The sequence below is a fragment of the Xenopus laevis genome, chromosome 5L (genome assembly GCF_017654675.1).
Source record: "Xenopus laevis strain J_2021 chromosome 5L, Xenopus_laevis_v10.1, whole genome shotgun sequence".
NCBI lineage: Eukaryota > Metazoa > Chordata > Amphibia > Anura > Pipidae > Xenopus > Xenopus laevis.
Window position 1 is genome coordinate 133,791,764 of NC_054379.1, and position 284,921 is coordinate 134,076,684.

A 284,921-nucleotide genomic window follows, 5' to 3' on the forward strand; every position below is an offset into this window, starting at 1 on the left:
TGTTGAGAATCTAGTCTAGTCTAATCAATCATGGGGCGACATGGCAGAAGCTAAATTATTAGCCCTAGACTTTCTCAGCTCCTAACCGATACATAAAATTGGCTCATGATTGCAGTCAGCAGTATACAAGTCGTGCATAGCTATTTACTAAACATTCCTCAAGTCATTGTATTACATGGAGATAACCATAAATGATATCTGATTGTCAAGAATTTACAGTTTGGGCTTAAAGTCTTTGAGATACAACATGGCTATTATGGGCAAGTGAAAGCAGACTTGTGTAGTTCAGTTCAGTGAGGGTGGATTCCAGGACTGGCAGTGCTACAGAGGCTAGTGTTACTTTCTATCAGGACTTGGGTTTGTATCAGCCAAAGTGGATCCCAGAGCCATTGCTAAATCAACCTGGAACTCTGCTTACTGTAGAAAGTCAAGATTTTTAAGGCCATGGTCGCCTTGTAAAGAAGTTCTTAGGAGGATTCCAGTACAGAACTAATTGTGTGAATGGGAGAACACAGCTCAAGCCTGGTCTGCACATAAAGCAGCTGGGGAGCACAAGCCATCAGTGCGAGAGGTGGGAGACAAATGATCAGCAACCAGCAAACGTCCCCTAACAAATTGCCATGAAATGAAAATGTATCAGTCCCCTCACCGTGTCATATTGTGAGTGCAGAGAGATTGCTGGGGGGATGAGCGAATTACTGCTGCCACTCTCACATGGTAACTTAACTCCACTGTGCCCCCTCAACAGGCCTCGCCTTATCAGCCCATCAGGGGTTTGTAGGACTGACATTTTATGAGTGTGACTTCTCAGCAGAAGCCCCCGACTGAACCTGCAAACTACAGGACATGCTTCATCAGTTTTATCTTGGCCTTTTCACTGTAGCGCATTCCCTGACTCCTGTATTCTTCATTTCTGGCCCCACTAACATGATATTGCAAGTAAAGTGCCTGCCAGGTGGCAATAGAGATTTATTCCTGCATATATTACATGGCATCACCCAACTCAAGCACCTACAAGACATTTAGAAAGGATTATAAGAAGTGTATTGCCATGAATAAACTGCATCCTAGGTATTAAAGGAAAAATCGATGTTATTGTGCAATGCAAGCTAGGATCAGTTTTAGGCCAGGGCATAGAGGGCAGTTGACACCCAACATCACAGGGGTCCAATGAGGTAATAGACAAATTGGTAAAGGACATATTATATTGAGTAGCAATCCTAGATATTCTCATTACAAACACCAAGGATGTCAGACCAGAGACCCTCCAGCATCACATGCAGCTCTAAACCAGAAGCCCAATGCAGAGAGGTGGCAGAAGGCAGACAACATGAGGACAAGATACCCAGCACGAATAAGATGCTAGTATGAAGCTCAATGTGATTAGACATAAAGGGGGCCAGGAGGAGTCAGATATCTGCCCCAGGCACTCGCTGAGGAGCTTCATTTAAACTCAGTGTGATGGGATTGTAACGCTTGGTATTGGCACAGATCGTAAGACATATGTTTGTATGGGGGGGGGGACCAACTGGTTATTTAGTCTCCAATTAACGATTACTGACAAATGTTATACATTGATCCACATTACATAATGCTAATGGTAACTCCATTGCAAGGTAAATTTTGTCAGTTGACGTGTTACCTATTAGCAGTTCATCAGAAAATAATTATCTATCTATCTATCTATCTATCTATCTATCTATCTATCTATCTATCATCTATCTATCTATCTATCTATCTATCTATCTATCATCTATCTATCTATCTATCTATCTATCTATCTAGGACCTGAGCAATGTGATAAATAAATAAATTATAGGAAGAGAAATAATAGAGAGGGATTAAGATTTCTCTCTATGTGGGAAACGTTATCAAGGTGAGTGTGTGTATGAATGTATGGGTGTGGGTGGTTGAGTGTGTTGGAGAGAGTGTGTGTGAGTGTAAATGTGAATCCCCTTGACAAAGGCTTACGCCGAAACGTTGGGGCCATTCTCATACTGGTGGTAGGTGTATCTGCTCCTTGCTGTATAATTGTAATACTTACTGTTTACTGTTATGTAATTGTGGCTATGTTTAAACGTTAGGTATATACCATGTAAGCTTATGTATTGTATTATACAGGCCTACTATTGTGGCTTTGTGTGTATTATTTGCATAAACAAGTAAAACTTTATTTTAAATATACCATACTTGCCTTCTTTTGAGTGTGCATACCTATCTATATATTGCTGTAACATTGTGCCAGGGTATTGGTTGCACACAGTTGCTACACTAGACGCAGTCCCACAGAGCAGGCTCCTATAATCTGGCCAAGGGCAGCCGTATGTTTGAAGCAATTATATAATATATCCCTGGCCAAATGACTAGCACCCAGGTCTTTGAGATAATAACTATCAGGGCAACGTGTCCCTGACCTGGATGCTTTTCCCATTATCTCAGTGTGTAATTGAGAAAGTCTCCTCCCTTCTCATAATATTTCACACATGAAAAGATAATGATTTGCTGTATTTTCCCACAGGACAGTTGAGATCCCACCCAAATGATGGAGCAGGAATGGCAGCCCTGTACCCGGCAAATCAGCCCAAAACAGTGGATTTCACGCTTCCCAACAGAGCTCGCTGAGAGTGCTCCTGCTAATTACAGACTCTCCCCAAGCCAGGTGCATCTCTAATTGGATTAGGTTTGGGGGGCTGTATTCAATCTATAGCCACTCAGCCTTCTTCTTCTGCTTCTGTACTTAGGTATGGGCCTTATTGCTCTACCATGTATATCAATCTGATAGAGATAGATAGATGGATGGATGGATGGATGGATGGATGGATGGATGGATGGATGGATGGATGGATGGATAGATAGATAGATGAGAGAGAGAGAGAGAGAGAGAGAGAGAGAGAGAGATGATAGATAGATCGATAGATAGATAGATAGATAGATAGATAGATAGATAGATAGATAGATAGATAGATAGATGATAGATAGGAAGATCATAGATAGATAGATAGATAGATAGATAGATAGATAGATAGATAGATAGATAGATAGATAGATGACAGATTATAGATAGAAAGATCATAGATGATAGATAGATAGATAGATAGATAGATAGATAGATAGATAGATAGATAGATGATAGATAGATAGATAGATTATAGATAGACTACATATTATAATGTAATAACCAAGCCAATGGGATGGCCCTGTCCCTATGTAGGGAGCCCCTTGGTTTTCTCTCCAAGGTCTGTATGGGATGGAGCTCACAGTCTGATACAAAAGTGATGTTTATGGATTTTCTGTTATCGAGTCTAGAAACAAGACACAGTGCAATGCCATAATATTGCTTTAATATTCATCAGACATTGAGCCCGATATAGTACAAACCTGACGGAACAGACATACACAAAGGATTATACTGTGGCAATTTAGTCTGATACGCTCTATTAAGCGGGGCCCATATTCCCCCTCTTAAAGGTTACCGGTTGTATGTTGTCATCTGATCAGTGTGTAAAGCTAACTTACTATTGCACAGCGCACTAGAATATGGAGGCGATTTATAAATGCACTAACTGTGTTTTATAAAAATCTCAATACACATTTATAGTTATTGACTCCATATTATTGTACTATGTCCATCCATTTCCTATACACGCTGCCTGTGTCTCAAGAACAGATGACACATAGTAATATTCAGCTATTCACTACTTATTATTCCATTACACTTACTTGTATGGATCCCCCGGTCATTGCATCACATCGTATCCTCCTTTGGTAATTCACAACGGTTAATAAGGTTTAGAGTTAGCCAAGCTATATTGCATATGGGGTTAATAATCATCCCCTATATTATATGAATACTGTATCTATCCACAAAGGGTTCTCCCCTAAATTATATAAGTACTGTATCTATCCACACAAGCTTCTCTCCTAAATTATATAAGTACTGTATCTATCCACAAAGGTTTCTCCCCTAAATTATATAAGTACTGTTTCTATCCACACAAGCTTCTCTCCTAAATTATATAAGTACTGTATGTATCCACAAAGAGGTTCTCCCCTAAATTATATAAGTACCGTATCTATCCACACAAGCTTCTCTCCTAAATTATATAAGTACTCTATGTATCCACAAAGGGTTCTCCCCTAAATTATATAAGTACTGTATCTATGCACACAAGCTTCTCTCCTAAAGTACTGTATGTATCCACAAAGGGTTCTCCCCTAAATTATATAAGTACTGTATCTATCCACACAAGCTTCTCTCCTAAATTATATAAGTACTGTATGTATCCACAAAGGGTTCTCCCCTAAATTATATAAGTACTGTATCTATCCACAAAAGGTTCTCCCCTAAATTATATAAGTACTGTATCTATCCACAAAAGGTTCTACCCTAAATTATATAAGTACTGTATCTATCCACAAAAGGTTCTCCCCTAAATTATATAAGTACTGTATCTAATCACACAGGTTTCTACCCTAAATTATATAAGTACTGTATCTATCCGCACAGGTTTCTACCCTAAATTATATAAGTACTGTATCTATCCACACAGGTTTCTACCCTAAATGATATAAGTACTGTATCTAACCACACAGGTTTCTACCCTAAATTATATAAGTACTGTATCTATCCACACAGGTTTCTCCCCTAAATTATATAAGTACTATATCTATCCACAAAGGGTTCTCCCCTAAATTATATAAGTACTGTATCTATCCACAAAGGGTTCTCCCCTAAATTATTTAAGTACTATATCTATCCACAAAGGGATCTCCCCTAAATTATATAAGTACTATATCTATCCACAAAGGGTTCTCCCCTAAATTATATAAGTACTGTATCTATCCACACAGGTTTCTCTCCTAAATTATATAAGTACTGTATCTATCCACACAGGTTTCTCTCCTAAATTATATAAGTACTGTTTCTATCCACACAGGTTTTTAAAGGCATACAGTTCTCATCTACAGATAATCATAAAATGATCATTTCTTATTTGCCGCATAGTTTAGCCTGATTCTGTTCCCACAGGTTTGTATTGCTTGGGGCTCACACACAGACTGATAGATAGTAACAGGATTATGTCACAGTTGTAGCTACAATTATACAATTATTATATTTTTGTACAGTGAGATTTTTTTCCCACTGATTTGGAAAGTCGCACACAGGTCAATCAGTAGATTTTTTGGGGGCTGGTTCCGCGTTATTATAAATGAGTAGATATTGTGTCCTCAGTAAGGAGGATGCAGATTTCCAGCACTAGATTAGGGATTTACAGGAAACCTATACAAGAAGGAAGGGAACATTCATGATTATGTATTTAATATCCTATCCTGAATGTGAATAGCTATTTCAGCCTACACCTGTAATTGTGTTTAGGGAAGCTTTGTCAGGTAGCCTCCAATTGCCCTTCTATTGTGATGGGAGGACAGTTTTTTGAGCACAGTTTCCCTGGGAAAGGCACCTCTTTGATGTCGGAAAGGCTGATTACCTGTGGCCTCTCTCTGCGGGTCTTTGCCATCAAACAGCCAGAGATCTGAAGAAGGATCTAGTTGCCTGGCAGGAGACCCATTGTGATAAATCTGACTGATAATGAAGTGTGCTCTGCCCTTTATCAGGCTGATTGCTAGAGCCCACAAGCACCTATTTATTGGTTTAGGTTTGCTTACACCCTCAATGCATATGATAATGCTGCCATACTAAACAGCCACTTTCATGTTGGCTATTAGTTACTAAACGGCTCGATAAGCAAATGCCACGGGCTATCGCCCTGATTATTTACCCATTACAATTAGCAGGAGAGGTGCGATCTGATACAGGCTGCTATCAATGTCCTGACAAATTAAGTTTGTATATAAAACACTCCGGCAGCAGCACAAACACAGATCGCAGCGATTCTGCTAACATTTGTATTTGTTCTATCAGATAAACAAAGGACTGGGGAAATGGCACATAATATGGACACTTCTTCTCTATCTGCCACTTCCACACAGTCACAGCACTGCAGGTAATACTAGGAAAATGTATTCAATTATACACACTCAATACTCCATGAGCCCCAACAGGTAAATGGGTCTAGGAAACACATTAGGGAGTAGGCACTCTACCCACTGCGAAAACACTGTATTAAAGATCTCACTCATCATCTGCTACATTATATATACTTTATATTATTGTGCCTCTCAAGCCATAAACAGTGCACAAATTATTCATCAAGTATATATAAAATCTGTTTTCCAACTTACATGCGACTGGATGCTTATCTATGAACATATCAATACTGCAGTGTATTAAAGAGTTCTGTCTGCCTCTTTTGCTCTGTCTCTCTCTACCCATATATTTATTTTTCTTTGTATCGGTCCATCTGTTATTTTGAATATATACGCATTTATTTAAACGCGTGTATACGCAGAGCTTTGTCTGCAAACAGGGGAACAGCGTCTATAAATGAAATCGATTAAACACATAACTGCTGCGAATTTCAATAATATTCTTTATCTATCTTTATCTATAGCTAATCGTTGCAATGAAACTTTTGGAAACTTTTATTGTATTCATGGTGTTGTAGCAGGATGTAACAACTGTTTTTGTAAGGGGGATGTTTATGGGTTACATTCTGGGTTTTTTCGTAAATAAAATACCCAACGAATGAATGCATGTGTAATTTTTTTTATAAACGGCAGTAATATTATTATATTACATTTAGATGTAATATATATATATATATATATATATATATATATATATATATATATATATATATATATATATATATATATATATATATATATATATATACTAGTAAATGGTGGATCACCACAATCCTATTTATTGTGCAAAATCAACGTTTCGCTCACATATTCAGAGAATTATGGGTCACATATTCAGACCTTTATGTGTACAAAATTTAAAAAAAATACATTTTAGTTGTGCAAAATCAATGTTTCAGTCATACATTCAGACAATTATCGGTCGCATATTCAGACCTTTATCAAGGATGCCCTTATCCATTTATCAAGGTCTGAATAAGTGACCGAAAAGTTTATTTTGCACAATAAAAATTATTTTTTAATTTTTTAAATTTTTTTAAGCAAGTCCTGTGAGTGCTGAGTTATTGCTGTCTATGTCCTTGGCACCCCGGCAGTTGGTGGATTTTATTTGTGTGCCCTCCATTACTATGATATATTCTATTTTGTTATTATTATTGTTGTGGTTGTTGTTATTATTATTATATTATCATCATTATTATCATTATTATAGCCAAAGAGGGTTCGGCAGCGCCAGTAGTTCCAAAGATAGCGGGACCCAACATGTTTGCCCCGTGTTTACATACATGAACCCCAACAACAAGGGTAAAAGTAACATGGAGTAATATCGGGCTGTACAGCGAGAGTCCCTACAGTCTGACAGCGATTGTCTGCTTGCTCTCACTGGAATTCCTGTCCAACTGATTCACTTATCATCATATTGTGATGTCATAACAGCAGATATATTGCTTCGGGCAGTGAGCCAGGCAATTGTAAATCAACAGATCATAAATAGAGCTGTGAATATCAATAAAGGAACAAAGGAAATTGGTGGGTAAAATGAAGTGGAGACTAAAGTGAAAGATAGATCATTGATAAATCCATATTGACATTAGAGACAGTAATTTGAGTTTTTCAGGGAGACTGACTCATTCAGAACTTGCCTGAAATTGTATCCATTTGCAGCAGAAACGCTGAAAATAACTACACATTGAATTCACCTTGATTTCTAATATCAGTATTAGCCCTTCCTTAATTGTTCATTAAACTGTAACATAATGCATGCAGCTGCTTATATCTTATGAGAGACATGTTTGCTACAAATGAGCAACAACGTTTGTTATAATCAAAACGAAATGAACACGCACTAGTACTTCTATATATGATAAAATGTGTGAGTACATTTAAACTAAAATATTGTGGAGCTGTATTATATCCTTATACATATTATTGCCTCAGCCACCTCCCATACTGATGTATTCCCCGTTATACACCCCTTCTGTAAAGTGGGTTTGGGGGTGCTAGTCACTGACATTACCTGGGAATTCCAGTCTGTCGGGGGTCGCAGCCATCCATTAAAAGACACTCTTCATGTGCAGTATTCATCTGGTACCGAATGTTGCCGTGGTCTGGGCACGAATTATATGGAAACGTTTCACCCCCACCCCAAAAGAAAAGAAACACAATACCGTTGGCCGATGCTAAGTGACTGCAAGAGAGCCAGTGGCTTTAACATTTGGAAACTCATGAAATGGAATCTGCATATCTAATTGATTCCCAGTATATCAGTTTAAAAGCAGAAGATGCGTATCTGTTTGATGGATTGGCACTAATGGGCGCGCCCACTCAGGTCCGGTAGTCAGAGGGGAGCTCAAATGCTGGGTGAGTAACCCGGGCACAGATAGGCTCTGAGCAACATGGGGGTCGCTGTACTTCTGGCCTGGGGGTATAGAGCAACAATCACTATAGCATTTAGTGCTGCCACAGCTGCTGCAGAATTGTAGATCCTAAAGGATGTGGAAGTTCTGGTAGGGCAAAAGCTGGAGTACTGTAGGTTTTCATCTCACTCATGTTTTTGTGCTGAATCAAGTGGTTAAAACAGAGACAGTATATTAGTAGTATTGATTATAAAGCACTGTGTTGGCAAGGAGGAATATCCTTCATCCACCACACTTTCTCTTTACTATAAAGAAGGCAAGAATTTATACAAAACAAACAAAGCTAAAGGGTCATTTATTTACACAAGTGTTGTGGGCAAAGTTCAATTTCAGATGCAATTCAACGTGTTTTTTACTCAGAATGCAGTGTTATCGCCCATAATTCCAGCATAATTGGAACTTGTATGGGGGCATTGCTTCTAATGCAATAGTAGCATCAGGGTATGTATTCCAAGCTGGGGTAATTTCAACAGTTCAACCTACCGGTATCATCCTGGTGGATTGAGACTTATCAACCCTGGTGGACAAAATTATGTCAGACAAAAGATGAGACCCAGCTCCTATTCTCATTGTGCTGTTCCAATTCTTTGGGAAGTCGAATGAATGGAACAATAGAAAAGTGGTCCTATATGGTACAGTACTTGTCCATTTGGCCTGTGGGCAGATTGGCTGACTTTCCATAAGGGTTGGACTCATGTATGTAATGTTAATCTGGCTGTGTCGATAAGGAAATTAGCAGGAGAAGGTTTCTTAGGCAGTAACCAGATATAATAACACACCATACACACTGCTTTTTTGTAGAATTCATGTATTTTGCCTATTTCCCCCTAATTTTAAATTTTAAAAACCAGTAACATATCAGCCAGGTGGCAATCCTATGTTCTAAGCACTCCTTAATGAATTGTTTTAGAATTTTAAAGCTTTTGTAGCACTGAAAATATAACAAATTGGGGGAGTAAATGCCCCCTGGGGATGGAATATCATACATTTTAAAATTATGTTGCTATTCCTTTAGACAAACAAAACGAAATAAATACTCCACTTCCCATGGGAACTGCTGTCATTAACACATAAATAATTTTATGATCCCCTTCTGTGTCACTGGATATTAAAATAATGTGATGGGTACTGTTCACATGGTGTATAGGTTGCCCATATGAACTTAAGCCACATTTGAGCACCTGTCATTAGACAGTTCCTATGCCATGTGACTACACAGGTTTCCCCAATCAGAGGGGTGGCAATGAACGTCTTTCTATATTACAACTGCCCAGCAGTGCCCACAGCAGGAGAGAGGGCAATTTTCTGACAGATTTAGTTTAGCCATGAGGCAATGGAAGACTGCAGTAAAAGTATAAAATATAAAGTAACATATTTATAACAGGCGTAGATCAGGGTAATTGTCTTGCACCTGCCAGTATCATTTTAATTCAAGTGTAAAGCAACTCCATAACAATTCCATATAAAAATGTCACAGATAAAACAACAAGAACTAACTCCTTTTAGTTTGCCTTTTTGATATTATTTCTCTGTTTATTCTGCCTCTCTAGCTCAATATATAATTGTCCATGTTTAATGATTACCAAAATCTGAAAGCAGATTCATTCTGAGGCTACAGATTTAATTATATATATATTTTAGATGAATATTAATATTTAAAATATATCATATAGCATGTATCTCTATACTCAGACGTCAGACCCTCTCCTGTTCAACAACCAGTCTGGTATTCTCAGCACTGCCTGGCTACTAGGGTAAACTGGACCAGATCCCCCCAAAAGGGGCATTCAAAATCTCAAAAAATGCAAAAATAGACTAATTTCTTTCAGTACTTCAAAGATTAACTCATGGTCAAAAGTCAATTTAGTAGGGGGCCTAATAAAGGAGGTAGTCTGTTTGTCTGGGGTGACAGCTCTTATACAGGTATTTACAAGGTAAGCTTATATAGTTGGAGATTGTAACTGACAAGAAACATCCGTCGAGACTGAAGAAATGGAGATATTACATGAGCGGGAGAGATAAAGTGGCATTAGGGGGTTTGGTTGGATTCCTGCTTAGATAGATTATTTGGTACTGGAAATTGAAATTCACTTTAATGGGAAACTATACCCCTAAACACTTCAGGTCTCTATAACACATATAACATAAAATAGCCTGTATTATATAAAAATAAAAAAATACATATTTTTGTAATCATATTTTATCAATTCCATTCCCTTGACTCTTGATGCACTGTGATCACAGACAAACCAAGTGGCACACATACTTGCTAGGTTACATCAGCCAATGAATGGTTGTATCTTTTACTCACACACTTCCTGTTCCAGTTATAATCAGTCACTTTTCTTGTCAGATGTCCTTGAGTGGCACCGACCATCACAAAAAGGTGGCTCAGCGTAATAGCCGTAAAAAGGCAATGTTTGCTGATACATGCCAATAAAATTTGATATTGCCTTTTCATATCTTTTACATTGAGCCACACACAGAGAACACACAGCTCTGTCCATTCATTCATTGTCTGAATTAGTTTAAAATAAGGGATGCGCCCAATCCACTATTTTAGGATTCAGCCGAATCCCGAATCCTTCGTGAAAGATGTGTCTGAATAATGAACCGAACCCTAATTTACATATAAAAATTCCGAACCAAATCCTGGATCCCTATTTAGAATGAATTCGTATTCTTGGTTTGTATGGGGGCACTGTGTCTCATACGAGCCAAAAGGCAGACGTTAGCACCAAAAATAGCAGTGTTTTAAAACAGGATCATCCAGTGACACATACTATTTAAATAATATATTTTTCCATGAAAATGCTTTTATTTTATATATTATGTGTTTTATATACAGGTTGTTTTATTTTATTTTTACAGAGACATACAATCTTCAGGGGCAAAGTTTCACTATAAGAGGGTGACCCAGTTACACTGGATTCATAGTTAAAATAATTGTATTTATTGCTGCTTTGTCTTTAAGGATTTTGTAATATGTAATGGAAACTTTAGCTTTCATTTGTGCTTCCTTAGACATAAATGAATCAAGAACATAATGTCTCTGAAAAATCTAAATTTTCCCATTTCCCAGTACAAGAAACGTTTGTCCTATGAGCCATTAGGCAATACATGCATAGAATCTGATGGGATTTACAGCAGTATATTTCTGTCAGACATGTTTATGGGAACAGAGCACAGGCCTTAGAGATGCTGAACCTAATCCGTTTGTGGCTCAGTCAGAAATATTTTACTACCAAAAGCTTATGTTATTTATAATAAGATGCAGTAAATAGGTTCAGGCTGGTTCTGTCTTTTCTATTTCCAAGGAAAAAGCGGTAGAATTCAGAGTTAAAGTCTAGTCTTGAAGGGACTTAACTTTATGTTTTGTTAAGGACTGAATGTTCTGCAAAGCTCTGTGCATCCGCAAATCCATAACTGTGTCGAGCTGACAGAAGTGACTGTAAAGTGGGACTGGGGAGATAAACAAATCACATTTTATAAGGGGCTGTGTCCAATTCTACATCTGGATAGACCATTAACACATTGTCATACTAGCTGTGAATATGGGTTATCTAGCATCTGTATTAAATATGGGGCAGCCAACTAATAGTCCGCTGAAATCTGCTTTCTTTTCATTTCTCATGCTTATCATTATTGCTGCTGTTTCAGTAGCTTTCCAGGTAATAGATCCCATACTGGTACTATTGTGCCCATAATTCATTTCAAATAAGGAATAACTATCAATCACTTTATCTGTTGAAGTATCTATCGATCTATTGATTAATCGATTTGTCTTTTTTTCACTATATGAACGTATTCTGCATTTGTCATATATTTAGGTCTTGTATGACTATCAATCTCTTTGTTCATCTATACGTTGAGGTATCTATTCATTTATTGATGAATCTATTCGTTTTTTTCACCATATGAATGTATTCTGCATTTTCAGGTTTATCAGAATAGCAATACATATCTTTCATCATCTTCTTATTAAAGTTGTGATTTGCCCATTTAGTCTAATGTCACATTTGAAATAATGTTTTGTCATCGTATGTTGCTGTACTGTGGGATTGATTACTTTGCTATTATTTATGATTCCCGCGTATTGGGTCCCTGTTTATTCCATATGTGAAATACCAGTCAGAAAATACATTCCAATGTGTGCAGCCATGTTGTTACTTTTTGGGCATTGCCTCTCAGTATCAAGAGTGAACAGAACCTGCAGAACTTTACCGTATTTCCAAGGGAGGGGAGGGCCCAGTAACTTCTAGTTAAGCCACATTGCAGTAGCGTATAAACATTTATAAATAATTGTGTTAATAAACATGGGTCCCTTACAGGAGGTACCCAGGGCAATATGAAGAGGATCTGACATATCTGAATAGCTCTCTAGTAAGTTGACCCATTTGGTGGCCTGTATGTGCCTGAAAGTTTATTAGATCTCTCATCATATTATCGCTTTAATGCAGGCTGGCGTACCAGCTTCTTGCTAATTTATAAAATCTATAAAAAAAACTAGCCCCCCCCCACAAAAAGTTCATACCTCTGACAGCAGTCACATTGGGGTTAGGGTTGTCCATTGCACTGTGTTATAGTTTATTCAAGGACTGTCTAACTGGAATCCTGTATGCCACATGTGGTCCACAGCCCCGCAAAAAAAACCTTCCATTTTCTTCTTTGTGTGAATAATAATGATTTTGGTATCTGGCCCCTTAGCAGGAGGTATAGTGAATAATTGTCGCTCTACATGAATAAAACTCAATTTTTCCTATATAGTCAGTTTTTCAGTGTGATTTCCACACTGGAATCTGGTTATTTCCATATGTACGTCTCAAGCTCTAGACTTTCTTGCCCAGTTGATGGAAACTTATGCAAGCTCACTAAAGAAAGGCAATGTAGAACGCATGTCTTTGCCTATTTCACCGCTATCCAACATGATAAAAGCTGGAATGCATATCAAGAATATTAACCATAATCTGGCTCTTACTCAGACAGACGTTGTATTCATTAATCTGTATTTCGCCCTGAGCCATCATGATTTCACCACTTATCCTTCCAATGCTTTAAAATCAGTTTCCTTAGAGAAGACAGCTTTGGTCAAGGGGAATTTACATAACCTCCATACTTCAAACAATCCATCTTGCTCCATCCACTTGCAGACAAAGAAAGCAAAGATGTTTTCTTATGTGCAGATGCAAGAGCCAGCAGAACGCAGACATTTTTAACTATTTCGCTTTGCCATGGAGCAAAGCAGATGAAAGCCTGGAACATGTTAGCTAGCAGCAGTTTGCACCTATTTATTGCACTTTGCACCCTACCCTGCAGTTAGTAAATGAAGTCCCTGATTGGTTGCTATTGGCAACTGCATTATGGAAGTAAGCACCTATCTTATGAACCCTAAAAAATTGTTCTTTGAGTTTAATCTTTTGCCCAAGTAAGGCTGGACATACAGGTATCAATAAAACCATACAAATATGGATATCGACGGGGATCAGGCATGTGAATATCTACTCTGCTGATGCACCATATCTCCTGTTGTATGTTAAGCTTCCCATAGATGCAAAGATTTTTGTTGCCGAACGACCGATTTTACCGAAGTCCGACCAATCGTTCGAAATTATCGTGCGGTTATTGGGATTCGAACGATCGTACATCTTCGGCCGACATCTGTCAAGAAATTGATTGACCAGGTTTAAAATTCTTTATTGGTCCCAGTGCAATCTATCTATGTTTGTAGGGCCAAGCAGGCAGCTCCCCTTTGTTTTTCTGGCAAATTGGTCTTTTTAGTTGATGGACAATTCGTACGATCGTTTCGTGATAATCGCGGTCTCACGATGACGATCGGATCTTTTAAAAATCTTTACATCTATGGCCAGCTTAACACTCAGCTCTGGCTGTTCCAATCATTTGGGCTATTGGCCCAAACAAACAGAATATTAGAGATGCTGTTAGAACAACGTCAAACAAAAAAGGGGTAAGTTGGCTGAGGGCCTCATACTATACGTATAATATCTATCAATATTATTATTATTATCACTATTATTATATTATCAAAATTACATTTAAAATAACTAAATATTAAGTATAATTAATACATTGATATAATACATCTTTAAGCCTAGTCTTGTCAACATAATCTTACTTCAGGCATTTTTTAGACTTTCATTGAATTGTGGGAGTTGTAGTCCACCAATAGCCGGAGGGGCACTGGCTTATACTATACTACAAAGGAGAACTACCTTATCCGAGTAACCACATTGTACGCTTTTTAAAAGAAAAAAAAATCTCTGAAAAGTACACATGGAGATAGACAAAAAGGGAGCCTTATAAGCAGCAACGAAAGAGTTAAGCAGTCACGCTAGGAGAAGGCTGTTTGATTTTACATGGTAATTACTGCAAATCTCCAGAAATCTATGGTCCATAAACCAAGAAAGCTGCAAAACAAAGATACTGCTGTTGTTACCTTGTTATGTAAATAGTCTCTAATTGATTTGAGAATGGAAATGTTTTTTGAACACAAAAAAATGGAGACATTATAGAAGGGAAGGAGGGTTGTTCCACACAGTTTTGCTCATGAAAAATGACTTGTGGCCTCTAAAGCTGCCCATAGATGGGCTGAAATGGTTGGGGAATTTGCTTCCTTTTGACCTGATTATCCAATCATTGTGTTGTTTTGATGGGGGTATTTTGGTGACAGTTTTGATTGTTCATTTCCACAGGATCACAGCTGCTGTTACTGACAGTTATGTTTTCAGCTGACCTACAATTGGGTTAATCATCCATAAATACTTTGCACTCTGCTCATTTACAGTATGGTAACCTACCCACATACAGCCAATCAAAATGGACCTGATCTGAAGGGAACTCAGACAGATCTGGATTGGGATTCTCTCCTTCTCTCTTGGCAGCCTCTCCTAAGTGAAGCCTCTGTCATTTGCCAGAACCCACAGATTGCCAGTCATCTCAGGAATGTACAGTCAACTTATGTTAAGGGGTTAAGCGGCCATACATTTGAAGATCTACTTTTTTGGGAGTTGAGATGGGTGACATCGGGCTGATCCAATCAGGGCACGTGCTTAGTCTCTCCCATGGTAAAGTGCGATGGGCGTTGGAGGCATGAATGCAAAAGACATCCTCTTTAGGAGACAGGGGCAGCCAGAGAGAAGAGGTACATGCTTGGTGCCCTTCTGCCTACCCATAGTTCCAGCCCTAGATGCAATCATTTCACCCTAGTGCTGATTTGTGCCCAGATATCAGTCGAGGAAGCCCATTGGAGGGCCCCCATAAATGGGCCAATAAGCTGCAGACTGGCCATACATGGACTGAAAAACTCAAGCTTAAAATTATAGTTTTGTGTGGAGATTCCCTTTAGATTTTTTTTAAATGTATTTAAAAAAGACACAAGTTCAACCTATTTTCCTTAGTGAAGCCAAACTACTAGTTGGTTGAAAATAAGGTCCAAAAACCCCTGGGCGGGGTCTCCATTAGCTTCAGAGGGGAAAACAAAAATCATTCCTCACCCACAAAACTGGCCTTTTGTGGAATCATTTAAATGTGTGAGCTCCATGTTCTCCCTCTCATACTCTTAAAGGAAGCCCAGACTCATGGGCAGCCATATAGGACTAGGGTTGCCACCTTTTCTTGAAAAAATACCGGTATTCCTATATTTTTATGCATTTTCCTGATAAGTAACATTGGGATCAAGCTTAATTTTTACCGGCCAGGCCGGTAAAATAACGGGCAGGTGGCAACTCTACATAGGACAGATCTCTAGACATGTGTCATGTGATTTCTGACATCTTGAGTAGTATAAAAACAAGGAGAGGTAAACTGAGGCAAAATTTAAGGGACGAAGGAACATGTGCATGCAAGTACTTTGTGCATTGTTGTGAACAATTCTGTCACAACTACAAAAAATGTATAGGAAATGGCATCTTTTTTTAAAAAAAATTCTCCTGAAAGCATGTGGTGAGACATAAAGAGAAGATGTGTGAGACAGCTATTAAGGTGTGCCTGAGTGGAGCCAGAGCTGGGGCGACACACAGTAATAGGATTAGCCCTCTCTCCCCGTGTTTGCATCATTTGCCTTTCCTTTTGTTACCATCCATTGAAGCGCCAGGTGTGGGCATGAGCACAAACTTTCTCTGTGATGTCAGATACATTGGCTGTACCTGAGAGAAACACAACCTGCAGGGATTACTTTATTATTTGTACAAACATGCACACTTACTGTATTTGGCCTCTCAGGAGTGGGAAGGTAGCCATGACTGACTATAAATCTAAGGATTTATGTCAGAGGCTTTCAGACTTCTGAATTCAAGTCCCACTTCTTCGCCATTCCAAGCCCCACCTATCATAACTAGGGTACATATATATGTGAAAACACTGCAGGCAATTTAGGAATATCTAGGGCAGCAAAATAAGTCCACATCCCCAAAATCCCCCTAACTGTCCTTCAGCCAGTCACATACTCTATGGACCATGTTTCCCATGATTGCATACTATTTGCATTTGTTGTTCATGTGCCACTGTGCTGTGACTGCTGTGATTGCTGTGCCTGTACTAGGTGGACTGTATACAAACAGCTGTGGTTGTGTAACATAGACAGTCATGGGAAGGACATGAATGGGCAAATATTTCAAATGTCATAAAGAGTACAGACTGTTTTACCTCGCCGTCAAAAACTGAACTCAGGAGGTCCTACAAACTGCAAACAATGGGCTGCGGTGAATAGTGTTTTTTTTATAACAAAGATGTGAACAGCAGTCACATGATTGGCCTATTTGACAACATTCCAATGTATTTTCTATTTTTTGTATATTGGAAAAATGTCCCAGATCCCAATATTGAACCCAATAGCTGTTTTATTTTTTTTTGAATGAATGAATGAATAGCATGAGAATGCATATTTTCCTATGGATGCCCAAAAAAAGAAAATTTAAGTCATTCAAACTTTTTTTTTCAAAATCTACTCGTCCTTTTACGAGATTCTAGAAACTGCTTTCAAGCACAAATATTTTTATTTTTGGTGATAATGTCTCTCTAGACATTAATACAATATATTATTCAGAAGTCAACAAAATGTCTGCGAACTGCTCTCATATGTTTTATTGCACTAGAGCAGGGGTCCCCAACCTTTTTTATTCATGAGCCACATTTAAATGTAAAAAAAGAGTTGGAGAGCAACACCAACATGAAAAAGTCCATGGGGATTTCAAATAAAAGCTGTGATTGGCTGTTTGGTAGCCCCTATATAGACTGGTAGCCTACGGCAGTCTCTGTTTGGCAGTACTTCTGGTTTTTATGCAACCAAAACTTGCCTCTAAGCCAGGAATTTGAAAATAAGCACCTGATTTGAGGCCACTGGGAGCAACGTCCAAGTGGTTGGTGAACAACATGTTGCTCGCGAGCTACTGGTTGGGCAACTCTGCACTAGAGCTTACAGCCCTCTTATAAAGGGTTGGCAATGACGTGGGAGGGCCAATCACAGTGTCGCTCTCAGGGAACCCTGTACAGTTTTCCTAATTTGTAAAACCAGTTTTGACCTGGACAGTGCTTCAAAAAAGTGGGCTGTCCGGGTCAAAACCAGAAAGGCAGCATGTCTACTCATATATATTTCTGCATCCCGTCGTCCTTCCATGGAGCTCTCACTCAGCATTCGTATGTGTCTGTAAGGAAGCAAGACTCTGAAACAAAAGAGTAAAGATAAGAAAGATTTACTATGCAAAGCAAACAAGATAATGTTATTTAGGTCAACGCCACAATGCTGAAAAGCACAAGCCAACATTAGCCCCAACGCTGACATAGACTTTCTTCTTTGCCTACACATGGAACCATTGCATTGGGCTGGATACAGGCACATGAGGCAGATTTCAGAACTGAAACAATACATTTAGGGTTAGAGGAGATCTAGTCACCCGGCGACTAATCGCCTCTTCTTTGGGGCGACTAATCTCCCCGAACTGATTCCCCGTGTCTTACGCTGGCTTTAATGAGAAAACGTCTGCACCAGTGCACTCGTGGCACTTCGATTTCCGAAGTTTTCTCGTAAGGAAACTTCAGGCAACTTCGGAAATCAAAGCGCCACGAGTGCATTGGCGCAGGCGTTTTTTCATTAAAGCCAGCAGAAGAATAATTACTGACAACTTTGACAATTACATTTAAAACAAGGATTTCCCCCAAACTATTAAGGATAATGATGTTAGCATCAGGCCTTTTTTTTACGTGGAATTAGACTAATGGCTTAACTAGGTTTTGTTTTCTAGGTTGTATATTATTTTAGACATATTTTGTCAAGTCAGTGGTGTAAACAACAGAATCCTTGAAGTCTGCAACATGACCAGAAAAGGTACAGCAGTTTGTACTTCCATGCTGTTGTACTGGAGGAAGTGCTGTGTTTATAAGTAGAGATTATTTCCCTAGCTATAATCATTTAAACAAATAGTAATGTATGAGGGTATAGATCTGGAGGGAGCGTGTTTTATGGCCTGTGCTTAAATAAACAGTAATGTATGTCTCATTTCACACTGTTTTTTCCATAGTAAAAAAAAAAAAAGATTTTGGCAGCCCTAGGATTACAGGTTGTGAGGATACACTAGGCCTCCTGACCTTGGAAGCAAAATATGGAAGATACACTCAACATGATCTGCTCACTGAAATTAAAAGGTAGATAAAAGTTTCTTTTAAACCCCAATATATATCACTAATATTTTGTACATCTATGTGGCTGCCAGGATCCTCCAGCCTACATTTTTAATGCAACAGTTGGCGGCATATTTATCAAGTATCATCTGTCTGGGTTCATCAGAAACTGGAGAGAGCTCCAGACTGCAGACTTTTTTCAGACGAGGCTGGGCAGGTGCATTGGCACACAGCACAGATCCAGGGTAGTGCAAGCACTGTACTTGGGCAGATATAATTTGTACGAGTGCTGAAGATATGTGGATAACTCTGAATCCATTTTAGAGCATCACACCTGCACTTGCAGCTTTAAACATGGCTTTAAATATGGTGAAGCCTGAGTCTGTCAGCACAGAGAACATAGCGTAGGGAGGCAGAAGGAGTCTGGCAGCAGGTTTCAGTGAACATGGTTGCCTGGGACTTGTTCCCGTCTACATTAAAGTTGATTTCTCTGAAATCAGTAGCAGATGCAGAGAGACAAGACAGTGAATTACTAGCAAATTACTTTATCCTGCTCACAGCCATTTCATCTTTGCACAGGAGATCTGGAATGATTAGAAAAGGCTTTTGCTCTTCCTTGAGACCATCCCTCAGTAATCACTTGTTTGCCTAGGAACGTGCTGTCGGGCCTGGCTGCCTGTTGCCACTTTTGTGATGTGTGTGTAATTGGCTGGATAGGGGCACATACATTATGCTCTGTAACGACAGCTGCAATCCTCTTCCCCTCTTGTTGCGTGTGATATATATCTGGTACAGCTTCACCAAAAAGCTCTTCAAAGCTTCTTCCATCTGAAATACAGATCTGCCATCTAATCCTAAAATTCAATGATATGGAGGCCAAGCCTCTGGCATGTTTATTTTCTGCTAGGCATTCCCACAACAGCGCTTCTGTATAAAGAGCAGTAACACTTACATAATATCACAGTATCAATGGGTGCTTTTCATGGACAGGCACTGTATAAGGCTGTGTACCATTTAACACTAAAGTGCAATAAAGACCAGGTAAAATAAGCCTGGATTAAATTGGTTTGATTGAAGAGCACTGTTGTTTTATGCTGTAGTATCAAAGAAAATCCCCAATGGGTGACATTAGCCTTAAGAGCATCTCTTATCTGTCCGGTGGGCATGCAGAGCTGCTTATAAAAGGTCAAATATACCCTATTTATGAAAAAGGGTTGTATAGATTCTCACAATAAGGACTGGACATACTTTTTATGAATTTTGTATATTTAAAACACATACAAGGGTGAGCTTCAGTATTGCTTGTATAGGCTGAAGCATTCACTATCAGCAAGAACCAATGAATTAAAAGAATCACTGGATGGAACAGTTCTATTGAGGTCTATTCAGATCAACTCCTATTACCGTTCACCAGCAATTACAAGCTCAGTCTGTCAATATTGCATTATTAATATAACAAGACCTTACCTGCAGTTAAATGGCTGGACAGATGGGCTTTGGTCATGCTTTTGAATCCCTCCATTGATACAACTTGGACTGTGGAGTAAAAGTGAAGGAGAAATGCGGCACAAGGCTTGAGATACAAATAGTTTTCAGTGGATGAGGATTTGCAGGTAGGGAATACTCTGTGCACACAATAAGTTGCTGCATTTGCTTAAAGGGGTGGTTCACCTTTAAGGTAACTTTTTGTATAATATAAAATGGTTAATTCTAAGCAACATTTCAATTGGTCTTAATTTTTCCCTGTTTATAGTTTTTTTTTTTATTTGTGTTCTTCTGACTCTTTCCAGCTTTCAAATGGAGGAGTCACTGACCCCGTCTAAAATAAAAAATGCTGTGTAATGTTATTGTTATCTCTCATCTTTCTATTTAGGCCTTCTTCTATTCATATTCCAGTCTCTTATTCAAATCAATGTATGATTGCTGTGGTTATTGGGACCCTAACTACCAGATTGCTGAAATTGTAAACTGGAGAGCTGTTGAATAAAAAATACCACAAATAATAAACAATGTAAACCAACGTCACCACCAGCCATCAGTCATCACCAGCCTGCCCCCCCTACATCAACGGCCTGCCCCCTGCTGTTTGCGGGGGGGGGGAAGGTACCAACCCTAGTTGGCCTGCCTGGTTTGGGACTGTTCAGGCATCTCCATTATGCTGATCCCTGGGCAGAAAGGACACCCATATTGTAAAATATCAGCCATAAAGTCACCATTATGTAATAAACATTTACAGTAAATTAAATAAATACAGATGCTGTACTGAAAATGTATACTTGCTGAAATACACATATAAACATTATCATCAACAGATTTTATTAAGAACTGATTCATTTTGGGATAGGTATAGTGTTATGTTTTGGGTAGCCGAGGATGAGTAGAGTATAACAGTGCTTTATCAGCAGAGTCAGACAGCCATTACATAACAGTAACTTTCACTTTCACTTTTAAGCTGACAGGAAGCATGCACAGTAAAAGTCTGAGCACAGTGAAATCTACAGGCCATTTGTATAAACACCACATATTCCCCCTATAGTAGGAAAGCATTTGGGCAAATGTAATAAACAACAACAATGCATCTTAAAGCAATAATATACATTATTCACATCACATAGTCCTGGGTCCATGCAGGTAGTTTTCTGATTCTCTCAGTACGCCTTATAGGTTGACTTTCTTCAGGCCTATTGCAGTTGACATCAGGAGTAGGAAAATGTCCTTCATCAAATGGAGCTTCTCCAAAGTCATATCTAACAGAAGCAAGACGACTTGCATTCCATATGCGTCCATCAGACAGTTCATATGTGTATCTCACTTCATGTGGTGTAGTAAATTTAGATTGTCCTTGTTTCAGTGTTCCTGGTTTCTTAATTCTGACTATAGATCCAGGCTGAACGTGCACCACGTTTTCTGTCAGTATAAGCCTTGCATTTGGCTTTGACGTTTCACAATGTCAGCAGTAGATGATTTTGTAGGCACAGTATTTTGTGGAAGTTTGATGTCTGCAACATGTAACTTAGTGCGCATCTGTCTGCCATGTAATAATTCAGCTGGAGATGATTGAGTTGTTGCATTGCACGTTGCTCTGTAGTTATGTAGGAACTCTGTTGTAAATACTTTCCAAGATTTCCCAGTAAGCTTTGCTGTCTGTAGTGCTTCTTTCAGACTTCTGTTGAATCGCTTGATTTCTCCATTTGCTTGTGGGTAATACACTGAAGATTTCCTATGCACAATATTCCTCTCTCTCAGAAAGGATTCAAACTCATATGAGACAAACTGTGGTCCGTTGTCTGATATTAACTCCTTTGGATTACCTTCTCTGCTGAAGTCCGTAGACAGAAATGTTATTACTGTAGCTGATGTTATATGAGAAACAAATGCCATTTCAGGCGATTTACTGTAATAGTCTATCAATAGTCAATCTGTTATGTTTTGGGTAGCCGAGGATAAGTAGAGTATAACATATAGCTCTTGGCCCTTCAAGGCTATAGCATTCCAGCTCCCTAAAAGAACTGTGACAATGTCCATCCAGTATGTTTCCTAATAGCGCACTTCCGCCCTGGCCTAATATTATTCTATCTCCAGGGCTCCCATTAAGTCTCAATTTTCTATGGTCTAATGTTGTTAGAGTAAAGTCGGTTTATTTCTATGGCATTGATAAACAAGCGGCCGGCTGGTGACATTACAGCATCCAACGTGTCATATTACATTTAAGAAAACGGAATATCCACAGAGGAAATGGGAGAAGAATAGTAGAATTCTTATCATCTTACTGCTAAAGCTGGCAAGATTGCGGCTCTCTGGTATCCACACACACACAGCTAACTTGGCATATCTGATATGAAGAAAATTACCTCCAGTGGCAGAACTACCAGGGGAGCAGGGGGTGCAATTGGGCCAGGGCCCGCACCCCCTCAGGGCCCCCCAGCAGCTTGCGCACTGCAGATTTCCGGACGCATCGGCCGATTTCAGGGGAAAAAAATCTGGTACGGAGGGGGGCGGGGGCCCAGCTGCACATCCCACACCAGGGCTCGCCCCCTCCAGTTACGTTACTGATTACCTCTTTGTACTTGGTTGTAGGCTGGAGAGCAGCACAATTTTTTTTTTGTTTTGCAAACATATGTAAACTGGGGGGTCTGGGCCCACGAGGCTGCCACATCAGGGCCCACTCCTCCCACAACTAGGGTTCCCCTACCCCAGCCGCAAATACTCAGTACCTACTCAGTGCGTAGTGCAGGAAGTTCAGGAGCTTGCCCAGTCTGACCCAGTAAACAACTGTAAAATGGCTGGGGTTAGAATCAACCTGTAGGCAATCTAAAATGCTTATTATTGTGCTTGGGTAAACGAATATATTTTGAGTCTCCTTTAAAAACATCCAAAGAAGATGCCTTTCTGACTGTATATGGCAGATTTCTGTTTTGTTCAAGATTCAAAGGATTATATGGTGACTCGTGGTACCTTGAGTCTGAAGAACAGAGAGAGAATGAGTCGGCATATAAAAAAATTAGAATCCCATCCAGGTAGATAGGTCCTAGATTATTTAGAGATTTAGAAACAAGGCCACTTTTGTTATACCAACTGTAATCAGTGCAGGTCTTTTTCTGGGAAATCATAATACAGGACATTGATTCAATACAGTCTTGAAGATACAAAAACATGATTAATTTTGACATATGCTCCACTAAAATCAGGTGTTTTCTTCCTGCAATGTTTCTGGGATGAAGAATGCTGTTCTGACACAGGTCTAGGCTGTCTAGGCTATATATGTGACATAATTTTACTTATATTTATTGTCTGGTGGAAGATTGCTTTTATTTGATTGCCTGCTCTACAAATTCCTGGTTTGAACAGATCTAGAATCCCACCCAAACTGTGCACCTGACCTGAGAACCATCCTTGTCTGTGCTCCTTGCCACCATGTTATTAGTTTCTGCCCACTAATTCCAATTACACCTGTTTGGGTTCAATTTTAGCACATCCACATTTGCCACTAATTTACAAAAGGATTAAAAAATGAGAAATGCCAATATTAAAGGGCGAGTGATACACAGGGTTATTGGTTAGCTGACCTAAGTACGTGCCTCAGGTTTTACATCCCTCAGTTTAAATATTGGTGTTATTTGCAAAAACATGTTGTCATTTAGCAACCAGTAGAGGGAGCTCCAGCGCCACAACTGTGCCACCGATTTGCAAGTCAGTCTCAATTCCACTTATTTGCAGTTATAGCAGAGGACATTTAATTTATTGTGTGCACCCATTTAATAACACTATGGCTATTCTTGTTCCTGAATGCAAAATTGACACCCTACAAGTGAATTCCTTGTTCTTTGAAGTATGGATGCACCGAATGCACTATTTTGGATTCGGCCGGACCCTCGAATCCTTTGTGAAAGATTTGGCCAAATACCGAACCGATTCCAAATCCTAATTTGCATATTCAAATTAGGGGTGGGAAGGGTAAAACATTTTTTACTTCCTTGTTTTGTGACAAAAAGTCATGCTATTTCCCTCCCCGTCCCTAATTTGCATATTCAAATAAGGATTCGGTTCGGTCGGGCAGAAGAATTCGGCCAAATCTGAATCCTGCTGAAAAAGGCAGAATACTAGCCGAATCCCGAACCGAATCCTGTATTCGGTGCATCTCTACTTTAAAGACAGGACACCAAATAGTGACTGTCTATGGCATGGCATCCTACAACAGCCCCTCTGGCATTTGCCAGAATCCACAGATTGACAATCTGGGCCTGACACCAGGTTATTTGCATCCCCTAAGATTATATCCACCAATAGTATGAATGACAAGCTCCTACAGACTACATTTCCCAGCATCCTCAGCCAGCCAAGCATTTAGAAATGAACTGTCAGTATATATTCAACACTGACAGACCTTGTCCATTATAGACTGATCGCTGATTCCTGAATCTGATTTGCATGACACTTGGGGTAAATAAACCTTGCTTTCTCAGTATCTATTTCATATAACACTGTTCATTAGCAACAGCCAATAAATATCCTGCTGCTTCCAGTACTTATGTGACACATGAACTTCCTTATATTACAATTGGCCATACAATGATACAGTGCAGGATAAGAACTGCGGCCAACAGAACTTTATTACCCAGCTTCAGTGGTTGAAGCTCTGTAATGACCATCGCTATACTAACATTTCTGCTATCCGCAAGGGCCTGTGGTTAGTTATTAGATTTTCTTTGGCTTTGGAAGTGCACAACCACTTGAGTATTAGAAAATATTTATTTAAGATATAGTTCCTTTTTTTTTTTTTTTTGCTTGCAATGGGGAAGCGTAAGTATATGGATCCCTTTCCTTCTTTTAGAAAACTTCAACTTCAAAACTATTAGGGATGTCAAACAGTTTTTCGAGAATTTATTAGAAATTGAATCTAAATTGTGTAAGGAACAGTAAGTCTTTTTAAGTAATGAATAAAAAATGTACTGTTGCTCTGTACTGGTAAAACTGGTGCGTTTGCTTCAGAAACACTATTATACTTTATATAAACAAGCTGCTCTGTGGTCATCAGTGTGTCCATTCAAGCACAGGATACACAGTAGATAACAGATAAGTTCTGAAGAATCACACTTTGTGTCCTGTGCCTTTTCTAATTTTTCAGCTTTGAATGGCTGCCCCCATGGCTACACAGCAGCTTGTTCATATAAACCGTAGCACAGTCTCTGAAGCAAATTGACCTGTTGTACCAGTGCAGCACATCAGTATATTACATGCTCATTACTTTAAACCACTTTAATCTTTTGATGTTACTGTTCCTTTAAAATGTACCTGTGTCCAATGTCATCTATAATATTTTTGTTGCAAAATGATTGACAAATTGTGAAATATCAACGACTTCCCTTATTTTACTTATTTAGTTCTCTTATGGGAAATAATATGCTGTTTGTGTTAAATTAGTAACACAATGAAACATTCAGTCAGTTTTGTAAATGTGGAGGAAATAACTGCTTTGCGCATGACTGCAGGATGCAACTTTGCATGCGCGTAATATAGGGAGCAACGCTGTATTGTGGAGGGGGGGGGAATTATGGTGAATTTTGTCTGCACTTTGCTCCTGAAGCAAAATTGCTTTTTAGCCCTTTTAGTGCAGTGCAAAGTAGGAGGCCAGAAGTATTTGCATATACCTTTACCTGTAAGCAGCACAGCTGATCCAACATAAACAAAGGTCTCCTGCCCTCATGTAGGGAAAGCAGAGCCAGCGTTTCAGCTTCTGAGGAAGTGGCTCGTAGCCATGAAACGCGTAAAGCGTGCAGCCTACAATATATTCTGGGCATGCCTTTACCATTTTTACTGATTCTTCAATAAATTTCTATTTTTAATGGACGAATAATTGTCTCCTTTGGTCTCGTGCTCTATATGGAACTTGGCTGTGTGGGATTGCAGTGTTTGTGCAGCATGCTGGAGCTGAACTCTGACCGGTAAGTGCTCCCACTTTTATTCATTGCCGTTTCAGATGGAGCAGTTACTGTTTTTTCAGTTAAAACATTTCTTTAGCAATACAAAGAGCTTTTTCCTGATTCTTTAAGAAACCCATGTATTGCGGTTGTTTCCAAAGGAAAACATTAAAATAAACTGTAGTGGAAAATGAGCCTTTGGAAGTACACACTTTTGCTTTGTGTCCCTTTTATTTGCAGGGAAAAAAATCTCAAAATCTAAATCCAACTTTTACATAAAATAAAGCTGGCCGTAGACACACAGATATAGTCATACGATACAATGTTTTTTACAATTTGCTGGGGGAGCTTCTGTGGATAATTCTACCAACAATTATTATACTTTGGTGATCTGTCGTTTAGTCAATTGGACAGATTAGAAGATTTCTGACATGTATTCTGAATCTCTGCATGCATTGAATGTCTGACATTATCCATGGGTATTTTTCTGGGACATAACTTTCATACGATTGTTGTCTGTCAATTAATGGTCAGAACATCTGATTTGTTCTTTTTCCTACTTAAAGTGGACCTGTCATCCAGACACACAAATCTGTATAATAAAAGTCCTTTTCAAATTAAACATGAAATCCAATTTCTATTTTTTATTAAAGCATTCATAGCTGTTGTAAGCTCATTTAAAAATCTCAGCTGTCAATCAAATATTGTCTGCCCCTCCTCTATGCCAGTGGCATAGAGGCGGGGCAGACAATTACTTTCACTTTCCATTCAGCACTTCCTAGATGTCACTGCTCTCCCCACATTCCCCCATTCTCTTTACCGTTTAATTGTGTAGCCAGGGCATGGGGATGGACATCAGGTCCCCCATTCTGGTGCACAAACAAGATTCTGAGATGATGCAAGATGTGCCTTAATAAAACTGTCCACAAAATAGCTGCTTCCTGCTTGTTATAATTATGAATTCCCAGACTGAAGGAAACAAGATTCAAATAATTTATATAGTGTAATTAAAGTTCATTTTGCTTGACTAATGTGATAAAATAGGATTTGGAATGTTTTGTTTTGGGTGACGGGTCCCCTTTAAATCCTACAATTTAAATCTGAATGGTTAGTTTAAGATTGCTCACCTGAATGATCGATATCCAAACGTTATTACTTCAAAATTTAAAGAAATATGACTTCTTTATGGCCGGCAAAAGGATTTAATAAGATGTTTGAAATGGAAATATAAATATCATTACACATCATCCGCAAAATAAAAAGAATCTTAAGCTCTTTCTCACTTTTGTGATTAATACAAACTGGAAAATGAAGACTGGGTCCAAGCAGCGCCGATTGATATTCAAGTGTTTATCAGTGTGCTCAGGGCACAGACATGCAGGCCCGGACTGGCAATTTGTGGTTTCTGGCAAATGCCAGAGGGGCTGCTATATGGTGCCATAGAAAGTCAGTATTTAGTGGGCTGGTGGGGGCGGTTTGGGCCTCTGTGTACCTGAAAAGCCAGGGCCTATTTTAATTCTCAGTCCGGACCTGCAGACACGCATAGAATTTCCAGAAGCATCACTCATTTACTAGCAGTGACACTCATACTGGGAGAGCAATATATTACTCAGTTTCAGGCCTGTGCCTGTCAGCAACCTGGCAAAGCAATTTTTTTTGACCACGCCCATTTTTGAGGCCACACTCCCTTATTACCATGTTCATTTTTCAAAATTTGGCAGGTTATGAAAGTTTGAACACATTTAGAGATAATGCCAGCGTTAATTTTGGCAAGTTGGGAGCCTTTTGTGCTGCCAGTTTAGGTCAACCTTATATTCTGCTGTAAACATTGCCGATCTCTTTGCCGCCAAAAATACTGTAAACACAACACTAGTGGATAGTTTATGTGAATTCTGAATACACTGTATTGATAAAGTCATTATTTCCAGTTTATCTATGTGTTATTATTAGATTATGGACAATTAACTAACATCAGTTATCAATTATTTTTTGGTATCAATGAATGCACTTATAATTTTTGGATACTTTTTGGAAGCTGTCACACTGATTGATGGGATATCTCTATGTATAAAATATTTCCCCTAGACTTACGTGAACTGACATCTATTGGGCAAAGAGCAGTTCCTTCTTGATAATATTAATTAGTTTGAACAATAAATCTCTCAAATATAGAGCTTTTAGATTGTAATGGGGTGGTTCACCTTTAAGTTAACGTATGTTATAGGATGGCAAATTCTAAGCAACTTTTCAGTTGGTCTTCATTTTTAAAGTTTTTGAATTATTTTCCTTCTTCTTTTAACTCCCAGCTTTTAAAAGAGGATTACTGACCCCATCTAAAAAGCAAATGCTCTGGAAGGCTACAAATGTTTTTATTTCTTCTTTTTAATACTCTGTTCTATTCAGACCCTCTCCTATTCATATTTCAGTCTCTTATTCAAATCAATGCATGGTTGCTAGGGTAATTTGGATACTGGCAACCAGATTGCTGGCACTGTAAACTGGAGAGCTGCTGAATAAAAAGCTAAATAACTCATAGATTACAAATAATAGAAAATGAAAACTAATTGCAAATCATACTAAAATCAATTTAAAGGTGAACAACCGCAGTGAGCTGTTTTGGGCAGGGCCATCTTCACCTTTTGTATCAGTTACTGGTCGCAATGTTCTTTGTATAAACTGATTTATTGTACAGCACTGCAGAATATCTTTGTACTCTAAAAATACACGTTAATAGTAATTTTCTCAGCAAAAAAAAATTTTGTGGATCCAGCTGGTGGGCCCTTAGACACTGGGCATCTGTTCTTGGAGTTGCGAGGAGATCATTTTGGTGCCAAACTAGTAACCTTACAGAACAGCTTATATAGCACAGATATGATAATAGGCAGAAACATTACATTACACAATTTGAGAAAGGATTGTAATTTAGTAGTACAGCTGTAGCAATTGTTTTGGTGGGTTTTTTTTTTTAGAAAAGTCACTTCTATAAGACTGGCGTATCTTATTTATGGATGCATTACAAATTTAACTCAGACTTTAAAGGTTATCCAACAGACTTTAATTTTCTTTTTTAAAAGAAAGAACAGATAATAACCCCCACACAAATATAATTATAAGCAAATAAGTGGGTACGTACACAAAATCAGCTTTTTTATGGTATGTCCTATTAGTTTACTTTACCTATCAGCCTCTTACATACCCTGTATCATCCTATCCTGTGTTACACACTACACCTGATCATCCTGTTTACTTGGGAGTTACAATAACAAGATGCAATGCTGGATTGAGAACATTCTGCAAAAATAAAAAAGTTGCATGCTTCTATTATTTCCAATAATGAAAGGTCAGTTGTGCATTGAACTTAAAGGAACAGTAACATCAAAAAATAAAAGTGTTTTAAAGTAATAAAAATATAATGCAGTGTTGCCCTTCACTGGTGTGTTTGCTTCAGAAATACTACTATTGTTTATATAAATAAGCTGCTGTGTAGCCATGGGGGCAGCCATTCAAAGGAGAAAAGGCTCAGGTTACACAGCAATAGTAGATAAGCTCTGTAGAACATAATGGTGTTATCTGTTATCCACTATTTAACCTGTGCCATATAGGCTTTTTTCAATTTCTGCCATTGCTACACAGAAGCTTGTTTATATGAACTATAGTAGTGTTTCTGAAGCAAACACATCTGTTTTACCAGTGCAGGGCAACAGTACATTATATTTTTATTACATTAAAATACTTTCATTTTTTGGTGTTACTGTTCCTTTAACCCCACACCATTGTGCTTTGCTGCATAATACGTGGTGCCTTTGTGTGACGCAACAGCGTATTGCTTGTGTATTGTGCTTCTATTAGATACTGATGACTAATGGGTTACAGCAGCCAACGTGTGGTACTGGCAGTAGGACAGAATAATCCACCTCTGTATTCATGCACATAAGGCATGGCTAGACTAAAGGACATTTTTTGGATAGACAATTCCTTAGTGGAAAAAAAATTAAAATGTATTAATAATTATTTTCAATCTTAGGGTACCGCCCTCTTCTCTGACCCCAGTCCTGGAGACCTGTTTAGTATCAGCTTGTTGCAATGATGGTTATTCCCACTGCTGGCTGATGGTAAAAGAAGGCAAATTACAGAGAAAATAAAACAAAACACCAATCATTTTATCCCATATGTGGGTAGCTCTAGCTTTGTAGCATGCAAGAATAGTTTTGCTAATTTCCACTCACTTTTTTACTCACTCCCTAACTCCAGCAGTTCTGATCAAATCCATAGCAGTAGTAATTAATAGTTGTAGAACTAGAGCCCCTTTTGACTCCTTTCGATATGATGGAGCTCACCTGAGGTTTGCTTACAGTCCTAATATGAAATAAAATATTTTGCAATCTATGTGACCCCAATGCATAAAGGATATGATACAAATATCTGACATGTTTCAGTCCAGCCTCCACCAAAATACCACTCTAGAACTCCATCCGTGGTGATACTATAACCAACTATTCCATGTGATTTTGGGCCAGTCGCTAACTTTGATGCAGGTTACAGAGGCACATTGGAAAACCAAGTTAGATCGGCAGTGTAAGAATGCTATGGGTAGGCAACAAAATGTCTGGTCCCACGATATGTTCCAGCAATGAGGTGTCCAGCACCCACTGTGCTTTTCCAGCTTTCATATAATTAATGTCAGTTTGTACACATAGAACGGCTTCAGATCTGGAGCTGAGCGAGCGCAGTTAGGAATCAGGGGTATTGCTGCTCCCCTTATGTCCAAAAAGAGAGACACTATATGGATTCCTTCATTTAAGGAACTTGATTGTAGAATACACAGGGTATTTATAAATACTAGTGCCAAAACCTGTAGCTCCAGCAATCAAAAACACTATAGAGAACTACACACAACAATACAAGTATGATAAATGACAACAGCATCCAAACCATCACAAAAGTGGTGAGTGGGTCAGAACCTGACTCTAACCCAGTACTTCCCAGCCCAGTCCAAAGTCATTTTGGCCTCTAATTTGACTTGACTCCCTCACTGGGATCGGCCGCCATAGGGGAGGGGTCAGCACTTTTACATCACCAAAGAGGAGGGGCCCTGCTTGAAGTTTGATCCACCATCCATCCAATGCCACATCTTCTTGACCCTAAACCCACCCAACCTACTGGTTTCAGGTGAACCCACACATCACTGCTGGTTAGGCCTGACATATAACTGATAGACAATCACTTTCTAGTTACTTACAATAGTGCTTTTAGATAATTGCTACTAATGGCAACGGAGAGGGGTGATTTGGTTCCACCTTCCAAACTTCTAATAATCTCAGCTGCCCATTACCCTATGCGAAAGGTCCATGTAGATCTTCGTTTAAATAAACAAAAGACAGTATAATAACAGGGCAGAGTAAAATGGCATTTATCTGTGCTGTCCTGTATCAAAGAGATAAAACTTTGTGTTACCGCACACCTCCTTCCACTTATTCTGCGTAGTGGTGCTGGTCCACCGTTGACCTTGCCAGGTCACCTTACTGCTTTGTACCGCACACACCAATATTGCAGTCGGGGATTGTGCCCCTTTTATTAATGCCACCAACAATAAATATTTATTGTTGGTGGCATTAATAAAAGGGGCACAATCCCCGACTCCAATATTGGTGTGTGCGGACCGTTTTTCGAAACTACAAAGCTGTATCAAAGAGATCCTTCTAAGGCCAGAGACACACGCAGAGATTCGGGAGATTAGTCGCCCAGCGACAAATCGCCTCTTCGGGCAACTAATCTCCCTGCAATGCCTTCCTGCCGGCTAGAATCTAAATTGCCGGCAGGATGGCACTCAGAGAGTGTCCTTTTTCCGAAGTCACCCGAAGTGTGAAGTTCTTTGCCCTAAAAGAACTTCAGTGCTGAGACACATTACAAGGGATAAACACTGACCAATTTATATTTCTTATTCTAGCTAGGATGTCCTTGTTAGAGGAGAGATGTATATATTTTAATCCTATGGAGCATCTCTAAAAGGTAATGATTGCCATAGAAAATATTTTTAGAGCCACATTGTCAACCTTATAAAAGATGATCTGATTCGTTTATATATTTAACAATGCATAGGTCAGTGCCTCACAATGGGTCTGCAATCTGTAATGTTATTCTTCTGCTTATATTACTGTGTGTGGGTGTTTTTATATATATATATATATATATATATAGGGAATTTTTCCATTTTAGGACAGTAACTTTAGTTGCAGTAATACATTTCTATGAAAATGCAGAGGGCAAAAGCCTGAAATATATCCCGTAAGCCAATGGACTCGTAGTGATAAATATTTAAATTAATGGTAGAAGGCCTGGACTCGGATTCAAAATAGGCCCTGGCATTTAAAGTATACAGAGGTCCAAGCAGGTCCAGAAAATAGTGACTGACTATGGCATCTTACAGCAGCCCCTCTGTCATTTGCCAGAATGGCGGTAATGAAATCCTGATATAAAATGAAATATGTGTTTGATTTTTTTTTTTTTTTTACAACAAAAAAATTCTCAGCCAACGTTCTAAATAATCTAAAAATCTTTTTTTAAACAAAATTACTTTTATGACAGGAACATTATCATTAGATTAAAGTTCACTGGTCTTTTTCCTTCTGCTTCTTTTACTACACTATTGTTCCCAGCAGCAAATGTCAAATACATTTACATGTAAAAATTGTCCCAAGGAAATTCTATTGTCTATCAAACACAGAACTATTTAGCTTGATGAAAATGCAGTTGTCAATGGCACTTCTTATAGCAATGACACATATAGAAATTACAAGTGTTTCCCATTGCATTTCCAGGCATTTACTTTTGAAATAAATAATGGGGTTACTCTCTGCAGAGGAACATGCGGCAGATTAAACTATAAAATAAAATATAAATTATGTGTAATGAAGGACATTAGTGGTCCAGTAGTCATGGTCTAGTTGTAGTTTAACAATTTTAGAAAATAAACTTTGATTGTGGCACAGTTTTTTAAGGTTGCTGTAATTCAGATCACAGTGATGTGGATTAGGGTGCATGGATAATCTAGGATAGGTAAATTTGCTCTCAGGTGAGCACAAAGACAAGAGATGGTTGTTCATTAAAGGGATACTGTCATGGGAAAACATGTTTTTTTCAAAATGCATCCGTTAATAATGCTGCTCCAGCAGAATTCTGCACTGAAATCCATTTTTCAAAAGAGCAAACATATTGTCAGTTTCCCAGCTGCCCCCAGTCATGTGACTTGTGCTCTGATAAACTTCAGTCACTCTTTACTGCTGTACTGCAAGTTGGAGTGATATCCCCCCCCCCCCCCCACAGCAGCCTAATAATAGAACAATGGGAAGGTAACAAGATAGCAGATCCCTAACACAACATAACAGCTCCCTGGAAGATCTAAAAACAGCACTCAATAGTAAAAGCCAAGTCCCACTGAGACTGATTCAGTTACATTAAGTAGGAGAAATAACAGCCTGCCAGAAATTAGTTCCATCCTAAAGCGCTGACACGAGTCACATGACTGGGGCAGCTGGGAAATTGACAATATGTCTAGCCCCATGTCAGATTTCAAAATACAATATAAAAAATCTGTTTGCTCTTTTGAGAAATGGATTTCAGTGCAGAATTCTGTTGGAGCAGCACTATTAACTGATGCGTTTTGGAAAAAACGTTTTCCCATGACTGTATTCCTTTAATACAAAGATCTGACTAGGCACAGGGCTGGATTCAGAGAAGATGGGTAGATGGAAATGCAGGAAGGCCAAAGCCCTCAATGTAGGGGACAATTAAATAAGTAAGGGGTGCCTAACCTTCTGCCCTACAGCTGTGTAGCAACTGCAACTCCCAGCTTCATCCTGACAGTCTTTGTCTGCCTGTTAGAAGGTTGCTGGAAGTTTCAGGGTACCACACACCTGAAGAGCAGCAGGCTGGGAATCTTTGATGCTTATAGTAAAGCGTTGCTCATTCCCAGAGGCCCTTCTGATTAGGAGGACCAGGTCAAATGCCCTCTCTGCTCTAAACTCTCTCATCATGAGCTTCAAAGGGTGGTTCATCTTTAAGTTAACTTTTAATATGTCATAGAAAGGCCTATGCTAAGCAACTTTTCAACTGGTCTTCTTTATTTATTTTTTATCGTTCGTGAATTGTTCGTGTTCTTCTTCTGACTCTTTCCAGCTTTCAAATGGGAGTCATTGACCCCATCCAAAAAAAACAAATGCTCTGCAAGGCTACAAATGTATTGTTACTTTTTATTACTCATCTTTCTATTCAGGCCTCTCCTATTCATATTGCAGTCTCTTATTCAAATCACTGCATGGTCGCTAGGGTAATTTGGACCCTAGCTACCAGATTGCTGAAGTTGCAAACTGGAGAACTGTTGAATAAAAAGCTAAATAACTCAGAATGCATAAATAATAAGAAATGAAAAGCAATTGCAAATAGTCTACATGATACTAAAAGTTAACTCAAAGGTGACAACCCTTTTAACATCCCAACGCAAACCCCTTCCAGCTGGCACTCCTTAGGGTTAGATCACACAAGGAGATTCGGGGAGATTTTGTCGCCTGGCCACTAATCGCCTCTTCTTCTGGGCGACAATCTCCACGAACTGCCTCATCGTGTCTTCCCATCCACTATAGTATATAAAGCACACATGGTGCGGCAGCGCAGGCGACTTTTCATTATAGCGGATGGGAAGACACCAGGAGGCAGTTCGGTGAGATTGTCGTCCAGAAGAGGCGATTAGTCACCAGGCGACAAAATCTCCCTGAATCTCCTTAACCCTTATAAACAAGAATACCCAGCAGACGGCCCTCCAGCTGTTGCTGCTACAGCTCCCAGCATTCTGGCAGTTGCCCACTGGATGCTGCAAGTTATAGCTGGGCAAGTGCAAGGGGCGGGGCCATAGAGCTCATCTTTATAAAGGGGGCGGAGCTACGGCTCCTGTCGTCGTCTCCTTTGTATGAGGCCAGGCGGAGGCATTATCAGGTGTCTCTCCGGCCAGTGTGGCCTCTGCTCCCCTCTCCCGGCTCAGGCCTATACTTAAGCCAACAAATCACCCACGTCACTACTACTGAGAAAAGGGCCAATACGCTAGCTACTGACAGGCAGATGGGCCCTGCGGGGGAAGGGGCAGGGGCCCCACTGTACCTGTTCACAAAAACAAGGCCGGCAAATAGCAGAACTACCATGGCCAGGAAAGAAAACACTACACACACACAGCCCGCAGTTAACACAGCCCTCTTGCAGCTCTGGCACCGTTCATAGCCTCTAGTAGCTGATGGCGCGTTTGGGTCCGGAGCCTCATGGAAAGCCTCAAAGGCTCCGCGGCCTTGCGTGACGACACCTGACGCTGCATCTTGTCCCGGGTGTAAAGTGTAGCGCATGTCCGCAGAGCCGTGGAAGAGCACGACACCTGCCGAACCCTGGTGGTACTGCAGCGCGCGTTGTTGTGGGTGATAGGTGATGGGAGGTAGGATGTCTTGGGGGAAAGGGTCGTCTGGCCGCACGTAAAGAGGGAAAGCCTCGGCTACCTTGGTGTTGATTGGTAGCGCGTCCACCCGAGAGTCTGGTACTACAGTGCGATGGCGACAGACAGGACAGGAGAGGCGCCACGGCCTGTCTTCCCGGCGGTGCAAAGTGTTCAGGCACTCCTGACAGAAAGTGTGCAGGCACTCCAGCAGCTTGGGGGCCCTCCTGTCCAAATCGAAATAGTTATAGCAGATTTTGCACTCATATTCCTCATAGGAAAGAGCAAAATCAGAGACCATGCTGCTGCTGGATTGATTCACTGCCATTTTATATCAACTCTCAGTCCTAAAGCTGAAGAAGAGCCTCTGTCCTCACCGTTTTCTGGTAATAGCAACAGCACATTTACCTCACTAAGTCAGGTGCTGATCCAGTCTCCATGGGCAGTTTGGTTCTGATGAATCCAAGAGAAATAAGGCCTGTTGTTCAGCAGGTGGTTGTTTGGAGACAATTTTTACCTCAGCGAGAATCATGGCCCTTACATGGATAAATAGCCATTCATGTGGTCTTCTGCAAGTAATGTGACAAATGCAATATCAAAACACTATCCCACCGGCAATTTATTAGAAATCCAATCGAAACAAGGATAGAACCCGAAAGCAGTTCACATGAAGAGGGTGGGTATCCCTCGCTAGGGATGGGTCGGCATACATATATTTAAACAGGCAGATGGCCTGAAGCAAAGTTCATTGGACAAGTTCTCACCTTGAGTGAGCATTACTGAAAAGAGCCTCGTTGACAGGCCATAATAATAAGGCCTATTTATGAATAAGTATTGGCGGCTTCATCGTCTCCCAGACCGGAATAGATCATCACATTTGAAAAAGACGCTCTGACAAGGCAAGAAGGTGTCCAGAGAGCCAGGATCTCAGCATCCCTTCGACTTCACAACTGTATTCTCCTTGCTGCTCCTCTGCCTTCCTTTGTCTCCTCCTTTGGAAGCTTATTGGGAAAGATGAATGTGATTTCTCCTTCTTCCAGCTGTATCCATCCCGTTTTTTTTTTATTTTGTGCTGTCTCGCCCCTTTGTTGGGCAGTCAGATATGTGAAGGAGGAGATGATTTGCTTGCAAACACAACCTCATAGTACTTCATTCTGCCAGTGCCTTTCTGTATGTAACAAAAGCAGCAGCTGCTGCTCCTCAAGTCTGTCTTTTCTGTGCTGCCTGCTTGCTCTCCAGTAATGTGATGTAATCCCAAGGGTTTTGTTTTGCACAATTTGGCTTGCTAATGTGCAGGATCATACTGGTCTGGAGAAGAAACAAACAGCGGCATCTCTCACCTTTTTTTCTCCTTGTTCATATCTGATTTCATTTCTGTTCAAGGGCAACGCTGCCATGTTTTATAATATAGTATAGGCTGTGACTGCTGTCTACAGTAAATACAATGCATCCTACCTTCCTTATTGGCTAATGAAATGGCTCACACAGAATGAAAGGAACAATAGGATAGAGATTCTAAATCACCGACCAAGGGTCCTAGACAGTGCACATCTTCACAGAACATATTTTAATCAAATTCTTTTCAGGCACTCTTAATATATCAGTATAGTTTGCTAACAGTCACTCTGGTTGTTGCTATGTTTGCAAGTCGTGATGTAGACTTACCATATTAAATCTGAACTGCAGACGTTACAAAACCTATTGCTTTGTGGTATAATAATGACAAAAAGCAGGAACAAAATAGTCAAATGATATGTTTGACAAGTAAAATGCAAATGGTATAAGCAGTTTGCAGAAACAACTATATTCAAAATACTCTTTAGTCAAGCAAAATGAACTTTAATTACACTATATAAATTATTTGAATCATGTTTTCTTCAGTCTGGGAATTCATAATTATAGCAAGCAGGCAGGAACCATTTTGTGCACACTGTGCATCATCTCAGAATCTTGTTTGTGCACCAAAATGGGGGACCCGATATCCATCCCCATGCACTGGCTACACAATTAAACAGTGAAGAGAATGGAGGAACGTGTGAAGAGTAGTGACATCTACGAAGTGCTGAATAGAAAGTGAAAGTAATTGTCTGCCCCGCCTCTATGCCCATGGCATAGCGGAGTGGCAGACAATGTTTGATTGACAGCTGAGATTTTTAAATGAGTTTACAACAGCTATGAATGCTTTAATAAAAAAATAGAAATTGGATTTCATATTTAATTTGAAAAGGACTTTTATTATACAGAGTTTTGTGTCTGGGTGACAGGTCCATTTTAACAATAACTGAAAATGATTGTACATTTGAATCGGTTTTTCCTAAATATACCTAAGGAATTGCCAATGTTTCAACTTCAGTGCCTAGCTATGTATTATACAATGGAAATCAAGATGTTGAACCTTGTTTGATGAGAATACTAAAAATAGTCAAATTATATGTTTGACAAGTAAAATGCAAATGGGATAAGCAATTTGCAGAAACAACAGAACAAGAACTGAAAATAAATGTAGATTTAATTAGGTTTTTCCTAAATATACCTTAGGAATTGCCAATGTTTCTACTTCAGTGCCTAGCATACAAAGTGTCCTATTTCCCCAATTTTCTCCAGTAAGCGAATGGCCTGTGTTTGGTTGGACAGGTCGGCGCCTCTCCCAATATGCATGAATAGAAAGGATGCCAAACACAAAAGCCGGAGTAGCGGGGAGAACCGCTGCACGTTTATTCAGTCACTTGATGTAACGTTTCGGGGGCGTGCCCCTTCGTCAGACATCACTGATCTACTTCAGTGCCTAGCCATGTATTATACTCAAATCAAGAAGTTGAACCTTGTTTAAGAAAAATACTACAATACCAGGTAAATCACTGAATAGGGCCACTGTACAGGCATGTGTCCTGTGATCCAGATCTTTCCGGAATTTGGATCTTCATACCATAAATCAAGTAAAAAATTATGTAAACATTAAATAAACCCAATAGTTTTTTTGCTTCCAATAAGAATTATTTATATCTTAGTTTGGATCAATTACAAGGTACTGTTATTGTACTCGAGTCTATGGGAGACAACCCATAATTCAGAGTTTTCTGGATAACGGATCCCAATACTTGTATTTTCTCCTATTTTGCTATCCTGTAGCTTAGGTTGTAGTTAATCTGCCACTAATGTAATGTGCAAGCAAGGAGCAATGTAACTGCTATTCAGAAAACCTCCTTAAGAGTGCAGGAGAGGAGGTTGGCTAAAGGCTATGAACCTGGGAAAGTGATCCGAAAAAAATTATATAGAAAAAAATGTTAAAACCAAATGGTTAAATGTTGTATTGGTACTTTCAATTTTTAAAAAAACATATATCTCTTTCTGACATGAGCTCATTCAGTTGGGCTTATGTAGAAAAGGTGCATAAACGCTATTTGAACTGTCGTGGTTTGAAAGTAAACTATGATGGGGTGTTGCACATTCTCTAGAAATCAGAGGGACTTCAAGTTGCAGAATCGATCATGTAAAATTGGAATAAGGTAAAGTAGGGGTTGCATTACACTAAGTGGGGAAGGAAATGGTCCATGCAAATAGAGAGAAACTATCATGGTTTCCTTTCAGTCTGTGGAATCAGGCATGTTTGTATAAAGAAAACACAACCCTAATCAAAGGGAGTTTTATGCCCCCCCCAAAGGTTGATACACAGGTGGTCACAATATGAGATAAGCTCCCCAACTACATGGAATACACTATGCAGCTCCTTGAAGTATCTACTGTACATGACCAATAAATAGTACGTTTCTAATAACATAATGATTCACCATCATTATCTCATTCACCATAAAATTAAGGAAAATGTCAATAAAATACTGGATAATACAGTAGTTCTGAGCACAATAAAGTAATTGTAACCACACCTTTTACAAATAAACTCAACTGTGCCAGCAATTGATATAACATTTAAACCACGAGGAAAGGTTAGAGCCCTGCCTTGGTGGCACTTTACCAGCTGCCACAGTTTTTAGAGGCAAATATATGTTTTTAACTGTTCTCTACACCAGGGAATCTGGGGGTTAGGGGTGTGGCCTCAGGCAGCATCAGAACAGATGTGCCCGTGACCTCCAGCCCCATACGCTCTCCAATGAAGGGCTAACCATGTCTTTTCACTTGTTATGTAAAAAAGTTATACACATATATATACTTGTAATAGTACCCACCATAGCATGGAAGTGACTCTCCAAACCTTGCCCAAGTGCTAGTGCAGAAGCAACACCACACCAGTATGATGGGCATAGCACTCCATACATATGCAAACATATTTATTAAAGAGAGATCAACGCTTCAATTTGAACCACAGACCTTTGTCCTGATACACTGGTTTACACTGCATAGTAGCTTTGTATAACTATTAGTGTGCACCAATTTTCTGCAAAGTGTAACTTGCATATGGTTCTTGAAAAGGTGAAATATCCAAATATTTTCTTGAATCCATTGTATATTAATCTGGTATATTGTAATAAATGTGCTTCACTTGGAATAACACAATTAGTAACCACATTTGTTAACCATTGCCATAACTATAGGTAAACCCCAAAGAAAAATAAGTTTAGGGTATCCAAAACTTAATAACCAGGTATCTTTTATAAACGTATTGAAATCAGTCAGCACCTCAACTCTTAATGCTCCTGGGTTTAGCTCTGTAGAAGCGTAATTCACAACTTGCAAGATCCATGAAGGGGTTGGTACCATCATTTTAGCTGTGTCAGTTCTGTTAGGAGTTTCTAGTACAGATAGAGAATTCTTTGTTATAAAATAATTCTAGAATTCCACATTACTAGACAAATGGTAGTGTGTACACATATACAGTGTATACATTTTATTACAACTCATACATCCAATTTTTTTTTTTAAATCCTGAAATAATATTTCCTTTTAAGTGTTGTATTTGCTGCTCATTTAGTTGTTTATGTCTATTCAGTTGAGTTTTATAATAATATAATCAAGGGCAAATCCAGTATTCTATCAGATAATTCATTGTGCAGGCCTGGGGTACCTCCAAGCAGTTAATGGGGATCTAAACACTGTGATTTACCATTTAGCCACATGTTACTGTTACTGTACTGCTTGGTGGCCTACAAATCCCAGAACAATGTAACATCAAGGATAAGGCATGCTGTATCCAGCAACATTAGTGTTAAAGCAATATTGTACAATGAACTTTTCCTCATTTTTCCACAGCCAGCAGCAGCATTCACATGCATAAGAATCCTCCAGTGAGACGCCAACCAGAGTTGTGTAATTCTGGCTACATGTTCCTGCAGCTTGGAGTTGGAAGCAATAAATACATTTTCCTTGCATCAAACAAGTATGTCCCTTACCAGCATGTATGATTACAGTGTAATATACTAAAGCAAAAATGCCAATATGTAAGATCACAGCAAGATGTTTGGAGCGCTGAAAATCAGCTTTCTCGTCTGTGATTTCTCTTGCATTTATGATAAATATTTTGGTTAGAATTCTTACCGGCAAACTTTCTTTGTGTGTGTAATTATATTTTTTGTCAGTTTCTATAGAAAATTAGGGGGTGCAGAGGATCAGTATTAGGGATGCACCGAATCCACTATTTCGGAATCGGCCGAACCCCCGAATCCTTCGCGAAAGATTCGGCTGAATACTGAGGGGTGGGAAGGGGAAAACATTTTTTACTTCCTTGTTTTGTGACAAAAAGTCATGTGATTTTCCTCCCACCCCTTATTTGCATATTCAAATTAGGATTCGGCTTCGGTTCGGCCAAATCCCCAACCGAATCCTGGATTCGGTGCATCCCTAATCAGTATTATGGTTGGGATTAGAATGCTTAAACAGCAAAAAGTGATTCCTGGGCAGCTGGAGATATGTTAGTATTGGGGTAGATATGGGCAGAGATGCCAAGATGAAATTAAAAAATCCTATAACACCATGTCCATAGTCTCTGAATAGAAATTGCATATCCTATATACTAACCGAAGGCCTATCTATGTCCCGAGTGGAGGGGAGGCAGATGCGCACGCAACTTCGGTTAGGATCTATGAGATGCGCGCGCAACTTCAGCCGAAAGACATAGATGCGGCCTTCGATTAGCAGATGTGCTGGAAGGTTAGGATCAGAACAGGTTAGGATCGGGGAGGCAGATGCGCTGGAAGGTTAGGATCTAGGGAGGCAGATGCGCTCACCGTCTCCTTCTGCCTCCCGCCGCCTCTTCTTTCCTGCTCACTCAGGCGGCGACCGCTGGAAGGTTAGGATCTAGGGAGGCAGATGCGCTCACCGTCACACTAGGGGAACCGGTTGCGTACCTGCACGAAAGTCTGTATAAGCGTCGGCCATCTTGCTACTCCTCTGCGACTTTGTCATCCGCCCACTGCCAAATCCGCCCACTAAAGTCTGTATAAGCGTCGGCCATCTTGCTACTCCTCTGCGCGTTTGTCATCCGCCCACTAAAGTCTGTATAAGCATCGGCCATCTTGCTACTCCTTTGCAAGTTTGTCTAATGGCGGCGCTAGCGTCACTCTAGGAGGGGAACCGGTTGCGTACCTGCACGAAAGTCTGTATAAGCGTCGGCCATCTTGCTACTCCTCTGCGACTTTGTCATCCGCCCACTGCCAAATCCGCCCACTAAAGTCTGTATAAGCGTCGGCCATCTTGCTACTCCTCTGCGAGTTTGTCATCCGCCCACTAAAGTCTGTATAAGCGTCGGCCATCTTGCTACTCCTTTGCAAGTTTGTCTAATGGCGGCGCTAGCGTCACTCTAGGAGGGGAACCGGTTGCGTACCTGCGTGGGTGGCCATTTTTAGCAAAACGGGCTATATTATCTCCAAAAAATATTGATGTTGACATGATAAACAACCAAGTGATTGCATTACTTCCTGGACAAAGCTGTGTCTTTCTGAGTACTGACTGTATTGATTCTGAAGACGAAAGTGAGAAACTTAACTTCCCATTAGAATATTTAAACACTATCAACAATGCTGGATTACCACAACACAATCTTATACTCAAAGTAGGAACAATAGTCATGCTGTTAAGAAACCTTAAGGGTAGGGGCACACGGCGCGATTTCGCCGCGATTCTGCGCTAAGCGAGTTGTCGCTGCGTTTTTTAAGCCGAAATAGCTTTGCTAACTTTGGCGCTGGCGTCAATGCAAATCGCGGCAAAATCGCTGCGCTAATTCACACGCGGCGATTCGTTTTCTATTGTCGTCCGAAGTTGCCTCGCTGAGCGTTTCCGGGCGACAGTAGAAAAAGAATCGCCGCGTGTGAATTAGCGCAGCGATTTCGCCGCGATTTGCATTGACGCCAGCGCCAAAGTTAGCAAAGCTATTTCGGCTTAAAAAACGCAGCGACAACTCGCCCAGCGCAGAATCGCGGCGAAATCGCGCCGTGTGCCCCTACCCTAACACTAAGCAAGGTTTATGTAACGGTACACGGTTGGTTGTGAAGAGCATGAGACAAAATGTTATCAAGGCAGAAGTGCTTACAGGATCCCATAGCGGTGATACTGTTTTGATTCCCAGAATTGACCTTACCAGTTCTGACCAGGAATTACCTTTTAAACTTAAACGACGACAATTCCCCATTAAGGCTGCATTTGCCATGACAATCAACAAATCACAAGGACAAACATTGGATAAAGTCGGCATTTACCTATCTGAGCCTGTGTTTGGTCATGGTCAACTTTATGTTGCATTTTCAAGAGTGCAGCGTTCATCTGATGTTAAAGTCAAGATTTTAAGTACACCTCACCAGGGAGAACTCATTCAAGGACAGGAGAACATTTTCACAAAAAATGTTGTTTATAAAGAAATTTTTCAGTAACACTTTACTACCAATAAACTCAAAATTTAAGAATTCTAATAGCAGATAGGTAATAACAAGCAATAGGCACAGATTCACTCTACATCCCCACAAATTAGCGTCGCCAGTTGCTGCCTGGGGATGCCGAGTGAATCAGCACCCATCGCATTTTGCTGCCTCACTGTTGTTACCATTCTTTCATTAACGATTCTTTAGAGAATCGGGGGTTTACTGGTCTCATATAATCCTATCCTGGGTTCTCTGAGAAGAGCGTTGGCTATTCAAATTCTAATAATAGACCTTGATTGGCCAAAATGGAAAAAAAAAAGTTTATCAATGACCCATGCATGAGGTGGAACTAAATTGCAAACTGCAAAAAGTGAGAAACTAGAACTGTATTCAAGAGTCTACCAGGTGAGTGATCTGACCATTACAGAGGGGTGCAGTGCAGATTCACTGGGGTACAGAATCTGTGGGGCCATGTTATTATTTATATAATTAATAAACCATTATTTATTTGACAATTATTGCATTTTCTGACTTTGTGGGCAGACTAAATAATTGTTTGCATTGGGCCCACCTTTATGTTTTGCACCCCTATAAAAATAATATGAATGTACTGTAGAATAAATGGCACAATCAGGATCTCATCAATTAATAATATCAACATAAAGGTTGATAACTCATACACAGGCTGATAAAAGCTGAAGCTTATTGGCCCATGTATGGGACCCATTAATGGGCCTGTCCTACCAATATCTGGAACTTAACTGTCAGATAATGATAATGATCGGCCAGGTTTCAAAATTCTGTTAGGGCAAAGGCCACGTTGGCTCATTGATTGTGGTTCATACCCTGATGGCTTGCATCAGAATGATGGGTTATTATGATCCAATTGTATAGCCCAAGGGATAAACGATCAGATCAGACCTACATCTCCCACCTCAAGTTGGGCATATCTGGGAAACATACACTCATATGTTGACCTCGCCAGACAAGCTGTATCATTTTCTACCCATTAAAATTAATTGTACTTGATTTTTTTCTGCTTATTTGTTATGAATGGGTCTCTCCCAAACCCTCTGTAGCTCGCAGAGTTCCTTTGCACAGTCACTGTCAGCATATTCACTCTGCAATGAGCCAGGCACACCCTCATAGCCTCTGGCCTGTACACTATAATGTCACACCCTCATTAATTCCTTTTTCCTGCAATAACATAACAGATACCAGGCAATGCATTCTCTATGGGTAGAGCACAAGAGGCAGGTAGAGCCACATTGCTCTGAATGCCATTTTGTTTAAATCATTGTGTTCTTATCTGAGTGACGCAAAGTGGTATCATTGATTTGTGTAAGCAGTGCAAAGTGCACATTTACATATCGTCAACTGACAGCAACAAATACACACCCAGCAAGAACTTCCTTCATATTATGGAAACATACTATTGATCTGTTAACAAGACAACCAAAGTTAAATGCAACTGGGTGCTCACTGACATGAATGTGAACATTGCCATACCTTGATCAATAGATAAGATTTTTTTTTCTTATTAAACAGAGGCCGGGGAAGGCAGGTCTACATGCACATGTAAATTATTGGATTTCTCAGTTTCTGCCGTTTTATTAATCGGTACAAGTAAAAGTACCTTCCCGTGTTTGTAGAGAAAACCAGCTTTCGTTTGAAACAAATATTCTGTATAACTTTTCTAGTGGAATAAAATAAATGCATTCCAGTAATATGAGAGGTGCAGTGTTTGAGAGTGGTTCCTTAGGAAATCTGATTTTAATCAAAATTTGTCCACTAGAGGACACCGTTTACTATAATGTATAGATCAAGTTTTACAGGTATGGCAGCTCCTACTTATAAAAAAAATGGGCGCCAAATCATTTCATCCTATGATCCGCTTTGAAATTTTGTTTTAGCTGGCAAGTATGTATCCATACCAATCATCAGGGCTGGGACTAGGGTTTGGCAGGGTAGTCAGGTGATTGGGCGCAACTAAATGGGGATTGATTTTTTAAAAATTGTACATTTGTGTTTGCCCTCTGCTTGTAAAATTGAGAATAGTGGGTTTGGCAGCGACTGGGTGTGCCAAGCGAGGGTGAAGGGGGTGTATGTGGGCACTGGGGGGCAGAGATTGATCTTGGACTGCTTTGGGTTTCCTTATCTCTTGGTCCAGCTATGTCCATCATAGCTACTGTATATAACCCAGTGAAAATGCCTTATATTTAGGAATGCACCAATCCTGTATGTGGTTTGGGATTTGGCTGAATCCTAGCCTTTTTCAGCAGGATTCGGCCAACTCCAAGTGCTGGCTGAAGCAAATACATGCCCTGAATATCATATGACTTTATGACACATAAGGAAATCACACAAGTTTATTTTCTCCCTTATTTCAATATGCAAATATATGCAAATCCAAGTTTCTGTTTAGAATTCAGATGAATCCTTCATGAAAGATTTGTGATTCGACCAAATCCCCCCCAAAAAAGTGGATTTAGTGCATCCCTAGCCATTCATAAGAAAAACCCCATAAAAACAAAGGGCACCAAAAACTTTTAATTGTTATTTAAATATTATCACATTATGCATGCTATGTACAAAATATAAAATGTTTCTAATATAGTTAGTTAGCCAAAAATGTCATATATAAAGGTTGGAGTGACTGGATGACATAAAAGAACATGACACAACTTCCTGCTTTTCAGCTCTCTAACTCTGAGTTAGTCATCGACTTCAAGAGCGCTACATGCTATTCAGTGAGTTTGCAAATGATCCTCAGCATTCAGCTCAGATTCAAACAAAACAGTTATGGCCCATGTGCCCCCCCTCAAGTCACTGATTGGTTACTGCCTGGTAACCAATCAGTGGAAACCAAGAGAGCTGCAAAGCAAGAAGTAGTGTTCTGGCTATTATGTTACACATCCAGTCACTCCAGCCTTTATACATTAAATTTTTACGTAACTAACGATATTGAAAACATTTTTTAATGTGCACAGCCATCTATTTACCCAGTTTTTTTTTATACTGAACAATTCCTTTAAGGTCAGAGTGTCAAAGGGCATGACTGTCTGCACTTTCTATGCACTTCCTGCATAGTGACCTAACCCTTAGGGGTCATTTATAATGCATCATAAAGTAACTGGCCATTTTTTTGCCCATCACGCACTGTGTGGAGCTCTTGAATAATGCCTGTTTCAGAGTGCAGAGACTTGCAGCTTCTCCCACAAATAGCACTGACTGTTAGTCACAAAATTGTTGGATGGGATTTGCTTCAATTCAGCCCCAAGAGTGTCAGTGGGGTTGTGCACTAATGTTAATAGTGAGGCTTGTCTTGCAGTTGCTGTTCCAATACATCCCAGAGTCGTTCTGTTTGTTTGAAGTCAGGGCTTTGTGCAGGCCAGTCAAGTTCTTCCAGTGCCATCTCACTCTGTAAACCCATTTTGTATGGACCTTGCCTTGTGCATGGGGGGCATTTTTCTGCTAAAACAGGAAAGAGCCTTCCCAAAATAGTTGCCGCAAAGCAGGAAGCAGAGCTGTCATTGTACATTGTAGCTTTAAAGGGATTCTGTCATGAATTTTATGATGTCATTTTTATTTCTAAATTACATTGTTTACACTGCACATAATTCACACTACCATGTAAAATTTCATTCCTGAACCAGCAAGTGTATTTTTTTTCAAGTTGTAATATTGGTGTGTAGGCAACCATCTCAGGTTATTTGCCTGGTCATGTGTTTTCAGAAAAAGCCAGCACTTTAGGCTGGAACTGCTTTTTGGCAGACTGTTGTTTCTCCTACTCAATGTAACTGAATGTGTCGCAGTGGGACCTGGATTTTACTATTGAGTGTTGTTCTTAGATCTACGAGGCAGCTGTTATCTTGTGTTAGGGAGCTGCTATCTGGGAACCTTTTCATTGTTCTGCTGATAGCTGCTGGGGGGGGAAAGGGAGGGGGTCATAGCAGCAGTAAAGAGTGACTGAAGTTTATCAGAGCACAAGTCACATGACTGGGGGCAGCTGGGAAACTGACAATATGACTAGCCCCATGCCAGATTTCAAAATAAAATATAAAAAAAATCTGTTTGTTCTTTTGAGAAACGGATTTCAGTGTAGAATTCTGCTGGAGTAGCACTTTTAACTGATGCATTTTCAAAAAATATTTTCCTATGACAGTATCCCTTTAAGATTTGCGTTCACCAAAACCCGGGACCTTAGCCCAAGCCATGGAAAGTGGCCCCAAACCATCATTCCCCCTTCACCTAGCTTTAGTGTTGCTTCACTTCTTGGTTACACTACTTCCAAAGATATTTTAGAACTTGGTAATGGGATTTTAGAAGGGGGGTTTCCAAATACTTGTGGCCACATAGTATGTTTGAATGCTTTTAGTAATACAGTACAACCCCGATTTTAGGTTTTTCAGGAGACCAGAAAACATGGTGAATTATAACTTGGCGGGACTACAGGAAAACTGTGTAAAATGTGGGAAAACTTACAATCAGGGTATATAAAATGTACTTTTCGCTGTATAGTGTACATTGAAGTGTATGTTTATGTGGGACAGCTAATTGAATATGGAGAATATATCGTATTTGCATGTTAATATTTCAGATTAGCAAGAGCTGTCATATTGCTTGAGCTGGCTGAAGTTCTCTTCGACTGCAATAAAGCCTCCCAGCAAAACAGAGAAATAATGTAGAAGGTGCACATACTGTTGGTGTCTTATGTAGAGTTCATTTCTACCCTGGACTGTTTCAATGCAAATGCACACTGAAGCAGTGCCCTGAGCTTCCACAGTCACATAGTTTATAGTTTATTGAATCTATTTATTACCCTGCTAATACACAAGTTACAAAGTCGGTCTGGTTCTGTGCATGATAGATTGCTAGTAGAAAGAAACTGGTTGGACCTGTCTCAGCTCATCTACATACTTGTCAGGTGAATGCAATGGTGAGGAAATGTGTTTTCCCAACCTGCAGGAAAAGGTAAAGGATGAGTAAGGTGTGCGCTGGCACTAGGACCGCCTTGTAAAACTCTTTCCCACGTTCTCTCCTCTGTGCAACCTGAGTGCGGATCAAAGTGCAAGAAAGGCAGGACTGTTCGTTGTGCCTCTCCCCTGGGTTTAGTCAAACAGAATATGGCCCAGCTGCTGAAAGGTCTGCAGGACCCACAGCTGGTGGCCCAATTCCAGAGGTACTGTGGGCTGACCCTGCAGCCAAAGGGTGAGGATAATGGGATTTCTCCAGGGAATTATCATTTAGAGACCAATCAAAGAGGAAGGGGCAAGACCACAGGGGGCAACGGAATTCCCCAGCAAAATGGCAACACCATCCACAGCAATGGATCATATGCAAATGGAGCACCCAAACAGGTAAAATAAAAAATCCTTTGCAAAGCTCTTTAATTAAGGTGAATAATCCACCTAGACTCTCACTTCTAAATTTAGTAGATTTTGTTTGGCAGAATCAGAATTCAGACCGTAGTACCCATTGTAGATGTAAATTTATGGCCAGGGACTTACCCTTTTAATTGGGCTTTTATTGTGAGTGCCGCCTCACCCTTTAAACTAGACACACATACTGGTTAATTAATTGGTCACTAATTAAGATGAATGCCGCAGACTACACTTCTGTAGCTAATATTTTTATAATTTATATAGCACCTGCTTAAGCAGTACAGGATTTGCTCCTTATGCATTATGGTTCATTTTATTGAAGGACAATTAACCTGTTAGAACCATTAAGTATGCATTTTTGTTTAATGCCAAATAGCCAGTCAAATTTTATGTGTCATATTATACCTAAAGTTACCCATATTCCACTGACTGCCAAAGGCTGTTTGGATTCTGTGTGTAGTAGTTCAGTAACATGTGGTGCCCAACCCTGTAAGAAAATTGACCATGGACAAGGCATCACAATGGATGTATTTTTCAATTGGCTTCTTTTAAAATTTTTATCTTGTCCTATATTAGCATTATACATCCCAATCAGTGAAACTTTACTAGGAGTGTGATCAAAAGCTATATATATATATATATATATATATATATATAGTCCATGAGGTAGCTCAGGTCTTAAGTAAAAAGTTTTATTATTACAAACGAGACTGACGTTTCGGCCTCCTCCGAAGCCTTTCTCAAAAAGTCTTTTTGAGAAAGGCCTCGGAGGAGGTTGAAACGTCAGTCTCATATGTAATAATAAAATAAAACTTTTTTACTTAAGACCTGAGAGTGCGTATCTTCCTTGCTGAATATATATAATATATATATATATATAATATATATATATATATATATATATATATATATATATATATGTGTGTGTGTGTGTGTATAAATATGTCTTTATTTTTATTTTTTTAAGTCAGGCTGTCTATTATTCATTTGCAATACCAACTTGCTACCTGGCTGCTAGGGTAATTAAGCCACAGCAAACAGACAGCATTTATTTCTAAGCCTAACCATTACATCAATTTAAAAAATATAAATAATTTTAAAAAAAATGAAACCAATTGCATATTGATTTAGACTTCTGCTGTCTAAATTATACTACACTTAAGAATGGGAATGTTGTCATGTCAGCAGCCCGTGGAGCTTGGAGGTACTGTTTGTTACAATTTCCTAAGGGTGTGGTGCCAAACAAAGTGATGTTCATTTATACAGTATTGTGAGCATCACCATGGAGTGAGTGTGTGGATCTGGAATAGTAATACAATTTGTTTGGCATGATCAGTCCTTTATAAAACTATGTATAATGCCATCCTGCAGGATAATCTTGACTGTGATCCTTTACCAACTGTCAAATAGCTTGCCCCAGTTATAATGCTTACAGTATGTAACAACAAGCATATGCTGTGGTGTTTTATATATCACGCCATATGCCAAAACAAGTCCATCTTATTTTGCATTGTGGACCTGTAACCAGGGCACCAAAATTTGTGTTCAGAATTGATTTCCATTGCTGTTGGTACCAATCCCATAGGTGTACTGAGTGGTGGAGCACAGTTGCTAAAGTGCCTTGTCTCCATAAAGCCAACTACTCTTCTATAGGGTTTAAAAGCGCATAACTAGATGTTTTTGGGTCCCACAAAAATTTATTTTAGGGGCCCCAACATATCCAGAGGCTGTCCTGTTTTACCAATTTATGTTGAAATTACTCATTAATTAAGACCTCATGGTGCCTCCTATACCTCATGGGCCCCTTGCAGCGCAGGGACTGCTTCTTCTGTAGTTACTCCCCTGATTACACAGTATCTTTTATTGAGCCCCTTTGGCAGGTTTGCTTTATATCACACCATGATGCATGAAAAGATCCACATTGGTACAGTCAACAAACACGATTTTTGTCTGTTTAAGTGAACCATGCTGGCTGTGGACCTGTCCGGAGGAGAGTACATTAACAGCCCAAGGTGGCCCTCTCCTGACTGGACTTTTAAACCTACCATAAAGATATATAGCCAATCTCTAGCCAGATATCACTTGGGCAGGCTGTCCACTTATCCGCTAACAATCTACTGACTTGTTCTGTAGGGGCCAAGTCAGCAGCTTATATTGGCCCATGTAAGGTCAGATTTACACTGAACAATGGAAGAGCTGAAACAGAGGAAGCAAAATTATTGTGGGTCCCCACAGTGAGCAGATGCAACTCTCTGGTTCTGTCTGTAGCTGTAATGCTGACATATTAAAAAATAATTTCAGTTTTACCAATAAGGTACACTGGGAGATAATGACAACTGAAGTGTCCTACTGCCTGCTTTAGATAGCATAAACTTACTTATATTGAATTAATAGAATCCCCAAGTGATCCCCCAAACAGTCACGAGTCACTGGTTGGAGATCACTGATTTATAGGTAGGAAGCAGCAGGGCATCACACATATGCACCATTACTATAGTAATATACTTCAGCAACAGGGACTTATGGACATGGGCCCACCTTGTTTACACAATGCCACCAATTTAGAGCACAGTTAACTGGGTTAAGTGTTTGAAGTTAAACTTACTAATTATCTCTAAATGTGTTACCTCAATTTCATGTGCTGATGGTGTGAGAGTACACTAGTCTGTAATAGTGTTATTCAAGCAGTCTCTCTTCAAACTTCCATATTGGCAATTGCCAAGTTTCTTAGTTCTGTAACCCAATATTCCTCAACCCTCATGCAGGACAGAATGTTTGCCCTGTCTCACTACACACCACCTTAATATTTGTGCCTGTGGGGCCAGAACTGTCTTTAGAGGAATCTTTAGATGAGGGCATGGGCCAGTGCAGTTGTAGGCTATAGGAATATGGGAAGCTCATTAAAGGGAAAGTCTAAAATAGAATAAGGCTAGAAATGCTGTATTTTATATACTAAACATAAACATGAACTTACTACACCACAATCCTAATCAAACAAATGATTTATGCTTTCAAAGTTGGCTACAGGAGGTCACCATCTTGTAATTGTGTTATACATCTTTGCGAGACCAAGACTGTGCACATGCTCAGTGTGGTCTGGGCTGCTTAGGGATCATCATAAATTATCAAAACAGCACAAGTAAAATAATATCTGCCAGAAGCTGATACAGCAAGACTGATTAATAATCAGAATATTCAGACTGCACTGGTTCCTGTGTTGTCATGTAATCTAATGTGGATTTTGTAGTTTTTGTATTGTTTAATACAGACTTTCTACAACTCTGCAGAACCACTGGCTGCAGCAAAATGATCCTCCAAATAGAATCCCAGTTTATCTGTTTAAATCTGGCTCCATGATCTTTGTCCCTGCAGCTGGAGTTGGAAACAGTAAAGGGGATGTAAAGGAAAAAAAATCCAAAACAAATCTCTACATAGTCACCGACTGCTCTACAGGTAAACTAACAAAGCTGCTTGATTTCTGCATGGCTGGGAAGGAAGGCGGGGGCTTCCCTTGCTGTTTATAAGTATGATTGTTTCACTGCAGAGTAGTTAGGGACTGTCTGACAATTCCTATCCACAGTAGTAAATGAAGGGAGAATTTCACTGCATACAGTCAGATTTCTTATAAAAACGGTACACAATTTTTTAATTAAAGTATATTGGAGATAGGTTTCTTTTTCATTAGTAAAAATGGGATTTTATTTTTTTGCCTTTACATGTCCTACATGTAGACCTTTTTGTTGTGCAGACAACAGTTATTCTAACAATGTCATTGGCTTGCTAAAACTGGAAACAAAAAAGATGCCATTGAGTAAGCTGTGATTTTCATATCCTCCATGTATAAGTTTTAATTGCTCTTTTACTTTGCTAGTTGTAGGAAACCAAAGCAGCAGCATGACTTTGTTTCATTCATGTGTTTTACCCCACTCCCAGGCTTCAGTGGAATGTGGAGCACAAATAAGAAAACAAAACTTTCAGGTTTGGCCATGAATCAGTATAGTACTGCAAGTTGGTAGGGTTTGTCCCACAATGCAAATCTCCTGCAATATTTTTTTTTTTTTTTTTGTAAAGGAACACTGTTAGAGGAGATGATAACTTTTAAATTAAATTGTCCTATTCTTAGCTGCTTTTCAGTTGGTCTTCATTTTTTTTATTTTATAATATTTTTTTAAATTATCCTGCCTCTTTCAAGCTTTTTAAAATAAGGTAAAATAATATTGCTCTATGAGGCTAAAATGTTATTGTCTTTTGCATTGCGGCTTTTCAGCACAGTGTATCAGAAGGTTAGCTCCTGGCACATCAAGGGTACAACATGTACAATTTTATGGCCCAGTGATTCCTAGAGGAGCTATTATTTATGTATATTTTTATAGCACTGTACAGTAGAACAATACATAAGATCCAAGTAACTTGCACAAAGCCCCAGAATTTCAGCTGGGTTTTTTTTTATGGAAGACTTGTGTATCTGCCATGGGACTGGAGTAACCTTTGTACCACCCGGATGGAGGCCCTGATTCCATGGTCCATACACTTGGCTTCATATTTATTCAGTCTATTACATATAAAGATGGACTGCAGCTCACCGTTTGTTTGCTTGATTGGTTACCCTGCGGGGTATCCTGTGTTGATCCCCCAATAGAGTCAATCAGTAGAAATCCAAGTGCAGGACAAATCCACAGCAGTATTCTTGACTGCAAAATCTTTTATTGGGAATGTACAAAACACAACATGTTTCGGGCTAGGCCCTTTATCAAGTGTGCAGGAACATACAAGGTGTGGGTATTTAAGCATTTTGTGACCTTTCACCTAATGTGATGCATTGTGGGTTAGTCAGAATTGGTATTAATTAAACCATTTAAATCAATTAGTATGCATAACACAAACAATTTTTCCAGTGTCCATGAAAAATTCGCTTAAAATCCACCGATTTGTGAAATATTCGTGTAATAGAAATATTAAAACATTTTTAAAAATTTGACAAAATTTAAGACAAAATAAGAAAGTCCATCTCTCCATTTCCACTTGTCGCCAGGCCAATACTTCAGTAGTTTAGCCTATACGTAAAGGAAACTGCCGTTAGGCCTATCCAGGCACTAGCTATAGAAAATGTTGTTACTCACGCATTATTGTTACATTAGTAGTTGTTTGAAACATTGTTGCTTTTCAGGTTAATAAATACTTTTTATATAATGTTGTTACTGTGTCAACATAGTTATATTTACTTATAAGTGCAACATGATGTAGCCAGCATGTAATTTTAGTCTCCTGTATCAAAACTCACCATTACTTGATACGGCAGGAGATCCGTAAAGGCTAGCTGACTGTCAATATCTCCTGTAGAAGAAATACGTAATTAATACTCTAAAACTTCAAATTTACAGAAAGCATGCTAAGTTTAGTTGTTCATTCATCCCTTTAGGATAAACACAATCTAAGCGTCTAATCCAGCGTGCTTCTCTTTGCAATAACATGGTATTCCTATCACCCCCTTTAGGTGGTTTCGGTACGATCTCCAATATCTTCCATTATAATTGGCAGACATTATGTTTAGCGGTGGCAAAGTGCCTAGATACTGGAGTATCATTATAAGTGTCTGCTTTAAAATTTCTGATATTTTTATGTTCCTTAATTCTTATATTGACAGAACGAATTGTTTTACCCACGTAAAGTTTCCCACATGGACACTTCAATACATAGACCACGAAGTTAGTGGTGCAGGTGGCGAAGGGCATTAGTTTTATTTCTTTACCTGTTATTGGATGATTTATGTTAGCACCTTTTATGATTGAGTTGCAGCAATTACAGCTCATACAGGGAAAAGTTCCGATCTTAGGTGTGCCCTTGAATATATTGGTTTTGTTATCAGGGCCTGAAGTGGGGCATAGTATATCACGCAAGGTTCTTTTGTAAGCAAAGCGTGGTGGGTTGGAAAAAATTGCTCCATACTTGGGATCAAGTTGAAGTAATGGCCAGTATTTTTTAATTACATTTTCGATATTTTTGCTCCGTCTATCATATTTACTGATAACGGTTAGTCTGTCAGTATCTCTTAATTTCTGCTTAGTACTCAACAGGTCCTGACGGGGTAATTTTTGAACTTCATTGCTGACCTGGGACAGTTTGCCCTTAGGATATCCTCTTTCTAGGAACCTTTTAGTTAGCTTGTTTGCTGCTTCTTTATAGGCAGTGTCAGTGGATGCTATTTTTCTCGCCCTCATGTATTGGCCCTTGGGAATAGCATTCAATGTTTGGGGGTTATGAAAACTCTTTTTATGTAGAAGGTTATTCCTATCCATCTTTTTCCTGTACAAATTTGTACTTAGTACATTGTTTGTTAGTTTTATACTAATATCAAGGAAGTTCATTTCACAATCAGAGACCTCCATTGTAAATTTGACCGTATGGTGTGCTTCATTAGCCATTCTCACCATCTCCTCAAATTTTTCCACAGTTCCTTCCCAAAATATTAGTATATCGTCCACATATCTATGGTATTGTTTTATGTACTGCAAATATGGATCCCTAAGAAACAGCTTTTTTTCGAGTTCATAAACAAAGAGGTTGGCAAAGGAGGGAGCAACCGCTGAACCCATTGAGGTACCTTGCCAGTAAAAGGAATCCATATGTTTGAAATAATTCTTTTTGAGTACAATCTCAAGACAATCCAGAATAAAGTAAATCTGTGCATGAGGTATAGTGGTTTCGAGTAAAGCCTCCTCTATGCATTTAATTCCCTCATCCTGGAGAATAGAGGTAAAAAGGCTTTGGATATCTATACTGCACAGCAAGGTACCTGGGTTAACATTCAAATTTTGGTTCAATTTATTTAACAGTTCTTTTGTATCTTTTAAACATGTAGGAATATTTGAAACCAGTTTTTGAAGGTGATAGTCTACATATTTTGAAAGGGGTTCAAGTACTGACCCGATGCCGGACACTATTGGTCTACCCGGGGGGGTTTTCAAAGGTCTTGTGAATTTTTGGTAAAACGTATATCATTGGGACCCGCGGAAAATCAGTATTGAGAAATTCTTTAGTTGTCTTATCTATGATCCCATTGGCATATGCGTCAGACACCATTAAATCAATTCGTTTTTTCAATTTCTCAGTGGGGTCTGCATCAATCACAGAATAGTGGCCTGGGGTTTCAAGTTGGCGTTTTATCTCTAAGAGATAATTGTTCTTATCCATCACCACCACCGCCCCTCCTTTATCTGCCTTTTTTATTATAATTTCGGTATTATTCTTAAGAGCCGACAATGCTGCTTTTTCCCCATACGTTAAATTTGTATGTTTATTGTCTGGATATTTATACCAATTTGATTTAACTTCCTCTGTTACCACCTGTACAAACGACTCCAATGCATTACAGGTTACATCAGGGAGGTAAGGTCTTTTTTTCTTTAGACCTGTTGGTTTAACAGATGGCTGAGATTCAGAAAAACACATTTTAAGTTTTGCTGTACGAACAAACTTAAAAAATTCAACTTCCCAGTCAAAAAATTCAGTGTTATAACTTGGGACAAAGCCTAAACCTTTGTTCAAAACTGTAAGCTCAGTCTTTGTTAAAGTCACAGAGGAAAGGTTGATAACCAAATCATTTACCTCTTGTTGCTTGTTCCGTTGTTTTTCTGCCGCTGTGGATAAGCTTCCCTGACAATAGGGTACCTTGGATTTTTTCTGTTCGTATTTATTTGCGAGCCGCTTGGGCCCGCTCCTAAAAAAGGCTGCGGCTCCCTGTCAGATCCTGGTCCTTCTTCTTCCTTGTTGGTGTAGGGGGAAGATTCCGCGGTGTAACAACCGCGAGGATACTTTTGACTGTGATGCGGGGGTCTGCGGTCACCTTTGCGGGAGTACTCCCTCTGTTCCCTCTGCTCCTTCGGTTTGAGCGTGTCACGGGTCTCCTGTTGCTCGGTGCTGGGGTAGGCGTGCAGTCCGTTCGTCCTCTTCTTTGAACGCTGCCTGTAACGCTCCTCCCTCCACGTATACACCTGTCCGGATTCGTAGTCCCTGCAATCCTGATGGAACTTGCGTATCTTCCGCTCAATGATTTCCTCCTGGAGCTTGCTGAGAATCTCGCTATGTTCAGCGAGCGCCGCTTCCGCCCTCAATGCGCCAAGTATGCCAGTCACTTCCGCCCTTACTTTGTCGACTGTAGCAGCTAGATCTTTAATGTCAGCATTCAAGCATTCGATGGTGAGTATCATAAAATTGATAGAGCACTTATTACTTATTTCTTGCGAGCGTACATTCATCAAAGGGTTTAAAGTGCATAAATTCGGCTTGTTGATAACTCTTAGTCCTCTCGGTATTTTATTAGAGCGTACATATTCAGTCAATGTTGAACGATGCAACTTTAAATTCAGGAGCCTTTTTTCCAATAACAGTAATTCCTCTATTGGTTCTTTTTTTGTCGGGCTTCCAAGGTCCAGGGCAATTACTTCCCCTTCTTCTAAAATCCGCTCTATTTCTATTTATTATAATAAAAAAGGCAGATAAAGGAGGGGTGGTGGTGGTGATGGATAAGAACAATTATCTCTTAGAGATAAAACGCCAACTTGAAACCCCAGGCCACTATTCTGTGATTGATGCAGACCCCACTGAGAAATTGAAAAAACTAATTGATTTAATGGTGTCTGACGCATATGCCAATGGGATCATAGATAAGACAACTAAAGAATTTCTCAATACTGATTTTCCGCGGGTCCCAATGATATACGTTTTACCAAAAATTCACAAGACCCTTGAAAACCCCCCCGGGTAGACCAATAGTGTTCGGCATCGGGTCAGTACTTGAACCCCTTTCAAAATATGTAGACTATCACCTTCAAAAACTGGTTTCAAATATTCCTACATGTTTAAAAGATACAAAAGAACTGTTAAATAAATTGAACCAAAATTTGAATGTTAACCCAGGTACCTTGCTGTGCAGTATAGATATCCAAAGCCTTTTTACCTCTATTCTCCAGGATGAGGGAATTAAATGCATAGAGGAGGCTTTACTCGAAACCACTATACCTCATGCACAGATTTACTTTATTCTGGATTGTCTTGAGATTGTACTCAAAAAGAATTATTTCAAACATATGGATTCCTTTTACTGGCAGAAGCAAGGTACCTCAATGGGTTCAGCGGTTGCTCCCTCCTTTGCCAACCTCTTTGTTTACGAACTCGAAAAAAAGCTGTTTCTTAGGGATCCATATTTGCAGTACATAAAACAATACCATAGATATGTGGACGATATACTAATATTTTGGGAAGGAACTGTGGAAAAATTTGAGGAGATGGTGAGAATGGCTAATGAAGCACACCATACGGTCAAATTTACAATGGAGGTCTCTGATTGTGAAATTAACTTCCTTGATATTAGTATAAAACTAACAAACAATGTACTAAGTACAAATTTGTACAGGAAAAAGATGGATAGGAATAACCTTCTACATAAAAAGAGTTTTCATAACCCCCAAACATTGAATGCTATTCCCAAGGGCCAATACATGAGGGCGAGAAAAATAGCATCCACTGACACTGCCTATAAAGAAGCAGCAAACGAGCTAACTAAAAGGTTCCTAGAAAGAGGATATCCTAAGGGCAAACTGTCCCAGGTCAGCAATGAAGTTCAAAAATTACCCCGTCAGGACCTGTTGAGTACTAAGCAGAAATTAAGAGATACTGACAGACTAACCGTTATCAGTAAATATGATAGACGGAGCAAAAATATCGAAAATGTAATTAAAAAATACTGGCCATTACTTCAACTTGATCCCAAGTATGGAGCAATTTTTTCCAACCCGCCACGCTTTGCTTACAAAAGAACCTTGCGTGATATACTATGCCCCACTTCAGGCCCTGATAACAAAACCAATATATTCAAGGGCACACCTAAGATCGGAACTTTTCCCTGTATGAGCTGTAATTGCTGCAACTCAATCATAAAAGGTGCTAACATAAATCATCCAATAACAGGTAAAGAAATAAAACTAATGCCCTTCGCCACCTGCACCACTAACTTCGTGGTCTATGTATTGAAGTGTCCATGTGGGAAACTTTACGTGGGTAAAACAATTCGTTCTGTCAATATAAGAATTAAGGAACATAAAAATATCAGAAATTTTAAAGCAGACACTTATAATGATACTCCAGTATCTAGGCACTTTGCCACCGCTAAACATAATGTCTGCCAATTATAATGGAAGATATTGGAGATCGTACCAAACCACCTAAAGGGGGTGATAGGAATACCATGTTATTGCAAAGAGAAGCACGCTGGATTAGACGCCTAGATTGTGTTTATCCTAAAGGGATGAATGAACAACTAAACTTAGCATGCTTTCTGTAAATTTGAAGTTTTAGAGTATTAATTACGTATTTCTTCTACAGGAGATATTGACAGTCAGCTAGCCTTTACGGATCTCCTGCCGTATCAAGTAATGGTGAGTTTTGATACAGGAGACTAAAATTACATGCTGGCTACATCATGTTGCACTTATAAGTAAATATAATTATGTTGACACAGTAACAACATTATATAAAAAGTATTTATTAACCTGAAAAGCAACAATGTTTCAAACAACTACTAATGTAACAATAATGCGTGAGTAACAACATTTTCTATAGCTAGTGCCTGGATAGGCCTAATGGCAGTTTCCTTTACGTATAGGCTAGACTACTGAAGTATTGGCCTGGCGACAAGTGGAAATGGAGAGATGGACTTTCATATTTATTCAGGCCTAAGATGAAAATGTGTAAATTAGTTTTTCTGTGCAACAATAGAATGTGGCAGAGTTCACCAGAGAGAGTGCAGCCATGGGTCTGACCTACAATGTATTTTGGTGACTTTCTCTTCGCATTTATATGCTATGGGAAATTCTCACCAATCCCCAGCATAAACATTACAATTAGTAGTCTCTCCTTGTCAAATACTTTTAAAATGGTGTCAGCTTCCCTTTATCCCTGATTTAAGTGCATTAGTACCTTCTATATACAGATATGTTCTTTGTCTTTTTCTTCAGTTTGTTTCCTCCTAGGTAACAATGTACTGCACTGACTGCATTTCTCTAAGTCAAATTAATTTACTTCCATAGGAACAAGATAACTATTGTATCACGTATGCCTGCATAAGCCTTGACAGTAATTACTTTATTGCTTATGATATATTCCTTTTTTTACAAACCCCTGATATGCCTTTCAAAAAACTTCCCACTTTAGATGTCAGACTAACTGGTTAATAATGTACACCATATAGTGATTGCTTTCACCTATACGTGTACAGTAGCACTGGCTTCTCAAATCCTGTACATGAGGGATAAAGTAGCACAAAGTAGCAGGGAAGGGTCTGGCGGATATACACTGGCATAACTAGATGTTATTGGGCTTCACAGCAAATTAAATTTATGGACACCAACTAGGTCCGGACTGAGAATTAAAATAGGCCCTGGCATTTCAGGTACACAGAGGCCCAATCAGCCCACACAGAGGCCCAAACAGCCCTCACCAGCCCACTAAATACTGACTTTCTATAGGACCTTATAGCAGCCCCTCTGGCATTTGCCAGAACTCACAGATTGCCAGTCCGGGCCTGGCCACCAACATATCCAGAGGCTGTCCTGTTTTAACAATATATGTTCAAATTACTCATTAATTAAGAACTTATGTTGCCCCCTATAGCAATTTTGATATCGTAGAATATTTATTACAGCAGGATCCTATGTAGTATGCATTTTCTGCTAGAAGATTGTTCAGACTAACCATGCTGATTTGGTTTGAGTAACCCCAGATATAAATCCATCCTGGGCACCCAGCAGCTATTGTTAAGGCCTCTACCACTTTCCTGCCTGTTTTTCTCCTCGCTTCACACCAAGTGCATAAAAATATAGAATTAATCTTTACCAGCAAGAAATATTTTTGTTTTTAGTTCTAAGAATATTGTATCTAGTTAGCGTATTGTTTGGATTTTTTTAATCTGGACCATAAGTCAAAATTAAAAAAGCTTTTATCAGACAGAGAAGGAAATCTATGAATGGCATTTAACATTTTAATACTGCACATACTAATTACATTACAAATATTTTAATGGCATATTTTTCCAGAGAGTGTAAATATTAAATGTGCAATTTAAATGCATACCAGTAAACAAACAGGTCTATTGGCAAAGGACCAGCCAAGTCATAAATACCTGTACTACTTATAAAATTAATACCTACCATAGTTCGTTAATCCTTATTTTCCTTCTTAGAAGCCTTTTTGCATAAATACAGTCAGAGCCAGATTATACACTAGGCTAATACTTGCACAAGACTGCCTTTAGTCATCGCTGTAGAGCAGTGGTCCCCAACCAGTGGCTCATGAATAACTGGATGTTGATCCTAGTGACCTCAAAGCAGGTGCTTCATTTTGAATTTCTGCTTTGGAGGCAAGTTTTAGTTGTATAAAAACCAGGCGGACTGCCAAACAGAGCCTCCTGTAGGCTGCCACTCTACATAGGGACTACAAAATAGCCAATCACAGCCTATAACTGGCACCCCCATGAATTTTTTGCATGCTTGTTACTCTCCAACTTTTAATTACATTTGAATGTGGTTTATAGGTAAAAAAAGGTTGGGGATACCTGCCGTAGAGGTGTCTGAGCCAAAACCTGCTGAAGAGCCCAGTTGGGCAGCAATAATATAAAGCCCTACTGTCATCATCTTGTCCTCTGCTATCCGCACCCTCCATCTGCTGTCCATCTATTCAACCACTATGCATGAGACTCAGATCAGTCCACCAATTGTTCTGTCTGTCTTAGTGGGAGAGACATCGCAATAGTGAGCTCATTTAACAATGCAAGTACAAAGCACTAAAATATACGCAAAACTGTACATGTTTAGATTGTAAGCTCTACAGTACAGGACCACCTTCCTACTGTGTCTGTCACCAAATGTCACTTAATCTCTGTTTGTTTATACTAAATTATTATAATGCTTCTCTTCCCTGTGTGTGCAGTACAGCCTTTTCTTGTTGCTATTTATCAGTAGAGTTATCTATAAATCCATATTGTGGTGCTATTCACAAAGGTACTTAAACCTATAGTGCTCCTTAACACCTTTCTTAGTGTGCCAGTGTGCCCTTGCAGTGGATCCATCAGGTCCTAAATAACTAACATCCCTAGGGCCCCATTTTGCCTCAGTCCATGTCCATGTCTGCACATTGTACTTATTAGTAAATATGTATGGTTCACATTTAAGTCAACTTTTAATATGTTATAGAATGGCCAATTCTAAGCAACTTTTCAACTTCATTATTTTCTTTTTTTTTATGATAAATTTTGAGTTCTTTGCTTTACTCCTCTGACTTTCCAGCTTTCAAATCTAAAAATCAAATGCTCTGTAAGGTTACAAATGTGTTATTGCTACTTTTTATTACTTGTTTTTTTTTATTCAGGCCCTCTTCTATTCATATTCCAAACTGAAGAGGTGCTGACTCAGTAACTCAGTAATTAAAAATGAAAACCAATTGCACATTGTCTCAGAATATCACTCTCTACATACTAAAAGTTAATATAAAAGTGAACAACCCCTTTAAGTGCCATGGACCTTGTGCGTGTCCATGTGGGATGAGTGTCACTAAATTAAATGGTCTCTATATGTGAGTAATCCTTGTTTCTTATCAAGAACTTCCATTTAACCAGTGAAAGGGCTTGCCTGCTTTCCTGTCCAGTCCCACAATAGTAACTTTGTGTTAGTTGCTGGTATGGTCCTGCTCCATTTGTATAGCAGTCATGCTAACTTTAGCTATTCCCCTGGCCCCCACCAACTATTTGCAATTCGTTCCCACTCTCTTTCATGTTAAAAGCCAAATGACACACTCTATGCCGCAGTTATTGAAATGTTGTCCTCTCTAGAAAAGAACCGTTTAAGAGCATCACCAGCTGACACTGTGTTTCCTGGGATAATTTGAGCTCTTTTAAAGCATTAAAAATGCATAATAATCCCAAAGCATCACATGCTGCTCAGTGCTCAAACCATGCCCAGCGTTGCAGCTTTCAATAAAACACTTGGAACAGTTTCCGTGAAGGCCCCATGAAAAGGCTCTTGTTCCTGAATTTGTTCTTTCTTTTAGGGAATGCTTTTTAACCACTGCTTTCCCCTAGGGCTTCATAAATTTTAAATGTTTTAAGCAGCTTTTTTGATTTTTACTCCTCCTGCCATCTAAAATGGGCCTGTCATCCAAAGCACTGGTTAAAGGGGAGCAATTACAGGTACAAAAATGGGTCCAAAAATAGCTTCAAAAACAGATTTTCATTTATTTCTGATATTTTCTCGGCTGCAAACAACTCATGATTCTTGGCAGTTGGGCATTTCAAGTTGCTGCCCAGAATAAGTTGGACCGGAGAAATAACATACACCTCCTCACCATAACAATTCCAGTGCAGCCAACTGCTCCTGCGCTCAGTCTGGGTCTCACAGCATGAGTGAGTAGGTTACAGCAGGAAAGAAATTATTAGGTTCTTATTAGCAAAGCTATCAAAGCTTTACATATATTTTTTTATTGCAATGAGAGTATCCTTTGGTAGAAGTCAGAATGTCTTCTAAATTGTGCTGTCAGCTTCCATTGGAAAAGAAACTGCTCATCGTTAAATGCATTGCATAGCACTGTCCCTACTACTTATACTGTATATTGTCCTAAATATAACAGTATATTTAGCAAATGCTCCTGATATATTAGAACCCCACAGGATCCGTTTGGTGTCTACCTCTAAAGCAGGGCACATGCTAGATTCCGGCAAATACTGTCACACTGCAACAGCCATATTACTTATTTTATCATACATACGTATTAAAAGGCACTAAGTTTGCCCAGGAGCAGTAACCAATAGCAACCAATAAGATGTTTGCTTTAAACACAGTGACCAGCAAATGCTACCTGCTAATTGGCTGCTATAGGTTACTGCACCTTGGCAGTTAGTGCCTTTTTGTTAAATAACCCAGGGGAGTAAATTTGGGGATGCAGTACCTTGCGTGAAGATTTTTTTTATCCCCCCCCCACTCTATATACTCATGGGTCACACGTGATCCCCGTCGCACAGACTCGCGGGTCACCTGGATGCCCCCATCACGAATGCTACAGAGAAAGCTGCCAGATATGGAATTAGTAATATCTCGTTGGTGGTGGTTATTCTGTTATGGGAATGTCTGCTTCTTACAGTGCCTTGCATTTTTTCCCCTAGGGCATTACCAAGAAATACCAGGTGCAGAACTACTTTCTGTATTACCTCTTCAGATTTGCCGCTGCTCTGGGACAAGAAGTGTTTTACATCACTTTCTTACCTTTCACTTACTGGAATCTTGATCCATTCATAGGGCATCGCCTGGTTGTTGTCTGGGCCGTAAGTATCTGTCAAGTCTTCTTTGTGGATAAAATGTTTTATTATTGTTCTTAGCTACTAATAATCATGCTCCTGCCTCCTGTAGTTGCATTAACCACACATGGGTGTCAGAGCATTCCTTACTGCACTGTACTGCTGCATACATGATGTTACTCTTCTTATGCTTTGGTATTGGGTCTACAACAGAGGCAAATGCGTTAAAAAACTTCATAGCTAGCCCTATATATATATATATATATATATATATATATATATATATATATATATATATATATATATATATATATATATATATATATATATATATATACACACACCATTATATATAAACCGGGAGAAGGAGAAAGAACACCACCAAAACTACCAGTGAAGGTAGAAAGCAGTCCTCCCATATATTTCTGGGGTGTCCGAAAAACTTAGAACAATTTTAAATAAACACCACATCCCAGTGTGCTTCTGCTTTAAATCCAGCAACACGTAGAGGCAACAGCTGGTTTGTCCAAAAGACCCAACACCAAAACATAAAAAGAGTAAAATTGTGCAATGCTCAGACTTACACGTGGGAGAAAACCAAACAACCGTTAAACAAACATATGGCGCGGTACAGGAGAGCCAGCTCCTCTGGTCAGGGCTAGCCGTGTAACTACACCTAAAGGAAAAAGAACACATGTATGACGGCTGTTAAGTCACATCCTAGACAATGAGGAGGATTAATTCAAAACGGGGCCATACATGTGAAAACGGAAAAAACACGTTCTTTCTATTGAGACTATTAAAATTCTAGTCTCTTATTCAAATCAGTACATGATTGCTAGGATATTTTGTCCCATAGCAACCAGAATGCTGAAACCCTTTTAAAAGGGGATGTAGTTTTAAAAATAAATATGCATAAGGTAGCAAACCATGCAAAGTATCACCCAAATACACTGCCAGGGTCATTTAACTTTCTGGCGACTGGATGGCAGCAAATCAGCTTAGGACTGCTATGGCAAAAAGCCAGATGCTGCCTTCACAAGAAAATGTTATAGCTCCTGGCTTGCTCAATGGCTCCATCAATTACTATAAATGACATCATTATTCAATTATAATTATAGTATATAACTGGATCACTGCATGGAGAAAGCTGGAGACTGCAGATTTTAATATAACCTATTGTACTCATCATTACATTTTCTTTCCAATTTTGTTGTCCTTATATGATTCTAGTTTAACTAGAAGTCTGGAACAGGATGATATATTTATTTCTCATTCAGCTGAATCAAATCCTCAATTCATTGCTGGTATAATCATCATTATTATTTAATACTAAAGAAGAAACTACCCCATTGCCAATATACATTAGAATTGTATAATATTATATATATAATGGTGTGTGTATATATATATATATATATATATATGCAAATCCAATAGCCATTAACTGGTTTATAAGATTCCTATCCAGCACAGATTCAGATGGACCCTTTATAGAACATATTCCCTTGTTTTGCACTCTACTTTAAACCAGTTTGGCCCTTAGGCAAGACCCCACTGGAGACTATAAATAATACAGGTTCTCTCTGTAGAAAGGGATTTCATTGTCTGTTGCAGTGAAAAGTCGCTGCACTTTATTTCTGACACCGTTAGGCTATAGCCAGACCAGTTGGATTTCAGCTTGTGGAAAACACAGGCCAATAATCTGCTCCTTTGATGCTGCTGCCCTTCTGCCTTGTGTGTCTGTACTAGTGATCTGCTGCTAGTTTAGGTAAAGTAATGATAATGGGGGATTTTAATTACCCAGATATTGACTGGATCAACGGTACTGCTAGATCAGTTAATGGGAACAAGTTTATAAACTTATTGCACGACAATTTTTTAGCACAGGTTGTTGAGGAGCCCACCAGAAAAAATGCTATTCTTGATTTAGTGATCTCTAATGACCCAGAACTTATAGCAAATGTGCAAGTCATTGAACCCCTGGGTAATAGTGACCATAATGTTATATCTTTTAATGTCTGGTGCAAAAAACAAAAATATACTGGGGCAACAAAAACCATGAAATTTGGAAAAGCTAATTTTAGTGCCTTGAGGGCTGCCCTACAGAGCATTGATTGGGGCATTAGGTTTTCAGCTAAAAACACAGAACAGAAATGGTTGTCCTTTAAAATGATATTAAATCATTACTGTTCTCAATTTATTCCCTTAAGGACTAAACGTAGAAGCTCTAAGAATCATCCTGTGTGGCTTAATACAGAAGTAAAGAAGTTAATGGGAAAGAAGAGAAAGGCATTTAAAAACTACAAATCTGTAGGGACAGAAGCTGCATTTAATGAATATAAACACTGTAATAAATGTTGTAAATCAGCAATCCGGAAGGCTAAGAAAAGAAATGAAGAGTTAATTGCGGTGGAGGTGAAAACTAACGCTAAAAAGTTTTTTAAATATATTAATAGTAAAAAGATGCAGGTTGAGAGTGTTGCTCCATTAAATAATGGTACCAGTATGGTTGTAACAGATACAGAAAAGGCAAATGTGTTAAATCAGTTCTTTTCTTCAGTGTATACAATAGAGGAGTCTGGGTTCACAGGCTCACTTAATAACTGCACGAATGGTTCAGCTCAATCTAGTCAGTGGCTGACTCAGGATATGATTCAAAAAGCTTTAATACAAATTAATGTAAACAAGGCTCCAGGGCCTGATGGCATACACCCCCGGGTTCTAAGAGAGCTTAGTTCAGTTTTAGACCAGCCCTTATTTCTGATTTTCTCAGAGTCACTATCATCTGGTATGGTGCCTATGGATTGGAGAAAAGCTGATGTTATTCCAATATTTAAAAAGGGATTACGATCTCAGCCTGGCAATTATAGGCCAGTAAACTTGACATCTGTGGTAGGCAAATTATTTGAAGGCTTGTTAAGGGATCACATTCAAAATTTTGTCCTAATGAATGGCATTATGAGCAACAATCAGCATGGCTTTATGAAGGACAAATTTGATTGCATTTTATGATGTGGTAAGTAAGATTCTGGACAGTGGGGGAGCAGTAGATGTGATCTATTTGGATTTTGCCAAAGCGTTTGATACTGTGCCCCACAAACGACTGCTTTCTAAACTAAGGTCTTAATGAAGGCGTTTGCACGTGGATAGGAAACTGGCTACAGGATCGGGTACAGAGGGTGGTTGTTAATGGGACATTCTCTACTTGGAGTAAGGTTCTTAGTGGGGTCCCCCAGGGCTCAGTATTGGGTCCACTTTTATTTAACTTGTTCATTAATGACTTAGGGGAGGGTGTTGTAAGTAATGTATCAGTGTTTGCAGATGACACAAAATTATCCAGCCCAATTAATTCCATCCAGCATGTGGCATCCTTGCAACAGGATCTTGACAAACTGGCAATCTGGGCAGCTAAGTGGCAAATGAGATTCAATGTTGATAAATGTAAAGTCATGCACCTGGGATGTAAAAATATCCAAGCCACTTATACCCTTAATGGGACTGCACTAGGCAAATCCATTATGGAAAAGGACCTTGGAGTCCTTGTAGATGATAAACTTGGCTGTAGCAAGCAATGCCAGTCAGCAGCATCAAGGGCAAATAAGGTCTTGAGCTGTATTAAAAGGGGCATAGAGTCACGGGAGGAGGAGGTCATTCTTCCACTGTATAGAGCACTTGTAAGGCGCCATCTAGAATATGCCATACAGTTTTGGTCTCCATCACTCAAACAGGACATTATTGTATTAGAGAGGGTACAGAGAAGGGCAACTAAGCTGGTAAAAGGTATTGAAAATCTTAGCTATGAGGAAAGACTGGCCAAATTGGGGATGTTCACACTGGAGAAGAGTCGCTTAAGGGGTGATATGATAACTATGTATAAATATATAAGGGGATCATATAATAATCTCTCTAATGCTTTATTTACCAGTAAGTCTTTCCATCTGACGCGAGGTCACCCATTCCGATTAGAAGAAAAGAGGTTCCGCCTAAATATTCGGAAGGGTTTTTTTACAGTGAGAGCTGTGAAGATGTGGAATTCTCTCCCTGAATCAGTTGTACAGGCTGATACATTAGATGGCTTTAAGAAGGGGTTGGATAGCTTTTAAGCAAGTAAGGGAATACAGGGTTATGGGAAATAGCTCATAGTCCAAGTTGATCCAGGGACTAGTTTGATTTTGGAGTCAGGAAGGAATTTTTCCCCCTCTGAGGCAAATTGGAGAGGCTTCAGATGGGTTTTTTTTGCCTTCCTCTGGATCAACTGGCACATAGGTAGTTAATAAAAAAAAAAAAAAGGTTGAACTCTATGGACATGTGTCTTTTTTCAACCTTACTTACTATGTTACTATGTTACTATGTAGGAGAAGAGCTCAATCCGCACCCGCCCACCACCCGCGAGGAGCACTGCGAGGTCGACCCGAACCCACGGGTATCGGGTTGGCCCACACATCACTAGTCTGTACCCAGGAACATTACCTTCACTCGGGTGTAGGCAGATGTGGCATCAGTTCTGGACTGGGAGTCAAAAATAGGCCCTGGCATTCCAAGTACACAGAGACCTGAACAACTCCCACCAGCCCACTAAATAGTAATTTACAGCAGCCCCTCTGGCATTTGTCAGAACCCATAAATTGCCAGTCCAGGTCTGCGTGGTGGATTTCGGCGCTGAAATGCAAGGTTTTGCATTTCTCGACGCAAACTGCTGCTTCTGCCTGCAGCCAGAAAGAGGCTAAAGAAGAAGACTATTATTTTAAAAACTATAAAAAATTAAGACAAATTGAAGTCGCTAAGAACACAGCGTTCTAAAAGATATCACAGGTATGGAATCTGTTATGCAGAAACCTGTTATCCAAATTACAGAATGGTCATCTCCCACAGACTCCGTATTATCCAAATAATCCAAATTTTAATAATAAAACAGTACTTTGTACTAGATCCAAGCTAAGATATAATTAATCCTTATTGGAATCAAAAACCAGCCTATTGGGTTGATTTAATGTTTACATGATTTTCTAGTAGACTTAAGGTATAAATCCAAATTACAGAGGCAAATCTGGAAAACCCCAGGTCCCGAGGATTCTGGATAACAGGTCCCATAAAAGTTTAAATGTAAACAATTTTAATTACTGAAATCTGAACAAAAACGAGATAGGATATCAGAAGATATCTTTGGCAAATATACACAGTCGGTCGGACTAGGCCAGCAGGACACCAGGAAAAAACCCGGTGGGCCCTGCCAACCCAGACCTGCTCTATACCCAAATCCAGTGTTCCTGTTCCCGACCTCCATCTCGCAGCAAAACAAAAAGGTGCGTGCGCTCGGTGGGGGGAGCCCTGAGACAGCAGTCCCTGTGGGCCCCAGGCCCCCAAATTGAACCCAGTTCACAGTTCAATCAAACTAGCTGAGGAAGCTGGTATTGGAAGTGATATTATGGATGCTGGGTTTTCATTTGGAGGGGTTGAACTTGATGGACTTTGTCTTTTTTCAACCCAATTTAACTATGTAACTACGATACAAGACAAGATACATTAGGGAAGTTTGCCATGCAGAGCCTGGGGGCCATGTTTGGCTATCTTTGTGTAGGTAGGGTTTCTGTTACCATAACACCATACAGTTACTCTTTATTATCACTGATATACATGCTGTAGTCTGTAAGCAGGCTTTAGCAGCTGTAGGCCACAGAGATGTGGGCAGATACAGATTGTGAATGAGAAGAGATTTGAACTATGGATGACCGAGCTTGACTGCCCACCCCCCTTCCACTGAACTTTACAGCAAAGAGGGAGTTCTTGCTCAGTGACTAAAGCAGACCACACATTATAATCCTAGAATTATAGAATGTTTATTAGATTGTTAACTCTTGAACGTTGCTTGTTTTATTCTGCTACCTTTCTACCCTAAATAATCTAATTGTAACAAGCTATATGAACTGACTGCAAACTGATGCACACAAAAGAATAGACCCTGCTCTCAAGAGCTTACATTCTAAAGGGGGCAATATCGAATCTCTGGGTGGAGATTGTAATTTAGCATAACACAATCTGAGAAGGTAGCCTTGTCTAGGAAATGGTTACGGTGTTTATGGAGTGCCTGCCCCATTGTATAATGTTATCTCCCACTAGGCTGTCAGAGGATGCTGGGAATGGTAGTTCAGTCAATTAAGGCCTGCTGCTTGAATATCATTGATTTACATCGATTTTACCCATAGGCGAGAGCTTTGTAGTTTCTGTATTGTGCTGGCAATAATGAACATTGGATTCACCAGCTGCTAACAGATTTCCCAATTCTTTCTCAATTGACATTTACTCCAGCAATCCCCTCTGCCACCTGCAATGGTTTAAAGGGCTTTACAGGCATTTCACTTACAGAATATATATTTATTCCATATGTAGTACACATAAACACAATCTTCTCTAAATAATAATATGCTATTTGTACCTGTTACATCTGATGGCAGAAACAATGATTTAATATCAATTGGGTCTGATATTCACTATATCAGTGTCTCCAGACTGGATGAACCAATGCATGTGTATATTATTTATTAGCATGTAATATTACATGTGTACAGAATTTATATATATTTTATATATATATATATATATATATATATATATATATATATATATATATATATATATGTATATATGTATATATGTGTATATATATAGATAGATAGATAGATAGATAGAGATATATATATATATATATATATATATATATATATATATATATATATATATATATATATATATATATATATATATATATATATATATATATATATATATATATATATATATATATATATATATATATATATACAGATATATATATATACCGAGCACTGCTCCTTGTTATCTATCAGCAATATGCTCAGAACTCCTTCCTCCACTTTGGCATAGTCTTATTTTTAGCAATTCCGTCAGCCAAAAGTGTTTTCTGCATCTGTAACTATAGAAACGGCTGTTTGAGGTGCCCAAGTCACAGCCAGAGGTGTCTTCCTACATCAGCTCAAAAGGGATGTACCAAATACCTAACACACAGAGAGTGAGCCAATGACCGGGTGACCCATGGTGCCCACTTTGTTCCCAAAGCTCTGATGATGAAAGCCAAATTAACTCTCCTACCAGTGACCTGGAGTGATCACAGTGTATTGATGGAGAGAAGTCCTGGCTATTGTCTGTCTCTGCGCTGTTGTAAAAGATGTCTACAAGCTGTCTCATCATAAAACATGACTAGACAGTTATTCTTCAGTAGGGCAAATGCCTCAGGCTTCGAGATTCCCAGGATGCTTGGGATCTGATTAGCACAGGCTAGTGCAAGAAAGCATTGTTGTGTGCGTTGCAAAACCCTTCAGTAAGCAAGGAAACAAGTGAACAGAGAACCATAAAAAAGACTTTAACATCAGTACGTTGATTCCTTTAAGTCCATTATAAATTCAAGGTTGATGCTATTTAATGCATATAGTGGAATGTCGATCCAGGGATTGGTCCAATTGTCTTTTGAAGTTCTCCTTAAGTGACAAATGTGAATGTTAGGCAGGAAGGGGGCAGCTGAATGACAGTTATGCTAAAATAATATCGAACATCACCTTTTTCCCCGAATGAAATGTTTTTTGTCATGTCTCAGCTATAGTTGTCATTGTCCATCTGCAGTGATACTGTCTGAAAGCTTGCTTGTCTCTATTGTAGGCAATGCATATGTTTAGAGTGCACCGACATGCCGACACAACAATTTCAAATACAGGTATAAGAGAAGCATAATGCTTGTGTAGGGTCTGATTTTCAGTTCAGCCAAGTACACAAAGGGCCCAAACCGCCCCCACCAGCCAACTTTATAGTCAATTTCTATGGCATTTTACAGCAGCACCACATATTGTCAGTCCTGGCCTGCATTAGCCTAAAGGTCTCATTAACTATTTGTGTCAGACTGTGTCTCCTAGAGGCCCAGATAATCTGAGATACAGGGCCCACGCTCATGAGCTATAGATAATAATACATATTACAGTTATATAGGCCTATACTGGAAATTTTCCTTGACCCATCAAGAGATCCTCTGGCCCTTTAGCAGGCAAGTCCAACCCTGTTTGCTACTGAAAAGTATCCAGCTTTGTTTTCCTGATGCCTCAGTTTGATTTGAATGGGAAACATCTGATAGCATTGTATTCACTTTTTTTTGGGTTCAGAAATGCGCATTAGTGTGAGCTACAAGGCATTCCAGTGCTAACCCATGCATTATGTTTTGCTTTTGATATATGTATTAAAGTCCGTGGTGTTGAACACATAAACAGAGGAGATAATAATTGAAAACCTTCTCTATGACAATGTGATCTGTAGTGCTGAAAGGAAACTTCCAATGATGTAAATTTAACTTCAAAATTTACAACCGCTTTCATAATCCCACCTGCTTTGCCTTTGCAGATTGTCATGTATTTAGGCCAAGCTTCTAAGGACCTTCTAAAATGGCCACGTCCTTCATCTCCCCCTGTGGTAAAGCTGGAAACCAGAGTAGATGCTGAATATGGAATGCCCTCTACACATGCTATTGCTGCTACTGCAATCTCATTCACCTTCCTTTTGGCAACAATGGGGCGATACCAGGTAGGGAACTATTTTTTGAATTATTAATATTGATACCAGGTAGGGAAGTATTTGATTTGAATATTGGATATTTCCACGATTTCTCTGGAGTCTAAGCCCAGTCTGGTGGAAGATTTTTCTTCCTGAAGTAGATGGCTCTTTAATACAGTGATGTAACAAAAGTCGTGGTAGCTCATACCAACCAAGCAGCAGGCCACATTCAGGGGCGTAACTATAGAGGAAGCAGACCCTGCGGCTGCAGGGGGGCCCAGGAGGTATAGGGGCCCCATGAGGCCCTAATTCATATACAATTTCAATAAATATTGGAGAAACAAGTCAACCTCTAAACATTTCGGGGGCCTGAAAAATAATTTGCTGTGGGGCCCAGTAATATCTAGTTACGCCACTGGCCACATTTACTGGTCATCTACTGAAAAGCAAAAAAAACGCTAACACATTCTTGTCCTGTACTGCATTTATAAAACCTAAATGATCCAGTTAAGAACCTATTTTACTGTAAAATGTTTTGAACCTTGGAATGCAAAATCTAATTTTTATCTTATGTTTCTTTCTCCAGTACCCATTTTGGCTTGGATTTTTGGCTGCACTCTTCTTATCCACTCTTGTGTCCCTCAGCAGGCTGTATACAGGGATGCATACTGTGCTGGTGAGTCCTGCTCTTGGTACTTTCTTAGTTGAAGGTTACACAATTCAATGCATATATAGTATATGTACCCCCACTTTCCAGGCAATCACAACACTTATTCTGCAGTTAGATGGACCTCCATTTCCACCAGAATGGGATCTAAATCTGTGGTATCTAAATCAATTAATATAAATGTCGGGTGAGATTTGTGAACTTTGTAGACTGATCAATAAGTAATGTTGTATTAGGTCCGACTGCCAGTTAAGGCTCTACCAATTTCAGCATGCCAGGGCAATTCCAGCATGCTTTAGCTGTAATGCCTGTTAGTTCAACAGATAGTGGGCTGTATGGTAATGATTTCTAGGGATAGGTTTGTATTTTAAAGGTGAACTAAAGATTAACAAAAATGTACGGTTTTAATGATGCGCTAAATGTTTTGGGATTCTGTGCCAGCCCAAGGTAACCACAGCCATTTATCTGTGCCTCTGAAGATACCCCCATTAGCTCCCTATTTTATTTCTGCTGATTCACTGCACATGCTCAGTTACTTGTGCTCAGGGGCCGACTCACAAAATTCTGCATATATTGAAAATAAATGTCACAATGCAGGGCTGATTAGTAATTAATTAAGATTCACATTATATGGCAGCTCAGAACACAGGGCAATTTGCATCAGAATTTAATCATCAGCCCTGTAGCATCAGCTTTTATGTGCACCTCATTTTCTGCTTGATCTTTTGCAACAACCCATAAACTTGGCTTCTCAACAGCAGCTCAGACACTCAAGCTGACACTCCTAACAAAACCCAAGATGGTGAGATCCTCTGACAACTTTAAAGCCCTGGATCAGTACAGTTAGAGAGATGCTGAACCTTTAGGCTGGTGCAATAAGTTCATATCTATAAGATACAGCATTTCTGTTTGCTGTCACATGGGACTACCCTAGCACACTCAGAAGATCTATATGATTAATAAGTCTATCAGAACCTTTCTGACCCTACAGCACATTGGTTTCATCTGCCCCTTCAATGTAGGGAACACTACCCAAGAGGGATGCACTTCCACACCATGTGTTGGGGTCTTGGTGAGGCTTGTCAATCAGCTTGGCCCTATGTCACTTACAGTTTCTGCACTGATCAGATGTCACCCGAATAGCCAACCATTTCATCCTTCAAGAATTTATGTGTTGGCTAGTCAAGAGGAAATATATTACAATATACTCCAATTGCTGTTAAGTACAATTAGTGACAAGTTCATGAGGTTATCTTGTGGCATTTGCACAAGAGTGTACCCACATCTGCCTTCACATATCAATCCTGGCAACACTAAGGTGAAAGGTTGAGTCCTGCATATCCCCCAACAATGGCACTGTTCATAGGCAATTTACGATCTTGTTGACTTCATTACATTTAATCTGCCCTTTTTATGATATCTCTGGTACAAATGGTACATTCCTTGGAACCCTGTGAATGGAGAGTCTGTTCACTAATCTTGTATTTATGTCTATCCTGCTGTGAGCAGCCAAAGAGATGCTCTAAATTCTAAAGGTAGTTTAAAACCATTTGTTAGCAGCTGTTGTATGGTGCTTAAAAGACAATAGTCTATGATGTAACCCAGTGATGCCCAACAAGTGGCCCGGGGGCCACATGCAGGGCCCCTGTAAGCTTAGCTGTGGATCCCATGCTATGAACTAGGAACAAAGCAGGATCCCGCACACCCAACAGATAACAACATGCTTGATTCTTGACAAAGGGGTTTTACTCCCCAAAACGTTGCATCGCACTCCGCATTGAAATACATTTTTGAAGATTTCTCATAGTCCTGTGTGCCGTTGGAATTCCTTTGCTGTCCCATGCTATGAACCCATCAGGAAGCCTTTGTCTGTTGCCTGCACAGTGTTCACTTGCATGCACATATCATAAAAAACTCAGTCACAAAAAAAGTGACTTAAGGCCCCCATACACGGACAGATATAAGCTGCCGACAGATTAAGCCAAACGAGCAGATCTCCCTATGCATGGCCATCTTTATTGCAATATTGAGTCAAATACTTAAAAGAGAAATAAAGCCTAACTAAACCCGTAAGCTAGAAATGTTGTACATTATGTGTTGGGCTTTTATACGAGCCCAAGTCAACTACGGCCCTTTAGCAGTAAAGATTGGTGTCTCCAAAGATGCCCCAGTAGCTCCCCATCTTCTTTTCTGCTGATTCACTGCACATGCTCTGTGCTGCTGTCACTTACTGCGCTTAGTGACCCACTCAATATACAGTACAGTACAGTACATATAAAATAGAAATGTCACAATATAAGGCTGATTAGTAATTAATACAGATAATTACTATATGGCAGCACAGAAACCAGTGCAATTAGCATCAGAATTTAATAATCAGCCCCGTAGCATCAGCTTATATTACAGACAAACCTCATTTTCTGCTTGATAATTAGTGACGACCCCTAAGCTTAGCTTCTCAACAGCTGCTCAGAGCCCACTGAGCATGTGAGTGTTACAGACACTTTCCAAGATGGTGACCCCCTGTGACAAGTTTGAAGTCCTGGATCATTGCTGCTATTGAGAAGCTGAAACTTTAGGCTGGTGCAATAAGTTCAGTATATAAAATATGCCATTTATAACAATTCATTTTTAGGGTTTAGTTCTCCTTTAAGGAATCATACCCTGCAACACTCTATTGAACACCTAGCTGGCCTGATGGCTCCCACACTGATGCAGCAGGAGACTAGCCCCTAGTCAAAATTAGAATTAGAGACAAACTCTTCCCGTTCTCAGCCATTCAAAGATTTGGGATGAGAGAGGAGCACTTAATTAGTACATGGTGGATATTTGAATGAGTATTATTACCCTCTGAGGAACAATAGCATCTATTGGCAGACTCACAGCAGGAGGGGTGGGAAATACAGTGCTGGCCAGAGATTCCCTGTCCCTTCCAGCAGAGAATGGATTAGAGTTCACAGGAACAAACTCATTTAATGTCAATCTAAAGTTGAGGAAATTTTGAATATTTAAAGCCGCAAAAGTATTTTGAAGGTGAGTCAAAGGAATTCTTGTAAGGATGGAATCTAATTAAAGGAGAAATTAATCATTTCTGTGGGGTTAAAAGGGAAAACACAGGGTTTTAAAAATACAAAAATGTGACTTTAAACTGTGGCTTTAAGGGTTAGTTCACACAGGGCGTTTTGGGGAGATTTGGTCACCTGGCGACTAATCGCCTCGTTTTTGCGGCGACCAATCTCCCCAAACGCCTTCCCTGTTCCTGCGCTGGCTAAAATGAAAAAACGCTGGTGCTAATCACACGCGGCGATACGTTTTCCGAAGTCGCCCAAAGTTTCCTCGTGAGGCAACTTCCGGCGACTGCAGAAAACGAACCGCCGCGTGTGATTAGGCCTCGGTGTAGTGGAAATATCAGACATTACCAACACCACCGAAAAGTAAAGCGCTAATGATACAACAACTGGGGAGCAGCAGGCTTGTCATCTTGGTCTACAAAAAGGATGTCCAACCAGACCCTAAGGGCAATGGCACTGATGTGTCCCTCCATTGCATTTTTATGGAACTCAGTCTTGCCCAATGACTCCATAGACTTCTTTTTGTGACATCTCAGTTTTGATATAATTTCCTCAAATATGTCTTCATATAATGGGCTCATAACATCAAAGACATTGGATAGCACTGGCCTGTAGAAATAGAAGAAGATGCTAGAAGAGGACAGGGCCCTGAGACCTAAGGGGCCCACTGAGCACAAATTGATTATTTACTACAAAAAAAAAAACATTACGAAGGGGCAATTTCACAGTACCATGTGTAGGGTATGATATATATATATATATATATATATATATATATATATATATATATATATATATATATATATATATATATATATATATATATATATATATATATATATATATATATATATATATATATATATATTGGCATAGCCACATGAACATTGTAGAGGCATAAAAAGGAACAGTAACAACAAAAAAATAAAGTGTTGCCCTGCATTGGTAAAGCTGATATGTTTGAACACTACTATAGTTCAAATAAACAAGCTGCTGTGTAGCAATGGCGGAAATTGTAATAAGACTATATGGCATAAGTAGATAACACCATTATGTTCTACAGAGCTTATCTGCTGTGTAACCTGAGCCTCATTTGAATGGCTGTCCCCATTGCTACACAGCAGCTTATTTATATAAACCAGGGGTCCCCAACCTTTTATACCCATGAGCCATATTCAAATGTAAAAAAAAAGTCAGAGAGCAACATAGGCAACTATGGGCTAAGATTGGCTATTGGTAGCAATTCGATGTGGACTTGCAGTCTACAGGAGGCTCTGTTTGGCAGTACACCTGTTTTTTAAACAGCTAAAGTTTGCTTTAATGCCAGAAATTCAAAAATAAGCACTTGCTTTGAGGCCACTGGGAGCAACATCCAAGGGGATGGGGAGCAACATGTTGCTCACGAGCTACTGGTTGGGGACCACTGATATAAACTATAGTAGAGTTTCTGAAGCAAACACAGAGGTTTTACCAGTGCAGGGCAACACTGCATTATATTTTTATTACTTTAAAACGATTTAATTTTTCGACGTTACTGTTCTTTTAATCAATTTGTAGTGGGGGGGGGGTGCCCTCTGTTGAGGAGAATGCTAATACAAGGCTTTTCCAGTGTATATACACAGCATGGGATTAGGAAGAAATGCTGATAATGCTAGTTCTGTATTCTCTTCAGTATTTTAGTGCCCTCTCTTGGTGATCTCTTTAATTCCTGAAGTCTACTGAACTGCTTTGTAAAAAGGTTATATTAGGGATGTTCGTTTCATTACCTTAAAATGATGATCTCTAGCTCTTGCCAAAATAAATACTCTAAATTTGTCAAACCAATCTTTATAGGAATTGGTAAATTACCAGGTCACTTCTGAACCTTTGCTTCTGAGTCTATGTGGGACTAGTATTGTTTCCCACAAGGCAGTTGCCTTTTCAAACCTATGGCTGCAAATGCAAAATACAAAGTCTTGTCCTTAATTGTATAACTTTATTCCAAGTGTAAGTGTCAAAGGGCTTATTAAAGCAAGTATAGAGATAGTCAGGCTTCAAGAACTATTAATAATAATCGGACCTATAAGCACATTTCATTGTAATACAACGGGAGTGGGGGTCGTGGGCATGATCAGAGCATGAGTAGCTAAAAGAATGTTGGCTTAATAGTTGCACTGGTTACATTTGTTGCCATGCAAAGGAGTTTACCACTAACGAATGACTTGAAGGGGAGGTGCAGCATATGTTAAATGCAATTTAATCAGAACCGTTGCCACTGTACAAGTACAAAATTCAATAATTGGTCTCTAGGTTCTTCAGTGATATTTGCAGAACCTGCAATGGGAAGGTGCAAAGGTAATGGGTTGCTATTGAGAACTCGTTTTTTTCTCATTCAGATAAGGACACTAGAAATGACGTGCTTCATGTGTTACCAAAGTATGTGGGGGTTGCAATAAGCAACCTAAGCACCATCACACACCAAGAAGTATCACTAGCTCTACCATTGTGTATGTTGGAGAGCATCATAGTGCTGTTTATACATGTGGAATAAAGTACAGAGTTCAAATGATACAAACTGGAATATGTACTAATCTCTAGACCTTGTCTAACAGTCTCTTGTATGTTTTGTTTGCAGGATGTAATTTGTGGAGCTTTAATTGCCCTGTTATTTTTGGCATTAACTTACCCCGTATGGGACAAGATGGACAAAGTGATTATTGGCCACCCTCTCTCTCCAGTATTTACAATCATTGTGGGCTTTCTCTCAAGTTACAACTACCCTAAAATGGATCATTATAGCACCACCCGAGCTGACACTACGACTATAATTGGAGTGGCAGTGGGCACATGTGTGGGGGTCTCAGTCGGCAAACTTGAACTGAATTCCATGCCTTCAGCACACTTTCCACTGCCCATTCCCCCCATTAGTTTGCATCAGGTGGTACTACAAACAGGGAGGTTTCTTCTGGGGGTCATTCTTCTGCTCATAACACGATTTCTTGCAAAAACACTCTCACTCCAGGCTCTTGGTAAATGGCACAATGTTTGTACTCAGGACCATCTTGTAAAGCAAAGACTGGAAATTGAAGTTCCTTACAAATTTGTGACCTACACTTCAATAGGTCTTGTTGCTACGGCTGTGGTTCCTCAGCTGTGTGACTTTCTAGGAATATAAGGGGCACAAGGAAGAGTTATCAGAAGCTAAGCTAGCTGATGTACTGCTTTAAAGTAACCGTCACAGACATTAGTGTATGCTACTATGATTGTCCCAAAACTGTTAGAAACATGATTTCCAAGTCCGAAGCTCAGTACCAGCCTGCCCTGATGTTTAATTTGAGAAAATGAAAATATCCAACCAACTGCTGAGCGATTGCACAAGGCTTTCTTTGTGATTTCTGGGATTGTGTTGGTGATGCAACTGGTGATCACAACTGAGTGCACTTTAGTATAACTAAAGTCATGTTACTTATTAGGCCTCCCTGTGCATTGAAAGAAAGAACAACCACTAAGAAGGAAATGACCACACTGTAACATGATTATAAATAACTTCCAGCAACCGATATTGTGGCCTTGGCTTCATCACCGGGAACCATGACAGTATTCCTGTTCTACAGCACTGACATATCTCTTGGTGTCTTCTATATTATCCAGTTTGTATTTTGTTAGTATTTCCAATTCTCCTTTATTAAAGGAGTAGGCTGAAATGAAGACTGAGGGTTAGTAATTAATGCGTATATTATATATACACATATAAAGAAATCACAATAACCCAATGAAGTCGGATGGTCTGATGTGAAAAAATGTACATTGTAATTTATAATCTTTAGTAAACAAAATATAATCATATTTAAAAAAAACCTTTTGAGATGATCAAAAGATGAGTTTTTCTTGCTTAAGGGGGTTGGTCTTAAGGTAGTATTGATGTTACAGTAAACACAGTATCTAGGACTCATATCTGAGGGTTCCTGCTACAGGTATGGGACCTGTTATCCAGAATGCTCGGGACCTGGGGTTTCCGGATAACGGATCTTTCCGTAATTTGGGTCTTCATGCCTTAAGTCTACTAGAAATTAATTTAAACATTAAATAAACCCAATAGACTGGTTTTGCTTCCAATAAGGATGAATTATATCTTAGTTGGGATCAAGTACAAGGTACTGTTTTATTACTACAGAGAAAAAGGAAATCATTTTTAAAAATTTGGATTATTTGGATAAAATGGAGTCTATGGGAGATGGCCATTCCCTAATTCGGAGCTTTCTGGATATCGGGTTTCTGGATAAGGGATCCTATACCTGTATATAGATGCACTGGTTGACACTCAAGGTATATTTATCTGTTTGGCCCAAACAGATAAATATTTTAACTGCCATACGCTGGTAAGGGGTAAATAGTATTGTTCTGTTCATGGTCTGGTCTGAATCGGAGATGATGGGCATAGACAGAAGCAGTAGCTCTTCCTCTGCCGAAGCACAATCCACCTGCCGACGATGTGCAACAATTGATATTTAAATTGGGACAAATCAGCTCCATTCCAATAGCACGGATTCTACTTTGATATGGTTGAAATAGGCCAACTCTGGTTATGTATGGCCACTTATAGACTTCTTTAGGTCTAATTCTGACTGTAGCAGGCAGTTGGCACCAAATAAAGCAAACCTGGGGCCTTTGGCATTGCTGCAATCAATACATGACAGGGTTGGCTTCATATATATCTGTGAAGTTATGCATATAATACAAATTAAAGAAAAACTCAAGTCTATTTTGTCGTCCATGTGTACCAGACCCTCAGCAAGGGGAGCATTAAACATAAACCAAAAATGAGGTAGGCACTCATAGAAACCAAAATTATTTGTCTTCAGCACACGACTTACTTGTTTTTGTAGGGTTTATTCGATCTCAGGCTGCTTCCAAGCCCAACAGCGAAATGAAGCACACCACCATACTTCGGCTCCTGCCTTTTAAAAAAATTATTGCAGCAGCAATGTGGCTCACACTGGTCACTAAAAAGTCATAAAAGCCATAAATGTTTATAAATGTAACATCCTAGAAAGCCTTACGCATTTCATGCTTTAAAAGCACTTAATCATAGGCTGAATGTTTCCAACTAGAAGTGACAAATTATAGGAACAACCACCAATCCAAGAGGCTAAATGTAGCGCTATATAAATAAATGATGATGATGATCTACAATGCATACCGTTTTAGTTCACGTATGGCTTCCAATATGTAAATGAAATAAACCCTAAACAGTGGTGTAACTAGATTTTACTGGACCCCACAGCAAATTATTTTTCAGGTCTAGAGGTTGACCTGTTTTACCAATATTTACTGAATGTATATATGAACTAGGGCCCCATGGAGCACCCTATACTTCCTGGCCCCCCTGCAGCTGCAGGGTCTGCTTTCTCTGTAGTTACACTAATGACCCTAAACAAATAATAAGCATTTAAAAAACATGAGTGATGGTCCAGAGGGTGTGCACGAGTGTGAGGATACAGTTGCAGAATTATTCAGCGAGCTACAAATTGCAAAAGAGATCCAGTTATTTTCCAAAATATATTAGTATATATCTGCAAATAAGGAGCTATGAGGTTCTGGATGACATAAATGCTGTTTTTGTTGTATTTAAGAGTTATCTACCTGCACTGCTGACTTTCCTGAATGCTGTACTGTACATTTTCACTGAACAAATATAGTTATACCGTCTACGCAATGCATAGGTCATCTCTATAAATAATGAAAGAATAATTTCATTATATTAAACAGCGGATACAGTTACAGATGTCTTTTTGTCACTTGGAATTTAAATATTGAAAGACAGGCAAACAGTTGGCCTGGGTTCAAATATGCAAAAACAAAAGTGCAAGATAAAATATCTCCTGTCCATTGTACCCTGCCCCACAACCAGCGCAGGCTGGAACACATGGACCAGAAATTCTCTCATGAATACAGTGCTGTCTGCGTTCAACAGCAATATATTCCTGGTGGGGGAAGCCATGTAGGTGTCCCACCTACAGATACCCGAAGTTAGGGTAAAGTGTGCCAAGGGACCCTCTACTTGTGGACAGGTTTGCAATTTTACAACCTTTAGTGATCTAGCAGTGCCATCCTAAGTCTTCTCTCCTTATGACCACAATATTGATGTGTGGCTCAGGAAAAACTCAACCCGAACCAACCTTAACCACAAATTGTTGCCATTGTAGAACATGCACCCGACCCGTAGACACATCATCTTGCTCTATAAGCTACTTCTGAGCGCACCTCTGGCTACAAGAAAGGGTATCTTCAGGGTACTACCCCAGTCTGACCCACAATGGCTGAACCTCAACCTGAACCCTCCTAGGCGGTGGTCAACCTGCACAGCACTACATCACAATGGTGAAACTCATTAAAATTGTATTTAGGCTGAAAATGGCATTTGCACAGTTTAAGATGATCTCTTAGTCCTTAGGTTTAAATGTTTAACATTTCACAGACTGTCTACAAGGAAACCAATGCCTACAACGTCAGCTTTTACACGGTCTTTACACCTACTATCTTTAATGACCGCTTATTTCAGAGGTTCACAAACAATATATAAAAAGGTATGGGATTCGTTATCCAGAAAGATCCGAATTACAGGAAGGCCTACTCCTAATTGATCGTCACAAAGCTGCATAAATCTATATTGGTGGGAAGAAAATGCTATTTTGTTTAAATGTTTTTCTGCGGGCTTATGGTATGGTGATCCAATATCCCTAAAACACCAGGTCACTAGCATTTTTATATATACAGTGAAACCTTAATTTTACATTAAGTTTTTGCTAATTTTACACCATTTTCTGGTGGTCGCATCCTATATAATAAAGTTGAAGTGTCTCTGCGTCCAGTCCCTGTGTCCGTGGGATTGCGCTACTGCGCATGTGCCCCACAGACCGTCTCTCGCGAATTTAAACTCTAAAATGGGTTTTTATAAATGTTTTACTACATATGTTCTAGCTCCCGTTAATTTAACGGGCTTAATGTCTAGTCAGTATATAATGCACAATACATTTACTTGATTTTACATTTTTTTTATGGTTCCCTTAAAATTTGTGTTTTATTGTACTTACAGTATAAATACCTTTTCTTATACAAATGTGTTTGACGTTCAAATACTGCCATTATCCTAATAGCCCCTTTCTAGTTTATCTGTTAATGATTTACATACAGTATGTATATCCAAGAAAAAACACACAACTTCACAACTTTGTTTAATTTGCGCCTCATGTTGTAAGAAATAAATACAGAAGTAAGAGATTTCGTGTTTGCAACAACTTTGGACCTCGTTCACACTAAAAACATTGTAGAAAAGGTTCTGAAAAAAAAGCTGATGTGACTGATGGGCATCATTTTCAAACAATTTCACTTGGAAATGGTTTTTAAGACAGGAAGTTAATTTTTTTTATACTTAAAATAGGTCTATTACGACAATAGACTAATTGGCCTATTGATGACTGCTGTGATCAGTACACCCATGGTGGCATGAAGATATGGCCAGGGACACACAACTCCAGTGACGCCATTGGTCAGATATTGTATCTGTATTAATATTGTATTGGGCTGGTTCACCTTTGAGTTAACTTTTAGTATGTTATAGAATTGCCAGTTCTAAGTATCTTTTTAATTGATCTTCATTATTTATGTTTTATAGTTTGTCATTATTTGCCTTTTTCTTCACTTTTCAGCTTTAGAATGGGGGTCACTGACCCCATCTAATAAATAAATGCTTTGTATGTTTCCAAATTTATTGTTATTGCTTCTTTTTTATTATTCGTCTTTCAATTCAGGCCCTCTCATATTTATATTCCAGTTTATCATTCAAATCAATGCATAGTAGATAGGGTAATTTGGATCCTAGCCACCAGATTGCTGAGATTGCAAACTAGAGAGCTGCTGAATAAAAAGATAAATAACTCAAACACCACAAATAATAACAAAAGAAAACCAATTGAAAATTGTCAAATATCACTCTGCATCATACTAAACGTTTACTTAAAGGTGAACAACTCCTTTAAGGACTGGCAAGTCCAGCATAAATCAGCCAGCAATAATCGCAACTGTGTGTAGAACTTTTTAAATTATAGTCCATTGTGCAGTCTTCTTCTGAAACAGGTACAGATGGTACCCAAGACTGCAGCCCTAAGGGTGGTGGCACAGGCTGCTATTCGGGGAGATTAGTCGCCCGATGAATAGGCGATTTGTCACTGGGCGACTAATCTCCCCGAATAGCAGCCTGTGCCACCACCCTAAAATGTAGAATCTACTCTGAGAACTACTTTTTATTCCCTACTTGATAATCAGTGCCAAAACAAAGCACCTCGTCTGCCGTTTCCCACTGAGATAAATGCCTGCTAACTTTCCCATTAATGGGTTTATAGTTGTTTTAACTGTTGAGCAACCTATAACCACAGCTTTCAGCTGCTTCTTCTGTAATCAATGGCTCCAAATTCCAGGCTTCAAGGCCCACCAGGGGTGCTGGTATTTTTTTTTAGAATGTGCTCACATGAACAAAGTGAATATCATTAGCACAGGTGGACCTCGCATAATGACTTCTCTAAAGATTAATTCAACTACATTTAGGTGAGGACTAAACTAAAGCTGTTAACTCCTGAAACAGACTTTTGTTCCCACGTCCAATAAGCAGCAGTGCCTCAGGGCAGCTACTGATATTCATTCTACAATAAAGCTGGGAGCCATGTTGCCTTTCTTATTCTGGTGGATGTGTCAAAAAAATATATATTACTAAGAGGCAGTATAGTTTGGAAATTCAAAATGGGGAATCCTGATGGAGTCAAAGTTCTATTCCCACTCGATCCTCCAAATTACTTAATAGTCTGACTCTTCGACAGGTTGGTGGAGTAGCCATCTCCACTGCAGTTACATGATGTATAATGGAAACCGGAGAGTCTTCAAATGTGAATGAAGTAGTTTTTATTGATGCACACTTGTGCATCAATAAAAACGACTTCATTCGCATTTGAAGACTCTCCGGTTTCCATTATACTTCATGAATCCTGATGGAGTCAGCAGGTTTGATGAATTAGCATGTTTATCAAAGACTTTTGGCATTGATTTGACAGTTGTGCGGTCGAATAAGTCATAAAATAAACAGTTGCCAGTTTTTCCATAAGCATGCTTTTTAGGGTGGTGGCCTCGTGAGGCAACTTCAGAAATTCAAAGAGATTTGTATGACATCCTGCTGACGATGTGTATTCATGCCGGTGGGTGGGCATTTCGGGAGATTAGTCGCCCGAAGTAGAGATTTGTTGCTAAGCGACTAATTTCTCTGTCTGCCACGACTTTTAAGATGGTCATACACCGAAAAATCCCCTCGTTTGGTGAGTTCACCGAACGAGCAATGATCAGATTATAGTGTAGATAAATGCACGCCATCGGGAGAGGACTAAATAAAACTGCCGGCACGGTTTTTGCCCTGACAGGATAATCAACAGGTCAGATATTACTTGGGTGGACAACATAAACCTTATGTCATAGCCAAAATAAGTACTTTTCGTCTGTGTGTGTAAGATTGAGGCTATAAGGGCCCCATAGAGGGAAACAAGTATCTGGTGGGTGTTAAGTAAGTAACTTTTAATTAAACATGGACAGTTGGTACCGGCTCTCAAACTCTAGTCTATCAAGGGCCAAAGTGGCGTTATTTAACCAAACGGGATATTGTCCAGAACTCATTAAGCTCACATCATGTCAACAGTGTTTTCAATGGTGGCTGGAAGTATGTTGCTCCTATAAGTTACACGAGGCTGCTCTGTTTAAAAAGTATTTTCCAGAAGAGTAGTTGTGCAGATAAGGCAGGACACAACAAAAGGGACCCATCACACGAATGGCTCCAAATTGATCTCAAGCGCAGAGCAGGGTAAGTTCAGGTCAAATTTAGTGATGATGTCGGGATGGAGGACACCCAGTTTGCCGATACTCTGTCCATTAACTAAGATCTCTGCACAGCGACCAGGAAAGAAAGCTGGATCTGCAAGGAAAATGATAGACATTCCATTATGCAAATTGTGTAACATGTATAACATACTTATTTACAGCCTACAAATAAGCAAGGTGCTTGCTGAGTGTATAAGCACACTGCACCCTGGAGAATAGTAGCATTACATCTATTTAGCTAGAAAGAAGGTACAGGTATATGAGCTGTTATCCAGAACGCCATTATCCAGAAAGCTCCAAATTATGGAAAAGGCCGTCTCCCATAGACTAAATTTTATCCATCATTTAAAATGATTTCCTTTTTCTCTGTAATAATAAAACAGTAGCTTGTACTTGATCCCAACTAAGATATAATTAATCCTTATTGGAAGCAAAACCAACCAATTGGGTTTCATTAATGCTTACAAGATTTTCTAGTAGACTTAAGGTATGAAGATCCAAATTATGGAAAGATCCATTATCCGGAAAACCCCAGGTCCAGAGAATTCTGGATAACAGGTCCCATACCTGTAGTTTGATTCATCTCTAACTATCTCTCTGTCCTGCTATGCATCACCAGATACTACAAAAACAACCTCACCCCCCAACACCCAAAGTAATCACATCAACTCTATGATATATTAAGAGTGCCATGCACGCTGAAATATTATTATTTAACCAACAAATAATGATAAGATTGCTCAGTACATAAAGCGATGCATCAGCATGGAGACCATAATCTTGTACATTTCACTACATATAGAAAAGATGATCAGTAGACTGGCCATGAAAGTCAATACACTATTAGGGAACAGTCAGGAACATCATCCTTTGCAATGACTGTTCTATCATTATTGTCAAAGTGACTGTAAATGAACAGCTAACTTTGTCATCAAAAAGGTCTAACCTGCTTGACTAATGAAATGGATGATATCCGTGGTACAAGGACGTGTGTTTCAATCATTCCTTGAATATAACTGTCCTGGACATCATCCAAAAACTTTAATTAAAATATCTATACATTTCACCCCATCCCATTAAGGTGTTTGGCTTTGTGAATTACTTACAGGATCAATGTAAAAAAGAAAGTTTCCCTGGAGTTAAACAGCCCTGATTGTAAGAACAAACCCTGTACTACAGCTATGTAATAAGGGACGAAAAGCATAATCCAATGTCTGTTAAAAATGGTAGCTACAATCTGGTTTGCAAAGTTGAAACGCCTACAAAATTGCAGCTTCCAAGAAAAGATGATTGATTTCCCAGAAAAAAAGCTAAGTATTTATTAATAGCTAATTTAAGGAAATGTAAAACTGGGTATGGGTATGCAAGACCTTTCATAAATGTGTAAGATGAAGGTAAGTGTAAATTTGAGGTTCTACTGAAAACCCAGTTTTCTAGAATTCAATACATGCAGAAAATCTGAAAAAGAAAGGGTGATACAGCAATATACTATATTCACATGTGAATAGGGAAACAAGAATACCAGCTGACATCACAAACACAAAAAAAACATATATATTGATTATTTTTCTAACACGATGAGTACAACCATCACTTCTCCCAGCACTTTGAATGTGCAATTATAACACTGCAGGTTTGGGTTTAGAAATTACTTTGAAATGGACTTCCAGTCCCCCCTCACTAACAGGTTTAGGATAATGGTGGTTCTTTAGCTGAGTGGCCCTTGCAATGAGAATCCACACTACTAATTAGGCAGTTCATCTTATTAGGAAAGAAAAGGTGACAGTAAGCTGCTTAGTGGAGGATAGTCTCAGTTTTGCTGTACCCATGCCTAGGCCTTTGTACCAATACTGCCAATAAGCCTGGATACTGAATTTCTATAACATATTTTACAAAAGTTGGACAACAAGAAGAGTTGTCGCCTCTTACTACAGTGTTTCACTGTAATAGCTGTGACTTGTACATCACAATAACATGTTTAGTCTTATTCTGCCACATATATATATACATATACACATATATATGATCCAAAAATCTTGTTTTAACTGGTGTATCTGGAGAGAGCAATGTATGGCCACAATTACTTGGGGTCATTTATAAAGTTTGCATGGTGCATATCTATTTGCAAATCTTTGTATTGCCCATGTTCTTTCCGAACACTGATATAGTGCACTTCGCCAACAAAGTCAAGGTGTAACTCAGAGTGTGTGCATAAATATTCACAATTTGTGATTATGCCTTATTTATTCTTTCATATTAAAGAAGAACTAAACCCCCTGTACCAAAAAAAGCCCCTCATAACTGTCCTAAAAGAATAGTGGTGAAAGATGGTTTACTAATGCACAGTGCAGGGAGAGGTAGGGGAAATGCCAGGCAGTTAAGGGAGGTTTTTTTGGTACAGGGGGTAGTTCCCTTTAAAAATACTTCTTATCTAGTTTTATAAATATAACCATGCACAGGGCAAATATTTTCACTGTGCAAACCATTCTGTGCTGCGCAAAGTTTATAAATGAGCCCCACTGAAGGGTCCTGTTCAAGACTGGATTTGTGGGAAGGCCATAATGGCCCAGGCCAGAACTTTAGGGACGACATGCTTTCAAGTGGGAAACGTTTTCCAGAAGGATAACACCATTTAGATCACTGCCATTAAGTAAGAATGGTCAAAAGAGAGCTATCAGGGTAATGGCAAACCAGAAGGGTAATTTGAACTTCCCCGGCACATACATGATATGCAACCAGCACCCATGTCAAATTGGATGCCACTGTGCACCGGAATCCTTCTTGCTGATTTACAGAGGTTTAAGCTACAATCTTTGTATAATTATATAATGTTTATAATAACTACAGCTACAGTGACAGGTAGGCAGAAAATGAATTAAAGTAGCATTAAATACTGTTCAATCCTCTAATGTTGTCTTCAAAAACACTCCAAAAGGCTAAACAAGAAAGGACTATGGAGTCTGAATGCAGGCTACAGGTTTTTAAGATTTGGCTTGTGGCAACAATGTTTAATGCACACATATTCAACAGCCTTTCTACTGGAAAAGGAATATATACATAAGCCATAGATGCCCCCTACTTTCCAGGCCTGGTGAGGTGTGAATAAATACTTAATTACAGATTCCCTAGCCTCTCCCAAGACAAATTTAATTGGCGAGACAGCTTTTTTTTTTTCTTAACCTATGTAATGCCAGAGGGATGGCAACATATTGCAAAGCCATAGCTCCTCCCTTGGAAGGAAAAAGGTTAACATCTGTGGGGTTAATTGTTTGGACCGACTAATCTTTATCACATTTTATGGGCAATTAAATATCAAAAAGAACTAACTTTCTTCTAAACCACTTAAGTTTCTCTTTCTGTGTGCTTTAAAGAAGAAAAAAAAACACCCTACAGAAAATTTAAGGTAACATTATAGGCTTAGCAGTCCTATAATTTGATAGTATGTACGGAAGTGAAAGCTTACGTGCGGCAACTGAGAAGCACTTTCCAAGGCTCAAATCCCGTCTTCAGATGATTTAAAGCCCTTTCATCTCCGGCTGTGCACAAGTGGCAACATCTGAAAGCACCTCTTTGTGTTTGATCACTGCTCACCCCAAGAAACAAACCTCCAACCCAGGCCCGGACTGGAAAATCTGTAGGTTCTGGCAAATGCCTGCTGTAAGATGCCATAGAAAGTGACTTAAGTGGGCTGGCAGGAATGCCACGGCCTATTTTTGAATCCCAGTCCAGTCCTGCTGCAGCCACTGCACAAACTTGCAGCCAATACTCTGCTCATAAGGGTCCTTAATATTGCCAGTGCTCAGGGATGTCCCACCTGGGAACCAGTAGAAGTTAAAGCTCGAAGAGAATGCTGGGAGCTGGGATGTTTTTCTTTTGTTAGCTATTACAGTGGCAGTAAGTATTTAACATTTAAGACTGACCAAAAGACACAACAAAAAACAATTTCGGCAATTCTGTAATCTTTGAATTGGATGGAATACCAAATTCTCCACTGGAGGATGAAACATCTAAACCCACATTTGCACATTAATATAGTAATGGCACCAGCACACACAATAGTGGACTGCAAAGAAAGTGTTGTCACACACACACTTATACAGAGCCATTCATCACCCTAGGAACTCATGCTCTAAAGTTATTGTTATTGCTACTTTTTAATACTTATTTTTCTATTCAGACCCTCTACTATTCATATTCCAGTCTCTCATTCAAATCAGTGCAAGGTTGCTAGGGTATTTATTTTACATAGTTATAGTTACATAGTTAAATTTGATTGAAAAAAAAGTCCATCAAGTTCAACCCCTCCAAATGAAAACCCAGCATCCATACACACACCCCTCCCTACTTTCACATAAATTCTATATACCCATACCTATACTAACTATAGAGTTTAGTATCACAATAGCCTTTGATATTATGTCTGTCAAAAAATCATCCAAGCCATTCTTAAAGGCATTAACTGAATCAGCCATCACAACATCACCCGGCAGTGCATTCCACAACCTCACTGTCCTGACTGTGAAGAACCCCCTACGTTGCTTCAAATGAAAGTTCTTTTCTTCAGTCTGAAGGGGTGGCCTCTGGTGCAGTGATCATCTTTATGGGTAAAAAGGTCCCCTGCTATTTGTCTATAATGTCCTCTAATGTACTTGTAAAGTGTAATCATATCCCCTCGCAAGCACCTTTTTTCCAGAGAAAACAACCCCAACCTTGACAGTCTCCCCTCATAATTTAAGTCTTCCATCCCTCTAACCAATTTAGTTGCACTTAGTCTCTGCACTCTCTCCAGCTCATTTATATCCCTCTTAAGGACTGGAGTCCAAAACTGCCCCCATACTCCAGATGAGGCCTCACCAGGGACCTATAAAGAGGCATAATTATGTTTTCATCCCTTGAGTTAATGCCCTTTTTTATGCAAGACAGAACTTTATTTGCTTTAGTAGCCACAGAATGACACTGCCCAGAATTAGACAACGTGTTATCTACAAAGACCCCTAGATCCTTCTCATTTAAGGAAACTCCCAACACACTGTCGTTTAGTGTATAATTTGCATTTATATTATTTTTGCCAAAGTGCATAACCTTGCATTTATCAACATTGAACCTCATTTTCCAGTTTGCTGCCCAGTTTCCCAACTTAGACAAATCACTCTGCAAAATGGCAGCATCCTGCATGGAACCTATAGTTCTGCACAATTTAGTATCATTCGCAAAAATAGAAACAGTACTTTCAATGCCCACCTCCAGGTCATTAATTAATATGATTGCTGGGACTAGAATGCTGAAATTGCAAACTGGAGATCTGCTGAATAAAAAGCTAAATAACTCAAAAAACACAAATAATTGCAAATTGTCTCAAAATATCACTCTCTACATCATACTAAAATATTGATTTCAAGATGAACAAACCCATCATACACATAGAAATATAATCTTCAGTTTTCTATACAATTTGAACACAGTTTGTTCATGAATAAGTCAACAGTTCTAGATGGGCTGAACTGCATCTGCAATTAACAGTGGCTCAGCGGTTAGTATTGCTGTCTTTACTTATATTAGCCTCACTCCCACAGGGGGTTTGGTTCAAATTATCTGAATTCTACAATGGTTTTTCTTCCATCTTCCTTTAGAAAGGTAAATATAAGGGCACAATTCAAGGTCAACTCAAAGCACTCTGTCTCTGCTTTTATCTGTTAGTAAATCTTCGAGCAATCCCCACATTATGATTAGCACTCGGCCTTCATAAATAGTTGGTTCTTCTCATAGTTGTTCCCTGAAGGAATACCTCTAGATGCATTGCATCCAAGGGCAGCAACGTAACAACTATTTTTTCTACCTAGAAATGCAAATATAGGTAAAATTACAGACTCAGCTTCCTAAAGAGACATAAAAAATGTATTGCAACACAATTCTTGAAGTAGCCTTTGTGAAGGGAAGGCTTCCATCTGCAGCACCCAATCTCCACTTTATTTATTTCATAACTTTAGACCAGGGGCCTATTTATCATGCTGTGTAAAACACTGGAGACAAACATCCCGGGTGATGTTGCCCATAGCAAACAATGAGATCTTTGCTTTCTAACTTGTAGGTGACTGTTCAAATCTAATAGCGGAGTGGAGTGTTTGCTATGGGTGACATCACCGGTGATGGTTTTCTCCAGTGTTTTACACAGCATGATGAATAAGCCCAGAGGTGTCCATTGGGTCACATACCTTTAGTGATTTAGCCACCCTAACTTTAGCTTCCTGGGGATATTTCTAGAAAATCCATCTGCACTAGTTACATTTCTTATAAATGCAATCAGTCTTCAATCAGTGCCATCCAACAAATTGTATTTATCAGTGGACTTATACATGATCTGGCACGTTTCCCGTAACCTGCCACCAGCAACCTCCCAACACCACTGGCCAGACAGCTCAACTGACCAACAAGCCACATGATCAGGGAGTTGCAACTAGAAGCATCATTGGTGATGTTGCCCATAGCAACCAGACAGCTCTTTGCTTTAGTGTTTGCTTTAGGTGAGTGAACAAATCTGATTGTGGATTGGTTGCTATGGACAACATCACCAATGATGTCTGTCTCCAATATTAATAAGTATGTCCCTTAAACCACTTGTGGTTCCCACTTTTCAAACTGAGGGGCTCAAAGGATGACACAGAGTGGGGCCCTAGTCCAATTTCCAGTTAGGTTTAATTGTGCAACCATATATCTGTACCCTTGCTGAGACCCAACAAAATACTGGTCTATAAATTCTGAAGAGTAATGTCGGACTGAGGTGTCCGGGCCCAGCCTAGGCCAGTCAAATAGGAAAATTATATCACAGTCTGGGAAACAAGCTGATTTTAATAGACGTGCAACCTCTTATATGCCAATAAACCAGGAATTGTAGAATAGCCAACCTGATACTGGAGACCCTAGATCAGCGTCTTGTAACCTGCATACATTATGCAGTGATTGTAATGCTCCCCATGTTGCAGGTGTATGTATCATTGGTTAAGGAGAATATCTGGGTAGGCACAAGGCTGTACCATACACAGAAAAGTCATGTAATATATTTCTCCTTCATGTCCATAATCATGGTGGGATATAGGTGGAAACTTTAAAGTGGAAACGCTTGTATGCATCCAATTATGTGGATGAAAATACCCCCCCCCCCTTCCTTGCTGAGGCCGAAAATCTCATTATGTAGGGTTCTTTCTGGCGAAGTTAATTAAGCATATTACTTGACATGCACATTGTGTAACAGAGAATGGCACATACCAGAGGTGCTTTGGGGGGGGGGCAATATCACTCCCAAAAAAAATGTATCTTATTAGGAGGACACTAATAATTACTGAATTAAGGACAATAATGGCAGGTGCATTGTCTAGCAGTTTTCACACTTTCCAAGTCACAGCAGGTGGATGGGTGGAGGTTAACTAACACTCAAGTGGGTTTTGCATATAGTGCGGAACAAAGCTGCAGATTACACGGCCTACCATAAAGCTCTGATTACTGGCACTAATGCTGCAATCACACCTCAACACACACTTTGCTGCTGCCCAGGTCATGAACAATGAATAGAAATATATGCATCACTACCTCTAATTGGCCCACAGAAATCTTTATTTCAGTTATCTAGGAAAAAGTAGTATTTAGGTTAAAGGAAAACTATACCCTCAAACAATGTAGGTCTCTATAAAGATATATTGCTTAAAACCGCTGCTTCATGAAAATAAACCATTTTCATAATATTGTACTTTTTTATTGTATGTGCCATTGGGTCATCATAAATATAAAATTGCCATTTTAAAAAAAAAGGATAGCCCCCTGGGATCGTACGATTCACTGTGCACACATACACACCAAACAAACCATACATGTTAGGTCACATGAGCCAATTAACAGACAGAGTTCTGTCTTTTGCTTCCTCACTTCTTCCTACTTCAGTTAGAGTTGTAGTATTTCTGGTCAGGTGATCTCTGAGACAGCACACAGACCATCACAAAATGGTGGTTCAAGGCAAGAGATGTAAAAGGGCAATATTTACATAAATATATATAGCGGTATGACAAGATTATTTAATATGCCACTTAATTTGATATAAACTGTGATATCTGTTGCTTAAGTATTACTTTTGGGGGTATAGTTTTCCTTTAAACAATGTTTACGGCACTCGCAGGTTTGAGCTTCAAAACAAAAGGGTTTTTATTGAAAATGCAACATTTTCAGACACTTTCCTCAGGAACAAAAAAAGGCTTTCAGCACAGCTCTACTGGACATATTTTTTAAAGGGAAAAAAAAGAGATTTTAAAAAAGGGGAATCATCTTAAAAGTCATATATGCTGTTGTGTGTTTTGCCAGTGTAAATTCTTTTCCTTAATCATATGTCCATTGTGCATCTAGAGATTGACTATAGTGTTTTGTGTGGATATGATTGGGTCTTAAATTGTAAATACCACTGGGGCGGGGGCCGATGTGAGGTGATGAACAATCTCTGTAAATGTGTCTGTGCCATATAAATAATAAACAACTAGGGAGATTTCAGGGTAGATTAGTTGCCCGAAGAAGAGAAGATTTGTCGCTGGATGACTAATCTCCCCAAAACGCTATGTGTGCCACCACCCTAACAGTTTGTTTTCTTGCTATGCAAATATGGGCCCTATTGAAGCTTACATAAAAGCTGCACAGTAAAGCATGGGTCTACCATAGTCACTTCCCATTTACTTCAATGCATGGAAGCACTTGCACCTGCCACTTTTCAGGTTTAAAAACAAAGTTCTGCCACGTTCTTCCTATTCAAAAGCATGGGAAGCAGCAGTAGCTCTCTGTGCCATCAGTCATAGTATATAAGCTAATTGATATGCTCTGCCCTGTAACCAGATGATAACTTCCCCCGAGCTCAGAATCACAGATAAAATGGAATCTCCCAGACTGTAGGTAACACACAGATTGGGTACAATTACTACCCCTGTAAGTAGCAAAACATCACAATTTCACTGTGATAATTTTTCACAGCTTCTTCCCCCAGAGGACATGACAGGTCAGCACAGCAGGTCAGGGCCACAATCGTTAAGTATTTTAGGAACAGAAGGTGCACAAACAATTGCACATTATACATATGCTCACTGGTCTACAGTGGGATATACCAAGGCTAGTTTGGGAGGCTCTTCTAAGAGAAATAATACTGTGCATAGCCAGTCAAAATACAGATAATAAAAGAAGTGTATTGATATGGTGTGTCTAACAGTGTCTAACAGAAACACACAAGCATGTCATAATGTCAGTACACCAAAATTATACAAATTAGACAGAAGATGCAGATTTTTACAAAATGTTGACACAAATTTCAATGCAGGAAAATCCCAGTATTTCAAGTATAATGATACATACACTCTTTCCAAAACAATGCGGGTCCCCTGCCCAAGCAATGGACACGCCCATGTTTATGCCTTGTTCCCTGCCTGTGAAATTCCACCCCCCCCCAGCCAAACTTAGCATACCTGATAGCAGCTATTCGGGCCACCTAACTACAGAATCAAGGTAACTGTTGCATTGTCTCAATGCAGTATCCCCGTATAGTGACCCTAAATTAAAGTGGCCCCAATGCTCAAAAAATTTTATTCACGCTATGTACAAATCCGCAGGGACAAAAATAAAAAATGAATATAGAATTACAAAAAAAAAATGAAAACAAGATTTTCTGCTCACAATTTAAATGGCAATGTTTCACTGCTTTTTTAATGGGAAACACAATATGTATAAAATTATTTGGATTCGTTAAAAAGCAAAATTCTTGTTTGGAACAAATCAGTAATTTCCAGTAAGAACATAGGGTCCATTAAGGCCGAAAATAAAGGTTATTCTGCTTTCCTACCCAGCCAGTGGGGTGCTTACCTTGTGCTGCTTTGATGGTGTACCCATTCTCCCCAGGACACACTGCCAGCAGTTGCATGGTTCGGTCCAGGAGGCCATGTATCACCTCAAATCCAGGGTTCTTGTTGTAGTAAACAGCGCACAGATGTCGATAATTTCTGGCGCCCACATCTTAAATGACACAAATAATGAAATTGTTACTAATGGCTTACTAATCACTTTGCCACCATTCTCAGCATATACAGGTATAGGACCTCTTATCAATGCTCTGGATCTTCATACCTTAAGTCTATTAGAAAATCACTTCAACATTAAAGGAAATCTATACCCCCCAAACAATGTAGGTCTCTATAAAAAGATATTGCATAAAACAGCTCATATGTAAAATCCTGCTTCATGTAAATAAACCATTTTCATAATAATATACTTTTTTAGTAGTATGTGCCATTGGGTAATCATAAATAGAAAATTGCCATTTTTAAAAATTTGGACAGCCCCCTGGGATCGTAGGATTCACTGTGCACACAAACACCCCAAATAAACCATACTTGTTAGGTCACATGAGCCAATTAACAGACAGAGTTGTGTCTTTTGCTTCCACACTTCTTCCTGTTACAGTTAGTGTTGTAGTATTTCTGGTCAGGTGATCTCTGAGGCAGCACACAGACAATCGCAAAATGGTGGTTCAAGACAAGAGATGTAAAAAGGCAGTTTTTACTTAAATTTACCGTATATTCCAGTTTGGTAAGATTCTCTCATATGCCACTTAATTTGATATATTGCTTAAAGGAAAACTATACCCCCCAAAATGAACACTTAAGCAACAGATCGTTTATATCATATTAAGTGGCAGTGCGGTGTATACAAGGTTACTGGTTATTGCCTATTTACTGAACGGATTCATTCTACCCACACAGAGGAGTTAACAGAGGCAAGAGGGCGACATTCCGATATAAGGAAAGTATCAATGTTTGCGCCAGTGGGAAGCAGACACACAGAGACAAGGAGAAACAAAAGGAGCGATCAGATAGCACAATAAAGAGAGAGATGAAGATAATAGGAGAATGGCGTAAAGGGTAGACAATCAAGATCAAGTGCAAGCCAAAATGAGCTGCAGACTCTGTCCTTTTATATGCAAGGGGAGAAATTAGGACCAGACGTGAGAGAGCCATGCGCCATCTGTACATTGTCAAGCATCAAACATTCCCTATCTTGTGTTGCTCCTTCAATGTCCGGGCAGCTGAGATTTCAGTTCCCTTTTTTCTGCTCTAACTGCAACCTTGTACTTAACTAGACCGCCAATTACACCCACACCGTGCACAAACGCACTTCTTTACAAAAACAATATTGTAATATATATATATATAATGTTACTGTATATGGAAAATGTATTATGCATAATATATAAGTGGGATCACAAAGAACAATGTAAAATGTGGGGAAACATAAAATCAGGGGATGTAAAATTGAGGTTTCACTGTATTATACATGCATTTGTATTTTGCATACATACTATATGGATTTACCTATGCCATTCACACATTATTCAACCTACCACATGTGGACAGATCATACAAAATTATTCAACATCTATGGCTCCTCTGGACATGCTGGGGGGCATAAATGTCCTGGCAGAGCTGCATATGTTGCCTAGACTCAACAGATCCTCATTCAATTTACAGGATAGAATTATGAAATTGGCTACAAAGGTTTGCACCATTATGCTATGTGTATGGTGGCTGATGATCCCGACCGATATCCATGTACTGTGGATAATGGTCGGTTTGGTAATCGAAAGGTTTGAAAATTTCATCTACAGTTGAAACGTGCTGGCCGGTGCATGAGGAGCCGAAAGCATATAGCCATACCATATAATTTAGGCGAATCAGTCTGAGAGCGAACATAATTGGCCCACTTTAAAAATACAGTGTTAAGCTTGGTACAGAGATAAGTACAGCCTTAATGACACTTTTCAAGGTCCAGGAATGGGAATTACTTGCCTGGGAAAACTTGTTTCTGCGATAAGGACAAAAGCAGCTTGGTGATGGAGTACTATGATTCATTAACACTCTAATGACAGAATAACTAGGGCACGCTGATTTTGTTGTATATTATGAATGAAATAATAAATTATGATTATGTTTTAATTGCTTTAGATGAAAAGCTATTTATGCCATTTATATCACTTATGTGCTATTTATTTTGAGGTTTGATGATGGCTAAATGAAAGAATGAATGAATGAATGAATGAGTAAGTGAAGTTTATCTAACAATATGTTGTACCCACGTTTGCAAAGGCTGGAGTGCAAATCTATTAGGGTGAAAGCACACAATGCTATTCAACTGCTCCTTGTTTGCTAGGGAAGACATCCCAAGTGGGTGCAATTGCTTTTAAACATTGCCTACAGGGGTGCTTGGCTCTCTGCAGAGTTCTGTGCAAGAATGCAGACTTGGCTTTTTTAAGCATTAAAGGGGTTGTTCACCTTCCAAACACTTTTTTCAATTCAGTTGTTTTTAGATTGTTCCCCAGAAATAAAGACTTTTTTTCAATTACTTTCCATTATTTATTTTTTACTCTTTTTACAAAATCTAAGTTTAGAGTTGAATGTGTCTGTCTCTGGAGTTTGAGTCAATATTAGAAAAACGGTCACACATAGAAAATGGAAAGTCATTGGAAAAAGTCTTTATTTCTGGTGATCTATCTGAAAACAACTAGTTGTTTGAAGGTGAACTACCCCTTTAAGCACTCCCCTAAGCCAAAATCCAAGCTCTCACATTATGTAATAATGACAAGGGATTCTCCTAGTTTAGCAGTTACTTTCCTATAGCAACTTTGTACCTATGATACATTTTTTTTTATCAAAGAAAAAGTGTGGGTCACTAGAGATAAGGTGGCCATACACGGGCCGATAAAAGCTGCCGACATACCGTGTCGGCAGCTTATTGGCCTGTGTATGGGGCCCCCCAACGGGCTTCACCGATCGAGATCTGGCCGAAAGTCTGCCAGATCTCGATCGGATGGGACGAAAAATCCCGTCAGATCGCGGCCGCATCTGTTCATTGATGCGGTCCCGCGATCCGACCCCCGTTTCCCATGCGTTAGGATCCGATCGTTGGGCCCTAGGGCCCACGATCGGATCAGCCCGATATTGCCCACCTCAAGGATCTCTCAGTGTATGGCCACCTATAAAGTATTTAAATATAGATCTACAATGGTTAACATTGCAGCCTTAAATGCCTTGGGGGTCTGAATCAGATTCTAACCAGGTATGTTCTATGTTCCTGAATAGGTTTCCTCCTGGTACTCCAGTTTCTTCCCATTCTTCCAAAAACAAGTTCACTGACTCAGCACCCTAGGAAGCCTGGCCGGTTGGAGCAACCAACAGGCGTAGTTCCAGCCCTGCACTGGCTGCTGCAAAAACGGACCCTAATGTATGTGAATATGATAGGATAAACAGATTGCAAGCTCCACTGGGGAAGGGACTGATGTAATATATAACCTTTATAGTGCTGCAGAATATGTCAGATTGAATTATACAGGTATGGGAACTGTCATCCATAATTCTAGGGACCAGGGGGCTTTTGGATTTTCAATCTTCATACCTTAAGCCCTCTAGAAATTTATGTAAACATTAAATAAACCCAATAGGATGGTTTTACTTTCAATAAATGATATCTTAGTTTGGATCAAGTACAAGGTACTGTTTTATTGTTACAGATAATAAGGAAACTGTTTTTAAAATGTTGGATTATTTGTCTATGGGAGATGGCCTTCCCGTAATTAGGAGCTTTCTGTATAACTGTATAACAGATCTCATATCTGTAAAAGTATTAGTCCTGTTTCATGTATTGTGTGTAATGCTGCCACACAGAGCTTATATAGTTTATGAAATAGAATTTGGTAAAATATTTTTTGGGAATATTTTCTGCCTTAAAGGATCAGTAACACCAAAAAAATTAAAGGTGTTTTAAAAGAATGAAAATATCATGTAGTGTTGCCCTGCACTGGTAAAACTGTGTTTGCTTCAGAAACACTACTATAGTTCATATAAACAAGCTGCTGTGTAGCAATGGCAGGAAATTGAAAAAAGTCTATATGGCACAGGATAAATAGTGGATAACAGATAACTCCATTATGTTCTACAGAGCTTATCTGCTGTGTAACCTGACCCTTTTCTCCTTTAAATGGCTTTTTTATATAAACAATAGTAATGTTTCTGAAGCAAACACAAAGGTTTTATACCAGTGCAGGGAAAAAATGCATTATAATTTTATTACTTTAAAACACTTTCATTTTGATGTTATTGTTCCTCCAATAATTTGGATGTTATGGATGACACAACCACACAGGTCATACAGTATGAGGAGGCGCAGGAGTCAGATTTTATGGGTAATACTGCCACCCGGAGGTGATGTAAGATATGGAACTGCATATCTTAAACTGCATATCACGTGTAATACTGTCATTCTCAGGTGATTTAGTATAAGCAAGACCCCAATTGGAGGCTGGGGGACTAGTTACATATAAAGTTATGTAAAACTTGTGCAATTTACGTAGCGTCTTTAAAATCTGCAGTGGCTTGCCTAGAAATGTATGTAACTTACATAGAGGCTTACAGTACATAACTTACATCTTAAGCAATGACTGCAGAAAAGCTTGACAGGGACAAGCTGGAGCAAATTCCAATGAGCCCAAATAAACTGACTGACTTATTAACACATTAATGAAAGGAACGATTTATATTAACTTGTTATAGGGTAACATCAGTGGGATCTATTTACTAGATGATATGAGCTACCACATGAACATAGTTATTGGGCCCCACAGCAACATCATTGGGCCCCTAAACTCTGGGAACAAGACATTTTCCATGAACATATATTACAGCTGCTTATCAGCCCCTGGGGCCCCAGCGGTGGTTAGGTGTGCTTCCTCTATGGGTAGTCAAATGATTTGTAAGTTTTTACATAGTAAGGGCAGAGACACACGCTGTTATTTCGGGAGATTAGTCACGCAGCGACAAATCGCTTTTTCTTTGGGCGACTAATCTCCCCAAACTGCCTTCCCACCGGCTAGACTGTGAAACGCTGGCGGGATGGCACTTGGAACGTTTCACTCGGAGCGATGTGAGTGCCATCCCGCCTGCTATTTACTTTGTAGCCGATGGGAAGCCAGTTCGGGGAGATTAGTCATCGAAGAAGCGATTTGTCGCTGGCCGACTAATCTCCTGAAATAGCAGCGTGTGTCTCTGCCCTAACTGTGGTTGAAAAATAAAATACACCCAGCGAGTTCAAATGTTTGTCCTTGAAAACCTACCTGCTAGTTAATCATTTTTGTAGAGCACACAAGAGTGTGGCCAAAAATATTTGTACTTCACCCTTGTGTTCATGGGGGACCCCATATGAATAACCCCATATGAGTATTGTACTGGGCCCCAAAGTTTTAGATGGAGCCCTGAGTATAACAGAGATGTTATACCAATAGATAGATGCCATGGATAATACCACTACCCTGAGGAGGTAAATATTACAGGAAAATGCATATGCCAGATATCCAGTGTTGATGCAGTATAAGTAACAATGTTCTCCCCAGGCCCTTTTTGGTGGGCGCATCGACCACCATTAATATTTCTGCCGATCGACTCCCCTGCACCACCCACTGCACGCTTTGCACTATATATTTTTGTTCTGAAGCAGGTAGGACCGGGCATTTTATTTGCTGACACTCACAGTCCTATCGGCTGCCTCAGAAACCTGCTCGAATAAGGTGGGAGTGATGGGGAGGGATGTCATTGTTTTGGATTTTTTTTTTCTCTGTTGGCTTATTCTTTTCCCCACCCACCACTTTTTTTCTGGGGAGAACACAGAGTCAGATATCATGGAAATTAATGGAGTATAGAACAGGAGTATAGAACAGGAGTATAGCACCATCTACCAACCATAAAGAGTATAGCTAAAAAAAGGCATCACATTAACAGAGTTTGATGGAGATGTATTTCACAGAGGTATATTTTGGCTGGACTATATTATGCGAGGCTCCTACAGGCCTAAGTACTTATGCAACAGGTGGGACTATTCTACCAACTACTCTTCTAGGTATTAGAGTGCTAGGGATAACTAATCGCACCTAGCACATTGTGTGCTTTGCTCAGACCCCCCTGTAAGTATACTGCAATGCTTTTACCTTTAGAGGGATCCTTCACAACCACATCAGAGATCTCAAACAGCTTCAGGGGCAAGGGCATTTTTCGGTTGGCTGCAATGGTTTTCAGCAGGCCCGGGAGAAGAGTTGTGCGAGCCACCTGATCATTAAGGACATAAGCAAGTTAGGTGCAAATCTACCCAGAAAATATTATTACCATAAAGATGTGACTCCTTCAGTACAATGGGGTACTTTACATAACGCAGCGTTGTAGACCAGGGGTCCCCATCCACCGGGTCGCGGCCCAGAACCGGGGTGCAGACACTCCTGCACTGGGCCACCGAGCCCAGCCCACAAAAACGATGCATCCAAACTTGCTGCCAACCCCCGCCAACCCTACCCCGACCCCACCCCTAACCTTGCAAAAAAAAAAAAAAAAAAACTTTTTGCACCGGTCTCAAAAAGGTTGGGGACCGCTGTTGTAGGTCAGTATGATTCTGCACAATATGCGAGGAATGCAGTAACTCAAGCATTAGAACAATGCCACAGTATAACAAATGAAACTGATCATAGCATTTAAACACTGGGAGATAAGCAATGGCAAAACATAGAACATTCCTTGAGGGTACTGACCTGAAATTCAGTTGTTTTGGGGTTGGAGATATGTGCAGCTTTAGTGGCAGAGACTGGTATGCCAAGCTTATCAGAGATATCATCTACAGAGCACTGCAGATAAAAAGCACAGATACATATCATACATACCCTGCTGAGTACAAAGGACAAGTAGAAAGGAAACAAAAAAAAAATTATTTTAATTGAATGACCTGAATAATGTTATTTTATTAAAAAAAATGTTTAGTACACCTGGGACATTAGACATGTGAATCCCAACTTCTTCCAGAAGCTTTATGTATGGCCACCTTGATCCAAAACTGGCTCAGGTTACGTGTCAACCATTTTTTTCTGTCTTAAGGCTGGAAGCACTGCCATATAACTAAATCAGTAAATCTCTTTAAATATAACAAAGCACAAAAAGGGGGCATCTACCCAATGAGGGTATTTATATCAGCAGTGCTCCTGTGAACTCCAAATCTAAGTTTGATATTGGGGTGCAAGGTTACTGGCAGCCAATTGGTAGACATGCCTGTCCTAATATACACATGCCACTATCATATTTTTAAATAACCAATTTTCCTTATACTTTACATTGTCACCATCCCAACTTGACTATAAACATTTTTCCCAGCTGGGAAGATTTTACATAATCTTTATTAGAATTCATATTTGCAGTTTTCCACTGCTTATATTATAAAAGTGTAATCTGAGGTCCCCCTGCTGTACAGCCAGACCAAGGCCCAGTCAGAACTGCAAAACCTTAATTTACTGAAGAAGAAAGGATCTCATGACATGTTCCTGCTCAGCTCTATTTCCCGTCACATTGGGTAATAGAAATGACTGAGCATGGAGACATCAAGAGATTTTAACGCCCTGAGGCCTGTTGTAGTAAATGAGCTACTGTCTATCTATATTCACAACCCTCAGAAACGACTACATTCCTATATTGTCCTAAATTTGGGAATTTCTATATACAACAAGGTGGGAATTAAAGGATCTTTAAATTTTATTACATAACATTAGTATTAATGATTACATCATAAACCTGAGAATCAACAGCGTGCCCACAAAAATCTATTTCCATACCATTATTCAACCCTCTGCTGCTCTTAGAATAACAAGTGCACTTACAGAACCTGAAGAGCAGACATGTAATCTATTATTAAGCCACTTAAATGAATCTAAGAATGAATACAGGCATCCTATTAACAATGAAAGATGCTCTGCTTCATTCTGCAATGGAACCAGACACTGGTTTGTCTTGCAAACATGTTTATTTACCACACTGAAACAATAAGCCCCGGCTGAAATAAGAATGATCGTGCTATATGTTTCTTTTTAATCAATAGAATTAGATTAGGGTCAAATGAATCTGATCATTTCCTGATACTATACTTCCTTATCTAAACATGAAGAGGTCTAATTTTATATGAAATAGAGGCAATTATAATAAATAAGTACCAGAGCAAATGTCAGGGCTTCTGTGAATCCAGCAGCAGCCAAGTCCTGGCGCAGTAATTCAGTGAGTTTATTAAGTGGAAGCTAAAAAACAAAGAGTATGTTAGTCTTATCATTCTTGTACTCTTATTCCTAGTGAGAAACACTTTGTTGTTCCCTAGTTCTGGAAAGAAACATGTGAGTTAGAGACTTGAATCACAGGTAAGGGTTGAGGACAATTCACTTATTTAGGTAATGTTAAAAATCATGAATAAAGCTCACAACAAACTAGCGCGTGATGGTTTTAACACCGCTGGTGATTTTTGGCTGGAACGTACACGATTCGGGAGCGGATACATGTAGCAGCACAGCATCATCTCCTTCAAGGGTCAGTGGGGCTCATTTATCAACACTGGGCAAATTTGCCCATGAGCTGTTACCTATGGCAACCAATCAGATTGCTGTATTCATTGTTCTTCTTGCAGCTGGATTTATAAAGCTAATCACTGATTGGTTGCTATAGGTAACAGCCCATGAGCAAATTTGCCCAGTGTTGATAAATGAGCCCCAGTGAGTGATCCCTGCTCTTGTGCTCGTTCAGGACAATTAGGTCTGAAAACCTTCACTAAACATTTAAATAACTAGCAAAAGAAAATGCTTATTATGATATCACAGGCTTATAAATCCATCAAAACCCTGGTGAAAACCACTTACCTGGTTGGCTATTGTGTACGTTTTGGGAATGACCATCTTGATGTTATTGAACCCGTAAGCAACAGCCGCATCCTCCACAATGTCACAGGCATGGATAATGTCTGCTCTTGTTGGAGGGACCTCTATTTCGATTTGCTCCCCATCTTCCAACACGTGAGACTTTAAGCACATCCGTGTGAGCAGCTTTGCCAGGTTGGCTGGTGTTTCGCTGATAAAACAGAAGCATATACAATGGATGCCTAATTCAAGACATATGCAGGCAATGTCAAAAATATAGGATTTTATACAACATATAGCTTAGGTAGGAGGGACTTTCTGAAGGCAAAGGAATACTGTAACCAGAAAGGGTAAGTTTTAAATCTAGAGACCTGCAAACTGTTGTGTGTGTCTGTTTAATACAAAAATAAGAATTTAGAATAGATGAGTAGATGCATTCTGTTTGGTTAAGAGTTTGGCATGATTTTAACTGTGAATTCCTCCTAGAGGATTATAGTTATATATCTGCATTTGCAAGGTCAAAGACTGTCAGTGCCTAACCCTAGCTGGAACCAGCAGAAAACGTTGATCTGATGATTAAACTCCTAACACTGACTACTAGGGGTACTAGCAGCACTCACAGCTTGGGTGAGAGTGTCTCTTGATGCAGTGAGAATTTCCGGCTGCTCAGATTTGTTATCAAATGAAGGATACAAGATAATAATGAGCATTGCATAAATTCCATTTGCCTTCTCCAGGCTTGCATCTAAATTACTTAGAGTAAAATAGCTCAAATACACATGCATACACAATTAAACTGCAACTTGACACTTGTTTGGGCTTAACAACATGCTCCAGAAGCAAAGGAAATAAAGATTATTGGTATATATTATGCAATTGCTTAGAATGAGTTATTGTTTGGGTAAAAGAATATGATCTGCAAACGGTGTTTGGCTGCTGTCCTGTACAAGACAATTGTATCCCTTGATAATAGCAGCAGCATTTTTGGCTGGAAGGGTTTCCTGTTCATTTGATTAACCCCACTCACAGCAACTGCCTGTTTCTCTAGATTCTTAATGGAGTAGTGATTTGCACTGTGCCACTTCTTAAAAGGGACATATGCTCTTCTGGGCGCTTTTTCATTTTACATAATTTTTTTTCTTAGAATTTATATTTACAGTTTTTGCGCTGCTTATATTATAAAGGTGTAACCTGAGGGCATCCTGCTATACGGCCAGGGCAAGGCCCAGCTGCAAAACATTAATTTACTGAAGAAGAAAGGATCTCCTGATATGTTCCTGTTCAGTTCTAATACTTGTTACATTACACAAAAAACAGTAGAAGCACACAGCCATCAATATTTATTCAGAGCTATTTACTTATGCACATGGACACGCACAGTTTAGCTTAGTACGTATTTGACCCACCCATATCTATCAAACAGATAAGTACCCATAAAAGATAATTTTGGAGCCCACAGTCTAAAAACAAATAATAAGGAACATTGACAGGCATAACTGATAGAAAGGGAGGGTCAGTGCCCACAGCCTGGTAGCCCTGTGCTTGCATGGGTTTCCTATGGGTGCTCTGATTTTCTGGAATTGATACCAAAAACACGTAGGCTAGTGTAGCGGGGTAAACCTCTGCACGTTTATTTGCGCCAGTGATGTAACGTTTCAGGGGCGTACCTCTTCAGACATGCAGAACATCCCATACAGCGTCTTATACCCCAAGAAATTAACCTGTTAATTATCTAGCCATAAAAGTGACTAATTAGTGTAGTGCAACCTATTCAAATAAATAATAGGTATTTGTAATAGTCCATATCAAAAGGTCCTTCCAAAATTCTTCATGAATTGCAGAATAGAAGGTGAGTCCCAATGATTTAACTGAAAAGTCCATTAAGTCCATTTCGATAGTGAACATACCAATAGAGGTATAATCCCACTCTAATGACTAAATCAAGTGAAAAACCCAAGTGAAAACACCAACCGATATAAAAACAACCCAGAACCTATACAAAACAATTATTATACAATAACCACGCTTAATGTTTACATGGCATTAGCAGGCAATACTAGTGATAGAAGATTATACTGTCTTACCCCATCCAAAAGCTTTCCCTGGATAGTATCGTGTTCATTGAAAAAATCTACATGCAGACGCAACAGGAGAGGAGGGGGAAAGAGGAACTCTGTGGTTCGTTTGCTCTGGTTTTCTCCCACATTCCTGATAAAAACTGACCACTGTGCGTGAATGTGATAGAGATCTTAGATTGTAAGCTCATGTGGTGCAGGGACAGATGTAAATGATGCATCATCTCTTTAAATTGCAGTGAAAATGTACAGTAAGCACTACATAAGAGTATTACTACTGTATAAGAATACCATTTATGTCATTGACAGGCCTAAACTGTCTATGTAATCCAACCAGTAGACTACCAGTTCTGTGGCACCTGAGCAGAGCATCAAACAGGTCCCAAAAGCACATTGTACAATGTCCCTCACCTGATTCCAATTTTAGAGTTCATTTTCTCAGCAGGAACGGTTTCCTTCCTGTACGCCAGTTCCTTTGATCAAAATAAAACATAATAAACTGCCAATGCACACACTAATTATGTGCCTTACAATTTAACAGTATAAAATAACTACTAGCCATAGGAAATATGATTTATTTAAAGGGCTATAGCCTACAGAACATTTAAGTCACTAAACCTTTACCAGGCTAGGCAGTAGACACATTGACATATTCAGAAGGCAATTATGCAAAGTGCTTGGTGCTTTCTTTTTTTGTTTTCTGACACAATATTGTAAATAGTGGCTGGTCACCTACTAATTTAAAAACATTTCACAAAACAGTTCTATTTATATACATGTACCACTTTAATATACTTAGATAATTAGATATAAGTAAGCACAATAGAAACTCATTAAAAGGTGGTACAGGTATGGGACCTGTTATCCAGAATGCTCAGGACCTGGGGCATTCCCGATAAAGGATCTTTCCAGAATTTGGATCACCATACTTTAAGTATACTAAAATTTAATTTAAATATGAAGCAAAACCAATGGGATTGTTTTACCTCCAATAAGGATTTTTTACATCCAAGTTACAAGTTAGTATAAGGTCCTGTTTTATTATTAGGGAAAAAGGAAATCATTTTTAAAAATCTGAATTATATGCCTAAAAATGGGGTTTGTGGGAGTTGGCCTTTCCATAATTTGGAGCTTTCTGGATAAAAGGTTTCCAGATAATGGTTCCCAAACCTGTACCGAAATTCATTAGCAAAATGATTAAAAGCAAGAAAATGAAGCACGGGCGTATAAAGGTCGAAAAAAAAGTCTTAAAAATACATTTAAGAACATTCCAATTAAAAAAGGTCCAGGCCATTTGCTGAGCAAATATTAATAAATAAATATAAATTTATATTAATCAATGTATCTCCTATTAGAAACAGAGTAGACTTTTTGCTATGTTGGACAGATTTAGCAATTGCTGGAGTTGATGTTTTCCTTGTAGTTAATTATATACAGTATACTCCTGTTTCCATGACAGTCTAGAAGTATCAAGTTAGATTTAACAGCCATAATATATATCGCAATATTCAATGCGACTAGGAGCAATATTTAGCTGGGCACTGCCATTTACTGGGATGATTTAGAAAGCATTAAGTATAATGTATGGTCTCCAATCTTTTTTCAACTAAGTAGCAATTATTTGATATGGTGCATATAAAAAATGGTTATTTTAAACATAAATAAAGGTGGAGTGGGTATGAAACTTAACAGTAGGCAACTTACTGGGTAAATACAACTCGATCCATCTGGCCGAATAACCTCTGCTGCCTCTACACTGCAAAGCGAGAGCACACAAGTCATTTATAAATACCAGCTACTTGTTTACTGCCATTACTCCATGTTTCTGCTGCAATTTACTCACGTGAAGGGTTCAGCACAGTATTCACTGAACATGGTGACCATCATATCCAGGACTATTTTGGCCTGTGAAATAAAATCACATTTTTAATTGCAATATCCATAAGAATGCATCGCTGATGCTGGCAGGAACCATATCACAGGGATCTGAGCTGAACCAGCCACAGCTAGACATTACCTTTGTCAAATCAGTTGCAGTGCATTCAATGAAAACATTGCGAGTGTTTAAGGTGATTCTTGAATGATCCCCTAGACACAAAAAAGATACAGCAAACCCATTGGTACATTCCTTTTTATCAATGTAGATATACAAGCACAGCTGAATGATGAAAAAGTGGATGTGCTATAGACCGAAAGCAACATGTTTGCAATAACAGATCAATAGTAAAGGTCTGCTCAGTCATTCCTGGATAGCCCAAAAATAAAACACCCATTCCAGATTACTATACACAGTACATTCAACCTTAGCATTGCAAATAAAGATTCTGCTTTCTAACCGTTGATGATCGGTGGCATGGACAACAACACTCCGTTACGGTCATAGATTGCTGGGTATACAGGCTTATCCTCAATGATGTGCAGGTAGTGCTTCATATGGCTGTCAGTCTGGGGAGGACACATGATAAGTTTATTGTGCTGTGCCAGACAGGACACACAAGCAATTGTAAGTATGACACTTATATTCTATACACCAATTTTAATATTAATTCTATGCAGTATTCAAGACTGTGCAAGTTCCTACACTTTCACTAGATTCTCAAGAGCTATAAGCTAATGTTTAGTGTAGCACTGCCATAAATAAAAAAATTTTTGTCATCTTAGCATATCCTGGCAGAATTGCATGTGTGCTCTTAGTACATAACCCCCTTATAACTAACTGTGCGTATCCTGTGCTGAGACACATGACCCTTTACTGAGGGAAGACTGTGGAATCGGGAGCAATTTTGAGTATCTGGAGTCGGAGCAGCCAAAAATGTACAGACTACTAATAACCTTAAATACAAATACTGAAAACAATCAAATCAGAGTTTCTATGAAGGAGGATATGGCAGAAGTAATTCTGTTTCTAAGAACAATACTTTAGTTAATTTTGGATTGTATTTAACAGCTATTCTACAGTTATACGTCATGTTCAATTAATATGCAAGTTGTTTAAGGTTTTCCAATTGTTTTTGGTTTATGTAGTAAACCAAAATTTTGATTTTTGTTTAGAATTACTTAAATGCCTTGTATGTTGTGTACTTAACGTCTTTCTATCAACATGGAAAATACATAAGTACATTAAAGGAACAGTAACATCAAAAAATTAAAGCATTTTAAAGTAAATAACATATAATATACTGTTAGCATTCACTGGTAAAAACTGTGTGCTTGCACAGGTTACATAGCAAATAGCAGATAAAAGACCATTGTATTGGGCAGAGCTTATCTGTTATGTGCTATGTAACCTGTGCCTTTTTCCACCTTGAAGAGCTGCCCCATGGCTGCACGCCAGCTTGTTTATATAAACTATAGTAGTCTTTCTGAAGCAAACACACTCATTTTACCAGTGCACAGCTACAGTACCGGTACATTATATTTTAATTACTTTGATACATTTTCAGCTTTTTGGAGTTATTGTTCCTTTAAAACAGAGGAGCCTGAGCCAGTGTTGGAGTCGCGGTAACATAAAATGAGGAGTCGGAGTCGAAGCAGTTATGTACCGACTCCAAAGCCCTATGCTAATTGAAATCATGAAGTGCTACCAAGGGCCTGTATTTAAATTCATCAATTTATCACCACATCACTGCTGTCTGATCTAAAATACACAGAGAACTGGTTTAAAGCTTAATATTAATATTTAAATGGCATATGCCATGTCGCTGGTCTCTGTGAAGGGTCGCTGCTTTTATTGAAATTTATGGAAAGCCACAGCAATGGTTAGTGTAAGAGCAGCTCCTCCTCTATTCCTCATGAATTTAAGGAAAAATAGTTAATGCTGATTCTTAATAAAATATGCTTTTCCCTTTAGGCATACAAAAAGTGAATCAAGCCACTATTAACAGTAGCTACCATCAGTTGCATTGTAAATTATGGTTAAATAAGGTTAATTGTAAGCCTATAGAACCACTACTACTTGTTCCAAACACACCATAAGTTAAAACTCTATGCAGGATTGCAAAGGCTGAAAAAAATTAGTCTCCAATTAGTCTCCATCACAGGTGCAGCCTCTATTAAGGTTATATTCATATGTGCATCCCCTAAGAGAAAAACTAAAATACTGAAGATAATGAAAGACGATTGAGCATTTTGTATTAGAGGCTATGGTCCACCAGCTGTAAAATGCAAATTCTAGCATTCCCATACAGCATTACATGACATTAAGGCTTGGCACTTACTCTGTACAGATCCATCAGCTCAGGGGCTGTCAATTCCTTGTTTTGGTTCAGGGCCTTAAACTTGATACTTGCAGGTGGCTTAGCTGTGTACACAAATGGGCCAGAGATGGTGTCCAGATCATGTGTGCCAATTGCCACCAACGTTCTTCGTCTGTTAAACACAAAATAATGTCAATCTTACAAGGACTGATATGCACTGCTATCCCCAGCATGGCGACAACATTTTCATGTATATATTTACATGGGTGTGTAGAAATGTGATACATGTATACACACATATATGCATACAAACCAGCTATAAAAAGCAGTTATCTGTAGAAGTAGTAGATACCTGCAGATGTTCTGGTGAAGCTTCTCCTGCAGATCAATGAAGCTCTCATATCGTTCCTGAGTAAATGTAATGTTCCGGAGTACTGCAGCCACTGCATGAGGACGAACTACAGCAGTCTAGAGGACAAAACACGATGAAGGGTGAAAAATCTATTCCTACTGACAAATAAGTAAGTCTTATCTAATAAATACAGATATTGATTGTGCAATAGGCAGAATCAAAGTAACCAATATAAGGTCTAAGTAATGTTTCAGTTGTCCCAGGTAATGGGAATCGAAACCCTCAGAACAAATTAAAACATTTTCAAAATAGCTTCTGTCCATCCGGCAGTACAAAAATTACTGAGAAGAGAAGACTCTTCTGATGTTCCTCTGCTTAAAACTGAGAAGAGATTTGAGTAGCTGAGATTGGCGTAGAGGTGCACCAGTCAACCATATCTAGAGCTCTGCATAACACTAGCCTGTAGTAGAGTGTGGTGTAAGCCATTACTAAGAATGATGTGAAAGCACATCTCGCGTTTGCCAAAAATCTGAAATGTGGGAAAAGGCTTTGTGGTCAGATGAGAACTTGTGTTGCACAGTTGACAACTCAAAAAAAACAAAAAACATAACTGGAAAACTGGGCAGCAAACTGGAAAATGAGGTTCAATGTTGATAAATGCAAGGTTATGCACTTTGGCAAAAATAATATAAATGCAAGTTATACACTAAATGGCAATGTGTTGGGAGTTTCCTTAAATGAAAAGGATCTAGGGGTCTTTGTAGATAACACGTTGTCTAATTCTGGGCAGTGTCATTCTGTGGCTACTAAAGCAAATAAAGTTCTGTCTTGCATAAAAAAGGGCATTAACTCAAGGGATAAAAACATAATTATGCCTCTTTATAGGTCCCTGGTAAGGCCTCATCTGGAGTATGCAGTTCAGTTTTGGACTCCAGTCCTTAAGAGGGATATAAATGAGCTGGAGAGAGTGCAGAGACGTGCAACTAAATTCGTTAGAGGGACGGAAGACTTAAATTATGAGGGTAGACTGTCAAGGTTGGGGTTGTTTTCTCTGGAAAAAAGGCGCTTGCGAGGAGACATGATTACACTTTACAAGTACTTTAGAGGACATTATAGACAAATGGCAGGGGACCTTTTTACCCATAAAGTGGATCACCGTACCAGAGGCCACCCCTTTAGACTAGAAGAAAAGAACTTTCATTTGAAGCAACGTAGGGGGTTCTTCACAGTCAGGACAGTGAGGTTGTGGAATGCACTGCCGGGTGATGTTGTGATGGCTGATTCAGTTAATGCCTTTAAGAATGGCTTGGATGATTTTTTGGACAGACATAATATTAAAGGCTATTGTGATACTAAACTCTATAGTTAATATAGGTATGGGTATATAGAATTTTAATTAAAAGTAGGGAGGGGTGTGTGTATGGATGCTGGGTTTTCATTTGGAGGGGTTGAACTTGATGGACTGTCTTTTTTCAACCCAATTTAACTATGTAACTAAAGTTAAATATGGTGGTAGGACAATGCTAAGGTTTGTTTTTATCAACAGAGGTTGGGCATCTTGTCAAACTAAAAGGAAGACTGGATAGTATAGCTTGATAAAAGGCCGCATGGCCTGAAACGTTGCGGTAATGCCCACAAAAGCACAAATAAAGGCTTTTTAAACTACTCAAGAATTGATGGTGCTGTTCAATGTCTACACAGTATAGGGGACTACTGCAAGAGAACCTGAAGCAATTTTCAAAAATGCAAAAAAGAACCAAAACGCAATTTTCAGCAGGATAAACACAACGGTGAAACACGAATACAAAAGCTATAGCACTGTTTAAACATCCATGAGTAAAAAGGAGTGTACCTCCTCTGTGATGAAGAGTCTCTGCAGCCCTTGATCTGGTGGGGTGACCCTCTTATACCTTGGTGCCTCTAATCTGCAAAAGCAAATTTCATAAAATATCAGTTAAGTATTCACTTAAAAGTGTAAACTGGAAAGATGGCAACTAACCGCCTAAGAAAAAAAAGTCATTAATTAACAACTGATTTAGATATTAAAAATATATTTTCTCAGTGAAATGATATATAAACATTCTGTGGGATTTTACTAAAATAGAGTAGGATGCAGTTTGCACAAGGCCTGATCTTTCTATGTATTACAAAGTAATCCTAAACTTGAGTGATGCTTCCTTTAAAGGCTATGGTTGCAAAGTCGAGTAAGGATTTTACCACGTTTAATGGCTGTTTGGTCACAGGAGGGCACTCTTTCATTTGTTATATGAATCTCTTTTAAAGATATTTTTTCCAGCAAGTTAAATGGCAAACTCTGCTCGTTTTAATAAACAAACAAATACAGATAAATAATACTAGTCATAGTAATCAATAGCCATATGGTCTAGCACATATTTAAAAATAAATAAGTGAAAGTAAATACTGCCAATTAAGAGGGAATATTTTCCAGATTTACTAATCCTATGCCTGCTATACAGAGTCAGAACCACTTGAGCTTCCGCAAGAGTGGTTTTGGTGGTTTTTGCGTGTTTTTATGTATGTTTAATGTATACACTCATTTCTAATACAACACTGTGGAATATGTTGTCGTTTTATAAATACATGTTAAAGGGGTGGTTCATCTATAAGTTAGCTTTTAGTATGTTATAGGGTGGCCAATTGTAAGCAACTTTTCAATTGGCCTTCATTATTTATTTTTTGTCATTTTTTTAATTGTTTGCCTTCTTCTTCTGCATTTCTCCAGCTCACAAATGGGAGTCACTGACCCCATCTAAAAACAAATGCTCTGTAAGGCTACACATTTTTTGATATTGCTACTGTTTTTAGTCACATTTCTATTCCGGCCCTCTCCTATTCATATTCCAGTCTCTTATTCAAATCAGTGCATGGCTGCTAGGGGAATTTGGACTCTAGCAACCAAACCGCTGAAATAACAAACTGGAGAGCTGCTGAATAAAAAGCTAAATAACTCAAAAACCACAAATAATAAAAATGAAAACCAACTGCAGATTGCCTCAGAATATTACTTTCAATATTAAACAAAAAATTAACTCAAAGGTGAACAACCCCTTTATAATAATAATAATGTGAAAGGATGAATACTGATCACTTAATGCCATTTTATCCCTATACATTGGTCAGGGCTGGTTTTAGGGTAGGGCAGAAAGGACATTGTTCCCTGGGATGAACCCATCATAACAATTGCTATATAATTTTAAGGTTGCCCAATTTGCCTTCTAGCAGTTGATAAATAGCTACTCCCAGCCTCCCACTGATTTTTTCCTCCCTTAGAGAAGAGTCCAGATATATCTAAACACAGCCTTGACAGTAGCAGGTTTTAGTACATTGGCAAAAAAGAAGCATCTTTTGCCTCTTTTGCAGACAGGGCTTCCGTTCCCCAGCAATACTGCATATAATAAAGTTACCTTTCTTTGAAGACTTGTAGCCCCCGCACCAGCCCCTCTATGCACAGAAGGTCATAGCGGTTGGCAGGTACATCAATCTTAAAGAGAACAACATCTGAGGCCCCTTCTGCCTTTACATCGCCCTTTTCCTTGCTGATAATCTCACGTTCTGAGGTCTATAACAGAAAGAAACACATGGCAAAGACAGAGAGTGAATATTACTGCACACTTAACTTCATTGGTAGGTTTCTTCATTGAGAAAAGTCTATGATTAAACATTATGATGTAACTGAACACTGTGCATGCACAAATTATTTAAATAATAGGGATAGCAAGTGAAGTGCACTTGTGCAATTTGAAAGTGGAGCAGTGTGGTTTTTCCTAGAGTCCAATACTACTTTATCTGTCCTTAGTAGTATACTGGGCTCTGGTTTAAGGTGAACTTCCCTATTAAACTTGAGGGCTAGTTTAAGGGGAAGGAAATTCACAAAGAAACTTTAGGCACCTACATGCGAAGTATGTTTCACCACCGGCCATTTGAATCTTAGCGGGTGAGAACACAAGGGACATTTTGTGGCCTGCGATAGTGAACATTTATCATAGACGGAAAAAAAAAAAAAGAAGACACAACTCTTTATGAATAACTGAATTACCTTGCAACGTTGTTAATAAAACAAACTAAGGTGGCTTTCTACACTTGTATGTATTACTTTATAAAGTGCTACATGGATATCCAGCACTGTACAATAAATAAGTATAAATATACAGAGATTAATTGTCATGTGGTAAAAGACACAGCAGGAAAGAGGTTTTCTGTCCTGTAGAGCTTACAATCTAACTTATATAGGCTTTGTGGCAGATGTTAACAGGCAACACAGTTGGTGGCTCTAAATGTGTTAGCGCGACAGCCTGTGCACTTACTGGGTGGGCCAACACACAAAATATTAAAACTATGCTACAAAGCCAGTGACTGAATGGTTAGACAGTGTCAGACAGGGGCTCACCCAAAAACCTTAGACCAGGGGCCCACTCACAGTACTATTATTCTTCCTTTCCTCACTGAACCTCTATTCTCCTTGTCGCTTTTCTTTATATACTACAATCTATTATTTCATGTATTTCGTCTCTTTTTTCTCATAGAAATTGGGAATGGCCATAAAATAGGCCAAATGTTTATCAGCACGAGGGCCCACTGACACCTGGGCCCACCGGGAGTTTTCCTGATATCCCAGTGGGCCAGTCCAACACTTTTAACACTGTTCCATGTAGCTCTGTGCGTGATCTGCAAGGACTCTGTGTGCTCTTCCCATGTTTGCGGCAGTTTTCCCACCCACACTATAAAAACACACAAGCAGGTTAATTGACTCTTGATAAACTTCCCCATAGTGTGCTTGATTGTGATAGGGGCATAGACTGTAAGCTCCACTGGGGCACAGGATGATTAATGTACAACCTCTAAAACAAAAGGAAAATGTACAACCTTTGTAAAACGCTGTAAAAATTTTATAGCAGTGGCAGCAAGATTATTTTGCTGAGTCTTTCTCCTTAATAAGGCATGTGCATAACTGAACATAGGCTGGTGTCCCTGATATACAACCCTCTGTGACACTGAATGATCAGCCAGTATAAGTGGAACATGACCATAATCATGACTTGGCCAAACATGCATATCTAAAATCCCCTAGGCAGAAGTGCAGAGCAAACATTTCAGTGTATCAGACAAGATCATCATGTAGAGAGTAAACTAGTGTAACCCTGTCTGGAACCACCATACTTACAATTTCATCCAACTCAAGGCCAAATTGAAAGCAGAGTTCATCAAATTCTTCATCAGCTGAAAAAAATTATATTGATCCAGTTAAGGTTCCATTGTACTCTTTTACATTTGCAGACCCCAATAGCACAAGACAATGTAAATAAACATGGATAAACAATTTGCAATTGGTTTGAATTTTTTTATTTTGTTTTTGAGTTATTTAGCTTTTTATTTAGCAGCTCTCCAGTTTGCAACTATAGCAATCTGGTTGCTAGGGTCTGAATTACCCTATGCCTGGGCAGCATAGGTGGACGGTGGGGGATCAGCTCCCACTTGCTCCCTACATAGACAGGCAGAACAGCACTGGGGGCAAATGGAAGGGAGGGAAGGGTGGCTGTGGCTTTGACTTGTAGCACTAATGGCGGTCTGACTTTGGCTACAGTTAATTTGTGAAATAGGTACTGAAGCACGGAGGGGGAATTAATTTAAAAATAAATGATAAGTGTTCCACACACCCTTGGAATACCAAATTGATTTGTGAGCTAAAGTGAAGTTTAACTTATGCTCTGTTGATCTACTTATAGATGTTTTTTTATGTATGTGTATGGTCCAATACTACTGGAATGTCATATCAGCAGTGCGTTTTGTGTTGTGAGCAACATGTCTTTTATTTAAATGCCAATAAAAGCTAAGTTTTATTATGCTAACAATCTATAGCACCTGAACTGGTTAACTGGTTAACTGGAGGTGAACAGAGCGGATACATTGATTTAAGTGCATCTAACTCAAGTAAGATTTAATTAATTTGTTCATACATAGGCCTTTGAAAGATGTAACTTCTCTATACTCGAATTGTGATAAAATCTGAATGACCCTAGCAACCTTGCATTGATTTGAATAAGAGACTGGAATATGAATAGGAGAGGTCTGAATAGAAAGATGAGTAATATAAAGTAGCAATAACAATACATTTGTAGCTTTAGGGCGGAGACACACGCTCAGATTCGGGGAGGTTAGTCGTCCAGTGACAAATCTCCCCTTCTTCGGGGCGACTAATCTCCCCGAACTGCCTTCCACGGCGGGAGGCAGTTTGGGGAGATTAGTCGCCCCGTAGAAGAGGAGATTTGTCGCCAGGTCTCTGGCCTTACAGTGCTTTTAGTTTTTAGATGGGGTCAGTGACCCCCATTTGAAAGCTGGAAACTGTTTTAAGAAGAATACAAAAACGATTAAAAATAATAAATAGCAATTTAAAAGTTGCTTAGACTAAGCCATTCTACAACATACTAAAAGTTAACTTAGAGGTGAACCACCCCTATAATAACTGGGTGTTCAGCTTTGGTCTCTGAAAGTCTTGTTGCTGCTGGATGAGACGTTTCCAGCTGGCTGAGGACTATGGGAATTAAACATGTATGCGCCCTATGTACCGACGACTTACTGTAAGTGCGACCCAAGGAATGATACAGCAGATCCCTCTTTACGCTGACAGTCGGCATGGTTCTCGATTCACTACACCGGCCCGCACCAGGATCTCACGCAATACCCACTACTGAGCCGGCAGCACATGTAAGGCTGTCCCTGCCGCCTGAATCCCTATACTAGACCGTGCGAGTATACAATAACATTCCAATTAAGAGCATGACGAATAACTATCAATTACATGTCTATACGTTATTTCAAACGAGAGAATGTGTTCGCAAATCGTAAGAAATCGACAGAATTTAATCAGGCATTTATTTGGCCAGGCTTCCCTTGAGTCCTGTGAAATGCTTCATCCTATTTCGCCTCCAGCATTTGCCACGCCTTCTCTTAGAACCAATACAAAAAGACTCATAATCGGTCAACCAATAAGAGTGTGGCATTGCTTGACAGCTCTCCAACGAGGTCTGGAACGCAAGATTTGCGGCCTAAATGATGAATTTGACAGTATTGGCACTTTTCCAGTTTTTTTTTTTTCCTGACTGAATGCCCTGCTGTTATTGTCTGATATACGTGGTACAGCCGTGTAGGATCACTGCTTTGTCTGTCACAGACCTGCAATATACAAAGATTTTATGCATTTATAAGCAACAGAGCACTGTAACAATGAGGTTTAAATATAAACATAATATATTCAGTTTCCTATGTTGTTATCCCTCTATGTCTATTCATACAAAATCTATTCTCTGCTTAAACCACGAAAAGCCTTAAGGTGGCCATAGACACACAGATCCGATCGTACGAATCGAGGATTCGTACGATTTTCGGATCGTGTGTGGCGTGTGCCGACATCTTTCGCCCGGCGGAGATCGGTCGTTTGGTCGATCAGTCAGGTTTGATTTTGACCCGACCGATCCCGCCGGAGCTCATAGCACATCGTAATCTCATCGTTCGGCCATACGGCCGAACAATCAGATTACGCCCGATATAGCCATGCCTGTTAATGGCATATCGGGGAAAGATCCGCTCGTTTGGCAACATCGGCAAACGAGCGGATCTTTGCATCTATGGCCACCTTTAAGGTGGCCGTACACGGGCCCGATAAAAGCTGCCGACAGAGGACTGAGTCGGCAGCTTATTAGCCTGTGTATGGGGCCCTCTGACGGGCTTCCCTTATCAATGCCTGGACTAAAAATCTCGATGGATCGCGGCCGCATCTGTATTTTGATGCCCTAGGGCCCACGATCGGATCAGCCCGATATCGCCAAACGAGCGGATCTCTCAGTGTATGGCCACCTTTAGTTGCCATTATAAGATTTATAAATTAAGGGGTGGGTCACCTTTAAGTAAACTTTTAGTATGTAATACAATGGCCAATTCTAAGCAACTTTTACATTTGTTTTCATTATTTATTTTTGATAGTTTTATAATTATTTGCCTTTTTCTTCTGACTTTTTCCATCTTTTAGCAAATGCTCTGAAAGGCTACACATTTATTATTACTGCTACTTTTTATTGCTCATCTTTCTAGTAATGTCGTTTCCTATTCATATTCCGGTCTCTTATTCAAATTGATGGATGGTTGCTAGGGTAATTTGTACCCTAGCTACCAGATTGTTCATAATGCAAATTGAAGAACTGCTGAATAAAAAGCTAAATAACTCAGAATAAAAAATAAAACCAATTAAAATAGTCTCAGAATATCACTCTCTACCATACCTTCCAACATTTTGGAAATAAAAAGAGTGACAAAAAAGTCGGTGCACATAGCACGGCGAAGCATTTTTGACCACTCCCATTTTTGTGGCCACACCCCTAGTTATGATGTTCATTTTTCAAAATTTGGCAGGTTATGAAAGTTTGAACATATTTCTGTGTTTCTTTTCAGTTATTACAGTTTTGCTAATGAAGGTGAATTGCCCTAACTTCTCCCAAGAGACCTGTTATCTTATATTGTTACAATTACTTATTTGCTTATCTCGAAATTGTTACAGAAGTATCTTATATGCAGCTGTGGCTATTCTGGGCCAAAAACCAATTAAGTTAGAAACTTTGTTTCTTTCTCTGGCGGTTCAGTGCAGAGAGCGGTACTTTCCATTTCAAACGAGGGACTGCAGGATGAGCCATCAAAAGAAGGACTGCCCCTCTAAAAACGGGAAAGTTGGGAGGTATGCTCTCTACATCATAATAAAAGTTAAATCAAAGGTGAACAATTCTTTAAAGGGGTTACATGCCTTTAGATTTCCCTGGAATTACATTTTCCCGAATTTTTACATAATTTTTTCCTGGTCCCTGAAAAATGTAAAATGGGGGTTCTACTATATAACATTATTACTGTATGCCTGTTAAAAATGGATACTACTGCAGTGGACGGTACTGCCTCTGCTACAGCTCTGTGCCATGCATTTTTGCAAATACTCATGGCTGGCAATTTTACGCTTCATAGATAATATAAAGGTTCTAAACGGAATATCCACAAGCAGTCACATACTAGTCAACATATGAGAATGGCAACACAGTAGGGCACACATCAAAGGTATTTGTATGTGTATTGGATTACATACATAGACTTCCTAACAATTTCCTGATCGAAGGAATATCCTTCGATTGATGGATTAAAATCATTCGAAGCGTTCGATCGTAGGAATAGCGCAAAATCCTTCGACTTCGATATTTGAAGTCGAAGGATTTTACTTTGGCGGTCGAATATCGAGGGTTAATTAACCCTCGATATTCGACCCTAGGTAAATGTGCCCCTAAATGTTGTGTCCATTTGCAAAGATTATATTGTTATTTATTCAAAAAGATCAAGTCAGTGTCCCATAGTCAGTGATTCACTCATCAGCTGCTGTATCTTTTGGCAAAAGTGTATCACAACATAATTAACCCCTTTTATTACCTTTTATTATACCATTTCACTGTTTACATAAGCATCAAAGATGCTTTATATATTTATATAGATCATATTTTCAATTCATACATATAGGGTGTTATTTCTTAAAGTCAATGCCAAAAACTCAAAGAATTTTTTACTATAAAATCCGAATTTTTAGCAGAAAAAAAAAAAACCTCACATTTTTGGGATTTATTATACCCCGAGGATTGAAAAAGTCTGAATCCAAAAATCGGCCATCTCAGACCTGACGAGGTTGTATATAAGTCACAGTGAGAAGTCCCGAATATATCCTGATCTGCGCTGGGTTTCGTGCAAGAATCGGGCAAGAATCCAAAAACATCGGATTTTTCCGGCAAAAAATCTGAAAAATGAGTAGAACTTGATTTGAAGTTTTTTCCAGAACTGGAATTTTTCGAGAAAATGTATTGATAAATAAGAGGAAATAACTCATGAGGATTTGGTCAGAGTATATTTCAGAAAATAATGAGATAAATTCGGATTTTGATAAATAACCCCCTTATTATCTGATTGTTAAATCAATTACAGGCATTTCTCGCAGCAGTGTAGTAAATGTTAATGAGGGGTAATTAATCCTGTTTTTCTTTGAGGGACACAGGTTCTGACCCTGGAGGTTATATAGAGAAATAGTGCAAGATGCACGATAGAGCGTCTGTTGTTTTCTAGAAGGAAAACTGAAATATGATTCACAAGTAATCTACCAGGAAATGGATTTTCCCGTGCAAGCATAGAAAGTGTCAATAACTTTTCCAGCAGTACATTTTTTTGTTCAAAAGTGATTTGAGAATTTACACATTGTTTTTATGCAAAGGTAAACACAACGTAAACTCACAACACTGTTCCTTTAAGCCAGCCCAGCCCTAGAACCTCCCCTGGTTTCCTATGTCAGTTGAGCAACCCAGTTGTGCTGGGAAAACTTTTACTAAAGAGGTGCTGGAATTACTGCTGCCCAGTAGGGCAGTTCCTTGAAAAAGGGTGATCATTGCTAATGAGGTGAGTGAATATGCCAGCCCAGATAACTGCATACAGTACTGTGTGTCCATATAGGCTAATACTGAACACAAAGAGTTAAATTAAAGGGAATGCTGCTTGGATTTTCTTGCACCCATAAGGAAGCTGTTACTGCCATGTGTGTGTTATTTTAGTGTGGGTGGTTGAAGAGAAGCACAAAAATACTCCGGTCAACACATGTTAGCTGGTATGTGACACGCTGTACTTTCTCATGTCTCTCATCCCATTATTATTTGTTTCATAATTTAAAGGGAAATACCTTAACCCAGAATATATACACTATTTATGAGTAGTCTATACCTACTTTCTTTTTGTGTAGGTTTAGTAAAAAAATACCAATGTTTTATTCTACTTGAGTTAGGGTTGCCACCTCACCCCTTTGAAACCGAACACATATGGAATCCACAGCCTGCATGACTAATTAGCAATTCATTTGGATGCATGATGCATGGCTGCGCATGAGGGCTCTCACACACAAACGTTTTAGCCTGCACTTTCTTCCATTCAGCCGCAGGGGAGCGCAGGAGAAGACGCAGTCAATTATTTCAAAGGGGGCTGTATTCACACAGACATGTATGCGTCGAACGCAGGTGAAAAGCGTTTGGCACTTATATGTGTCTGTGTGAGTACAGCACCCTACAAAATAGGGTGGAGCGCAGGCAAAAACGGCCGTGTGTAAGAGCCTTAAATCAGTTCAGTCTGCAGCATAAATAAATTGCTAATTAGTCATGCAGGCTGTGGATTCCATATGTGTTCTGTTTTGAAGGGGTGAGGTGGCAACCCTAACTTGAATGCCTTATTTATCCATCTATGTTCATTTAGATAAGCGGTTGTTTAATCGCAGATCTGGAGACCAAATTCCCCTTTAACATAGTAGAATGCCTTACAAAGAAATAGTTAGAAACTTCTTGTCCAAAAAAGCTATTAATTTCATAATTTCTTATTATGTCAGTTATGTGGGGGACCCTTGCATTGTATTGCTGGAGCCTGGAATAGGATAATGTACAGTTCCCAGATCACAAGAGCTTGCACTCTACATCATTATGTGCTGTCTTGAGCCTTACCTGTTAAACATCTATTGGCACTGGAAACTCAACAACAGCTAGGGGGCTGCAGTGGGGATATCCCTGATCACCGGGGCAGTTGTAGAGAGTGATCTTATTAGAAACTAACTGAAGGAAGACCGGTAAGAAACACTTTGGACAGATTTATCAGAATATGAGATTATAGCTCTCCACAGATGGATTTTTTAGACGCCTTTTCATCAAATGGTGAACTCTACAGGATCATCAGTATAATAAAGTTGTAGCCAATGAGAATGTATGTGGATTATATGATATATCCATCTCTTATCCATTGTGCTCATTCTAGAAAACCTGTGTTCAAACTGAAATGCCCACATACACTACCTGATGTGTCACAATATTAATAAAATTTTCTTTTCTCAGGTTACAGCAGTGCTTTGTGGCAGGTTTGGCCCCTCATTAGACACAAGGGAATGAAGGTTGAATTTGCTCCTCTCAATATACCCCTGGCCCGGAGGTTGCAGACAACTGCTGTGTTCCAGTGGGTATTCTCCTTTCTGTTACTAGGTAAGGTCGTTACTAAATATCAGACATGCCCTTAGGAAATCATTTAGAAATTGCTTCACATGCAGAGTGAATCAGCTGGAGAGGAAGAAAGCAGCCAAATACCATACATCTCTGGCGGTTTCTCCATACTAATGCCCACAGACTCACTTGTGGCTGGTCTTGTGACTTTCTGCTCACACAGGAGTGATCACATTCAGCGTTACCTTTATCCCACTTTGCACAGGAGATTAAGTGAAGTTATATATAGTTTTATGATATCTAATTATGTGTTTTATTTTAATACATAGTCCTTCTGGGACACTTTGTATTTTGATGCTGTCCCAGGAAATCTTTGTCCCTTGTAGTGTCCTGGGGTTTTAAACTGACCAAAAACAAATAAAGAAATATTAGCTCCTATGAACAGAAAGAATTTTTCAGTTTATTCAATTACTGCTGCTAAAAATAATCTCTTGAAAAAGGGGAAAAGGAAGCATACTATACTTTGGTGTGTGCTTCCTTTTCCCCTTTTTTTTTTTTAAAAGGTAAGTTTTATTTCCTTTTGAACACAAATAATCATACATACATAACAAACCGTTGAGCAGACTGACGCAAGTAAGGTACACAAAATGGGTATAAAACATAAGTTGACTCTGTGCACACTAGGGTAAGCATTGCTACTAGAAAGAGATGGCGAACTGTTATATCACAATGGCTAAGATATTTATCAGGCAGGTCAGGGCCTTTTCCCCTTTTTGAAGAGATTACTGTGTTGGTCTTGAAGTAGCCTGGGATTGAATGCACCCTATAAATATTAAGTAAGTGGTGTTTCGAAGACAAACTGTTTTTGGACTATGCTGCTTAAAATAATACATTTAGCAGGTTGTGTTCCAGCATTTTGCCATCCCTGCAAACCTATGGGAAACTGACATCTAAGATGTAAGGGTCTCCCCTTATACAGAAGCACCCCTGTGCCCTGGGTATACAAAGAATAATGGTAATAATAGCCAAATATCTATTTAATTTAACAAATAGTGTAGGAGAAGCATAGCGCATGTGTCTTTAAATTGATCTGTGCATCCCTGGCCAATTAAACACATTTCTGATATGGAAGTAGCTCCTTGAGCAATGTCTTCCATAATATCAGCAATGGAATGCCAAAAGTGTTTTTTGTTGTTTTTTTTTTAATTATTAGTTTGGCATATCAGCAGTAATCTGATGGCTAGGGTACAATTTACCCTAGCTACAAAGCCATGTTTGGAATGACAGAGTGAAAGATGAATAGGAGGGGGCTGGAGTCAGTGACAAGGCGAAAAAATCCCTAGTTAATTGCCTTCCTGACATTCGTGTTTTTTTTTTCTTAAGAAAACTCTATTTTCAGGTCGGGACTATTAGAACGAATATTAGACGTTCAAGTTTTTTCATAAATAACCTCCCATTCGAGTTGTGAGTACATTAGAATTTATTACAGTAAAACAATATTCACATAAATTTGGAGTTCAAATTTGATAAATAACCCCCCAAGTTCTATCATATGGGTGTTCTAGCAGTTTATCAAAGCTAAAGTGGAGGAACTTTGGTGATTACTTTCTCTCTTACATGTTGCCTTAAATTTATTCCTTCTTGTTTCTCCGCAGCACAGTGCTGTATAGGGATATTTATCTGTCTGGTGCTGGCAAGAGTATGGCTCCTTTTAGCTCTATACGTTCTTTGGCTCTATCTCGACTGGGAGACCCCACAGGCTGGAGGAAGAAGATGGGAGTGGGTACGGAACTGGCCTGTATGGAAGTATTTTAAGGATTATTTTCCAATCCGGGTAAGTTACGACAATAACTCAGTGTATCAGTATTCCAATTATACATATTAGGGCCCCTTTTATAGAGCTTTAAAATAGTAACTTCTTCAATACACTTAAGACAGTCTCCATGAATGTTGAGTCTTTTTAGGCCAGGATTGAGATTCAAAATAGGCCCTAGTATTTTAAGTACACAGAGGCCCAAACATCCCCCCACCACCCAAATAAATAGTGACTGTCTATGGAATCTTATAGCAGCCCTTTTACCAGAATCCACAGATTGGAAGTCTGGGCCTGGTTCTTTTGAAATTGTCACAGTGATGTTCAAGTTGTTATAGTAATGGAAATTTAAAGTAGAAATTTTTAAGTAGAAGTACCTTACTGAAACCTGAAAAAAAACAGCTGGCACTATACTGGTATATTTATAGTGTTATTTATCATTTAACCCAACAGAAATTAATTTTATCTTAGTTAAAACAGTGTTGCATGCAGAAATGATATTTTGATTTCCACTGATGTTATTAAGAAAAAGTACTAATTTTAAGGAAAATTAGATTTAGATAGGAACATTTGTGGAAAATAGTGATTAGTGCCCTCGTGGCAGGATAAGACAGGAGCAGGAACAAACTGACATTTTTAAACTGACATTTATTTTTCTGTTCTTCCAGCTTGTGAAAACATGCGATTTAGATCCCCAACACAATTATATCATGGGTTTCCACCCACATGGAGTACTTGTTGCTGGGGCCTTTGGAAACTTCTGTACTAACTACACTGGCTTTAAGGAACTGTTTCCTGGACTTACCCCCTACCTGCACATTCTGCCCTTCTGGTTCAGGTGCCCATTCTTCCGAGAATACATCATGAGCGTGGGTAAGCAATGGAGAAGCCAATGGCTGATACTGTCTTTGATGTGACTTTTTGTTTCAGGACATGTACTTTGTGGTCATATTTCCCACGAGTAGGGAATCCTGGGTACAGCATGTTTTGTGAGCCTAAACTTGTAAATATAATGGGAATGACAAACACATCTGATCACAGTTCTGACTGTCTATAAAAACTAAAGTTTCAGCCTACTAAAAGGTTACCTAAGGTGTGATTCGCTGATCCTTAATTTATACTTAGTACCACATGTGGTTTGGGGTTACAACATACAAGATCTGTGTTAAAGGAAAACCTTAGCCCCAAAATGAATACTTAAGCAACAGTTTATATCATATTAAGTGGCATATTAAAGAATCTTACCAAACTGGAATATATATTTAAGTAAATATTATCCTTTTACATCTCTTGCCTTGAGCCACCATTTTGTGATGGTCTGTATGCTGCCTCAGAGATCACCTGACCAGAAATACTACAACTCTAACTGGAACAGGAAGAAGTGTGGAAGCAAAAGACAGAACTCTGTCTGTTAATTGGCTCATGTGACCTAACATGTATGGTTAGTGTGCATCGTGAATCCTACGATCCCAGGGGGCAGCCCTGATTTTTTAAAATGCCAATTTTCTATTTAGGATTACCCAATGGCACATGATACTAAAAAAGTACATTATTATGAAAATTGTTTAAATAAATGAAGCAGGGTTTTACATATGAGCTGTTTTATGCAATATCTTTTTATAGAGACGTGACTTGGTGCATAATAACATACTGCAGAGCTCGCTGTGCTTCAGGAGATTCTGGCTACACAGATGCAGATCTCATGGCAGGACCCCACTGTGGGAACAGCCCCATGGTGCACTTATACCTCCTGTTATGTTACACTGGTAGTAGTTACACCACTGTTTTCACCCCCCCTAGTATAAAAATCCAGAATTGTTCATAGTTTGATGAGGTGATTACTGTCTCTATATCAGAAGGGGATTTTATTCAAGGCCAGTGAAAAATAGTACATGGGTGTTTTTTTTGTAATATGAAATGTTGAGACACTGTTTGACTTTGCCCTTCTTTATATTATTGTTTACCCATACAGGTATGACCTAGTGCCCTTCTGGTTATTCCTGTATACATTTTTCTTGCAAGGATAGAATAGAAGGCATACTGCAAATGTGGAATGACACCTGTTGCCTGTAAATATACAGTAAAAGCTCGTTTTACTTAGGGCTGTCACCAGAAAGGGCATGCAAAAGTCTGTATATGACTACCTACAGATTAAAAATAATGATAAAGCCACTGGTCTGGTTCATCATTAGTCACTGGAAGTCTCACTCGTCACCAATACGAGTACGTTGACATTCATTTATAGACCTCATGTCAAATATTCCACCTGTCTTACTAAATATGCCCAAGCTTTTGGATGGTAGCATTATTATATTTGGCTGTTTTGTGTCATGACCACACTATATACTTACATACTCTATGTTAAGCAGTTAAATGAGCTAACTTTACTGAGCAAGAAATGAAAATTCACTGCTGCACACCACTTGCTTGCATGTAGGGTGCATTCAATTCCCAGACTGCCTCCAAGTCCAATAGTATCCAAGCTATGTAAGGGGAAGAAGCACACCAATTCACACTGGTTTAAGCCTTCATCTTGTTAATTGCAGATATTGTGGCACAAGCTTTCGGGGACAAACCCCTTCTTTAGGTACAAAAAAAATGTAAATATTTTTTTTTATGCACCTGAGGAAGGGGTTTGTCCCCGAAAGCTTGTGCCACAATTTCTACAATAAACAAGATGAAGGCTTAAGCCCATGTGAATTGGTGTGCTTCTTCCCCTTGTATAGCTTGCTAACTATTTTTAGGACAATGAGTGCCCTCCAACGCTGTAACATTTTTTTTATCCTTTAGGATTACATTTATTTTTATTAAAATGTTCTTGCTTTTGGGGACACTTAAATGAGAAACAAAAAAAAATAGGAATTGCAAAATTTTCACCTTCATGTATCATGCTGTATAGAGAATATAAAGGAGCTCTATACATTTTTACTAGTCACTGATCTTCTGATAATACTTTATAAGGGATATAGTGATTATGTGCTCATGATTTTAAAGAAGGGCAGGAATTTGAAGCAAAATCATTTGAACACATTTTAAACACCTCTTCTGTCCTCAAAAGATTTTTCCTCAAATTCCTGCCCTCAGAAACTGATCTAAATCTATTTATTTTTTAGATATATATTAAAGGGGTTATTCACCTTTTGAGTAAACTTTTATTGAGTATTAGTGATATTCTGAAAAAATTTGCAATTGGTTTTAATTTTTTATTATTTGTGGTTTGTGCATAATTTTAGTTTTCATTCAGCAGCTCTCCAGTTTGCAATTTCAGCACTGGTTGTTAGTGTCCAAATTACCCTAGCAACCACACATTGATTTGAATAAGAGACTGGAAAATGAATAGGAGAGGGCTTGAATAGAAAGATATGCAATAAAAAGTAGCAATAAGAATAAATGTGTAGCTTTCAAAGCATTTGTTTTTTAAATGGGATCAGTGACCCCCATTTGAAGGCTGGAAAGAGTCAGAAGAAGAAGAATTGGCCATTCTATAATATACTAAATGTTAACTTAAAAGTGAACCACCCCTTTAACTGTTCACGGAAAAATGGGGATTGAATGCCAACTGATAAATTTGCGCTGCTACACAATCATGAAAACACTGCATCTCAAATATACTTCAGTTGTTCTGGTTCTGCTGATTTAAATATATTTCATTTGCAGGAACTTAACCTAGTTCCCTACATTTTCAACAACTTTGTACAGTACGTCTGGAGAAAAACATTTTATCTTTCTTGAAACGCTAACCAATGGGTTTTTGCTGTAAATATAAATTTATAAGTCTATATATTCTGGAAATGATTATAGGATTGGTCTCTGCTTCCAAGAAGAGTGTCAACCATGTTCTGAGCAAAGAGGATGGCGGCAACGTTTCTATTATTGTCACTGGGGGAGCAGAGGAATCGTTGGACGCCCATCCTGGAAGTGTAACCCTTAACATCCTGAAGCGGAAGGGATTCATCAAAGTGGCGCTCAAAAGAGGGTACGATTTATAAGGAGAAAAGAATTCCCTATCCATAAAGAGGCAATATATTCACTGTGCTTCTCTGTAAAGTTTGAGTTAAACATACGCTACACAGGGAGCTATGTATAAATGTTGAGCCTCTCCGGGAATGTGCATGTATAAAGAAAAATAAATTCTTTCCCTTATGTGCATTTTTTTCTAGGGCTCACCTGGTACCAGTGTTCTCTTTTGGGGAGAATGAACTGTTTCAGCAGGTGTCAAATCCAAAAGGATCATTACTTCGCTGTGTCCAGGAGAGGCTTCAGAGGATCATGGGGCTTGCTATGCCACTCTTTCATGCTCGAGGAATCTTCCAGTACAGCTTTGGCCTGATGCCATACAGGATGCCTATCCATACTGTTGGTAAGTAAGTGTCAATTTGGTATTGGCATTCAGAGCTCATTCAGAACAGCCTTAGTATTGAACTTGGTCATTGTTTGTTTAGTTATCAATATCTGTGTTTTCATGCAGTGGGTCGTCCTATCCCAGTAAAGGAAACATCACACCCTACACAAGAGGAAATTGAATCACTTCATCAGCAGTACCTCGGTGCGCTGCAAGAACTCTTTGAGGAACACAAGGAAAGATATGGAATCCCTGAACACAAATCCCTCATATTCATATGACCCTCAGTTAAGACTTGTTGCATTTGGAAGTGGAAAGGCAACAGCAGTATCACTTATTACAGGAGGCAAAGTCTTACCCTATGTTTCACAGCCCTCCCACAGGAACAACCGTGCTACTTTAAAGGAAAGGTCCAAAATCTAAATAAATCATTCTGCCACAGTTTTCGTGTTTTGTTAAGCACATGTTTCTCAATAGTCTCAAGACTTGTGTCTAGAGGATTTATTTTGTATACCTGCAAAGCCCTAAATATTTTCTTTGTACTTGCTTCAGGCAAATATCCTAATAGGATATTGCCATCCAAAAATTATATAGGGGTGTATTACAGATTCTGCCTTGCTTATAGAAGCCATTGTTCTTTATTGCCAAAATTCTCCTTATCACCTAACAGTTTCTTCTCAACATCTTATGGTAGCCATACATACACACAGATAAGTCTGAAAATTATTATTGTGCCTGAACATTGGCCAGGGTTTACCTATGAATAGTCAGATAGAGGTAGAATTCTATTGTTTCTACCTATGTATCACAATTGGGGACAGGAGCAATGGGGATTGGTGCATGGGAAATTTAAAATATGGTTGTATCTCCAGCGCATCCGCAGTGGTTTTTTGAACCAATGTGGGTGTGGTTGGGAAGCATGCCGCTCCCCCCTAAAATACTGCCGCCCTAGGCCCGGGCCTAGGTGGCCTTTCCACAAATCTGGGCCTTGACCATATGCTTCTCAGTAGAATGTCTTGAGGGCGTTACCTAGTAGGGGAGTCTTGTTCTGTCATTGGGGGCGCAGTCAAAACCAAAGGAATCTGTAATAGACAAGTACAGTCTAAGAAAAACAGACAATTGCATAAATGGTCTACAGAGAGAGAACATAACACTGTATCAAACTTTTCCCCATTCACCTGTATTAGTTTAAATTATTTTTTATATTCTTTGTGGTGTAACTCAACCTTCCTTATTTCAGTTTTTGAAAAAGGTGAAGTATGACGATGTACCAATGTAGTAACTCCAATAGCATTACTGGAAATACTGGATATTACGCAATATGATACTTTACTTTTTTTTATTTTATTTATTGGTTACCCTACACTCTTTCAGTTAAATCACATTTATTTAGGTGTTTGAGTTAACTGTTTTCATACCTGGAAATTGCATAACACAATATAGTATAGCTGGCAGCAAGACACTGAGGGATTTGCAAACTTATTCAACACTGACTTTCTAAGTAATTATCATGAAAGAATACCAGATATCAGATAAGTCAGTCAAATCGTAGCCATTAGAAGACACACTTCTTATTGTCCCATAAAGTTGTGGATTCATACAATGGGGAAGAAGAATGGAGAAATGTCTAACTTGTTTCCTTCAGCTGTTGTTGGACTACAACTCCACCGTTTTGTTGAGTAAAAGCACACACATCTCAAATAAAATTACTACTATCCAAAACTTCTTAAATGTAGAACTAATTCAGACAACTGCTGATGAGCATGTAGTGTGCCCTCTAACTCCTGATACACACAGAGCTTGAACAATCATCACATTATTGGCTAGTAAATGACTCTGCTTTCTAATAAACTTGCTACAAGGATTTGTACACGTGAATGAAAAGTTGTCGGGACGACTTTAACAGACAACCATCTTGAGCCTTGGATTAGTATTTAACTAAACTTTTCTTGCCAAATGTTATTACAACTATATGAATTTATTATAGTACATACAAATTTGTATTTTATGGAGACTTTTGGTTGTATACACGGAGGCTTATCTAATCAACAAATATGTAACTCTCACGCTCTCTCTTTTTATATATATATATATATATATATATATATATATATATATATACACACACACACACACACCCCTGTTTTCAGCCTTCCAGCTGTTGCTTAACTCCCAGCATCCTTGGTCAGTACCTATCTAATGGAGAAGAAGTCCAGCAATAACTGGAAGGGTGCAACATTTAGCTTGCAGATTGAATTTTTCATGCTGTCTTCATAATGTAACTCATTCTGAATTTCTGTATGTGCGGTATGAGACAGATGTTTAAGTATTTGTCTTATGTCATGGGAAAGGAATTCTTCACTGTAACAAGATACCTCCCTTTCAGCTCCGACATCCAAGGGAAAGTAAGGACAGACTGTAGATGACAAACTGGTGAGAAGTACTGCTTATAAAGTAACATCTACTGCATTCTGTTTCCATCTGCTTTTGTGTCCCTTGCACAGCTGACAAGTCATGTAGGACATGTGTGTATCAGAATACCTGACACCAAGTCAAATAAATTTGCACAGACTAAATTTTGCACGTCTTTATTTTCACGTTGATGAAATTAGGGATGCACCAAATTCAGGATTAGGTTTCAGATTCGGCCAGGATTCTGCCTTTTTCAGCAGGAGTCAGTCAAATCCTTGTGCCTGGTCAAACCGAATCTAAATCCTAATTTGCATATGTAAATTTGGGTCAGGAAGGGAAATCACTTGACAAAACAAGGAAGTTACATTTTTTTTTCCTTTCCTGACCCTAATTTGCTTATGCGAATGATGATTTAGTTCAGTATTCGGCGAATCTTTCACTAAGGATTTGGGGATTCGCCTGAACCCCAAATAGTGGATTTGGTGCATCCGTAGATCAAATTAAGATAAAATGTTTCATTTATCAAGAAAGCATTATAAACCAAGGGGCAGATTTATCAAGGGTCTAATTTCGAAGTTGAAAATACTTCGAAATTTGACCATCGAATTGGAATACTTCGACTTCGATTATCAAAGTTAAAGTTTTTTTCCATCGAATTTGGGTATCCTGTGGTCGAAGTAAAATTCGAAGGATTTCAGTGATCAATCGAATGATTTTACTTCGACTTCCAAAAACTTAAAAAAATGCTCTAGAAGGTCCCCATAGGCTAAACAGCAATTCGGCAGGTTTAAGTTGGCGAAGTATTGAAGTTGAAGTTTTTTTAGAGACAGTACTTCGATTATCGAATGGTCGAATAGTCGAATGATTTTTACTTCGAATCGAAGTAAAAAATCATAGTAAAAAAAAAAATATTTTAATTTAATTGCTATTGGTATGTCATTTTGAGTCTCTGCATTGTTTGTTCTGACAATATAAAACTATATATTAGAAGTCAGTTGGTCTAACAGACCTATGAAGTAGCATGGAAAAAACTGGCAGAAAGGGAATCTTGTCTGGAAGAGAGCTGACTTCTGCTAAATTGTTTAAGGAGTCAGAACAACCAAAAAATAATTGGCATTGCATTCACAAATGTAAAAAAAATAAATTCTAAATTCTAAAAATATATTTACATTCATATGACCTGAATAATCACAAAGCATTGTGGGAACTGGAGTCTTGAGCTGGCCATGGATGCGAAGATAAAGACATACGAAAGGAAGGTTCGTTCATTTTCATTCATATTGTTTCCATGGACGGAGTGTGATTTTTGTGTTTGGAGAGGCCCTTACTTACTCGGACACCTCTCTGCATATGTCCCATATACACAGAGCATGTCATAGAAGAAAGAGCAATTACTGTGCTGGCAGTTAGGTCTCTGATGAATGCTCTAGAACAGTGCTGTCCAACTTCTATGGTACAGAGGGCAGGTATTTTTCTGGCCTATATGGTGGCCAATAATGAAAGTCAGTGTTAACTACTCCCTGTTTTTAAACCACACTGACATTAAACCACACCCATGTTGCCACAAGACCATGCCTACATTAATGGTGGTAGCACACCAAACAAAAAAAACAAATGGTCGGTGCTCACTGCAGGGATATCACTTTTCACTTGTGAAAAAAGTTAAGTCATATTAAGACATACTCTTAAATCCATATGCCTCCTCCTCCCCTGTGGATAACACAGCACCCCCCAGCACATGATTAAGGGGGCCCTAACAACAATTTTCAAATGCTAAACTCCCAGAACAAACTCCTACCAGGCTTATGTTCCATGGGCAGAGCATGGCACACACAGGTAGCATAGGGAAGGCAGAGTATGGCACACACAGGGAAAATAGGGCACACAGAGTATGGCACACACAACGGGAGCATAGGGCAGGCAGAGTATAGCACACACAGGGAGCATGGGGAAGACAGAACAGAGAAGGAGACACAGAGCTGGTGCCCCTTCAGCAGTTTGTGAACAGGTGAACAATGTGGGCAGTTTCAGTCTGGGTCTTAGGTGTGAACAATACAGGGGGATTACATGTGTGAACAGTACAGAGCTTTTATATATAGTCTGAATTTGAGTTGTAAACAATGCAGGGGCCATTTAATATCGGTACCGATTCCTTTTAAAATTTAAGCATGGTAAGCAGTCACAGCAGTCAGACTTTCAGTGGGAGGACACACATGGGCCGCAGGGCCACCAGTTGGACAGCACTGCTCTAGAATTTAATGTCACGGGAGTTGCGATGATTCTTGCCAAACTTCACTATTTAAACTTTGAAGCAGTGAGTGCTCGCCACTTATGCCCCTGAAGAAGCCGAGATAGTCGGTGAAACGCGTCGGGCGGCATAGGTGGACGGTGGGTTGTCTAGCTCCCATCCTGTCCCTACGTAGACAGGCAGGTTTTTGCTAACGTGGGACACATTTGGAAGGGTGGGAATGGGTGGCTTGTTACTGAGGTATTTCCTGTATTTACTTTGAATTTAGCACCTACCGTTCCAATTTATGCTTCTTTTTAATTGTTTGTTTTTCATGGACATTTGTCCAGTACTGCAGACAGTGGGTCATGGCAGTGAGTGTGTGGTTTATGAGCGCTCCTCATTTTTAATATATTGCTTGTAAAGGTTATGTTTTAATCTTTTGATATTTTTTCACACGTATCACACTGAACTAGTTTGCCTTTGAAATGTGTGGTCGAAACTCAAGGTTATTTAATACCCACTTAATTTCAACCTTTTTGTACCTTAATTGTTTATTTTCAAACTTGCGGTGTCGATACATGTGACCCTTAATTCACAATTAACTAAATCAACAGCTCACATTCTAAGTACTAGTGTTTATTTCCCCTACATAGGAGAATGCTGCTTTGAAAACACACTTACAACAAAGCGCAAACTGGGAATCTTGCAAGGACCAGAAAAGGAGTAGCTTCTAATTTCGCTTTTAATAATGTATCTTGGAAATACCTAAAGTAGAAGTGGGTAGTATCCACTGCACACTGAGGGTAATGGGTAAAGGCATAGTATCCTCACCATGTAATAATGTGCCATTAGTTAGCATTTATAGCACATAATTCCATAAAAAATCACTGGATATAGGCACCACAAGCATAGAGAGGCTACTGACTGCCCAAGCGCATCATACAGTAGACACATTGTGTCGTTCATCACAGGCACATAATAAGCAGTGAAAGGACGTGGCTACTGAAACTCCAGGGACATTATACACAAAAGACATTGTTTAATGCACAGGGGAGGTGGATTCACCACTTGGGAAAAAACAGAATCACTGTTGTAATAGGGTTGCCACAATCCTGTGGCCCACGATCCAGGGAGGGGGTGGGACAGTGATATCACAGCAGCATGTCAGTGACACAATAGGGTTGGCCAGTGATGTTGTGGGCGGGGCGAAAGCCTTTACAGGGCAGGGCTATGATGTGGAGATCAGCGATTGGCTGATCGCCTTGTCAATCAAGTTTTCCTTATTTGGAAAACCGGGCAGACCCTTCTGAAAACCGGGCTTTCTGGGTAAAAACCAGTAGGCAGTAGTACCTATAATGTATTTCTTGCACTTCTTGCACATAGTGGCACCCTTTTTTGCTTCAGGGGAAATACACAGCAACAGCACAGATATTTAAATTTTTTCAGGATGGGTTGACTAAAGGTGGCCATAGACGTAACAATTACGATCTTTTGAAGAAAGATTGTTAGTTTCAATAAAAGTATTGACGTATAAACGTAAAAAGTTGAATCGTCAGAATCGTACAGGTAGAAACAATACAATTCTACCTGTGTCTGACAAGTGAGCACTAAAGGCACCTGTTCAGAATTTTCCACCTGGCCAATTGATGAGCCGACGATATTCAAGTCGGCTCATCTCCTGCCTACATGTCCTAAATGTAGTACGAAAATTTTTTTGTAGAATAATATCGGTGCGTGTATGGCTATCTTTATTCTGCTCTCTTAGAGTATGTTACTCTTCTGGGTTTTTTGCTCTTTCTCTCTTGCTAGTTTCAATCCTGCCTCTACTCCATTCCTCTTTTTTTTTTTTTTTTTAAGGTAAGATTTATTTCTTTTTTTAAACACACAGCAATCAGACATACAACAAATAAGTACACTCGCAGACTAAACTGTACAAGTTTGGCAGGATGAAAACATGGCACAGGCTATCACCAAGCATAACACAATACAGTGATCGAGCAGTTGAGATGGACACTATCAAACTCAGGTGAACTTTACATCTGAAGGCTAGGTTGGGACCTTCGAGGATATGTAGGATAGCTAACCATGAAGGATTTTATAATAGGAGATGGACTTGGTTAAGACTTGCTATAGAGGGGTCGGGTCAATGTCATTCCACAATCCCCAAATTTTATCAAATTTTGTTGGTGTTCCCCTAACTTCGTAGGTGAGTTTATATAGGGGTACTGCTTTGTTAACCAGTTGTATCCAAGCATTAAGAGAGGGTGAGAGGTGACCCATCCAGTGAAGGGCTACAGTTTTTTTCGCATAAAAGAGTAGGATACGAAAAGAGATTCGAGTATACTTAGCTGGGATTATCTCTTCTAGGACCCCCAAAAGGCAAACTGTAGGTGAAATTATTCTCGGAAAGTCAAGATTGTCCGCTAGATAGTTTACGACTTGTGTCCAAAAGCTCAATATGTAGTGGCATTCCCAGATTAAATGGAAGAAATCTGCAGCTTGTTGGTGACACCTGGGACAGGAGTCGCAGGGGATCCGGCCCATCAGTTTGAGTCGTGTGGGAGTTATGTAAATATGATGCATAATTTTATATTGTATTAGTTTGATTCTCAAGGAGGTCCTTCAAGCATTTAATGCCTTGCCTTGGCCAGAAAACAGAGTGTTGCAAGGATCTAAAGTGATTTAGATAGGAATTCCCCCAGAGGGGGAGGTGAGGGGATAGGAGGGGTGGTGAATGGCCCAAAAGTTTGAGAGCTATCAGCCAGGCCTTCTGTGGGGTAGTCAGTGTCGTCGGTAATGGGCCAGAATCCCTGGGACTCCTATAGGGAAAATTGCGGAGACCTTCCCACGAGGATAGTAAAAGAGCTTGTAACTGCAAGTTTGGGTTATATGGGTCAGGGTTAAAGCACCAGTGGAGGTAATATACTTGTGAAGCTATGAAATACCAATGGAAGTTGGGGAGGGCCAGACCTCCCACGTCGCATGGTGCACACAGCTTTGACCAAGCGATTCTGGGTGTTTTATTGTTCCAGAGGAAGGGGATCACGATTTGGTTTATACGTTTAAAGTATTTTTTGGGGATATATATTGGCGCATTATGGAGTAGGTAGAGAATTTTGGGGAGGTAAATCATTTTTATGACATTTACCCCAGAAAGACAGAGGGAGTTTAGTCCATCGATTTAAGGTATTGGTCAGATTAACTTAAATTGGGTCGAGGTTTAAGGTAGTGTATTTTGTGAGATCTGCATGGACTATCACTCCTAGGTACTTGAATTGGGTGGCCCATTCGAGAGGGGTCTCTTGTGGTAGAGATCGAGGTTGGTCAGGGTCAATGGGGAATAAAACTGATTTTTCCCAGTTAACTCGTAGTCCAGAGAATGAGCCAAAGCGGTTGACCAGGTCCAGGAGGCCGTAAGAGAATCATTGGGATCTGCCAAATATATAAGGAGGTCATCTGCAAAAAGGGAGATTTTTTCCTGAATAGTGCCGTAGGTTAAACCCTTGATTAAAGGAGACTGTCTGGTCAGTATTGCTAGTGGTTCTATTGCAAGGGCAAATAGAATTGGGGAAAGGGGGCAACCCTGCCGAGTTCCCCTTGTTAGTAAGAAAGGGGGGGAAATATGGCCATTAACTCTCACGCGTGCCGTGGGGTTCTTGTAGAGAAGTTTGATCCAGGATATGCATCTAGGGCCAAGTCCGAAACGGGCTAAAACCTCCCATAGGTAATCCCACTCCACCGAATCAAAAGCCTTAGCAGAGTCTAGGGAGGCTACTACTCTGGTGCCTGTTTCAGTATGGGCGATCTGCAGGTTGGTAAAGAGTCTGCGGAGGTTGATGTTAGTGGAGCGTCCTGGCATAAAGCCAGATTGATCAGGGTGGATAAGGTCAGGGACTACCTGTTGGAGGCGGGAAGTGAGGACCTTAGCCAGGATTTTAGCATCTGTATTTAGGAAAGATATAGGGCGGTATGAAGAGCAGCGAGTTGTATCTTTACCCGGTTTAGGGATGACAACTATGAGGGCCTCTGTAAATGATGGAGGTAGTGAATCGAAAGCACTTTGCAGCGTCTCTAGGTATTTCGGGACTAATTGTTCTGAGAGAGCTTTGTACCAGTCTGGAGGTAGGCCATCTGGTCCTGGTGTCTTATTTGGGGGTAGGGAGGCAATGGCATCAGCAATTTCTCGGGGCGTTATAGGTGCATCCAGAAATGTTTTGTTTTTAAGTGAGAGAGACGGGATAGGGATGGAGTCCAAGAAGTGAAGGAGTTGGGTTCTGGAGTGTGTTGTTGTGGTAGAATATAGGTTTTGGTAGAAGGTGGCAAATTCTCGTGCTATGAGCTTGGGTTCCGCGACTATTGAGCCATCATCTAAAATAAGGCGGGGAACAGCGGAGGATGTAGTCTGTCTAGCCAAAAATGCCAAAAGCTTACTGTTTTTGTCGCTCTGATCAAAGATACGCTGGTTCTGGTAAAGCAAGGCTTTTCTAGTTAGTGATATGGAGGCTCTGGAAAGAGAGTTTTAAGCGCTTAAGAGACCAGCATAGTTGGCAGGGGTAGGGTTCAGTGTATGTGCTCCTGAAGCATTACGGAGTTCATTCTCCGCGGCTTTAACCTGGTCTAAAGTATCATTCCTTGCTTGTGAGATTGCCCCCATAAGCGCTCCTCTCATGACCGCCTTAGAGGCATCCCAAAGAGTCAAAGGGGAGGCGGACCCCACGTTATGGACCCAATAGTCGCCATAGGCCTGGGCATTCGCCTCGGCCACTGTAGTGTTTTTGAGCCAAAGAGGGCTTAAGCGCCATAGCTTGTCTGAGGCCTTAGGATTCCAGCGAAAAGTAACTTGAAGTGGGGAGTGGTCAGATAGGGATTGGGGTAGGTATCGGATTTGATCAACCATAGATAGGAGGTCATGAGATACGAGGGCCAGGTCTATCCTAGAGAAAGTTTTGTGTGTTGGAGAGTGGCAGGAGAAAGTTTTTTGGAGTGGGTATTTCCACCTCCAGGGGTCAGTTAGTTGTAAGGCTGCTGCCCACGTGGTGAGCTTAGTAAATGTATGGGGGTCAGGGCTAAGTTTATCCAAGGACGGATTTAAGCAACAGTTAAAATCTCCCATAATACAGAGGGGGCTAGGTGGGAATTCAGACAGTTTAGTCATCATTATATCTAGGATGGACACTGAAAATGGCGGAGGCATATACAGATTGACCAAAAGAATGGGTTTGTTGGCGATAAGGCCATGTATTACCAGGAATCTGCCTTAGTGATCTAAGTGGAGCTTTAGAAGTTCAAATGGCAGACCCTTGCGAATTAATACGGAGACCCCCCTCGAGTAGAGTGAAAATGCCATCCCACCCATGGTTTCTTAAGTGCGAGAACTTTTTGTCCAGAGAGATGCGTCTCCTGGAGGAGAAGGATAGAGGGAGGATATCTCTTGAGGTAATTAAACAACAAGCTCCTTTTAAATTTGGAATTAAGGCCCCTCACGTTCCAAGAAAGTATCGATATATTAGCCATAGCATACAGTTGTAGGTATATGCCGAGTCAGAGGAAGTGTCCATCCCTTCAGGTACATCAGTAAGAGAAACTTATAAAGTACATCATGCTTAGTTACTATGCCGAGCAATTTAGAGTGAATAGTCTGCGAGATACATTGATACACAAACCCAACATATATACATCCCCAACCCTCCCTACTCACCCCCCAAACTCGGGTGAGTCTATTACTCCATTCCTCTTTTTAGTTGATATTCCCCCCCCCTCTCTTTTTATTTTTCAACATCAGCATAGATTCCAGTTCTTTAAAACCCCTTTTTGTTTTTTCTCATTTACCTAGACCAGATGGACTTTGAGGTCTGATTTTTTTTTAACCACCATTTTGGTGCCCCCCTTCATATTTGTGCTTTTGGGATAGAGGCAGATGAAATTCAAAATTCAGGAGTAAAGAAAAAATTGTTCCTTGGTGCTGGCCTTGTCCTGCCGCAAATAACCTGGGAACGGTGGCCGGGCCGGGCAAGATTAAGCCTGAAACGTTGCTTGGTTTCTGACCTAAATTAAATTTTAAATAGCAGAATTTTTTTCTTATAAATGGTAGTGCTCAGATGGGAGCATTCCCCATAGCATAGTAGGGCAGGAGAGAATAGTTCCTGGGGTGGGGGATGTCCCCCAGGTACCCCCTTTTTTAAAAAGCCACATTTAAATGTAAAATAAGCACCTGCGTTGAGGCCACTGGAAATCAGTTAGAAATGAAATTCTTATTTACAACATAAAGAGTAAAGCTCAATTTGTGGATGCAAAATGCTGTTTCCATGTATATTAGAAGTCACCTTGGATTTCTGTGACAAAAGCCTCAGTCTTTGACATTGTGCCTTTATATGGTCATGTCTTGTGGCTTCTACTGTCCTTTAATATGTTACCTTATATTATTCCCTGTGTGTCATACAATCCCTTGTGAACTACGTTTCCCATAAGTGAACGGTTGTTTGTTTGCCATGGTAACATATTGGTTGCTGTAGAATCTGCCAGGAAACGCAAGTTTATTTTTTCGCCACTGTTTCACAGCTATTATTAAACGGCCTTAGTACAAGCCGGGGGACACTGAGGGGGTGCAGGCCCTGGCCCTATCACACCCCCTGCTCCCCCGGTAGTTCCGCCACTTGTTGTCCTCATCCCACGGCTACTGTACATGGCAGTACTGGGACGTACTGCCATGTACAGTAGCCGTGGGATGAGGACAACAAGTGGCGGAACTACCGGGGGAGCAGGGGGTGTGATAGGGCCAGGGCCTGCACCCCCTCAGTGTCCCCCGGCAGCTCGCGCACCTCTGATTCCAGGCATAAAATCGCGTACGGTGGGGGGATTCGGCTGCACGCCCCCCTCTAGTTATATTACTGGCGACAGCTAAAGGCTTTAAAGAGGATATATGCCATGAAAGTTCACAGTGGACTAAAAGATGCTAATTAACATGAAACAGAAGTATCTGTTCTTATTTTTGTAAGGGTCAAATATAGCTTTAAACAGAGTTTAACCCACTCCTTTTGCATACTTCTGGTCCAAGTCTTCTCTCTGCCACACAAAATTGGAGTGCTCACCTCAGACACTTTTCCTTTCGGATCAGGTGCTTCTAGCAGTATTCGATCACGCCTGCCACGGATCCAAACTGATTATAGAAATCCAATATACTGCAGCACACTGTAATTTGTGTAAATATAAAGATGTGCTTTATTGGCTCAAATACAAGCAGACATGTGGCCACATGTCTGCTTGTATTTGAGCCAATAAAGCACATCTTTATATTTACACAAATTACAGTGTGCTGCAGTATATTGGATTTCTATAACAAGTCTTCTCTCTGCAACTCACTCTGCTGATGTCACCACTGCCAACCCTGAGCCCCGGGCCAAAGTCCTGATCTCCTTCCAGTCCACAGCCCCTATCCCATTGCAGTAGCCAACCCAGATACCCTCTCGGCCCGCATCCCGTCCTACGCTGCTAGCCACAATTTTCTGCCCACTGCCAGCCCGAACCCCTCCCGGCCAGCAGTACCGATCTTTTCTCAGGCCAAAACTCCCACCCCCTCTATGCTGCCACCCCCGACCCACTTCCAGCCTGCAGCCTGAATCCCTTCCCAGCCTGCAGTCCTGATCCCCTTCCCACACTTCCTGCCCCAATTTCCTGCACTCTGCCAGTCCTGATCCCCTCCCAGCCTGAAGTACCGATGTCTTCCTGGCCTGCAGCCCCATCCCCTCCATGTTGTCTTTGCTGATCTTCTTGCTGCTACCAGCCTGTATCTCCTCTCTACTGCAAACCCCAATCACCTTTCCATAATTCATATATTTGTGACCCTGATCGGATCCAACATTGTGTACTCCCAGCCTATATCTGACTACAAATATTGTAATAAATAAAATGCAGATTTATTAGAATGAAAATGTTTATGCACATTTATACACCATACCCCCCAACATTTGAAAAATGAATAGAGGGACAAATTTTTTTTGTCCACACTCATTTTATGGCCACATCTTTAATTTCCATGTTTATTTTACAAAATTTGGCAGGTTATAAAAGTTTGAACACATTTCTGGGAGTTTTAGTGCAGTGTTTAATGTGTTGTTACAGTTTTGCTAATAACAGTGAATGCTCTTTAAAGGAAATAGAAAAGTCTTATTCCACTTAGTGGTGCCAAATGTTAGGCACTCCAAGCGATTGTATTTACTTACCTGAAATCATGGGCCGGTGCTCCTATCAGGAGAAAACTGCACCGGCCCTGGGTTATTCCAGCGAGCACCATCGAGCGATCTTCTTCTGGCTTCTTCTTTCTTCTTGCGGCTGAGCAATAGAGTGAGAAGCTGAACTGTAACGAAAAATTTGACTATATCGTTCTACTACACATACGTCTGCCCCAGGAAATTTAAAGAAAGAAGAAGCCAGAAGACGATCTCTCCGTGGTGCTCGCTGGAATAACCCCGGACCAATGCAGTTTTCTACTGATAGGAGCACTGGCCCAGGGTTTCGGGTAAGTAAATGCTATCACTAAGATTTGGCATCTCCAAGCGGAATAAGACTTTCCTTCTCCTTTAAGCTGCTAGTGTCAGGTCTCCCAAGAGACCTGCTTATCTTAAATGGTTACCATTGTTTCTTTGCTTATCTTAAATTGTTACAAAAGTATCCAACTGCAGCTGCTGACTGCTTTGGGCTCTCTGCCAAAAAGCCTCTTATTTTAATTACGTTTCAGAAACTTTTTATCTTTTTCTCGAGTCAGTGCAGGAGATCAAAGAGAAAGTATGGACATTTCAGTAAGAAACCCAGGACTGCAGGCTGAGCTGTCAAAATCAGGACTGTCCCGCAGAAAGCAGAACAGTACACATTTAAGAAAAAAAAAAATCTTTTTGCCTGTAAATTACTAAGAATCAGCATATTGATAGATGCTGGAAGATGATGGAAGCATCAGCAGAAAACGAGCAGGCTGGGTAGAAACACATAAAGACAAAAATTTGTGAAGGGCTTTCAGTGCCATCACAGTGTTCTCCCTGTCAGTTAGTGCTACGACTGTTTCCTGTTTGAGAATGAAGAGACACTCCCACCTCTCATTTCAGCCGGAACACAAACAAGAGAACATCTCAGTGCAGCTCTGATATAATGACAATTTTAGAAGGTAAAATGGTTTCCCTTTTAATACTGAATGAGACAAAACCTAAAATGTGAGTAAGAACCTAAGACTGTGACTCACATAACTCACAGCAACCCAGATAACACACATGACATAACTGAGTTACAGAACTTCACAATAACACCCAGACAATATACAGGCCATTTAACAAGCAAAACTACAACTCCTGTGGAACCTTTATATATGACGCTTTGCTAGGGCGAGAGTCTTGGATGCCCACAGTGCGCGGGCAGAAAAATATACTTGTAGTAAAAAAAATCGTCAGTAACCCCATTAATTATAAAAAAATTGCAGGTACCGCTAATATGTGGGGAGTCTGTGTCTTGGAATGGCAGGGACTTATGGGGGCAGTGATTGTGTATGTCCTGGGCCCCTCAGTCTTCCATTATATACATCAATGATATCCAGCTTGTTGTACTGCAATTCCCAGCATCCACTGAAAGCCATCTGCCATCCCATCTATAGCAATACAACATACCTGTGACTATGCACAGAAGTTTCTCCGCAGTGCCTGCCTCTAATATCACTGCACTGTGATGTGCTGCCTTTCCCTTAGCACCAAATGATTACACCCTAAAAGTAAATATATACTTTTCCTACAGAGAGGCAGTAGAGGTGGTGTGTGTGTAGGAGGTTGTATAACCAGAAGTACTGGCAGGAACAGTTGGTGTGTGTGTATTGTGAGTAGGGTTGCCACCTTTTCTGGAAAAAAATACTGGCCTATATATTTATCTTTTTTCCCTATTAATAACATTGGGATTAGCCATGATTTTTACCGGCCAGGTGGTAACGCTAATTGTGAGGCAGTGGCTTTAGGGCTGTATCTACAGGAATCCACAAATAGAAACAAGGGGGGGGGCACATGCCCCAGCCTGAAATTTAGCATACCGCCCAAATGTCCCTCTCAGGTATTCAGCTCACAGCCCTCTGTCCTAGTTTGATGTTCCCATTTATCTTCTGTTCCCTGGCTGCTCTTTAAGAAAAAATCTAAGATGGTCGTGTGTTCCTCTGTGGAATGCACAGCCATCTTAAGATTTTTTTTTATTATTTTTTTTTGTTTTTTTTTTAGGAGCCAGGGAGAGACCAGCAATGTGGGAGCAGTAGGAGAAAGAATTTTGGTGTTGGTATACTGCTTGTGCAAGTGTAGGTGAGTTATTGCTATCAATCTATCCATTTTTACCATGAGTGGTGTGGAGCTAATGGAGTGATCATTGGCCATTTCTTCAATGATTATACTGGCTGGTCTGGAGTTAATGGATTGCTTATTGCCCATTTCTACAGTGATAATACGGTCATGTGTTGGGGTTCATATGCTGATTATCCATTTAAAGGGGATGTAAAGGCAAAAAAATAAAATCCCATTTTTACTTTCTTTAATGAAAAAGAAATCTATCTCCAATACACTTTAATTAAAAAATGTGTAACGTTTTTATAAGAAACCTCTTTGTGTGCAGTGAAATTCCCCCTTTTTACTTGCTCTGACTGCTGCTGATAGGAAACTTCGGACGGTCCCTAGCTGCTCTGCAGGGAAGCATCATACTTTCAAAGGGCCAAGCCCCCACCTTACTTCCCATAACTGGAGCAGCTCTGTTTGTTTCCCTGTAGAGCAACCAGCGACCGTGTAAAGATATACTATTATTATCTATCATTGAAGATATACTATATTGCTGTATCGGCTTCTATGGCAGATATTATTTGACACCGGTTTTCATAATTTATGACGATCCCTAAGCTTAGCCTCTTATAAGCAGCCCAGACCACACTGAGCATGTGCATTGTCTTGCAAAGATTGTTTAACATAGTTACAAGATGATGACCCCTGCTGCCAAATTTGAAAGCAGAAATCATTTTCCTTATTAGCCTTCTGGTGCAGTAAGTTCAGGTTTATATTTAGTATGCAAAATACAGCATTTCTAGCATTATTCTATTTTAGACTTTAGTTTCCCTTTAATGTATAACCATACTGGCACGCAGGCCCGGACTGGCAATCTGTGGGTTCTGGCAAATGCCAGAGGGGCTGCTGTATGGTGCCATAGAAAGTTACCATATAGTGGGCTAGAAGGGGGCTGTTTGTGCTGGTAGGGGGCTGTTTGGGCCTATGTGGACTTGGAATGGCAGGGCCTATTTTGACTCCAGTCCAGGCCTGCTGGCACGTCTGGGGTTAATATGCTGATTTCCCATATTCTGTAGTAATTATGCTTGTACATCTAGAGTTAATATGCGTATTATCCACAACACATAATAAACTGTCTGACCTCCAATGAAATCTGTCTTTGCTTTCCAGGAATGATCCACTGATATATGGAAGGAGTCTTCTATGTTAGTTCACACATGGAAAGAGGTAAAACAGCTCTTTTTGGGAAAAGCGTTAGTACCAGAGAGAGCATAAGGGGAAATGTAATAAAAAGTGAAATTTTTGTCCCAGTGCTTGCTGTTGTGCTATATTAAATGTAGACATCTGATTGGTTAGCTACAAAAAATATTCTTGTACAGGACTTTCTGAATTGAGAAAACCAGTCAGGAGACTAGCAACACATATTTAAGAAAAAAGAAAGATATGTCAAGTGCACTTGATATGACTTATTACTATAGAAAATAATGGCCAGGGTTTCTATGTTTTGGGCCAGGCCCCTGGTTCCATTAAGAGCCAACTTTAACGCTACAGCGTACAATGACATTCTTGACAGCTTCCTGCATTGTGTCAACAGTTCGGGAAAGGTTTTTTACTGTTTCAGCAAAATAATGCCTCTACACAAAGTGATTTCTATAACTACAGTATATTCTATATTCTAAATTGTCCCTTTATACATTTCTGTAAATACACGCACCAAGTTACAATAAACTGCAGTTTTAATCTAAAAATGTATCCAAACAGGTCCAAAATTATTATTTCTCCAAAAAATAAATGCAACTGTTAAACAACATGAGCATATTTGCTGTTCCACTAAGTGGTTGCTTCTCTGTAAATCATGCTGGCAGTGCAGGAGTTAAGAGTCCTGCTGCTGCATCGCAGCATCTGAGGATTTGATTTTCAGGGATGCAAAGCATTAGAGCAGCCAATAGTAATCCAGAAGGACGAGCAAATCAGAAGCTGTCTTGCATCTTGCAAGTGTGGGTACCAGACATCACTATCTGCCCTACAAAAATCCCGGCACAGATAGGACCATGTGTGCAATGGATTCTTTTCACAGCTTTGGTGACCCCTCTCAATGACACAGTCAGAAAGTTGCAGATTAATGTCTCCCCCTTCTGGGGGGAAGGTAAGTTCCTGTTCTGTAAATTATGCTTTTTTTTTTACTCCATTAAACGTGTGCCGTTGTTTCACAAATGCATAGGAGGCCGCTTAAAAGGCATCAGCAACATGGAGGGCTGCAGTAGGATTCTGGAATTATTTATATTACAGATACATGACTGGTTAAGATTTAAAAGCTCAGTGCTGGAGATTGCTGTGTGTGGTGGAACGTGTTGTACCAAAGGCCCAAGTAACGTAAGCTTTCAATCAGCATACTAACAGGGTTAAGGGTTGTGTGTGTATATGTATATTTATTTTTTTCTTACCGTAATTGTGTTTGGCTGTGTTGGTTCTTAGACTATACGTTTGCATATCTAAGTCTCTTGTGTTGAGTCCTTGGATATTAGGCCCCCGCAAAACCACATACACACCCTGAAAGCCTCTCTATTGTTATGCACAGTTTACACACCCACTGCTCTTTCAGTGCTGGAAGCTTCAGGCCAAGGCTTTTTCTTCTATTAAGGCAACGGACATAAGGCTTTTGATATTCAGAATTTCACAGGAAAAAAACACAGTGATCATTCATATCCCTTTCTTTTATAATCGGTGCAAATCACTGGGCCTGTGAAACTGGGGAGCTCAAACTTCATAAACACTATGTTTCCCTTTTATCTGTAATGGTAAGTGGTGTGAGTGTTTCCTCTCCACCCTCTTTCCTTTAAACCATAATACCGTATGTAAAACACGACGGAGACCTTATATTTATGTGGTTAGCATTTTTTCTCTATCTGTTTAGAGTAATGCAGTCTGCACCACCCTGCATATTCAAGGGCTCATTGTTGGTCCAGTTAGAAAGCCCCTTAGAGGCCAGTAGTTGAGAAGCCCTGCTATAGAGTGTGGGCTTTCACATTATAGCCTGCGGCTATTTGTCAGCATTTCTTCTTTTAAATGAACAGTGACATCAAAAAATGAAAGTGTTTTAAAGGAATGACAATATAATGTAATGTAGTCCTGCACTTATAAAACTGGTGTATTTATATCAAAATCACATCTATAGTTTATATAAACAGCCATTCAAGCACAGGATACACAGTAGATAACAGATATGTTCTGAGGGATCCATTGAATACTACATCTCATCTGCTGTGTATCCTGTGCCTTCTCAATTCTCAATTAGCTTTGAATGGCTGCCCCCATGGCTACACATCAGCTTATTTATATAAAAATATTTCTGAAGCAAACATACTAGTTGTACCAAGGCAGCACAACAGTACATTATATTTTCATTACTTTAAAATATCTTACTGTTCCTTTAAACATACTCATTGAATATAGTTATATCAGTAATTACTAATTTTCTTTGTCCACTCCCACCCACCAGGGAAAGCTAAGGCAGCTGTAGTTTGTATCCAAAACCACGCTGCCCACCTGTATGTGGCTGCAGTGTGGTAGACGTGTGCAACACTGAGGATCCTTTTGATGAGCAGCTGATATTACCTTCTGTCATATGGATTCCACCCTGCAGGTAATATAGTTACATATACAAAAATAAATAGTAATTAAGGTTAGACATGTTCATCTAACTTGTTGCCTAACCTATTAACACCTACCTAGATCCAACCCTATTTTGATCTTGTGTATTCTGAAAGTACCTCAAGGAGACAATTCTTAGTAAATAGTAACAATCTGTTGGTATTTGTTACAATAATTTGGCAATCTGTATAAAGCCTAACAGAATCTATATATTCCATTACAAACACTAGCAAAGAAATTTTGGCTATAGTTTTGGTACGTATGTTTTAGTGACTTGGAACAGGCTCTGGCATATCAGGTACGCAGAGGCTCAAACAGCCCCTCACCAATCCAATAAATGGTGAGTGTCTATGGCAATTTATAGCAACCCCTCTGGCATTTGCCAGAACTCACAGATTGTCAGTCTGGGCTTGGAAAGGAGATTGGATAAACATAAGACAATAACACAAGATATAATTGTTAATGAAAATTGAAGCATGACAATTTATTGCCATACATAGAAGAAAGAATATGGTTGTTATTTACTCTATTCTGTTTTATGCAAAAGGAAGACCCACCTTGCAATAGATTCTCCGAGTTCATGCAGGTGCTCGCTGTACTCAAGTGGATCCTGACATTCCTATTTCTCGGTATGATTAATTTCCTCCCTTCCTTTTAATGATTGTTTAGGTATACAGTGGGGAAATTTTGTGCTGTGGGGGATAATAGACCTAAGATGGGATTGAAATATTAACAGGACCACATCATGGCATGTATTCTGGTGGATCATTAAGGATCTACATAGGTTATTAACATATACAAGTGCAAAATCAGTTGCAAAATTGCACACCTTTAAATGCTATTTACAAAGATACTTGCACTTGGGCCAATCAGGGGCAAATTAACCACCAGCAGGGCTGAGTTGTATAAAAATATAAAGGCACCGAGGCACAGGGCAAGTGCTTTTAAATGTTATAGGATATAGATGATTTTCTGTACTGTGTACTGGTAATTTACCCTTTACATTTCCATAGTAAGAACAAGCCTAGGACAGATCCACTGTATTAATAATAAAATGTATCCAATTTACTGTTATCCTTGACTTTCCCATATTTTAATTTGCCTCCCTATTTTTCGGCACCACAAAGCAGACTTCAGCATTTTAGCTTTTACTGAACTCCCAGCATCCCCTGACAACTGAGCTGGCAATACTAGGAAGCAAAGCTCCACAAATGCCTGGGACAGAGCGCAAAAAGTTGCCTAACCCTTGCATAAAGTTGTGGTGGGCATGGGAAGTGGTTAAGTACAAACACAGCTTTAAATATGTATACATATGCATGTTGTTAGCAGCCAGTATCACCTGTATGAAATGGTTCTCTGCTCTCCAGTTTGGTATTTCAGCAGCTAATGGTTGTTAGGGTCTTGTTTACCCTAGAAACCAGGCAGTGGTTAGAATGAGAAACTGGAAGCTGAATAGGAGAGTGACTGAATACAGTGTATTGGTATGAATGAAGAGGTGCAACATTTTACAGTATAAACCAAAAATGATATAGACTTTATCAAATTATCCCTAATTTTCCCCAATGTTCTTTCTCTAGTTTGCTTTATTAGTGGTGCTTGCGAAGCAAAGCATCACTACTGTTATCTTGCAAACTTATTTTTATTCTTCTTCCGTATGAAAGTTTGGCGCGTAACTAGTCCCGCACCGTTTGTCCTAGACCCATGAATGAGGTGTCAAATCGTGCGGCTTAATCGGGAATGGGGTGGTATGACTTTTCTAAGGGGTGGGTGGTTAATTGCCCCTTGCGGGGGCAATTAACCACCCCGAAAAGTCCCATAGATTAACATTGAGGCCAACTTTTGACCGATTCTAGCGCAGAGAGGGAATCTTGTAGAAACGTTAAATTTACCACATTTGAAGAGGTTTGCGACCTGTGTCAGATGATACCCCACACGAGGGTATAAGTTTTACCCCCGGGGCAGGAGAGGTCCCCAAATTTGCCCCATTGACTTATAATGGGGAATTTATCGAATAATTAGTTTGTCGCAGACCCATGAATGAGGTGTCAAACCGTTCAGTTTATTCGGGAATGGGGTGTTGTGACTTTTCTGTCCTATTTTGGGGACCCAAAAAAGTGAGCGGAGCCGCAAACAACCAATCAGATTTTCCCTATTGACTTCAATGAGAAAATGTAAACAGCTGTAATTCTCACAGTAATAAAGCCAGAGCTCCCAAACTTGGCACCGTGGGTCACTGGGTGACTGCAGCCAAAATTTACAAAAAGTGGGCGGAGTCTATAACAGCCAATCAAATTTCAGCCATTCAATTAAATAGGAAAATTTTAAACTGCTGCCGCTCTTAGACGGTTAATGGCAGCCTCCTCAAAGTTGGCACAGTTGGTCACTGGGGGACTGGGATTAAAATTAAGAAAAGTGGGTGGAGCCAAAACCAACCAATCAGATTTCTTTGATTGGTTTTAATGGGAAAAATTAAGAAGGCTGCCATTCTCTCAGTATTGATGTCAGGGACCTTGAATATCACAAATGTGGTCGCTGGGGGTTTCCACTTCAAGTTTAGAAAAAGTGGGCGGAGCCACCAACAACCAATCAAATTTCATTCATTGATTTTCAATAGAAAAAAATAGAAATGCTGCCATTTTTACACATTAAATGACAGCATTCCCAAACTTTGGTATGTTAGTCACTGAGTGACTGTGGTTCACAATTAGGAAAAAAAGGGGCGGGGCAACAACAGCCAATCAGATTTGGGCCTGAGTTTTGCCACGGCAAGCACCACTCACATTTTCTTCAGGAAATGTACCTCTCTAGTTCAGTAATGCAGTTTCTCCATTGTATTTTCAGGCCCAGTTTGTGTTCTTTTAATCACTTGGATTTTCTGTAGCCAATTATGGCCTTTACTCGCATTGTACATGGTATGGCTGCTATCTGATTGGAAAACACCAGAGAGAGGTATGGAGAAAGGCTGTCAGCTGTGTTTCATTTGACACTAAGCATGCTCATTCAAGTCCTTACCTTCACCAAAATCTCCCTACAAAAATAGTCGCTCTGGCAAGTTGCATAATTCAACAATGGTTAGAGAATATAAATCAGCGTGTTGTCCAAATTCAGGTGGCCAAAGGGGCAATATGAATTTTCTGTTCTAAACCTGTAAGGTTCAGTGATGCTCCAATGCGAACACATGCATCCCGTTTCATCACTAAAATTTAGCCAGAGCCAACACACGGGTTACCGGACATTAATGAAAGAGGATACTGCTCATGGAAGGAGCCAAAATCGGCATGTGGACTTTGGTCCCGTCTGGCACTTGCCTTAAAATAAATGTCTTTCCCACCTCCAGGTCTGGACTGGGAATGAAAAGTATACAGAGGCCCAAACAGCCCCCCACCAGCCCACTAAATAGTGACTGTCTTACAGCAGCCCCTTTATACAAGCAGGAAAATGGGCAAATAAAACAGGGAATAGATAAGGATACACACTACACAAGGGCAAGTCAACAGAAGAGGCAATCACTGCAGAAATCTGAGGGGTGAGGAGAAACCCAATACCCAGTAATGAAGCATTTACTAGAGAGCTTGGTTTAAGCAGAAGGCATATGAGAATAGTTTATCAAGTATAATAAAAAGGCCAAAGAAGCAGAAAAATGTATACAGATTTTTTTCACAGTGACTGTTTTCGAGAAATAGGCAAAAAAAAAAAACTATTTGCACGAGGATCACAAACAGGAAACTGTCAAAAGAGAAAGATAATACAAAGCACTTTGACCCCTTCTTCCTTTACTTTTTATTAGGCAATAGCTATATCCTTATTCCATCTACTTTTTCATATTTGGCTGAATTCAATTTATTTCTAACACCAACTGGTCGTGTTGAACAGCAAGTACAGTAGTTGGCGGCGTAGCTTCTATGTTACCGTGTTTTGGAGTTTAGCCCTGGTTATGCCTCTCTGTTCTTTTCAAATGCTTTATTGAGTTTGAATTTAACATACAGCTTACAATGCAGAATATCTAAAAAGTTACAATAGATGTCTCTTGACTGAAAACATAAATCTGGACCTGGTCAAGATTCCATACAGGTTATGCCTCTCTTCCACATTGTTTTAATCATACACAGAGGCACAGATCTTGATGTACAGCTCAACTCAAGCCAATTTATGTTATTTGTTTTATAAAACTTATGAGACATAGCATAACTATACTTCCCATAGGCTTATATTATTTATTTAGCACCAATAAAATTGCATTGGGATATACACACTTACCCTGCTAGCCTGATGCCCGGGTTTCTGGAGGAGACATTGCCATAGGCCACTTTTAACTGTTCAAATGTTTTATTTCCTCAGGTGGAAGAAAATCCGAGTGGATGAGCAAATGGACCATATGGAAACATTTAAGAGACTATTTCCCTATAAGGGTAGGTGAGATATTTCAAGGCTAAGTTTCTATTTCTAGGCACAGAGATAGAAGCAAAAATGGGTGCAATAAAATGCCATAGACAAAAATGGGTGCAATAAAATGCCATAGACAAAATGCCTGTAATTGCACTTATCTATACTTGCGCTATGCACAAAGCATTAGTTGCACATTCTGTTGTGCATAAAGTGCAAGGTGCAGCATGCTTAGGTGCAAGGGAGTTCTGTAACTAATACCACCCACTGACCAGGTGGTATGTACAGGGCCCAAAAGCTGCCCTAAGAAGTGTTTTCCTCTGTTGGAATGACAGCCCTGGTCCGTGAGAAGTGCTAGAGCCAATTGATCAACAATTTATCAATTTTTCAGCCCTGTATTATACACATTTGTGTAATTTTATTAGTGTGCTTATTAAAGGGGTGGTTCACCTTTAAAGTAATTTTTAAGTACTGTATATTATAGAATGGCCAATTCATAGCAACTTTGTAATTGGTCTGCATTTTTTTCATTTCAAGGAGAACTAAAGCTTAACTAAAAAGTAGGGTAGAAATGTTGTAAATCATATTTTGGGTTTCTATACCAGCCTAAAGCTCCCCATAGATGCGACGATTCTTCTTGCCGAACGACCAATTTTAGGGAAGTCCGACCAATCCTTCGAAATTATCGTGCGGTTAGTGGGATTCGAACGATCGTACATCTTACGATTTTTCGGCTGACATCTGTCAGGAAATTGATCGGCCAGGTCAAAAAATCTTTGTCGGTCCCAGTGCAATCTATCTATGTTTGCAGGGCCAAGCAGGCAGCCCCCCTTTGTTTTCCTGGCAAATTGGTCTTTTTAATTGATGGTCAATTCGTACGATTGTTCCGAGAAAATCGTGGTCTCACGATGAGGATCAGATCTTTTAAAAACCTCAGCATCTATGGCCAGCTTAAGGCAACACAATCCTGTAGCAGTAAAGATCTGTGTCTCCAAAGATGCCCCAGTAGCTCCCCATCTTCTTTTCTACTTATTCACTGCACTTGCGCTGTGCTGCTGTCAGGTACTGATCTTGGGGACCGATGCACAAGAATAATATATATATAAAAATAATATACAATATAAATGTCACAATATGAGGCTGAGGCTGATTAGTAAATAATTATTGGTAATTATTGGTACATAAAACCAGCACAAGTAGCAACATAATTTAAAAACTGTCTCTGTAACATCAGCTTATATGATTTGCAATGACCCCTAAACTTAGCTTCTCAACAGCTGCCCAGAGCACACTGAGCATGTGCGTGTCACTGACACTATTTGAAGGCCTGAATCATTATAACTATAGAGCTGCTGAACCTTTAGGCTGGTTCTATAAGTTCAGTATATAAAATATGACATTTCTAGCCATATTAATTTTTAGGTTTTAGTTCTCCTTTAAATGGGGTCACTGACCCCAATAGCCAATAAAATATTGTTCTTTGAGTTTACAATGTTATTTTTACTTTGTTTTACTTATCTTTCCACTCAGACCCTCTCCTGGTCATATTCCAGTCTTTCATTCATACCACTGCCTGGTTGCTAAGGTAATTTGGACCCTGGTAACCAGATAGCTGCTAAAATGTTAAACTAAAAATCTGCTGAAGAAAAAGCTCAAAAATGTAGAAACCACAAATAATAAAAAGGTAGGACCAATTTCAGATTGTCTCAGCATTTTCCATATCATTCTAAAAAGTTATTTTAAAGGTGTTCAACCCCTTTAACGTGACAAACTCTGTATTATAGGAACTACAATATTTTTCCTTTTGTAAGGATGGCTGCCTGTAAAACAGAAGTCAGCCGTAATCAAAATAGGTATCTCTCAGTGCTTCCCAGCTGGTTTTCATTTAGTTGCCCATGCTTTGGAAGTCAGACTATATGTAGTTGCTGCAGTTCCATCACCGGCAATCTAGAATATGGCATATTAGCATGCAAATCGTGGAAAAACCACAAACTTTTGAAACACCATATCTGTGGGCCAGATAATCATATTAATATGAAATGATCTTAATATAATGATAAAGAATAAAGTATATGTGCTAGCTGTGGGCCATAACATTCACCAAAGGAACATTGTCCAGGCCTACAAGAGAAGCCCAGGTTGTGGCAGAGAACACAAAAGCAGGAAACAGCTGCACTATGAACCTCTCTTGTTTCATCTCTCATACAGCCTATTTCATACCATTGGTTTATCTCTCTGCCATTCATCTCCCCTTTGTTTAAAGGTGAAAGGTTCTTGGCAGCCTTGAACATAAAGAGCAGATGACAGGACATTTCTGTTCCTTTCTACAGTAACTGGAATAGTCTTTGTGTCTCTGAGTTTACAAGACCAGTGCTATTTGTTCTTTGAATCAGTACTGTGATATTATGTCTGTATAGATCCATAGCATGGAGGAATAGCTCTTACTAAATTCTTTCCTTTTCATCAAGCTCCACAAAACAGCAAATCTGGATCCGCAACAAAATTACATCTTAGGATACCACCCTCATGGAATCATGAGCATTGGAGCATTCTGTAATTTTGGCACAGACCGTGCTGAATTTTCTCACTTGTTTCCTGGACTGAAACCATATCTTACCACTCTAGGTGGAAATTTCAAGGTGCCTTTTTACAGAGATTATCTGCTGGCTGCAGGTCAGTAAGATATTTCCTTTTTAATTTATATAAAATACAAAGCAAAAGTGTTCTTTAGTTTAGACTCTTAAAGGAACAGTAACACCAGAAAATGAAAGTGTTTTAAAGTAATGGAAATATGTACTGTTGCCCTGCACTGGTAAAACCGATCTGTTTCCTTCAGAAACACTACTATAGTTCATATAAACAAGCTGCTGTGTAGCAATGGCGGAAACTGAAAAAAGGCTATATGGCACAGGTTAAATAGGGGATAATAGATAACACCATTATGTTCTACAGCAGGGATCCCCAACCTTTTGAACCCGTGAGCAACATGCAGAAGAAAAATGAGTTGCCTCGCCAGGCTTTTTCAGGCGACTGTTGAAAAGCGCATCGCCTCGTGTGGTTAGCACAGGCGTTTTTACATAGGCGCCCATACAAAACTGTCGCCTGCGCCGGTCGCGGCGACTGTCGCGGCGCTTTGTCCCCGCGACCGCAAACGCGTCGCTATCTCCCCGTGTGGAATAGCCCTAAGGGGTTGAAGAGCAACATGTTGCTCACGAGCTACTGGTTGGGGATCACTGTTCTACAGAGCTTATCTGCTCTGTAACCTGAGCCTTTTCTCCTTTGAATGGCTGCCCCCATTGCAGCTTATTTATATAAACAATAGTAGTGTTTCTGAAACAAACACACCAGTTTTACCAGTGCAGGGCAACACTGCATTATATTTTCATTACTTTAAAACACTTTAATTTTTTGATATTACTGTTCCTTTAACTACTCTGATGTACAAGAGGAACAATAGATGCTGAACTCTATGCTAGTGAAAGACACTAAATCCAAAAGGAAGAATGTGAGGATCTCCAAAAATCAAAAGCAAATATTATTTAAAAAAGTAAAAATTTATTAGGACATAGAACCTCTATTCTAGTGAAACTGATTAAGACTGACTGTGCCAATGTTTCTATTCCAGGGATGTGTTCAGTGACCCATTCATCCATAGACTACCTTATGTCCCATCATGGCACTGGAAATGCAGTGGTGATTGTAGTGGGTGGTTCAGCAGAAGCATTGCATTGTAACGCTCAAAGCCATATCCTTACTCTAAAGAACAGAAAGGGCTTTGTAAAAAAGGCTCTCATTCATGGGTAAGAACAGCTATTTTCTTTAGAATGTAAATCCATCTTTTTTAGGTTTATTTAATATATATGAGTGCATGCTTGTGTCTGTATATTTTTTTTTATTATATATGGAATAATGTTCCCGCTGTGGTAAAATATAATGACATCAGAATTCCATGACCTGTATAAAAGCACTTACCCTTTAGTCTCAAGACTTTATACGATCATGGATTTTTGGTGTGAATTCTGATATCCTTGTAGTTTCAACTAAAAGTTATGGGACAAAACTGACATCGATAAGCACTTATACCAAGATTTATTCTACAGGATATTCATGTCTCTTGTGAATTATAAAATATAAGGTAATTCTAAAGATATTATTTACAGAATGATGAAATGGAAAATGATTTTGGTATGGGATCCATTATCCAGAAAGCTCAGAATTATGGGAAGGCGATCTCCCATAGACTCCATTTTAATCAAATAATAACATTTTCTAAAAATTATTTCCCTTTTCTCTGTAATAATAAACCAGTACCTTTTACTTAATCCAAACTAAGATATAACGCTTATTAATGGTAAAACAATCCTATTGGGTTTATTTAAGGTTTAAATAATTTTTAGTAGACTCATGGTATGGAGATCCAAATTATAGAAAACTCTGTTATCCAGAAAAAAAACCCAGGTCCCAAGCATTCTGGATAACCGGTTCCATGCCTGTACTGTAGGTTCTATTTTTACCAATGACAATTGATATTTGTTATTGATATGATTGATATTTCTCTTTGATTTGAGAAAACACCTGTTGAATTTAGATGTAAACACCTATAATTTTTACATGTAGCTAAATTCATGGAATAAACCAAGTTATGTTAGGGGCTGATTGACTATGGGTCGAATATCGAGGGTTAATTAACCCTCGATACTCGACTAGGAATTGAAATCCTTCGACTTCGAATATCGAAGTCGAAGGATTTAGCGCAAATGCTACGATCGTACGATCAAAGGATTATTCCTTCGATCGAACGATTAAATCCTTCGATTCGAACGATTCGAAGGATTTAAATCCAACGATCAAAGGAATATCCTTCGATCAAAAAAACTTAGGCAAGCCTATGGGGACCTTCCCCATACGCTAACATTGACTTCGGTAGCTTTTAGCTGCCGAAGTAGGGGGTCGAAGTTTTTTTTAAAGAGACAGTACTTCGACTATCGAATGGTCGAATAGTCGAACGATTTTTACATTCGAATACTTCGATTCATAGTCATGGTCGAAGTAGCCCAAAAAATACTTCGAAATTCGAAGTTTATTTACTTCGAATCCTTCACTCGAATTTAGTGAATCGGCCCCTTAATGTGTGTATTAACATTTTAAAATGTTTATGAAAAATACACAGGGCTATTAGGTTACCAGCATTCTCCACTAGACTAGTAGGTGTGTTTCAGTCTGAAATAACATTTTTATCACCCCAGTTCCCCAAAACTTCTTAACTAGTATTTGGGTCACTATTCAGAGGGAACATTATGTCTTCTAATCTAGCTAAAGAGGTTGCAATATCTTGTAATTATTGTGAATTGAGTTTTCCTTGTAGGTGGATGAATGATATTGCATATATAAATCATTTGGTAAGGTATATGAAGAGCATTCCTGAATGAAGGTGCACTGTTATCCTGATTCACACTATATATGTCAACTCTTTCCTCTATAGCTCATCCTTGGTTCCTGTATATTCATTCGGAGAGAATGAAGTTCTTCATCAATGCCACTTTGCAACAGGAAGTTGGAAAAAAAGTCTTCAAGACATGTTCCAACACTGGGTTGGTTTCGCTCCCTGTATCTTCTATGGGCAAGGGTTGTTCTCCAGTACTTCCAAAGGAATATTGCCCTTCCGGAAGCCCATCAACACTGTTGGTCAGTATTACATATTCGCACACATACAGTACACTGACATCCACAGTAAGAAAACTAGCTCACACACAATACTTACAAGTGACAATATAGTAAATACATAACTACAGATGGTGACTATGTACATTGATCTTTGAAGCATCAGGTGCAAGTTGTAAACTTGTCTGCATAGGGTGAATGCTAATAATAATCACCATCTTCATAATAATAATAATAGCATTAAAATAATGACAGACACTGTACAGGATCTGTGTTTACTATATTAAAGGGGTTGTTCACCTTTAAATTAACTTAGAGCTTTAGTGAATTTGCCCCTTTGATTCTTGGATTTTTTTCATCTCCTGATGGATTTGCACTGACCCCACATGTGATCTAATTATTAGCCCAGTGCCAAACAATCATATGAGTTCAACTTGGTCCACCACCACAAATTAGAGTCGGATCTGCTTGTATTACACGACTTGTGACTTGTAACTCTAGCAACAAAATAGAGGAAAAAATACAGTTAGGAATTTTAATTTAAAAGGCCAAATACAAAGTTGGTGAGTTTTGTCATTTTCAATTTTATGTGAAATTCTTCTATAAGGCTGTTTACTTCTGAACTTGATCCAGTTTGAAAGTATCCACGACACCGGAGACATATTACATTGGACATGCTTCTCTTACATTTAGTGCAGCCCTTGTTTTTTTTAATACCTTGTATACAACCCTTTCTCAAGGTGATGGCTGTCATTAAACTGTATTGCGTAGAAGAAATTATCATGCCGCAGTACAACTGGTAGAGCATACATACTGGGACACACAAAGAGATCGGCATGTATACAGTATCATTTTAGTGATACAAATTGGTAAAACGTTTTTTTATATCTAAAAAAATGTTATTGCACCACACTTTATAGCAGTGCAATGCTAAATGTTGTATAAATGTTACCTGTATAGAACTGAATGATGGAACAGGTGCCATGTACTGCAGTACGTTCCAAAGACAATGCAACTTGGTGAAGTTTAGCTACTATTTCCTAATGAACCAGTACAGAAAAGGCAAACTTGGTACAGTACATGCTTCCGTTATTTTCTATCGTTGCAGTTGGAAAGCCCATCCCTGTGCCTAGAATACAGAAACCCTCGGATGAGCAAGTACAGAAATACCATGCTTTATATGTCAGTGCTCTACTTGAACTCTTCAATACCCACAAGGAACGGTTTGGCCTACAGAAAAGCGACTCTCTGATTCTACTTTAAAATTGCAGATTCCAATTAATAACACAGTGATAACGCATTGCAATTTTTCCTTGGAAACTAAACATTTTTGAATGTGATGTTAGAAGCGATTAAATTACTAAACTTGAAAGTATACAGTGTTGTGATCCATTTAAATGGTAAATATTTCACAATTTTTATCTCCTCTGTGCAGAATAGGGGTTATATAAAGGCATGTTCTGTTATGGCAGAGCATGGGACAAAATAGAATTTGCAAAAGCCCGTTCATATAGGGTGGAAGGGCTTGGCTGTTGGTTGTGCAACTGTTGCTATACAACGGCCACCCCAAAGACTGCTTTGAAATAGTGGCGTAACAACAGTGCAAAGGGACTCCTTTGCACCCCTGCTAACATGTGGCTGTGTCAATTTAAAGAATAAGAAAGCTGCAGGGAGGAAATCGACCCTGTGGTCTGTCTCCCCCCCCCCCCATGGGGTCTGCTTCTTCTATTGTTACGCCAGTGCTTTGGAGATATGTATAAGTTCACTCATAGAATGCTGCAAATTGGCATTGCAGCACAATGTTCCACACACCTATCTTAAGGAGCCTCACCTGCATGACCATTGGAAGAGGCAAGTAGTGCAAAGTGTACACGGAGGGGGGGGAGTGCAAGTATTGTTTTATTTTTATAAAATATATAGACCTGTAATTCTGTACCACTGGAGCCCCTTACCCACCCCCTTCTCAAAACATTCCCCTTGCCATCCTAAAAAATAATTTACTGGATTTCCATTAAAATAAATCTGCAGAACTAAAATAAAAACACCTGAAACACAAAATTCAAGATCATTGCTAAAACGACTACTTTACGGGGCGATTTATGAAAGTTCATAAAGCGTTTGTTTCTCCGAATTGTACTTTTTGCATACATATTTTTTGTATAGTTGCTTAATCCATGATTTTCTGTAATTTATCAAGTGTAAAAATCTACGGCAAGTAAAAACTGGCAAGGTCATGTAGACGTCAATGGAAGTTCCCTTTCTTTCCTTGCAAAGATCAGCCTTTCATTTGTGATTTTAGATGTTTTTTGGAAAGCAAATCAAATGTTCATTGTTGTACGAATTTTTCATTTGTTCATAAAAAATTGGTGGTTTTCGGGTTTTTTTGCCAGCTATTTTCGTTTGTACTTTTTGTATTCAGATCATGGCATTCTTTGTTTAGAGAAATAAAGTTTCAAGGGGAACTCTGGCTTCAAAACTCAAAATTTGATAAAGAGGCCCACATAAAACAGAAACCCCTAATGTACCCATCACGGTTAACCTGTTTCTTCAAAAAATATGAATAAATGCCATTTTCTATGCTGAAATCCAGCTGTTTAACAGTTCTTCTCTTTCTGCATATTTTGAAATCCTGGCAGGGAAGGAGGGACTAAACACTGATGTTACAAATTGTAACAGCTTCTCCACAGCTTACAGACAGCATGCAGGAACTACATAACCCACAATGCATTGCACTGTGATGTTCCATTCCTTATTGAAATCACATGTGCAGGGAATTGTTGGGTTTGGAGGATGCAGGCTGAGGACAGCTGGGTGCTGATACAAAGTAACAGTAGTCAGCCAGCTCAGCAAAGTAGTCAGAAAGATCAGAAAAAAAAGCTTAAGTTATGTTTTTGTGGAGTGCCCCTTTAATTGTGGTTTCTAAAACCTCAAATTCAACCTTTAATAAAAAGGTGTCTATCACCTGGAACAAATGTATGTCTTGTTTTATAGGGGAACTTTCCTATTCTTTGCACCAGATGTACATTAGACTTATATGGTATATGATTACAGGAGTCTCTGCCTTCACATCCAAGGCACGGTGTATATAGATTCTATGGGGCAATGATATTTTAGAAACTGATCTAAAAACATTTTTTTAAAAAAGTTGCACAAATAACCTTGAAGGATGAAACAATCATACATAGATATTTACTGGAAATAAGTTACATTGAATATCTATTAATTTGTCCTTCAGATTTCTGGAATAATGGATCACAGTTTTTTTAACCTTATCCATATGAAACCAAATGAAGTGCCAAATATTTGACATCTGTATCTATCATCCTAACATATATGGTTGAAAAAATATCCCTGTACTGCACATTACAATATCTGTTTGGTTACTAACATACAGCCATCTTTGTCAACAGAAGAGATTTCAATGTGCTCCGCTTGAAAGGGTTTAATTTTAGCAACTGCAGAAGTTGATTAATCAGGATGGCATCATGGAATTTTTCAGTGACCAGCTCCAGCCAGCGGAAACAAAGATTCCTGACATAGCAAGCAGCTTGTATCTATGCTGTACATTTTGCCACTGGGAAATGCCCTGCTCTTATGCCTATTCCCTACAGCAGTGGTCCCCAACCAGTAGCTTGTGAGCAACATGTTGCTCTCCAACCCCTTGGATGTTGCTCCCAGTGGCCTCAATGCAGGTGATTATTTTTGAATTCCAGTCTTTGAAACAAGTTTTAATTGCATAAAATCAAAGTATAATGCCAAAAAGAGCCTCCTGTAGGCTACCAGCCCACATAGGGGCTACCAGATAGCCAATCAAAGCCCTTATTTGTTACCCTAAGGAACTTTTTCATGTTTGTGTTGCTCCCCAAATCTTTTTGCATTTGAATGTGGCTCACGGGTAAAAAAGGTTGGGGAACCCTGCCCTACAGTATCAATTAATTCCTGATTAGGATTAAAGAGTTATAGAATTTCTATGTATCCAGTTAGCTTTTATAATGAGGCTCAGGAATAGATTTTTAGTAAACAATTGTTGCTACCTTTGTCACCCACAAAAGTGCTGGGCATTTGTCCATAGGCCACCAGAACAGGGGACCCACAATCAGACCTTTCATCTGCTATAACTTTTGACTAAAGCATCCCCCTGAAATGGCAGACCCCTCCGTTTAAATCACTGGGTGAAATTCTTACTTATCACTTTGTTTAAGGAGGACGGCTTATACTTTGTTGAACACAGACCATTTATATTTTGCCTGCCTTTTTATATTCAAGTTCATCTGCTTGAGGGTAACACTATCACAAATTTTTGGGGTGGTGGCAGGGTGGCCCACAAATGAGATCTTTGCCCTGGGCCGGCTGGTTTCATTCAGCCCTGGTGCCAGATCATGCAGACATTGGAGTTGGCTCAATATATTTGAAATATATCTTTAATTTAGTTTTAAATAAGAAAAATGTCCAACTGAAATATAAGTTCACAGTTGGTTTATTACTATAGACAGATAATTCATCTGTATATCATTAAAAAGTATTTTTATCATAATGGTAATTTTTTTTTTACAAGGTGTTTAGAAAAGGTGTGGAAGATGGCCTTAAGTGAACTGGTGGGTAGAAATGGTTACCCGTGATTATATACTGTTTGCAGCCTGAACAAGTAACAGAGGTGCCAGTGGTTTTATTAAAAAAATAAACTGGTTTCACTGAAGGACATAACAGGGTTATTATATAAAGTGAAGTGGTTCATACACTGAATGTACTGATTTACATGCTCACTAAATATTTATAGGCCTTAATACTCTAGGGATCCAAACGTGTTCTTCCCAGATGGACAAAAACATAAATCATTGGTTTGGATTTACTTCTTGCCCTGTACCTACCAAATTATATTTTTTGCCTATTAGTGTATATTGTTTTTAACGGCCAGGCCACTATAATAACAACCAAGTGGCAAACCTACATACAGGTATTGAGTACCAATATGCAAATGTAGTATTTATAGATCGACTTTAAAAACATAATACCAACTACCAGAATAATAATCGCGAGGCTTGGTTCAATCTGATGAGGCGGTTGTGTTGTTCTAGTAATACCAATAATAGAAAAATAGTCTGAGGTCACTTAACAATGAGGTTACCACAAAATCCACATTCCCTTGTTTTCTGTTCTGTGCCATGCAACTATAGCCATCTTGCAGATATATAATTTAATGTCACTCAATGCTAATGTTTAAAATAAAACAATACTACTTTAGCTGCTGTTAGCAACATGTCCATGGCAGGGGGTCCGGAGGGGGGGGCCCTGGACAGCAAGTCCCAGTGGGACCCTGGAATATGCCCTGGCATTTCAAGTACACAGAGGCTGAAACAGCCCCCCACCAGCCCAATAAGTAGTGACTGTTTATGGCATCTTACAGCAGCTCCTCTGCTATTTGCCAGATCTCATAGATTGCCAGTCCATGCCTGGTCCCTCTACTGGGTTGTACAGGCCCAGACTGGCAATATGTGCTGGGGCTGCTGTAAGATGCCATATATATACAGTCACTATATATTGGGCTGGTATGCAGCACTTTGGGCCTTTGTGTACTTGGAAATCCAGGGCGGGCCTATTTTCAATTAGGGTTGCCACCTGGCCGGTAAAAATGACGGCTGATCCTAATGTTATTAATAGGGAAACAAGGTTAATATACAGGAAGGCTGGTATTTTTTTTCCAGAAAAGGTGGCAACCCTATTTTCCCTGTGCCAAACTGGGCCTATATAACAACCTGGCCCACAAATGCACCAGCTTGGTCCAAGCTACTACAGCTCAGGGCAACAGGGGGGCAATCTGGAGCATTTTGCTGCTCACGGAGTTGGAAATATATGGGTCAGATGGCAAAAAGCTGCCCCATGTCTGAGCCATTACTCTATAGCATGACTGTTACTGGAGGCCAATGGGCAGCATAGGCATCATATAGGCACTAGACAATATTTATTCACACAGTAATCAGTGTACTGGCAAGAGGTCATTCTGTTCCCCGGCTGCCATTAAAAATACAATTTTGTACTGGAGACTCAGTCCTGGTGCAACATTGGTGGGTACAACATTGGTGGGTACATTAGTGGGTACAACAAGCCACAACATTCCCCATGTTCAGGGCCTTATAAACACTGAACACAACGAGGCCGCCTCACTGTTCCAATACAATACAGTGCTAGCAGGGCCATATCATGTGTTTGTATATAAATCCGCACAAGGTCTTCCCATAACTAAACACAATGGGGCAGATGTATCAAGGGTCGAATATCGGGGGTTAATTAACCCTCGATATTCGACTCCCGAATTAAAATCCTTCAACTTCGAAGTCGAAGGATTTTGTGCAATTCGTTCGATCGAGCGATCAAAGGAATAATCGTTCGATTACGTTTTGAACGATTCGAAGGATTTTAATCCATCGATCGAAGGATTATCTTTCGATCAGAAAATTGTTAGCAAGCCTATGGTAGGGTTGCCACCTTTTCCCAAAAACAATTCCGGCTGGTGAGGGCGGGTACAAAAAGGGGGGGTGACGTGATGTCAAAGGGGCGGGGTTATGCCACAAAGGGGCGGGCCACGCTGCGGCCAGGACAAGAACCGAAGGACAGGGTAAGTTTTACAAGGGATTGGGGGCTGGCCAAGGGGGTCTTTTTAAGGGTATTACAAATTTAAAATTTGTAATACCGGCCCCGGCCTTGGCAGGTGTTTTACCGGCTACGCCGGTAAAGTACCGGCCGGGTGGCAACCCTAGCCTATGGGGACCTTCCCCATAGGCTAACATTGGCCTCGGTAGGTTTTAGGTGGCGAACTAGGGGGTCGAAGAAATTTTTAAAGAGACAGTACTTTGATTATCGAATGGTCGAATATTGGAACGATTTTTAGTGTGAATCGTTCGATTCAAAGTCGAAGGTCGTAGTCGAAGTAGCCAATTCAATGGTCGAAGTAGCCAAAAAAAAACATTCGAAAATTGAATTTTTTTCCTCTATTCCCTCACTCGAGCTTAGTGAATGGGCTCCAATATGTCTTAGTATTTCTCATTCCGAGCCTCGCGTGGAATGCAACCCAAACAGCGTATAACATGAGCAGTCTTATTTTACATTCCAATTCTCTTGACCTCTAGTAACCCTCTTCCCCGCCCACTGTGACGAGCCGGTCCGGCCCCCTCAACGCGCCACTCTCCGATAGCCAATCGGCGAAGATCTCTCATACTTCCTCAATGACACTCGAGGACACACCGGGAAAACCCAAAATGCATTAGAGCCTATCGGCTTGAACACACCTCTTTCAAGCTAAGCCACGATTGGCTGAAGGGGACGTTGTTGTGCAGTGCGTACGCGCGGCAGTGTCACCGGCTACGATCAGTACCTTGTGAGTGGATCAGCCTCTGCAACACCAGTAGCCGGGGCTCTCAGCCCTCCTTCCCCCATCGGTAGCAGTCGCGCTCTCAGCGGTAAGTAGCTTTATTCTCTAGCGGCTGGCACCTTGCACGTGCAGTTTTTCACAGCTTTCGGGAATGCTGGGAGTTGTAGTCCAATCATTGTCGGGGAACACAGGTTGTAGATGGGTTTCTATGAATAGTGCTGCCTGTACAGCTGCCCGCAAGCTGCTATTGTACTACATCTCCCAGCATGCACCGACAGCTGTTTTACTACTATTGTAGCTGTACAGCTAATGGTTACAGGCTGGACATCCCTGCACTGTGCCAATGTATCCTCTGTATCCACTGTATTGTATGCACATTTATCCCACACATCTGCACAAAGGTAACTGCTTATTTCCAGTGTTCCCATTACTGTCTGTAAGTGCCAGGTGCTAATATGTACTATTACCTCTGCTTTATTGTAATATCTGCTGATACTGTAGTGCAGGGGTGTAACTACAGAGGAAGCAGACCCTGCGGCTGCAGGGGGGCCCACAAGCCCCTAATTCACTTACAATTGCAATAAATATTGGTAAAACAGGTCAACCTCTAGACATTTTGGGGGTCTGAAAAATAACCTGCTGTGGGGCCCAGTAATATCTAGTTATGCCACTGCTGTAGTGGCTAACAAGGGAGCCAAGGTGACTGCACCTGTTTGCATTTAATACACGCACAATAATACACACACACACAAACACACACACAATAGCATGTTTATATTGGACAAGCTATTCTATTCCAAACAAACTACCTTCATACATTGTATTGTGTGTAAGCATAAAGAGAGATTCAGTTAGGCCTGTCGCGGCTCTCATGTGATCAGTCAAATTCTAATTGCCTGTAATGCTCGAGCAACTCAGTCTCCTCTGATATTCAGAATAAAAGATATTATAACAAACAATAAAATGCATCTGATTGATCACATACAATTGTATTTGTTAACCCTATTTATACTCCATTTCAATAAATGAGTGTGAGATTGTTTCATGGCTATGTCAGGGATTCATATACAGGCAGATAAAAATGACCAATTCTGAGTTTATTGGTTTTGTGTGTGTGTGTGGCTCACCTGTTTTGGCCCTAGGTTGGGTCTCCATTATGCTCTTTAACACTGAAATGTCTTCCTACAATTAGACATAACCATCTAACAAGGAATATTAGTGGTCTAAACCAGTATTTTAGGTCCAAAACTGATTCTGCAATATAATCGGGGGCTCTTGAAAAATGATTGAGGAGGATAGGCATAATCACTAGGGGAGTGTGTGCCGAAATGGTAGGCACCCCCAGTGATTATAATTGCTTCTCCTGTTTGTTGAAAACCATGTCACTATCCTTCTTCTTGGTTGCTCTCTATTGCCCAGTTCAAATGAAATTCTAAATATGAAAGCAAAAATCTAGATTTTTACATACCTCCCAACTGTCCCTTTTTCGGAGGGACAGTCCCTCTTTTGACAGCTCAACCCACAGTCCCTCATTTGTACTGGAAAGTCCCTCTTTTCTCAGCACTGAACAGCCAGAAAAAGAAACAAAGTTTCTCACTTAATTGACTTTTAGCAGAGAGCACGGAACAGCTAACAGGTGCAAATAAGATACTTTGTAACAATTTTGAGACACAAAAACACAGTTTAGATAAGGAGAAATATTTTCAAACTTTCATAATTTTGTAAAACAAACATGGTAATTAGGGGGTGTGGCCAAAAAATTGCTGCGCTACGTGCGGAAAAATTTTTTTTGTCCCTCTTTTTACTTCCAAAATGTTGGGAGGTATGTTTTTACTCTACTGCGCATACACACCTGGCATCAGGATGTAGAGAGGATCCAAGAAGCATGTCTGGTCTGGGAGTCCAAATAGGCCCTGGCATTTCAAGTTCAAAGAGGCCCAAACAACCCCCACCAGCCAACTAAAATGACTGTCTATGGCATCACGCTGCAGACTCGACTGAATCCAAGCCTTTTTTTGGCAAAGTTCTGGTTCAGCGAACTGCATACCCTTTAAGTCACTGAATTAATAAAATACTCAAAATTTTCTGAGTGCTAAGGGGCAGAACCTTCTTTTATATCCCATAACAGCAATATGAAAACTGGAAATGTTTTGTTTGCCTCAAATTATAGCCTTAAGAATGGCTCCCATGTGTATCTTATTAAGCAAATAAGCTTTTCCACAAAACCTCTCCCTCTGAAAGATGGATCGTCACACACACACACAGTGATTCATTAGAAAAAATTATGCTCTCATGGTTTCTTAAAGTGGCTGCTTCTGAATATTTTATCTTTAATGTAAAGTAAAAAAAAATACTGTTATTTTACTATAATGCATCGAAGCAACTTCATCCAAACAAGTGCGTCACGCTTTGGAATTTGGCAAATCCTGAATCCATCACAAAAAATGGACCAAACCTTCAACCTAATTTGTTTATTTTAATGGGAGTAAACTGCACAAAATTTAAATTGTGTGGATTTGCTTTGGCTGAGCACATAATCCAAATCTTGCAAATGGAAAGGTTGATATTTGTCAGAATCCTAATCTGAAGCCTGGATTAAGTACATGCCTATTCATTATCCAAAGAAATCTCATTAGGGCCACATTTAATTGCTTGGTTTTATTTTTATATTGTAGGGTGGACAGGTGACTCTCCTTGGACAAAGTGGCAAGTTAAACCCAGCTGTATAAAGCAGCCATATCTGGGACATAGTAAATACAAAATAAATGGGCAACACTTGATCAGGTGCCAATAGTGTGATTTATATTGTGTGTGTATGTAAGTAATGGTGGTTTATTCCTTGCAGACAAGCAGAAGTACCCAGTTGCCTTAAATTTCCATTAGCCCTGAATCCCTGACAATGAAAGTAATTTTAGAAATGATGAATCGTCATTATGTAAATAAATATTTGGCAATGCGTTGTTTTTGGGTGTTACTGGTGATTTAAATAAATTAACCTATAGAGGGGGAAAAATATTTTGTGAATGGGTGGCACGGATGTGTCCGGGTTTCCTCTGGGTTCTCGCTCCAAGTTCCATTGCATTGGACATGTGCATGACAGGGATCTTTGGTTTTTAATATACACTGAGATGCGTGTATAATTTCTTACATATATAAATACAATGCAAACATAACAAATTACATTGTTTGAGGCCTACAGATTCGAGATATTCAGCAAAGCATGTCAGAGTTATGGCTTTTACATTGTGGCTGTCCAGGTGAACCGTCTACAAGATATAATAAATTCTTGACGTTTTTTTGCAAAATCAGTTAATTTCCCTGCACTAGGACTTGCCTATCACACTGTGCTAAGCTTTCAAGAGTGAGTGCTGGCCAGAATACATTTCCCAGATGTGCTTCAGTATTTGGCTCTGTGAGTTGGATTCCCCTCTGAATGACCGAGTACATACTTTTCCATTCTAACATTTACAGCAACACTCGGTAGTGTCTCATGTGCCATTTTTAACTAGGAGCTAAAATAGATCTGATTGCATTGTGTAGGATTGCACTAAATATTTTATAACTACAGGGTTATTGTTTTATCCTAGAACATGTTTGAACTGGGCCCATTTATTGCTTGGAGCAGTGAGCTTAGCTTGACTCTTGATTTGGGCTGAATTGGCCTATCCAGCCTACCATTTATATGAATTGGAAACACCCTGAAACAACCGGGGTTGATTCCAGGTACTTTTCCACCAACTGAAAAGTTCCTTGTGTGCTGTCAGCTTAAAGCCTCTATAAAATGTAATTAAGTTGGGTGTCCTGCTGAATATGCACAGGTTGGACATATATGTCTTCAGTAAAGCAGCGATTCTTATGGGTTGGGACCCAAAATTGGGTTCCCATGTGGGTCCATGTGACTTCCGTTAATAAAATGTAATGTCCTGCTGCAATAGACAATGGTAATTAATATAAAGTATATAGTTAGTCTTGGATTACTAGGTTGACTCCCAGTTATTATTGGGTCCCCCCCCCATAATAAGGAAAAAAAAAGTACAGATCTGTTATCCGGAAACCCTTTATCCAGAAAGCTCCCAATGAAGGAAAAGCTGTTTCTCATAGACTCTTATTTTATCCAAATAATCAAATTTTTTTTAAAATTTCATTTTCTCTGTTATAATAAAACAGAACCTTGATACAGTTCCTTGTCATCTTCTATATAAATACATGCTATGTTTAAACATGCATTTAAGTTAACTCCCTAGAGTGAAATGAATTTTAAAGGCTGTTCACCTTTGAGTTAACTTTTACTATGATTTTGAGGGTGATATTCTGGCCTTCAGCTTCAGCAGCTCTTCAGTTTGGAATTTCAGAAGGTTTGAAAGAGAGGCTGGTATATGAATAGGAGAGGGCCTGAATAGAAGAATAACTATTAAAAAATTAACATTAAAATATAAAAAATTAACATATTAAATATTAAAAATACATTAAAGTATTAAAAATTTAAATATTAAACAATTACATCAAAATGTTAATTCAAATGTTAAATGAAAAGAGCAGTAGTTTTTTATTTTATTTTTTATTTTATTATTATTATGCCAATGGTCACCATTTGAAAGCTGGAAAGGGTCAGAAGAAGAAACCAAATAATTCAAAACCTATTGAAAAGTTGCTAGGAGCTGACCGTTCTATAACAAACAAAGGGGTTATTTATCAAAGTTCAAATTTTAGAGCTTTGAGCTTTTTTAGACCTCGAATGGTTTATAATTTTAAGAAACTATTTTAATGTTAAAAGTCTCAGATCAGTGTAGTCGTAGTGAAAAACTCAAATTCATTGAGTTTTCGGTCGTAAAAACCTGGAATCTATTGAATTCGAGTTTTCCAGCGAAACCCACAGAAAAAATCTCTCACGTCATGAAGGCTATTAACATCTTCAAATAATCCACCCCTTTAGAACGATTAGTAATACTTTTTGATAGTTTGCCTTGTTCAGCTTTTTTTCCCCAGGGATACTGCTTCCTTTCACAAAGCTACATGGGTGATACGAATGTGTTTTTGAGATAAATTAAAGCTCTGATTGGTTTAAATCAGATGACATGATAGTAGGGTCACTCTGCATGATAGGAATCAGGAAGGAAGAAGCTTGGATCCATGGTAATTCCCTAGTAGCCCTGTTGAAGCTTCAGGTGATAATTAGAGATTAGAACATTTTTGCCCTGTGTTTGTTATGTATGCAAAATATCTCTTAATTGTATATTATTAAAAGAAGCTGGTGCTTTCCTCTTAAACCCTTGGAAGGGATGATCTCCTCCTATAGTCTCACACCCATCCTTTCTCAAGATCCAGCGTGGCAGAAGATAAATAGGCAAAATCCTCTCATGTGTCCTTTCGGAAAACGAAGCGATCCGAGTGCCATCCCGCCTGGGATTTACATTCTAGCTGGCAGGGAGATTAGTCGCCCCGAAGAAGAGATTTGTCGCCGGGTGATTAATCTCCCTGAATCTGACCGTTTGTCTCTGCCCTTTGTGGTTTCTCTCTCACGCTGGGCTGCTTTAGAACAGGAAAGCCCATCCCAAGTCTAGTTGTCTTGCTTTCATTTTGCATTCAGCAGCTAGAAATCATTGGCCTGGCTTTATCCTGACCCTGCTGGTCTTTCATAAGGATTTTGGAAAGTGTGTTTTGTCCGAGACAATGTTCCTTTGTTGTCCTTGTCAGTGTGGAGCGTTTGTCTGTGGAAATACTAAGCTGGCCAATTGCATGAACATGTGCCGGCCTTTGATCTGAATGCGAGCCAATGAATGGGGGTAACCCTGGCAGCTGGCTTTTCATATTATTAATGTTGCTGTTTTGTTGTTGCGCCTTGTTTGGATTTAAATAACAAAGCGGGTTAGAATGTATCAGTGTAGATGTGTTACAGTTATAATCTTTCCCTATAGTGTAGCAACTGTAAGGGGCAGATTTATTAAGGGTCGAATTGAAAATTCAAATTCAATTTTTTGTATTTTTTCTTATGGTCAAATTCGATTAGGGAGTTATCCAAACTCGATTAGAGTTTTTTAAAAAAATTTGAATTTGATTTTTGAGATTTATTATACTCTGGCACTTTAAGAATTCAAATTCAACTTTTCGCCACCTAAAAAATTGCTGTTTAAGTCAATAGGAGAGGTCCAGGGATCAATTTAGAGATGTTTGCGGCCTTCCTGACATTGGAGTTTTTTTCGGAGAAAAAGTTTGATCGAATTGATTCGAGTTTTCAGGTTGTTACAATTTGTCTGAGTTGGAAAAATTTGATTTTGTTTATAAATTTAGATTGGTCGAATTTCGAATTTCTGGGAGTTTTTTTAAAAAAAAATTAGCTATAAATAGTATATAACCAAGAAAATTGACACTAAATTGCACATAAAGCAATGACTTCTCATTACCTAGCTGTCTGACTTGTGCTGTACATTGGCTGTTGCATAGGAATAATCACTCAACTGTTGCTCTACAATGATTATACAGCTTTAAGGTGCCTTCTGTACCAAATGTGAGCCTGCTTGTACATTGAAAGTAGCTTAAGGCTAAATATAGTGGGGTCATTTGTTACCTTCTCATTTACACACTTTTAACCTGGTAACTGGTAAGAAAAAAGTGTCTTTTTGTGTTTATTAATCCCAGTTTCTATAACCTAGAGAATTGGGAATGTGGAGTCATACAATACATTGTGCTATACTGTACAAAACATCATTGGGCTAGTTGTGTCTTAAAGGGCATTCGTCCTATTTGGAAAGGTATTAAATGTGCGTTTGCTACACAACTGGTGTGACACGTTTTAGGTTGCAAGTGGCTGCAACCTTGAGAGAGTGTGGGCCACACAGTCCTTTCTGTAGTTCTGATCACTTATGTACATATCAGTGGGAATTGGTGAGCCACCATACATGTGCAGATAATTGTGTATCTATGGCCACCTCTGTTAAGGACAGTATTAGTTACCCAGTAGTTTAATGACCGTATAAAAATACTATGGTTTAATGACCATATATAATCCAGAGTCTGGTCATTTCCCTATTGGGCCAAACTGTAAATTATATCCTTATAAACGGCACGTTCTGACGTCAGAACACGCTGTTTATAACATGGGTCCCTGGCTGCCGAATTTGACGGCGCACATCCGAAATGAATTTGATGCCGGCGTGCCTGATTTGGACGCCGGCGACCAGAATTGGACGCCAACCCCTCTGACCCCCCACCCCCCTCCCGACATTTCACACAAAATGTAGATTATAATGCATAATGTAACCCCTACTGAAATTTATAAAGATATTAGAAGTCACCTTAGAGTTATGTGACCTGTATATGGTCACATAACTCCTCAGTGACATAATATCTTTATAAATTACAGTAGGGGTTACATTATCCACTATATAATCACCATGGGTTGGAGTAACCGATTTAACAAATTAAAGAGATGGTTCACCTTTAAGTTAACTTTTTTAGTATGTTATAGGATTGCCAATTCTAAACAACTTTTCAATTGGTCTTCATTATGGTTTTTTTCTTCTTTTTATACATTTATACTATTATACTTTTTTTTTTTTATATTATTTGTCTTTTTCTTCTGTCTCTTTCCAGCTTTCAAATGGGGGTCATTGTCCCCCATCTAAAAACAGATGCTCTGGAAAGCTACACATTTGTTGTTATTGCTGCTATTATTATTATATGTAATTACTCATCTTTCTATTCAGGTCATCGCTTATTCATATTCTAGTTTATTATTTATCAATGCCTGGTTGCTAAGGTCATTTGGACCCTGGCAACCAGATTGCTGGTTGGGAGAGCTGCTGAATAAAAAGCTAAATAACTCTAAACCCATAAAAACTGAAACCCAATTGCATATTGTTTCAGAATATCACTCTTTACTAAACGTTAACTCAAGAAAAATAAGGTGGCCAGACAAGTGGATTTTTTTCTCAAGATGCCCACCAAAGATGGACAGTATTGGGCTAATCTACTTTCTATATACATTGCATCGGTGTATTTGGTGGAGGGTGATGGATGCAGGAAATTGGGGAAATAGAATATATATGGCAGGCAATATATCCAATGTGTAGTGGAGTAGCATGATGCAGTTTAGTGGCTTTATAGATATATGACTACTGTATGTTGCCAGTATATGGAATATCATCTTTTTATTCTATACTGGAAGATGGTGGGTATATAATCACAACCTGTTGGCTAAGAAGATCACAAGTCTAGTGATATCATAAATCAGTGTTGGAAAGCCTTGTGCCATTATTACACTACCGTGCATCACAGTGAGGGCAGATGAGATGGGAAGCACACTGCGCAAATATAATTGTGTTTCCTGATGCCATTGTTTAGTGGAAAGCTGATACTGATTTGCTCAGCCAGGGAGAATGATGTATCCGCTGACAAAAACAAAAAAATTAATGCTGGAGCTCTGTCATCAAAAATAAAGTTGTTTATAGTGTTAGTTAAATAGTTGTTCTAGTTTGAAAAGTCACTATTGTCTCTGTAGGTGTCTTTCACAATGACGGCAGTTGCACCATGCTTTGTGGCAGAGACTAATGGTTAGTGTTGTTGGATACTGAAGGCTTCATTACACTTTCACTCGGGTTCTTGTTGTGACTTTGAGGTGACTTTCTCCATTTGTCAGCAGTATTCGGTTTTTAGGACTTGGTACTTTTTGTGTTGCCCTTCTGATTTCATTGTTGCCAACATGAGTGCTTTTTATGGGATTGCTTTACATTATTGATTATTCTATAGGATTTGAAGGTTCTTTTTCTGTAGAGTGTTTAAATTTAATCTTCCTTCATCTGCCTTTGTCCCAAGGGGCTCCTCAATTTCTCTCTGTGCATCCTGCATGTGTGTATAGCATTCCAGTCATGTTTCTAAAACGGGAACTGCCATAGCTGTTAATATCTAGCCAATCAGATCTGTTCTGTTACTTTTTCTCATTTCTTGAGCTAAATATTTTAAGATATTTCTAAATATTTTAAAATATATTCTAAATATTTTAAAATATATTCTAAATATTTTATTGGGTCTCCTTTTCCACATTTTAACTCTTCATGCTTGAGTGGTAGTTTGTCTCTCTTTATCACTGGCTTGTGAGCAGCCAGAGAAACTACATATTACTATTTCTCAGTCGGTACAACCAATTGCTGTCATTTTCAGACTCTGCATATTTTACAGCAGGAATAACTGTTGTGTTAAAAAAGTTTGCTAATATAATAATGATGCTGTATAATTGAGATTGCATCTGCTTCACCAGAGGTCTTCAGACTATTTAGGTTCAGCCCCCCCCCCATTGAATATTGTATCAAATAAATAAATCTTATTGTTATATGCTATCTATCTGAGTATCATGCTGAGGTCCATTAGCATTAGGCAATAATATCAAAGCAGAAATGTTAACTCACTAAAGGCATTTATTAGTGCAAAAATCCTCCGGACGCGTTTCGCACCATTGGGTGCTTCTTCAGAGGACCTCCTCTGATTAAGCAGCCAATGGTGCAAAACGCGTCAGGAGGGTGTGGCTTGCATGGGGTATGGAGACAATGATGAGACACTGCTTGTGGTATGTAAGGAATGAATTTATTTAACACTGTTTTGAAATGATTTTGGCGAATTTGCACTAAGAAATGCTTGAAGTGAGTTAACATGCATTTCCTCTTTGATATTACCCCCCATTGAATACCAATAGCCCCTTCTTAAGAAAAAAAATTTCAGGCAGTCATTCATATAAACTTCATTGGATATTCAAACCTCTAGAAAGCTATTTTTTCTCCCTTTTTTACCCAAAGAGGTTGGGCCCTCTTCTACTGCTTTGGGTTCCTTTTAGGGGTGCAAACATATATATTGGGAACCTCTGCTACATACTTAATCTACATCTGTTTATAACTTCAACTCCCAGCAGATTGTAAAGGTACTAGAAGGCTGCATACCATGCAGGAAAAAAAACTCCCCAGGGGATTCAAAAGCAGAACATTTCAAGGAGGAAGATGTATTACTGGGTATTAAATCTCTGTTCCATAGTTTGGAATTGGCCCTGAGGATATTCACATTGATGGAATAGCACATTGCACTTATGATGAGCTGATCAGGTCTGGCTGCACTACGTGGCTGTACAGGCTGTAATAAAAACCTCACTCTTTCATCCAGACTAATCAAATTGCAGATTCCCGTCTCCGTGATAAAGATTTTATGAAGCCTCGTTTATCTAATTACACCGGCAGAGCTTTATCCAGTACATTTTGTTTGATGCTGATTTTCTGAGACTTTCATATTTTAGTACCCACTATGGCTGAACAGCAGCCTGGGATTGCTGCTTTTTCTTTTTGTAGGGTGGGAGGCAAAGCCACGTCTGGGCCCTGGTGGCAATTACAACAAACCTGCTGTGTTGGGCATAGCGGAGAACCCCAAGTGTTTAGTAGCATAGGGCTCCATGATTTCCCAGATATGAACCAAATTCTTGACCTCAAGTAAAATTTATGATGTATAAATTATACTATTCAAAATTCTGCATCAAAAAAAATGTTGCCGATGGACACATTTCTGTTTATGTGCAGTGCTGGGCAACAGCTGCAGTGTTTTTTGGTAGCCGCTTCACATAAGAATATATACAGCTACAAAACTCGTTAACCCTATTTTATTCCACGTGGTAGGCAAGCTCTGGGTGAGAGAGAGTTTTGATGTTACTGGCTCCCTCCCTACTACCTTGCACATGACACTCGCATGTATGACTTGTAGAACCTGAAAAGGTGGCACACCAAAAACATCATTTAGCTATCCTGGTCCCTTATCATTACCACCCACTTGTCGCTTGCCTGCAGGTAAAAGTTGAAGGCATGTGCCCTGTTCAAGCAGATATATTTGTCTAATCTGTGTAGCTGAACAAGTTGCCTCTAGTTTGCTCTCCAGATCTGCCCAGTTTTTGTGTGAGATCGGCCCAGTTTGTGTGTGATGCTTAGGTAAGTGATGGCACGCTGGGTGTGTAGCGATGGGCCTGTTTCGGAGTGTATTCCTACTAAACCAGTGCTTGAGTTGGCCACGTGGGATACACTTGACATTTCTGCTGGCTGAGAGACATTGCACATACACCTTAGTCAAGTCTGGAGAATCTGTTTTTATCTTCAGTGAGACAAAGATGCATCCATTTATCTTGCTAAAACACTGTAAATATTTATTTCTTATTTATTTAATCAGTTACTGTATTTCTTTTTCTGCCGATGCACTCTCTGCCTCCCTCCCACTGCCATATGTCGGTTAACTCTTTGTTTTGGGGTTCAGATACAGCATGAAGAATCAGGTCTGCATTTCTGCAAAACAATTAATAATAATATGAAAATGAGCTACCTCTTGCATTCATTGGGGTTCATTTATTAACACTGGGCAAATTAGCCTGTGGGCAGGTACCCATAGCAACCAATTAGTGAATGGCTTTTTCAGCCAGCTGCAGGTAGAACAATGAATGCAACAATTTGATTTGTTGCCATGAGTAACTGCCTACAGGCAAATTTGCCGAGTGTTGATGAATGACAACCCAGTGAATGGGTTTCCCAAATTATGGTAGAGGTGGACAGAAAGCTGAAACAAAGTACATTTCTAAGCACCTGCCTGCACCTAATCCTTGTATATTTTGTAAGCCAGCTATTTACTTGTTTAGTGGCATGGCCATACTTGGCTTTTTAGGCAATAATTGTTTTTATGGAATTGATAAGAGCACATATGCATGTGTTTCTGGTTCATGCATGGTATTCCTGCTATATTCTCTGTTGCAATCTTCCTCTGGATCGCTTATTTATCAAAGGATGGACAGACCGTTTGCCACAAAATATATATATATATATATATATATATATATATATATATATATATATATATATATATATATATATATATATATATATATATATATATATATATATATATATATATATATATATATATATATTCCTTCTCAAAGCTCAGAATTGGCCACAATGTACCAATATTACAGCTAAAAAATACATTTGTTGATTCAAGAATAAAAATGTAATTTTAAATAGTGCAGTGAATTATTTGCAATGTAAACAGTGTAATTTAGAAATAAAAATCATGACCGAATAGAGCTGCTGGTTTAGGCTCTATTTCTGTGCAGTGCCATCTTGAAAGAGCAGTTTATATTTATTTTGTCTTTTATGACTGCAACAGACAAGTGACATGATTTTTACTGATGATAAAATGTTTCCCAAATGGCAGTCTGCAAATGTGCATTTCTTACTGGTTTTTACAGGAAATTGCTTCAGAGCCCCTTTATTCTGGGGCACTAGAAACAGAGTTAATCCTATATAGCCAGAGGAACACTCTCCGTGAAAATAAGAGCATAAATATTTATACAGCAGCAAGTGGCCTGTAAATGACAGAGCGGCTCTCTTTTGTGCTGCACGGTGCAATGATTGTAATAGCCCTTTTCATGGTCTGTGGCAATTTTCCTATAATCTGCAGTTAAAAGAGCATGAAAGGAGCAAGTTCACTTTAGGTTACAGCTTTCCTTACTCACGTTCCAATGCAGCATGCCTGTCCCTATGTACTAAACCAGCTCTCCCTGACAGGGAACAGCAGCAGGCACTATGTGGCTCTCACACCCAGTCAAGCACAAAAAGCCCCTTCACACTCCTTTCTGTGTGGGATTCAGACTGCCCAATGCTAAATTTCCAAATATTCTCCAAATACCCGAGACATGCTGCAATATATACTGGCACTATGAGACAACATGGTTCTGGGACTCAAATTCACATTGGGAAAGTTTTAATAATGACTATTGAATTGTGACTGTTTATTCCATCATCGACAGCCCGAGGCTTACAACTCGCATAATCCCCTAGCAGATGTCTGTCACAGCATGCTAACAATAAAACAGGGACTATGAAGGACTTGGATCATATTTTAATGGCAGATAAACAATGGATATATATTGGCTGATGAAGCCTGAATGTAAAGCTGGCCATAGACGCAAAGATCCTATTGTACGATTCGAGGATTCGTACGTTTTTCGGGCCATGTGTGGAGAGTCCCGACATTTTTCGTCCGGCGGAGATCAGTCGTTTGGTCGATCGGACAGGTTTGATTTTGTCCCGCCGATCGTTCAGCTATAGGGCCGAACGTTCAGATTACCCCAGGTACAGTCATGCCCGTTAGTGGCATATCGGGGAAAAATCAGCTCGTTTGGCGATGTCGTCAAACGAGCGGATCTTTGCGTCTATGGCCACCTTAAGCTGGGAAAAAAGCCTTGTTACAAGGCTGCATTAGGGTCCTTACAAACGGATTGTTGTCAGTGCGGATTGATCCAGATTTTTCCTATGGGTGAAAGCACAGTGTGGTACAGAGCCACAGGCAACCTGGAGCTTTTAACTCCTGCATTGCCATTTGGTGGGATTCAGAAAACTCTTTGGCTCAGCAAACCCCAGGGCCTATGGGCCCTTACAGCCATTTCTACTACATAATCACAGATTCATCATTACTCATTATCCTGGTAAGTTCTAATAATTGGTAAAGTAATATTTCATCCAACTAGGGATGCCACGTTTTCTGGGGAAAAATAAATCCATGCTCTATATCTTTCTTTCCTTTAGTTAACATTGTCATCAAGCATCAATTTTACCATCTGGTTCGCCAGGGGCAATTCTACAGAAACTGTTTTAACCACAAAACTGAGCAGGTTCCAAATCCCCCAGGATTATGGGAGGCTTTTAGTAGATTAGGGCAGTGGGCCACAAGCACTGGTGTAAGCTTTTGCCAGCTTTGTCCCCAAGTGACACCCCTCTACCTGTACCTTGCCCATAATGCACTGCTTTCTGTATGATTATTATACATAAAGGCGAAACTTTTACTAATCCAGCATACCTTCCAGCCTACAACCTTAAACAGGCTGCAACTTTTTAAAAAGAAGAGCTATGCATTCTCGTTTATAGTGTAAGTAAGAGCAAAGCAGTAACCCAATGAGACACTGTGGCTATTTAGGCATGCCATTCATAGGCCATTATTAGAGGTAAACCCAAAGTAAAGGTTAGATTTTATGTAGCAGGGAATGCTGGGACTTGTAGTACTGGAACAAGAGGAACACCGGTTGCCTCTTCATGTTATTGAACTATGCTACGTGGCATATTTGAGAATTGGATCGAGGCAGCACAACTGGGACAAGCTGAAACTGCCTGATTCTTATATAAATGGAATTGTAGTCACTTAGGCACCCTCATCTTTATCAGTACTTATGCTGCTGTTTATTGGAAAACCCTGAAATTTCTTGACCAGGCCAGACTGGCAATCTGTGGGCTCTGGCAAATGCCAGAGTGGCTGCTGTAAGATGCCATAGAAAGTCAGTATTTAGTGGGCTGGTGCGGGCTGTTTGGGCCTCTGTGTACCTGAAATGCCAGGGCCAGTCAGTCCAGACCAGTCTTGAGCATGCTCTAGGAAGTGTGATATTCTGAATCCACATGATCACAGGGGCTATTCAACCCCCCCCACCCTCAAAATTTTCCCTTCTGCTGTTAAGTGCATATGGCATTCAGGTGTACTGGCCACAAGCTTCCTTATCGCCTTCCATAGCCCTCCTCTTGTGTTTTAATTTCCTTAGTGGTGGCCATACACTGACTGACACATACAGTAGTCTGGCTGAAGAATACCATTCAACGGGCCATAAATGTGGAAGGCCACCTTTGTATTATATACATTCATTAGGACCAGCTGCCTAAAGGATTGGTACAGCAATCCATGAAGAGGAGCTGCAGAGCTTCACCAGGATCCCGGAAGCATCAGTCTGAGCAGCCCTTCCAATTTGCCACACACTCCCATATGGTCAGGAAGTACAGTTAAAATTGCCCAAACTGCCCAACCAAATCTTGGCATATTTCACCAACTTTGGAAGAATGGGTAGGGGGGGGGGGTCTGCAAGCCCTGGTAAGTGATCATATGTTATTACAATATGGGTAACTGAATTAGACATGGAACACTGTATAGCAAGCACAACTTCTTAGGTTTTTTGGAGGAGAGTGGTTCTTCTGTACCTGATTAAATGTGGTCATACATGTGCAGGTTTACGCTGTCAATGTTGGTCCTTTTAGACCAATTCAGCAGCTTATTGAGGCCCTCCCGACTGATATCTGGCCAGAAATCGGGCAGATGTTGATCAGCAGGTTTGATTTCCCATTGGATTGAGGACTGCGTCTGCTAATTGATAGGTCCTTGCTCCCATGGATCCTATTCCCGCCGTTGTAATTAAGCCCATTATCAGCCCACATTATGAGCATATAGAGGGAAAGATCTGTTCCCCTTAGCAGTAATTGAGCACTATTCTGTTACTTGAGAACTTCTGAAATACGGGACTCCTTTGCCACCATGTGGAGGTCCGTAGCAATGCACTTTAGTGGAAAGGAAGGCAACCAATACAACAGTACCAAAGGTTTTTCAAAAGAATTTGCAGTGCGAGGTGCTGCAAAGCTGTATAACTCTGGACTATTCTGCTGAGCTGTAGGTTACAGATGTGGGTCAGTGTTTGCTTCCTCAGGATGTATACAAAATCTGTGCACTGGGAGAACTGATTCTAGAATATAGATATAGATTTATTCAGCATCCTTGCCTTACCTAGCTTTCATTGTCATTCTCATTGAGGGCATATGCATTTATGCCACTGGATGGGTAAAGGGATGTAGCAGATGTGGGGTATAATTAAAGTCATTAAATGAAAAATATGTGCAATTGTTCTTTTGCAGTTTTGCACATAATATATGTAATCCATCAGGCATTGGGGAAAAAACTGTGAATGTTACAGCTTGTGCCAGTGTGCAATGCATGGAATTAAACTGGGAATTAAGTCATATTTATGTAAAATAAAATTAGCTTCAGCCAGAATGCGCTGTGCACTTTAACTTGCAGAGATTGATGGGAGATGCCGCGTTTGTTAAAGGAATTGTTCACCTTCCAACACTTTTTCAGTTGGTTTCAGATCGTTCACCAGAAATAAAGACTTTTCCTAATTACTTTCTGTTTTCTATTTTTGACTATTTTCTAATATTGAAGCGTAAAGTTTAATTTTTCAAGTCTGTATTTCTGGTGAACAATCTGAAGTGGGGAAGTTTAGAATAGCAGTTCTTGTTATGTAGTAAAACACCCAGAAAGCTTCCTTTTTCTTACTGCATATGTTTCTTCTGCATTTGTTCCTCGTATTTGCTGTTTCTGTATTTTTATGCTTCACTTATTATGTTTGATTAGTTTATTAACCTATATTTCACAGGGAACTGTATATTCCCTTTCCACCTCAAGCATTTACTGTTCTATTTTCACCCTGTGATAGATATGCCTCCTAGTGATTCTTTTAATAGGAATAACAAAAGCTTATTTGTCTAGTTGCAGTGAGCTATGTTTCAGTCTGAAGAAGTTCATTTTTCATTTTTTCTTTTCTGCAGGATTTTTCCCAGCACCTTATCACCTTTTGGCTTTTAACTGTCTTTCACCATCAAAATGCAGATAAAAGAAGATATGAATCCAGTTCTTCTCTACCTTCTCCATTTTCTGATGTGGCTTTATGGTGTTATAACATTTGTGCCATGGTTCCTGCTGTCGGGCGCACAAGACAGGCAGGTCCGGGCCAGTCGCGTGAAGGCAAAACCTACATCAGACAAGCCAGAGAGTCCATACCGATCAGTGGACAGTTTCCATAGCCTCGCCTCTTCCCTATACAAAGGCTGTGACACCCTGGACAAGGTCTTTAAACATGGCACTGAATTATTCAAACACAGGGACTGCTTGGGAACCCGAGAGGTATTGAGCGAGGAAGACGAGGTCCAGCCTAACGGCAAAGTTTTCAAAAAGGTAAAAAGCCCCTTTTAACCAGCCAAGGGTCGAATTATCATCCTGCATAACTTAACTGTTCATATGCTTAAGATTTGCTTTCATGCATAGACAGCCTGAAAGAAAAGTCAGGCCAACTCTGTTTGTTTCCCTGTAGAGGGCAGTATTTCCATTCTTTGTGTGTGTGTGTGTGTGTGTGTGTGTGTGTGTCTTTAGGCTCTTGGAGTACAGTTATAATTATGCGTGGAATGCACATCATGATGTAATTAACCTGTAACTCTTCTGTTAGCACATCTATTCCATCAGCTTTAGTCTCTTATCCACCTGTTATTAAACTTGCTTGGTCGAATAGGAAATCTGCATTTGCTAATCACAGCAAGGTATGCTTTATGCTTGGCATAGGTACGGTGGTTGTGCTGCAGCTACAATCTACCCCATTTCTGCTTCTGTTAAATGCATAGTCTGACTTTTGACGGAATAATCAAGTTTCTGGCATGCTGCAATCTGAATAGGTCCAATTTTGTCTGTAATAGGCTGCCATAAGGAAGACTGTTCATAGAACCCAGTGTCAGGTGTCTAGCACTGTTCTTCTGCTTTAATATTTATGTCCCATTTCCAATGGCACCCCTTCTCTACACTGTGTGTGCGCCAAAGATTAATCGCTCTCAACCAGTGTATCCGTCATGTTGAGAACAAACCCATCCATTATTATGAATACTGATATGATATGCATTTTATTTGTATTTTGGTACATCACCATAATATATTTTTCCTGTTAAGTACCATGCTGCTTCTTTATAGTGTGATTTATTAATGGTTATGGATTCAACAATAGTCAGAGGCTGACACTGGCAGTTGTAGCTGAGAAACCTCTGGAGGTTGAAGATCACTGTGTGTGGTTGTGATCATGCAGTTTTGGCTTTCTGCAAAGAGAAGATTGACAGCCATTGATGCAACTCTTTGTGGGATACCAAGGGGACAGCTAAAATGACATGGCACAAAAGGTTTTTGCTTTGGTTGTGGGGGGGGGGGGTGTATATCAAGGACTGCACATTGATATTTTCAGTTTGCAGAAGTTGTGTGTGTGAATGGTCTCTGGAGTGTAATTATACATATGCATTCTCTCGGTCTCTCTCTGAATGTCGCAAGTTGCTAGAAATGTAATATAAAAGGGAACTTGATTTGGTTAATGTGATGTGCTTTCCAGTCCTGTGAGCCATTTATTCACACACATCCCTGTATTAGGTGTTCCTGCCCATAGATGCAAAGATCCCGGCGTTCGAATCCTCGACTGATCGGACTTCCCCATCTCCCGAAATGCCACTAACCATTTCAAATAAAGTAGTAAAAGAACAATTCAGCCAATCGTGCAAAAGTTATGTCCGTCAAAGCTGGTGACCGTCTCCCACTAAAAATCGTCAGATTGGCAATACATACAGAGAAATTATTGGCAGCCGACAAATCTTTTAACCTGTCCTATTGACCAATGACCGATCTCCACCGGACGAAAAATGACGGGTCTCTCCACACGGTCCAAAAATCGTACGAATCCTCGATTCGTACAATCGGATCTTTGCATCTATGGCCAGCTTTAAATCCAGCACATCTAAGCTATCATAATGTTTTAGCCTGTCACATGACCTTACCTGTGCTCACCCCTCCCAGTGTCTCGCCACTGCCAGTGTCTCGCCACTGCCAGTGTCTCGCCACTCCATTACTGCACAGAGCAGAAAGCTTTTCTTAACAGATTCTCCTCTTTCCCTCTGCTGACCAGGTGATCTTAGGAAGGTACAACTGGATGTCCTACGAGGAGGCCTACTTGTTTGCTTCGCAGTTTGGAAATGGTCTTGCTGCACTCGGTCAGAAACCCAAGTCCAACATTGCCATATTCTGTGAGACTCGAGCGGAGTGGATCATAGCAGCTCAGGCCTGCTTCATGTACAATTTCCCACGTAAGTGGTCTCCTGCTGCCATGCTCAGTGGGTATTTGTATTTTTGAGTAGAAATAATTCTGTAAACTGGAAATTCTCAACTCCAGACTTCAGTGGCCACACTTACTTCACCAAGTTTCATTGAGGTACATACTGTATATTCATAATGTTAGAAAACCTACTTGTATTGACCTGCTTCTGAGAACCACCACTCTTAAGCCACGGCACTTCTTCCTTTTAGCATTATTATAACATGCTGGATATGTAACACAAGCACAAGTTTTACTGTGGATTTAATTGTCCATGAAGACAATTGGGCAATTGCAAAAATAACTTCCTAATGGTTCTTAAAGGGTTCCTACCTAAAGGTGGAGCAGCACTCCATGTCATTGAACAGACCTGCAGCTGGATGCCCTGCTCATACAGATAACCTGGGTTTGAGGATGGGTTGAGTTCCACAGTTGTGTGTGTATTTTTCCACCATTGGAGAAAAAGCCATGTGTTCCAATGCTTGACTCTCTTCTCCTCACTCACTGCTACTACTGAACACTGTGATCAGGTATAATCTGGCTACCAATATCCTATAGCAGAGGCAGTTTTAAAAAAACTTTTATATTCGTAGAAATGTTTATTTGGTGGGAGTTTGAAAAACATGGTCATCCCATTTAAAATCTCAAGCATGAGGTTAATGGCAGTGACTTATGCCATCAGGCTGTATTATTCCATAGAAATGCACAACTTTCCAGTGAAATTACAAATTAAAGCATTTTCAGGAAGTCATGAAATTCAGTAATTTCCCTAAAGCTGTAGATATCATAAGACATTAAACAGACTACTATGCTTTGTCGTCATTAATTTTTCCCCCTCCCCCTCCCCCGTATCATTAGTTTGGTGATAATTCCCATACCTTCTTGTAACTGCAGATTGCTGTTAACTTCCAGAAACCCCTGAACTTGACCCAGGACTATCCCTCTCTAAAATGCACAGATGACTTGACAAATGATAGCTCCCTACTCACCCTTGATCCAACTTTCCCAGTATGTTAGACAGTAATGGAAGAGCCCAAGAGCAGGATGTGAGGGGAAGAAATCTGTTTATGGGCATTGAGGTCTTTGAGCCTGCTCAGGGTTTGGAAACGTGCTGTATCTCACTCCTAATTCCCCCAACACGTCAGCTGTTGCTCTTATGGACTTGCACGTGCACTGCTGAAACAGCCCTTTGACTGGATCTGACTGCCGGCATCCCTTTTATTGCTTTCCCCGCACAACTGGAATATAAATATTGTATCTTGATAGTCTCATGGGTATTTTAGAATATCCTCATCTTTGTGTAAACCCTAAATTAAATTCCTCAAATGCTAAAACACATTCACCCTATTTCAGTGGCTGTATAGTGGATACATTAACATATTAATGGGGATTAGCAGCCTATTTTGGGGGTAAAATCCCTGTTTTCTGCCTAAAACTGGCCATAGACAGAAAGATCCCATTGTACGAAATGAAGATTCGTGTGTGGAGAGTCCAGACCTCTTTTGCACCATGGCGATCGGACAGGTTAAAAGATTTATATTGTCTACCGATCAGATCTCTGCTTGTATTGATATCCAACGATATCAGTGGGAATTTAACACTATTTGTTGGACATAACTTTCGTATGGTTGCTGTCTGTCAATGCCCGTGCATAGTGTGATTTATTCTCTTTACTACTTACTTACTACTATCTGAATGGTTAGTTGCAGGCCAGAAGATTGGCACAGACGATCGTTCATCTGACATAGGCTATAATCTGCAAGAAAAAATGTTGGTAAATGGATGTTTAAAATGTATAAAAGACTATGGGCCTATTTATCATGCTGAGTAAAACAAAATTTGCTAAAAAAAAATTTTCAGTACAAAGCGGCCCAAATAGCCCCCACCAGCCTAATAAACAGTGAGTGCCTGTGGCATTTTACAAAAGTCCCTCTGGAATTTGCCAGAACCCACAGATTGCCAGTACCAATGAGCAAAGTTTTTCGCCAAGTTTTGCCTCTAAAATGACGCCAATAGACTCTAATGGGTAAAAAAAAAATTGTTGAGCGTCAAAAAAAATTGTCAAACATAGACGTCAATGAATTTTAGTGAATCGAAAGGGTCAGATTTGCCCATCACTTATTGCCAGTCCAGGCCTGAGCACGTCAGTGGTTTTGTTATTTCTTGCACTGAATGGGATAAAATCTGAAACTTGAACGTAAAGTCACATTCTGCTTCCTGATTTTTACATTCTGACAATTAAAACAAATCAAACCTCTGTTGTGAAGCTTCTGTATAATGAGCTGGTCATTAGCTAGGCATCTGTTGGGGGAAGGAAGTTTCTCGCTGAACTTTGTTTTTATTTGAGTCAGGAAGTAGAATGGGACTTCACTTTCAGTTGTTGCCACATTTAGGGGCAGATTTATCAAGGGTGGAATTGAGGTTTTGTCAAAAAATTTGAATCCGATTTTCGAACTTTATTATACTTTGGCCCTTTAAGAACTCAAATTCGACTATTCGCCACCTAAAACCTGCCCAATTGCTGTTTAAGTCAATGGGAGACGTCCAGGATAGTGATGTGCAGGTCAGGGTTTCCCTGACCCGCACCCAACCCTAACCCGCCCTGCTAATACCCGCGCCTGCTCGCAAGTGGAGGAGAGAAAGATCTGACAAGCAACAAAACAATCACCTTCATTCATTTCGATGGCAATCTTTTGGACCCCCAAATGTATATGTGAATCTGGGCTATTGTCTGTGGAGAACATTGAGTAATTATGGAGGATGGAGTGGGGAAGAAGTACAGACCTATATGGTGTCGGTCTGTCTCCTCCAACCAAGACTCCAGATCCCACTGTGCTTTGCACACTTCTATAATTCTCATTCTTTAAAAGTCTGTTAACCTCTGTGAGAGCATGCAAGGCAATGTGGGGAATTGAGTTTTGGCAGGAGGTTAACTGATTGCCATTACATTGTTTTAGTGGTCCATTTAGCCAAGACCAGCGGTGATGAGAACAGAAGTAAAGGAAAGCTCTGTTTTATTCATAACAGTTAAAATTTAAAAAAATTTTGAGCTGCCTTTTTGATTCGAGGATTGATGGTGTAAGGGTTAAACTGGCAGCATGGGAAGCCTGAGCCTGGCTGTTTATGTAACTGGGGTCAGAGGAGTTTGCAGATACAGTTTGTGGGAACCATCCCAGGCACTTGCTGGGTTTCTGTCTGCTTCCATCAGCTGAAGGGGGAAAATCATACATTGTAAATATGTTTATTCATTGTTTTCCATGCAATTATCCTGCAATACTGGATCAGAATATAAAGAAGTGACACACATAACAAAAACCAGAGCAGCTATATGATACATATACTTGAACTGTGGTCTACATAATAAACCTTATTCAGAAATATCCATAGTCATCATGAGTCCTGATTAAACAATGTGACACGTGACTCTCCCACTGCTCTGCAGCTAATGAATATGTAAGCTAGGAGTTGTAATCCAAAATAAATAGAAGTACTGTCTCGTATTCCACTATAACTGCAGCTATGAGCCACTCACCAGGCAGCACAGCAGACTTTGGGACTGATTTACTAACATTTGGATTTCTATTTCTTTTCATGAAAAGTTAGCCCGTTGAAAAAGTTATAGGGTAGAACTTTTGATATGAAGCATAACAAAAGTGGTGTAAAGGTGATACTAAGATGATAATCGCAGCAAGCTTTCAGAACATTGCAGTTCCTTCTTCAAAGCTGATGACAAAGAAGCAATGTTGGCACTGACATATATACAGCATTTTGTTTACAAAAAAACTGCGAGGGACAAAAGGAGAAACAACACATAAGCATAATTTGTATTGCAAGCCGGGACAGATTTATAGAGTGGTGGGTTATGCAAAGTGGTCCAGACCAGGCACGAATTCGACCTAAGGTGTGAAGCAGATAACAGATTGTTGTAGTAGTTTATCTCCACAGAAAAAATGTGTACATCTGTTTCTAGTCTTGGTAATAAGCCATAAATCCATGGCTTAAATTCAGTCCTGTCTCCAGACTTCTAAGTGTTAGTCCACATGAGGAGTTTCGGGGAGATTTTGTGGCCTGGCGCGGCGATGTGTTTTCAATAGTCGACCAAAGTTTCCCCCATGAGGCAACTTTGGGCGACTATTGAAAATGCATAGTCGCGTGTGCTTTAGCACAGGCGACTTTTCATTGTGGCCTATGGGAAAACACGCTGAGGTAGTTCGGGGAGATTAGTTAGATCTCCCCGAATCTCCTTGTGTGGCCTTACCCTTAGGGAGATTCGGGGAGATTGCTTGTGGGTCCTGAAAGTGAACTTCTTATAAGGAGTTTCCTTAGGTTGGGGGTTGCCTAAATGCCAGAAGAAGTGGATCAGGAAATATAGTATGTAGTCTTGCCTTGTAACTCTCTGGCTATTTTTCTAAGGGCCTTTAGCTGTGGGTTGTAGGTTGTAACAAGTGGCACCCAATCTGTTTCTCTTTTGTTTGTATTTTAGTAGTTCGTTTCTAGGGACCTTGGTGGCTCTGTGCATGTTGTACAACCCACCCTTAGAAAAAATAGCCAGAGAGTTACAATGCACACTACAAAAAGACACAAGGCTACATACTAGATTTCCTGATCCACCTCATCTGGCATTTAGGCAACCCCCAAACCTAAGAACGCATTATAAGAAGTTCACTTTCAGGACCCACAAACAATGGGACCCACTCATTTGGAAGAAAGAGATGTAAGACATGCCCACACATCCTCTCCGCAGGCGGAATACCAATTCCTGGCCCAATAGAGGAATACTCTGTACACGGCCACTACACTTGCTCATCCAGCAATGTGGTTTATGCAATAACATGCACAAAGTGTCCAACAAGAGGCATTTACATTGGAGAAATTGGACAAAGCCTCAGAAAAAGGACCAATCACCACTGGTTCACAATAAACAATAATAAATTGTACACACCAGTAGGTGAACATTTTAATAGCCCCAACCACAGTCTGGATGACTTCTAAATTTCTGTTATCAAAGCCAATTTCAAAACAGAAAATGATCGCAAAGTGTGGGAATACAAACTTATGCAAACCTTTAGGAGTCTGGAGACAGGACTGAATTTAAGCCATGGATTTATGGCTAATTACCAAGACTAGAAACAGATGCACACATTTTTTCTGTGGAGATAAACTACTACAGGAATCTGTTATCTACTTCACACCTTCGGTCTAATTCGTGCCTGGTCTGGACCATTTGCATAACCCACCTCCCTATAAATCTCTCCCTGCTTGCAATACAAATTATGCTTGCTGACTTCTATTACTCACAGTGGAAGTGTGGATCCACTATTTTTTGGTGCTGCTTTCCCCGACCCGACTATTTGTGCAACAGCGCAGCCTTCACTCAATTTTCTTTATGCTTATGTGCTGTTTCTCCTTTTGTCCCTCGCAGTTTTTTTGTAAACAAAATGCTGTATATATATATATGTCAGTGCCAACATTGCTTCTTTGTCATCAGCTTTGAAGAAGGAACTGCAATGTTCTGAAAGCTTTATCATCTTAGTTAGCCAATAAAGGTATCACCGTTACACCACTTTTGTTATGCTTCATATCAAAAGTTCTACCCTATATTTTTTTCTATAAAACTCTAAATTCGACATTTTATTAATTTTAAAATCCACATAAAAAAAAAAAAAAAACAGCACAGGTATGGGGGCTGTTATTCAGAATGTTCGGGACCTGGGGTTGTCCGGATAATGGATCTTTCTGCAATTTGGATCTTCATACCTTATGTTTACTAGAAAATCATATAAACGTTAAATAAACCCAATAGGCTGGTTTTGCTTCCAATAAGGATTAATTCTATCTTCGTTTGGAACAAGTACAAGGTACTGATTTATGTTTACAGTGTAAAAGCAAATCATTTTTAGAAATCTGGATTATTTGATTATAATGGAGTCTAGCGGAGGCAGCCTTTCAGTAATTCTGGGCTTTCTGGATAACGGATTTCCGGATAACGGTACCTGTACCACTAAAATTTGACCATTTTTAATAAATGGGCCTCCATGTATCCAAAGCAATGTTCCATTTTCTGTCTGGGAACCATGAGTACTAGTGTCCACGGCTGCCCACTGACTGCCAACACCAAACATGCTGTGCTGCCCACTTTTTATAAAGTGGTTATTTCTAGTGTACCACATGAATACAGTGGAAGTCAATAAACTGTTTGAAAGGTGACCTATCCCTTTAAATATGCAATGTATTTTATCTAACTCAATATAGCATATACGATCTTGTATACTTTCTTCCACTTGATCCTCAGCCCCGCAGGCAGAAATGCAGCTGCTGTGTACTAGTTGCGCTCTCTCTCTCTCTCTGTGGGGGTGCAACAAAATGGTGACTGAAGCACTGGATGTTCAGGTTGAAAGGAAGAGAAGGCTGCCTCTCTTGCAAATAAAAGCATCTGCTCTGCATTATCTCAAATATGTTCCACTGCAGCTTCAGCCTGTGGCCTGCCGCTCCTTTCCCAAGCTTCAGCAAAGGAAAGAAAATAGGAAGCTTTCTGCTGTTACAGTAGATGTAGTTCTGAATATCCGTTCCACACAAAAAAACATGAATACGCTAGAACCCCCATTCTACCTTTTTCAGGGGACCAGAATAAATGGGCAAAATCCAGGGAAATGTAAAATCAGGAAAAATGGCCAGGACCACAAAAAATAGTGTAAAATAAAGGATAAACTTAAAATGTATGATTTGTTACACTAGAGTCATGAACTTGTGCTATAGTAGTCACCTTGAGTACACTGATGTGTGTGTGTAAATTGTAAACATGCTTAATCTTTGAATTTACCAGTGCCAAGGGGGGGGGTTTGGGCAGATCACTTTGAGTAGAAAGGTGGCATTCGCATATTCCGCATTTGTTTGTTTTTTTTGTATGATACGCACACGACTATTGGGGAAAGTCTGTAAGAAATTAGTTGAACCTGCCCATAAAATTGCTTAGATAAAAGATGATTACTTCAATACCTTATAGTATTCTAAAACTGTTTTGTATGTATTTTTCTTCTTAGTTGTTACGCTGTATGCTACTCTGGGTGGCCCTGCCATCGCGCATGGACTTGTCGAAACAGAGGTGACACACATCGTCACCAGCAAGGAACTTCTGCAAACAAAGCTAAAGGTAAATCTGACCAATTATGTAATTTGGTTCTAGCTCCCCATCTTCTTTTCTGCTGATTCACTGCACATGCTTTGTGCTGCTGTCACTTACTGAGCTTAGGGACCCACTCACAATATACATTACATATAGAATATAAATGTCAGAATATAAGGCTGATTAGTAATTAATACAGATAATTACAGGCCAACCTCATTTTCTGCTTGATAATTTGCAACGACTCCTAAGCTTAGCTTCTCAACAGCTGCTCAGAGCCCACTGAGCATGTGAGTGTCACAGACGCTTTCCAAGATGGTGACCCCCTGTGACAAGTATGAAGTCCTGGATTTGCTGCTTTTGAGAAGCTGAAACTTTGGGCTGGTGCAATAAATTTAGTATATAATTCGCTCGGAATAACTTGTTTATAAACTCCAACCATGACCCTTTATCCCCCCTCTGAAATATTTTTGGTGTACTGAACATGATGGCAGTTCTTGGTCACACTTGATATTCCAGTTTAAATGCCAAGGTAGGAGAAGGTGTTTTTGGCCCTGTGAAGCTTACAGTCTAATCTAATGTTTATCTATATCTGTATTCACAGGCAATACTCCCTCAGGTCCCTCTTCTGAGGCACATTATACTTTTGGATGGCATGGGTACACAGCAGACTGATTTCCCCAAGAATATCACTGTTCATAGTATGGGCGCGGTGCAAGCCTTTGGAGCAAAGCAATGTAAGTAGCCCACCTGTAAAATGCTCAGGCATCAAAGAAAAGGATCTGTGGATGCATAGCCTTATGTTGTCAGTGCAAGTAACCTAAAGAGTCAAGTTCCAGCTTTTTAACTGGTGAGTTTCGAGGAATAATGGTTTATCCAGGGATTTCCTCCAATAACGCAATTACACAGCAGGATATGTGTATGGAGCAAATGACCCTCCACTTCATCCCATCCATCCCCCTTTCTTTAGGATGTTGTTTCCACGTGAACAAATGCTGTAAAGAGGGTTACTTGAGAGAGCTGTGCACCCTCAGGCCCTATACATCTGGAAAAAATTACACTTCTATTAGAATTTAATTCGAGATTTCTCTTTGTCCTCTTCAATCATAAACTGATGCCTGGCACACTTAGAGGAGTGACTTTGTGGGCTCTCTCATTGCTGTTAGAATGTCATTGCATCTAATTGATTTTAATTTAAGCATTTTCACAAATAAACTTAGACTATATTAGATTAGATCTTTTCCTTATGGTGAATAATTGACAAAAAATGTTCTACCCTGCTGAAGAAAAGATTCTGTCACTGGAAAACGTGTTTTTTTTTTTTTTTTTTGTTTTTTATGCATCAGTTAATAGTGCTGCTCCTGAAATCCGGTTTTCAAAAGAGCAAACAGACTTTTTTTTATATTTTTTTATATTCAATCTTGAAATCTGACATGGGGCTAGACATCAGCTTCCCAGGTGCCCCCAGTCATGTGACTTGTGCTCTGATTAACTTCAGTCACTCTTTACTGCTGCACTGCAAGTTGTAGTGATGTCACCCCCTCCTGCTCCCCCCCCCAGCAGCCTAACAACAGAACAATGGAAAGGTAACCAGATAACAACTCCCTTGACACAAGATAACAGCTGCCTGGTATATTAATTATTTGCAGTTTAAACTGTGTTATTTAGAAATATAAACTACACCATAGAAATCATTACATGTCAGGGTGATGACCGCATTGGCTCATTGACACAATCCTTGTCCTGACGGCCTCTCTCCCCGTCATTGTGATGCAATACTGCCCACTCCCAGGTGGGCATATTGGATCTTTCAGTGTATGGCCAGCTTAAAGGACCAGTAACCAACTTTTTTTTTTTTAAATTTGTTATACATTGAAAAAAAAGCCCACCACCAAGACAAATTAAGCAGGTAATCTGTCTGTATGTTTTTGGAGTATGGGAGGAAGCTGTAGTACCCAGATGAAACCCACACGAGCAGAGGGAGATGTTTCCCACACATGAAAATGCTGTTTTAAACCAATTAAAATAACATGAAGCACTAATGAAAGTGTAAGGTCAATAGTTTGTGCAATTGTTTTAGTTCTACATGCTTAGGCATCCACATTTATTCCTTGGATTTCCCTCACTGCGGTTATTAATTACACATGCACTTTGCTGCATTAGTAAAGCCAGAGTAGCAAGTGGGCTGTTGAACTTTGGTTTGAGGTCCATTTATAAAGTCATATTTTTATTAGGATTGCTGTTTTGTCAAAATGACATTTTATGTTAGAAACCCATCACTAAGAAAACTCTTTATTCTTGGTCGCCAGTGAATACGCAACGTTCCTACCCTGCGGCACATGATATTGCTGTGATTATGTATACCAGCGGCTCAACCGGCATTCCAAAAGGAGTCATGATTTCTCACAGTAACTTAATATCGGGCATCACTGGGATGGCACAAAGGATACCTAACCTGGGGTATGTTATATTTCCACTATTCTGCATGTATTGTTGTTTAATTTGCTATAATAATGCTAACTCATCCTATGCCATGCCATTCTGCAGGCTGCCATTAAAGTGGACCTGTCGCCCAGACACAAAAATCTGTTTAATAAGTCCTTTTCAAATTAAACATGAAATCCAATTCTATTTTTTTTATTAAAGCTTTCATAGCTGTTGTAAGCTCATTTAAAAATCTCAGTTGTCAATCAAATATTGTCTGCCCCGCCTCTATGCCTCTAGGCATAGAGATGGGGCAGACAATTACTTTCACTTTCCATTCAGCACTTCCTTGATGTCACTGCTCTCCACACATTCCCCCATTCTCTTCACTGTTTAATTGTGTAGCCAGGGCATGGGGGTGGACATCAGGTCCAACAGAATTCAAATAATTTATATAGTGTAATTAAAGTTCATTTTGCTTGACTAATGTGATAAAATAGGATTTTGAATAATTTTTTTGGGTGACGGGTCCCCTTTAAACAGTAAATGCAGCATAGATAATTTTCATACTTTTTATTGGCATGTATAGGACTAATCCACCATATTAACAGCATGGATCACGTGCAACTAGGAACCCTAAAATCGACAGCACTGACCATAGATTTGATGTCCTCTGGTTTGAAAAGGGTTAATACTTTAGCATTAGAGAGAGTATTCAAATAGTAATTGTTTTTATCCTCTTTGCTGCTGTGTGTTGGAGCTATGAATTGCTCTTTTAAGTCTTCTAACCATTACAGACCTTTCTACCTCTTCTGTTCACAATTCCCTGTTGCTGAACAGTTGTCAAATCGATGTTTGTAAGCCAGGATCTATTCACTGCTCTATTGGGCTATTAATTGCTATTACCATTAGCTTACCTTTCCCTGGTATTTAAATGTGGATTAATGCATTTGCAGTAAAAAAAAAAAAAAGTCAGCCAAAACGCTTTGCATTTTTTTTTTTTTTGCATTTTTTAATCCCAATTGAAATATTTGAGCTGCAGTGTTATTTGTACTTTTCTTTCCCAGGGGCCCTTTATGTAAAGGGATTGTTTACCTCCCAACACTTATTTCAGTTCAGAAGTTTTCAGATGTTTCTGTCACTGGAGTTTCGGTCTGGGAGCTCAGTGATCCAGGTGCAGATTCTGAACTGTGGAATATTAGCAGCTATTGTATCAATTCAGTGTTTTAAAGTAATTAACATCTAATATATGGTTAGCATGCACTGGTAAAACTAGTGTGTGTTTGCATCTGAAAGACTAGTATATTTTATATAAACAAGCTGCTGTGTAGCCATGGGGGCAACTATTCAAGCTGGAGAAAATGCACAGGTTACATAGCACATAATAACAGGTTAGCCCTGTCCAATATAATGTTCTTTTGTCTAAACAACAGCTTGTTTATATAAACTATAATAGTTTTTCTGAAGCAAACAAGTCTGTTTTACTAGTGCAGAGCAACAGGACGTTATATTATTTTTGGTGTTACTGTTCCTTTAATGAAACTCTAAGATTCTGGTCAGCAGGGACAAGGATAAGAAATGTGTTAATAATAAGTTATCAGGGATGGGCGAATTTGACCAGTTTCGCTTCGCCAAAAATTCACCGCCGGCGAAATGTCGCAGACGCCCATTAAAGTCTATGGGCGTCCAAAAAATTTTGCCGCGCGGCGAAACTGTTTTGACGCGCGTCTTTTTTTTTTTTTTTGACGCACGCTGCCATACGAGTCTATGGGCGTAATTTTTCCGGCGAAACGAGGCGAAAAAATTCGCCCATCCCTATAAGTTATCAATTTAACAGTTAGAGTCTGTGACCCCCCCCCTCCCAGAGCTGCTTCAGAAAGACATGCATTGAAAAATTAAGCTTATAACTTTAAAGGCATACTGTCATGGGAAAACATGTTTTTTTTCAAAATGCCTCCATTAATAGTGCTGCTCCGGCAGACTTCTGCACTGAAATTAGTTTTTTTAAAATAGCAAACTGATTTTTTTTCTAATTTTTGAATCTGACATGGGGCTAGACATATTGTCAGTTGCCTGGTGCCCCAGTCATGTAACTTGTGCTCTGATAAACTTCAGTCACTCTTTACTGCTGTACTGCAAGTTGGAGTGATATCATCCTACAGCTCCCCCCCCATCAGCAGTCCAATGGGAAGGTAACCAGATAACAGCTGCCTGGTTGATCTAAGAACAACACTCAATAGTAAAAACCCATGTTCCACTGTGACACATTCAGTTACAATGAGTAGGAGAAACAACAGCCTGCCAGAAAGCAGTTCCATAGTGCAGTGCTGGCTGTTTCTGAAAGTGCATGACCAGGCAAAATGACCTGAGATGGCTGCCTACACACTAATATTATAAATAATAAAATACACTTGCTGGTTCAGGAATTAAATTTTATATTGTAGAGTGAATTATTTGCAGTGTAAACTGTGTCATTTTGGAATAAAAACCATACCATAAATATCATGACAAAATCCCTTTAATATTGGTAAACCAGTCATAAGAAACTTATTGAAAAAAGTCTTTATTTCTGGTGAAACTAACTGAACTGAAAAAAGTACTGGAAGGTGAACAACCCCTTTAAGTTTTCGGGTACACTACCTGCTACATCACAGAAGGTCCCTTGATTTAGTAGACTGCATTATTAACTTAGCGGTCCTCTTTTGAGAAAGAAAGTGATTTCGTTTTAATTTAATTGCTTTTAAAACTTTTGCTTTAATCCAGCACTGGTCTTCATTTCAGGGATACTGATACATACATAGGATACCTGCCTTTGGCCCATGTCTTGGAGCTGAGTGCTGAGTTGGTTTGTCTTTCACGAGGGTGCCGTGTAGGTTACTCCTCACCACAGACACTATCTGACCAGGTAAGCTGCTTTGTGATGGATTTAAATCACCTATGGGACCGGTTATCTAGCTTAAAGGAGAAGGAAAGGTTAAAACTAAGTAAGCCTTATCAGAAAGGTCCATCTAAATATACCAGTAAACCCCCAAAGTAATGCTGCTCTGAGTCCCCTGTCAAGAGAAACACAGCATTTCTTTCCTTCTATTGTGTACACATGGGCTTCTGTATCAGACTTCCTGCCTTCAGCTTAAACCTCATTGCCCTGGGCAAGAGCATGCTCAGTTTGCTCCTCTTCCCCTGCCCCCTCCCTTTTCTACTGTAATCTGAGCCCAGAGCAGGGAGAGACTCATACAGGAAGTGATGTCACACCACATTAATACTGCAGCTCCTATACTAAACAAACAGAGAGCTTCTAGAGCTTTTTACTCAGGTATGGTAAAACATTCTACAGAATAAATATAGCATTCTAGCTTGCACTATTGCGGCTAATCTATTGGCAATAAAATGCCTCCGTAGCCTTCCTTCTCCTTTAAGCGGGACCTAGGGTTTTATGGATAACTGATCTTTCCATAATTTGGATCTTCATGTCTTAAGTGAAAAATCATGTAAACATTAAATAAGGATTAATTATATCTTAGTTTGGATCAAGTACAAGATACTGTTTTGGAGCTTTTTGGTTAAGGGGTTTCTGGATAATGGATCCCATACCTGTAGTTCAACAGCAAATTGAGGGATGCAGGCTGAATTATACATGTAGAACCATTTGCTTGGTTAGTACATTGCTCCTCCTTTTTGTTCCAGCACCTGCAAGATGGATCTTCTGTGCTGGAAATCTGTGACTCTGCTAAACTACAGCTACCATAGACAACAACTGTAGATAAATGTGTGTTTATTTAGTACAGGTATGGGACCTATTATCCAGAATGCTCGGAATCTGGGGTTTCCCGGATAACCGAACTTTCTGTAATTTGGATCTTCATACCTTAAATCTACTAGAAAATCATGTAAACATTAAGTAAACCCAATAGGCTGGTTTTGCTTCCAATAAGGATTAATTATATCTTAGTCTGTCTTAAGTACAAGCTACTGTTTTATTATTGCACAGAAAAAGGAAATCATTTAAAAAAAAAAAAAAATTTGGATTATTTGGATAAAATTAAATTTATAATTCGGATCTTTCTGGATAACGTGTTTCCAGATCCCATACTTCAGATTTACCTAAAACATACGGCTCCCGTGTTTTTTGTGTCTTTTTGCAGTCCACGAAAATCAAGAAAGGGAGCAAAGGAGACGCTTCAGAACTTCAGCCAACTCTGATGGCAGCAGTCCCTGTAAGTAGCAGTCTCAACCCCTATTTACAGTAAATGAGAGTGAACTGTCCTGATGTTATGCCGACTGACTTAGTGTTCTCTGCCTTAGCACAGGGTGTGAAGAGAAGCAGGAAATATTTATAGTCGCTTCCTTTACATGGATCTGCAGTGCATTCATTGGACTTCTCTCTCTTTATCTTTCATGCCAATTGGCTGATTCTAGTGAAGGTTTCAAGGGCCACTATACACGTTTTTCCAATCAAGAAACTTGCTTTAAAGGAGAAGTAAAGCTTAACTAAAGAAGTAGGCTAGGAACGTTGCACATTATATTTTGGGCTTCTGTACCAGCCCAAGGCAACCCCATCCCTTTAGCAGGGAAGGTCTGTGCCTCCGAAGATGTCGCAGTAGCTCCCCATCTTCTTTTCTGCTGATTCACTGCACATGCTCTGTGCTGCTGTCACTTATTGAGCTTAGGGACCCACTCACAATATACAGTACACATTGGGGGTTAAATAATAAAGTGCACTGTTTGGCCAGAATCAGTAACGCATAGCAAACAATTAGCAGGTAGCATTTACTGGTCACCTGTTTAAAAGCAAACATCTTATTGGTTGCTATGAATTACTGCTCTTGGGCAAACTTAGTGCATTGTATTACATTTAGGGGATAGAATATAAATGTCACAATATAAGGCTGATTAGTAATTAATACAGATAATTACTACATGGCAGCACAGAAACCAGTGTAGCTAGCTTCAGAATTTAATACTCATCCCTGTAGCATCAGCTTATATTACAGGCTAACTTTTTTTTCTACTAAATTTGTGACGACCCCTAAGCTTAGCTTCTCAACAGCTGCTCAGAGCCCACTGAGCATGTGATTGTCGCAGACACTTTCCAAGATGGTGACCCCCTGTGACAAGTTTGAAGTCCTGGATCATTGCTGCTATTGACAAGCTGAAACTTTTGGCTGGCGCAATAAGTTCAGTATGGCATTTTTTTAATATTAGTTTAAAAATATTAAATATTCATTTTTAGGGTTTAGTTATGCTTCAAAAGCTTAGTATTTAAAGAGATACTGACAAATCTGCGTCAGTGCTATACAGTGACATGGTTAAGCATCTGCCCACTTTCTCATTGTCCCTGTTATTGCATGTTTGCCACGTAACGCTGCGCAATATGTTGGCGCTCTATAAATACATGTTAATAATAGAATGATTTCTGATCTTTAAACAAAATGGAATTGTATACACAGGGAGCCCAAGTAACCACATAATACATTTTTACAGTTAAGTGCATCTATTTAAGGAGCAAAGTTATGCAACTCCCCAGTCAAATGAATGCAGCCGTTGGCATTGTTCAATAATCCCGGCTCTGTATATAGCCGCTTTCTAGATTGCCCTTGGCTTCAGTTTTGACCCAACTGTACACTTCATTTGACTTGCTTAAAGCAAGCTGTCACCTTGTCAGTTCTCCCGTTATGCTATTTACACAGAGATTGGGGTGTTTACTTTGTTTTCTTTTATTCTTTGATGAACTATTTTGTCTCCCTGAGAAGTGGACCACACAATATTAGCTACCTTACAATAAAATATACTTCTGTATATCATTAGCTATATATATATATATATATATATATATATATATATATATATATATATATATATATATATATATATATATATATATATATATATATATATATATATATATATATATATATACGAACCAAACAGATCCGCACTCCGTCAGTAAAAATAATGCAATGACCCGGGTGCTGCTCCAAAGGGAAAATTGTACAAAAACGTGAGATAGGATATAGCACTCCTGGGATTTATTTTAAAAATTTTTAAGTTTATTCCATGCTTATAAAATGAATCAACGTTTCGGCTACTGTCTGAAGCCTTTATCAAGATTAATAAAATCAATTAAACATGCCCAATTTAAAGGCCCACCCTGGGTGTTACCCTCAACCATGTCACCAACCCATCATCATAGACACACCTCTCTACAACCCCCACAGGTGTCACATAGATTAACCCTCAATAAAATCACTCATGCATAAATGCAAAATTACTTGTTTACATCCAATATTTGTATAAAAAGAAATGCATATAGTAAATAGATAAATGCAGGATCAGAGTTATAATCAAGTCAAACTTATATGTTACTCAGCTTATCTGGTGTTAAGGAAGCAATTAAAGAAACATTGTTCATTGAGTCCCTTAGGAGACATAGTATCCAACCGCTTAATCCAATAAGTTTCGCGCTGTAGCAGCAGCTGAGATCTGTCGCCCCCTCTCCTAGGCTCAGGGACATGGTCTATGCCAATATATCTAAATGTGGGTAACCGATGGCCCATCTCTAGATAATGTTTAGCTACTGGCTTAACTGTCTGGCTATCTCTAAATGCTGTGCTGATGGCCGATCTATGTCCGTCCATCCGGATCCTCAGAGTCAAATCTGTCTTCCCTATGTAAGCTAAGCCGCAGGGGCAAATGATCATATATACGACATGTGTGGTGGTACATGTGATCCGGTGTTTAATTTTGATACTTTGTCCTGTATGTGGGTGATGAAAAGTTGCACCTGGAGACATATATCTGCACGACGTACAACTGGGGCATCTGAAACATCCCGGTTTACCTGACATCAGCCACGTCTGCTGTTGTTTTTGGTAACATTTAACCGGGTCAGTTTGTACCAGCAAGTCGCGAAGATTATGTCCCCTAGTGTAAGCCATCATAGGAGGATTGGGACATAACTTAGCCAAATTTTTATCGGCTCTAATGATTGGCCAATTACTTTGAACTATGTGTCTTACTTTCTCAGAAGAAGTGTTGTATCTAGTGACGAAAGTCATATGATCACTATTGAAGTTCTTTTGGGGCCTGTGGGCTCTCTCTCGAGCTATAATTAAAGCTCTCTTGAGTGTTTTGGCATCATATCCCCTAACTCGAAATCGTTTCCACATCTCCTTCACTTGCTCTTCTCTGCGCTCACTGCTTGAATTGTTGCGTAGAACACGACAGAACTGAGAAACTGGGAGAGATTTTTTAAGGGTAGTAGAGTGACAGCTGGACATATGAAGCAAAGTATTCCTGTCAGTGGCCTTCCGGTACAAAGAATACTGCAGTGAATCTAAATCCCTCCATACCTCAACATCAAGGAATTGTACAATCTGATCGCTGCAGGTGGCTGTAAATTTTATCGAGGTTGGTAAGGTGTTTAGATATTCAATCATTTCCAAAAATGAGGATTGATCACCGTCCCACACCAGAAAGACATCATCGATAAATCTTTTATAACACAACAGGTGTTCACCAAACCTCGAAATGATATTGCTCGTCTCGTACTGGTGCATATAAAGATTAGCGTAAGACGGAGCCATTGAAGCACCCATTGCCGTTCCAGTCTTCTGTAAATAAAATTGTTTCTCGAATCGGAAATAATTGAATTTCAAACACACCTCCAACAAAGATAGTACAAATGGTATGGGAGGGCCTTTGTAAGAATCACTCTGTTCCATAGACAACCCTACTGACGCAATTCCTTCTGAATGAGGAATACTAGTATAGAGGCTTGCTACATCAATTGTAGCCAAGCAAATGGCTCTATTAGTGGGCAATTTCAAGTGGCGAATACATTCGAGGAAATGAGGAGTATCCCTAAGATAAGAGTCAGTTTTTTGGACAACGGGTTGCAGCAGTCTATCTATATAAACACCCAAGGGATGTAGCAGGCTATCACGAGCCGATACAATGGGCCTCCCAGGAGGGGGATTAAGGCCCTTATGCACCTTGGGGAGGGTATATAATATAGGGCATTTGGGATATTGTTGTGTTAGGAAAGCTTTTTCACCCCCTGTAATCCACTTCATCTCAAAAGCCTCACTAATGATGTCATCAATCCGCTTTTTTAAAAACCCATTACCGGGTCTGTGGTAAGACTGCTGTAAACGTTATCCTGACTTAATTGAGACATAATTTCTAGTTTATAATCATCATAATTAAGAATCACAATGCCACCGCCTTTATCGGCGGGGCGGATCACAATGTTATTATCATCACTTAAAGTACGTATTGCCCCTTGTTCAGCCTTTGTAAGATTCATGAATTTGTTACGAGAGGAAATGTCAAGTTCAGCAACACCATTCTCAATTGCTGACTTAAATAGTTTAATAGAAGTGTTAACAGTTTTTGGACAAAATGTACTTTTCAGATGTAATTGGTCCGAGTCTCTTTTAGCTGTGTCACTGTCCCTGAAAAAATCTTTTAAATCAAGAGACCTCACAAATTTGAACATATCCACCTCAAATTGAAAAGGATCAAATTTCACCGTTGGCACATACGATAAACCTTTACTTAATAATGAAGATTCGCCCGCAGATAATGTATGGGAAGAAAGGTTAAAAATAGGGATGCTCATTTCTTGAGTGGTCTGCCTCTTCGAGCCCCTGCGGATCGGGTGTCTCTGCCTCTTTCTGCCCCTGACGGGGGTAGGGTTGCCCCTGTCGACACCTCTAAAAAATGCTGCACATTCTTCTCCTGGTTCGAATTAGCCTCAATGTTTTGTGTTGATACCCCGCTAGTGTCAATGTTGGTGGTAGGGGCAGTGGCCGGTATCTCATCCCCCTCTGATTCCCCAGAACTATTGTCCACCGTATTTCTGGGTTTAATTAGTCGGGTTCTTGGTGCCCTCCTGAATCTTGGCACGTTCTCCCTAACCCCACTTAGCCACATATAAACCCGATGTTGCACATAGTCCTCATTAACCCTGCGGAGCTTCTCTCTCTTGAAGCGTAACAAGTCTCGCTTATAACTCTCAACCCGCACATTTACCTTATTAAGCATCTCCTGTGAGGATTCCAAAGAAATGATCTCATGATGTTCAAGCTCATATGCGGTCCGTTCTTTGCGGATTCTGGCAAGATCGGTCGACACTTCCCCAATTACTAGGATCATCAAATCTAATGAGCATCGATTCAAGACGCCGATCCATTTTTTGCAAAATTCCGGGTTTGTCCGACCGATAGTGGGGATATTGCGGATCCGGAAACCTTTAGGTATATGCTTGTCCCTGTAGTAATCGACAGGAACAATCCGTGCAGATCCAGATCTATCTCACGCTGCTGGAGTCGGATTAACTCGTCGCAGATGTCTTTCGGCGTATTGCTAGACGGTAGATCCGATTGCGATGTCTGCCACAGCACCTGTTCCGCATCCTCCTCAGTAACATGCCATGTTTCCGCCAGACCGGTAAGCGCATTCGAGCCGTCCGCCATTCCTGAAAACGCTCAGGGTAGCCACGTGTGATTAAATGCACTAAGATGCTTCGTTCACAAATACTCGGGTGCTGGATCAAAAAGTGCCTTCCGTTGCACCACACTTACACGAACCAAACAGATCCGCACTCCGTCAGTAAAAATAATGCAATGACCCGGGTGCTGCTCCAAAGGGAAAATTGTACAAAAACGTGAGATAGGATATAGCACTCCTGGGATTTATTTTAAAAATTTTTAAGTTTATTCCATGCTTATAAAATGAATCAACGTTTCGGCTACTGTCTGAAGCCTTTATCAAGATTAATAAAATCAATTAAACATGCCCAATTTAAAGGCCCACCCTGGGTGTTACCCTCAACCATGTCACCAACCCATCATCATAGACACACCTCTCTACAACCCCCACAGGTGTCACATAGATTAACCCTCAATAAAATCACTCATGCAAATTTTTAAAATAAATCCCAGGAGTGCTATATCCTATCTCACGTTTTTGTACAATTTTCCCTTTGGAGCAGCACCCGGGTCATTGCATTATTTTTACTGACGGAGTGCGGATCTGTTTGGTTCGTGTAAGTGTGGTGCAACGGAAGGCACTTTTTGATCCAGCACCCGAGTATTTGTGAACGAAGCATCTTAGTGCATTTAATCACACGTGGCTACCCTGAGCGTTTTCAGGAATGGCGGACGGCTCGAATGCGCTTACCGGTCTGGCGGAAACATGGCATGTTACTGAGGAGGATGCGGAACAGGTGCTGTGGCAGACATCGCAATCGGATCTACCGTCTAGCAATACGCCGAAAGACATCTGCGACGAGTTAATCCGACTCCAGCAGCGTGAGATAGATCTGGATCTGCACGGATTGTTCCTGTCCGATTACTACAGGGACAAGCATATACCTAAAGGTTTCCGGATCCGCAATATCCCCACTATCGGTCGGACAAACCCGGAATTTTGCAAAAAATGGATCGGCGTCTTGAATCGATGCTCATTAGATTTGATGATCCTAGTAATTGGGGAAGTGTCGACCGATCTTGCCAGAATCCGCAAAGAACGGACCGCATATGAGCTTGAACATCATGAGATCATTTCTTTGGAATCCTCACAGGAGATGCTTAATAAGGTAAATGTGCGGGTTGAGAGTTATAAGCGAGACTTGTTACGCTTCAAGAGAGAGAAGCTCCGCAGGGTTAATGAGGACTATGTGCAACATCGGGTTTATATGTGGCTAAGTGGGGTTAGGGAGAACGTGCCAAGATTCAGGAGGGCACCAAGAACCCGACTAATTAAACCCAGAAATACGGTGGACAATAGTTCTGGGGAATCAGAGGGGGATGAGATACCGGCCACTGCCCCTACCACCAACATTGACACTAGCGGGGTATCAACACAAAACATTGAGGCTAATTCGAACCAGGAGAAGAATGTGCAGCATTTTTTAGAGGTGTCGACAGGGGCAACCCTACCCCCGTCAGGGGCAGAAAGAGGCAGAGACACCCGATCCGCAGGGGCTCGAAGAGGCAGACCACTCAAGAAATGAGCATCCCTATTTTTAACCTTTCTTCCCATACATTATCTGCGGGCGAATCTTCATTATTAAGTAAAGGTTTATCGTATGTGCCAACGGTGAAATTTGATCCTTTTCAATTTGAGGTGGATATGTTCAAATTTGTGAGGTCTCTTGATTTAAAAGATTTTTTCAGGGACAGTGACACAGCTAAAAGAGACTCGGACCAATTACATCTGAAAAGTACATTTTGTCCAAAAACTGTTAACACTTCTATTAAACTATTTAAGTCAGCAATTGAGAATGGTGTTGCTGAACTTGACATTTCCTCTCGTAACAAATTCATGAATCTTACAAAGGCTGAACAAGGGGCAATACGTACTTTAAGTGATGATAATAACATTGTGATCCGCCCCGCCGATAAAGGCGGTGGCATTGTGATTCTTAATTATGATGATTATAAACTAGAAATTATGTCTCAATTAAGTCAGGATAACGTTTACAGCAGTCTTACCACAGACCCGGTAATGGGTTTTAAAAAGCGGATTGATGACATCATTAGTGAGGCTTTTGAGATGAAGTGGATTACAGGGGGTGAAAAAGCTTTCCTAACACAACAATATCCCAAATGCCCTATATTATATACCCTCCCCAAGGTGCATAAGGGCCTTAATCCCCCTCCTGGGAGGCCCATTGTATCGGCTCGTGATAGCCTGCTACATCCCTTGGGTGTTTATATAGATAGACTGCTGCAACCCGTTGTCCAAAAAACTGACTCTTATCTTAGGGATACTCCTCATTTCCTCGAATGTATTCGCCACTTGAAATTGCCCACTAATAGAGCCATTTGCTTGGCTACAATTGATGTAGCAAGCCTCTATACTAGTATTCCTCATTCAGAAGGAATTGCGTCAGTAGGGTTGTCTATGGAACAGAGTGATTCTTACAAAGGCCCTCCCATACCATTTGTACTATCTTTGTTGGAGGTGTGTTTGAAATTCAATTATTTCCGATTCGAGAAACAATTTTATTTACAGAAGACTGGAACGGCAATGGGTGCTTCAATGGCTCCGTCTTACGCTAATCTTTATATGCACCAGTACGAGACGAGCAATATCATTTCGAGGTTTGGTGAACACCTGTTGTGTTATAAAAGATTTATCGATGATGTCTTTCTGGTGTGGGACGGTGATCAATCCTCATTTTTGGAAATGATTGAATATCTAAACACCTTACCAACCTCGATAAAATTTACAGCCACCTGCAGCGATCAGATTGTACAATTCCTTGATGTTGAGGTATGGAGGGATTTAGATTCACTGCAGTATTCTTTGTACCGGAAGGCCACTGACAGGAATACTTTGCTTCATATGTCCAGCTGTCACTCTACTACCCTTAAAAAATCTCTCCCAGTTTCTCAGTTCTGTCGTGTTCTACGCAACAATTCAAGCAGTGAGCGCAGAGAAGAGCAAGTGAAGGAGATGTGGAAACGATTTCGAGTTAGGGGATATGATGCCAAAACACTCAAGAGAGCTTTAATTATAGCTCGAGAGAGAGCTCACAGGCCCCAAAAGAACTTCAATAGTGATCATATGACTTTCGTCACTAGATACAACACTTCTTCTGAGAAAGTAAGACACATAGTTCAAAGTAATTGGCCAATCATTAGAGCCGATAAAAATTTGGCTAAGTTATGTCCCAATCCTCCTATGATGGCTTACACTAGGGGACATAATCTTCGCGACTTGCTGGTACAAACTGACCCGGTTAAATGTTACCAAAAACAACAGCAGACGTGGCTGATGTCAGGTAAACCGGGATGTTTCAGATGCCCCAGTTGTACGTCGTGCAGATATATGTCTCCAGGTGCAACTTTTCATCACCCACATACAGGACAAAGTATCAAAATTAAACACCGGATCACATGTACCACCACACATGTCGTATATATGATCATTTGCCCCTGCGGCTTAGCTTACATAGGGAAGACAGATTTGACTCTGAGGATCCGGATGGACGGACATAGATCGGCCATCAGCACAGCATTTAGAGATAGCCAGACAGTTAAGCCAGTAGCTAAACATTATCTAGAGATGGGCCATCGGTTACCCACATTTAGATATATTGGCATAGACCATGTCCCTGAGCCTAGGAGAGGGGGCGACAGATCTCAGCTGCTGCTACAGCGCGAAACTTATTGGATTAAGCGGTTGGATACTATGTCTCCTAAGGGACTCAATGAACAATGTTTCTTTAATTGCTTCCTTAACACCAGATAAGCTGAGTAACATATAAGTTTGACTTGATTATAACTCTGATCCTGCATTTATCTATTTACTATATGCATTTCTTTTTATACAAATATTGGATGTAAACAAGTAATTTTGCATTTATGCATGAGTGATTTTATTGAGGGTTAATCTATGTGACACCTGTGGGGGTTGTAGAGAGGTGTGTCTATGATGATGGGTTGGTGACATGGTTGAGGGTAACACCCAGGGTGGGCCTTTAAATTGGGCATGTTTAATTGATTTTATTAATCTTGATAAAGGCTTCAGACAGTAGCCGAAACGTTGATTCATTTTATAAGCATGGAATAAACTTAAAAATTTTTAAAATAAATCCCAGGAGTGCTATATCCTATCTCACGTTTTTATATATATATATATATATATATATATATATATATATATATATATATATATATATATATATATATATATATATATATAATATATATATATATATATATATATATATATATATATATATATATATATATATATATATATATATATATATATATATATATATATATATATTTATTTAGGGATGCACCGAATCCAGGATTCGGCCTTTTTCAGCAGGATTCGGATTCGGCCGAATCCTTCTGGCAAGCCGAACCGAATCCTAATTTGCATATGCAAATTAGGGCGGGAGGGAAATTGCATGACTTTTTGTCAGAAAACAAGGAAGTAAAAAATGTTTCCCCTTCCCACCCCTAATTTGCATATGCAAATTAGGGTTCGGATTCGGTTCGGTATTCGGCCGAATCTTTCACGAAGGATTCGGGGGTTCGGCCGAATCCAAAAAAGTGGATTCGGTGCATCCCATATATATATATCTCAAAAATGTAATTTAGTTCTGTTAATAGAATGTTTTCTGGTATACATGGGCCTGTCTACTCTGTTACATAAAACATGGGGCTGTATTAGATGAATGTTTCTTTTTTACCTTCTTGAAGCTGGAAGAAAGTATACAAGAGGTAGTATACTGCACCTAAAGGGCATCTATTGAGGGATAATGCTTCCCCCCACTTAAGGTGAGGCTAATAGAGCCCATACTTAAGCATCTGCAGCTTAAATATATGCTCACATCATTACCCCCAAAGCTGTCCAAAGTAATAGAAACATAAATTTAAGCAGCAGACACTGAAAAAAGCTTAGGAGCTTTAGGTTATTGGTAGGAAGCTGAATTCCAGTTCAGCGAAGAGAAATTCAAGATGCCGTCACCCTTTTGCCATTCTCCTATGGGGCACTTTGTATGTTAAATTCAAGCTAAAGATAAGACAAGGGGAAGTAAGCCTTACCTATCATTATAGCTATTTTGGGTGGAAATAAGTATTCAAAAAAAATTTGGTGTTACAGGTTTTTCATAGCTGAAGATGGATGAACAATCGTGCAAACCTCTTAATCTTACATATGATCTGTAAAACTGTTGGGTATAAAACAGACATAAGTCCTAGGACTTAATAAAGAGTTAATAAACTCCACCATGCAAACACAAAACATGCCTATAATAAATCCTCTCGGCTTGCAGTGGCTCACACCCCTTGCATGCAATTCTGGTTTCTTGCCTGATTACTGATAGTTACATAGGTTCCTGAAATGGTTTAGTACATGAGACTGCTGCGGATGTCCAATTTGTTTGGGGTTCATTGGTTTCTTCTTGTTCCCACAGGAAATCATGGACCGCATTTATAAGAATGTCATGAGCAAAGTGGCCACGATGAGCCCAGTACAGAAAGGCCTCTTCTCCTTGGCTTACAACTACAAGATGAAGCAGATTTCCAGAGGTTACAGCACTCCTCTGTGTGACAGGTATTGATATTTAGTTGCTATGCACAGCATCCACCTCCCTCCTGCTCCAGGGAATATTAATCTGTGCCTACTATATTAGATTACGTTTTAGGTTATGGGCACATGAAGCTATAGGCTCTGTTGCTCTTAGCCTACTTATTTTGTAAGCTGAGAGAAGTGGATCCGCTCTGCACCCCTGATCCATTTATCACATGCAGCAGAGCAGAGATCAGTCCGAAGATTCCTTCTTATGCATGTTTGGGCTGACTTCCGCTACACATCATGTGAGTGCATGCAGGTCAGATCCAATTTAGATCAATGGAGATGGGGCACGGAGCTGATCCGCTTCTCTCAGCCTGCAAAAATACAACTATAAGAATATATGTATACTGAACCAGCTACTAGAATTGGTCTGAAAACTTGTCGCTTCAAAGCTATTCAGATAAAGGAAATTTGATCCTGCATTTGCTTATTGGACGATGGCAGTGATCCATCTATGTATATATTATAATTCCCTGCCATAAAATATTTACATTTTAGTCACATGAACACTTAACAAGCATCAAAAGGGAAGTAAATCCTCCCTCCCTCCAAATTGTACTACTATTTTTTACATCATATTGGCCAGGAGACAAATGTTTTTGTTCTAGTGGCCATATCCCTTAAACAGTCGTGTGTGTTGCAAAAAGAGGATTGTGTCATTCTGGGATTTCAATATTCTTTAAGTTGAACCAAGGCAGCCTTTCACATAGTGAGCAAATAGTGTGCACAGATTTCCTGCCACTGTAACTTCCAAGAATCCTCTAAACATCACAGCTGCCTTCTCTATGGTCTGTTTGGGACAAAACAATAATAATTGGTCAGTGTTCAAGGGAAAGAACTCTCATACTGGCCCTTGCATCATCTGATGCCTTGACATACATTTCCTTATTTATGCTTGAAAGCTGAGAGAGACATTGGTTCAGATCTCAGATTATCTGGGAAAATGATCAACAGATAGTCTAATTACTGTATATACTGTGCTGTTAACTCAGGCCGTTTGCTTTAAGTTGGTTTTAATACTTTGCAGGTTTTCGTAAAGCCAAAGCATTATCAGCATTGCCATAACTAGCAAACTTCACTGATCCTTTACATTATTTTGAATAATCGTTGTCTAAGAAACATATCCTTGTTTTTGTTTTGGGGGGGGGGGGTGATTTCACACTTTTATAAGAGACCTAGAGACACGATTAAATCTTGCCATTTTCCTTTACGTTTAAAGGGTTGTGTTTTGGAAAGTGAGAAAGCTGCTAGGAGGGAAGTTGCGAGTTCTGCTGTCTGGCGGAGCCCCGCTTTCTGCAGCCACCCAACGTTTCATGAACATCTGTTTCTGTTGCCCAGTGGGCCAAGGATATGGCCTGACGGAGACCTGCGGAGCTGGCACCATTACAGAAGGTAAGTGTTCAGGCATTGCCTTTCTTTGTGGGAATCGCATAGTCTCAGTGGAGGTCGACTTATTATTCACTTCAACCATATAGACTTATCGTAAATGCAAATTTTGAATTTATTTGTTGGCTTTAATTTGCACTTGTGTTGCTTCACCTTAACATCAAATACCATTTCATCGGGTACATGCTCTGTTTTTCAGTGTGGGACTTTAGCACCGGCAGGGTAGGAGCACCATTGGTCTGTTGTGAGATAAAGTTAAAGAACTGGGAAGAAGGTAAGTATTCAACACACATTCCTACATATTTGCCCCCTGAATTGTGAGCTTTTGTAAAAAAAGGTCCTCCACATTTCCATTTTCCTGAGCCAGCAACAGTTTGCTTTAAAGGGATATCATATAGTTTACGCTGTGTCTTTATTATAGTTCAATAAACCATATTGTCCTTGATGGCAGCATATTGCTCATATACGGGGTCAAAATTGTGCCAGTTTTTTCCAATATATGGGTTTGGCATTCTAGCCCCCGGATTAAAGATTGTTCGGCTGAACGTATTTTCCTTAAATGATGCCATTACTTTTTTCTCTGTTACAGGCGGGTACTATAACACAGATCGGCCATGTCCAAGAGGTGAGATCCTGATTGGTGGGCCCAATGTTACCATGGGCTACTACAAAAATGAGGGCAAGACTCGGGAGGACTTCTTTGTGGATGAAAATAGACAGCGCTGGTTCTGTACTGGGGACATTGGGGAATTCCATTCTGACGGCTGCTTAAAAATCATTGGTGAGATTTTACTTCTACAGTTGGAGAGAATCGTTTTAAATGAACCACTGAAGCTTATTTGCTGCAAAATGTTTACAGCAATTTAGTTGAAGTAGAAAAAGGATTAACTCTTCCTCTGATAGCAATATCTGGTGACTGGCATAAAGCCCAAAAGTGTTCCCTTCCAGGTTTATTTGCAATCCATTAATATGGTTGGCTGGCACAGTTCAGCCAGTATGCTCAACAGCATGCCAATGAAATCCAAAAGCAAGGGGTAATACTTCATGCTTGGCTTTTTTGCAGCATATCACTAACTGTGGGCAGTGTTTACCATCAAAGGCGATCCCGAGGTATCTGTGGAACCTAAGGATCAAAGAAGCACAAATTCAATAGGAGTAATCTTTAAAACAGCAATTTAAAAAAAAAAAAAAATGAATTTGCAAAAAAAACATTTTTAATGGCATGACCAGTTTCTTTTTGGACAGTTGTGCAAAGGTAAACTTCCCCTTTAATATTAAACTGTTTTTAGTAGCCTTTTGGCATGGTATGCCACATTTACAGGTGCAACTCCTGGCTAATAGATCATAGACCATTCAGACTGGGGCCCCAGCTTGAGCAGCACTAAGTGAAGACTATGGGGTATATTTACCAAAAAGTGAAGTTTGAGATAGCCACAGTCCTCTTAGAGTGAAATTCCACCACTCTCCATTCATTCCTATGGGATTTTTAAGTTCATTCTTTGATAAATACACCTTATCCCATAGAAATGAATAGAGAGTGGAAGAATTTCACTGTAGAGGACTGTGGCGATCATTAACTTCACTCTTTGACAAATATACCCCCATGGAGTGAATGTTAATTTGCATCAATCTCTGCCCTTGTGGCCCCTGTCACTTACATACACTATCAGGAGCCAATGAACCTGCCTAAATGATTTTGGAGGGTGAGAAACAATACCAAGAAGAAACCCCACAACCATGGAAAAGAACAAACACTTTGCTGGAATCCAGCATAGGACTCCAGCCCTGAAAGGAAGCAATGCCAACCACTTTTTGGCAGATGTTGGCCAACAAAGATGGTGTTGCATCAAGAAAGTACAAAATTGTTCCAGAGTGGCAGTGCCCTTTCAATAACCACATCCCGGTTGCACATTGTTGCCAGGTTCTAAAGCCCAAAAACTGATGAAATTAATTTTTGAGTGATTAAGTGTGTGTGATAATAAGCATTTTTAATTAGTAGGCCACATTTTAAGGTTAAAACATATTGGAATAAATTAAATACAGAAAACCCAGCCTATTTTTTTTAAATAATTAAATCACCATGCACAGATAATCCCCTGCATAATGGACCGCTACCTCACATGGACCAAACATAGACAAGCTGTAATTTCCCTATTTAGCTCAAGAAATATCAAACACCCTAGCTTTTTCACAATTGAAAGAATAGGCACCACTAAACACGTGTTGCACAAGAGGGTCTGCTGCCACTTTAAATGTATTTCCTCTTAAAACATTTGTTTGGAACCTTGTCTTAATGAGCATTTCCATTTGGAAACAGTGAGGAAAGATGATTATCTTACTCAATGAGGTCATTTTCTCTTGTTTTTAGCTTGAATTTATAACTCAAAATAAATATATATACGGTATATTGGGTATTTACGATGGCACCTTTAATGGAAGGTATAATCTCTAGTTTATTGCTGTGAACACCTTTAATTTTCCTGGTAGATCCTGTTTAACTAAAGACGAACGTCCGAACCATCTGTAATGTAGTTCTCCTGGCACTTTAGCATTTGTAGCTGTTGCGTGTAATCAGTAGGCAGTAACAATTGTCACTAACACTTTGACTTCTGAGGCTCTCACTTCTACAGCTCTAGTGCACTTCTGGATTGTAAGGGTTCGAAGTGGAGGGTTTCATAGTCCAAGATTGTTTTATATACCACCAGAGGAACCTTTCGTAACGTTAAAGGCGAACTAGACATTTTACACCATATGGTTTAGACTTGTGTAACAGCCCAAGGCCCCCCACAGCCCTTTAGCAGTGAAGATGTGTGCTGCAAAAGTACCCCCATACTTTTCTGATGATTCACAGCACATTCTTTGAGCTGCTGTCAGTTACCTGAGCTTAGGGACCAACTCACAATATACAGAATATATAAATTCATGATATAAGGATAAGTCATAAATTTGGATTCATAAATTTCAACAACCCCTAAGCTTAGCTTCCTCCCAGCAGCCTCATACACACTGAGCATGTGCAGTGCCACTCAGGGCTGTGGCACTCAGGGCCTTCGACTCCGACTACTCAGTTTATGGTACCTCCAACGCCTCTGTTTTTAAGGAACAGTAACACCAAAAAATTTAATGTTCTGTTGCTCTGCACTGGTGTGTTTGCTTCAGAAAGCTACTATAGTTTAAATAAGCTGCTGTGTAGCCATGGGGGCAGCCATTCAAGCTGGGAAAAAGGAGAGAAGGCACAGGTTACATAACAGATAAGCCCTGTCCAATACAATGGTCTGTTATCTGCTATGTGACCTGTGCCTTTTCTCCTTTTCTTCCAGCTTGAATGGCTGCCCCCATGGCAATATAGCAGCTTATTTTTATAAACTATAGTAGTCTTTCTGAAGCAAACATGCCAGTTTTACCAGTGCATGCTAACAGTATATTATATAGTGAATAAAGTACCCCCTCTTGTAAAATATAAGGATATTATAAGTTCCCGAGGAGTTTCATGACCAGAACTCACCGTTTATTACTGATGACATCAGAACTCACTGTTTATAAGGATATAATTTACAAGATATTCATGGCTTTTCTGTATTATAAGGATATAATTTACAGTCTGGTCCCATAGGGAAATGAACAGACTAGATTATATAGTGAATAAAGTACCCCCTCTTGTAAAATATAAGTTACCGAGGAGCTTCATGACCATATAAAAACACGAGGCAGAAGGCCGAGTGTTTTTATACAGGTCATGGAACTCCGAGGTAACTTCTAATATCCTCATATTTTGCAACTGGGGGTACTGATGACGTCAGAACTCACCGTTTATAAGGATATAATTTACAGGATATTCATGGCTTTTACTTATACATATACTTATATACTTATTACATTATACATATACTTATAATAATACACAAAAGCCATGAATATCCTGTAAATTATATCCTTATAAATGGTGAGTTCTGATGTGTATTATATATTAATTATTGGTGTTACTGTTCCTTTTAATATACCTATATACTTTCCATGTTAATAGAAAGAAGATAAGTACACAACATACAAGGCATTTTATCGCTGCCAAAGCTCAAAAATATAAACCATATCCTTTGGTAATTATAAACAATCAAAAGTTAAACTACATAAACCAAAAACAATTAAAAAACCCAAAACATATTATATATTAATTGAACCTGACATATAGCTGTAGAATAGCTGTTTAATTCAATTCAAAATAAACTAAAGTATTGTTCTTAGAAACAAAATTACTTTTGCCGATCCTCCTTCATAGAAGCTCTGAATCTAGAATCTGAATTGATTAATTTCAGTGCTTGTATTTAAAGTTATTATGAGTCCGAGACGGTTAATTTTTGGCTATTCCGATTTCAGATACCCAAAATTGCTCACGACTCCACAGCTCTGGTACATACAAGGTAGCCTAACACAATAAAAGATGACAAGTTTCTGTGGACAACTTTGAAGCCAAAGATTATTACTGTTACAGGGCAGCAGAACCTCTGGGCCGGTGCAGCAAATTCATTCTATAAAATACAGCATTTCTAGCCATATACTTTTTAGGCTTTAGTTCTCCTTTAAGTGATGGAGTCACGCTAAACATGGATGTCTGTAATGCCATTTAGTGTTTTAACTGTATATGAAGGTGGCATAATCACTTCACTAGAGCTGATTATCAGGGCTTCAGGGGTTAATGTGACATTTTTTAACATGTTCAGATGCAGTAACACAAAACGCTTTTAAAGGTAATTGAGCTTGGTGGATAGTTGTTGAGATGTCTTTTATGCCCATTTTGTGCAGATCGGAAGAAGGACTTGGTAAAGCTTCAAGCTGGGGAGTATGTTTCTCTGGGAAAAGTGGAGGCTGCACTGAAGAACCTTCCCATTGTTGATAACATCTGTGCGTACGCAAACAGGTAAGTCAGACTTTCTATGAGGGCACAAGAGTCTGTTACTGTAGGGCAGTGATCCCCAACCAGTAGCTCGTGAGCACCATGTTGCTCTCCAACCCCTTGGATGTTGCTCTCAGTGTCCTCAAAGCAGTTGCTTATTTTTGAATTCCAGGCTTGGAGGCAAGTTTTAATTGCATAAAAAATAATTATAGTGTCTAGAAGAGTCTCCCGTGGGCTGCCAGTCCACATAGGGTCTACCAAATAGCCAATCACAGCCATTATTTATCACCCCAAGAACTTTTTTCATGCTTGTGTTGCTCCCAAACTCTTTTTACATTTGAATGTGCCTCACGGGTAAAAAAAGGTTGGGGACCCCTGCTGTAGGGGTTCCAGCCTGTGGCCCTACGTCTGCTCTCCTGCTTCAACTCCCAGCATCACTAGGTGTTCTTCAGAAATAGGTGGAGATGCCATGGGCTTAAACACGTTCTGGTTTCAGCATGCTTCTTACTGATTTTAATAGTTGTTTCACTTTTATATGAAATTGAATTATGTTATAGATGGAGCTGTTCCAAGTTTTTTCGAAGAGGAGGTACATTCTCTGCTACAAATACTGAGCAAGTGAATTCTAAATAGTCTGACTCACTGAGCTGAAACACTGTAGCTGATGGTTTGTATCTACCTCGTTTTGCCACCATTAGGCTCCATTCCTGACATTCCTGCTGCTGAACAATAGGGATGATCTCAACACCCTTGAATGAGGTTTTTGTATTTCACATTGCTCCATATTCCTAGAAATCACCGAATTACTGGAACCAGCTATTGTAATTAAGGACATAATATCCTAGAAATGACATTGTTGAGACTGAAAAAGAGTGAAATGTAAAGTAAGCAGAGCAGCGTAATCTTGGGGGCCCCCAAAATCATTTGTCACCTGTGGTCCCCTCTAAAGAGAAAACAGACCAGGCCCCCCACGGGCTGATGACAATATACATAGCAAAAAATGGGACCGGCTAGACAGGTTGTTCATCCATTTATTTAAAAACGAAAAATAACCCATTCTCTCAAAACCCCATGTTTGTTACAGTGATCAGTCCTATGTCATTGGCTTTGTGGTAGCAAACCAAAAGGAGCTGTTGAAGCTGGCAGAGAAGAAGGGAGTGCAAGGATGCTGGGAGTCTCTGTGCAACAATGCAATCATGGAGAGGGAAGTGCAGAAGGTGCTCGCGGAGTCTCCTGCAGCAGGTAGGTACCCCCTGAATGAAAGGTGCCAATCTAGGGCAGCCACAACCTGGAGACATTAGTCCTGTCATTGTGTCTACAGGGTAAATGCTATCAACAAGTTTATTGAAATAGTAATTACCTGCTTTAATTGTTAACAGCCACCCTGGAGAAGTTTGAGGTCCCTGCAAAGATCCGCCTAGTTTCTGAACCTTGGACCCCTGAGACCGGACTGGTGACTGATGCCTTCAAACTCAAGCGCAAGGAACTGAAGAGTCACTACCAGGAGGATATTGAGCGGATGTACGGGGGGAAATGAAGTACACTTTCCATTCCATCCGGGAAGGCCACTTATTTATTGGTCCATTTTGAAGGCCCCTCTTGCAGCCATTGGGTCTAAATCCGCAATCCTGTTACAAGGACGTGAGATTAAATGTAAAAACTTGAACTTCCTTATAACAAAAACGTAAACCAAACCACATTAAAAAAGGAAAACCTTTGTGATGAAACAAACTAGGATTTTACATTTGAGTCGTAGATCTGGGGTACCCTGCTGATTCCAGGCTTCGATTGAATTTCTTGTGAAATAGGAGCGGTATTCTGTGCTCTCAATGCTCTAAGAACAGAGACGGTTTTCCAGATACAGAATTTTGTGCAATATCAGACCATTCTTATGCCTTACATGCTGGAATCTACAAAACATGAACTAAGGTCTTCTCGGTCTGCAAGGCACGGGGCAAATGTGCCCGTTGTAGGTAGAATTCCGTGCCATTTTATAAAGATTTTTTATTTAAAGCAGCAGTCTACAAGGTTCTTTTTTATTAAGTCCGTGCTAAACTTGAATATGTGCAATTCTCTCAGGTAAATCTGTTTTAAACACACAAAGCCCCCCCCCCCCACACTGTGCTTAAACTTCGTATAGCCAGTTAAGATTGGGGCCCATTCATCCTACACAGGCATTCATGTAGAGACTTGAAAAGGAACGAATATACAAACATGGATTGGAATTGAAAGGGAAACCTGCCTAGCTCAGAGTATTTTTACTTAACATAGTACTAGTGTAGTCTGTGGCATGACTAGCCATTGCAGAGACCCCCAACAAGCACTGGGGCTGCTACTTCTACAAAGTCTCTAAGTAGAGTTGTGTTCTGTGACACACTGTAGCTCTGGTTATCTGAATTTCTTCTCTTGGCATTGTCCCTTTTGCACCACAATAACTGGTGAATGAATGCACAGACCACTACTATTTGTCCTTGACTGCGCTGCAACACAAATTGGGGCATATTGATCATTCCAAGTTAAAGTGATGACTGTATTTGCCATCCTTAACCATTCCGCTCAGTCTGAGGACCTTCAGCGTTCACAAATAAACCAAGTACAGGGAAGTCTCCACTGTATCCGCAGTGATCTTCCCTTTCCCGTACATGGAGGGTGCAGTTGCTAATTACACACTGCTGCTATTGAGATCAGCCAAGGACCTCTGCAATTGACCCCGCTAGTAGATGGAGGGATATACACACGTTACTGCAAGTCACTGAACTTAACCTGGCTATACATTAAAATATATGCTTGTTTGGTGAGATCACCAAACAAATTGATCTTTCACTGATTTGCCCACCTTGAGGAGAGAGAGATCGGGCTGATCTGATCAGTGGGCTCTAGGGCCTAGCTATTGGATCACTACAGAGATACAGGTTGTCAGATCGAGGACCATATAAATGAGCTGATGCGGTCCTCACAGGACTTTTAAATCTGTCCAATCAATATCTGGCTGATTTTTGGCCAGATATTGGTTGGATATGCCTGTCAGAGTGCCCCATACACAGCCAGATAAACTTCCAAATTGGCCTGAAGTGGCTGAATCAGTGGCCCTTGTATAACCAGCTAAAGTCTCATTTAAAGGTGGCCATAGACTCAAAGATCTGTATGGCCGAACAATCGAATTACGATGCGCCGAGGGGCTCCGACGGGTCGATCGGTTGGTTAAAAATCAAACCTTCCCGATCAATATCGTGGCCAGATATCGATCGGGAAGACCCGTCGGAAGCCCCCATACACGGGCAGATGAGCTGTCAAATCGGTCCAAACGACCGATATCGGCAGCTTTATCTGCCCGTGTATGGCCACCTTAACTTGCCATGTCTGTAGTCAAAGTGGTTACCTCTGAGCCTTTAAAGGAATCCTGCCTCCTGAAGGTGGCCATACACAGGGGCCAAATGAGCTGTTCCCTCCTCAATGTGCCCACATTGAGGTGGGCAATATCGGGCTGATCCGATCGTGGGCCCTAGGGCCCAACAATCAGATCATAATGCTGGCAATACGAGCGGTCTGATCACGGGACCGCATCTACGAAAAGATGTGGCCACAATCCGACTGGATTTTTAACCCTGCCCGATCTAAATCTGACAGACTTTCGGCCAGATATCAATCAGGGAAGCCAGTCGGAGGGCCGATAAGCTGCCGACACAGTCTGTCAGCGGCCTGTGTATGGTCAGCTTGAGCGCCTCCTGAAAGACAAAACATGCAACATCATTGGCTTACTTGCTCATCTGCTTATTATGTGGTAATTACCCCTGCAGCAAAACTGTTTAACTTTATTTACTAAACAGAATATGTGAATGTCAGTAGGCAGTATATAATAGCTTATTATGGAGAAAGTAAAAATAAAATGATTAACCATTTAGTGAAGCCTTATACTGTTACCCTCTCTAAAGGTCAAATTAAATCTTGTTTTTTTTCCCCCCATTTTTCATTAACAAGCGAGAGTGTTTCCTTTACAATCTGTAGCCACTATTAAGGACTGCTGCTCATATCATATCTATAAAAACTCTTTATTTTAGTAGTGCTCTCCTTTGCAAATGTATGAAGGTAAATGAAAGAATGAGAAGTTCGTTGCTGGCAACCAATACTGGAACCGTATACCAGTTAAGAACAAATACATTTTTTTATATGTGGGATATATTTTGTGACCCTCTTGTTTCACCCACTTGTTTATGATGATCCTATGGACAACCATACCAATATCAGACCATTTAAGGTTCAGTTCTAGGCCGTACAGTTTTAAGCAGAGATAATATACCGTAATTACCTGCCTGTACCCCTCCCTCTGCTTGACTATGACACTTGGCATCCTCTCTCTCTATGGAGATTGCTGGGTTTGGCCTCCCTAGACCATATTCTCCTATATTGGTCATACAAGACTGTATCCTGTATCCCCGTCCATGGGAGCCTTGTCACTGTTTGCACAATATTTGCTGGGATTTGCCTGAAGCAGCAGTGTCTGTAGGAGAAGACTGACATATTACTGTCTTCCATTCAACCTTTTTATGAACTGATTTTACGTTACTATGTGAGTTGTCTCCATTCTACAGAAAGTCTACCGACATATGTGTGGTCACTGACATAAGTCTTGCTGAAATGTTGGCTGTTCAGTAGCAAAAGAACACTGTCTCTGGAAGTAGCTCCACTCCTAGGACCATCAATGCGGACAAAACCCACTAACATGGAACAAGTGCAATTTAAGCAACCCCCTCCCCAAAAATATTTTTCTCTATCCAAGAACAATAATTCCTAACTTGAAATCACAGACTGCTGCTTTAAATATTATCTATATCAAATCAGACCCAAGGAGGCACAAGAGGCGGTGAGAGCAGATTTGTAGATGTTCAAAAATGGCTTTGTACAAAATGAATCTTACTAGAGGAATCCAGAATAATTACATCCACTCGGGCCTTCTGGGTGGTTTCCTCTGGAACACTGACTGGTGTACAGTGTGTAAATGTGTGTGTTAGCTGTTCTGTGGTTTCTTTTTAGCATCGTATTTGTGCTCTACTAGCCTATAGTTTAGACTATTCATGTATCAGCCAAGCCTAATCATTGCAGTCTGTGGTATGTTGTTATTTTTTTGTGCTCTCTTGTTTCTGATTGGGTTTGTTTGTGGCTGAAAAGTAAAAAAAAAAAAAAAAAGGGGGGGTTGGTAATGCTCAAGAAGCATGACTGCTCTTTGCACCTTGCCTTTAGCTAGGCACATACTAAATCTGAGCCCTCCTGTCTGCATGAAATGGGTAAGGCCAGGCTGGCACCATTCACTGGCTGTTTGGCATTGAGGGCACCAAATTATTTTCACTCTATTTTAGTTGGAAAAAAAGGTTCCGTCATTTACAAGTGGAAAATTCACTTCTTTAATAGGAATAATTGGTGTTTATCCAATATCCTGGACAGAAAATAGCTGGCTGCTGTATCACTTGTACTTTGACGTCTGTTTAGAGTGTCACTTTCCTACCCGGGTAGCTTTGCTTTTCCCAGACATATAGGTTTATGGTAATAGTAACTTTTGAAATGATCTCTCAACAGTTCCTCCTGATTAAAGGGGTGGTTCACTCTTAACTTTTAGTATGTTATAGAATGGCCAATTTTAAGCAACTAATCAACTGGTTTTCATTTATTTATTTTTTATAGTTTTTTTAATAATCCAGATTTCAAACAGGGATCATTGACTCCATGTAAAAAAACAAATGCTCTGTAAGGCTACAAATGTATTGTTATTGCTACTTTGTATTACTCACCTTTTTATTCAGACCCTCTCCTATTCCAGTCTCTTATTCAAATCAATGCATGGTTGCTAAGGTAAATTGGACCCTAGCAACCATATTGCTGAAATTGCAAACTGGAGAGCTGCTGAATAAAAACCACAAATCATAAAAAATGAAAACCAATTGCAAAGTGTCTCGGAATATCGCTCTCTACATAATACTAAAAATGAACTCGAAGGTGAACAACCCATTTAACACACAATCTGCTAGAAAGATAGGAGAAATAAATCCCATCCTCTGTGCCCAAAGTGACGGGTGTGTTCCGGGCAGCACAGAACCCTCAGTAGAACATATAGCAGAATAAATATTAAGCGCAGAGTCTTCCATCACCTTCTCATTGTATTCTACCGAACAAACACATCTGTATGTGCAAACAGTAGAGGTTGGTGAAAATGTCAATTCAAATGCTCATGTGTAATGACAGTGTACTAACCGGGAAGTTTTTGGCTTTCTTGTTATGTGTCTGACACAGACTAGTATGGGCTTAAAACATAAAAAGGGGCTGGATATGTTACCATGCATATTCAGTGGAAATCTGTTATTGATGTACATGCTTTTCTTATACACTTGTATTTATGATCTCTTGGCTACAATGAGTAAGCTGTTTTATTCATGCCACCAGCTATAAACAATGCCTTACAGTAACTCTCCGTAGTAAGCAGCCTAAATGTGTTTTTATAAATGTGTGTGCAAGAAGCTTACTTACCCTTTATATAGTCTCATCTGCTCACTGCATGGGAATATTATCCAGACACTTCTGCATAAACTAGTCTGCTGCTTCTGCCATAGGATCCTAATGGCAGTTTGCTCTGTATTAGTGGACGGGATATATGTGCTTCAGTAGGGGTTAAAAGAACAGGCAGTGTTTATTGAGACAACATGTTTGTAATGAAGGATATATATGTATTCATTTTATCTTTTTCATCCTAGCAGACTCCTTACCAAAGAGTATTTGAACACGGGGGTCAAACTAAGAAGAGAAATATGATCAGCCCACTGTGCTGTAAATAAAACTTTATGAAATTGTTTTCATTGCATTGAAATTCTCATAAAGAAATAGTTTTTTTGTTTGCAGTTGTTACTGTATTCTCTGTATGTGTGATGGGCCGTTTGTATTTGCTAGTGTGCTCCAGCAGGTCAGGTCTATCACGTATGCAAAAGTACAAACAGATTCGTACAGGTCGCCCTTCTGTCTAAACCTACAACAAATTTTTAGCTGCATTTTGATGCATGATTTGCCTCGAATGGATAAAAGCCCCCTTCAGTTCTGTGCCCCTGGACCCCATATGTAGAAGCTACAGTCGTGAAATGTATTCCTCTGCTCGTTTAGCAGACTCCCAGAATATACACATTCAGAGGCCACTATTGTGCATCTTTGTGCACTGTCCCATTATTATTGTGATGCACGTGTGCTTCTGTGAAGCAGCTTCTCTAGCTGATCTACAGCTTGACGTTCAGCCATGACAGAAATACTGGATAGAGTAACCAATGACACAGAGAGCCAGTTAATCTTGAGTGTAGAAGAGTGATGGTTTCTGATTGTGATGCAATGCTTTGGTGACTACTCCGGTGCTCAGGGAGCCATTTGCTTTTGTGCTAGGGCCCAGAAATGGCCCCTGGCACATGAAGAAATGGTTTCTCCATGACGCCTTCTAGAAATTGATCAAACCTGTGTTTGATCACCTGTATTGTATTCTGTGTAACTTTCCCTTTAATCTGTCCTTTTTTTTGTGGAATTTTTTTTCGAAGGTGTTTTCAACGGGTTGTTTAAAAAAAAAATAAAAAAAACAAAAAGAGGAAGCAAATGTCACTTTTGGGTTCTGCTATGTCAAGTTTATTTATTTGTAACTAAATGGTTTGAAGTTTTCCAATAAACTCTGTGAATTGATTCCCTGATCTGTGCTCATTCTTTCCTGATAAATCTGTCGGCAGCATAGTCAAGTGTAACCTCAAGGAGAAGGAGTGCGCAACACCCATACATCCTGCTATTTATACATAAATACTTTTTATAGCGTTCCTCCGCCACTTATCCTCTCAGTCATCATCCAATGATATCAACTATATATGCCCTGTGTCATGCCAGAGCAGTATTGCAGTGGCATTGTAAAGGGTTAACCCTGGAGACATTTGGTTTTGGGTCCACAGAGATCCTTAAGCTGGCCATAGACGCAAAGATCCGATCGTACGAATCGTGGATTCGTACGATTTTCGGACCATGTGTGGAGAGTCCCGACATTTTTCGTCCGTCGGAGATCAGTCGTTTGGTCGATCGGACAGGTTAGAAAATTTCTGTCGCCTGCCGATAATATCTCTGCGTGTATTGCCGATCGTACGATTTTCAGTGGGAGACTGTCACTAGTGTTGTCAGACATAAGTATCGTACGATTGCTGTCAGGGGCAGAACATTGGGTGATCTGTTCTTATTTGATCGGAATGGTAAAGACTGATCTGAATGGTTAGTGGAGGGTCGGGAGATGGGAAAGTCCGATCGTACGTTGATTCATTTCACTATAGTCTCAGTAAGCAGAGCGATGGGGGGAAAACACAGGCAAGAGATCACTTTTTTTATTTAATAAAAATATTTTGACTTTTTCAGTAAATGTATATTGGAAATAGTTTTATCTTCGAATAAAAAAAAAACCTGGGACTTAGTTTATAACTTTACATCCCCTTTAATAGGGTGTGACTCCCACAACACCAGTCGGCTACCTAGAGAGGATCTGAGGCAGGGTTGCCAGGTTTTCATTTCAAAACCAGCCAAAGACTATCAAAAAACTAGCCAAAAAGTAGCCAAAAGCCATTTTAAAAGTAGCCCAATTCTTAAACTTACAAATCTTAATAAAATAAAGTAAACCAATAAGTGTCAAATCAATTACATTCCTCTAATTTTCCAATAATTTTTTTCATTAAAGAACATCCTGCAGCTGTTGGTGCAATTACAACTCCCAGCATGTGTATTGGAAGTTGCAGTTGGGTGCAAGAGCTGGAGGTTGGGCATTGCTACTGGAGTCAGACATGATCAGTAAGAAAACTGGGATATACACTGACATATATGACATACGCGGAAAAGGGAGGCAGCGGCATGTACTTACCCTGTCCCTGTACCAGGAACCCCTCAGTGACTTCTAATATCCTTATCATTTACAGTAGGGGGTACATTATCCCTTATAATACATGAGTGATACTCAGAGTTCTCTGTATAACTCAGCCTGCAGCCTTGTGCCTTTATATGGTCACAGTACAACCCCTCAGTGACTTCTAATATCCTTATCATTTACAGTAGGGGGTACATTATCCCTTATAATACATGAGTGATACTCAGAGTTCTCTGTATAACTCAGCCTGCAGCCTTGTGCCTTTATATGGTCACAGTACAACCCCTCAGTGACTTCTAATATCCTTATCATTTACAGTAGGGGGTACATTATCCCTTATAATACATGAGTGATACTCAGAGTTCCCCCCTGTATAACTCAGCCTGCAGCCTTGTGCCTTTATATGGTCACACCCCTCAGTGACTTCTAATATCCCACCTCAGTCTTTGTACTTTTCATTCTTCTCCCTCTGACTTCTGCCTTATTTAATACAAAAGTTCGCTGCTTATTTTCCATGGGGTGCCCATTTTAACTTCCTGCCCATGAAGTTTTACATAATACTGCAAACCAATATCCTTTCAATCATATAATTTTAATCAATCATGTTTAAGCATGCATTTCTAACCTTTGAAAAAACCATGCTTTTTTTTAGGCAAAGCTCATATTGGCCTGCATTTGGACTTGCAAGTTAATTAATTTGCTTATGCTCCTATTTAATTTAAGGTATGCTAATTTTAGTACTTGCCATTTATTAATTATTGGCGGCAATAAAAAAATATAACAAAGTGGCTTTTTTAAAAATTGGAAATGCCAGCTAAAACTTGATTTGTTAAAATGACCTGGAAATTGAGCAATGAGTAAACTATAGTATAAAACAAGGCTGACGTCAGAGGGAGAAGATGGTACAGTGACTGAGGGGGGAGGTTAGAGCACCAGAGTGAAATATGTGCTTTGCAGAGGAGCACTAAATAACTAGTACAGAGAGGGGGGAGGAAGGAGATATGAAAACAGTACAAAAGACAAGGAAGAAGAACAAAAAACTAAAGTCGGAAGGAGATGGAAAAATACAATGACTGAGGGGGAGCACGGATCACAGAAGTAAAATACGTACTTTGCACAGCCAAGATCGCAACTTATTTTGGGGCCAGGACTTAGACATGATGGGGGAGATCAGCTCATTATAAATAGCTTCCCATCCTCTGAAAGGACCGTCCCTCTAGTGGATAGGAAATAGTCGATTCACTTGGCAGTGAGCTAATTCCTATCCCTAGAAAGGACCTAATCCCTCTAGTGGTGAGGTACCAGAACAGGATAGGAATTAGACCATTCTATATAGAAGCGACTAGTTCCTATCCTCAGAAAGGACCGTCCCTCTAGTGGATTGGAAAAAGACGATTCATATGGCAGTGAGCTAGTTCCTATCCCTAGAAAGGACTTAAATGCCTCTAGTGGTGAGGTACCAGGAAAGGATAGGAACTAGCCCTTTCATTTATGAACAAGCTAATTCCTATCCTGTCTAAGGACCTTTTCCAACAGTACAGGGACCATCTGTATTAGACAAAAACCTGAAAGGTCCAGTAAAGGGATAGAAAATAGCCCATTCATATATGAACAAGCTAATTCCTATCCTGACTAAGGACCTTCTCTAATAGTACATTAACCGTCTGTATTAGGCAAAAACCTTAAAGGTCCAGTGAAGGGATAAGAACTAGTCAGCTCATATATGAACAAGCTAATTCCTATCCTGTCTAAGGACCTTCTCTAATAGTACATTAACCATCTGTATTAGGCAAATACCTGAAAGGTCCAGTAAAGGGATAGGAGCTAGTCAGCTCATATATGAACAAGCTAATTCCTATCCTGTCTAAGGACCTTCTCTAACTTTGGTGGGACCATCTGTATTAGGCAAAAACCTGAAAGGTCCAGTAAAGGGATAGGAAATAGCCCATTCATATATGAACAAGCTAATTCCTATCCTGCCTAAGGACCTTCTCTAACATTAGAGGGACCATCTGTATTAGGCAAAAACCTGAAAGGTCCAGTAAAGGGATAGGAACTAGTCAGCTCATATATGAACAAGCTAATTCCTATCCTGTCTAAGGACCTTCTCTAATAGTAAATTAACCATCTGTATTAGGCAAATACCTGAAAGGTCCAGTAAAGGGATAGGAACTAGTCAGCTCATATATGAACAAGCTAATTCCTATCCTGTCTAAGGACCTTCTCTAATAGTACATTAACCATCTGTATTAGGCAAATACCTGAAAGGTCCAGTAAAGGGATAGGAACTAGTCAGCTCATATATGAACAAGCTAATTCCTATCCTGTCTAAGGACCTTCTCTAACATTAGAGGGACCATCTGTATTAGGCAAAAACCTGAAAGGTCCAGTAAAGGGATAGGAACTAGTCAGCTTATATATGAACAAGCTAATTCCTATCCTGTCTAAGGACCTTCTCTAATAGTAAATTAACCATCTGTATTAGGCAAATACCTGAAAGGTCCAGTAAAGGGATAGGAACTAGTCAGCTCATATATGAACAAGCTAATTCCTATCCTGTCTAAGGACCTTCTCTAATAGTACATTAACCATCTGTATTAGGCAAATACCTGAAAGGTCCAGTAAAGGGATAGGAACTAGTCAGCTCATATATGAACAAGCTAGTTCCTATCCTGTCTAAGGACCTTCTCTAACATTAGAGGGACCATCTGTATTAGGCAAAAAACTGAAAGGTCCAGTAAAGGGATAGGAACTAGTCAGCTCATATATGAACAAGCTAATTCCTATCCTGTCTAAGGACCTTCTCTAACAGTACATTAACCAGCTGTATTTGGCAAATACATGAAAGGTCCAGTAAAGGGACAGAAAGTAGTCCATTCATTTATGAAAAAGCTAATTCCTCTCCTGTCTAAGGACCATCGCTAACAGTATATGAACCATTTGTATTGACCAATTATGTGCAGTAAATGGATCAAATTCCTATCCTGTCTAAGGACCTTCTCTAACAATACAGGGACCATCTGTATATGGGCAAATACCTGAAAGGTCCAGTAAAGGGATAGGAACTAGTCAGCTCATATATGAACAAGCTAATTCCTATCCTGTCTAAGGACCCTCTCTAACAGTACAGGGACCATCTATATTAGGCAAACACCTGACAGGTCCAGTATCGGCATAGAAACGATTCAGTTCATATAAGAACCAGCTAATTCCGATCCTGTCTAAGGACCTTCTCTAACTTAGTACAGGGACAAGCTGTAATAGGCAAATACCTGACAAGTCCAGTAAAGGGATAGAAACTAGTCCATTAAATCATGCACCAGATACTTCCTTCCAGTTAAGTGACAACCTTAACCTTATTAATGTAAGTTTTTTTAACAACAGTTTAATGTTTTCTGAGATACAGTAAAAGCCTACTGCTGACAAGTTGCTATGGTAACTGTACCTGGGCAAACATCTTTTTTTACATAATTATTGCATAAATAACATAAATAGCCTATTAATGGTAAATATGGCATAATGAATGGTATGTGTATAAACAAGCCATGAAACTTCTCACATCCTGCCTGGAGTTGAATTAATACTTTGGTATTTTCATGTTGTCTGTAGTAACTCTACTCAATATGAGCAGACAGCTAAGGGCATTGTTCACTGCTATTGCTATCCCTTTATTTGAAAGTAGGCATACATTTTTCTCCCAATACTAATCTGGCCATAGGTTATCAGTGTAAGGTATTAGTTTGGCTGTATGAGTTCCTGCTCTGCACTGAATCATTGCCTTTTATAGTCAACCATGCTTGCTCCTAGGTGCTCTTAATACTACTTTGCTGGTTCACTGATTTCTGATCCTTCTTGGTTCTGACCCAAGCTTTTTTGAGACCTTGAGTTTGCCTCACAATTCTGCTCCTGTGATCTGGTTCTGACAAGGCCTGTCTGACTACATCCAGCTCCTTACTAGAGTTCCCAGAGTATATATACTTGGCTCCCTTGCCTGCCCCAGTGGGAGTACTGGATTCTTGTACAGTAGGTCCTGGTGATAACCAAGTAGTTGGGGCCTGGCCCAAATCCAAAAGTGGTCTAGACAAGATTCTCATCACTCCCCTGGAGTTTGGGTTTGCCATGCATGATAACACTCCTAAAAAGTCCATATCATACAGGAGGCAATATATTTTGAACCTACTACTAAATAAGAGGCTCATGTATTAACACTGTGCAAATTTGTCCAAGGGTAGAAACTCATAGAAACCAATCAGTTAGTGGCTTTTTATAGCCAACTGCAGCTAAAATGACTTGTCTCTGTTGCCCTCTGAGTGCACCAATTAAGCTTCTTGTTTTTCCAAAGAACCTCCTGATTGTGTATTGTATTTGTGTAAAGTATCTTAAGTTTACTATACTGCATATACACTGGTCTTATCATAAAAACCTAAAATTGTTGCTCTGATAGAATATGTTCCTCAGCCTGTGTTGTTTACTGGGCCAGAGAACATTTTATTCTTTTGCGTTTCCTATATATTTTACTGTTGTGGTAGACTACTGCTGTAGTAGAATTAAATGATCTTTTGCCTTAATGGACAATTGATCCGGAAACCTTGATGTATCGTGTGGTGATGTTGCGCAATCCCCCGGAAATAACGTCACAGCAATCGTTCTTAGCTGGGGTCCAGTATTCTGCCTCCTTCTACAGTGGCCAGTGGTTTATTATACACCAAGACAAAAGGTGGTCTTACAATATATCCAATCAATGAGCATGTTATGCTATGAATCAATTGGTGGAACCAGCACACAGACACATGTCCATAGAAGAGGGGGGGGAAAGGTAGACTGCCCTAGGCAAACAAAAGACACCAGGACAAAAGGCACTTCCCCCGGTAATATACATATACACAGACACAGTGATCTTAGCATGGCTTGTACTGATCTTGTAAAAGTACCCCTTTGTTCAGTGGTCCGTATTCCTCAACCCCACCCGGCGCCACACCCGACATGCTGCAGTCATGCCTGATGAACACAAATCGGATGGGAATCGGAATGATCGGGCGACTGTGCAAAGGTCGGTCGTAAAGACGCTTATCCCGCATCGGTGGCGGCCATATGGCGAAATACAAGAAATTTCCACATCAGTCCCTCCTTTTTCACCATATGTCGTCACAGCAACGGCTTCCTAACGCTACAATCACTCCAACCAAAGCTTCTAAAGGGTACAGAAAGAAAAGGGAACATGCTACACTACAAATGCACTAACAAGAAGAACCGGCCTAATATTCTTGATCTTCTTTATATCTTGATCATGAGGTCCAGACTGGCCTTCAGGGAGGTGATGTCATCATACAAGGTTTCTGGTTATGTCTTCTTTGAGAAGAACAGCCCAAAAAAAGTCTCCAAGAAGGGTAGAAGTCGGTTCTTTTAGGGACAGTCCATAGTTTGTTAAAAAAAAAGGTGGTGGTTCTTCCTGTGCTGATCTTCCTGAGGTAAAGGGTTCCGGATGCTTCAGGCGATGGCTCTTTATGGAATCATCACAAGGTCCTCTGCACGGCTCTTTGCAACTTGGTTCACCAAACAACAGGTCATTCTCGCCGTCACATAGAGGAGGAAAAGAAAGCAGAGCAGCATCAGGACATACACTTCAACTTCTTTAAGCCATGATCCAATAGAAAACAACATATCACCGAAGCCCCCTAAACCTTTAAAGGGGTTCCAACCCTCCTCTGCAATAGCGCATGCTTGTCCCTGTAACTCTTTCACCTTGTCAAGATGGGCCTGAACCTTGTCCCCAGTATCTTCCACCCAGGTACAGCAATCCTCCCAGAACTCACAGAAACCCCCCTTTGATGCTAAAAGATAGTCGAGAGCCATTTTCTCCTGAAGCATAAGGGTCTTCAGCTGTCGTTGTTCAGAAGAAATTTCTCTCATGGCTTCGACTGTCTCATTAAACATCTCGTCCATTATGATGGAAAAATTATTTAGCCGCTTCATAAGTTCTATACCCCATCCGGTCCATGCCGGAAACCATGCCCATGCACGGTCCCCTGCGGAGAATAGCTCTCTCCTGGTCCTTCTTCCCACACTCACCCTCCTCTGCACCATTAGGTCCTTGTGACCGTCGGCAATGTAGGAGGCAGGGACTAACCTGACTAAGGAGCATGACCCTCTAGTATTAGGGGGAACGACTCTATAGGCAGCCTGGCCGCACAAAAAGTAATAGGGCCCAGTTAATGAGACACAAAGGTCATTGGGGTTACGGTTACGGGCATTGCACAACAACTGGATGGATAATGGGATTGCTGCACCCTCCTGAATGTCACACCCTCCCCCCCAGCAGACATAATCATGTCTGGTGGTTAGGTTGTTTTGTCAGGGATTCTATGGTTGATCTGGATGGTTATCCCAGATGGGCATTCGGTCCTCCCCAGGGACTTGGCTCCAAAACCAGAGCTGATATTAAAACAAATCCCGGACTGGCCTAATTGACCGGATACCCACACGGGTCTGCTAAGTCTAGTACCATAGGTGACATTACCATCTGAGAATGTCTGATTAAATTCTATGGACATATGGCGTTCCGCTGATCTACCTGAAGGACTAAACTTTCTCATGCCCACCTTGATGTCATAAAGGGCATGTACTGCCGCCATTGCCGGGATGCTCTGGCTCGGAGGGGGTTTGGAGCACACCCAGCAGTTGGACCTATTTGCTGTTTTTGCTAATTGTAAATGCATCTTGAACAGTAAATTCGGATGTGACTCCTCATAACAGTATCCAAAATACATTAAACAACAAGTGTATATAGAAACAATGCACCTGATCATTGCACTTGATAGTCCAGCAGCTTCTTGCAGTGGCTGGCGTGGATCCGCCCGTCATGGAGGTGGATGTTGTACTGCTTCTGTCTCGGGTTCCATGAGTTCAAGACAGTTGTGATTGTCTGTTGGTTCTGTCATGGTTGGGTTAGAGTCAGTCACAATCCCTTCGTCCCCCCTCTTCTTCCGAGTCAGAATGGGTCGGGAGAAGAGATGCGGGATTGAGGATTGTACATCGTCTCAGTGTGAGGTTAGTAGGGGTAAGGAGAGTCACTTCAGATTTGGTCAGACGTGCTGCTGAAAGATGTTTGGTTTGGACCTGGTTGAGAATTTCTTGGACAGAGTGTGGGATGAGAAAGGTTAGAGGGGAATCTAAAACTATGTCACCAACTTTCTGTAATAACACAGAAAGTATAGAGAGGACCCATTCTGAATAAAATATTAGGGATCCAATCTCTGCTGTAATTGATCAGACCTAGAAGGGCTCTCAACTGTCGGGCATTACGAGGTCGGGTGAAGTCTTTGAGAGTCTGTATCTGTTGTGTTGTTAGGTGTTGGGTCCCTTTTGAGATACAGAGGCCTAGAAAAATAACCTTCTCCTTACAAAACTGCAATTTTTCCTTGCTAGCCTTATTCCCAGTGGATCTAGTGGAACAGAAAAGAAGGCATTAGACAAGTTGATAACACTAAAGTACGAAGCTTTAGGAGGAATGGACGTAAGTAATGTGTGAGGATTAGGCACTAACGAGGCATCACTGACTATGATTTTGTTATGGACCAGTCGGTAAGTGACTTCCTGACCCTTGGCTGATTTTTTTGCCACTGGAAATAAATGTGTATTACAGGGTGATTGTGTTGGTGTTAAGACCTCGATTTGGAGATATCTATCAATCTGGATCTTGAGACTGTCCATCTGCGCTATACTCAGAGGATACTGTGGCAATTTTGGTAGCACGCAACCGGGGGCAATCCGTATAGTGGCTGGAGGTACTGGCAGCAAGCTGACATTATTTTTGTCAACCGCCCAAACCTTAGGGTCTATCTCAGCTAGTACATCCAGGGACAAATTTGTACCAGGTTCTCCAGTATACGGGACTGCCACCACTGCACACAGCAACTCGTCTGTGAGTGCACTAGTTACCACAACACCCTCTGGGGTATAAGTGATGTTGGCCTGAATCTCCGACAGAATGTCTGCTCCCAATAGGTTGATAGGGACATCATCTCAAACTAATAGAGATCTGACTGCTTCGGTGTGTTGACCTAACCTGCAGTACAATGGTTTCGTCTCCCTAAGAGTCACTGGATGACCTGTAAGCCCAATGGTGGGGGTTGTGTTGCCAGAGAGTGGAATCCTGCCTTTTAGATCTTGTGTTTTTAGAACAGTCCTGGCTGCGCCGGTGTCGATGAGGCAGGACAGAGGATATGGCAATTCCTCAAGAAATAGATGGAAATGGGCCGACACCGGTTTGCCTTTCCCCTAGTGGGCGAAGCTATGGGACTGTGTAGCAGCTCTGAAGGTTTTAACTGTTTCAGGGTCTGGTATGAAATGGTAGGTTCCCGGGGGGCCCTCCGTTCTACGGTAAGATTTCCCCGGGTTTGGGTTATGTGCATGAGGCCGGTCAGGAACAACTTTATAAGGACTAGGAGAATTTTGTTCTTTCTTGTCCTCATTTTCTGGACAGTGGCGCGCTAAATGTCCTTTTTGATAGCAATTAAAACAAGTTATATTAGTACGTTTGGTGAGTTTCTTTTTCCTAGTATAGGGAAGGTGGTCCTGGGCTATTAGCTCAAGAGCTGCCATGATTTTGGCCGACTTGGCATGCAGGTCCAGTTCTATGGCCTGGATTGTTGCCATAAGGGAGTGGAAACTCATAGAATGGGCCTCTGGTCGTGCAACCATTAGCCTATCTCTTAGCTTAGGCACCAATCCAGCCAGAAATTTAGCCTTTAACATTAGATGGATGGGCGATACTGACTGGGTGTTCTCTGGGGCATCTGGACCTGGCTCAAACCCTGCATCTGTTACCCCTTGTTTTAACCTCTGCCAATAGACCGAGGCGTCCTCATCTGGGCCCTGGATCGCTGTCATAAACTGGAATGGGGACACAACACTATACATAGTGGGTTTTTTGTCTGTCAGTTGCTTACAGAATTCCTTGCCCCCCCCGTAGCGCCTGTAATCCCCCTCAGGGCCCTGTTGGAAGTCATCCCTTTCCAAGGCCTCTATGCATTCTAATTTGGATTTGTCTATTATAGAGATACCTCTGGCTTCACATAAGGTGACCAAATCGGATTTTCCAAGGCGGCAGTAATCCGTTTTGTCAGAGGCATCTTTTGCGGATTCTGGATGTGGGGATGGTGATGGAGACAGATGAGCTGAGGCTGTTGAGATGACCTGTGTTGCTAGCAAATTTAAACCTGTTTGCAGCTCTGTCTCGTCCTTATCATTATTGCTTTCTGCAGTTCTGACTGGAAGGAAGTACATGATTATGTTTGACCTTACTGTCTGAGACTTTTGAATGCCCTGCTGCTAAGGCTTGGTAGATTCCTGTAACCACAAATTGGCCTTCTCTAAAGACCCATGTGTTTGGAGTCTGGAGTGGAACTCACGGACGAACTTTTCCCAGATCCAGACCTCAAACGTCCCCTCCTTAGGGATGGACCATTCTAAACCTGAAGACCATTTGTGCCAATCTTTGAGGGGCTTAACAGTCCCTCCTCCATATGTGGATTTCATGTGCTGCTGAGCCGTCCTGAACTCAGAAGTGGTACCCTTCTGTTCCCTAGATTTCCCTACACCAATACTCGAGTCTCGAGCTTTTTCCAAGTAGATGCGTCCACCTACAGTGTCTACGTCCACCGCGCAGACCGCCGTCGATCCTTACCTGTTCGTCCTCTGAGTAGCTCTAGGGCTTCAAATACGAACCACGGACATTATCCACCGTAGCCCACTCAGAGAGAAGGATCAGCGGCCGAGGGATCCGGACAGGTACGAACCACGGACACCTTCCTTATCCCTCGTGCTAAATTGGCTCAAAACAGTGCCCTGACTGCAGGATAAGAGTCCCCAATGCCTGGAGTGTTGACAGCAAGTGAGAGGGAGCGACAGGAAGTGAGAACAAGGGAGATATAGTTGAACCTTCCTAGGGATTCCGGTACGAACCACGGACACCTGGTCCCCCCAGTCAGGCCAATAGGTTTTGAGAGAAAGTGTCTAGAAAAACAGATAGAAACAGAGAAACCCCTCCCCAGTTCACCTCCCCAAGTTCCGTCCCCCAAGCTTCCGGTACGAACCGCGGACACCTGGTCACTCAGTGACGAAAAGTCAAGAAAGCGAACAAGAAAGGGAACAGTCCTCAATAATTTCCCACAAACTCCACCCCGGGCTTTGGTACGAACCACGGACACCTTCCACCCTTAGGATGGACCTCGAGGGGAAGAGAAAAGAGAACAAAGCTCACGCGACAATTGATGAACCCGAGTAGGCTTGGCCCACTTTTTCTCCTCACAAAAAGCTAACCAGTTCACTGTTTTTTCGCCCTATACAGTCCGACTTCGCAGCACAGTCCTTATGGACATAATTAACAGGAATTTCCTTCCTAGCAGCAACTTTCATAAGCAGACAGCAGCTATCCTACACTACCAGACTTCCAATGACAGAAAAGATGTCTTCCAACCAAACCTACAGAGAATGTGTTGGTTTGAGAATAGATTAAGACAGAAAAGAGGGCTAGCCAAAAGCAAGGCAAAGAGTTAGTGTGGTAGTTATAGACAGAGAGAGAGAGAGAGAGAGAGAGAGAGGGTAAGCAAAAGTGTTTTAAAAGAGAGAAATGGAGAAAAGTGAGAGAGATGGGGATAATAAAGGACGAAAGGAAGGATAAAGAGAGGAAAATGAAGAGAGAAAGAGCAGGAAAACAAGGAGTATAAAAAGAGAAAACAGCTAGTTAACATATAGCCTTATGTTGTACACCATGCAACACTCTTCCTTCACTCACACAAAAGGACAATTACAATTACAACACCATGTGATGGTCTCTTCCTTAGGAAAACCCCCTATCCTGGAGGAAGTAGGAGTCAATAGACTGCAGGGAACAGCAGAGAGGTATAACAAAAATGTAAAAAATGTTCCAAAAAGTTCAAAGAGAACTTTGCTGTTATGAAATGTAAAGATGAAAATCTATTATATACAATAGAACAACTGTTAGGGTTATATGCAGGGGATGTGCCTCCCACCAATAGCCCAATATACCTTTTCAAAAACTAAGACAACATGGCCGCTGGCACATGTGCTTAAAGACAAAGACAAAATGGCCACTGGCACATGTGCTATTTCAAAATGGCGTAGGCTCCCCCTGTTCAGCGCTCAGCAAGGGCTAGAAACTTGGTTTGTAATTCAGATTGGTCGGATTGTTACCCAACCTCCAATATTGAAACTTGTAATAATAAAAGCAATACAATCCTCCCAAACAAAAGATTTTCTCAAGGATGAAACCTATAGAGTCGCAATTTTAAAACAAACACCACTTAGTAGAGAGACAGAAAACAAACACAAATGAAAAAACAATGATTCTAAATCCCCTCTAGATACTGTTGGCCATATCTGCTGCTACAAGATTATCCTACAACCACCATACACAGAAACTCCCTCCACTGGTCTGAATCACTCACAGATCCTCCAGCAGGGGCAATAACAGTCCCTTATGGTTAAAAAACTAAATAAACAAATAAAACCCCACAGCAGTTACGCAGATATGCCCCAACCAGTACCTGGGCAGTTAATACTGAAAAACACCACACATACACCCAAAAGGTTCTTTTGGTAGATTTTTACCTGATTCCAGCAGCCTAGAGACCACAAATCAATTTGCAGACAGCAAAAACTTTCTCAAATATGAGAGTATCAAAACAAAAAGGTCTTACCTCAATGCCGGCCTTTTTGCTGCCCGAAATAAAATATGGCTCCTTTTAATTCTGCTGAAATTAAGGGAAAAATTGAACCACCTGCATTGACTCGCCATCTGTTGTGGTAGACTACTGCTGTAGTAGAATTAAATGATCTTTTGCCTTAATGGACAATTGATCCGGAAACCTTGATGTATCGTGTGGTGATGTTGCGCAATCCCCCGGAAATAACGTCACAGCAGTCGTTCTTAGCTGGGGTCCAGTATTCTGCCTCCTTCTACAGTGGCCAGTGGTTTATTATACACCAAGACAAAAGGTGGTCTTACAATATATCCAATCAATGAGCATGTTATGCTATGAATCAATTGGTGGAACCAGCACACAGACACATGTCCATAGAAGAGGGGGGGGGAAAGGTAGACTGCCCTAGGCAAACAAAAGACACCAGGACAAAAGGCACTTCCCCCGGTAATATACATATACACAGACACAGTGATCTTAGCATGGCTTGTACTGATCTTGTAAAAGTACCCCTTTGTTCAGTGGTCCGTATTCCTCAACCCCACCCGGCGCCACACCCGACATGCTGCAGTCATGCCTGATGAACACAAATCGGATGGGAATCGGGATGATCGGGCGACTGTGCAAAGGTCGGTCGTAAAGACGCTTATCCCGCATCGGTGGCGGCCATATGGCGAAATACAAGAAATTTCCACATCATTACCAAAACAAATTTCCTTATTCTTTTAAAAACGTAACTTTTCCACATTTTTCACTGTAATAATAAATGCAAAGATCATATTTTTTTTTTTTTATTTTGATAAAATCCCAGGTCCCAGGCATTCAACATCATAGATCTCATACCTGATCCTATGCCAATTATCAAAATATTAGATCCCATACCAAATAGTAAGATAAAGAACAAACAATGTAAATAGGTATAAATAATATAGAAAATAAGCCCCTGTTCCATACACTGTACAAGATGACTTCTCATCTCCGACTGAGTAAACATCACATCCGCTAGGCAATATCCATTGGCTAAAGCAACAATGTTGGCTATAGCAAACAATCCACAGTCAGAGGCCCCAATTTGCTGCTGGTAACAAACAAGGTGAACGTCTAACACTGAATATTCCCCTGAAAAAAGTGGAGCATGGAGCAACAACAGTTGTTTCTTAAGCTCCTCTGACAACTGTAAAGATTTTAATGAATCATAAATGGTTACAGTTCTGTTATGTCTTTCTGAAACAACCCAGTGTGCTCCTGCATGATGGATCTGAAGTAGATGGTCACTATCATGTAGTGACAAGAAACCATTTGCTAGAAGCACTGTATCAAAGAATCCTGAAATTGTTCCAAATTGCTTTGAAATCAGGTGCTGGCAGGTATTTATTATGTTGTCATCAAGCCAATCATTATTTTGTATAACTGATTTGTCAGCCAAAGTCAGTGTTATGTTATTGATTATCAACCAGTTACTTGATGGTCCCTGCTCCTTCTGGCTTTCATCATTGGAAAATACAGTTTTCCAGGTGTCATCTTTCAACATTTCGGCTTTTTGCCCATATCTATTTGATCCGAACTGCTTGCTCCTTCCATACTGTGCCTTTTTAAGTGGATGTATATTATCACTTATTGATTTTTTTTTTTGGGCGTCTCGATAAGTGGCAAGTCTTTCTCAAGTGGAATGTTTGCTTGTACATCTTGTAGCAAGATTTTTATGTTCTCATCTAGCTCTTCAAGGTATGATTCGTTCTTTTGTAAATATGTACAATCTATAATCCGCTTTAAATTCTGAACACAGTTGTGTATCAGTTTATTTCGTCTGCTTTTCCTGCGTTCTGGAAGGGCTACAACATTACTGTCTGGTAAAGGAGTGGTCATATAATCAGTCTCTTGCTCAATTTTTGGCTCACCTCTACTAACACACAGACAGCCTTCATCTAAAAGAAACAAGGGATTTTGAGAATAAACAGGGTTCAGCCTATCCCACTTCAATTCACTGTCATATTTTAAAATGCAGCATATGTGCTTGCAGGGTACAAAGTGTTTTTCCCAGTCTGCACAAGTGCAAGATGGTATTCCATCTTTAAATGTAACTGTATAGGTTTTAGCTGCATTTTCCTCACTGTTTACTTCAAAAACACCAGATTTTCTGTCTTAGCATTTTATGTGGCTATTGTCTAAGGTGGTGTCAAGCCTCGTCATCATATGCCACACAAAGTTTTTTGGTCGATTTCTCAGAAAATCAGGAATCTCTTTCTTATATTTTCTGTAGGTCTCACAGTTTTGTACATTTAGCTGGATGTATCTAGTAAAAAAGACAGTAATTCAAAAATATTCTTTTACATCTTGATTAAAAATATAATTCTGAAAAATCAAGCTTGTTGCACAACATTTATAAAAGTCACCAAAATGATATTCCCCAGTTATACACATATAAATAAATACAGTAAATGCTATTCAAAATCAATTGAAAATTAAAGGTTATATTTTATCTTAAAGGGACACTGTCATGGGAAAAAAAAATTTTTCAAAATGAATCAGTTAATAATGCTGTCCCAGCAGAATTCTGCACTGAAATCCATTTTTCAAAAGAGCAAAAAGATTTTTTTATATTCAATTTTGAAATCTGACATGGGGCTAGACATTTTGTCAATTTCCCAGCTGCCCCCAGTCATGTGACTTGTGCTCTGATAAACTTCAATCACTCTTTACTGCTGTACTGCAAGTTAGAATGATATAAACCCCCTCCCTTTCCCCCCAGCAGCCAAACAACAGAACAATGGGAAGGTAACCAGATAACAGCTCCCTAACACAAGATAACAGCTGCCTGGTAGATCTAAGAACAACACTCAATAGTAAAAACCCATGTCCCACTGAGACACATTCAGTTACATTGAGAAGGAAAAACAGCAGCCTGCCAGAAAGCATTTCTCTCCTAAAGTGCAGGCACAAGTCACATGACCAGGGGCAGCTGGGAAATTGACAAAATGTCTAGCCCCATGTCAGATTTCAAAATTGAATATAAAAAAATCTGTTTGCTTTTTTGAGAAATGGATTTCAGTGCAGAATTCTGCTGGAGCAGCGCTATTAACTGATTCACTTTGAAAAATTTTTTTTTCCCGATGACAGTATCCCTTTAATTATACTAAGGATAGTATCATGCAGGTTTGTGCCTTGGCCACTAACAGGTCAGTTTTCAGGCCAAAAATCTCCATGCTCTTATGTTTTTAAATAAAATCTACCACAATATGGTTTCCATAAACCATGCATTGTATTCAGAGGCTTAAAAAATGCATTTTTGCAAAGCCATGCTACCTGCAATATAACCCATAGTGGCTCTAGAAGGCCCCAATGGGGTGTGGGCACAGGTGCTATTGCTCCCCCGGAAGTTACACCAGTGTTACATTAGCGAAAAAATTATTAGATTTACATATCTGAATTTTGGAAAACTCAACATATCCATACTTACTTTTTGTGTGCATTTGGGAAGAAATGCTTATGAAGAACTATTAACAGTTCACTGAGTGTACAGCTTTTATATCCTTCCATATATGTATGTTTTAAAACTTCATTTTGTCTTTCAAGGCCATTATTTGTATGTATCGCAATCTGTAGTTCTCCAGTTCTGTAAACATGTGCCCATTTCTGTGGTGAAGAAATAAAAATTAGTTTTTATTTTCTGTTTCGTGCACTCAGATTATACTGCATACTAAAGCATAACAACCAATATGACACTGTCAGGAAAACTGTACTCCCCCAAACAATGTTTCTATAAAAATATATTTCCATAAAACAACTCATATGTGAAACTCTGCTTCATGTAAATAAAAAGTTTCATTATAACATATTTTTTCCGTAGTATGTGCAATTGGGTAATCCTAAATAGTAAATTGTTATTTTTAAAAAAGGGCCGCCCCCTGGGATCCTAGGATTCACGGTGCACACAAACCATACATATTGGTCATATCGGCCAATTAATGGACAAAGTTCTGTCTTTTGTTTCCAAACTTATTCCTGTTACTGTTACAACTACAATATTTCTTGTTAAAGGAGAAGGAAAGGTTAAAACTAAGTAAGCCTTATCAGAAAGGTCCAGCTAAATATACCAGTAAACCCCCAAAGTAATGTTGCTCTGAGTCCCCTGTCAAAAGAAACACTGCATTTCTTTCCTTCTATTGTGTACACATGGGCTTCTGTATCAGACTTCCTGCCTTCAGCTTAAACCTCATTGCCCTGAGCTTGAGCATGCTCAGTTTGTTCCTCTCCCCCCCCTCCCTTCTCTGCTGTAATCTGAGCCCAGAGCAGGGAGAGACTCAGGCAGGAAGTGATGTCACACCACATTAATACTGCAGCTCCTATCCTAAACAAACAGAGAGTTTCTAGAGCTTTTTACACAGGTATGGTAAAACATTCTACAGAATAAATATTGCATTCTAGCTTGCACTATTGCAGCTAATCTATTGGCAATAAAATGCCTCCGTAGCTTTCCTTCTCCTTTAAGGGATCTCTCAGAGGACACACAGACCACCACAAAATGGTGGCTCAAGGGAAAAGATATAAAAGGGCAATATTTACTGGTATATGTATTTAAGCTTGGTAAGATTCTTTAATGTGCCACTTAATACGATAGTTTATAAACTAAGGGGCACATTTACTAAGCTCGAGTGAAGAATTCGAGTAGGTCGAATTCAAAATTCGAATTAAATTTTTTTGCAACTTTTTGAAAATTCGACCATCGAATTTGATAGCTCGACCATCGAATAGGAATCGTTCGAGCAATTCAAACGATCGAATATAAAATCGTTCGACCATTCGATAGTCAAAGTACTTCCCCTTTAAAAATCGTTCGACCATTTAATTCACCAGATAAAATCTACTGAATTGCATTGTAAGCCTATGGGGACCTTCCAGAGTGGTTTGGGAAATTTTTCTACGTTTTTTAGATTGAATGGTTTTCATTCGATCGAATGGCCAAAATCGTTAGATTGGAACGATTTTGGCGTTCGATCGAATGAAAATCGTTCGATCGTTCGATTGATTTTTCGTTCGATCGATCAAATAGCGCTAAGATCGTTCGAATTCGCTATTCGAATTCGAACGATCACTATTCCCCCCCCTCGATGGTCGAATTTCGAGTGTTTATATCACTCGAAATTCGACCATTAGTAAATGTGCCTCTATCTGTTGGTTAATTATTTTATTCTAGGGGAATATGTATGTGTGTATGTATGTATGTGCATTGTGACTTTACCTCTATTTCAGGTAGCCACTTGTTTGAAAACCAGTGCCTCAGGGCACTGCATGTCTTCCAAATTTTTGATTCCATCAGATTTTTTAGAGAATTTTGATGTTCATCCATAGTTCGAGCAAGTGCTATTTTACGAAGCATGCTCAAGATGGTCTTCCGAAAATCATATACATTGTGGTCTTTTTTACTAGTCCATTCAGTCCATGCTTTTTCACGGTGAAAATCACAGAGCAAGACTTTTGATGCTAAAATTTTGAGATATGTACAGAAAAAACAAGATTAGATTAAAAAAAAAAAATATATATATATATAAATTAAATAATTAAATAATTAAAAAGCTGCAGAAAATGATAGCACTCCAAGGCAAAGTTACACGGTGAGTCAAAAATGCAAATACAGGTGGAGGTTTTATTGGTGGTCCAACATTTCAGCTTCGCACAGGAGCTTTTGTCCCCTGATGAAAGCTCCTGTGCGGATCTGAAATATAATATTCTTAATTATATAATTATTACACCAGGTAAATTAACAGCAACACCAAAGTTAAAGTATTTCAAAGTAATAGAAATATAATGTAGTGTTTCCCTGGATAGGTTAAATTGGTGTGCTTGCTAATGAAACTCTACTGCTGCTGTGTAGCCATGGGGGCAGCCATTCAAGCACAGGATACACAGTAGATAACAGATAAGTACTACTATAGTTTATATAAACAAGCTGCTGTGTAGCCATGGGGGCAGCCATTCAAGCACAGGATACACAGTAGATAACAGATAAGTACTACTATAGTTTATATAAACAAGCTGCTGTGTAGCCATGGGGGCAGCCATTCAAGCACAGGATACACAGTAGATAACAGATAAGTACTACTATAGTTTATATAAACAAGCTGCTGTGTAGCCATGGGGGCAGCCATTCAAGCACAGCATACACAGTAGATAACAGATAAGTACTACTATAGTTTATATAAACAAGCTGCTGTGTAGCCATGGGGACAGCCATTCAAGCACAGGATACACAGTAGATAATAGATAAGTACTACTATAGTTTATATAAACAAGCTGCTGTGTAGCCATGGGGACAGCCATTCAAGCACAGGATACACAGTAGATAACAGATAAGTACTACTATAGTTTATATAAACAAGCTGCTGTGTAGCCATGGGGGCAGCCATTCAAGCACAGGATACACAGTAGATAACAGATAAGTACTACTATAGTTTATATAAACAAGCTGCTGTGTAGCCATGGGGCAGCCATTCAAGCACAGGATACACAGTAGATAACAGATAAGTACTACTATAGTTTATATAAACAAGCTGCTGTGTAGCCATGGGGGCAGCCATTCAAGCACAGGATACACAGTAGATAACAGATAAGTACTACTATAGTTTATATAAACAAGCTGCTGTGTAGCCATGGGGGCAGCCATTCAAGCACAGGATACACAGTAGATAACAGATAAGTACTACTATAGTTTATATAAACAAGCTGCTGTGTAGCCATGGGGGCAGCCATTCAAGCACAGGATACACAGTAGATAACAGATAAGTACTACTATAGTTTATATAAACAAGCTGCTGTGTAGCCATGGGGGCAGCCATTCAAGCACAGGATACACAGTAGATAACAGATAAGTACTACTATAGTTTATATAAACAAGCTGCTGTGTAGCCATGGGGGCAGCCATTCAAGCACAGGATACACAGTAGATAACAGATAAGTACTACTATAGTTTATATAAACAAGCTGCTGTGTAGCCATGGGGGCAGCTATTCAAGCACAGGATACACAGTAGATAACAGATAAGTACTACTATAGTTTATATAAACAAGCTGCTGTGTAGCCATGGGGGCAGCCATTCAAGCACAGGATACACAGTAGATAACAGATAAGTACTACTATAGTTTATATAAACAAGCTGCTGTGTAGCCATGGGGACAGCCATTCAAGCACAGGATACACAGTAGATAACAGATAAGTACTACTATAGTTTATATAAACAAGCTGCTGTGTAGCCATGGGGGCAGCCATTCAAGCACAGGATACACAGTAGATAACAGATAAGTACTACTATAGTTTATATAAACAAGCTGCTGTGTAGCCATGGGGGCAGCCATTCAAGCACAGGATACACAGTAAATAACCGATAAGTACTACTATAGCTTATATAAATAAGTTGCAGTGTAGTCATGAGGGTCAGCATTTCAATGAAAGGAACTAACTCCAGCATACATAGCTACTCAAGGGATTTAACCCATGTTTAATGTCAAGCCAACAAGTACAACAAGGGCGTACCCCTTTCAAAGCCATTTCAAAACTGGAGAAAAGGAGAAAAGGCACTGGATACACACCAGATAACAGATAAACTCTGTAATATACAATGGGATTCCTCAGAATTTATCTATCTACTATGTATCCTTGAATGGCTGCCCCCATGGCTATATAACAGCTTCTTTATATAAACGATAGTAGTGTTTCTGAAGCAAACACACCAGTATTAAAAGTGCAGTGAAACCATAGATTATATTATTTTTATACACTTTTATTTTTTGGTGTTACTGTTGCTTTAATTATAAAAAGACAATAAAATCAAGATATGAATCTAAAAATAAACCTGGAAATGTTTCTAATATTGCATTAATCTCCTCTTGACAGAAATCCACAAGAAAACACTTTGGTTTCCACTCTTTGTTCCAGTTTTTAAATAACTGTAATGCTTCTTTAATGCTTGCTGTATTTTCTTCTTGGGTAACAAAAGCCCCAACCACCAAGTAGCAAACATTAGACCGAACACAGAGGAAAAACAGAGGCAGAGCATAACGTGTTGTTCTATATGTAGCATCAAGAAGTGTTATATGGTTTCCATACATCGTTAGTAATTTTTGCTGCCAATCATTTTGGTAACAGAATAAGATAGTCTGATGTTTGTTTTCAGTGGTGCAGCAACTTGGACGACAAAACATTTTGTCATTTGGATTTTGCACCTTCCATTGTTCTATAAGGTCAAGGATATTTTCTTGGTCTAATGTTGAATCATGCCCTTCACTTTTAGCTTTGTACATTAGATTGGCAAGGTCTTTTCTTGTTGGGTAATATCGTCTTCGAGTTTCTTCGGGGAGTTCTAGACCCAAGAAAATCAATTATTTTTCTCTTTACCCTTGCATCAATTTTTTCTCTTAGGTTAGCCACCTGTAAAAAATGCTAAATGTATTAATAGTTGCTCATATAATTAAAAAAAAAATAATATTTATGATATTTAATATATGTACTTGATATTTCAAAATTGTAATATGTATTTGATATAAAATCAAGTAATTTAAAGCATTAATTTAAATATATGAGCTTGCACCATATACATATATTTTAATCAAAATAAATTAATTTACTTTTATCGATATGTTGATAAGGGGACCCAAAATAGTAATGTTATAAAAATCAGGGAATTGTGTTAAATCACCTTGAGCTTAAATTATTGAAAGGATATTGGTCTGTTTTAAGTAATTATTGAAAGGATATTGGTCTGTTTTAAGTTAGAAATACAATTTATACTGTACTAATGACAAGCATTGCAGCATTAATATTACACTATGGGTAGGAGCATTTTACATGCACATATAACACATACAATCGAACACTTGGGGGCACATTTATCATAGGTTGAATTGAAAATTGAAATTAGATTTTCAAGATTTATCATACTCTGGCCATTTAAAAACTTGAATTCGACTATTCACTACCGAAAACCTGCAAAATTGCTGTTAGATGTCCGGGGATACGTTTGGATTTAATTCATCCAAGTTTTATAAATCTGACTTTTTAATTTAATTTCAAATGGTCAAATTTAAAATTTATGGGAGTTTTTAAAAACCATGATAAATGTACCTCCACATGTGATTTGAGTAATAGGGCTTGCAAATTTAATTTTTACAGGGCAAAATATTAATTTGTTCAGCATTTTAAATGCTTAGGGTGTTATTTATTAAAGTAAATTTTTTTCTGGTTAGACTTTTAAATGGGAAAACACCTATTTTTCATAGAAAAAAAAGTCAGATTTCTCATGATTTATTAAACCTCGATGGTGTTAGGCCAAATAAAATAGCACTCCATCTCAAATCTGTAATTGACTTCATGTTGAAGTTAATGGAAGATGTCCTTTTTACATTTGGAAGATATCCTAATCTGCGCTGGCTTTTGTTCAATAATCTGAAAAAATTTAGATTTTCTGGCAATAATCCAAAAAAGTTATGGTCAAATCCAAAAAAAAGTGCAATTGTTATTTTTAATGATTTTATATTTTCCTCACACCAGATTTTTTTAAAAAAATGTATTGATAAATATGAGGAAAACATTTTATGGATTTGGTTAAATAACCCCTTTAAAGGGCACCTGTTGGGTAAAAATGTTATCCCCAACCAAAGGTGAAGGCTAATAGTGCCTGCATTCCAGTTTGGGATAACAGTAGTTTTTTTAAAAAAAAAATGCCCCCACCAGCGCTAGGCTACCTGCACCGTGAGGGAGCTCCTGGTGTGAGCAGCCATGTCCAGTCACTCACATGCGCACAATGAAAAGCTGCTCCAAATTGCTAATTATGCGTGTGACATCACATTCATGGTGTGGGTAGCCTAGTGCTGGCGGGGTGTATTTTTTAAAATGAAAATGACTGTTATCCCCAACCAGAATGCGGGCTCTATTAGCCCATACCTATGGTTGGGGATAAAATTTTTATCCAAGAGGTGCCCTTTAATGACACCAAAAATAACACTCACAGAGGACAAACAGCTATTTCCAGAGAAACAATGTAAATGCATTAGAATTATTGGGACCACAAAAGAGCTAATAAATGCCACAATAATTTTATGTGGCATTACTATAGCACCTAATGGACAATACATACAACAGGGCAATCACAGCAAGGTATCTCCTATGGGACCCATGGGCAGTATACCCAGATGTAATTGCACCCCCTGCCCCATAGTAGTTATGCAACTGGGAAATGTAGGTTTCCCTTTTTTATTTTATGAACCTTGTTTTTAGGGTATACTTACTTCTCCTGTAGTTTCATGATTCATATGGTCAGACAAATTTGGAAGTACTATTTTATATGCATGCTTGACTTTTACATTATCTCTGTCACGCTGAAGTGCTTCTCTAAGCTTGCTAGATGCAGTTTTTCTCCTTTAATTTTATAGTATTGATCGTGATAAATGGTCGAATGTTTGAAAATAATTATTAATCCATATCAACCATGAGATGTTTCTTTCCAATAGTGGAACAGTAAATACAAACTGCTGATTGGTTGCTTTGTGTTAATAGACAGGAATGAAATGCATGACTGTTTATAATAAAACTCTGAATTTAGTCTTAGAACAGCAATCCTCCTGACCTGGAATAGTATCTGTGTTTATTCTGTGCTATTAAATAAGGTACAGTAATTTAATATAATATATTAAACAAGGGGTATTATTATTTAGTATTACTAAACTTTTGGCTTCCCTGGGCCACATTGGTAAAAAAAAAAGTGTCCTGGGGCCACACATGAAAAACACAAAAATTAAAAAAAAAATGCACAGAAAAGAACTACAATACCTATTGAATAACCAGATGGAGCTATTCTTAGGGGGGCTATTGACTCCCAGTGGGGAGTAGTCAGGACCAAGGAGGAAGCTTCAGGGTTAAAGTCCAAGGTAAAGTTCAAGGTACAGGCAAGGGTTCAGTAACAATCATAGTCAAAATCCAGGCAAAGATCAAAAGGCAGGAAGAAGGGAACAAGGTCAAAGTTCAGGCAGGGTCAAGTCTAAGAATCAATCAAAAGCAATAGTTTAACACCCAGGAACGCTAGAAAGTGAACCTATACTTGGGCAGTGACATGGCATCCTGGGCGTCCTTTTAAGTTCTATTTTGGTACCGAATTTGGCACAGGCATCCGACACGGCGCGTAGATGTCAGATGTCCACCGCACCTCTGGTGTCACGATCGCCGCCCGGAGCAGGACCAGGAGCTCCAGGCGGCGCAGCTACCACTTCCGACACCGCTCCCAAGATGGCGGCGCCCATGGCCGCCACGTGGGTAGCGGCGCCGGCGCAAAGACGCCTGCGCGCAAGTGCGCAGGCGCGAAGACGTCACAACGGCGCGACGGACGCAGGCGCAGCGCGTCGGTCGCAGACGTGCTGACGCCGACGCAAGGGCGCCAAAAAACCCCTTTAAAAGGACGCCTGAGGCGCCAAGATGGCGCCCGAAAATAGGATCTCGTTCCTGAGAAGATTCCTGGGTTTCCTGCTTCTATTCCTGTTATCCCTGAAGATATTCCTGATTGATCTCTTGTTATTGACCCCCTGCCTGGACTTTGGACTCTGTTTGATACTCTGCCTGCCTTCTTGAACTATTGCCTGGACTTGGACTCTGTTTGTATTCTGCCTGCCTTGTGACCTGTTGCCTGGACTCCATTACCCCTTCTGCCGAATCCCTGGATACCGCGATCCTGATCCCTCCTGAGGGGCTTCCTCCTAAATCCGGACACCTCCCCCAGAGGGAACTCCCGGTTCCCTGACATCTGGGCACCGCCATTACCTGGAGCACCCTCCAGAGTGCTCCTGACAGCTATACACTGAAATATGAGACACCTGGATATTAAATAGACTTATTATTATAATATTATTACTACTAACTGGTCAATGGGCAGAGTCCCCCTCCTGCCTACTCCTAAATCCTTTGAAACATGATGTTTCCTTGGAAACCAAGGTTTCAAGCTGGGCCAAATTCATATCCATCCTGGGCCGCAGGTTGGACACCCCTGTATTAAACTATATGAGGAAAATGTGTCAACATCTAAACTAAGAACGATTTATCAAAATGTGAGTTTAGAGTTTAATATATAAAATCTCACCCACATTATATTCATTCTTATGGAATTTTTAGAATTATTTTATTGATGGGTGGGTTAGAACTAACCATTTGATATATATGGTTCTAAACAGTGACGGGACTACCAGGGGAGCAGGTAGCGCAATTGAACCAAGACTCACATCCCCTCAGGGACCTCCGGCAGCTTGCACACTGCTGATTCAAGCCGGAAAATCGCATACGGTAGGTGGTCTCCTGCTAGTTACGTTACTGGTTCTTAAAATCTAACAGGAAATAATTAAATGAGGTGAGATTTTATTTCTAAAGGCCCCCATAGACGCGACGATTCTTCTTTGCGAAACGACCGATTTCAGCGCAGCCCGACTGATTCGTCAAATTATCGTGCGGTTAGTGGGATTCAAACGATCGAACATCTTACGATTTTTCGTCCGACATCTGCCAGGAAATTGATCGGCCAGGTTAAAAAATCTTTGTCGGTCCCAGTACAATCTATGGATGTTTGCAGGGCCAAGCAGGCAGCTCCCCTTTGTTTTCCTGGTAAATTGGTCGTTTTAGTTGATGGACAGTTCGAACGTTCGTACGATGGTTCTCAGAAGATCTTGGTCTCACGATGTGGATTGGATCTGTTGAAAATCTGTACATCTATGGCCAGCTTTAAACTCTAAACTCGCATTTTGATAAATCTGCTCCTAAATGTTTACTGAAATGTAAAAAATGTAGATAATGAATATTTGCTTGAATAATTACATGTAACATCTTAAAGCTGGTGTATTTCTATAAGAAGTCAATGGGAGGAATATTTAGAAAAATCAAGCACTTTTAAAATTCCTATTGCTAGACTATTAATGTACAAAGTAAAATGTGGCTGTACTGTGTTCTAGTTGTTTTTCATGATTTTTAAGTAATCACGTTTTCACTATTCAAGTGTTCTCAGTTTTTTTAAAGTAAGGTGATCTAAATGTATTATGAAAAAAACTGTTAAACACCAGGTCCCAATCATTCCAAATAATAGATCCATCCAAAGCTGCAAAGTACCCATGGAACCTCACTATGGTAGGCGCTAAGGTGTAGCCTGCTAAACATGTATGTTTAAACTCAGTGGTGTAACTAAAGTGCCCCAAGCCCCCCTGCAAAAAAAAATCTTTGAAGGACCTAGCACATTGCAAGCCCTATCAACCCACCCCATCCCCGTCCCATGCAGTCTCCCAGCCACCTGCATTCATCTTACCTGGCCAAAGATAAGAGAGCGGATGGGGAGGGGGTCCACGTAACTTTAGAGGAAGCAGACCCTGTGGTCCTGGCCCCTCCTTCCCAGGCCCCCACACAACCACAGGGTCTGCTTCTATTATATTTACAACATTGTTTAAAATGCAAAGTAAAAAAGTCCAAATATTTTAGCACTATTTCAAAGAAAATATCTATTGTATATAATTATTGCTTTTGAAAAAGTACAAATAATTCCTCACAGTTTGGATAATATGAAGAGAATGCTACCTCGTATTCGGGATACAGGATTATATGAGTTATCTGAATTGAGGCAGTGCATCCCATTTTCTTGGTATCTTGAATAATTCTCCTCCTTTTAATTATGCTGTGCTCATCACCCTTTATTGCATTTAAAGGAATTAAAAATATATATTCATTATATGATACATTCTCAAATGAACTATTTTTAAAATATACTGCATATATTGTATAATTACTGGAAATTTCAGATCATTAGGCACGCACCCCCACCCTCTAGTGATGAGACTTGCTTACCCAGACCCTGGGTTGGTTCCCCTATTCACTGAAAACTGCACTGTCCAAGCTTTCTAGTACAGGAGTGCTTTCCTGACATATTTTTTCTAAATTGTCTGTCCAATCCAGTACAGGTGCACATTTGCATATTTGAGTGGAATGTATACGAATATACTTATATAGAAGTCAACCATATAAGCAAATAGCTGGCTTATCACTACTGCATATGGGCACCCACTTAGATATGCAGAGAAGAAAGAAGAAGCAGAAAATGATTACCGTATATACTCGAGTATAAGCCGAGGTACCTAATTTTACCTACGAAAACTGGGAAAACTTATTGACTCGAGTATAAGCCTAGACATAACTACAGCCCTGTCTCCCAGCAGCGCACATTCTGCCAAAGCAACCCCCCCAGCGATCAACCGGACTTCTTTGCAAAGTTGATGGTGACAGAGAATTGCCAAATGGATTACTGTGTGCATTGTCCCACTGTCCCACTACCATGTGCAGAGGGTGCTGTTTGATATTGCCCTCACTGTTAATCTTTCGTATAACCAACAGGGGGCACTGTGTGATATTGCCATCACTGTTAATCTTTCGTATAACCAACAGAGGGCGCTGTGTGATATTGCAGTCACTGTTATTCTTTCATACAACCAACAGAGGGCGCTCTGTGATATTGCAGTCACTGTTATTCTTTCATATATCCAACAGAGGGTGCTGTGTGATATTGCAGTCACTGTTAATCTTTCGTATAACCAACAGAGGGCGCTGTGTGATATTGCAGTCACTGTTATTCTTTCATATAACCAACAGAGGGCGCTGTGTGATATTGCAGTCACTGTTAATCTTTCATATAACCAACAGAGGGCGCACTGTTATTCTTTCATACAACCAACAGATGGCGCTGTGTGATATTGCAGTCACTGTTATTCTTTTATATAACCAACAGAGGGCGCACTGTTATTCTTTCATATAACCAACAGAGGGCATTGTGGGATATTGCAGTCTCTCCCCAAGTGAACTGTTGGTATAGGAATGATTAAAAGTGACTGCAATCTCAGCTACTCGGGTCGGGTACCGCTGACCCGAGTATAAGCCGAGGTAGACTTTTTCAGCACATTTTGGATGCTGAAAAACTCGGCTTATACTCGAGTATATACGGTATGCAGGACCGGTTTCTTCTAAAATGACAACCAACCTGGGGGTAATAAGTAAGCAAGTATAATCACTGGGGATGCTTAATATTTATCACCCAATAGAATATAACTTTCTTTGCCTGTTAAATACAAGTATATAATGCTTACTAGCAATGTTTTTTTATAATAAAACATTTTTGAAAATAACTAAAAAAACACCTGTTTTAAATCTTCGTTGTTCCTGAATATTTCTGCTTCTTGGCAAGTCCTGTGTCCTTTCCTAAGTGACACTGAAGAATTTTTTTCCCTACTATTACATAGGGATTAAACACATCTAACTGGATCGAATGGCATTCCCAGTGAACTCTTGCATTTGATGGAACTTGAAAACCTAATTAAAACATAAATGTATTGAATAGATGAATTCAAAAGGTGGGAAGTAGATCAAATGTATCATTTGAAATTACATTATTTACCTAAAAACTCACACAGGCTGTTGTACAGTTCTGCATTATATAACCAGGCATCCAAAATATTTTTTTGGCAATATAAAACGACATTCCTTGTTTTGTGATAGATGTTACTTTAAAAAAAAACATTGCCATTTAGAAATGACAGGGTATAACACTCTGTCAGTAAGTGCCTGTATGTATTTCTTATTATTTTAAATATAGAAACTCTTAAGTTAAGTCTGCTTTTTCACTTTTTAAAGATTCATATATCTGTCATAGAAGCTGGTGTTACAGTGGTGATGTCATTAAGATTGTGATACAACTTGATTCTGTGCTGCCCCATGATAATCATGATCTCAACTGTAATCACCGGGCTCATCCTTTCTAACACTGGTCAAATGTGGACCAGGGCAAGGTGGACAACAGTGCCTTTAGAAATCAACAGATGATTGACTTTTATTATATCATCCTACCCGGGTGGCACTTAATGAGAATCACCTAGAGTTCTACGGGCTCAATATAGCACAGGCCCCTTCCTAGGCCTACTAAGGGATTTAAATGACACAGCACGATACAATGCGCAATAATGTGCACCTCTCTCCAAAAACTACCGCCTGCTGGCTGGCATGGCCAAAGTTGTCGTCATGTCAGACTACACTAGGGCAAGATGCTTTATTCACAACTGTAGATCATCCTGGCAGCCAATCTATTAAGGACACGATAGGTCCATCGTTCCAGGGGGAAAGGATTATACAGGGAGAGCTGGGAAATTATGGAATTGTCTACCTGAGATCAGCCTAGTAACCATGGCTGATACATTAGATAGCTTTAAACGGGACTATATAAACAGCGTAACAAAATAAATCCCATTCCTTTACTTTATTGAAAAAGAAAGTCTTTTCAACTCCAAGCTGCAGGGACAAAGATCATGGAGCCATATTTAACTACAGATAATAAGATTCTGTTCGGACAGGACTTCCATTTTACTACATGTACTCGGTTCTGCAGAGTTGGTCAGATAAGTGTAATATTAATACAATCAATATATATCCACATTAGAATTACTGTAAGGACAGCCGAGGCAATTGGAACTCTTGGGACTGTTAGTTCTGGGCTTTGAAGTGAAAGTCAGTACTTAATACAAGTTGAGCCACCACTCGGTGGCTCTTCGGGGTTGTGCCCTACCCTGTGATATTGATATTCTCTTCGTCTTTACAGTTGTCTCTGTCTCCAACCACTCTCCTCATATATCTCCCATGTGTTCCTCACATTCCTGTTTTATGCTCCTTTTTGAAGTAAACATGCCATAGAGCCCTTCTCAGCGGCTGAGTCCACTTCGTTTGTCCTCTCCTTGCTATTCGTGGATGGATGACCAACACTTGTAATTTGCGTTCCCTTTCATAACATCCTTTGTACCATGTCGAATCCCTGATCCACCTCTTGTTCGATTACCACTTGTCACACTTTGCACCGTGTTTCCTCGAATTACCGTTCACTATGTACTTGTCTCCAAGAAACAAAAAACTTGGGCTTCCCACCACCTTATCCTCCCCCAACAAACCCCTCCTCACACACCGTAAAGTCTTATTTGAAACACTTTCTGTCTCTTTATTACCACCCACAGTTAACCTGCGTTTTCACACCATGGCCTGTCCTCGTCCTGTCTATGGCTACCCAGGGCTTCCGCCTATCCATCTCCCCATGGAGAGGCTTCTTCCCATCACACTGGTTCCCAGCTGTGTCATTGCAATCTCATAACACACAGGACCACAGTAGCGCAGTTCTATATATTCTGATTATTAAGACAGTCTTGAACTGCTATCAGCTTCGGCAGATATTATTTGACGTTGTGCTAGTATATCTGATCCATTTATATGCTCCATAACAAGCCCATGACCACACATCGCATCAGGAACAGTCTTCGGTCTTGCAAAGATGTTTTAACAAGTTCACAGATCGGTAGACCCTGTGCAATTTGAAAGCATAAATCATCCTCTCGATTTTTGATAGGCTTGTCGGTGTAGTAATTTCATGTCTTATTTTAGTATTACAAAATTAACAGCGTCCACCTTCCATTCTATTGAAAAGACCTTTACTTTCCATTTAAGAGGGGTTGCAGATGTCTTGTTAATCGTTCATAAATATTCTCCTGTGTGCTTCTTTTTCTATGATATCTGATGTTATGTTTTTATGTAAGAATACACTCTACATAAGGCAATAGCATGTAGAATCTCATTCTATGACACTATTCGCAAATGAATTATGCAATTGTTTAGGAAACATATTATCTCCTGTTAAAACCAAATAAAACTTAAGTTAAAAAACAAAGAAGGGCTGCGATGTGCTCATTAGCAAGTGAGGGAACAGGGATAATGAGAGAGCTTCATAGTCACAGTGGAATCCCAGGGTATGGTCCCCATTGCATATGGTGGAGCTAGGACGGCAATTTCCACCTTCTGAGTACAATTGACGAACGAATTCAAATAGACGTATTTCTTTGCCCATTCCTCTGGATCTAAAAATTCTACCAGTAAGCCGCCCAGCAGGTTTCACTTCAGACATAACAATTTCATTAACTTATGATGAATGTTGTTCTTTTTATAATCTAAGTTACTAGGTACCCAATTAAGTCCCACCTCATTACCACACCCACATTCAGACGAATTTATAAGCTTCAGTTATTAGCCTCACCTTCCATTCAAAATCCTTGGTTTTCAGAGTGAATGTAATCTGGACCTTGTCACTTTCTCAAAGTCACATATGATTTCAAGCCATCCTCCTGGGAGAATCACATAATTCAGTGTGGATACGTCCTTATCTGTCCTCTTACTAGCATCACACCCTAGGCAGAGCATTATCAGATCCTAATACACACAATTGCTTGGTAGAGTGACATCACTAATCATCGCACACATGATTGTAATCGCTAGGTATAGGAGGTCACAAATTCATAACCTTCTGCTAAGGCCACCGAGCCTGGCAAGATATTTGTGCTCCCGATATAGTTTGTGTGTGTGTGTGCGCTAGCTAGCACGCAGAACCCCAGAATATGCACCGCCTGATTACTAAGGATCCATCATTTGGGCAAATAAAGCACGCAAGCAATCAAGAATCCCTCGTATTTTCCTCAGCTTGTAGCCAGCCTAAACTCAAAGAATCTTTAGGCAACTAGATAGTAGAACAACCCAACTTACTTTACCTCGTCACACAGGGAATATGCCCAAGTCAGTACACAACATGCGGACGTAACTCACGTTACTCGGGGTCCCCTCAGCTAAATCAATCCTTCAGGGCCCCTCCAAATTCATCAGAGGTTATAGCACCCATGTTTTTACGAAATATACTTTTAAAATTGCCATTATCTAGGGTCCTATCCTCTCTGGCCAATTGATGTAAACTACTACCGGTGAAAGCCCCCACCAGGGTCTTGGAGATTGTGCGCAGTCCAAACGTGAGTTCCCGGGTGCATAAGCCTGTGCGTTGCATCGGAAGCCACCATGTTAGGTCATTACTCTGTTACGATTCCAACCTGTAATATACGATGTTCATAATCTTAATTTATATGTGTTTAGACTGCCAATACGTCTACAGTTGGTGAAGGTGAACATGAGAAAGAATATATATAAACAAAGAATTAACCAAAAAATAAAACCTGAAAATTGGCATGTGCAATAAATGTATCCACCCCCTTGCCCAATGCAAAGCCCTAAAAATCCTTCGAGCAACAATCTTTACCTATCAAAAGGCACATAATCTAGTGAATAAGTCACCTGTTGTTCAATCTAAGTGTCATGGAGGCATTAATCAGACGCAGGCATTAACAAGCAGATCAAGGTACACCTGAAGTAGTTCGGAGTTCCACAGCAAGAGACTGTAGTATACTGTCCAGTAGGACACCCTAAGCTGTACCACTCCTAAGAGCCTAAGGCTTAATGGCAGAGTGGCCAGAAAAGCCATTACAAGTTTAAAAATAAGAAGGCACATTCTTGACGTTTGCCAAAAGGCTATGGGTGACTCCCTAAATAGTCATGGAAGGAAGGTGCTCTGGTCAGATAAGATAAATGTGAAACTGGACAACAGAAAATCTATATGTCTGGCACAAACCCAGACAACATCCCCCGTTCAGCCAGAACATTCAATTGCCACCAGTAGAAACATGGTGGTTGGCAGTCATCGTGCTGTGGGTGTTTTTCAGCAGCAGAACGGAAACTGGTCCAAGTTGAGGGAAAAACTGGTGCTAAACACAGGATATTCACTTGAGCGACACCTGTTGTTCAGTCTGCCTGTGGTGTTGAGACTGGAGAGGTTCACGTTCTACGCAGGAACATGACAGAGATCATGAACATGCTAATGCACCCACACTAGTGGTTTTAAAGAGGAAATCATTTAAAATGTGTCTGGAAATCGACTAGTCAAGAGTCCGACCTCATCCATTAGAATCTGTGGTCCACGACTTGCAAGATTGCTATAATGCACAGATGGAAACACCACATGAAGAGCTGGAGCAGCTTTTGCCTTTGAGGCTGGGCAAAGATCAGTGCGAGATGTGAGAAGCTCACTCAGAGATTTATCCAGTGACTGCAGCTAGTAATTGCCCGCAGGTGGCTCTACAAAGTATCACTTTGGGAGGGTTGAACAGTTACTGCACCTGAAGATTTCTGTTTTTTGTCCATTGTTATTAAGATTTTATTCTTATAATTCGTGAAGAAAGTTGTAGGCAGTATTTGTGCAGAAATAGGTGCAGAACTCTTAAACAAGCCATCTAAATACCAGGTTGTGATCTTTAACACTGTCGGTTGTTTGTTGTTATTATACGATCTCTGTGGTCATTTTACTGTAATTAAACTTAAAATAACATAGCATTGTATTTACCACTGGTTCCCAGCTGTGATCATTGCAATTACATAACAACACAGGACCCAGTGCAGTCTATATATTCTGATTATTAAGCAGTCTTACTGTATCAGCTTCTGGCAGATATTATTTGACTTGTGCTGTTTTGATCATTTATGATGCTCCATAAGCAGCCCTGACCACACTGAGCATGTGCACAGTCTTGGTCTTGCAAAGATGTTTAACAAAGTTACAAGATGGTGACCCCCTGTGGCCAACTTTGAAAGCATAAATCATTTGTTTGATTAGGCTTGTGGTGTAGTAATTTCATGTTTATATTTAGTATACAAAATACAGCCTTATTCTATTTGAGACTTTACTTCCACTTTAAGAAGGGGTTGGATGTCTTGTTAATGTTCTATATTCTCCTGTGTGCTTCTTTTTCTATGATATCTGACGTTTGTTTATGTAAGAAACCTCTACATAAGGCAATAAGATGTGAGAATGTCATTTCTATGCTATTCGAATGATATGCAATGTTTGGAAACATATATCTATGTTAAAAACCAAATAAAACTTAAGTTACAAAAAAAAAGAAGGGGTTGGATGGTGTTTAGCAAGTGAGGGAATACAGGGATATGGGAGAGAGCTCATAGTACAAGTTGATCCAGGTACTGGTCCAATTGCATTGTGGAGTCAGGAGGCAATTTCCACCTTCTGAGGCCAATTGGAGAGGATTCAAATAGCGTTTTTTGCCTTCCTCTGGATCAACTAACAGTTAGGCAGGTTTCACTTAGACATAACATTTTTAACTTGATGAATGTGTGTCTTTTTATAATCTAAGTTACTAGGGTACCAATTTCCACCATATTAACACCTTCAGAAGAATTATGTAAGTAATAGTTATTGCTCACCTTCATTACCAAAATCCTTTGTCTTCTTCAGAGTGATGTAATTGGACTTTGTACTTTCCTCAAAGTCACATATGATTTTCATAGCCATTTGGGGAGAATCACATAATTCAGTGTGGATAGTTTCATCTGTCTTTATAGCATCAACCTAGAGAGAGCATTATAATTCTAATACACACAGTGACTTGGTAGGGGACTCACAATCGCACACATGAATTGTAATGCTGGTATAGGGGTCAAAATCATATTCTGCTAGGGAGCCTGGGCACAGGATATTTTGCTCCCGGATATAGTTTGTGTGTGTGTGTGCGTAGTAGCAGCAGACCCAGAATTGACCCTGTTTACAGGATCCACATTTGGGCAAATAAATGCAACGCAAGCAAATAAAGAATCCCCGTACTTCCTCAGTGTGCACCTAACTCAAGAATCTTTAGGCAACTAGATAGTAGACAACCCAACTTACTTTACTCAGTCACACAGGGAATATGCAAGTCAGACACAGTGGCGTAACTACGTTACTGGTCCCTCAGCTAAATCATTTTAGGGCCCCAAATTATCCAGAGGTTGCCATGTTTTACAATATATTTTAAAATTGCTCATTAATTAGGGTCCCCTATACCTCCTGGGCCAATTGACGTAACTACTGGTGAAAGCCCCCCCCCCCCCGGGTCCATTGGAGATTGTGCGACAGTAAGTGGTTCCGGGTGCATAGCCTGTGCCCGTGCATCGGAAGCCACCAGTTACGGTATTTTGTTACATTCCAACCTGTAATATAAGTATTTCATAATCTTATTTTATGTGTTCGATCTGCACAAAATAGTCTAAGTTGGTGAAGTGAAATGAGAAAAAATATATAAAAAAAGAATTAAAAAAAAAATAAAAACCTGAAAATTGGCATGTGCATATGTATCCACCCCCTTTGCCATGAAGCCCCTAAAAAATCCTTGAGCAACCAATTTCCTTCAAAAGGCACATAATTAGTGAAATGAAGTCCACCTGTGTGCAATCTAAGTGTCAAGGAGGGCATTAATCAGAGAGGCATCACAGAGATCAAAGGTAACCCTGAAGTAGTTACAGAGTTCACAGCAGAGACTGTAGTATCTGTCCATAGGACCACAATAAGCTGTACACTCCATAGAGCTGGGCTTAATGGAAGAGTGGCCAGAAAAAAGCCATTACAGTTAAAATAAGAAGGCAACATTTGAGTTTGCCAAAAGGCATATGGGTGACTCCCCAAATGTATGGAGGAAGGTGCTCTGGTCAGATAAGACTAAAATTGAACTGGAACAAGGAAAATGCTATGTCTGGCACAAACCCAACACATCCCTTCAGCCAAGAACATCATTGCCACAGTGAAACATGGTGGTGGCAGCATCGTGCTGTGGGGATGTTTTTTCAGCAGCAGAGACTAGGAAACTGGTCCAAGTTGAGGGAAAAATGGTGCTAAACACAGGGATATACTTGAGCGACACCTGTGTCAGTCTGCCTGTGGTTTGAGACTGGGACAGAGGTTCACGTTCTAGCAGGACAATGACAGAAGCATACTGCTAATGCAACACTAGTGGTTTAAGAGGAAACATTTAAATGTGTTGGAATGGACTAGTCAAAGTCCAGACCTCAATCCAATTAAGAATCTGTGGTCAGACTTGGAAGATTTGCTTATCACAAGTGAAAAACATCCAACATGAAGGAGCTGGAGCAGTTTTGCCTTGAGGAATGGGCAAAGATCCCAGTGGCGAGATGTGAGAAGCTCATAGAGACTTATCCAAAGTGACTTGCAGCTGTAATTGCCGCAAAAGGTGGCTCTACAAAGTACTCACTTTGGGAGGGGGGTTGAACAGTTATGCACGCTGAAGATTTCTGTTTTTTTGTCCCTTGTTTTAAAGATTTTTATTCTTTAATTGTGAAGCAAAGTTGTAGGCATGTTTTGTACATGAAATGGTGCAAACTCTTAAACAATCCATCTTAATACCAGGTTGTGATATCTATTACAACTGTGGTTGTTTGTGTTATTTATGATCTCTGTGGTCCATTTTACTGTAATAAAACTTAAATAAAAAATAGCATTGTATTTACTTTGTATCTAGAAGAAGTGATGGGTGGCTAATAGTGATGAGCACAATTTTTTGCCAAGTTTTGATGCAAAAATTACAACCAAAGATTCCAATGGGTGAAAACATTTTTTTGTGTTTAAAATAGAATTTTGTCTCCTATAGACCAATGAATGTCTGCAAATTTTCATAGAAGCAAAATGGGTCAGATTCACCTATCACGATTGGCTGAACATTGTGCAGAGCCTTGACTCGACCCAGTGGGTTTAAAAATGTATGATGGGTGATCATGTTGTTGACAGATCAAGCAGTAGACAATACTAGTAATAAATGGGCATCCTGTGAAGAAATGGTGCCAAAGTATACACCACAGCCATATAAAGATTAGCTAACTTTTGAGAAAATTTGAATTTGTCTGCTTTTTTGGCCACATCCCTTTTCTGATGATGTCACTTCTGTTTTGCAACAAGACAACTTCCGATTTCATGGGGTCAGTGTGTAGGCTTGTAGATAAGGTGGTTGCGGTTTGGATTGGGTAGCAGGTATTAGCAGGTAAAATTGCAGAATGTTGGTCTGGCTTGTAGCTCTGGGTCAGGTTCAAGTTCTAGCAATTTGGACCACATAGAACCCCGCACAACTCGAATGCTATTGATCACTATCCAGACCAAAATAGCATTAGAAAGTGTGTGCTCGTTATTGGGAGATTAGAATGTAAACTCATCATCAACATGAGGTAACGTGAAGCACCCAATGTAAAGCTCTCGAATAGAACTAAAATAGAAAACAATAATTAATCAATATTATTTGAACTTCATAACCTTGTTCTCCAGGAGACAATGTTTTTCATCCAAGCCTGCCATTACTTAAATACTTAAAGTCTCATCGAAATCCTGTTAAATGTGAATAATTATGAGCTGTGTAATAGCAATTTGATAAACAGATTGTTCAAATTAAAAAAGTTATATTTAACAACAGAACATGCCTTTAAATGTGGCATCTCTGCCTATTTTTTATATAATTTATTTGTGAATTGACAATATAAAAGTATAAGAAAAAACTCTGCCCAAAATCTAAGAGGGCACTAAGAACAAGTGTATTACTAGGGTGCCATGAGAAATTAGTAATGTATTTAACTGCAACAGTGTTACAATGGTTAGCTAAAATGCATTGATGCTGGAAACATAAGTTATACAATCAAAGAAAATATACATGATACCAAACTCATTTCTAAACCTTGTATGTAAAGTGACTCCTTAAGTAAACAAAGGTCTTGAAAAATATTTTAAACTAAAATGGCTCATACACACTTACACAATATGGAACTTGAAAGATTTAGGAAGTGAAATGAGTGATTGAAATACACACAGACCTTTAGTAAATATTATTCATACACCAGAGAGCAATCAAACCTGATTTCAGATGAAGAGTTCCATCCACCAGTGTGTTCATAAAGGCTAGTTGGTAGATCAACAAGTTGCTTGACAAACTAGAGGAAATGCTTTAGGATGTATGCCATCTAGTGGATAAATTAGTGTTTGCAGCCCCCATTGTACAAACATTATAATAGTATATGTATGGGGCAATACATCCATTACAAAAATGCAGATTAATTTATTCACAATGGACCCTCTGTGCCTTGTGCAAACTTGACAACACATTTATCTATATGGCACCCTTCATCCCATTGACCGAACATTATGCAAATATATTGGCAGACCCAATTATCATTATGAATGCACTTTATTCATGGATGCAATGTCAAGGACGCCAATTTATTCACATGGAACCAAACATATTGACATGTCCAATTTTCTCCAAACAAACACAATCATTTCTATCTTTACTACAATTCGCAGTCAGTTTTCTTATACTTTCAATTCTGTATTTCCATTTCTCCAATTTACTGATAAAAAAAAAAGACTTATTAATACATATGAGAGCAGCAGGCAGATCTGTTGGTTAAGTCTAGCCTACAAAATAATGCTTTGCTCGTCTTCACTCTATAGCAGGGGTAGGCAACCCACAGCTCTGGGGCCTCATGTGGCTCTTCATCCTGCTTGTTGCAGCTCAGTCTTGAGACTTTGGCGGTCATGTCATCTTTACAGCCCTTGCACCTGCTGGCGGCTTCTTGAGCGTGCGACCAATGTAAGCTAATGGTTAGCTTACCATGGTCGTACACTCAGAAGCCACCAGCAGGTGCAAGGGCTGTTTTGACATCCCAGGAGTGACAGGCTAGACCTTGCCATGGCCCTTACCATGGTCAAACACCCAAGACAAGAGAGGGAAGATCAGCATGGAGCTTCAGAAACAGAAGTCACATTAAACAGATGAGACCACTAGCATTAATTATGGCTATTCAGTGTTTAATTTTTTTCAAAGTAGGCTAACACATACACACTGCATTTCTTTTTGTTATATTCTGTTGTTGTAACAGTTAAAAATAGAAAAACAGTTTATAAGCTGTGCTTTGTTTTGAGGCTCTTTAGTGGAAGAAGGGGGAAAATGGCTCTTTTGATAGTAAAGGTTGCTGACCTCTGGTCTATAGCAATTGGCATTGGCAAAAACCAAAGAAGCTGAGGACTAGTGTACTTACCACATTATAGGTTGGGACACTGTAATGCGCAGGTGGTTTTTTTCCATTAGTGTATATATGCCAAGGGCAAAACCACTGTTCTGCTCAGAGTGTGTGGATTTTATTATGGCAATGCCAAACCAAGCCATTTCAGTGACATGGATTGTTAGAGCGAAGCAAGTAGACCATTATCTCTACCAGTGTAGCTACGCCAGTGAATATTTTTTAGAAAGTTGTCTGCTGGAGATATATACACTGCATGGAGGCAGGGTTCAGAGAGCAGGTCATTGCCTAGACCAGGGATCCCCACCTTTTGAACCCACAAGCAACATTCAGAAGTAAGAAGAATTGGGGAGCAACACAAGAGCATGAAAATGTTCTTGGGGTGCCAAATAAGTGCTGTGATTGGCCATTTGATAGCCCCATGTGGATTGTCAGCCTACATTGAAGCTCTGTCAGTACAACCCTGTTTTATCTGCAACCCAAAACTGCTTCCAACAATGGAAATAAAAAAAAACCTGATTTGAGGCCACTGGGAGCAAAATCAAGGGGTTGAGGTGCAACATTTTGCTCATGAGCTACTGGTTGGGATCACTGACCTAGAATTTCAAATATGGCAGAACTTTACTAGTCGAGAAATAATCAATCTGATTGAGTCTTATGGCATTCTCCTATGGACAAAAAAAAAGTGAGAAGTACCTGTCGGAACAGGGGTAGTTAGTTGTAATTCAAAGAAATAACCAGTGGCACTGGAGGTTTCAATGATATTTCTACGAGAATAAATGAAAGCAACCAATACAGACATATAGAAATATGAAATATAATACATTTCTTTGTGTTCTTCTCAGAAACTAAAGCTGAAACAAGAATTCTACTTTATTTGAACCGATTAAAAAAAAAAGTGTGGTAAAAAAAAATACATTTTCTCTGTTTGTGCAAAATGAATTGCACACATATTACTGAACTACAGCTCTCAAGTACTCTCTAAAAGTCTTTAGCCAATTAATCAAAGTTACGTATTCAATCCTAAAAAATAATACAAAAATAAATAATACAAAAAAATACAAAAAATAAAATACAAAAAGTAATTTTATTTATAATTTTATTAAAACATAAATGAAAACACAAAGCAGAATCAAAAAACAAATCTAGGACACAATAAATAAAACCAAAGCTTTCCTTTAATGAGTACCGACTTCAATTCCTGGCAAAACAATAGAAAAATGCACAAAACAATGGAGACAAAATGAGTCAGGATGTGAGGATTCCAACAGCAGCTGTAAAAAAGAAGAAAAAACAATCAATTAACACGTTCTTATCTAAATAAATTGAAAAAAACTGGTGCGACTGACCAATTACTAAAATTAAAAAGTTCTGTGAATTAAAGGAGATTTGATGTTAAGTGCCCATTTGCCCCCCCGCACAGTCTTACGCCTGAATCCTTCTCTCAAGAAATAGTGACCAGTGCAGCAGAGCTCCCAGCCGCCATGTTATTAATCTGGATCTAATCTAATCTGGAGTGTTGGTGCATACGCAGTTGTAGAAAATTTGGGGTTTTGAACAATACCGATTCACCGAAAGATAGCCCCCCCATAGCCCAAACAAAATCAGAGGTACAGTGATACCCCCATAGCCCACAGTAAATCAGAGGCACATTGATACCCCCCATAGGCAGACAGGAATATGTGTTTAGGCAACAGTGGATTATCCCCCCTACCGTTGGAACGAGCTGCGAGGTCCACGAGAAGAATCAGAGGCAACAGCATAACCTGCCCGTCCATCACCCACAGAAAATCGGAGGCACAGTGATACACAGGGCTCCCCTGCCATGGAGGGCCACAGTAAAAATCAGAGACGCACAGTGCAATACCCTCCCTATAGGTTGCCAACAGTAAAGTCAGAGCGCACACGTGAAACGCGCTTTCGCCTCCATAGCCGACAAGTAAAATCATAGAGGCAACAAGTGAAAACGTCCCTCACAACCCATAGCTACACATGCAGTGAAAATCTAGAGGCACAGTGAAACCTCTCACAATAGCGCCCCCAAGGTAAATTCTGCAGAGCCACCGCTGAACACGCCCCCAGATAAGTCCTCAGCAGGTGAATCAGATTGGAGGCGAAGATGCGGTACCCCCCTCCCATAGCCTCTCCGTAAATCAGAGGCACAGTGAGCCTCTACGCACCGGGTGTGCTGGCACGCCCCTACGCTCTCAGTAAACATCAGCGAGGCATCAGTAGAAAGCCGGGCGCACGCGCGCAGTAGCCCAGCTAGTAAATGTCAGACCAGGCACATTTTGAAATACCCGGACCGCACAAGTAGCCCACAAGGTGATATATCAGAGAAGCACAGTAGCACCCGCCGCCCGATGCAGGCCTACTCGAGGTGAAATTACAGAGGGCATAGTAGGAACAATAGCTTTCCTGCGGCCTATAGCTCCCTCACAGTAAGATCAAGAGGGAGGCAGCAGTGAAACCTCTGCTACTTAAGCCAGAGTCTTATATAATCGAAGGCGATGGGGCGCATACAGTGAGAGGGATAGCGCAGCACATAGCCTCGTAGGTCACAGATAGACGTGTGTGCTCAGAGCGCAGCTGGGTGAGTCGCAGAATGGCATAGCCAGGGTGTGGACTCCCAGTAGCCCAAATGGAGCTCAGATGGCCGCGTGAGTGAACGGAAGGATGTTCCGCCACAGTTAGCGCGCCGATCACAACGTATAGAATATTTGTAGGCAAAGGTGAACCCCTCCCACCAGGCGCTACGGTATAATCAGGCAAGCGACAGATAACCGACCCATAGCCCACAGTCAAAGTGTAGAGGTCACAGTTGATAACTCCATCGCACGTAGAGCCCCCTTAGCAGATCGGTCGAACTTTGTCGAGAAGGCGGCACGTGTATAAGCTCCGGGACTCCCATATGGCCCAAGCAGTAAAATCTCAGAGGCTTACAGTGGTAAAATCCGCCCGCCGCAGTAAACTGGAGGCGCACAGCATTAAATCAGAACGTGCAAGGGTAAGCGCCCTACACGCATAGCGCACAGTAGGGGATCAGCGCAATAGGCATAGTAGCTCGCTAACCAGGGCACGCCGCATAACGCCGGGGTAGATATCTGCGGGCGGTGGTAATGTCGGGCCGTTCGTTCTGATTGCGGAATGAATTCGGGCTTCCCGAGAGATGTAATGATGGGTGTTTATCTCAGGCTTAATCATAGCGCCATAGTAAAATCAGGTAGGCAGCAGAGATGATATATCCCCGGCCCGGCCCAGCGGCATAGTAGCGCGTATGTTTGTTGTTAGGCAAACGCAGATGTTGGTAGAGCAAGCCCCCATGAGCCAAGTAGAAATCAGAAGGGCAGCATTGATTGACCCGCCATCCGCCGCCATAAGCCCCTACAGTATAATAGAGGCACAAGTGATCCGTTTGCGCCACCCCATTGGAGGCACAGTGATTACCAATCGGCGCTTACCCTCATAGTGGCCCTATAAGACAGTAAATCAGACGGCACAGTAAAACGCCTTCCCCCATAGCCCATCAGTAAAATGACAGAGGCATCAAGTAGATGATCCGGGTCCCCGGCCATTCAGCCGTTTCACAGTAAATCCAGAGCCCAGGTGCGTGACCGCGCCGCCCATGACGCCCACGAGTAAAATCAGGAGTGCACGCAGTGATACCTCCGATGAAAGTCCCCGCATAATGCCCCCACAAGTAAGAGTCAGAGGATCACCAGGGTAGATGACCTTTCAGCAGTTGAGTGACCGCGGCCCGTATGAAGGCCCCAGCCAGTAAATCAGAAGGGCAGCAAAGTGAAACCGCCCTCATAACCCCACAGTAAATCATGAGGCAGCAGTGAAACCCCCATAGCCCCACACAGTAGAATCAGAGGCACGAGTTTAAACTCCCTGACCCACCAAATAGCCCACAGTAAATCAGAAGGCACATGTAAACTCCCACCTCCGTAAGCCTACAGAAAAGGCAGAGGCACAGGTGATAGCTCTGGGCAGCCCCCTAACTGGCTAGCTCCCATAGGCCACAGTACAATCAGCACAAGGCACAGTGAAACCCCCCCCATAGGGCCACGAGTAAATCAGAGGCACAGCTGAGAACCCCGCCCCCATGAAGCGCGTCACGAGTTGAGAGCTACAGAAGGGCGCGAGATGAACTTGTAATCATCAGTGGAGGATACCTGGTCCGACCATCAGGTCGGTTGACCCGTCATAAATCAGGTAGGCGAGCAGTGATAGGCCTATCCGTAATAGCCACAGTGAAATCAAGAGGCATCAGTGAAACCTCGCCATAGGGCCGCAGTGCAGTAAATCACGAGGCGAGTGAGTACGGCCTGAGGTATCCCATAGCTTCAATGTAAAATCAGCGGTAGGCACAGTGATGCACCCTTCCCCTCATAAAGCCCCACAAGTAAAATCAGGGCAGCAGGTGAAACGCACGTCCCATACACACAGTAAATCAGTTAGGTATCACCAGATGATCAGCCACGGAGGTAGCATAAGAGACCTCAACAGTAATATTCAGAATAGCCGCATCCATCGTTGAGAACGCCCTATACAGCCCATCTAAGCAGCCAGCTAGTAAATCAGAAGTGCTACAGTGATGTCACCGGTTTAGGTGCTGGCTACCTTCTGCTCATAGGGCACTACCCGGTAATAGTCAGAGGCACAGTAGAACCGACGCCGTGCCATGAGGCCCGGACGAGTAAAGTTGTGAGGATCACGATGCAGTGATACCCACCTATAGCCCAACAGTAAATCGAGATGCTTGCAGGCAGGAAGATCGAGCTTGAAACCGCCATAGCCCACTAGTAAATCCGAGGGCACAGTTGATACCCCGCACGCATTCAGCTCTAAGCCCTCATGTAAATCCGAGGCACCAGTGATACCCTCTCCATCGGCCGACAGTAAATCAGAGGTCACAGTGATACCAGCCTCCCCTTCGCAATAACGCCGCACACGTAATTCAGAGGGCACAGTGTATCCCTCCATAGGATCCACAGTTAACAATAGAAAGGATCATACAGTTCGAATACCGAGGACGGTCGCGATAGGGCCACGAGGTAGAAATCAGAGGCACAGATGATCCCACGTCCGCATAGAGGCCCTTCTAGTAAAATCTTGTAGGCCACAGGTGATATACAGCGGATATAGTCGGTCGAGCCCTGCAGTAAACAATCCCGAGCTTCATATCGTGGAAGACAAGTGGAGATTACGCCGACTAATCCTGGAAGCCACCACATGTAAATCAGAGGCACAGTGATGCCCCCCCATGAGGCACAGTAAATCAGAGCACAGTGAACCCCGCCCCCAATAGCCACGTAATCAGAGGACAGTGATTACCCCCCCCCATAAGCCCCACAGTAATCAGAGATACAGTTGATCCCGCTCCATAGGCCACAGTAAATGCAGAGGCACAGTGAACACGCATAAGCCCTCAGTAAATCAGAGGCACAGTGAAACCCCATAGGCACAGTAAATCAGAGGCAGCAGTGAAACCCCCATAGCCCAAGTAATCAGAGCACAGTAAAACCCCCCATAGTTCAGACAGGCCACAGTAAATCAGAGGCACAGGTGATACCACCCCCATACCGCTCAGTAAATCAGAGGCATCAGTGAAACCGGCCCCCATTGGCCCACAGTAAATCAAGAGGCACAGTAAAACCCCCCCCATAGCTCACAGTAAAATCGAGTAAGCAGCAGTAAACGCCCCCATAGCCCTCAGTAAATTCAGAGGCATAGTTGAAACCGCCCCCTCATAGCCCAAAGTAAATTCAGGAAGGCACAGTGAATACCCAACCATAGCCCACAGTAAATCAGAGGCACAGTGAAACCGCGCCCATAGCCACAGATAAAATCAGAGGCAATGAACCAGTTGAAACCCCCATAGCCCACAGTAGAAGATGCAGAGGCAACAAGTGAAACCGCCCCATAGCCCACAGTAAATCAGAGGCAAAGTAAATCCTGCCCCCCGCCATAGCGCAAGTAAATCAGAAGCAGCAGTAACCCCCCCGATTAGGCCATAAAAGCGCCAGTAAATCAGAGGCACAGTGATACCCCCATAGCCGCTGCGGTAAATCAGGGCACAGTGATACAACCCCCAATATTGCCCTCAGTAAATCAGAGGGCACAGTGATAACCCGCCCCATCAGCCCAGCAGTAAATCAGAGGCCAGTGAAACCCCCCATAAGCCCACAGTAACATCAGAGGCACATGTTGACACGCCCTCCATAGGCCCACAGTAAATCAGAGGCACAGTGAAACCCCCCATAGTCCCACAGTAAATCAGAGGCAAAGTAAACCCCCCCCATAGCGCACAGTAAATAGAAGCACCAGTAACTCCCCCATAAGCGCACCAGTAAATCAGAGGCAGCCAGTGATACCGCCCCCATAGCCCTCGGTAAAATCAGAGGCTACAGTGATACCCTATGGCCATAAGCCCAGCAGGTAAATCAGAGGCATCATTGATACGCCCCCCCCGATAGCCCTCAGTAAATCAGAGGCCAGTGATCCCCCCATAGCCCACAGTAAATCAAGAGTAACGTGCACAGTGAAATACCCCCCCATGGGCACAGTGATACCCCCCATAGCCACCAGTAAAAATCAGAGGCAGCAAGTAAACTCCCATAGCCACGAGTAAATCAAAGAGGCACAGGTGATACGCCCCATAGCGCCACAGTAATCATGAGGCACAGTGATAACCGCCGCCCCATAGCCGCACAGTAAATAGCAGAGGCACAGTGAGAACCCGCCCATCCCCAACTGTAAAATCAGAGGCACAGTGAACCCCCGCTGCCCATAGGCCACAGTAAATCAAGAGCACATTGAGTAAACACCGCCCTATAGGCGCTACAGAAAAATCAGAGGCCAGTGATACGCCCGCCCCCCATAGCCACAGTAAATCAGAAGGCACTAGTGAACCCCCCGCCATAGGCCACAGTAAATAGAAGCACAGTAACCCACCCCATATAGCCTAGCAGAGAAATCAGAGGCACAGTGATACGCCCCCCCATAAGGCCACGAGTAATGCAGAGGCACAGTGAAACCCCCCATAGGCCACAGTAAATCAGAGCACGTGAAACCCCTCCCCCATAATGCCCACAAGTAAATCAGAAACGGTCAGCGTGAATACCCCTATAGGCCCCCAGTAAATGCATGAGGCAACAGTGCGAAACCCGCCCATAGCCCACAGTAAATTCAGAGGCATCAGTGATACCCCCGCCACTACGGCCCACAGTTAAATAGAGGCACTCAGTGATAGGGGCCCTCCATAGCCCACAGTAAATCAGGGCACAGTGGATACCCCTAAATAGCCCACAGTAAATGCAGAGGCATCAGTGATAACCCCATTAGCCCACACAGTAAATCCGAGGCTACAGTATACGCCCCCTAGCCCTCAGTAATTCCGAGGCAACAGTGAAAACCGCCCCATAGGCCCACAGTAAATCAGAGGCACAGTGATACCCCCCCATAGCCCACAGTAAATGGCAGAGGCACAGTGATTCCCCTCCCATAGGCCACAGTCAACTCAGAGGCACAGTGAACCCCTCCCCATAGGACCAACAGGGTGTAAATCAGAGGCACAGTATGATCCCCCCATAGGTCCCTCAGTAAATCAGAGGCATCAGTGGTACCCCATAAGCCCGTGCAGTAAATCCGAGGCACAGTGAATACCTCCTAAGTAGGCCACAGTAAATCAGAGCAACAGTGATCCCCCCCAATGGCGCACAGTAAAATCAGAGGCCAGTGAACCCCGCGCGCCATAGGCCTACAGTATATCAGATGGCCACAGTGATACCGCCCCCCACATAGCCCACAGTTAAATCAGAGGGAACAGTGATCGCCTCCACCAGTAGCCCACAGTAAATCAGAGGCACAGTTGACAGCCCCATGCCTCAGTAATCAGGAGGGCTACAGTGATACCCCATAGCCCAAGGTAAATCAGAGGTCACAGTGAAACCCCATACAGCCCACAGTAAATAGAGGCCAGTGAAGACCGGCCCCATAATGCCCACGTAAATCAGAAGGCACAGTGAAACCCCCCATAGGCCCACAGTAAATCAGTAGGGCCAGTGAAACCCCCCATAAGCCCACAGTAAATCAGAGGCAAGTAAACGCACCCCATAGCGCACAGTTAAATCAGAAGCACAGTAACGCCCCATCGCCCCACAGTAAAATCAGAGGCACAGTGAATACCCGCCCCTAGCCCTCGGTAAATCAGAGGCCAGTGATAAGCCCCCCCATTTGCGCGCACAGTTAAAATCAGGAGGCAGCATTGATACCGTTCCCCCCCATAGCCCACAGAAATTCAGAGGCACAGTAAAACCCCCATTAGCCCACAGTAATTCAAGAAGCACAGTGATACCCCCACATAGCCCCCACAGTAAATCAGAGCAGCAGTGATCCCTGCCCATAGCCCAGCAGTAAATCAGAAGGCCACAGTGATCGCCGCCCATATGGCCCACAAGTAAAATCAGAGCACATGAATACCCTCAAAACCACAGTAAGATGGAGGCACAGTGAATACGCCGCCAATAGCCACAGTAAATGTCAAGAGGCATCAGATAATAGTGATACCCCATTGCCCCAGTAAATTGGAGGCACAGTGAAACGCCCCCATCAAGCCGCATAGTAAATCAGAAGGCACAGTGATAGCCGCCCCATTGCCTCGCACAGTAAATCTAGAGGCACCAGTGATACCCCCATAGCCCCACAGTAAATCAGAGGCACAGTGAACCCCCCCTAGGCCACAGTAAATCAGAGGCACAGTAAAACCCCCCCATAGCCCACAGTAAATTCAGAGGCAAGTGAAACCCCCCCATAAGCCCACAGTAATGCAGAGGCACAGTGATACCCCCCCATTAGCCCTCGGTAAATCAGAGGCACAGTTGATACCCCCCCATAAGCCCTCATGTAAATCAGAGGCCACAGTGAAAACCCTCCCCCATAGCCCACAGTACATCAGAGGCACAGTTAAAACCCCCCCCATAGCCCACAGTAAATCCAGAAGAGCACAGTAACCCCCCCCCTAGCCCTCAGTAAATCAGAGGGCTAGTGATAACCCCCACATAGCCCACAGTAAATCAGGAGGCACAGTGAAACCCCCCCATAGGGCCCACAGTAAAATCAGAGGCACAGTGAAAACCCCCAAGCCCACAGTAAATTCAGAGGCCACAGTGAACCCCCATAGCCACAGTAAATCAGAGGCACAGTGAAACCCCCCATAGCCCACAGTAAATCAGAGCAAAGTAAACCCCCCCCATAGCGCACAGTAAATCAGAAGGCACAGATAAACCCCCCCATAGCCCACAGTAAACAGAGCCCACAGATGAAACCCCCATAGCCCACAGTAATCAGAGGCACAGTGAAACCCCCATAGCCCACAGTAAATCAGAGGCAAAGTAAACCCCCCCATTGCGCACAGTAAATCAGAAAGCACAGTAACCCCCCATAGCCCACAGTAAATCAGAGGCACAGTGATTACCCCCCACATAGCCATCGGTAAATTCAGAGGCACAGTGATACCCCCCCATAGCCCACACAGTAAATCAGAGGCACATTGATAACGCCGCCCCCATAGCCCACAGTAAAATCGAGGCAAGTAAAACCCCCATAGCCCACAGCAAATCAGAAAGCCAGTGATACCCATAGGCCGCACAGTAATCAGAGCACAGTGATACCCCCCATAGCCCACCAGTAAATGCGCAGGCACAGTGATCCCCAGCCCCGCCATAGCCCACAGTAAATGGAGTTGCACATGATACCCCAAAACCCAAGTAAATCGGAGGCACAGTGAATACCCCAATAGCCGCACAGTAAATCCGAGGTACAGTTGACCCACATAGGCCACAGTAAATTCAGAGGCACAGTGAATACCGCCCATAGCCCACAGTAATTGGAGGCACAGTGAAACCCCCCCATAGCCACAGTAAATTCAGAGGCAACAGTGATACCCCATACCACAGTAAATCCAGAGGCACAGTGATACGCCCATAGCCCACAGTAAATTCGAGGCACAGAGAACCCCCCCCCCCGCATAGGCACAGTAATCAGAGGCACAGTGAAACCCGCCCCATACCACAGTAAATCAGCAGGCCACAGTAAACCCCCCCCATAGCCCAGTAAATCAGAAAGCACAGTAACCCCCCCCCATAGCCACAGTAAATCAGAGCACAGTGATACCCCCATTATAATCAGAGGGACAGTGAAAACCCCCCATGAGGTCACAGTGATATGCCCGCGATAGCCGCACAGTAAATCAGATAGCACAGTAACTCCCCCGCCATAAGCCCTCAGTAAATCAGAGGCACGTGAAAACCCCCCCCCCCTAGCCACAGTAATCAGAGGCAACAGTAAAACCCCCCCCATAGCCCACAGTAAATGCAGAGGCACAGTGAACCCCCATAGCCCACAGTAACACAGAGGCAACAGTGAAACCCCCCCCATAGTCCACAGTAAATCAGAGGCAACAGTGAACCCGCCCCAATAGCCCTCAAGTATAATCAGAAGCACAGTAATGCCCCCATAGCCCACAGTAAATCAGAGGCACAGTGAATACCCCCGCATAGCCACAGTAAATCAGAGGCACAGTGATAGCCCCCCATAGCCCCACAGTAAATCAGAGGCACAGTGAAACCCCCATAGCCAGTCGTAAATGCAGAGGGCACAGTGATACCCCCATGCCCTCGGTAAATCAGAGGCACAGTGATACCCCCCCGGCATAGCCGCTAGTAAATCAGAGGCACAGTGAAGACCCCCCCCAATAGCCGCACAGTAAATCAGAGGCACAAGTAAACCCTCCCCTAGCCCAGTGAAATCAGAAGCACAAGTAACCCCCCCCCATAGCCCTGCAGTAAATCAGAGGCATAAGTGAAACCCCGCCCATAGCCCCACAGTCAATCAGAGGCGAAGTGAAAGCCCCCGCCCCATAGCCCACAGTATCAGAGGCACAGTGAAAACTCACCCATAGCCGCTACAGTAAATCAGAGCAGCAGTGAAACCCCCATAGCCGCACAGTAAATGCAGAGGCACAGTGAAACCGCCCACCATAGCCCCAGTAAATCAGAGCAAAAGTAACCCCCGCCCCATTAGCGCGAAGTAAATCAGAAGCAAGTAACCCCCCATGAGCCCACAGTAAATGCAGAAGGCACAGTGCTACCCCCCATAGCCCTGCTGGTACATCAGAGGCCGCAGTGGATACCCCCCAGCCCATAGCCTCAGTAAATCAGAGCACAGTGAAACCCCCCCTATAGCCACAAGTAAAATGCAGAGGCACAGTGAACCCCCCCCATAGCCACAGTAAATCAGAGGCCCAGTGAAACCCCCCATAGCCCCACAGTAAATCAGAGGCACAGTGAAAGCCCCCCATAGCTCACAGTAAATCAGAGGCAAAGTAAAACCCCCGCCCATAGCGCACAGTAAATCAGAAGCACAGTAACCCCCCCATAGCCCACAGTAAATCAGAGGCACAGTGATAACCCCCATAGCCGCTCGGGTAAAATCAAGAGGCACAGTGATACCCCCCATAGCGCACAGTAAATAGAGGCAAGCATTGATACCCGCGCCCCCCATAAGCGCCTGCAGTAAATCAGAGGCACAGTGAGTCCCCCCATAGCCCACAGTTAAATCAGAGGCACAGTGATACCCCCCATGAGGCAACAGTGATACCCCATAGCCACAGTAAATAGAGGCCACGTCAAAACCTCCCAATAGCCCACAGTAAATCAGAGGCACAGGTGAACACCCCAATAGGCCCACAGTAAATCAACGAGGGCACAGTGAAACCCCCGCATAGCCCACAGTAAATCGAGGGCAAAGTAAACCCCCCCCATAGCGCACAGTAAATCAGAAGCACAGTAACCACGCCCTCATAGCCCACGTAAATCAGAGGCAACAGTGATACCCCCTCCATAGCCCTCGTAAATCAGAGGCACAGTGAAACCCCCCCATTAGCCCACAGTAAATCATAGCCCACAGTAAAATTCAGAGTGCACAGTGAAACCCCCCATAGCCCCACAGTAAATCAGAGGCAAAAGTAAACCCCCCCCATAGCGCACAGTAAATCAGAAGCCACAGTAACCCCATAGCCAAACAGTAAATCAGAGGCACAGTGAATACCCCCCCCCATAGCCTCGGTAAATCAGAGGGCACAGTGATACCCCCCCACTAGCCCACAGTAATGCAGAGGCAGCATTGATACCCCCCCCCATAGCCCTCAGTAGAATGCAGAGGCACAGTGATCCGCCCATAACGCCCACAGTAAATCAGAGGCACGTGATACCCCCCCATGGGCACAGTGATACCGCCCCATAGCCCACAGTAAATCAGAGGCAGCAGTAAAACCTCCGCCATAGCCGAAGTAAATAGAGGCACATTGATTACGCCCCATAGCCCACAGTAAATCAAGAGGGCACAGTGATACCCCCCCCATAGCCCACAGTAAATCAGAGGCCAGCAGTGATCCCCTCCATAGCGCCACGTAAATCAGAGGCAGCAGTGATACCCCCCCCATAGCCCACAAGTAAATCAGAGGCACAGTGAAACCCCGCATCCCACAGTAAATCAGAGGCAACAGTGGAAAACGCCTCCATAGCCGCACAGTAAATCAGAGCACAGTAAACCCCGCCCATAGCCACAGTAACTCAGAAGCACAGTAACCCCCGCCCCATGAGCTACAGAAAATCAGAGGCAGCAGTGATACCCCCCCATAGGCCACAGTAAATCAGAGGCACAGTGAAACCCCCATAGGCCCAGTAAATCAGAGTCACAGTGGAAACCCCCCCCCTAGCCCACAGTAAATCAGAGGCCAGTGTACCCCCATAGCCCTCAGTAAATCAGCAGGCAACAGTGATACCCCCCTAATAGCCGCACAAGTCCAATCAGGAGGCACAGTGAAACCCCATAGCCCCACAGTAAATCAGCAGGCACAGTGATACCCCACATAGCGCCTCAGTAAAATATGAGGCATCAGTGATAGCCGGCCTAATAGCCCACAGTAAATCAGAGGGAACAGTGAACCCCCATAGCCACAGTAAATCAGAGGCACAGTATACCCCTAATAGCCACAGTAAATCAGAGGCACAGTGAACCCCCCCCATAGCCGCACAGTAAATCAGAGGCACAGTGAATACCCCCCATAGGCCACAGTAAATCGAGGCCACATGTAAACCCCCCCCCATAGCCCACAGTAAATCAGACACAGTGATACCCCCTGAATAGGCCACAGTAAATCAGAGGCCAGTGAACAACCCCATAGCCCAAGTAATCGCGAGGCACAGTGATACCCCATAGCCCTAGTAAATGCGCGAGGCACGTGATACCCCCGCAATAGGCCACAGTAAATCAGAGGCACAGTGATACCCCCCCCCGCCATAGCCCAGTAATCAGAGGCCCTACAGTGATCCCTCCATAGGCACAGTAAATCAGAGGGCACAGTGAACCCCCCCATAGGCCACAGTAATCAGAGGCACAGTGATTCCCCCATAGCCCTCAGTAAATCAGAGGGCACAGTGATACCCCATAGCCTGCAGTAAAATCCAAGGCACAGTGATACCCCTAATAGCCCACAGTAAATCAGAGGCAACAGTGATCCCCACCCATAGGCATAGTAAATCAGAGGCACAGTGAACCCCCCCCCCATAGGCCCACAGTTAAATCAGAAGGCACAGTGATACCCCCCCGCCATAGCCCACAGTCAAAATCAGAGGAACAGTGATCCCCTCCATAGGCCACAGTAAAATCAGAGGCACAGTGAACCCCCATAGCCTCAGTAAATCAGAGGCACAGTGAAACCCCCCCCCATTAAGGCCACAGTAATCAGAGGCCACAGTGAACCCCCATAGCCCCCAGTAAATCAGAGGCACAGTAACAGCCGCCGCATAGGCCACAAGTAAAGTCAGAAGGCAGCCGTGGATACCCCCCCATAGCCTCAGTAAATCAGAGGCACAGTGAAAGCCCCCCCCCATGCCCACAGTAATCAGAGGCACAGAAAACCCCCCCCATAGCCCAAGTAAATAGAAGCACAGTAACCCCCCCATAGCCCTCAGTAACATCAGAGGCATAGTAAACCCCCATAGGCCAAGTAAATCAGAGGCACAGTGGAAACCCCCACGCATAGCCCACAGTAAATCAGAGGCACAGTGGAAACCCCCCATAAGCCCACAGTAAACAGAGGCAAGTGAAAACCCGCCCCCATAGCCCACAGTAAATCAGAGGCCACAGGTGAAACCCCAAATAAGCCCCTAGTAAAATCAGAGGCAAAGTAAACCCCCCCCATAGCGCACAGTAAATCAGAAGCACAGTAACCCCCCCATAGCCCACAGTAAATCAGAAGGCATCAGTGATTACCCCCCCATAGCCCTCGGTAAATGCAGAGGCACAGTGATACCCCCGCCGCATAGCCCTCAGTAAATCAGAGGCACGTGAACGCACCCCATCAGCCGCACAGTAAAATCAGAGGCACAGTGGAAACCTGCCCCATAGCCCAACAGTAAATCAGAGGCACAGTGAAACCCCCCATAAGCCCACAGTAAATCAGCAGGCACAGTGAAACGCCCCATAGCGCGCACAGTAAATCAGGAGGCAAAGTAAACCCCCCCCACTCCATAGCGCACAGTAAATCAGAAGCACAAGTAACCACCCCATAGCCCACAGTAAATCAGAGGCAACAGTGTACCCCCGCCAAGCCCTCGTAAATCAGAGGCACAGTGAATACCCCTCCCATAGCCACAGTAAATCAGAGGCACTTGATCCCCCCCATTAGCCCCTCAGTAAATCAGAGGCACAGTGGATCCCGCCATAGGCGGCCACATAAATCAGAGGCACAGTGATACCGCGCTCATGAGGCACAGTGATACCCCCCATAGCCCACAGTAATCAGAGGCCACAGTAAAACCTCCCCATAGCCACAGTAAATCAGAGCACAGTGTACCCCCCATAGCCGCACAAGTAAATCAGAGGCACAGTGATACCCCCCCATAGCACAGTAAATCAGAGGCAGCATTGGATACCCCCATAGGCCACAGTAACTCAGAGGCACAGTATCCCCCCCATAGCCCAACAGTAAATCAGAGGCAATACAGTTGAAACCCCCCATACCCCAGCAGTAAATCAAGGCACAGTGAACCCCCACCCATAGGCCACAGTAAATCAGGGCACAGTAAACCCCGCCCATAGCCTACAGAAAATCGAGGCACACAGTGATACGCCCCCCCCCATAGGCCACAGTAAATAGAGGCAGCAGTGAACCCCCCCCCATAGGCCACACAGTAAATCAGAAGCACAGTAAACCCGCCCCCCCATAGCCTACAGAAAATCAGAGGCACAGTGATACCGCCGCCCCCATAGGCCACAGTAAATCCAGAGGCCGTGCAGTGAAACCCGCCCGCCATAGGCACAGTAAATCAGGAGGCACAGTGAAACCCCCCCCCCCCAATAGCCCACAGTAATCAGAGCACAGTGATACCCCCTAATAGCCCACAGTAAATCAGAGGCAACAGTGAAACCCCCCATAGCCCACAGTAAAATGCAGAGGCACAGGTGCATCCCCGCCCATCAGGCCACATGTAAATCAGAGGCACAGTGAAACCCCCCCCATAGCCACAGTAAAATCAAGAGGCACAGGTGATACCCCTAATAGCCCAGTATCATGAGGCACAGTGAACACCCCGCATAGCCCACAGTATCCGAGGCACCAGTGATCCCTCCATAGGCCAAGTAAATCGAGGCACAGTGAACCCCCCGCATAGCCTACAGTAAAATCAGAGGCACAGTGATCCGCCCCATAGCCTAGTAAATCAGAGGCACAGTGATACCCCCATAGCCGGCTCAGTAATCGGGCAACAGTGATACCCCTAATAGCCGCACAGTAAATCAGAGGCACATGATGATCGCCCCCCATAGGCCACAGTAAATCAGAGGCACAGTGAACCCCCCCCATAGCCAACAGTAATCAGAGGCCAACAGTGATACCCCCCCCCCATAGCCACAGTAATAATCAGAGGAAACAGTGATCCCCCCATAGCCACAGTAATCAGAGGCACAAGTGGACAACCCCCATCAGCCTCAGTAAATCAGGAGGCACAGTTGATACCCCCATAGCCCAAGTAAATCAGAGGCACAGTGAAACCCCCGCCATAGCCCACAGTAAATCAGAGCAGCAGTGAAACGCCCCATAGCCAGCAGTAATCAGAGGCACGAGTGAAACAGCGCCCCATAGCCCACAGTAAATCAGAGGCACAGTGAAACGCCCCCATAGCCCACAGTAAATCAGTAGGCAAGTAAACCGCCCCGCCCCATAGCGCACAGGTAATCAGAAGCAAGTAACCCCCATAGCCAACAGTAAATCAGAGGCACAGTGATACCCCCCCCATAGCCCTCGGTAAATCAGAGGCACAGTGATACCCCCGCCATAGCCGCAGAGTAAATCAGAGGCACATTGATACCAGTCCCCCCCATAGCCCACAGTAAATCAGAGGCACAGTAAAAGCGCCCCCATAGCCAGCAGTAAAATAGAAGCACAGTGATACCCGCCCATATGCCACAAGTAAATCAGAGGCACAGTGATCCCCCATAGCCCACAGTAAATCAGAGGCACAGGTGGGATCCCCCCCATTAGCTCCACAGTTAAATCAAAGGCACACTGATACCCCCAAAACCCACAGTAAAATGGAGGCACAGTGATTACCCCGCATAGCCCACAGTAAATCAGAGGCACAGTGATAAGCCCCATAGCCCACAGTAAATTGGAGGCAAGTGAAACCGCTGCCATAGCCCACAGTAAATCAGAGCACAGTGATACCCCCCATACGCCCCAGTAAATCAGAGGCACAGTGGATACGCCGGCATAGCCGCACAGTAAAATCGAGGCAACAGTGAACCCCCCCCCCCCCATAGGCCCAGTAAATCAGAGGCAGCAGTGAAACCCCCATACCCCCAGTAAATCAGAGGCAGCAAGTAAACCCCCCATAGCCCAACTAGTAAATCAGAAGCACAGTAACCCCCCATAGCCCTACAGTAAATTCAGAGGCAAAGTGATAACCCCCATTAAATCAGGAGGGACAGTGAAAACCCCCCATGAGGCACAGTGATACCCGCCCCATAGCCCACAGTAATCAGAAGCTAGCAGTACTCCCCCCATAGCCCTCAGTAAATAAGAGGCACAGTGAAACCGCCCCCCCATAGCCCCAACAGTAAATCAGAGGCACGTAAACACGCCCCCCCATAGCCCACAGTAAATCAGTGAAAGCACAGTGAAACCCGCCATAGCCCACAGTAAATAGAGGCACAGTGATACCCCCCCCATAGCCTCGGTAAATCGAGGCACCAGTGATAGCCCCCCCCATAGCCCTCAGTAAATCAGAGGCAATACAGTGAAACTCCCCCATAGCCCAAGCAGTAAATCAGAGGCACAGTACAACCCCCCCACCATAGCCACAGTAAACATCAGAAGCACAGTAACCCCCCCCCCATAGCCCTCAGTAAATCAGAGGCATAGGAAACCCCGCCACATAGCCCACAGTAAATCAGAGGCACAGTGAAACCCCCATAGCCAAGTAAATCAGAGGCACAGTGAAACCCCCCATAGCCCACAGTAAATCAGAGGCACAGTGAACGCACCCCATAAGCCCACAGTCAAATCAAGGCAATAGCAGTGAAACCCCGCCATAGCCCACAGTAAATCGAGGCAAGTAAACCCGCCATAGCGCACAGTAATCAGAAGCACAGTAACCCGCCCATAGCCCACAGTAAATCAGAGGCACAGTGATACTCCCCCCGCTAGCCTCGTAAATGCAGAGGCAACAGTGGATACCCCGCCCATAGCCCTCAGTAAATCAGAGGCACAGTATACCCGCCCCCATAGCCCACAGTTAAATCAGAGGCACAGTGAACCCGCCGGCATAAGCCCACAGTAATGCAGAGGCAGCAGTGAAACTCCCATAGGCCACAGTAAATCAGAGGAAAGTAACCCGCCCCCCCATAGCGGCACGTAAATCAGAAGCACAGTACCCTCCATAGCCCCAGTAAATCAGCAGGGCACAGTGATACCCCCCTCCCCATAAGCCCTCGTAAATCAGGGCTACAGTGATACCCCCCATAGGTCCACAGTAAATCAGAGGCACATTGATACCGCCCGCCATAGCCCACAGTAAATCAGAGGCCAACAGTAAAACCCCCCCATAGCCCAACAGCAAATCAGAGCCAGTGATACCCGCCCCATAGCGCCAGTAAATGCAGAGGCACAGTGATCCCCCCCATAGCCGCACAGTAAATCAGAGGCAAAGTGATGCCCCCCCCATAGCGCCACAGTACATCGGAGGCACATGATACCCCCGAAAAACCAAGTACATGCGGAGGCACCAGTGAATAACCTCCACTAGCCACAGTAAATCAGAGGCACAGGTGAACCCCCCCATAGCCCACCGTAAATCAGAGGCACAGTGATACCCATAAGCCGCACAGTAAAATTGGAGCACAGATGAAACCCCCCATGCCCAAAGTAAATCAGAGGCACAGTGATACCTCGCCATACCCCACAGTAATCAGAGGCTACAGTGATACCACCCCATAGCCCACAGGTTAAATCAGAGGCACAGAGAACCCCCCCCACCCATGAGGCCCAACAGTAAATCAGAGGCACAGTGAAGCCCCCGCCATACCCCACAGTAATCAGAGGCACGTAAACCCCCCATAGCCCACAGTAAATCAGAAGCACAGTAACCCCCCCATTAGCCCACAGTAAATCAGAGGCACAGTGATACCCCGATTAATCAGAGGGACAGTTGAAACCCCCATGAGGCTAACAGTGATATCCCCCATAGCCCAATAAATCAGAAGCACAGTAACTCCGCCCCCCATAGCCCTCAGTTTAAATCAAGAAGGCAGCGTGACAACGCCCCCCCCATAGCCCACTAGGTAAATCAGAGGCACAGTAAACCCCCGCCAATAGCGCCACAGTAAATCAGAGGCACAGTGAAACGCCCCGCCCATAGCCCACAGTAAATCAGAGGCACAGTGAAACCCGCCCCATAAGCCCATCAGTAAATCAGAGGCACAGTGCACACTCCCCATAGCCCTCAGTAAATCAGACGCACAGTAACTCCCCCAATAGCCCAACAGTAAATCAGAGGCACAGTGAAACCCCACCCCCATAGCCCACAGTAAATTCAGAGGCCACAGTGATACCCCGCCATAGCACCCACCGTAAATCAGAGGCACAGTGACCCCCAACTAGCCCACAGTAAATCAGAGGCACAGTAATACCCCCGCTAGCCCCTCGTAAATCAGAGGCACGTGGGATACCCCGCCCCATAGCCCTCAGTTAAATCAGAGCATCAGTGAAACCCCCACCCATGCCACAGTAAATCGAGGCACAGTAAACCCCGCCCCATAGCCCACAAGTAAATCAAAGCACAGTAACCCCCGCCCATAGCCCTCAGTAAATCAACGGCATAGTGAAACCCCCCCATAGCCCACTAGTAATCAGAGGCACAGTGAAACCCCCCCCATAAGCCACAGTCAATGCAGAGCCAGTGAAACCCCCGCCATAGCCGCACAGTAAATCAGCAGCACGTGAACCCAATAGCCCCACAGTAAATCAGAAGGCACAGTGAAACCCCCGATAGCCCACAGTAAATCAGAGGCAAGTAAAACCCCACCCCATAGGCACAGTAAATCAGGCCAGCAGTAAACCCCCCATAGCCCACAGTAAATCAGAGGCACAGTGATACCCCCCCGCATAGAGCCCTCGGTACATCAGAGGCACAGGTGATAGCCCGCCCATAGCCTCAGTAAAATCAGAGCACGTGAAACCCCCCGCCCATAGCCCACAGTAAATCAAGAAGCACAGTGAAACGCCCCCCATAGCCGCACAGTAAATCAGAGGCACCGTGAAAACGCCCGCTCCATAGCCACAGTAAATAGAGGCACAGTGGAAACCCCCATAGCCCACAGTAAATCAGAGGGCAAAGTAAACCCCCGCCCCCATAGCGCACAGTAAATCAGAAGCACAGAACCGCCCCCATAGGCCCACACGTAAATCAGAGGCACAGTGCTACGCCCCCCCATAGCCTCGGTAAATCAGAGGCATCAGTGATACCCCCATAGCCCCAGTAAATCAGAGCACATTGAATACCCCCCCCATAGCCTCAGTAAATCAGAGCACAGTGATCCCGCCATAGCCACAGTAAATGCAGAGGCAACAGTGATACCCCTCCATGAGGCACAGTGATACCCCCCATGCCCACAGTAATCAGAAAGGCAGCAGTAAAACCTCCATAGCCCACGTAAATCAGAGGCAACGTGAAACCCATGGCCCCAGTAAATCAGTAGCCGTGAAACCCCATAGCCCAAGTAAATCAGAGGCAAAGTAAACCCCGCCCCCCATAGCGCACAGTAAATCGAAGGCAGCAGTAACCGCCCCCATAGCCCAGCAGTAATCAGAGGCACAGTGATACCCGCCCCCATAGCCCTCGGAAATCAGAGGCAGCAGTGAAACCGCCCCCCATAGCCCACAGTAAATCATAGCCCACAGTAAATCGAGGCACAGTGAAACCCATAGCCCACAGTAAATCAGAGGGCAAAGTAACCCCCCCATAGCGCACAGTAAATCAGAAAAGCAGTAACCCCCCATAGCCCACAGTAATTTCAGAGGGCAACAGTGATACCCCCCCCATAGCCTCGGTCAATCAGAGGCAGCAGTGATACCGCCCCATAGCCCACACTAATATCAGAGGCAACATTGATACCCCCCATAGCCCTCAGTAAATCAGAGGCACAGTGATCGGCCCTCATAGCCCACGTAAATCGAGCAGCAGTGATACCCCCCATGAAGGCAGCAGTGATACCCATAAGCCCACAGTAAATCAGAGGCACCGTAAAAACCCTCTACCCATAGCCGCACAGTAAATCAGAGGCACAGTGATACCCGCCCCATAGCCCACAGTAAACTCAGAGGCACAGTGATACCCCCCATAGCCCACAGTAAATCAGAGGCACAGTGTACCCCCCATAGCCCACAGTAAATCAGAGGCAGCAGTGATACGCCCCCCCCATAGCCCCACAGTAAATCAGAGGCACAGTGAAACCCACCCATACCCCACAGTAATCAGAGGCACAAGTGAAAACCCCCCCCATAGCCCCACAGTAATCAGAGGCCAGCAGTAAAACGCCCGCCCCATAGCCACAGTAAATGCAGAAGCACACAGTAATCCCGCCGCCCCATAGGCTCACAGAAAATCAGAGGCATGACAGTGATCCCGCTCCCCATAGGCCACAGTAAATCAGAGGCACAGTGAAACCCCCCGCCCATAGGCCACGTAAATCAGAGTCACAGTGAAACCCCGCCCCCCCCATACGCCACGTAAATCAGAGGCACAGTGATTACCCCCTACCCTGGCAGTAAATCACGAGGCAGCAGTGATACCCCCTACATAGCCCACAGTAAATCAGAGGCACAAGTGAAACCCATAGCCCACAGTAAATCAGAGGCACAGTGATACCCGTCCCATAGCCCTCAGTAAAAATCAGAGGCAACAGTGATACCCCCTAATAGCCCACAGTAAATCAGAGGCACAGTGAAACCCCATAGCCCACAGTAAAATTCAGAGGCAACAAGTGATTCCTAATAGCCCACAGTAAATCAGAGGGCACAGTGAAACCCCCCCCTATGCCGCACAGTAAATCAGAGGCCCAACAGTGATACGCCCCCATAGGCCACAAGTAAATCAGAGGCACAGTGAAACCCCCATAGCCCAAGTAAATTTCAGAGGCACAGTGATACCACTAATAGCCCACAGTAAATCAGAGGCAGCAGTGCAAACCCATAGCCCACAGTTAATCCGAGGCACAGTGATTACCCCCCATAGCCTCAGTAAATTGCCGAGGCACAGTGATCCCCGCATAGGCCACAGTAAAATGCAGAGCACAGTGATACCCCCCGCCATAGCCCACCATAAATCAGGAGGCACAGTGATCCCCTCCATAGGCCACAGTAAATCAGTAGGCACAGTGAACCGCCCCCCATAGAGCCACAGTAATCAGAGGCACAGTTGATCTCCCCCCATAGCGCCCTGCAGTAACAATCAGGAGGGCACAGTCGGATACCGGCGCCCATCAGCCCTCAGTAAAAATCCAAGGCACAGTGATAAACCCCCGCTAATAGCGCCACAGTCATCAGAGGGTCAGCAGTGAAAATCCCCCCCATAGGCCACAGGTAAATCAAGAGGCACAGTGAACCCCCCCCATAGGCAACAGTAATAGAAGGCACAGTGATACCCCCCCACCATAGCCACAGTAAATCAGAGGAACAGTGATCCCCTGCCATAGGCCACAAGTAAATCAGAGGCACGTGACACCCCCAAATAGCCGCTCAGTAAATCAGAGGCAGGCAGTGAAAACCCCCCCATAGGCCCTACAGTAAATCAGAAGCACAGTGGAAACCGCCCATAGGCCCACAGTAAATCAGAGGCACAGTAAACCCCGCCCATAGGCCCACAGTAAATCATGGGCACAGTGAA

The 284,921-nt window shown here is 40.7% G+C and overlaps 5 protein-coding genes across 14 annotated transcripts; 4 read left to right on the plus strand and 1 right to left on the minus strand.

Moving 5' to 3' along the window:
* Positions 1-48,743: 48,743 nt before the first annotated feature.
* sgpp2.L (sphingosine-1-phosphate phosphatase 2 L homeolog) lies at positions 48,744-80,663 on the plus strand. Its single transcript, NM_001097668.1, is given in 5 exon segments — positions 48,744-49,146; positions 64,376-64,534; positions 72,929-73,108; positions 73,665-73,754; positions 79,431-80,663. Coding segments are annotated over 5 exon segments (1,203 nt in total). The 5' UTR covers positions 48,744-48,912; the 3' UTR covers positions 79,971-80,663.
* Positions 80,664-86,389: 5,726 nt separating this feature from the next.
* Positions 86,390-118,881, minus strand: farsb.L (phenylalanyl-tRNA synthetase subunit beta L homeolog). The gene is given in 17 exon segments (NM_001087110.1): positions 86,390-86,804; positions 96,590-96,739; positions 102,753-102,870; positions 103,344-103,436; positions 104,787-104,867; positions 105,477-105,684; positions 107,960-108,021; positions 109,253-109,304; positions 109,392-109,453; positions 109,566-109,636; positions 109,885-109,993; positions 111,766-111,916; positions 112,097-112,212; positions 113,949-114,021; positions 115,522-115,676; positions 117,279-117,334; positions 118,692-118,881. Coding segments are annotated over 17 exon segments (1,767 nt in total). The 5' UTR covers positions 118,750-118,881; the 3' UTR covers positions 86,390-86,652.
* Positions 118,882-122,481: 3,600 nt separating this feature from the next.
* mogat1.L (monoacylglycerol O-acyltransferase 1 L homeolog) lies at positions 122,482-130,742 on the plus strand. Of its 2 annotated transcripts, none has more exon segments than NM_001087230.1 (7): positions 122,482-122,578; positions 124,045-124,188; positions 125,802-125,980; positions 126,628-126,832; positions 129,761-129,935; positions 130,120-130,319; positions 130,428-130,742. In NM_001087230.1, coding segments are annotated over 6 exon segments (1,008 nt in total). In that variant the 5' UTR covers positions 122,482-122,578; positions 124,045-124,094; the 3' UTR covers positions 130,583-130,742.
* A 14,262-nt stretch (positions 130,743-145,004) lies between these two features.
* awat1.L (acyl-CoA wax alcohol acyltransferase 1 L homeolog) lies at positions 145,005-160,296 on the plus strand. Of its 6 annotated transcripts, none has more exons than XM_018261566.2 (11): positions 145,005-145,020; positions 145,182-145,259; positions 146,397-146,453; positions 148,726-148,869; positions 149,425-149,506; positions 151,719-151,826; positions 153,216-153,286; positions 155,729-155,933; positions 156,886-157,060; positions 158,743-158,945; positions 160,030-160,296. In XM_018261566.2, the coding sequence occupies exons 4-11, from the start codon at positions 148,852-148,854 to the stop codon at positions 160,182-160,184; spliced, it is 1,017 nt and encodes a 338-aa protein (XP_018117055.1). In that variant the 5' UTR covers positions 145,005-145,020; positions 145,182-145,259; positions 146,397-146,453; positions 148,726-148,851; the 3' UTR covers positions 160,185-160,296.
* Positions 160,297-166,150: 5,854 nt separating this feature from the next.
* Positions 166,151-223,683, plus strand: acsl3.L (acyl-CoA synthetase long chain family member 3 L homeolog). Of its 4 annotated transcripts, none has more exons than XM_018263839.2 (16): positions 166,151-166,375; positions 168,963-169,071; positions 182,712-183,117; positions 184,871-185,048; positions 192,097-192,206; positions 192,784-192,916; positions 194,489-194,639; positions 197,385-197,508; positions 198,746-198,817; positions 209,548-209,687; positions 210,928-211,100; positions 211,294-211,368; positions 211,684-211,875; positions 215,895-216,009; positions 217,070-217,227; positions 217,365-223,683. In XM_018263839.2, the coding sequence occupies exons 3-16, from the start codon at positions 182,767-182,769 to the stop codon at positions 217,520-217,522; spliced, it is 2,130 nt and encodes a 709-aa protein (XP_018119328.1). In that variant the 5' UTR covers positions 166,151-166,375; positions 168,963-169,071; positions 182,712-182,766; the 3' UTR covers positions 217,523-223,683. The 4 variants fall into 4 exon arrangements, with proteins under 4 accessions (XP_018119328.1, XP_041419338.1, XP_018119329.1 ...); XM_041563404.1 differs by lacking the exon at positions 168,963-169,071 and adding an exon at positions 180,884-181,206; XM_018263840.2 differs by lacking the exon at positions 168,963-169,071 and having other exon boundaries at positions 182,773-183,117.
* The last annotated feature ends 61,238 nt before the right edge of the window (positions 223,684-284,921 follow it).

Coding starts and splice junctions, on each gene's coding strand:
- mogat1.L (XM_018261674.2), top strand. Junction 129,936..130,119: donor AAAGTGGCGCTCAAAAGAGG/GTACGATTTATA, acceptor ATTTTTTTCTAG/GGCTCACCTGGTACCAGTGT. Junction 130,320..130,427: donor GATGCCTATCCATACTGTTG/GTAAGTAAGTGT, acceptor GTTTTCATGCAG/TGGGTCGTCCTATCCCAGTA.
- awat1.L (XM_018261566.2), top strand. Junction 149,507..151,718: donor CCTGACATTCCTATTTCTCG/GTATGATTAATT, acceptor TTGTATTTTCAG/GCCCAGTTTGTGTTCTTTTA. Junction 157,061..158,742: donor AAAAAGGCTCTCATTCATGG/GTAAGAACAGCT, acceptor TTTCCTCTATAG/CTCATCCTTGGTTCCTGTAT.
- acsl3.L (XM_018263839.2), top strand. CDS start 182,767: ATGCAGATAAAAGAAGATATGAATCCAGTTCTTCTCTACCTTCTCCAT. Junction 183,118..184,870: donor ACGGCAAAGTTTTCAAAAAG/GTAAAAAGCCCC, acceptor TCTGCTGACCAG/GTGATCTTAGGAAGGTACAA. Junction 216,010..217,069: donor ATCTGTGCGTACGCAAACAG/GTAAGTCAGACT, acceptor TGTTTGTTACAG/TGATCAGTCCTATGTCATTG.